Raw genomic sequence first — 241,009 nt, forward strand, 5'->3', positions numbered from 1 at the left:
TCCGCATGGATCGATTTGTGGCGTCTCGGTTGCTCCACTACTGGAATTTTATATTTCTTTGACAGGCTCATTTTGGCTTTGCACTCGGAACGTACACTCACAATTTAGCTGGGACCATATTTCACGACACATACGCAAATTTTAGGATTTTCTCTTTTTTTTTTTTTTACTTTCACATGATTTCAGTCAGTAAAAAAACTGCTGCGAGGGAATTTGATATGACAAACAAAGACTTAGTTGTTTTTTTGAGACAGTTTAACCTGGTTAAGGCCATACCCTGTAATCCAAATCGTAACGCGTAACAAACAGAAGAAAGCTCAGCAAGAATGGCCGAGTCGATCTGGCCGTCTGTCTGTCATGGAAGAGGATAGTTCAGAGTATCCCCTAGTCGGATACTCCCGATTAAAGCACTCTTTTCATTTATTTTAATAGCTTTTCTCTTTGAAGAAGGCATTCAAGCTCACTTTGAAACAGACAATTGCAGCTAGAGTTGAACCGGCGACCTCTCGCTTGCTAGTTCGACGCTTAGACAAACAGGCTCATGATGTCATACAATTTCGACCATCATTCCCCCTCTAGAGCCTTAAATTATCCAAAGCCCCGTTTTGGTGCGATCTTTCGACTCCAAAGAAAACTATAGAAAGGATTTCTTTTCTTCTTTCTTTGCGTTAGGTCACCTTTTGGTCATCCAATCAGACACAACAATCACTATTTTATGTTATATTTAGATAGAATTTACAGATGAAGACTGTGTTAAGCCCAAAGTTATTGCAATTTAAGTAGTTTGTCATTTTCTTGCTAAGAAATAGTTGTGTTTTTGATGTCCATACAATATGCTGAAGATGCAGATGCCGATTAACTGAACATATTAAAACCGAATGATTTATCTGATAAAATTTTGCCTAACCACAAGTTAAAATTGGTGCGCCCTTAGACCGAATCTTTTGTGGAATTGAAACGAACACGAATTGGCTCATGGAAGCAGATCTCTGCGCCCTGATTCGGACTGCTGATCCGTGTGGCTGTCATGCTTTGGCTGCGACCTCTTGGGACAGCGGCTTCGTGCGTGGTTAACTGCGGCTCTTCCACGAGAGATGTGCTCCTCTTTCGGATAGTCGATGACTTCCGCTTTGATGCTCTCTTCGAGCGCCTGTGCGTGTACTCCGTGTAGTCCACACTGTTGGAGCTGACTCCGGCTCGTCTGGCATCTTCCGCACGTCGAGTGGATGCCGCCATTTGCCACTGACGGGCCCTGTCCTTGAGGATCTGCTGGGCCTTGTCATTGCTCATATTGCGACTCTAATTGCATTTGAACAAAAGCGCACCTATACAATACAACAAATTTGGGATGATATCTTGCCATGGAAGCCAATAACCATGGCAACAACCGAACGCTCCTATTGAAACTAAATCCCCCACAAATAGACATTCCAGGCATATGTTACTATGTCTGAGTCCTAGGTGTGCCGTATTATATATATATGCAACTACGTGCTTATTCGTTATCACATTTCAACTGCATTTAAATATATTCTTATATCTATAGATGTATGTTAATATAAAAATATCTACTTACCTTTAATTTCACATGCGCCCCATTATTTAATTGATAGAATTTCATACATGCACATAACTGAAAATAACAAGAGAGAGAAAAAAAGCTGGTTTAAATTATAGCAAGAAAATGAAACATATAAAATGAGAGAGAAAAAGGGAAAACGCGATAAATGAATTGTATGTTAGAATAGAGTGTGAAATACGTGTTGAAAGAAATATGCCTTAAAGCCTTAATTGTACTTATGAGAATCAAGAAGAAGAGCGCTACCTACAAATACGATTCTAATTTCAGTTGCAGCAATGTGGAAAGTTAAACATTTTAAATATATAATAACATACAACTACATATGTGCATACATACCTATAAGTAGATATATACGGACAGATATATGCATACCTACATACGTACATACATGCGCAAATACATACATACAGTTATACAAACATGCATGGATGCATATAACATGCATGCATAACGTACCATATATACAATGTCATACATGTTACATACATACATATAACACGCATAAAAACATACATGCACACATACATAATTATTCATTATTGATTAGGCATACATACGTAGATATCCACATAGATGCGCACATGCATACATGTATTCATGCATGCACGCATATATGCACGCACCCGTATATGCATACCAGCATGCATGTATGCACATATGCATACATATGTACATGGATGCATGCATATATGCTCACATGCGTACATGCGTACACACATACATGCATTCACACATGCATGCATGTTTACATACATTACATACATATATGCTTACATTACATAACTTAAATACATTCATTTAGTAATACATGCAAGCCCACACACATAAATACATACATGCACACAAACATGCAAGGCAAATGGTCGCATTATCGAAATATCTGCTACTTTAAGCTTTAAAACTTAATAACTATCGATACTTTACCATTAGCATTTACATTAGTCAACACTTTCATTAAAGCCTATCGAAATTAATCAACACTTTTTGTAAGAATCTGTCATTAAGCAAACTTATGTCGAATTGCAAGAAGGAGCTAAAGTCTCAGTAACTGAGAGTTATTCAAAGCAAGCAGATGGAATTGTGGAGTTGGTGGAAAAAGTGAAAAATAAAGTGTTCAAAAGAAAGAGAATTTGTGAAAGAACTTTAAAAGGGTTAAGAATAAATAAACTTTGATGGAAACTTAAGAAAACTTAAAGGTAAAATAGAAAAGATCTTTGGGGAATAATAGAAATAAATACTTAATGCCTAGATAATTCCCATTCGAATCGTTAAAAGGTTAAGTTCTTGTGAATATAAAACTCTTGTACTTATTATAATTAATAAATTAATAATTACATATTTAAACATCTCGTTAGGGCGTTTAGTTCTCAGAAATATTGTTCCTGTTGTTGTTTTAGTTTCTTGCCATATCGAGAACTAGATCCGACTCTGGTACCATAAATGAATTCCTTGGGCACGGCTCGCGGCGAGCTGCTGTTCAATGCGAACCACAGCGAACTAGTTCCGCCAGGGCCTCAGGAGCAGCAGCAGCAGCAGCAGCAGCAGCAGCTGCTGTCCGTTTCTCCTGAGCTAGTTTCTTGCATCGGCAACGGAACTGGGGATGGCTCGGATGCGGTCAAAGAGCCAGCTGCCACTCCGGCGGCTGAGGACGATGCACAAATCGATGCCAGGCTGCAGGAGGAGCTCGACTCGCTGCCCATGGTGGAGCCGGAGCCCGAAACGGAGCCCGTGACACGCCCCCAGCTGCCGCCCACCCTGCCGTACAGGCCGCAACCCCAACTCCTGCACCACCAACAGCATCTGCAGCAGCAGCAGCAGCAGGGAACGCCGCCGGCGCGAGTGTTCTACAAGGCGCGCACCGTGCAGGAGGCATCCAAGTTCTCGATCCAAATTCCGCCCGAGGCACCGGCCGGCACAGTTAAGCTAATGCCCACCACGAACTATGCAACCATGCAACTAAAGATGCAACAATCGCAGGTTCGAATCGCATCGCATCTGGGCCAGCATCCGTACAAGATGATGGTGACGAGCACGCAGGATCGATACCGGAGCACGCAGGGCGGCAGGATGTTTATGCCAGCTGGGACTCAGCCGAGCCAGAACCAGAACCAGGGCGCCTTTCCCAAGACCCTGACCGACTTCATCAAGTCGAAGAGCAGCTTTGTGACGGGCCAGACGCAGATGCGTGGCGTCCTGCCCAACCAGCTGCCGAGGCCGACGCTGTGCCAAATGAAGCTGCCCCTGAAACCCGACCTGAACAATCCGATGTTGCGGCCGCAGGGCGTGCTGGTACGACGGGAGCTGCCGCAAATGCCAGCACCGCTCGAGGATGACGAGGTGGACTTCGAGGAGATCGGTGTGGCCGATACCTACTCCTCGTACTGGCCAAGCAAGCTGAAGGGCGGCAGCCGGCATCCCGATCCGGTCGTCGAAACGGCCACCCTCTCCTCCGTCGAGCTGCCGGACATCACGTACGAGCTGGCGCTGCCGGACAAGGTGAAGAACTCGGATCGCCTTAGTGCTCTGCAGCTGGAGGCGGTCACCTATGCCTGCCAGGCGCACGAGCAGCTGCTGCCTAGCGGCCAGCGTGCCGGCTTCCTGCTTGGCGATGGCGCCGGTGTCGGCAAAGGCCGCACCGTGGCGGCCATCATCTTCGAGAACTATCTGCGTGGTCGCAAGCGTGCCCTGTGGATATCCGTATCCAACGACTTGAAGTTCGATGCGGAGCGCGATCTGCTAGACATAGGCGCCAGCAAGCACCTCAAGGTGGCCTCGATGAGCAAGTTCAAGTACAGCCGTATCAGCTCCGAGGAGAACGAGTACTTCAAGCGCGGCGTCATCTTCTGCACGTACACGGCGCTCATTGGCGAGTCTGCGAATGCCAATCCCAAGTACAATACGCGTCTGCGTCAGCTGATCAACTGGCTGGGCACCGATTTCGATGGGGTCATCGTGCTCGACGAGTGCCACAAGGCGAAGAACCTAAGTCTGATGAATGCCGGCAAGTCCACCAAGACGGGCACCACAGTTCTCGAGCTGCAGCAGCTGCTGCCCATGGCTCGGGTGGTCTATGCCTCGGCGACGGGCGCTTCGGAGCCAAGGAACATGGCGTATATGGTGCGGCTGGGGCTGTGGGGTCCCGGCACCTCCTACTCGGAATTCTTCAAGTTTGTCAATACCGTGGAGAAGCGCGGCATTGGCGCCATGGAGATTGTTGCGATGGACATGAAGCTGCGCGGTTCGTATATTGCCCGCCAGCTAAGCTTCAAGGATGTCAGCTTTCGCATTGAGGAGGTGCCCATGTCGCGGGACTTCCACAAGCTCTACAATCACTCCGCCGAGCTCTGGGCCGAGATCAACGAGAAGTTCCTCAAGGCCTGCCGCCTGATGTGCATCGAGAACCGGGTCCAGAAGATCATCACGTGCCAATTCTGGTCGGCGCATCAGCGCTTCTTCAAGAACCTCTGCATTGCCTCCAAGGTCAATCATGTGGTCAAGATGGTGCGCGAGGCGGCACGCCAGGGCAAGGCCGTGGTCATTGGCCTGCAGTCGACCGGGGAGTCGCGCACTCTGGAGCACCTGGAGCTGTATCAGGGTGAGCTGACCAATTTTGTGTCCACCTCGAAAATGATAATTCAATCCTTTGTGGAGAAATACTTTCCGGCACCGACGCGTGAGTCGCTCTACAAGCTGCTCAACACGGGCACCTTTGAGCCGGAGGCGCGTGCCAAGTCCGGCTGTGCGAAGCGGCCGCGCATGATCTCCGAATGGTCCGACGACGACATGGACGCGGATGGTGGCGACAGCGACATCGACCTGTGCGACAATAGCTGGAATGCCGATGCCGATGACGATGAGGACCGCCTCAAGTCGGGACGCAAGCGGCGCGGTCGTCCGCCCAAGCCGGACAAGGGTAAGCTCCGGGTGCTGCTTCTGCTAGCCCAGATCAGAGAACAGCTCATCAGTCCAATATTTACGCAGTGGAAAAGATCACCATGCAGGATCGCATCCTGCAGCATTTGTGCAACAACATGAACGCCAAGCACGAGGAGGAGGATCCCAACTTCGATTCCGCCAAGCCGCAAACAGCCAAGATCACGGAACGCGATGTGGAGCGCTGCATAACGGTGCGCGAGAAACTGCTGGACAAGATCGAGCATCTGGGACGTCGCATGCCGCCCAACACGCTCGACAAGATCATCTCCAAGCTGGGCACCAAGGTGGTCGCCGAGATGACTGGCCGGCGCGGCCGTGTGATCAAGACAGACGAGAACACGTACAAGTACGAGCAGCGCGGCGAAGCGGAGACGACCATGGATCTGGTCAACTACATGGAAAAGCAGCGCTTCATGGAGGACAGCAAGCATGTGGCCATCATATCGGAGGCCGCATCCAGCGGCATCTCGCTGCAGAGCGATAGACGCCTCAGCATACAGCGACGGCGACTGCACATCACGCTGGAGCTGCCCTGGAGCGCGGATCGGGCCATACAGCAGTTCGGCCGCACGCATCGCTCCAACCAGGCGAATGCGCCGGAGTACGTGTTCCTCATCTCCGATCTGGGCGGCGAGAGTCGCTTTGCGGCGACGGTGGCCAAGCGCCTGGAGAGCCTGGGCGCGCTCACCCAGGGCGATCGTCGGGCCACCGATGCCCGCGATCTCTCGAAGTTCAACATTGACAACAACATCGGACGCAGCGCGCTGGAGAGCGTGCTGCAGCAGATCACCGGCGAGAAGCCGCTGGAGACCATCCACATACCCGAGTCGTACAAGGGCGACTTCAGCTTCGACTGCTGCGTGGCGCTCTCCGGCGTGGGCATGCTCAGTGTCTCCGAGGACAACAAGGGCCATCAGATCTTCGTCATCGAGAAGGACAGCAATAACATACCCAAGTTTCTCAATCGCATTCTCGGCTGTCGCGTCGAGGTGCAGAACGCCCTCTTCAAGTTCTTCCTCAACAAGATGTACTCCCTAATTCTGCAGATGAAGCGCTCGGGTCACTTTGATCTGGGCATTCTCGACCTGGACGCGCACGGCGCCAACGTGACCGCCATCAAGCTGATACGCTTCATCAGAAAGCATGCCACGGGCACAGCTGCCACCGAGCTGCACACGATGCAGGTGGTGCGCGGCATGTCCTACGACCTGGCGCTAGCCAAGTGAGTAAATTGCCAGGTTCCAGGCTAAAGCCAGGGCTGCAAACATTCGAGGATCCGGTTCACGAACCAATTCCTGTGAACCAGATATTCCACATTAGATAAACTAGGTTTCCGGTTAGGTTCATCATATTCCAAGTATGAAAATTAACCCATTTCGTTTAAGGATACGGCATGAACTACTTGACAGCTTTAGGTTCGTGAACCAAATTCAACAAAACCGGTTTTGGTTCAAGTTCGGGTTTCGTTCATGAACCAGATTTTCCACATTTATCAAACCAGGTTTAAATTCAAGTCCATCCAATTTCTAGTTGAACATAAACCCATTTTGGTTCAGGATTCGATTTGAATCATTTCCCCCATCCTTCGTGAACCACATTCATTGAATCCTGTTTTGTAGTTTTCCCAGTTTTATATTACGGCCTTGAGCTCGCCGTTTCGCAGCCCTGGTTCGAACTCTCTCGCTGCTAACTTCCTCTTCCACTCCCCTCAGATACAACAAGGAGGCGCGCCAGGAGCACGAGGGTTTCTACACGTTCAAGCAGGAGCGCAACAACAACAATTGTGCCATCCTCTGCCTGAATGCGCAGCCGGACACAGCGGCGACAACCGATCCCAGCAAGCTGAACATGAAGATCTATCGGCCCAATACGGGGCCGCAGGTGCGCACCGAGACGCTCAGCTCGATTGGCAATCGGTATGTGAAGGCCTCGCCGGAGGCAGTGCAGCAATTCTGGGACATGCAGTACAATCAGTGCCTGCGCATGTGCTCGCACATCTATTGGAATCGCCGCTGTCCCTTCGGCATCAAGTGCGGTGTGGGCCTCCGTGTGCGCACCTACCATGTGCTGTCCGGCCTGATGCTGCCCATTTGGGATCGCATCGCGCTGATCATCGAGAAGGACGGCCGCAAGATCCAAATGATACGCGTCAAGACCGATGAGAACAAGAAAATTGTCGGCACCGTGGTGCCAGAAGGTGTCTACCATCAGCTGGTGGCCGATCTGTCCTCCGATTCTATTGTCGAGAGCAAGGATTTCAGTGTCAACAAGGAATAAGATTATGTACAAAAGGTCATCTTATATCTAAGCTTAAGTGTAAACAGGATATCTTTTGTATAGTTCAATAAAGTTGCTCTCAATGGAAAGTTCTTGGTCTTGAAATAAGATTTCTTGTGGAAATAGAGAAAAGATTTCAATAAAGAAATTTCCATTTCAGACTTATTTTTTTTCGAGATATTCCAATTTTAAAATCAAATCTTTAAGATAATATAGATTATTATATAGATATTTTTTAGTTTAAGTTAAATGAAATGAAATGAAAGTTAAAGTTTAAATGAAATTATGATGCACATGCATAACCATATTAACATTTACATTTTATTTCAAGAGTTAAACAAATCTTTTATTTTCTGCTCTTTAATACTTTTATATTTTGTTTTTCATATAGGTTTTTTTTTGTAGTTTTTTTTTGTTTTTTGATTGCATTCAAAATTGGAAAAACTCACAAGATTACGAAACTTATAAATAGTTTATAATTTAATTGTTGTTGCCAAATAAGAAGTACAACCTAAACATAGTTTAGCTGTTAGATAGCCTTAGATACACGTACAAATTAACTCTGATCTCTGTTCCATTTCACTGTTTAGATATTTGCAAGTTTTGTGGGTTTTTTCGAATTTATCCTATTAATATAATAGACATAAAACTGAATATTAAATAGAGCGCAAGGTGGACAAAAACTGTTCCTGTGTTCATATAAATTGCATTGCATATAAAAATAGAAACTCTAATTCTCAACTGGTTTTGGCGCGTGCCAAAACAAAGCACTTCCGCCGTTGCTTTTGTATATAGTTTGGCTTAGCTTCTGTTTTGCTATGTTGCCTTTTTCTCGATATGCTCTCGCCTCTCTCTCTCTCTCTCTCTTCTCTGTCTTAAACGTTTCGACATGCACTCGATTTGTCTTCTTCCCTTTTTTAAACGTTTCGATATGCATTCGACTCTCGCCTCTCTCTCTCTTCTCTTTCTTAAACGTTTCGTTATGCACTCACCTTTCACTCGCTTTTTATCTCCTTCTCCCTCTTCGATTCATTCTTAAAGGTTTCGCTGTCGCTGTGGGCCCACATCCATTGTGTTGGGCCTTTGTAGGCACTTTACGTGTTTTTCAAACAGAAAAGTTTCCGAAATGAAGCGAAACGTATTGTAAATTGTATTTCTAATAACTGGAGTTTGTCATGCCTCATGAATGTGTTGCTCGATATGTGGGCGGGTTGCGTGCTCCCAATATCGTGCTCTAAGTACGATACGAATTTTTGTTTTCCTTATTTTTGTTTCCTCTCCATGTTGTGTCATGAACTCTTGACCTTCCGCTCTCTTTTCTTCCTGTACTTGCTAAAGTTGAGCTTAAACTTGTGTTTTTTTTTGCACTTAATTTTAAACGCTTCCTCGTAAAAATATGTTTGTAAGAACCGCAATCAAACTCTTAAGATAAACACGAAACAATCCATCAAATCAAATCAAAATCTATGTGGGATATATCTTAAGCAGGCCGTTTCGCACATTTAAAAATAAAAAAAAAAACTAAGTGCCTCCGTTTTGTAAAAGACAAAAAACACACACGAAAAAAAATTCTAACTGCTGCAAGACGCGCGCACGCGCGCGTATTTAAACGCAAAACGCGTTCGAAGCGCGTGCGAAACGCGTCTGAAACGCGCCGTGGCCGCCTCATTGCCGGGTTCCACTTTGAGGTCGCCCGAATGTCAGGCTGCTTGTCGCCTGCGCTGGCACCTAACTGGCTGTTAGATTGCTTAACGATACTCGTCTTAAGTAAATTATTTGTTGTTGCCTACATAAAAACGTGCGCGCGTTTCGCATGCTGCGAAAAACGCGCAGCACGCGCCGCTCAAATCGGAGGCGGGCCGCGTATATAGCGCAGCTGAGGCGTAAAACTCATGGACAGATTGTTGAGATTGTCGCAGCAGTTGGGCTGCATCATGCAGGCGGCGCAGAAGAACGTGAACAGCGCCAGCTGCATGGGCACCGCTGCCCTCGCGATGCGCCACGCCCAGCCACGACGCTTCTTGGAAGCGCCATCGGCATCCTCATCCTCCCCGGAGCTGTCCAGCAATGCGGCGGCTGGCTCCTCGGGCGGATCGTCATCCCCACCACCACCACCGCCGCCGGCAGCGACAATGCGCTGCAGCTGCTCGACAACCTGCTGCTCCTGTTCCTTGCGGAGAGCACGCTGCTCCGGCTGCTCCACGTTTTGCTCAGCAGCGATTTGACGCGTTTTGCGCGCGTTTCTGCGTTTAGGCGACTGCGTTTGGGATTTGCCAGCCAGCTGCTTGGCATGGCCATTGGCCAGCTGCTCCTTTTGCTTCTCCTGCTGCTGCTGTTTCTGCTGGTGCGAGGCGGCGGTGCGCACAATCAAATCGCGGCAGGTGTTCTGCAGCTGCTTCAGCTCCGCCTCGGCACTTTCCATGCGTGCTGCAATGGAGCGCATGGCAGCGCTGCCCGGCGCCAAGGCCAGCTCCAGCTGCTTGGCCAGGCGACGCAGCACGCCCAGGCGTCGTTCACGCTCGGACAGGCCGCCATCGGAGGTGGCACCGCCGTCCGAGATGCCCGAGTCGGAGAGCGAGCCGTTCGAGGCGGTAAACTTGGCAATGTGATAGATATGATTGGGATCGAGATGCTGCTGCACGGCGAGCAGCTGCTCCTGGCTAACGTTGACCTTCTCAGAGAGCAGCTTGGCCACCAGCTTGACGTTCTGGGCCAGCTCGACAGGCGTCGCCTGTCCCTTGTCCAGAGCGCCCTCCAGGCCCTTGAGTGTGCCGCGATCCTGGCCCAGGGCCAGGTGAAACTCGCTCAGCCCGCACTCGAGCTGGCGCCAGGCAATCAATGAATTTGTGAGCATCTCCAGCTGCGAATTGATTCTGCGAATTGGAGCATGAAATTAGTGAACGGGTAAGGAACATTGATATCGATTTGCTTACCTTGCATCTGCCTCGTCCCAGGCGCTGTACATGTCGCTGACCTCATCCTTGAGATGCTTGTGGAACTCCTGCTCGGCGCTCATCAGGCTGGACACATCGCAGGTGCCCGTAGAGGCTTCCACCACCTGGTTGCCATTGCTGTCAGTTACAGTGATGGCCACCACGCCGCCGCCTCCAGCAGGCTTCAGCTCTGCCGGCTGCTGCTGCTCGTGCTCCTGCTCCTTTTTCTGATGAAGTTGTTCGGACTCCTGTTGCAGCTGCTGCTGCAGCTGCTCCTGTTGTAGACGTCGCTCCTGGCGCGTCAACCAGCTGTGCACCGAGGCGTTCAGGCGCAGCATGTTGGTGCGATAGCTGCTTAGCTGTGTCTGCTCGAGCTGCAGTTGGAAGGAAAGCGCGCATGGTTATGGTCAGCTGCTTCATGCTAATTGGAGTTAACTCACCTTTAAGGCCTCGACGGCTACCTGTATGGCTGGCTCTGTGTCGAGCAGCTCCGGCGTGGACTTATCGCCCAAGCGGCGCAGCGTGTGCTTCAATGCGCTCATCTCCTGCTGCAGCTTGCGTGCGCTCGCCGCATTCTCGCTCCAGTTAAGCAGATCCTCCCAAGCAGCCAATAGATCTGCAATATAAGTAGAAAAAAATAAATTAGAGTCAGAGAAAGCTAAGCTTGATAATTGGCGCACTTTGCTTTGGATTCGGTTTGTGGATAACTTGTAGATTTCTTTGCGAATTGGCAGCCCTTTGCATGCCTTTCCCTTTCCCTTGGCGCGGCCAACGCCAAGGCAAAGTGAAACTTTTATTTGTTTACCAAGCCGAAAAAAACAAAATAAAGCAAAAAACTTTTCCACTAAGCGCTAGAGTGGAACAACAGGGGAAAATGTGTGTGTGTAATGTGAAACTGTGAACGTGTGGGAGACAGCAATTTTTGCAATTGCAACAAAAATGGGCTTTAAGTGCAGTCCAGGCGACGCCCCATAGAATAGAAGCTGTTATACCCTGTAGTCTGTTAGTTGGATGCAAGGGGTAGTTGAGTTAACAATTCATGCAGTTCAGCTAAATATTAACAGAGTAAAGCTCAACATTACACTTGATTAAACCAGTTGCTCAGCAAGGTGGATTTTCAACCAATTCCACCAACAAGCGTGAAAAACTGGTGAAAACTTAAAATTGCCGAAACTTTGGTGATCCACTTCGTGTAAAATTATTACTTGAGTTATTCGAGCAAGACTACAGTAGAAAACGCTGGCTTTAAAACTATTTGCAAAGCTTTACAGTAAAGTTCGTGACAGGCGATCAATTTTAGAAAATCCACAAAAAAGAGTGAAAACGGTGAGAAATTTAAGTGGAAAACCATCAAATCAAAACTTTACGTAAAAGTTCAAGAATTACGATGGAATTTTCAATTTCGAAAATTCAAAAATAGGGTGAGAAATTTAAAGTTCAAGTCATTAGCAAGTAAATCCACAAGTAAATGTGAAAAATAGGTGAGAAACTGTTAGTTTGAAATAGGAAGATAAATACTTAAAGCCAATTTGTTTCACAATTCCCAACTTGATTTAATCATTACAAGAGTTCTTAGAAAGCAGCACGTACAGGGTATTGTTCAGTCACAATGCTAGTTGAATTTGTATAATAAACTGGTGGGCAGAAACCTAAACTTGACACGCGTTTGTTTGGATAGAATCAAACGCTGGGCGAACTTGCTTTGTTAAAATAAACTTTGTGTGGGGCAGGGCAGAAAATAGATGCCACAAAGCTGCTTGCGGCCAGAACTTACCCGAGATAAATAAAAGATTGCGATAATCAGAAATAGTTTTGAGTGCAACCGACTCGTAGCAAGGCTGCGGCACAACTAAGCGGCTTGTGGCTGGGTTAATTGAATTGTAAATACGTCGATTACTTTCACCCAAACGCAGCAGGTGGATGCGATTGAGCCTGAGTTTGGCAATAATAATCAAACGCACTCAGATTGGCAGCCAGCGCACGTAGCACTCACTACGCAATACACCACGACGACGACGACGACGCACATGGAAGAGGACCAGGTCCAAAACACAAACCGAACTTGTTGGCAGCCAAACTGAAACTGGTTGACTGAACTTGTGCCTCTCCAGCTGCCAGCTGCCAGCTGCCAGCTTGCAGCGAGCCAAGCCCACAACAGCAGCAGCAACAAATCGCAGCAACTCGAGCGCAACAAAACGATCGAGCAACAGGCGCACAGTGGTGCGAAAGTTAAAGAAACTTGTTTGTAAAGTGAAACAAATTGAGTGAAGCTTTGATATGTGGATACTATATAGTATATATATATATACATATATTTATACATAACAGCCCTTCGATAACTGAAATCGATAACAGCAATCGATAACAATAATCGACACACACAATCGATATATACAATCGATAACCATAATCGATATCACGCAACTAAAATCTCTGTTTTCATATGCCTTATACTGATTTTTCAGCCAAAATATAAATTTCCTTATTATCCAACACAAGCTCCTGTTGCTTTCAGTCCACTGTGCGACACTTCCTTAGAAATCTCGCAGATTATTGCGCCCAGTGCATTAGATGCTCTGCCTGTTTGATGGTGCGTGGCATTGTGGGACATCATCTACGCACTTTGCAGCCAACGAAAACTCGTAATCTTACGCGGATTGCACAACGCTCTGGTCCAGTCGGGTTTTCTACAGGCTAAGCGGGGAAGGGGAGTCCCGGCAGGTGGACATTATCAGGCAACAACCCCACGCCTTGTGCCATGATTTGCACACTTAAACCCAAACGTGGGGCGTGGCAGGGCGGGGGGCTGGCGAGTGAAACGCTCGATCATCATAATAGCTTGAGGTTGTATTTAAGCTCTCGGCTGGATAGCTGAAGCTGGCTTAAAGACTGCACATAAAATTGATTAGCAATTTGCAGAAATGGAAATTGTTTAGCAGCGACTTTCACTTTAATCAGCAATTAGTAAATTAATTGCCAATCACCCGAGATTGCCACAGTTAGGCATTTTGAATTGCATTCAAATTGAATTCTAATCGCGCAAGAGAAATGCTCATAAGGCAAACATATCTCTTCCGCGATCAGCTTAGCTCAGTCGCGGGTTTTCTTTGTTTTCTGCTGACTTTGCCAAGTGAAATTGTTTACATTTCGTCACGCAGCTAAAAAAAAAAACACACTGAAAAAATGCAAATGCAGCCACAAACTGTTTTTTTTTTTTTTTGTTTTTAAATGCAACAACAACTGAGCGAGAATCCGATGACCCAAGGGCATTGACGTGCGCTCACAACTTGGCAAAAAAAAAAACGAAAAACGCGATAAAAAGAAAAATCGCATTCTCGCAAATTTATTATGTGGGTGTTGCTCGGTGGGAGGTGTTGACATGCCTACGTATTTACACACACACACACTCAACACAAACACACACCCACACTCTCAAACACACACACACACACACACACACACACATGTCGTGTGCAGCTGTCAGAGAACTCAACAGACACGCTTTCTAAATCATTTCCAAAATCTTTCTATCTGTCTCTTAACCTCTTTCTCTTGCCGCAATACTCTGTTTTAGAATTTAATTAAGTCTTTTCTCTTTCTTCCACACTTACTCTATCTCGCTCACTCATTCTCTTTCTCCCTCACTTGCATTGTCCATCTCTCTCTTTCTCTAGATCTCTGACATATTGCCTCTCTTTCCCTGACTTACTCTGGCTCGCTCTTTCAGACTCTGACTTTTTTTCTCTCTTGCTCTTTCTTTCCCTCTCTGACACATTCTCTATCCTCCTCTACCTACCCACCTTAACTCGCTCTCACTCTTTCTCTCTGTTCCTCAATCTCACTGCCTCTCTCTAACATAGTCGCTAGCTCTTTCCTATCTGTCTCTCCTCCTTTCTCTCCCTCTCTCTCTCTCTCTCTCTCTCTCTCTCTCTCTCTGCCACACTAAGCCCTCTCTCTCTCTCTCTCTGAAACACTCTTTAGCTCTCTCTCTCTCTCTCTCTCTCTCTCTCTCTCTCTCTCACTCTGTCACACTCTTTAGCTCTCTCGCTGACACGCTCTCCAGCTCTCTACCTCTCCCTTCCCTACGACACACTATATTTCGCTCGTGTTCTCTCTCTCTCTCTCTCTCTCTCTCTCCATTTCAGCAGCTTTACCCGATTTGTTGTAAGGAAATCGAGAATCGCAAAGGCTTAAGGAACTGCCTGTGCGTGTCAAGGACTCATAAACCAAACGCGAATGCGACAAAACAAGGGGTGTGGCAGCAGAGAAGGCGGCACGATTCTTGTCTCTTTACAAAACATATTTACTTAGTAATAGAGAAACGAGCCAAATAAAGCGGGTGAGGTAAGCGCCAGAGTTGCCAGCCACCAGAAAAGTATTTATATGGAGTCAACAAGAGTTCAGAGTCAGAAGTTCACAAAGCGCGCGCGGACTCATCAAATATTTGCCAAAAATAATCGTGAATAATTATGCGAGACAAGCAGCAGCAGCAGCAACAACAACAAACGATGACAACAATTATAAACAATTAGCAAAAAAAAATATTTAATAAAAAAAGAGAAAAAATTGTGGCCAAAAATAAATAGCTTAGCAAACTTTTGCATATTTCTGAAAATGAGATTAGCGCGCGAGCTAGAAATATGCGAAATATGAAATGAGTAAAAATTAATGAGATTAGCGCAAAGCTGCGAAATATTTGCTAAAGAGTCGTTAGCCCCGGGCAGGTTTCGTATTAAATAATAATTAACTATGGCTAACAATTTTAATTAGTCCAAATAGAATTTGTTTTAAAATTTCAAAAATAATTTTAAGCTGTGTAATTTTTGTACTAATTTTCTGTTTTTTAATGAAAACAAGAATTCTAGCTTAATTCTCAAGGCTCATTCACAATTTCTGTACTCTTTAGCGCTTCGTATCCCCGTTTTCTCTCTCTCCCTCTCTCTCTCTCTTAATGCTCTCTCTCTCCCTCTCTGTTTTGATTTAATATAACAAATGAAGTTATCAAATTTCTCTCCCTACTTTCCCCTTTTCTTTCTCATTTAATCATATATAAAAAATCTAGTTCTATACAAGCACAATTCCTATTCTCTTTTTTTCTCTCTCTATCTCTCTCTCTCTCACACACACTCTCTCTATCTCTCTCTCTCTCTCTCTCTCTCTCTCTCTCTCTCTTTAATTCTCCCCTCTCTTTTTGTTCGTTCCCTATAAGAAATCTAGTTGTCCACAAGCTTAGAGAACGGCCCTGCTTCGAATCGATTACCCTTTCATATTAGCTCAGTGCGCTTATTAATTAATTAAATTAATGGATTAGTTTACGAAAATGTTATAAGTTATAAACCAATTCAATATTTTTAGATTAGATTAGTAACAGAGTTTGTTTACAATTAGATTGATTTGTTAGTTGACTTTTACAGCCTAACCTAACCTAACCAAACTTTCTTGACTGTGTGGCAACACTGGCAAAAGAAACAGTTTCCATGCTTGACTGCAACTGTACTTATAGGCATTTATTTTTTGTTGATGTTGGAGGGAGGCAACGGAACATCACGCCCCGGAGACATACAAGTAATAAATGCAATTGCTTTTACGGCAATTGGAAGGTGTGTTTGCCCAGACTCGACTTACTGCAGCAGCAGTAGACAGCAGCAGTAGCAGTAAGTGAGGCGGTTAAATGCCACAAAAAAACTTTGAAACTTTAAACCGTTTATCATTCGAATTTCAATTTCAATACGATTTGATTTCATTTTTCAATGATTTAACAATTCCCGCGAATTGAAGGTCAACCGCAAATGAGGCCAAAGAAAAAAAAAAAAAAAACAAAACGAAATAAGAAAACAAAATTTCGTTTCTTATAATTAATGGATAGAATGACGCCAGAGTTGGCTTGATAAAAGCATATTTCGCTCAGAAATTAAACTGGCTAGCTAAGTTTTTTCATTATTTGTTTTTGACCCGCGTTGAACCGGGTTCCGGTTTGCCAGGGTTCACAGCGTAGAAACTTCAAAGCGGAACGCCAACAATTGACCATAAAAGTCCACTATGCGAGTACCGTTAATGAGTGTGCGTGTGTAATTGCGAGTGTGTGTGCGCGTGTGTGTTGCCAAGCTGAGCGTGAATGAAACGAAGAGCAGCAGCAATAGCTGTTGGCCATAAAGCGATGGCCATAATGCAATGCGCTGCCAAATGCAATTGTTAAGTTGCCCGGCCCGCCTCTCTACCCGGCCACGCCCCGCCACACTTTATGGCCAACAGCCAGGCTTAATTAGCCATGCAACAAGCGGGCAGCGGCAGGTGGCAAGTGGCAAGTGGCAACCCAATTTGGCATCAAACAACAACAGCTAAAGTCGGTCAAAATGTTGCAGAGCAAAAAAAAAAAAAAAAAGAATGTGGCACAAACGGTGTCTTCTGCTTCTTCTTCTCTGGTTGCAGATGCAATCAAGTTGAGAATGAGATAATTATTGGTCAAGTATCTGAAGATGAGAATATTTAGTTTGTGCGAGATTTGAATTTGAAGAGCTGTCGCTTTTCGTCTGCTTCAGTCGCGTCTTCAGATTGCCTCATTATATTAACTATATTTTCGGCCTTTTTTTTGGAATTCATGTAATCCGCTTTTATTTTTATGATCTCATAAGCGCTTTTACTCAAAAAACACTTAGGCATTTTCATGCACATTGCCCTTTGTACGATTGGATTTTGAAATATGTACATAAAAGTTTTGAGTATATTCTCAAAGACATTAAATTAATAGCAAAAAGAAACATCCACTATTCCTAGTTTACTTAACAATTGAATCTTAGCCCTAAGACTAAGTTTATATAAATGTAGTATTTGTCTAAACATAGTTTATTTCAAAATGATTTTTAAATTTATTTTGAAAACTTTTCATTCCTAGAGAAACTTGCACAACCTTGTCGAAAGTACAATGTGGAAATAATTGGAATTTTAGCTCAGACTGAAACTAATTGAAGATTTGTTGAGTAATTATTTTTCAAAGATTTGATATGCTTATACACTGAAAAAAAAACATAGAGGCAATTGTAAAATCTTCGAATGAGCAGTTTTTAATAGAAGCTTTAACAATTTATTTGATAGCTCAGTGTGAATTTGTTCAATTATACACTGGCAGAAAAAGTCGAACAGGGTTTTTAGCTGGAACTGGAACTAGTTAGAAAGGTTTTACTGCATATAGCTGGAACTGGAACTAGTTCCAAAAGCTTTAAGAGTTTAGTTTAAAAGCTTGCAATTATTTTCATAGCTCAATATGCAGTTTTATCAAATTTACACTGACAGAAAAAGGTTTATTTTCTTCTCAGCTGAAACTGGAACTAGTTAAAAACCTTTTAGCGCAACCTATATATCGAAAAGCTAGGCAAGCGCATTAAGAGAAACTTCTACATTTAATTAACAGTTAATTTATGCATGTTTCATTTTATACACTGCACGAAAAGACTATCACAATAATAATATAATCATAACACGAGAGCAGCGGCTGGAAAAAATCTAGTTTTTCTACTCCGCATGAGTTTATGAATAATGCAAAGGTTTAATTAGCTCAGTTTTTTTTAAGTGTGTGCCCCTCTATACCCCTCCTCCAACCAACTACACTCAAACATATTTCACTTTCGTCAGAGCATTTAGTGTCCAATTAGTATTTTATCTGTTTTCCTCTTATCTACCTCTGTCTCATCTTCTTCTGCTTCTTCTTCTGCTTAACAACATCATTTACACCTGTTTTCAATTATGAGCGATAAGTTTCCCTTTGGCGGAGTCTGTTTGCTTTCGCATTGGCTCATCTCTATGCACATAACGGTGTATTTACCTGGCTCCGACGATGAGCGCGACGTGGAGGCCGATGAGCTGGCCGATGATAGCATGCCCGAAATGTCCGTTTGCACGGCGACACTTATTTTGGCCATTATTGTCGCCAGTTTTGCTCACACGCCTTACACTCTCTCTCTCTCACTCTCGCTCGCTTACTCCTGGGCCACCCTTGGCGGCTTCACCGTGACCCACTTAAGGTTACTTGGCCAGCTGTTTGTACGCCAGGCGGCGCCACTTGAAATCAATTTTCGAAATTAATTTGCGTTTTTAAACATTTCAATTGAATGTTTACTTTCAGAGTGGGGCGTTTTTTTTTTGTTGTTTCGTTGTTTTTTTAGAGATTTATTTACACGCTGTGCGCTGACCTCGAAAAGTTGGGAAACTCGACGGTAAACAATAAGAAAACCCAACGCCAGCAGCCGCTGCACTCTTATAACGACACTCTTATACACTCTTATACGGGCAGGCAAAAACACGCGACTTTTATGAATGGGTGGCAATATTTGATGAGGTTTGTTGAGATTCGTTTTGTTGTTGCTATCACAGTTAAATTATTTAGTTTGATGGAAAGGAGATTCCTGTATAAAAATAGTTAAGCGAGTTCTTAAAGCGCGCGGAAGCACAGTGAAAAACAGTTAGAAGCAACGACGACAACGACGACGACTGCGACGGCGACGACGGAAGCAGAACCGCTTGGAACGCACGCTGAAAATGAACTGAGACGGCGACGACGACGACGACGTTTCAATGGTTTTTGGCGCAGCAGCTTTCAGGTAGAGAGCGCAAAATGAGAGCGAGAGAGAAGAGCAGGCGGCAGAGCGCGCAGCGGCAGCCAAATGTTAACTTTTGAACTTGGTTTCACACGTGTGTGTGTGCTGACTCAATATATGCACGTATGTATGTGTGAGCGTGCGTGTGTGTGCCGTCAAAAACAACAACAAGAGCAGCGCAGGCGTCAATATGTAGCAGCGAGACGACGTCATTTTCAAAAGCAGATGATATGCGATGATAGCAGCAACAACAATAGCTAATGACGACGACAAGCGCGCACAAACACGCACATGCACGCACAAACACGCAAGCTAAAGCCACAGTTTAAGAGCTACAGCTTCGAGCGCCGCACTAAGCGCGCCACCTAGCGCCCTTTTGCTGTTACCCATTGCCCTCAACGTGTGGCTGTCCTCATAAATCTTTCTGTTTACAGTTTACGAGCTGTTTGGCATTTTTTCAGCAAATGATTCAATAAATTTTAAATATTTCCGCCTTGTTGAAAAAAAAAAGACTGACGTCAGCTGCAAGAGGAAAATTTGCTCAACTGGTGATCAAAACAGCGCATAAATTTAAATAAATTATCACAGCCAAAAACACACATTTTGTGCCAGCTACAGTTTGTGAGGCATGTGCAAAGCAAAGACACATTTAGCAAAGGCACAGTGGCTGCACAACTGTATGGGATTGCGTTTGGTTAAAAAAAAATAAATTCGTTTTTGGACGTGAAAAATTAATTTGAACCAAATTCAATTAAATGCCTCAATTCATTCCGAGTACAAGTGTGTGGCCCATAAACCGTGCATCAGTTGAAAAAATTAAATTAGTAAAGTTGAGTAAGAATTAAGCCAAAAATATTAAACAAAAATCAAGATTGAAAGAAATCTAAGTACTAATATTAATTTTGGTTAAACATTTGACAAAAACACAAGCATAATTAACAAAATTACGTCTAGCTAAACGAAAACAAAAACACCAATTATAAAATATTTTATAGATAATAATACGATTATTTAAAAAAATTATATATCAAAAACTAAAACAGTTTTAAATGCATTGGTGTTCTTTTTTTTTCTTCATATAAAAACGGTAATTTTTATTTGCCAAAAAACGGAAAAAATAAATGCGCAAAATAAATAATATTTTCTTTCACTTTAAAATAATATTAAAACAAATGCAAAATTAAATTCGATGCAAAATGCGTTTTGTCAAATGCAAAAACAAAATTTTTCCAAATCATAATAGTTATACAAAAATAATACAAAATAGTATATATAAAATAAAAAAATAAAAAAAAATAGAGAGAAAAAAAAATACTACAAAATTAATTCGCTTGGCAAAATTTACAAGGCACAAGGTTTGACAGCCACTGTTCACTGTTGCACTGTTTCAGAGCAAACCCCGAACGCCGGCAAAGAGACGCTCCAGCCGCCCCATGGGCCGATTGACCAGCGCATAGAGCGACCGCAGCGTCCCGGCGAGGAATCTATAGAGCGTAAAGTGCTCCAGCATATTGCTCAGATCCATTACAAACTCAATCAATCGGGCCACAAAACGCGTTATGGGCGCACACTTGCACTCGGCGATGGGCGTGGCAATTGCAGCAGCAGCAGCAGCAGCAGTAGCAGCAGCGGCAGAAGGGGCAGCGGCAGCAGTTAAGTTTCCAGTTGCAGTTGGGATTAGATGACAGCCTGCTGGCAAGGACTCACCTTTTGTCTGGCCGGCGCAGTGTGTCGATAGCACCGTGCCAGGCGGACCCCTCAGCACGGCCTCCAGGCAGCGTATATTGTCACGGCAAGTGTTGATTATCTCGTTCTGAAAAACAGAAATTGTAAGACAAATTAGCTTAATTTAAGTCAAAAGTTTATGAAATCTTAAATCTGCATTTGCACTGACCCAAAATAAACTTAAGGCTTAGCTCTAAAAGAATTGTTTTTATATATTTTCTGACTAATCAAATTTGGAAGCACAACGGTAAAGTAAATAGCAAACAAATTGCTTAAAGCTCCATTAAAGCTTAGCAATTATAAACTTCCCTTGCCTAAATATTCCTGTATGTATTATAGAAAAAGCTGAAACAGAAGTATAAACGGACATTTATGTGTCAAAGCTAGCATCTTTTGATGTTTAGCGTAAATTCCACTTAAAGCTTAGCAGAACGTTCAATTAAAGCTTTGCCTAAAGCTCGCCTAAAGCTTCATTATTCTTAGCTATCTTTAGGGTCGTTTTCCGAATACTTAAAAATTAGTTTCTCCATACAAACTTATAAAGAAAAAGCTACTTAGAGCTAAGAGCTTTTATCTGGTAAGAAAGACCTTTTAAACAAATGAATAAAATCCGATTGGATAAATATAGGACACAGCTCCAATTGGAACAATCGTAAATGCGAGTTTTTCTATAAAATGAAGTCTGTATAGATTTATCTTTAGCATCTGTCTGGGGGGATACTTAATCTCCTTCTTTTTTTCTCCTAGCCCACATAAAGGAATTTCTCTTCGGGAACTTACATAATCCTCGGGTCGCAACAGATGACAGCGTATCTTGAGGGCGCGCGTATCCTCGAGTCTGTCGCGACTCTGTTGCAACAGGGAGCGCATCTCCTGTTCCCCATCCTCAGAATCATCGCCGCTCGACGAGGAAGTCGCCGGTATCAGCTTGATGCACTTCTCCAGATTGCGCGACGAGCGTCTGCGCTCATCGGCGGTCACGGTGCGGCGTCGGCGCGTCGATGTGTCGCTCTCCGAGGTGCGACGCAACAGCGACTGGGCCGAGTGGCTCATGCCGGCCCCGAATTCCAGCTTACGGCCCACGGATTCAGTCCGGGTAGTTGCTGGCAGCTGCTGGCTGGCCATTGCATGCTTGGGCGTCATCAGAGCCGTGGCCGAGGAGGACAGGTTTGCGGTGGTCGCCTGCTGCTGTTGCTGCTGCTCCGTCTGGCAGCTGATGGCCTCCGCCATGTCTGCAAGGATGTAAGGATTAGCTTGCTGGAGAGAACTCTCTCTTAGGGAATTGTGCGCTTACCTTGACACGACTTGCGTCGCACTTCGAGCGTCTTGCGGCGGCGCTCGTACTGCAGCTCGAGGGCGCGCTGGCGACGTGCGTGATCCACGCTGCTGCTAAACGTCTCCTGGGTAATGTGTAGGGCCTTCTGCTCGTGCTGCTGCAGCGAGTCCATGCGCGGCGGCGAAAACGAATCCAAATTGTTGGCCGCCGACAGCGAACTGCAGCAATCCGACTGCGAGTCAATGAAATTGCTGCAAAGCACAAAAAAAAAAAAAAATAATGCATATAAATTATATTTGATCTGATTTCTGATGGGCAAACTACAAATAGTTGACGTCCAAGATTTCTTGGCACACATCCGTGTCTCGGGTACTCACCGATAGTCATCGCCGAATTCCAAGAGACGACGCGCCGCATCCGAATCAAAGCCCTCCGAATAGTTCTCCGAATTGTATTTCTCTTGATAGTTGTCCCAGGCTGTCTCCGAGATGCTGCTGTGATGCTCCTCAGTGCTCAGCTCTATGGCAGAAAATCGAAAATAAAGATCAGTTAGCAATGTTTTAGTCGGGGGGTTTTTTTTTGTGGGCGGGTATTTTGTGGGGTGCATTTCGTGGTACCTTTTTGCCTGGGTACGGGCGTGCGTGCTTGTGAGAGAAAGATTTATACAATAGATAGACAAGAGAGTGTTAAATAGATCTGTGTTTGTGCCTCTTGTGGCATATAAAGCTAGTGAAACGATTTGAGGCAGGGTTTCCAGATAACTTAATTGCATTAACTAGGATTGGGCTTATTAATTTCTATCTTCGATTTGTTAAATGCATTTGTTTTGGTTATTACAAACTTTGAACAAATAAATCTCTAAACGAAGTTAGCTAAATATAAGCGACAATCCCAAGCTTTCTTTTTTTTATAAGACGCGGACTCCATTTTCACCTATCTTCCGACTGCGAAAATAGTTTTCTCTACGTGGTTGCAAATTAGAACTTTGAGTTTTTATAGCGTGATATAAGAAATCACAATATGCGAAAATACGAAAGAAATTAATTTTACAATGAAAGTGAGTTTGAAGCCAAACGAAAGATTAAAAATAACAGTTCACATAACGATTTTCGCCTATTTTCCACTGTTGCGGGTGGAATTGCGAAAATGCTTAAATACGTATATATCAAGTTCTTAATTATGAAAAATTAGCAAACTTGCAAACGATCGAAGCTCATTTTCCACATGTTGTGAATTTTCCAAATAGTTTGCAACATGTCTCAATATAACATTTATAAAGATCCTGACATTTGAAACGTTAAAGCATAAAGAGAGATCTTTGGATTTTAACAAAAGTGTTAAACAATTTTGAACGTATTTTAAGAAAGATCTTTGAAAATGTGTTTGAATTGCACGAGAAGTGTGAGACACGTCGCGAATTAACTTTCACGACAATCCTTTAAAATAGGTTTGAAGCCATTTGGATAGTAAACAAACATTTTTCAAAAATGTCAACTTCCTAGTTCAATCCTCATCAATCATAAATTATCTGTCAGTTGCAACAAGAATTTGAATATCTATAGATGACTGTTAATTCAATTGTTTTTCCTTTGACAAAGTTCTTTTTAAGAATTTAACTAGAATACCTCAATGATTAATAGAAACGTATGTATATGAAAAACAAAAATAAGATAAGGGGCGAGTGAGAAAGATGACATCACGATCGAATGTATATATATATATTTATATATCATTTATGGCAAGTGGGGCAGTGAGCCCCATCGTTTCAATAACAATATAGCACACTCCACTAAAGATAATCAGCCCAGTTTTGACCACCTCCGTAGGGGCCCCCTTTGTGCCGCGTTGCACTCACCTGCTTGCTGCTCGTCCTCGTGCATGTAGTTGGAGAGGGCTGCGAGTGCGCCCAAACGGATTTCGCTGGCCATCAAAGCGGCTGTGGTGAAGGAGCCCACACGGAACTTGGGCACCATGAGCTGAGACTCGGCATCGGCCTCGGTGGTCGTGGGCTCGTCCGTTTTGGGGCTGCCCTTTTGTATGCTCAGCAGTGCATTGGTGAACTCTTGCAGCTGCTGCGAGGACATCGACTCGCAGGATTTCATGAGCGTCTGCGTAAGATCGCCATGCGCCTCCGAGCCCGAGTCGGACTTTTTGCCGCCGGAGGCGGCAGACATGCGCTTCTTGCGGGCACGCCGGCGCCGCAGCGAACCCTTGCTGTCCGCTTTGCGTGCCGCATTGCTGCCCGTGCCCGAGGAGGAGGCGGCACGTGCCCGTGGACCCGGCGACAGCGAGTCCAAAGCACTCTCACTGATCGAATGGCTGGCCAGGCCCGGCGGCGAGCTCTGGCCGACGGCGGCAATCGTTGTGGTCAGCTGAGCGGCATCGGTGGTCAGCTGCGACAGGCAGGAGACGGACCAGGGACGCTCCGACTTGCGACGCGTCTGCGGACGCTTGACGATCTTTACGTTCAGGCTCTGATTGCTGCTGCCATAGCCCAGGGGCGTGGCCGGCTGGCCAATTGGTTCGGCGGAGCCGCCAATGCGTTCCGTTGAATTGCCATACGAGTTGGTGCTCGTCTGCAGGCACGTCGCAATCGAGTCGGTGAATCCCTCCGAGGAGTCCGAGTTGCCGCCACAAACGAGACCCGTCTGTGGCATTGAGTCCGTTTCGCTGGCCTCGCCGGAGGCCTCGCAGTCATCCGGCTTGCTGGGCGCCTCAAGGGCGTGGCTGCGCGTCAACAGCTGCGGCGTCGACGGCTGATGCTCCAGCCATTCCTGCAAAGAGTTTCGAATAAAGATTAGTTGGTGTGTGTGTTGATTGTGGAATGGTTTTGGCATACCTCGACACGCTGCTTGATGGGACCGGGCATGGTCAGTTCGCGCTTCTTGACCGTCGAGGAGATTTTGATGATGGAATGTTTCTGCTTCGTTGGCGTCTTCAATGCTGCCTCCTGAGCGTCGCGCACCAAATGCTCCGCTTCGAGCACAAGCTGCTTGATTGAATCATGCGAGACCTTGCACTGCAACGAGAGAGGGAGTAGAGCGAGAGAGAGAGAGTTAGTTAATGAGCATGGCGAATTGTAGTTGTCGCTTGGGTCATTCTGCTCAAGTGACGCAGCCGAAGAACAATTTAGCGTAAATTGAGGGCGTATGAGGAAGTGTAACAACAGCGAGTGAGAGAGAGGAAGGGAGAAACTTAACCAGATCATGGGCAGAGAGAGGAAGAGGCAGGCTGAATGCAGCGAGTGAGAGAGAGAAAGAAACTCAACTGGAGGGCAAGTTAGAGAGAGATAGAGAAAAAGTGGGAAGGAAGGGAGAAACTGGACTTATCAGTAAGTTCTGCGAATTGAAGCAGCGGGCTTCTCGCTTATCGCTCTCGTTTGTTTAGCTCAATTTCAATTCATTCGCTTCGTTCATTTGTGCAGCTGCATTTTATTCATTATTATTCACGCGCATTCATAAAGTTTCAGCAAAATATTCACATGATTTGCTTTTTAGCTTATCTTTATTTCTATTTGCATTTTCTTTTTTTTTTTTCTCTTTCTATTTTTCTCCTTTCTTACACTTTCTTATCTTTTTGTGTTCTGTCTTAACGCGTCAATCAAGTGGATCGAGCGGAGTTTGCTTCTATTTATTTTTTTTTTTTGTGTTATTCAAGGCCTTGCCAAATTGGTGTTTACCCAAATGTGATGTCATTTTGCATACCCTGTAAACGGATATGATAGACCTTGAATTGTTCTGCCAGTTAAATAGTTAAATAATCGATAGTTGCAAATTTATCGATAGTGAAAAAAATCGAATAAAAAATTTGCGGCTTTCATTTGAAGTAAAAGGCTAAATTCGAACGAAAAGTTTCTTTAACAATAAACGATTTTTTTCTATTGCTTTTGTTAATGTAAAAAAAATAACGAAACTATCGAATTATCGATATATTGATTTGAAGTAATTTCTCTTTCTACAATAGGACTAATAAAAGTACACTTCATATCAGTAAATTGATTGGCTGTGGATATATATTTAACATATATTTTAAGTATATGCCAGATTCTTCTCTGGAGTATGCTCTACTCGATATCGACATATCGAAAAGCTACTCATAGCACAGTTTATAGGATAGTCGACAGTCAAAAGCACAGCCATTTGATTAATCTTCTATTTACTCAGTTGCATTTTAATAACAGAATCAATAAAAAAGGATTGAAAAAAAATAAATGCTGAAAGAGCGACAACAGCTGTTGCTTTGACTTATATTTGTACATAAACAAAAACAAACTTTTCTTAACAAATCCAAACGTAAATTTGACGAAATCAATTTGATTGTTCAACCAATTAGAACCTTGTAAGACTGCCAAACAAACAGAAAGACAAAAAATCAGCGAAGCGTTAATAATGTTTCGATTGTTTTTGTGTATTTTTTTTTTTTTCACTTCTTCTAAATATTACAAAACTGTTGCCTCTCGAAAATGGTACAAAAAAAAAAAAACGCAAACGTTAACCTTTTGACAAAAAGGCATTAAAACTAAATGGTTAATTGCAAATTGTGTTGCACAATTGAACAATTCCAAGGTAGATTCAGCTTTCGAGTGTCATAAACTGAGTCAGACGATGCCGTCAGCTGGCGTACAGTGTCTGCCAAATGCAACTTCACGTAGATACACGTAACATGTATATCTGAAGTTAATTTTGCAGAAAGTTTAGCTGTGGCTGTGTTCAACACATGCTTCAATTTTATTGCTAATCTTTGGATTAATTTAATTAACAGTTTCCTGTGGACAGCTTCGGCGACAGGCCGGCCACGCAGCCAGTTTGAGCTGCATTGTGAGTGTCAAACTGCGTGCAGCACAACAAACAAAAAAAAAACGAACACACAAACGGAAACAATTTTTCCAAATGTGCAAATGTTCAACGTTTTACAGAGTTGCTGCAGTTGTTGCTGCTGTCCAACTCGAGGCGAGCATAAAAACAAACCAACAACAATTGAAAGGCCTTTGCGATTGGGCGTTTGTGATAATTAAAGGCAATTATATGAGTTTGGCTTTTTGCTTAGCCATTGGCCAATTAACTTAAACTGGAAACTTTAACCACTCGACTAGAGCTGGGTAATGGCCGAATCTCGTGCGTGAGAGTGTCACGATAGTTGTGCGATAGTTGTTGGTGCAAGCTTTAAGCAACAAGTTCAGTTGGACTTTAGCTAAGGCTTTTAGTTGTTTTTTATGCGATATGTTAACGATATTTATACGATAGTACTAGATGAATATTGAATAAATTTATCAAGGAAATAGTTTAGATAGTCCGTGGTAAACTTACGTCGGAGTTGCCACGAATGTTATGCGATAGTTTTATGGCGCCGATCGATAGTTAAGCGATAGTTTTTGGCATGCTCGTATACTCCACAACGGTCACGTAGCCACTTTTGATAAGGAACTTCATAAATTTAGCTCATAAATATTTATAAATGCCGGAATAAATGTTCAACTCTACACAGTTTTATTTTCTCTCACTTCCTATGCGATAGCTGAACGATAGTTTTTTCGTTTTTATCTTATGCGTATCTGCTGGCGCCAGACAACTTTTGGCCAACAAATTCTTATAATAACACAAGCAAGCATTCATGGACTTACTGGAGTGCATGTTTCTGCAGTTTTCTTTTGTTGCCAGCTACTCACGCGCCCATCTCTAGTGCGGCCAGAGGCTATACAGTGGCTGACAAACTGTTGAAATGTCTATGGACAGCTTTAAGTTTTTGTTTTTTTTGGGGCCTTGACAATCGTCGCGGTTCTTTTTTTGTCTTTTGCCAATTTAATTGCACTGCGGCACGCACGCAAATCGCGAAATTTAATCGCGAATGAGTGTGCGCAGTTTGACAGGCACTGTGCGCGCTTAATTACACACTATTTTGTTTGTTTTTCGTTTTTTTTTTTTTTTTTTTTTGTTTAAGCAAAATGCAAATTACGCGAAAAGCGAACAATAACAACAAGTTTAAACAAACAATAATAATAATAATAATAACAATGGCAAATGCTGCTTTCTATTGTTTGTCTATCTTTTGTTACAGTGTATCTGTATCTGTGTGCAACTGTATCTGTATCTTTTGTATCTGTAGCTGTAGCTGTAGCTACTACAACCGGCGGCGGCAACTGCGCGACGCGTACTGAAAGTTCACATTTGCGAATTCAAATACAATCGAAGATTTTGATAATGGCACCAAGGTGCGGGGCACAGTGCACTGCCGATAAGATAAACGCCGTCAAATGTATCGAAAATGTTCAGTTTGGCCCGTCATCGAGGTATCGAGATTGTCATCGATTTGTTTACTGCGCCTATTCGACGTACTCGTTGACTAGTTGACTTGTTTTAATATCTATTATATATATTTACTTTACTTTCTGTTAATTTTTGTTAACAAGTCAATTGAGAGCTCGTTTTATTTCAGCGACATGCGAGTGCGTTGCGATAAGATAAGATTTGGCATTATTAGATGAGTTTTTAGTTCGATTTGAGTTTTAAATGGTCGCAGCGAACGTCATCGATGTTTGGTTATCAGCTCAGCTGGCTATCTCTCGCTGGCATCGCGCCATCAATTGATATGCAAGCACACAGATTTGCATTGCGACATGCATAAATTAACAAAAATAAAAATAAAATCGTGTAAAAAATGGCGAAATGCGAAATTTGTCAATATTAATCAAAGCGACGCGAATTTCACTCTCAATAAATCAGCGCACGCAACGCAGTCTTTGGGCCGGAGACTCTCTGGAGCTGGTACTGCCCTCGGGTGGATGACAGTGAAAACTGCGTGCGACAGACTTGAGTCTGGATTGGACTGAGGGGGATTCAACTTGTGCTGCAATCGACTTGTCAGCGACAAATGCAAATGACGCACACACAAGAGCAACAGCCAACAGCCGAGAGCATACATAAGTAACATGTTGCTGGTATTGCCGATGTCTGGCCAAATAAAAGTGAGAGTTGGATAACAAAAAACCAGACATTGCTCATGTCCAGCCAGTTAATAATTGCTTCACTAACAGCCAAAAGGGTAGTCGTCAGTGCTTAACCAGACCAAGCATACATGCAACATTGAGAATCGCAAAGAGAGGCGAACATTAATGCATGAGAACATGGCATTTATGTAAGCGTTGGCGATTCTTACAAGTCAATTATAAGCGAAAGATACTTTTAGAATTCTATTTGCTTTCAAAATAAAGTTCGATTTATTTCTTCATTTTTAAAAAATGTTTTCTTAATCGTAGAATGATCAGAGATATGCTTGCGAGTAATTTTAAAAAAATCTAGCATCAAAATATGTGAAAATCGCAGAGAAAGGCGTAATAAGCTGTTTTAGCTTGTTGAAAGCTGTTTTAGGCGTAACTTAAACATTTCTAATGATTTGTTAAAAACAATACATGTTTTTAGTTTTATAAGAAAAAGTTTTGATTATCAAGAGATTTTTAAAATTGTTGCCAATTTCCAGACCAAGTTATTTGCCAATTGTGGCCGCTCACATGCTTTCATTTCCCAACACTCGGCCTGTTGATTTCCACCCGCTGATTTTCACAAATAACTTCAGCGAATTTGTCTCAAATTACAAAGATGCTCGTTTACAGCCCATTACACGCGGCAACTTGTCATTGGACATGTTTGGGGGACATGTTTACCAGCCAAATGACACGAAAAAGCCACAAAAAGAGCTTAGAGAAATTTAAGGCGAATCCACACACACACACACACACACACACACGTACACTCACTGAGATACACACACTGAGATACACGCATTATCGGACCACCGGCAAAGTCGTTCAATTGAATCGATGGATCGATCGATACTCGCAACTCGTGTGCATTTCAAGCGAAACTGAAACCATGAGAGCCCAGCCAAACAACAAAGAGCAGCCGGCCTGTTATACATGCATATAACCGAGGCCCCAGCTCTGGGCAGGCTCAGCTTTGCTCTGAGCTCTTGGTCATGGACACGGTTGTGCGAACGTGCGACACGCAATGTGTCCAAGTCTTTGGCTGCCACACAAGATGACAAATTGCAAAGTACCGTGAATTTTCGTATTGCATTGATGAAAGGGAAACTGCAGCAGTTGTGGGGGCAGTGTACACTGAGAGAAATGATCGACTGTGCATATGAAGGTGCAGAAATAAATAGAAGAGGTCGTGTCTTGTAAGTTCGAGCTGTTTATCTCAATTTAATAAAATGTAAAATTTTAATAACTTAATTTCAATAAAATTTGCTTTAATTTTAAGCCCAAAAATAGGTAGGCTTAGATTTTTCTCAGTGTTTTGATCTTTTATAAATCAAAATAACTTTTGTCAGCGTGGCAACTAAATGCGACCAAGAGAAAGCAGACTAGAAGACATTGGTCAAGCTGTCACTGGACAAAGATGAAGCGCAGGAAATGTTTCCGCTTCCTTAGCGCAAAGAGTGAGAAAGGGAGAAGGAAAGAGGGAGAGAGGTAGAGACTTACCTTTGCTGGCGACATAGTCGCATTGCTGCTGCTCGCCTGCGATTTAGAGGACTTGGCGGACTTGGCCGGCGAGCGGGGTGGCAAACGATTGCCACCATTCTGTTGGCCATTCGGAATTGGATTTCCATTGCTGCAGTTGCTCATCTCAGTGGGCCAAACGCTGATGTTGCAGATGTCGGCGCGGCTATAAAAACTGCTGCTGCTGTTGTTGTTGTTGTTGTTGTTGTGGCACATAGACTGCAGCTGGGGGTAAGATGGAAGAAGGCAAACGAAACTTGCTTTAATTAAAAATGCCAAGAGAAGCGTTTATTTAAAAGCGAATGCCTTCTGTCTCATAATCAATCAGCCATTTCCTGCTGCAGCATTTTCGTGGATGCAGCATGGCTCTATTACAATGTGGCTGCCACCAATACCCATAAATCTAGCCCGGTCGAACGTGTCCTCGCTAACTCTGTCGTTGTCGTCCCTTTCAATTGTACAACTTGTGTATACCCTGTACTCAAAGATTAAAGGGGTATATGACAGCTATGCATGTAACAGGTATGAGTGAAATGAGGATTTTCAATTTAAATACAAGACTTTAGCTCTTTTATCGATAATGCCACATATTTCCATGTTATCGATAAATATCGATTTGAAGAAAGCATTTTTAAACATATTTTAAAGAATTTTAAACCAAAATGGAATAAGTTTGGAGCGTAATACTTTGTCTAGCATCCACGAAACATTTATTTATTTTTTCTTGTGATACTTTTTATCACTTCTTTCAAATTATAAATAATCGAGAATGCGCTTGATTTTGAACCTTAAAAACTTAAGAAATATGAAATTTGTGTTTAAAACGTTTCACAAATCGTTGCGAGGTATCTTCTAGTCGATCAGTTTGCGACTAGAGCACACTTAGTCGCCTTTTTTTTGTGTGCCGCAATGAAGAAATAAATCACACGTTTTTAGTTAATTTCGTACTTTCCCATTTTTGACGTGCGCTGCTCAGTTTTTCCTGGACTATCGCCAGCTCCGTCGACCTGTCTGTCAGTCAGTCAGTCAGCCAGCCAGCCAGCTAGGCAGTCAGCTAGGCAGGCAGCTAGGCAGTCGGGCAGTTAGAGGAGGCAGCAGCCCAGCAGCAGTTGGGAGTCGATAGTTTTGGCATCAATTTTGAATGGCAGCTGCTGCTGCTGCCGGGACGGGAGTCGGTCGCAGTTGGTGCATGATTTGCTTTCATTAACCCAACTGCTTAATCATCAGGTGCACGGGAAAACCAAAGCAGGCAGGCGGGCAGGCAGGGAGGCAGGCAGTAGGCAAAAAGAGGCGGTAGCCATTTATTGAAAAGGTGCCCCTCTCGCAGCTAGGCTCACCTTTTCGGCTGCTTGGTATTGGGCTAATGGCAAACAAAGTTGCAACAAAATCCAACAAAGCAACTTTATTGACACAAGTCAAAGTCTTTGCCAGACAGATTCAGCGATCGAATCGAAATCGAATGCGGAGACGGTGACTTGGACTCAAGAGTCCAAGACTCGCAAAACTCGAGACCTGATGGCTCAAGCCTTAAAACTCAAGGTACCTCATGCGGCCAACTGTGGGAACCTGTGTGGCATACTGCAAGCTGTCTGCAGCAACAGACTATTGTAGCATGTCTGTGATTTGTATTTGCGAATTTTGCGATTTGTGGTCTATAAATGGTAGGGCTCAAAACACTTGAAGAGTTCTCAGCGCATGTTCGGACTTGTTGCTTATTAGCTGATATATCTGGCAGACTATTAAGAAATAATGGCAATGGAAATGAAAATAAACAACGGATGAGAGATTAAGCTCAAATATTCTCTTGTTATGGTAATGAGCACATCATGCAACATTTGACATTCAGTTCGGTTTCGGCTCTTCCACAGCTGGGTAGCTGTAAGAGTTATTGCGAAGTTTTTCGCACGAAAGGGAAACTATCTGTGTAGTTGCAAGCTTTTTTGCAACCAATTAATTCTAACTGCTTGTGCAGCGAAATTCAAACACTTAGATTAGTTTTCAAATGGATTTATTTGCCGCGCAGGGCACTTATTAGAATTTATAAGTTTTAAATTGTTGCTTGGCAGCCAACTCGAATTAGTTGTGCCTAGGTTGCGATCAAAACGAAAGACTGACTGGTTATGACAATATGTAAAGCGAATCGAAACGAAACTCCAATAAGACGCTCGCCGGTTAGAGCGAAGGGCAGCAATGCAAGCAAAGCAATTCAGAAGGAGAGTGGACAGCAGCTTACAAAGAGCGCGCAAAAAAAACTATTTGCTCTTAGGCTGTAATTATGATTGTTATTTTCTGCTGTTGGATGATGTCCGCAGCCGTCGGTGTTATCTCTGCTGTTACTTGACCAAACATTCTCCCCCCGTTGGAAGGCAAGGGCTTTCAACATCATCCTGTTTGGGCAGCAAACACAGCTTTCGTACAGCTCTACGTATGACTCCAGTCGCAGTTTGAAGCACAGCAACTCTGGATACCCCATCAGATCCAGAGATCAGCTCTTGCACTCTGGCGAGTGGCCACTTCAGCGGCGGTAGATTCTCATCCTTTACAAGGACAACATCGTTAATGGAGAGTCCAGGCTGAGGAGTGCGCCATTTGGAGCGCTGTTGAAGAAGCGTCAAATACTCTTCGCGCCAACGGGCCCAGAATACTTGTTGGAGATATGTGACGCGCTGAAAATAATTAAGCCGATTGAAGTTAAGCTGCCTTAGATCGGGCTCAATGTATGATGAAGATGGCGCTGTACCCAGGAAGTGTGCGGGTGTCAAGACGTCAAGATCACCTGGATGCTCTGAAAGTGGAAGTAATGGTCGAGAATTAATAATTGCCGTGATGTGGCAGACGAGCGTACGCAGCGAATCGAAATCCAAAATGGAAGAGCAAACAGATCGATAAAAGTGGTGCTTAGCAGTCTTCACAGCGGCTTCCCATAGTCCACCAAAGTGCGGAGAGCGAGGAGGGATGAACAACCATTCAATTGATTCGGTTAGGCAAAACTCGTTAACGGCCTTGACATGCTCGTCTCTCAGGAACAGGCGGTTCAGATCTGCTAGTTCGTTCTTGGCACCTACGAAGTTTGTCGCATTGTCAGACCAGATCCTTGAAGGTCGAGAGCGAGTCAGGATGAAACGTTTTAGGGCGTTTAGAAACGATGTTGTGGACAAGTCCTTTACAAGCTCTAAGTGCACCGCCTTTGTAGCGAAGCATATGAACAGACTGATATAGCATTTCACTGGTGGCCTGTTGCGCACTTCGTTCTTGTAGTAAAATGGTCCACAGTAATCAACGCCAGTGACCATAAAGGGATACGATGTATTAAGACGATCAGCTGGTAGGTCTGCCATTATATGCTCGGCCAATCGTGGCTTGGCACGAAAACAGATTATGCATTTGGCAACAATACTGGAGACTGTTTTTCGACCGCCAATGGGCCAGTACTGGAGCCGAATCGAAGACAATAAAGCGCGAGGTCCAGCGTGTAAGTTTCGTTTATGAAAGTAAACTATGATTGCTCGCGTCACAGGATGCTGACGGGGCAATATAATCGGATGTCGCGCTGAGAAGTCCAACGACGAGTTTTTCAGCCGTCCACCGATGCGAAGTAGGCCGAAGTCGTCAAGGAATGGTGCAAGAGAGGCCATTGAGCTAGACGGTTTGACATGCCTTCCTTCCTTCAATGCCTTGTAGTCATCGCTGAGAGTAGCCATTTGCACTGACCGCAGCAACCAATGTGTGCCATGATGCAAGTGGTCAACGGTTAGTTCAGCTCCTCGGATTCGATTTACAAATTTGTAAACATAAGCAAAGACCCGCTGCAGCTTGGAAAACGAATTGATGAACTTGCAACCAATCGAGAGATCCGGTTGCGCTGCAGTTCCGAGGAGTACCTTGTGTCGAAGTTCTGGTAAGGATTCGACAGGTACACAGGAGGCAGGCCACTCTTCCTTTCCCTTACTGAGAAAACTCGGACCATGGGCCCATAATGGAGACCGGAAGAGCTCACTAGGCAGCGCTCCTCGTGAAATTATATCCGCCGGGTTTAATTCGGTGGGAATATGATGCCATTCCATTCCAGTGGTGAGCTCTTGGATGGCTGCGACTCGGTTGGCAACGAAAACATTGAATTTCGAAGCATCATTGCGAATCCAAGCCAAAGTCACGGCAGAGTCTGACCAACAGTAATACCGACAGTCGAACACTTTCATTTGGCATATTTCGCTGAGAAGTTGAGCCAGTAATGCAGCTCCGCAGAGTTCCAGCTTTGGTACCGTGATGGTTTTCACAGGCGCGACACGCGATTTGGAGCATAAGAGACGCACGCTGGTGTTGCCATTGCACTTTGAGACTGTATAGACGCATGCTCCATAAGCGCTTAGGCTGGCATCACAAAATCCGTGAATCTCCACTGTACTGTCTGATGAGAGTGCTCGACGGGGATACTGGAATTGCTGAGTATACTCAAAATCAGCGCAGAAGTTGACCCAGGCTGTGCTTAAGTGTACGGGCAGGCTCTCATCCCAGTCCAGCTTTTCTCTCCAGAGATCCTGCATAAAAATTTTCGATTTTGTTATTACGGGACCAACAAGACCAAGGGGGTCGTAAAAGCGAGCAATTGCGGAGAGTATTGACCGTTTTGTCAGTCTGGAGGGCAACCTCAGTGGAGAGAAGGAGAAAAGGAAACAGTCTGAAGCGGGATCCCAAACGAGGCCTAACGTTTTCGTGATGTCACTGCCATCGTCAAACTTAAGCAGCGTTTCTCTATCCTCTTCCGGTATGTTTTGGAGTACAGATGTGTCGCTAGAACACCATTTGCGCAGCCTAAAGTTCCCCTTGGCGAGTAGTCCAGATGTTTGTTTCAATATCTCAATTGCTTCTTGAACACAGCTACCACCAGAAATGAGGTCATCCACGTAGAAATCTCTTTTAACAATGTCAGAGCCAATAGGGAAAGTTTTCTGCTCATCCATGGCCAGTTGGTGCATAGCTCGCACTGAGAGAAACGATGCTGGTTTTGTGCCGTAGGTGACGGTGTCTAATTTGTAAATCTGTATCTTCTGATGCTGAGACTCACGCCACAAGATACATTGAAAATAACTGTCTGCGGGTTCGACTCGTACGCATCGATACATTTTGCATATATCGCCTGTCAGGGCGACTGCAAATGTACGAAACCGCATCAGTATCGAAAACAGCTTCGGTTGGATGGTAGGACCTGCCATCAGTGCATCATTCAGCGAGTGTCCAGAGGTAGTAACTGCTGAGCCATCAAACACGACCCTTAGCTTGGTTGTAGTGCTATCCTCCTTCAGCACGCAGTGATGTGGCAGGTAGTACTTGCATTGGCCCAGTGCAGCTGAGGTAACAAGTGACATGTGACCCAAGTCAAGATACTCCTTGATAAATGCTGCATACTGGGGTTTCAATAGTGGATTACGGTCTAGTTTTCTTTCTAAGTTCAGGAATCGACGAACCGCCTGTTGATAGGAGTCACCCAGCGGATACATGCCTAGACGTAGCGGTAAACGAACTGAATAGTCGCCAGTCGACAGACGTTTAAAATTGGCCTGAAAGTGTGCCTCACAGTCGCGTTCCTCCTTGTTTGGTAAGGACTCAGGGTCGGTGCAGCATTCCAATTCCCAAAAACGACGGATTAATTCATCAATCTGTGTATTAGGCTGCAGATGCGAGTCAACCAGCAGATCTGGATTCTCCATTGATCTCATGGCCATGAATGATGATTTTCCAGCATGTGAGGCACCTCCCGTAGCCACCCAACCAAGGCGAGTCTTTTGCAATATCGGCAGTCCAGCAGCTAGTTTAATCTGGCCGACGCATAGCAGATCGAAGAACAGACTGGCTCCAATCAACATGTCGATTTGCTGAGATTTAAAGAATTCAGGATCAGCTAGTTGTATATTTGATGGAATGTTCCATGATGCAGGGTCAAGAGTGAAGCCAGGCTGATTATCGGTGATGGATGGTGCAATCAAGGCCGGGATGCATGTGGAGTACTCCGACACTCGAGATTTGACATTGATGTTGACCGAAAACCCATCGGACGCAAATGCTGCATCACCAATGCCAGAGACGATTGCTGTTGACTTGAATTTGCGCAGCTGGAGCTGATGAGCAAGACGAGAGGTGATGATGTGCAACTGCGACCCAGAGTCGAGCAACGCACGGCAAGGCACCAAGGAGCCAGCGCGATTTTTCACGTTGATGACGGCAGTGGCAAGCAGGACCACATCGTGCTTGAGATGCTGGGCGGTAGTGAGAGGCGAAGATAAAAGTGCCGCCAAGGTGTTTTGGGATGACGAATAAGTTTCGGTATCTTGAGCATTGTTTGGGCTAGAAGCAGCGATGTGACTGCTTGTGTTGCCAAGATGCAACAAGCTATGATGTTTGCTTCCACAAACTCTGCAAGCGCTGGAGCCGCAGACTCTCAGCTGATGTCCCCTTTGCAGGCAGTTTAGGCACAGCGCAAGCCGCTTGGCTTCGTGAAGGCGCAGCAAGGGCGATAAATTTGCGAATTGCAAACATTTATAAATAGAGTGGCCTGCGACTTCACAAAACACACAAGCACTCGTTCCATTCCTAGTCACTACAAACGTTCTTCTACTACTGTTGTTCTGGCCCACCTGGGAGCTAGGCGTGTACATTGCCGTAGCGTGATCCGCATTTTCCAGCCTTTGGCAACGCCTCTCTATGAAGGTTGTAAACCGCTCGCATGATGGTATGACGTCCAACGGCGCATCATCCTCCCAGCTAGCCTGCGTAACGCTATCTAGTTTTTGCAGCAACGTATGTACTATGACGCAACCGGCGATCTGTTCCACACTGCCCATCGATTTTAAAGCACGTAGATGAGAGTTGAGCTTATCTGAAAATTCGCGCAGCTGTGCAGTCGCGCCCTTGTCCACCTTTCTCAAACCCAAAATTTCAGAGATGTGTGCCTGAAAAATAAGACGCTTGTTATTAAAACGCTTATCAAGCAGTTCTAAAGCGGCAGCATAATTTGCGTTTGAAATTTCCAATGAGCGAATTGTATCCAGCGCTGTTCCTTTAAGGCATGACCGTAGATGCTGGAGTTTTTCAATGTTGGTCAAATACGGATCCTTGTCAATGACCGTGGTGAACAGGTTCGAGAAATCGGCCCATTCTGTGTAGCCTCCACTAAACTCCGGCAATTTAAGTTGAGGCAATCGAGAGTGGTTTGGAACAACAAAGGTAGAACGCGAGTCATCGGCTGCGGCTGAATTGAAGGTGGAACAATGCGGAATCTGCTGAACCTTGCTTCGATTTCCGCGCTCGCGTTGAAGGGACAGCCGTAGCTGCCTAATAGTTGACTCAAAACTTGTCTGAAGATCCTCATCAACGCTGGCATGATCCACCTCCAACAAACCATCACAGACTATCTCAAATTTCGCCTGCAAGTCAGATGCCATGCTTATGTAATCTTGCAGCTCGTAGTCATCAACATCGCGAAGTCGAGCGGGATCAAGTTCCGAGGACAATCTATTGAGTCGATCAGTTAAATTCTTGATCTTTATTTTAAAAACAGCAGCCTGGGTTCCAACCGCCACTTGACTAGCTGATGTCGCCTCATCATTTCCATTTGCACTTGCACCTTCATCAAACATTATGAATGTAGCGCACAACAAGGTTCACACAGCCGAACTACAATACAAGTCTGATCGCGCAAGTGTTCGTTCGAGCGAGATAGCGTATAGCGGGTTATAGCGCGCAACGATTAGCGGGGATTTGCTACGGCGTTTATGTATAACAACCAACTGTATGCAGATGCGCAAGCAAACGGCTCACCACACAGCTTTGCCCGAACTGATAACTGTCCGTTGACACGACAAGAACGAAGTACAAGAAAAAATAGAAAAAATGAAAGAAAGAAAAATCACGTCGGGGTCACCAAAATGTGTAGTTGCAAGCTTTTTTGCAACCAATTAATTCTAACTGCTTGTGCAGCGAAATTCAAACACTTAGATTAGTTTTCAAATGGATTTATTTGCCGCGCAGGGCACTTATTAGAATTTATAAGTTTTAAATTGTTGCTTGGCAGCCAACTCGAATTAGTTGTGCCTAGGTTGCGATCAAAACGAAAGACTGACTGGTTATGACAATATGTAAAGCGAATCGAAACGAAACTCCAATAAGACGCTCGCCGGTTAGAGCGAAGGGCAGCAATGCAAGCAAAGCAATTCAGAAGGAGAGTGGACAGCAGCTTACAAAGAGCGCGCAAAAAAAACTATTTGCTCTTAGGCTGTAATTATGATTGTTATTTTCTGCTGTTGGATGATGTCCGCAGCCGTCGGTGTTATCTCTGCTGTTACTTGACCAAACACTATCGATAGGCCAAAAATATGAATTGAAAATCATCGATAGTTCATACGTATTTAGTGGAATGTATCTTTGTATGCCAATGCATTCACACTACGCTGCCAAAGCTAGCCTTTCCATGGATAACTCTTGTATCTCTCATTCGTATCTCAAAGCCTTTTGGTTATCTTAGTAATTCACCCAAAATGAACGCAGTTGAGTTTAAAGGTTTAAATGTAGATAACATAATCTGCAATGACACTTGACTCGCACTCACCTGTGCTGCATTTCCATTTGCATTATCAGCAACAGTTGCCTCATCAGCGTTCTCCAGATTTGCGCCCATTTTCAGCAGTTGCTGTTGTTGTTGCTGTTTAGAGTCCAGGCGCGACTGTTGCTGTTGCTTGTGATTATTGTTATTGTTGTTGGCATTCAGCTGTTGTTGCTGCTGCTGAGTGCTGCAGTTGTTGTTGTCGCTGTCGCTGTGCAGTTGTTTGTAGCAATTGTTGCTAATGATGTGTCTTGTGTTGTTGCTGCTGCTGCCATCGCTGGCGCTACCATTGCAGATTTGCAACTGAATGTCCATGTCGACAACACTGCGCTGCATTTGGGTAACCCGCGACGTGGCCGATGTCTCCGTATGGACACCGTTCGAATTGGACGAGGAGCAGGCGCTGCTGCTGTCGTAGTTGCTGCTGTTGCCAGTGCTGCCAGTTGCAATCGCAACAACAGCAGTTGCAGCTGTTGTGGTCACCAGCGTCTCCTTGTTCTCCTTATCAGAGTCGTCGCTGGGCGCAGCGCTGACTCCTGCAACGGCGCCAGAGGTTGTCGATGAGATGGCAGCCGACTGCAGACCATCGACTGTGGATGTTGCTGCTGTTGGTGTCGCAGTTGTTGCTGTTGTTGTTGCTGCTGCTGCTGCTGCTGCTGTTGCTGCTGTGTAGAGCCAACCTTCGTCGTCGTCATCCGATGAGGCATCAGCCGATTTTAGTATCTAGAGTTTGTCGGAAGGGTAAACGAAAAAAAAAAAACGTTAGTATGGAAAATGAAAATCAAGCAAAAGCTGTGTGGGCCTACGTCACAGTCAGAGTCGCAGGCTGTGCCTGTGCTGGCAATGCCAATGCCCAGCCAGATGAAGATGAAGTAGTAGAAAATGAAGTTTAATTAGCGTTACTTGCGCAAAATGGCAAATTGTAACTTGTAGACACAACAGCAACACACACACAGCAACAACAATTGTAGCTACAAATTGCTGATGTTGCGGCTGCGGCTGCGACTGCGCATGAGTGGCAAAAATCTTTTGAGTTCGTCTGAAATGCCGGTTGCCAATGCGGCTGCCTCTGCTGGCCTAACCTGGCCTGGCCATGGCCCGACTGACTGGAGGAGTTGCCGCCGTGCCGCCCTCAACCAAAATGGTTGTCAGTTGCTGCTGCTGCAGTTGCTGCTGCTGCTGTTGTTTTCACTGTTTGCAATTTATATTAATGTTGCGACGTTGCATTCGGATTGTCTTGGAGACCTTAGGCTTTGCATGCAGCCAAGGCACACTCATCACTTGGGTGTTGGAGGAGCAAACAGCATCAGCGACAGCAACAACATCAGCAGCAACAGCAACATCAGCAGCAGCAGCAGGTTGAGCAGCTTAAAAGACAGCCAGCTTGTCATTAAAATATGTAAATTTTGCTTAAAATATTCCTTTTACTCAATAAGTAAACATTTTAAGCGTCAACGAATCTAATTTGAGGTGCTAACGTAAATATCAGATATTCAGATATTTTAAATAACTTCCATTCAAAAATATATAAACACAACAGTACTTAGCACAAGTAAGAATGCACTTGTCGGGAGTGTCCGACTTGGAGATACCCTGACTCTTCTCTTAGCTTAGCTGACTTTTCTCTTTTTCTTAACAATGGAGCTGTTCCAAGAGTAAACTAATTGTAACCTGTATATATGCTTTCTGAGCATTATTTGAGAATATTTAAATCACAAGTCTGTAGCTTTTGTAGCTACTGAGTTCGATGCATTCCTACAGACAGACTTAGCTCGTGCTGTTAAAGAATTTATATACTTTATGAGGTCGTAGATGATATCATCTGCCCGTTACAAACCTCTACACAATTCAATATACCCTGCTTTACAAATTTTCAATACGTTCGAGCTTTAATTAATACTGGCTACTATATCCTCCGGCTAAGACATCACAGACATCTATACTCTGCAGGCTAAGCTTCTAACTCGGTGCCTTCATTTGGCAGTTGCCTCAAGCAATAGGTCATTTGGATTGTTAATTTTCTTTCGGATTTGAGCTTTTGTTGATTTGGAGTGCTATTGAAAATTCATCGGATCTTAGAAAAGCTCTCTTACTTTCGCTGTGTACTGGTGAGCTGGAGTTCATGGAACAACTTTTGACCAGGAAATCGATTCATTAACATAAACGGAACTACTTAGTTATATTTGGCTGTTTGGGCGTAGAGCTGAAGAGCGGCTGACCTGTGGTCATGAATCGAGCCCCGGGCGCAGGTTGTCTGCTTTTGAACTCTCGCACGAAAGTCATTTAATGATTAATGATGTGGCATTATGACTACCAGATAATGAGCAGCAAAGTTAATTAAGAAATTGTTAGGCATGCCAAAGATTATACGATATATATATAGATACACATATGGTTAGTCAAGTATGTTTTTTGTTTAGTGGAAAATGCAAATAACTTAACAGATGCAAAAAGACATGCAAATTGAAGCGCATTTGGCATGGGGCTTAAGCAACGCGCAGGGTTGCTAATCGCGCACAATCGAGCGTGCGGCGATTGTCGATAAGTTGCCGATAACCGCGACGAATTCGCCATGGACGAGGTGAGACCCAACGCACCAACAATTATAGAGAACCGGTCACCATCTGGCTGATAACGGTACTTACTTCGCTGGGCTGACGAGCATCCCCCTCGCCGGCAGCATCGGTGCCAGCGGTGCCGCTCGTCTCATTGTCCGTATCCAAATGCTTGAAGTAGAAGATGGCGCAGTTCTTGGACTTGCGATTGGAACGATTGAACTTGGAGGTGTCATTGTGATGGCCGCGATGTGTTGCCGCCTTTCTCAGCACCGTTGGCGACTTGTTCAGTTCGTGTGCGTGTCCGTGACCGTGTCCATGGCCATGTCCATGGCCATTATGATGGCTATGATTATGGGTATTCGGCGTGATTACGGCGACGGCAATGCTCTTCGGCTTGACGCCATTGTGGCACTGTGGCGGCAACATTTTCACGTTGCCGTGTCGCGTCTGCAACAGCGACAAATTGGCCAAATTGGGCGTGGAGCTGCTGCTGTTGTTGTTGCTGCTGGCCTGCGACATGTCTAGCACATGACCCACTGTCAGTTGATGGTGGTGCAGCTGTGTGCTGTGCGTAATGATGGGCAGCACCACACGTCGCTGATTGATGAGTAGGCTGCCGCCACCGCCACCGCCACCACCAGCGCCGCCTCGTCGCAATTGCTGCACCTGCTCCAGATCGCTGCTCTCGGAGTCGGCCTCGAAATCGGTGAGCGTGGCTGCTGCGGCGGGTGAGTTGCTGTGACTGTGACTGAGGTGATTTGTGTTTTTGGATGGACGCCAGGCGCGTTTGGCAATCACAAAATCAACAACGTCTGTCTCGTCGTCGTCCTCCTCTTCTGGCTCCTCGTCGGCCTCGTCACCAGGCTGCGAGTTACGGCGGTGGAACAAAGTTTGGTTAGGCAAATTGCAGTTGCAGGCAGTTAAGGGGTCAAAGGTTCACGCAAACACACGCACACATAAATCAAAACAACAACGAATTTACATGCTGCTGCAGTGCTGCCAACTCGGGCGGATTGTTTTTTTTTTGGGTTTATATCGAATTGGTGACTTCTTTGGCCAGTTGCAAGAAACTTGAGTGCGTTTGCTTAATATTGTAATTGGCATATTGAGTGGGTGGTAAAGAGTTGACAGTAGCTTAGTAAAAGGCTGTGAACAGTGCTGCCAAATTCTGGCAAATCTTAGAATTGCCAGTGCTGGGTGGAATATCTTTTTTCACACCAGTTGAAAGGAATGTTCTTTGGCTTAAATATTCTCAAGGTTTCGGCTTTATTTGAGATTTGGAATATAGCTTTGAAGCTTAAAGTTGACTGTACTTTACTGTACTGTATTGCATCGAGAAATTCCTCAATTCTTATTTTTTGCTAATAAAATGATGGCTACTCTTGTCCGTAGCAAGAAGTTGTCGTGTCATTCAATTCAATTAGGAATTGGAACTATATGTAGTTGGTCAAAAAGTTGCTGTAAAAGGCTTGCATACAGTGCTGCCAACTCGGGCCAAAATACTAGAAATCGTTTCACAAACGAACCTTTAGTAGTTCTCGGACCGTTTGTAGTTCTCAAGTTTCTTGCATAAATTTCGACTGGGGATTTGGGTTGTGGGTTTCTTTTTAAGAGTTGACAAAACTGTTTTGGGCATGCAATATAGTGCTGCCAACTCGGGTATCTTGGGGGTCATATCGAAAAGGTGGCTTCATTAGCAAGTTCAAGTTCTTGGCTGGTTTTGTTCAAATTTTGAAGGAATAACAGGTCGAGGGTTAGGTTATTAGGCTCAAAGAAAAAGTTGACAATACTGTAGAAGGCATGCAGAATTCTAACTAGCAATAGCAATAACAACAACAGCTACATATAAGAACAACAACAAACAATACAAAGAGAACGCGCGCACAAATTTGGCATATATGCAAATGTATTGCATTTACTTTACCTTTTGGGTTGCGATACAATCGCGTGACTGATCCTCGGCCTGAACGTTGGCGGCAACAATCTCTGTGGCAGTTAGCTGACAACGTTGCAACAGCTCCGTCGAGTTGTGACTGGGCGCACAACCACTCTCGCACTCCAAGTCCAAATCGGAGGCAACCTCGTTCAGATCGTCCTCGGTGGCAGCGTCGCCGTCGCCTTCACCCTCGTAACCAAATGAATCGTCTTCGGTATCGTCGTCGTCATCCAAGCCGTTCTATAAGATAAGAAAGTAGAAGAGAAGTTTATGAATATGAGATACGAGTTACGAGTACGAGCAGTTAAATTATAATTATGTAAGCCTTTTTTATAATTTTTAATACGCTTAAAATCAACTTAATCCATTTACAGGGTATGTGGCAGCAGCTCGCATGTCTAATTGCAAGTAGTTTATTACTGTGGCAATATGAATTTCAGCTTTTAATTGGCCAACTTGATTTGGATCTGAGGAAAGCATAAATATTGCTCAACCGTTGGTCAGTCGCATTTTCACAATTTTCACACATTTCCAACACAATTTCCCATCACGTAACGAGCCGCGAGAGTTTCCTTCTTCACATATGTTATAATTGCTTTCAATTGCGACCGGGCCAAGAGCCAGACAAACAGACATAAAATAAAAAGAAAACACGACAAACGGACAAACAGTTAGCTGCCCAGACAGATGACAGATAATCCACCGAAAAAAAGAAGGTGGACCAAAACCAAGGCGCGCAGGTCTCATGTGGGTGGCAGTGGGTGGGTGGGGTACTCATCTCATGCGGGGGCAGACCTTGACGCCCCTTGAAACATGAAACATGAAAAGCTCAAGTGCTCAACATTTGGGAAAGCAACCGCATAGCAGGCAGCTTAACCTCAGTTGACCTTGGCGCACCCTATTACATTAATGCCAAAAAAGTTTTCTACTTGGCAGCTCATAAAAAATTTGGTAAAACTAATTATTAGCTCAGCCAATTGAACATTTATTAATTTTTGTTAACACCCGCCACATGTTCAACAAGTTTATTTCTTTGGCCTTTTGTGGATTTGCGTAATCTTGAGTGTAGTCTCTGCTGCCTGGGCCATAGGAAATTCGTGTTAACGAGGCCTTCCGAAGGTCAGGCAGCAATATAAAATGCTTTTCCTCTTAGAGTCAGCTATATTTGGAACTCTTGCCGCATCTAAACAAGAAAGAGCAGCAGAGCATAGAGAGTGGCAGAGTATAGTTGCCGAAGATGAAATACTCTTCCGCATTTTCCCACAACCAAAACTCGGCCAAAACTCAATCCATTCTAATAAGGTTTGGCTTTTTGATCATGGTTTGTGCTCTAGATCAAATTGGCATCGAAATCTGACATCAAGTCAATCGATTTTCACAAGGTTTGGCTTTTTGTTCATGCTGATACTGATCCAGAATAGATATACCCCATTGTGTTCTAGATTTCTTATTCTGTCTATAATATACCATCATTATATCCATTGAGAAAATATTTACAGGGCATATAGCGACATGATTTATAGAGTATTGGCAGCTTTCAGACATTTTCGAGGCGCCTTTTGATTAGTTTGTTTACAGATTTTCCTCCACAGAGGTTTTCCTTTGAAACGCACACAGCAGGTGTAATTGGGCCAGACGAACCAAGTCGGCACATCGGAAAATTTTAAATGGTTTTCAGATGGACATCAATTAAATGATAAACAAATATAAGAAATCAACTTGTAAACTCGGACAGCTGCCCAATTGGATAAACACTTTCTATAAATTAGCATAACACCCGCATTTTTTTGTAAGCTGCAGATCTTAACTAGATGGGCGTAGGGCTAATCCAATAAAAATCAATGACAAGCTAAAGTTAACAGTTAAACCTCTACTTCTTTTCTTCATCATCTTTGAGTTCAGTTCAACTTCTCTGTGTTGCTTCTCGCTGACTTGGAGTCGTTTGTTGCGCTGCTGCCCACAGTTTCTTGGTGCTACAATTTATGGACTTATTATGCAAAATGCATTTGCCAGGCCGAAGGCACGGATAAAATCAAAAGGTGGCAACGCCTGGTTGTTGTTGTTGTTGCTGGCGGTTGTTTCCTTTGTTGCCTCCGTCTGCCTTTTTGTTTTGTTTTTTTTTTTTTAGTTGGAAATTAAGTTCAAGTTTATCGCAACGCACTTCACGCGAAACGACGTCTAGGTGTATGGGGCGGGGCGTGGCACTGCAGTTGGACACGTGACGTTGCGTTGTCGTGTTGCCAGCTTAACACCTCATTTGCAGGCAACTTTGGAGCTGAGCTCTGGGCTCTTGCTAAACTCTATCATTAGGGGTTCGCGATAAGCATCTGCCACGTACAGTGAAGCCTAAACAACAACTACACGCAATCTCTCGCACTGTCACAATTCACATGTTCATTTCTCATTTCTGTTCTTGCACCTTCCAAAGAACTTTAGTTTGCTGCACGAAAAACAGCTCGAAATTTTGTTTGTGTACTCCAAAATCCGATTACTCGATAAGTCTTTGGGGTACTGTGAAATGCGTGTGTCTGGGAAAATGTACCAGAGTGTTTTTCCATGTTGTTTGCTTTGGCTACCGTTTTTTCTCCATACACATACATATTTTATGGTCTCTTTGTTGTCGAAATTATGAATTTCTCACACGCCAACATTTAATTATCACTAAACGCTTTCATGTCATCGATGTGATGGATACCTCTATTAACATATAAGTCTCCTCGGGGGCGTGTAATTGTCGTGCAATAAAATAAGACAAAAAAAAAAACAAACGTGAGCTGCAACTGGAAATTGTTTCTAGTATAAAGTGCATGGCATGTTTAAGAGGCAAACATAGGAAAATTGTAGCTGACGGAGCTCAAAAGGCATTTTATAAAAAAAAAAAACAACTCTAATACACTCTGAAAAAATTAAGTGTACATTAATGAGCGTCGGCATGCATTTAAAGAACAATTAAGATACTTATAAATGTGGCTGGAATTATTACAAGCTTTATTAGATTATATCTAAAGTAATTTCAAGCAGAACTAGTTTCTATTTTCAAATAAATATTTAGAAATATTTCGAGAGACAAAAAATACTTGCTCAAGTCCCTGTTTAAAAGATATAAGGGTATTTAAAGAAGCTCTTCATCTATCCCAAATATTAATAATATAGCATAATGAAACATTTGAGTTAATATAGATAGAACTCCTAAACCTACGCTCAAATGCAATTTTATATAAGCACACCTGTTTTTTTGCACAGTGTACAAACAGATTTTTAAATAGATTTCCTATGCGATATGAATTTTTCAAGGTTTTTAAGAGGTTTCACTGTAACTGGACAATGAGATTATGTGACATTTATAAATAAATGTTAGCTGTGTCCAGCTTACAATCAGATATTTTGCCACCACATAAATCTTTTATATCCGTACAGATCTGACCGAACGCTTCAGCAATTAAGTAATTACCGAGATTTGCAATGGAATTTAAATTTATTTAAAAGTGTCAATTGCAACAACGCCATGCAAATGTCTGCAAAGCGCGACAAAATTGCAGACATGAGCAGCAGCAGCCGTGACAACAGCAACAACAGCAATTGCCATGACAACAGCAAAAGCGTTGACAACCCGCAGCAACATGAAAACTTCCAAGTCATATGAAAGCAAAAGCAACAACAATAAAAAAAACTGGCAACATGCAAAGCTTTTTGCCCCACAACCTCGCTGCAAAGTATGCGGTGACAACAGCAGCACCCGCTGCAGCAACAATATTATTACTAGCAGCTGTTGTTGTTGTTGTTGTTGTTGTTGCTGCTGCTGCACAAAACATTTCCTGGTGCAGCAGCAACAGCAAAAGCAGCGACAGCAGCAACTGCAATGCCCACAATTTAGCGCAACTATTACAAATCGCATTAGACGCTAAATTTAGCAAAGTCTTAGTCAAAGCTGCGTTGGTCCCCGCAGCAACAACAGCAGCGCAGCAGCAGCAGCAACTGCAACAGCAACATTGTTAGAATTACGACAATATTTAAGCACAAAGTGCTGAGTAGATCTGAGGCCAGTTCTTGTCTAGCCTTTGTCATGTTGACAGCGCCCTTATTGGCAACATGTTGCTGCAACACGCAAGTGTGCGTGGGCGTGCTACACACACATGTTGCTGGCCCACGCACAGCAGCAATTGCTCATAATTTTGCTGGTTATTTATGTGTTGGGCTGCCGGCAACATTTGAATTTAAGGTGTTGCTATGATTAATGGCAAATGCAGAATATTTGTATGTCGCAGCCTGTGACAATTGCGGCACATAAAATAGATAACAAGCGAGACAGACAGACAGAGAGACAGTCGAACAATGCAAACAAAGGCCGCAATTTGACATTTGGCAAATGTCAATATGCCATAAATGCAGCACGGGAAATATCATTGCAGGAAATTTCAACAAAAAGCGAAGTGAGATGAATTAGCTGCGGGTTGCGAAATGATAAAATACCCTAGCTGGTGCTTATGTCTTTGCATGTGATGTAACGACTTTTTTAATGCTATAAACTGACTGATTGACGAATGAGTAAAACGATATTGATGAGTTTTTGACAAAATGTGAAGATCGGCCTGCAGCAGATAGACAGGTTCGAGCAAAGTTGACTTGAAATAGATTTAAATCTTCTCAGAATCGGCTGCTCTATTCAGAGTTGGCTTTTGACTGACATTTCTATAGCGACATATCCGTTGATTCTGCTCAGTATAATATGATTTAAATATATAATATATATGCGTATAGACTTTCTGAGACGACTTTCAGGTTAATTTGTGTGCTGTCAAGAGAAGTATCGGCTTAATCGTGGGGAACTGGGTAAAGTGTTGCATACCTTGCCAAAAGTCTATAATACCATCTGCCTAGTGTATAACGAGGCGCGCTTCAATCGAAGATGTCTCTGTCTGCGCCATTGTTTTTTTTGTGGTCTGTTGCATTACCCGCTGATTTATGTGTGTATGTATGTGTGTGTGTGTGTGTGTGTGGGGGTTAGTCTGCGCCACATGACGCGTTGACAACATCAAACACTGCAGCAACATGTTGCTGGTTGCAGTTGTTGTTGTTGCTGCTGCCGTGTTCCCATTGCTATGTGGCGGCATTTTGTTGTTTATATTTGGCTTCATTTCTCTCCTCAGCTGTGCATTGTGCATTGTAATTTCCCATTGATTACATTGTGGCCACATCTCGTTTGACTTGTGCTCGTCTTTCTTCCGTCCAGTTGCTCGATTATTGGAATTGGAAGTCGTCTGTTTAACAGCTGCTGCCACAATGAAGCAATTTGGTCATGATGTTGCCGCTGCCGTTGCTGCTGCTTTTACTTGTTTTGTTATTATTCTGAGCTCTGTTTTTTTATTGCATTCATCCGCCTAGTTTGCATGCGGGGTGCCTCGGATGCCCCATTGTTTGATTTTGCAATTAATCATTTGCGGACAGAAGTTGGAATTTGATTGAATTCGAAAATATATCGAAATTGAAATGTTGTAGTTTGTTAGCTTTTGCCAGGCGGCTTTAGTCTTTTGTATACCTTCTTTTAACTCAAAATTAATTAGAGGAAAGCTTACTAAAATTGTTGAGAAATTTCTTTTACAGGAAACATCTTTCACTTTTCTTTCGCTTTTATTTCGAGCAACTTCCTTGCACTCTGCATATTTTGATATAGACGTCTATCTTTTTATGAGCACCGGATTGTCTCTATTTTATGGATTTGTTTGTCGGAATATCAAAAATTTGCCATGTTTGTGGACAGAAATAATTGAAACCAATTTTTTCCTGAAGAAACTTTTGCGTTTTTCAGGCAAAGCATTGTCGCAAGGCCAGACACCTATTATTTTTATGTGCTCAAGTCTCTATTTCATTGAAAAATTTCTTACAAAATCAAAAATGGATAGATGCTCATGTTGGGTAGATACCAAATTAGGAGCTACACTTCTAAATAAAAATACGTTTTTTTGCAATTTTGACAATATTGTCATAATTATTAAGACCTTAACCAAATTCTGTGCTTCTGGTTGTAGGGAATCAGGTTTAGGAGCCGAATCTAAAGACAGGGAGTCAGCCGTGAAATTAAAAACTTTGCTTTGCATTTTTGGTTCTGATAGTTTTCGTGCCAAGCACATTCCATATTTCGTCACGCTCCCGTTTGCATATTTTTACTCATTAACACAACCTGCTCTGCGGCTGCTGCACAAATCAATCATAAATATCTAATCCCGAATCTGTGTTGGCCAACGTGCAGAGCATAATGAACAATAAATGGCATATTGAAGCCCACATTTGTGCGAGTAATTGAAAACAGAGCCAAAAGGCAGGCGCCAAAAAAAAAAAAAAAACAAAAACAGCGCTCGATTGCAGCTCTCAGCTGCAACAAGCTGCATCATTAGTTGCCACCAAAAAGTAGATCAACTAACGGTCAGAGCAGCAACAGCTGCTGCCTGCCTCCTGATGTTGCATTGTGTGGTGTTGGTTGCGGGCTTGGGATGTGGCCACATTATAAAACAATTTCTTACAAAAACCCACCCAATTTGCCTGCTAAACCGCACGACGAGCGTTTTTGGTCAAGCTTCCAATTACACGAAGCATTTTGCTAAGTGTTGTTGTTGTTGCTGTTGTTGTTGTTGTTGCTGGCCAGCGGCTAATTACCGTGCTGCTGTCCAGCAGGCCCCAAACGAAAGTGAGACCGAGAGGCGGTAATTATATTGGCCCGAACTGCGGCAGCTGCCTGCCGTTTAAACGGCCTTGCAACGCGCGTCAGAAAGTGAAACTTAAGCTTTTTTTATTCGGCCATTGTTTGGCATGTAAATAAATATATAGATATATATGTGTGTGCATATGTATTGGTGTGTGGCATGCAACGGCCATTAGTGGTGCAGCTTCCGTGTTGCTGTTGTGGGTGGCACGCCCCGCGCACAGGTTGAAGACAACAACAAAATTTACATAATTATTGTGATTTAATTTTTTCAGCACTCGCATCTTCCGGGGCAGCACACACACAACACACCACACACACAATTAAATAGTCACAATTTGTAAATGTCGTTGTTCAACATGCAAATGCAGTTCCGATTCGCAACACGAATCGCATACAACAACAACAACAACACTAAAAGCAACAATCGCCCAGACAGACATATGTTGGCCCGTCAATTATTATTCAAAGCGCATTCGTTCATTTTCGTGCCTCGTTTTGTTCGTTCGATTTATGAAAGGAATGAGAAATAAACTAGTTCATGATACTAAGCTAGTTAATACCCTGTATTCAGTTTTCGGTTTGTTGCTATATCAACTATTACACACCTCATTGGTTGTCTCAGCATTAAGTCTAACAAAAATTGGCTTGGCAATCGATATTTATCGATTTTGGCAGAAGAACTTAAATACGTGCTCTTTGACAAGCTACCCGCACAATGTGTTGCCGCGGTTTATATATACTCTGAGAATGCATTTACAATAATGCTGAATTAAAAATTGATATGTATCGATATCAGCAGAAACGAAGAGAGCTAACGGAAATCTTTGGTTTTTTTCCTACTCTGAGTTTAGTTAAAAATAAAGCAGAATCGACAATCGATATTTATCGATTTCAATAAGATTATGGATTGTGTATACAATTGTTTGGCTACTTATCAAATTTGGTTTAGCGTCTGGCAAAAACGGGTTTGGAAATCGATATTTATCAATAAAAGTTATCGAAAACTATATTTATCCTTGTAAGGTATATAAGACCTTCAAATCCTTTGAACAAGCTCTATATACCCTGTTTTACCCATTAAAACCGACCACAGGGTATTTAAACAAAATATGCAATTTGGCCAACATTAATTTGCATTCGGTTTATATATTTTCGGGTTTCTTTTTTTTTCGGCTAGCTGCTGCCGAGTTTTTGGTGATTTTAGGCGACGCTCGTTCGAATTACTCTTGATTTATGTTTTTGGCTTTGATTGATGTGCCGCAACATTTAAATATTTGACGAGCGGCAATTAAATTCATAAGCTGTAAACTTTATTTTGATCGACGTTAATTGGCTGTTCGATTTGTACACGACTGGAAATCCAATTAGCTTCACATCGCTCGATGAGTGTTGATAAACGCGTCTTGACTCGCAAGAGGCTTGTTTGGTTTAGTGTTGTTAAGTGCCTCAAGGTTGGCAAGCATTAATTGATTAATATTAGACTCTCTGAAAGCTTTATGAAATTTGCTAAAGACAAAAATCTCTTTACATATTACTTTTCCAAAGGCTGACATATTCATTGGCAAGATTAGGGGACGATATAAGGTGTACAGAAAAAAGAATTCTTCTCGTATTTTAATTATTATTATTGCCTTGCTATATATTAGAAATAAAGGACCGCAAAGGTGGGAAGAATTCTTGACATTCCTGTTTGGCTCATGTAGCCAAGATCATATTTCTCACAACTCAAGTTTAACAAGGGCGAATTGCTTTTAACAGCAGGTTTAACAAGAAGAATCCAAAAACAAATGTTGCCAGATGTGAATTTCTTTCAACACTTTCGCTTGGTATTTGGCCTTCAAGCTGGCCGGTGAATCAATCAAAAGGTGCATTGGCCTGCAGCTTGAAGATCTGTATAATAACAAATATTATACAGCATTTTTTTCTTTCTACTCCCAAGAATAAACAAGAGATCGGCAGACCCAATGGAAGGAGGAAGCAGCTACACAACAAGTCAAATATAATAATAATCAAGTGTAATCATTGTAATTCGATTGCAAACTGCATTTGTTTATCGAATGTGGTGAGGGCCAACAAAATTGATGTGAACGTGAGCAAATGAGAGGGATGCCGGCAGAGCAAAAAAGAGACAGGCGGAGAGGAAGGGGGAGAGAAGTAGGGAGCCAAGACAAAAGGCCAGCAGAAATAAAATGCATTTTATGAGAAGTCGCGATCGTCTCGCTGGGCACGTCGTAAATTTGATTTGGTTTATTTTCATTTGTTGTGGAAGTTTGATTTTTATTTTCTTATTTTTTTTATTTTCATGTTCATTTCCAGTCGCTTTCCATTGGCAGCCGCAGCAGCTGCTGCAGCGGCTGGTGGCAAGTTCGAAGTTGCCAGCGCGACCTCTGGGCCAAGTTTGTTGCAATGGGTCGGCATAAATTTCACTTTTACTTGCCCCGCGTTAAATTTAGCGTCTTATATGAGGCATATTTCTCAATGTGTTTGTGTGCATTTTGGCCAGGTTTATTACGCGCATAAAAAACGGCACAAATGCAATTAATGCGCACATTTTGACATTTGGCCATAATGAGGTACAAAATGTTGCTGGCAACATGTTGCCAGACGCGGCAGCAACACGTTTGATGGAGAGGCGTTTTTGTTTTCTTCTAGCTACGCCAAAATGTGGAGCACAAAATGTGGAGCCAGCAAAGTGTTGCAAATTATAAGGCAACAGCGTGTTCACATTGCATAGGCGGCGGCAATTTGGTCATGCCACATGCAGCGGGGCAAGGGGCACCGGGCACGGGGTTGTTCTAGCTTGGGGCAAACAGCAATGCAAATTGTTGCATCAGAGCGCAAGCGAGTCGAAATGCAGGAAAATGAAATTGTTTCTTCTCACTGGCAGGAGAAACTCAGCCACAAATGAAGCGGTTGCAAGCTGCATCATGAACTGCTCCAGAGCCGCAGGCTTGACAGCCAGGGCAGCCCCACCGTGTGGGTCAGCTAGCTGCTGCAGTGCGTGCCTTGCATGAATTACGACATCCCAGTGCAAACAAGACAACACGGCACACGGCACGGGTCGGGGCGTCTCTCCAAGAGCAACAGATAGAGAGAGAGAGAGAGAGAGAGAGGGAGAGCGAGATAGGGGCAGTTGCTAAATTATACACAATTAAAATGTTGTTACCGGGGAGTGAGGAGGCCGGCTTACAAAGCGTTTGCAATTATATTATGGTAGCCGTTGCCGGCGGCCGGGCTGGGTGCCTCAGAACTTTGACCAGGAAACGTTTAAAGTGGCACAAATCAGAGAACGAGCTCGCCAGCCGGCGTAGCTAGAGGAAGAGGTGGAGTGCTCTGTTAACTGGGTCAATGTGATTATAGGCAAAGACTTTCACTAGCAGCTGTCAAAGTGAGTGGGATGAAGCGACACACAGTGAGAGAGGGAGAGAGGGCAGAGAGAGGGGGGTTGGAGAAGCAGCAGGAGATATAGCGTGCGCTTGTGTGGGCTAGAGAGAATCGAGCAATTATGTTGGAAAGGCTAGAAAGGAACACGTTATGCGAAAATACTAAACCAGAATGTGGGGGAACTTTATTGCTGAGTTAAATAAATATATTAAGTTGTTGCTTGCCAATTAGAGCGCGTCGCTTTTAAACAAATTTTAACTTCTAAAGGCCTAAATTTCTTTTTTATAAAAATAAACAAATTAAAATACTATCTAAAAATTACCATTGCAAATGTCATAGTTTTTTTCTTGAAAATGAATTAAAAGATCCATAAGATAATTTCTATATAGCATATGCAATTTCAAGCCTTTCTCTTCTATTAAAATTTATTATTTAAAATTTTGAGATACGATAAAAATCTAAAATATTCTGCAAATGTTATCTAGGATATGATATCCTATACCACATTTGCCATTTTTTTTTAGATAGTTTTTATAGCGCATTTTGCAGCTTTTTCATCGTTCACATTCTCAAACTAAAAGAACCTGCATTTAGCCACAATCACGCAACTATTTGCCTGGAGAAATTGTACAGTTTGAAGACATTTGTTGTTGTGTAGTTTGAAGTGTCTTCTGGCACATTGGGTGTGCATCAGTTGGTCAACAGTTGTTGCAGCGCTGCTGTTGTTGTTGGCCAACAAGTTGATGGCTTTTGAGGCATTTGCGGCTTGTTGGCCAACGCATTGCCGGCATTTTCACCAAATGAATTAATTAAATCAGTGAAGGAGAGACACTTTCGTAATTAGAAATGCCCGCAATTGGCGTGAGGCGGACACAAAAGGCAGCCCGCAGTCGGCAGAGGAAAGGAAAGCGGCGCCAATACAATGCGAGAAGAGCAGCCATCAAAGTGGTTGAATTTCTATTTTCCAAGAATGCACGGCATGCAACGTATTTTTGTTTCTTTTTTTTTTTTTAAATAGAAAATGGAAAATCTTGAGCTATAATGAATTTAAAGATACACAGACTAAGGCAAAACTATCCCATTGGGTTTTATTTTCGTGCTGGCCGAAGTTCAAGTTGACGAATTCTAGAATAAGACAATTGCAATCCATTGCATTGCTTGGCCAGATATTTTCTTAAGATTTCCACCCATATTCCGCTCGTTCAAGTGGATTTGCCATGAACTCATCACATATCCCGTATGTTATATATATTTAAAAATGATTCTCAAGTCTATCAAACAACACAAAATTAGATTTATCTAAATTCTAGCCAAACACTTGCAGTTGAAATCAAATGTAAATCGAAATCTCCTGCTCATATTTTATTTCTTCTTGTACTCAAACATATTATTAAAGATAATTGGTTGAATTATGGACTTACCGCTGTGGAGCTGCGTTTGCGCAGTAAATTGTCGAGGCAGAGTTGCAGCTCAAAGGCCTTCAAATAGATCAGATGATAACGATCGCGTAGTCGCTCCAAATTGCCCTCACCCTTCCTGGGATGAGCTGTGCTGCCGCCGCCAGCTGCGACGATTCCAGTGCCAGTTGTGGCCGCTGTGCTGCTGGGCGTGATCAATTGGGCTGCATCAGAGGCGAAGCCGCTGCTGAGACTATGCGATTTGGTTACCGAATCGCTGGTCGATTCACTGGAGCAATTGCTGGTGAGAGATGCGGGTTGTTGCTGCAACTGTGGCTGTGACTGCGATTGTTCCCGTTCCCGTTCCCTTTCGGAGGCGGCGCGAATGCAAGCGCTTACAACTCGAGCGTGTGATACAATTTCATGGTACAACACCTGGAAATAGAGAAAGAAATCAAACATTGAATGCATGTGGCGACATGGGCAAAGGTGTCAATTCGTATTTAACAATCAATTCGAAAGCGAACACACATGTCGTATACTTAATATGGCGCGAGCATTGGACACGTGACTGAACCAACTAGTTGACTAGACGCGATTTGCCAATGAAGTTGTTGCCACGTTCGCCGAAAGCGCGTGGGCTGCCTTAGTTGGGCGCGGCACAGACCAAACGACTAGACTTTGCCTCTCAGAACCCTAATGAATCGACTGCACCTCATGCACTGAGAGAAATAATCACTAGGGTTTCCGTTTTGGCAGCGAAAAAATAGATGATAAATTTGCAGAAATTGTTTAAAGCTCCGAATTGAATACATTTTAATGAAATAAATATTTCAATTTTATTTTATTTTTAAAGCTGAGTTCTTATAAAAAGTATTTTGTACATAATCCTGGCCTGATTCATATTTATCTTAAGAATATTCTTGATCAACGGCATATGAAAAAAGTTAGAACTCTTTGAAATTGAAGTCAATTTCTTTCAGTTTCACTTAACATTTGCTCAAACTCTAGAAACCTTCAAGCTCAAATCAAGAATATAGTTATATTTGCATTTATTAGCACAATTTTATTTTCAGTGCAGCCAACTCCTCTCATAGGACCGAAGACACCCAATCCCATTTCCGTTTATGGGCAGCAATGTCTTGTCTTAGATTTTCATCACTCATTTGTCATCGGCGTCGGGCAGACGAACCCGCCCGGCCACACAAAGGTCAAATCCCACACATTGCATAAGCGCATGCATCCGTCCATTGTATTTGCGAAGATTAATCGATAAATGGAATTGGCCAAAAAGGCTTTCCGCATTGGCCACACTCAAGCGTCTGCGAATGCGGCGTGCGATATTCAATTTATCAAATAATAATAAAACAAAAAACAAAAAATGATTATAAAAATAATTACAAATGTAATTGACACGCAGCGGTCAAAGGTGAGGCTATGGGGCGGGGGCGTGGCAGCGCCAAATGCCGCACAATGACACCCACCAAACCGCAGACACTCACACACACACACACACACACACACACACACGCACGCACACACATGACCATTGGCAAAGCTCGCTTGGTGGTTATCGTACATTGATCTTCATACAACAGTTTAACCTAAACGAACTCTTGCATCATGTGGCATCTGTTGGCTATGTAAACAGCAACAACAACCACAATAGCTGTCAGCTTTGGCATTAGAAATCGATAAATATGATGAAGCGACCAAGTCGAAATAAAAAACAAAAATAACCCAACGACACCTGGCAGACACTTACTTATGGCAGCGACTGTTTGCCGCACATCCTGTGCATTTCTCCAGCTCACAAGTCATAAATTTAAATTTTCACCTGTTGGGCTGCTCATTTGTACCTTCTTTTTCCTTTTTTTTTTATTTTTCCTCTCGACAAACAAATTGAAATGTCACAAAAAGGCGCTCGTTTATCGATTTGAATGTTCGCGTCCCTCTTAGTTTACAATTCGTGAGATTTTATGTATATGATTTCCATTTGACATTTTGACATTTGGCAAACTTTGCGCCAGCTGCTTGTTTTGATCCATTCGACAAACTCCTTGGTCAAAATTGGACACTAGAAAAGCTTCACTTAGCTGGAACGGACGTGCTGGGAAAGTTGACGTACTTGCAATTGAAAGCTTATTGGTTTTTCCTTTTTTTACTGCCCACAAATTTTTGTATATCAATATCGACAGCTCTCAAGCATCTTGGACTCGTATTTATAATACATGTGACAATTCCCAGAATCAAGCTTTTTAATATATCCTTTCCTTTTATGTTTCTGGCATTTTCTGCTCTTAACTTTCTAACTAGATCTTCCGCCAGGCACATTCAAATTATATCACATCTTCTGATTCTTTTTATAAAACCCATCTGGCATTTATTGTACCTACAATATTTTACATCAACTTCATTCATCTGCCTCTTTCATTATTCTAATCTAACCTTCTTGCAATTTCTTGTACATGTTCGTCCACACCCAGCTAAAAAATCTTCCAGTTCAATGGCTTTTGCTGCAGTATTTCGATCGACGACTAAATATTTAAACGAGCTGCAGCATTTTCTAGCCTAGCACTTTTCGAAAATCGAAAATCTATTTTATTGGAATTTTCCGCTAGATAATTTTCTGCGTCTTTACAGGCGACTCGAGCCAGAAATTGTTTGTATTATGATATTTTTTTATACTTATATTTTTTTTATCATTATATCTAATTATGAGCTGCAAGAGGCACGGCGAAAAAACAAAGAACTTGTTCGATAGGTTAAGAGAGCCAAGAGGGGGAAAGGGGTGTGGGGAGGGTCTTCAATTGTAGAGGCTTGGCAAATAAAAATCAACTTAGCTTCTAAAGTGTGCAGCCAAATTCGTAGCCATTAGTTGAGAGTTGAGTCGCGAGTCATGAAGTTGTTTCAAGTTCTTGGAGCAGGCCCCCAGCAGCTGGCAATAAGAAGCCAAGACTTGGACAGGTGTGTTTGTGGTTGTGTGTGTGTGTGTGTGTGTGGAGGCGGTGTGGGTGTGGCCAAGCGGCTGCTTATTTGCGATAGTTGCGGCTCATTACAAACTGAAGAGCGAGTGCCCAAAAACCGAGGAGAAAAAAAAACAACAAAAACAACAATTGCCATAGAGCAACGCCTTTCTCTTTGTTTAAACTCAGGCAAGAGTCGAGTTTAGTTGAGTTGAGTTCAGTCGAGTTGGTGCCGCAAAGTGGATGGAGGCTGGTGTATGCCTTTTGCCTCGTGGCTGGCTGCCACCACTCCCAATCTTTGCACGACTCTTGGTCTTGGCAATTTGGCGAGCCTCTTAATGCATTTTGCACACGCTCAACCCACCCACCTGAACCGCAACTCAGCTGCGCGGCAGTTCCAGTTTCAGAACACTGGCAGAATAAAATAAATATGAGCCTGAATTTTATGCAAAAAGTTCGTGACTAATCTGCGACTGAACTTGAGATGTTCCGTTTGGCTCTGTTGTGATTGCAATTGAGACTTTGATGCACTCAGAAGGCAGAAGCGGCGCCCAGTTGGCAACATGTTGCCAGAAGAGGAGCCCCGGGGGGTAAGGCAAGCTGAATTTATTGGCCGAAGAAAAGTGAATGCACAGTGGGCGCAATATTGAAATTGAAGCTCAGAACTGCCAGAGCAGTTATATGAAGGCAAATCAAGTTCTTATTTTGCTGTTGAGTTTCTTAAGAATTCATGGAGAACTGAGCGCTGAGTAGCGGCCTTTAAAGTAGGCATTGTTCTTGTTTGTTTTCTAGATAAGTGTTAAAAAGTTTCTTAAATTCTAAGATTTGAAGATCTTGATCAAGAACTTAGAGTCTTAGATGATGGCACCCTTAGGAGCCTTTCCCTAAGTTAACAATAAATGTTGTCAACGCCTCGTATACGTAATATGCCCAATTTCCCACTACAGACCGCATAGTCACGTTTTAAGCATACTTTTAGTAGTTTTACATAATATTTCTTGACTCTCGTTTCTTCTGAGCTAGATTATGATTTGTGTGCGTCCATTAAACATAAACTCGAGCAATTTTTTCCAGCTGGCGCCAGATGAGAAATGAGTTTTGACTACATTTTGCCAGCTAAATGCTAATTGGGCTGCTGCCTGGCCACATAAATTCCAAGTAGTGGGCCCTCTGCTGTTGCTGTTTCTGCTTCTTCTGCAGGCCCAGTTTCAACACACTGTCCTCCAATTGTTGGCGACCAGCATGACGCACAAGTTTGTGCGCCTCTCGCTTCGCTACTCATTCGCACACATTCATGCAAATGTTGAACACATTCGAGTGTTAAATTCGTGCGTCTGGCCAAAAGATCTTCTAATGCGGCGACTATTTATAACACAGAATACTCTGGGCACGTATCTGTGTCTGTATCTCTAGATCGAGGTTCGTTGACTCAGACATTTTTTCTGCCCAGAGTTGAGCAACGACAACAACAACAACAACAATTAACTAGCCGAACAACAATAGCAACAACATTCATTATCGAAAATGTCAGTACGTGACCTCGACCGCGTTTTTTACATATTTATCGCCCCTAGAATTTGTGGGACTGCCTACGCCCCAGAGGCCATGCTGTATGCGTTGTCTTTCTGCGCATATGATTCACAAGTTCTTAGGTTTGCGATAGATACTCGAAAATAGTTTCAGAAAGTAGAGCATACGTTTTCGTTAAGGAAAACTTCCTCGTCGAGCTCATAACTCACCTGGCTTGCCAAAATTTTAGCCAAATATGAAAATATGCTCAGCAGGAAGTCAATGCCCCAAGAAAAGACAACACATCAGCAGCAACAAGAACGCAACATTTCCAACATGTCACATAAATTGGAACGCGCAATGCTTTTCTTTTCTTTTTTAGCTAGCACATTTCTAAGTGAAATAGTCACGGCATTTGGAACACTTCCAAATCGCCAAATCGAAAGCGACTTTAAATAGCCCAAAAACAAAAAAGAAAAACACAACAACACACGAAGTCTGCCCGGTTTGGGGCAGCAACAAAATTCAGCGTGAGCTTCCAAACAAACAAGTTGGCAACTTCTCTAATTACCTCAACTGAGGAGTTTAAATAACACTTTTCTTTTTGTAGGGGGAGTTGCGATCTCTATTGACAAGATAAATGACAGGAGGAAACAAGAAGACCAAAAAGAAGACAAATGAAAATGACACGCCAGAGGTGTGAGAAAACAAGCTAAGACGCAACAATATCTAGTTGAGAAAATAACAGATAATGAGATACCCTGGAGAGCATTGTTTGAGCTAAAACTGTTTTTAAGTTAAGAAATTGATCGATATATATCGATGACGGGTAACTTTCGTTGATAATTCGATATTAAACATGGCGTATTTATCAGCTGCAGCGTAGTTTTTTTAACTGTTCAGACAAACCCCTCTAACATTTAATAGGGTATATTATAGGTGAAGTCTAGGAAATGATTGCATTTAAGACTTATTGTGTGTGTTTGGTGTTAAGTGCAACACCTCGTATGCTTTGTCACCTGGGCAATTAATCTGCCTGGGAATCGCTGGGCAAACAAAAATCTATCCAATCTGTTGACCCAGAAGAAAAGAGGGCAACAAACAGTGAAGAATTATGTCAATGCAGTGCAGCTGGCAACGTGATGTGAGCAAATGCACTAGGAATTAACTTTAAGAGAACAGAAGAATTCTCGAAAAACCGTTCTAAGAATGCGAAAAAGAGAGAGAGTTGCTGCACAAGTCGGTGTATAGCACAGTTAAAATCCGGCGACACGGCCTATTGAGTAACATATCAGACAAAGAGCGGCCAGATGAGGGAGGTAGGAGGTCTGATATCAAAGACGACAACGACACGGTTGACATAATCACGTTCGAGTGTCACGTTCGTAGCCGGGCACGATAAGCCGACGACCGAGACGACCAAGTCGTCTGCGCCTTTTGTTGCCGTCACGTTCTTGGATGGAGATGTGTTGGCTGTTGGCCGGCCCCATGTGGTCCAGTCTGTGGACCGAGTCTTAGGTCTGCCGCAACGGCGAACCAATCTGCGGCCAGAACAAGTTTGGCTCTTGTCAACGTTTGAAGTTTTTCCTTTTGGCTTTTGGCTGTGGTCTCATTAAAAACATGTTACATGGCTTTTAATGCTTAAAATGATTATGAAATTGGTTGGCTATAACTGTTTATATAATTATTTTTTGAGTGTAACTAACAAAAAGTAAGAAGAAACTAAGATTTCTCTAGTTGTGAGTGGCTGACGCGCCGATGCCCTGTAAATAACGAAGAGCTGAGATATACATTCGTATTTCTAAACTACAGGAAATCTTAAGAGCTTAAAGATAACATTTAATTCAAAATATTGGGTATGCACTTCACATGATATTTGTTGTTAAATTTCTTAGGAAATGATTAAGCAGGAAATATTGTATCCTGAATCTGTATATAATAAATCCCAGCCTACATCAAGTATGAAGTCCTGAAGGAATAGGATATAAGAATATGCCTATGTTTAAATCGATATTTATCAATTTTATCTAAATGGTAGTTATCGGAAAGAAAAAGCTTTTAGCTTATTATATATGAAATATTTAGCAAATAAATATCTTAAAGCAAATAAATATCTTAAAGTCTCTTAGATCGAACTTCATTCAGACGGAGCTGTTCCCTTGATAACGAATACTTCTTTTACATACAACCTTACCATACCCTGTTTTGAATTATAATCCAGAAGAGACCAAGAATCCACATAGTTAAGTTTAAAATAATTGTTTTTAGCTTATGCTCCACCCATTCTTACTTTGATAAAGTATTCTTTCTGTATGTTATTTCAAGATTCAATTGTCTACCTGCTCTGTCATAGATTGAATCAAAATCCTTTGCTGCTTTCTCTGACTGCATTAAATTTCAATTATTACAACATCAGCGGGCACTCCAGAGTATTGGGCCTTTGCCTTGGCTGCTTGCTGCTTTCTATTTATTGCACAATTAACAAGTCGTTAGCCCAAAAGTTATTTTCTTTTCGGGATCTCTCAACTAGCGTTACGCCTGGTGCCGCAGCCAGCGAGCTAGTACATTGACCACAGAAAGGCCGCGACTGACCGGGTAATAATCTCATTTTAATTGCCACAGGCAGACCGCGAGATATATATAGAGGGAAAATTTCCCGAAAACTACCGTATTCAACTAACTGAACTAAGCTTGGTTTGTAATCAACCCACCGCCACGCTTCAGTTGGCCGGAGAGGTGTTCGGGTGGATTGCGCCCTGGCCTATTCAAATTTGAGCCTTGGTAAGAGCGGCGATCTTTGCCAGATTTGACCTTGTCCATTTGGCCAGCTGATGGCAGTCATTTGGCGCTGTCTTTTTTTTTTATAGACCACATTTGGCAGACACTTACGACCATTAATTGCACTTGAATGGCCCGAAGACCACACGACGAGTGTGTTGAAAGTGTTTCCAAGCTTGTTTTCGAGTTAGTATTTTTTTTCCTCTTGTTTCTTATTGGGGCGCTGCGCCGTGTTTGGTAATCGGATAGTTTCGAGTGCAAATGATACTCGAGAGTTGGTGTCAAATGTGTCACAGATTTAGGTGAAGAGGTTCAGCGAACTCCGACGAAGGTCAACGGAGAAAATGCTAACAGTTATGTGGCATTACCTGAGCTGAGTTTAAAGCTCATTTACATAAGTTTATAAATAAACATAAATAAACAAGCATATTTGTAAATTATAGAAGTAAAATCTGTGAATATGATTATCTTTTTCTTCTTTGAAATTATTAAAGAAAAAGCAAACGATTTTCTCTCTATTTCGCTTTTCTTTGAAGGACAGAGAACTCATATAAATATATTTATTTAAATTTTTTTTAATGAAAACCCAATTCCTACCGCGCTGTTTCTTTTATACGAAAACAAACAAATGATTATCCATTTTTTAAAATTATTAAATGCAATTCGCGCAGATGCATTTCTTAGATTATCTTTTTATTGTTAATATTATTTTCAGTCCTCACATGAATATATTGTTGAAGAAAAGAAAAATGAATTTTTATAGCTCTCCTTTCTTTCTGTCTCCCACTTTCTCTCCCTCTCCCACTCTCGATTAATTCAAACATATTTTAAATCTTATTGAAGAAAAATCATCCAAGCTTTACCGCTCTCTCTTCCTCCTGCTCTCTCTCTCTCTTTACATCTCTATCTCTTTCCGTCTCTTATAATCCCATTTCGTGCAAATCCAAATCCGATTACAAATCCATTGTTAATAGCAAGCATTTTTCATGATTGATTTTTCCCGCAAGAAAAGAAAAACCAAAATTGGTCAAAGACAACCGAACAGGCAGGAAAAACATGCGATATATGTGTAGTCAGAAGAGAGATGGAGAAAATGATATATGTATATGGATGGGAATGTATGGTCGGGGGCAAATGTGGCTAGATGATGTACGTAATGTTCGTAAGTGAGAGAGGTTTACATTTTCTCAAGCGTTGCGTTGACATTTTCACAGATACTCGCAATTGCTTGGCTTTCCAGCGCACAATCTCACAATTTTCGACAATTTCGACAGCCGACAAATGAGCGGCAATCTAAAGCAAATGGTCAATGAAAATGCAAATGAAAAAAGCCAAATCAAAATCGACTCAAGCAACAAACAGTGCTTCGCACATTTGGCTAATTAGCGCAAAAAAAAAAAAAAATAAAACAAAAAAAAAAAACCCAAACAATGTGAAACGTATTAAGTCGTATAATTGCGCAACATTTGAAGTTGGCAATTACAATTTTCCAACAATTGCGCCTTGCAGCAGGTCTGATTGAAGGCTGTAGCCAAGTTAATCATCATTGAGGCATTGCAGCGAGTGTCTATCTACTGTGCATTCAAGCCAAGGTCAACACATTGCTGGGCATTTATCTTGGCTCAGTCAAGCTGCGGGTCACCCATTGGGGTCAGTTAGCTATGTGCTGCTCTCTGTGGGAAATGATAACAAGTCTTCGCAAGAAGACAAACAAACTCAACTGTGGCTGCTGCTAATCATCAAAGTTTTACGAGCCAATTGAACTCGAGGTTGTGCGCTTTATAGCTCGCAGCATACTTTCAAATATGAATAATGTTGTACTAAACTCAACTGTCGCATATCTGAATAAAGTATTTCGAGCTGAGCTGCATTGCAAGATCAGCCAGATCGATAACTTTGTTGATAAAAGAATCTCAGCTCTGATAAGAGCTTGACTTAGGTCACAAATGAACTTTATAGCATATAAACATACTTTATTTTTTTTTTTTTGACAAAAACTTTGCATCTATAGAATGGGATATTAGCTGCATTGCTTAATATTATTTGGCAAATGCATCTTCATTTAAATATAAAAGCGAAATTGTGTATTAATTGTACTCTTTCTTGTAACTCAAGAAGTCAACATTTTTTTATACCCCTCATAATGATTACAATCATAATAATGACAATTAGCATTCACTATGCATTGACCTCCGCTGACCTGCACAGAGTCTTGCACATCTCATATAACAGGTTGCAACTTTCTTGGACAACTTGTAATTGGGGCGTGGCAATATGCCACACAACATAAAACGACTATAATTGAAAGCGGACATTTGGCAAATTAAGTGCCCATAAAAAGAGTTGTACAATGGACAATGTAATTACCAAAAACTGACAAACCGCATTGGCAACTCGCAGGAAAACAAAAACAAATACGAAATTCATTAAAATAAAAACTGCAATTTGGCAATAAAGGAAAATAAATTAAATATGCTAGAAAGGCAAACAATGAACGAAGATTTGATACCCTGGCCAAGATGCACATATATGCTATGATATGTGGTCTATAATAAATTCTGCCTGATAAAAGCTATGATATTTATATAAGTCATACTTAATAATTGGCTTTCTAACCAGCTTCATTAGCGTAGCTTTAAAGCATATAAAAATCTTAGTTTGCCTTTGGCGACATGTGAAATAAATTTGTTCATATCGTTAACATTGCAAATGAGTTTTGGGTTTCAGTTTTGGATTTGTTGTGGATTGTTTTTTTTTTGTTTTCGGGGGTCCTTCGGGGGCCGCGCAGTCAAAACGAGCAACAAGCACAATAAACAGGAGACAATGGAAAAACTTTAACGCCGACTTTCACCAACAGCAGGTGGAGATGAACAAACACAGCGAAACGGGCAACGTTTGTTTTTTTTTTTTTGTTTTTTTTTCCTCAACAATTACGACACCTCAATTTGCGACGACCTGAACCCCAAATGCCCAGAAGCTACAAAATCAAAACACACAAACACCGGCCACATAATAAGTCAACTGCCGCCTGCCGCCTGCCACCCACCTGCTTCAGTCCTGGCAGCATGTCTCTCTGCTCTGAGCGACAGCGTCTGTATAACTCATTAGCCGGCGAACGGGTTCATAACTCTGGCGAACTGGGGGTTAGGCCGGGGGTCAGTTCGAGTACAACAGCAACAGCAAAAGCCAGAGAAGACGCAAGCTGCTTGTCAGGCCTTACTTCCGAAAAGATAAACCGAGACGCGGCGCTTGATCGACGACATGTGAGTGCACTTGTGGCTAAAACACAAGACACGACGATGCGATCTCGAGTAGCTGCTGCTGCTGCTGCTGAAAAATTGATTTTTAAAAGCGTTTCAGAAGAAAGTGGGCACATCCCCAAAGGAGGCGTGTGTGTGTTTCTCTTTTGGCAAGGGTTAAGTTCCCGACAAAGTAAAAGTTGAACACAGTTTAGTCATGGCCATGATTATCGCTCTGGTCAGGCTACGTGATTTGCTACCAACAACAATTTGTGTGTGTGCTTGTGTGTGTGACATTATTTAGAGCCCCATTTTAATCACATATATAAATATTTTTACGGGGCGTTTAATAATGTGGGTCTGGGTTCAATAACACTCCAATACAATCGGCAGTTAGGTTTTAGATATAACCTATGCTGTACGCTGGGATGTGAGGTGAAAGAGACCGCAGCCAAGCCAAACCAAGCAGCAAACCAACAACAACAACAACAGCAGCAACGACAACAACAACAACAACAACAAACATAGCAACATAGGCAAGCAGCTAAGCGTGCTTAATGTTCAATTGTTTAGAGTACATTGAACTGAAACTGGGTAAGAAAAACTCTGAAACTGAGAAACTAAGTGGCAAAAAGTTGCGGATTAGTGAGACGTATATAATGCCAGGTGCGCAAAAAAAAAATTATCAAAGACTAAAGAATAAAGCACAAATTAGTTTGTTATATAAAAAGATTGTTGGAGAGCCAGCTTACATGCAACATTTTGATAGTAAATATAAAAATTGTGTCTAAATTTTACCTTTACGAATATATATTAAAATTTAATACATAATTGTCTTCCAATATGCCAATCTTTATAAATTTTGTTGGGCCTCAGTGTGGCTCTTAGATTCGTGTAAAGCGAAAGTCATCAACTTGAAAATTTAGTTATTGGAAAAGACTTCAAAAAAGTGAAATATTTGTAACCTACATACAACGCTTGGTGTATCTAGTTCGTATAATTCTCGAGTTATGCTAGAAACACATATCATAAAATCAATCAATTTTGATATTGAGAAAGTGAAAGATATCGATAAGAAATTGAATGTGTATGTGCTTGTGTCTAACCCTACGATTTTCCTAGCCGCACTTGGGGGCATCGAGATTCTTCGTCAATCTGATCAAGAATTTTTATACTTGATACATTTGTGATAGTCTTGAAGTTAAGCTCTGAACGAATTATTTTCGCCACGATTACCTGGCTTTTTGATAACATTACGCTTTTGTCAATTGTCTTTAGTTCAAATTTGATTTAATTGAAAAATTCCTCATAGGGTTTATGGTCGTCTGATTGAATCTCTCTTGTCACGTCAGGCAAGGAATTCAAACAAATCCATAAACTGCAACAGTTGGGTTATCTACAAACCGTAACAGAGTAATGTTGTTTTGCACTCAATGCACTGCCCAGTGAAAGTTTAACTGATCTGCATTGTCTGCAAAGCGACAATAGATCCATAACGAAGTCATCCCAGCAAACTACGGACACTAACAACTACACAAACTCTGGCATGCACACCTTTCGATTCGCACATCAACGCCCGTGATTTTATTGCGGCTGCTGCAATCGAAGTACATAAAAATTTGCATAGCGCTGAAATAAAACCAATATTTATTGGCGATGCGAAGCGCTGCGCTGCGGCTGGCAACTTTATTAGCAATTTGCCAAACGACAATTTGAATAAACGAGGAGCAGCCGCCACCAGGTACCAGATAGTAGTAGGTAGGTAGACAGAGCCAGTCAGACGCACGCACACCTTCCTGTGCCACTTGCAACTGTTGCATGATTGAATGTTGCAAGTGAAACGCGTCGGCGTCGACGTCGTCGTCGTCGTCGTCGTTGACAACAGCAGCTCATTGGATTATGATGTTGCATTGAGCATGTGGCATGTGGCAAGACTTAACAAGGATTAATCAGGCGCAGCGAAATCAATTTTCGGGGCAGACAAATTATAGAAAAACGAGACGAGAGACACCCTTGAGCGCACATGCTGCAGACAAGCGGGGCAGCCAGGCAGCGATAGGAGGGGCAGCTGTGCTGCATTAGAAAGTCGCATTTGCATTTGCATCTCGTGCATGTCGCTCGCGCATAGAGAAACAAAAAATTTAAATTGCGAAATTTGCAATTTTCACCTGTGTGTGCGAATTTATCACGTGGCGATTTTATGATAATTCCAGCTTCAGCAAAAAAGTATTGTCACGTAAAACGTTGCGGGATCGCAAACAAATATGAGGGTTTAAATTTGAGGGCAGACGTGCCCCATTCCAGCCAGCCAGCCAGCCAGGTGGCAGCAGCAGCCGTTACGAGGTGCCTGGCTACACGTTTTGTAGCCCCGCTTGCCCGCGAAAATCGTGGTGACTCAATTGCCAGAGCAAAGCACAAAGCTGAGTGGCAGCAGCGGAAAAGAAAACCTTTTGCGCCATATCAAACAGGCAAATCGCCACATTCGACAGCGAAACAGTCCAAAATCGAATGACAGCAACAAACTGAAACTGATGCAACAAAACAAAAACTAGCAACAACGAGAAGAAACATTGTAACATTGCCGGAAGACAGACGCTGCAAAAAGTACAACAACGAATTGTTTTCAATATGCTCACTTTTTGCCTTTGACAGACAGCCAGACAGACAGACAGCCAGGCAGCCGGACCCAAAGAGTCGAGAGCAGCAGTCCAAGCTGTCAGAGTCGGAGCCGGAGTCGAAGTCGGGAGCGCACTCCACAGACAGATATACAATCTGACAGCAGTCCAAAGAGCCAGCAGCCAGCAGCCAGCCCAGGGCTACGGGGGAGGGGTAAAAGCATTGAGGGGGGAACTCAATGCCCTCTGTGATCGGAGCGCATCTTTCTTCAAAGAGCTGCCTTTGTTTATAGATAGTTTTTTTTTTCTGCCCTGGCTGACTGAAGGTCTGTCTATGCAACGCAGCCTGCCACTAAATGTTCAATTTTATCAAAAGTAATTGCTTGCTTAATTCCGATAATGATCATGCCGATCATTATGCTGATCATTATGATGATCGCTCGTTTAACAACATTTGCCAATAATAAAAGTTATCTGCGCACAGACCAAAGAGATTGCCAAGATAAGTTGGAATTACTTTGGGTATATGCGTAATTAGCTAATTTAATGAAATGGTAATAGGGAGAAGATGGAGAAGCCTGTGGAGGGATTAGAAGAGAAGTTAAAAGACAGCAAAGGCGATCACTGATAGCTTAATTGAAGTGTTGTAAGAAAAGGTCGATAAAACTAGATAAGCTCAGATTGAAGGGAACAACTTTAGCTGCCACGCATTTGTGCTATAAGTGAGCATTATTACTTCTTGAGAGCCTAAACAATATTCTCTCTAAACGAGAACGTAGGGATGGAAGGCTTAAAACCTTTATGGATATTTGAATGTGATGAATATGATGGAACAGAGAAGCTACTGTTCGACCGATCTTTCCTAGGGCAGTTATATGATATAGTGGATCGATCTGTGTCGACATATTTTCTGCCTGCAACATAAAGATGAAACTATGCAAATTTGTATGACCATAGCGATAAAACTGAGAGACTAGTTCTCATAGACATAGACAGACGGATAGTCGGATGCGGCTATAACTCGGCTCTTGCTACTGACATAGAATATATATACTTTATATGGTCGCAGACGTCTTCTCTTATGCGTTACACATTTCGAGGCAAAATTATATTATATGAAATATCAAGTCCCTTGCAGGAATAGATAACAGCTCACCTAAAGATCAAAGACATTTTAAGTCAACTGCAACTCCTGAAATATCGCTTATTAAACAGATGAACAACTTATTTTGCAATAAATCAAACTGAAATGCGAAAGTGCAGCAGCAAATCGAATGAATTAAGGCAATTAAGAAATTGCAGTCGAAACAAAAGAAAGACAAAACGAAAATTGTGCACTCAAAAGATGAGATGAGTGAAAGCGAATGAATGTTAATTGCAAATCGTTAATTTTCGCAAACGAATGACAGAGGACAGGGGAGGAGCTAGAGGCTCAGGAGCAGCGGGCAGGACTCATGTATTTCTCTATGCATGTGATGTATGTGCATGGACGTATCTTAATCTGGGTTCCATTTTAGTTTATTGAACGTTGCAGACTGTTTGTTCCGTGGCTAAACATTTTGCTCAGTCACCCAGCCTGCAAAAATGCGATGAAAAATTGAAATTTGCACGCAAAGCCAAAAAGTTATGACTCGCAAACCCCCCTGCAAACAAAGGGGTGGTGGAGGGGAGTGTGCGGCGGGTGTGTGCAAAATGGCATCTCGTTGTTGATAGTTCAACATGAGAAATGGCCAATTTTAATTGCGGAAACCAAAACTAACCGAAAAATGGCAAGAAAAACAAAAAAACAAACAGAAATGGCTGGAAAGACTTACGCAAGACATGTGTGCGCCGCACAAAGGAGATCACAGATCTCAGACCTTATAACATATGCATGATTCTTACCTAGAAAGAGAAAATAAGAGAGAAATGGGGAGAGTTAGTTGGTTTTAAATTAGGTATTTACATGTAGCTTACTTATAAAGAAAGAAGGAGCAAATATGTAACAAAAAATTTAATAAATTTCATACCCTAATCACAAAATTCTTGCTTCAAGAAGCTTTCTTTTACTTTAAAGATTCTTAAATACAAAGCCCAAATGCGGAACTCAATTTAAGACATTTTTACTTTCATTATAAATTTTTTACATTTTTTACAATCATACCATTATTTATAATACGTATTTTATGCATTCAAGAGTTGTTTTGTCTTAAATTCTAGTTAATTGCAACTTAATTAAAAAATCCGCCTCAATATTCACTTAACATTTTTTACACAAACCGTTTTGTATTCCATTTCTAGCAAACTCTTAAAGCATCTGGAGAGGCATTTGTTTTGAGTGCACAGTTTTTGGCGACATAATGAAATGCACTTCAAAGGCCAACATCAAATTTATGAAAGAGCCATAAGAAAAAAAAATCGACTTCCCAGACAAAGAATCGACATGACTATAAATACATAATTTATGACTAAATAGGGGCCACAGCGAGTTGCTTAGATATTTTGTAGAGCGACAAGTTTGACAACACGCATATGATGATTTGTTTTGGGCTCAGCTAAAGTGAAATGTTTGGCCACACTTTGGCAGTCGAATAATCGCCAGATGCCAGCAACAATACTGACAACAACAAAAGTCACGCAACCCACAAATTTTTAAAAAATCCACAATTGACAGCCGAAAAGCGCCAGCTAAGAACAACAATTGAGGAAAATATGCCCTGTTATGGGAAAACTATTTTCAAGTCTCCCCCAAAAATGGGCGCCGTATCAGAATTTACCGAGTGGGTGTTGAGTGAAAGAGCGTGGGGGGTGGGGGGTCCGATGGGTAGGAGGATTTCCATAGTTTGTTATGCTAATTGAATACGAGAAAAGCTTTTTTTCTAGCTACACACACAATTTATGTCTGGCCAGAAAACTGTTGACTTGTGCGGGCACAACAATGAAATGGAAAATGAGATTTTCACCCAATTTTCTGGCTCTGTGCATGTGGCAATGGTGCATGACATTTTCTGTGTGGGGCGGGGAGCGGGTGCCAGACACGCGACAAAATGCAGCAAATGCAAGTGCCCAAGTTTTGGAGCCAAAAGAAATGCCTAGAAAATGCTTTTGTTATGGCATTGTTGATATAGTCGATAACAAGGAATCGATAAAGCATATATATATAGATATAGATATCTATCTATAGTTGGCCCACTTTGTGGCACCGCAGAGCTGATAAGTTGATGTTGGAGGAAGCGCAGTTTGTTGGAGTGCATTAATGAATGCCATAAATGATGGCATCATGATAATAAATAAAAGCCAATACGCCAGATTGTAACAAGGGAATACCTCAATAGCTGGATAGCAGCAATCGATAAGAACAAACTAATGCACAATTGGACAAAGCTATAAAACATCACCAACATTTGATAAGATTTGTCATATAATAATCTCAGTTAACTGATAGTTAACTATGATGGTCAGTTTTTTATTGGGCCTTATAAAAACCACAACTAGACTTTAATATGAAAGCTATTAGATAAATGAACTAACGATGATCATCTATCGATATCGAAGGGTTGTTATAATGAGAAAAATAGAGAAAAATATTTTGCTGTTCTAACTTCCCAGTCAACTAAAACTCCCACAGTAAAACCCAATCAAATTGCACATGTCACGTAGATTCCCACATATCTTTTAGCTCATATCTTGCCACTTAATTTATGCACCACGTAGTCAGTTACTAAAGTTGGCAAGTTCTCAATATGCAATTGCCAACAAACAATTCGTAGCACGTTTACAAATATTTATGCTTCAGCGGCTACCAAAATGCCAAAACATTTCAAATTTATTATTGCACGAGTCAACGGAGCCAAAGCAAGACATCATCACCGACCACGAGAGGCCACAGAAGAGGAACTCTGCCAGAGCAAATAAATGCACAGTCAAGGCGTAAACAAAATAAAAAAAAAAAAAAAAAAAAAAAGGAAAAACTAACTATAGTGAATGCAAAATGTTTATGTAAACAAAAAATAGTTGTGGAAAAACAATAGAAAAGCTGGCCAAGAGGAAGGAAGCCAAGGCCGCAAATAGGAAATACATAGCTTGGGTGGCATTGCACGCTGACGAGGCGGCAGCAGCTGCAGCAGCAGAGGAGAGCGAGGAGGGTGGGTGTGGGGCATGCAGCTTGTTGTCATGTTCATATTTGCATGTTGCAGCAACAGGCAAACAAGCGGCCGTTCATGCATGAAGCGATGCGCACAGCTGGAGATCAAAGCCAAAAGATGAGCCAATGATAAGTCAACAATTTTTCCGCTGCAGGATGCAAAAGGACGTCGCGCTCCCAGGCAGCCAACTAGTTGGGGGTCAGAGTTCAGGTCAGTGAAAAACTTTCTATGAAATGCTTTAACAAATTGTCAGCGCCAGGAGCTGAAACCACAAACCAAAAATGCAATTTCATGGCTTGTCAATCAATTTGTTGTTGTTTTTCCTTTTGCTTTGTTGTTGTTGTTGGAGTGAAAACTGCGACCGGCTTAAATAGGCGCCAAAAACTGTCGTAGCTCAGCTGATTTATGTGCCACATTTAAGTTCATCGTTTGTTTGTTATTTTTCTCTCAGTCTCTCTCTCTCTCTCGTTCTTTTTCAATTTTGTTGTTCGCGGTCAGAGGTTAACATAATATTTTTGATTGCATTTCAATTTTCATATTGCCCATAAATCTTGCACAAGTGGCAAATTAAAAGTCATAAATTATTAGCTGCGATATCATTTGGCATGCCAAAGAAACAACAAATAGCTAACGAAAATAAATGCACCTATTGCCAATTGCAAATTGCAATTCCAATTGCCATTCCCATTCCCATTACCATTTCCATTCCCATGCAACATGCTGGGCCGCAACATGTTGCCAGGCACTTGTTGCCTAATTTGCGCTGCGGTTGCCTGGCTTAGCTCGCTTTAACCACTTTTTAAATGTTGTCAGTTGCCAAAATGAGGAGTCGAAAGGTGTGCGATTCGTAATTGAAATTCGTGTTGTCATCTTGTCAAAGGTAACAGCAGCAGCCACAGTAAATGCAGCAGCGGGTGGCAAAGTATTTACAATAACAAACAGTCGCATGCACGACTCTGGCATACTCTAAGGATACACTCCCAGAAATATTCAATTCCGATAATCTGAATTTGCTCCATGTATTGTAGATATGTTGATAGACAAATGATAGATACTTTAGCCGTATACACTGTTTACATGATGTTATTTTGGCGATTAAGAAGCTATATACTCTTAATTTCTCGTGAAAATAGGTTGAACATTTACAAAAGGTTTGTGGTCGGACAATTTCGACCTATGTCAAGATGATATTTCACATGAATTTAGATTTAGATGCCAAATTGATCTAGATGTCAAGCCATGAGAAATAAGCCAATCTTCATGAAAATCTGATGAGGTTTGGCCAAGTTATGGGGTTGGGAAATATTTACCTATGTCTATATACGAATTTAATGGCCAAGATTTTTACATGAATTTCGACCAAAATTTACGTAGTCAGATTTAAATGCCAGATTTTTTAAGAGGGAAAACTATGCATAAAAAGCCAAACCTCATGAAAATCGGATGAGATTTGACCGAGTTATAGGGGTGGGAAATTTCGATCCATGTCTATAATCGAATCTAAGGAGTAAGATTTTGACATGAATTTCGACCAAAATTTACGTAGTCAGATTTAAATGCCAGATTTTTTAAGAGGGAAAACTATGCATAAAAAGCCAAACCTCATGAAAATCGGATGAGATTTGACCGAGTTATAGGGGTGGGAAATTTCGATCCATGTCTGTATACGAATCTAAGGGGTTAATTTTGACATGAATTTCGACCAAAATTTACGTTGTCAGATTTAAATGCCAGATTATTTAAGAGGGAAAACTATGCATAAAAAGCCAAACCTCATGAAAATCGGATGAGATTTGACCGAGTTATAGGGGTGGGAAATTTCGATCCATGTCTATATACGAATTTAAGGGGTAAGATTTTGACATGAATTTCGACCAAAATTTACGTAGTCAGATTTAAATGCCAGATTTTTTAAGAGGGAAAACTATGCATAAAAAGCCAAACCTCATGAAAATCGGATGAGATTTGACCGAGTTATAGGGGTGGGAAATTTCGATCCATGTCTATATACGAATTTAAGGGGTAAGATTTTGACATGAATTTCGACCAAAATTTACGTAGTCAGATTTAAATGCCAGATTCTTTAAGAGGGAAAACTATGCATAAAAAGCCAAACCTCATGCAAATCGGATGAGATTTGACCGAGTTATAGGGGTGGGAAATTTCGATCCATGTCTATACACGAATTTAAGGGGTAAGATTTTAACATGAATTTCGACCAAAATTTACGTAGTCACATTTAAATGCCAGATTTTTTAAGAGGGAAAACTATGCATAAAAAGCCAAACCTCATGAAAATCGGATGAGATTTGACCGAGTTATAGGAGTGGGAAATTTCGATCCATGTCTATATACGAATTTAAGGGGTGAGATTTTGACATGAATTTCGACCAAAATTTACGTAGTCAGATTTAAATGCCAGATTTTTTAAGAGGGAAAACTATGCATAAAAAGCCAAACCTCATGAAAATCGGATGAGATTTGACCGAGTTATAGGGGTGGGAAATTTCGATCCATGTCTATATACGAATTTAAGGGGTAAGATTTTAACATGAATTTCGACCAAAATTTACGTAGTCAGATTTAAATGCCAGATTATTTAAGAGGGAAAACTATGCATAAAAAGCCAAACCTCATGAAAATCGGATGAGATTTGACCGAGTTATAGGGGTGGGAAATTTCGATCCATGTCTGTATACGAATCTAAGGGGTTAATTTTGACATGAATTTCGACTAAAATTTACGTTGTCAGATTTAAATGCCAGATTATTTAAGAGGGAAAACTATGCATAAAAAGCCAAACCTCATGAAAATCGGATGAGATTTGACCGAGTTATAGGGGTGGGAAATTTCGATCCATGTCTATATACGAATTTAAGGGGTAAGATTTTGACATGAATTTCGACCAAAATTTACGTAGTCAGATTTAAATGCCAGATTCTTTAAGAGGGAAAACTATGCATAAAAAGCCAAACCTCATGAAAATCGGATGAGATTTGACCGAGTTATAGGGGTGGGAAATTTCGATCCATGTCTATATACGAATTTAAGGGGTAAGATTTTGACATGAATTTCGACCAAAATTTACGTAGTCAGATTTAAATGCCAGATTCTTTAAGAGGGAAAACTATGCATAAAAAGCCAAACCTCATGAAAATCGGATGAGATTTGACCGAGTTATGGGGTGGGAAATTTCGATCCATGTCTATATACGAATTTAAGGGGTAAGATTTTGACATGAATTTCGACCAAAATTTACGTAGTCACATTTAAATGCCAGATTTTTTAAGAGGGAAAACTATGCATAAAAAGCCAAACCTCATGAAAATCGGATGAGATTTGACCGAGTTATAGGAGTGGGAAATTTCGATCCATGTCTATATACGAATTTAAGGGGTGAGATTTTGACATGAATTTCGACCAAAATTTACGTAGTCAGATTTAAATGCCAGATTTTTTAAGAGGGAAAACTATGCATAAAAAGCCAAACCTCATGAAAATCGGATGAGATTTGACCGAGTTATAGGGGTGGGAAATTTCGATCCATGTCTATATACGAATTTAAGGGGTAAGATTTTGACATGAATTTCGACCAAAATTTACGTAGTCAGATTTAAATGCCAGATTATTTAAGAGGGAAAACTATGCATAAAAAGCCAAACCTCATGAAAATCGGATGAGATTTGACCGAGTTATAGGGGTGGGACATTTCGATCCATGTCTATATACGAATTCAAGGGGTAAGATTTTGACATGAATTTCGACCAAAATTTACGTAGTCAGATTTAAATGCCAGATTATTTAAGAGGGAAAACTATGCATAAAAAGCCAAACCTCATGAAAATCGGATGAGATTTGACCGAGTTATAGGGGTGGGAAATTTCGATCCATATCTATATACGAAAATAAGAGGTTAGAGATTTGGACAAGAATTACGACTGAAATTTACCTATTCAGATTTAAATGCCAGATTATTTAAGAGGGAAAACTATGTATAAAAAGCCAAACTTCATGAGAATCTGCTGAATTTTGACCGAGTTATGGGGGTGGGAAATTCTGACCTATGTACATATACGAATCTAAGGGTTAGATTTTGACATGAATTTCGACTGAAATTTACGTAGTCACATTTGAATGCCAAATTATTAAAGAGGGAAAACTATGCATAAAAAGCCAAACTTCGCGAGAATCTGATGAGTTTTTACCGAGTTATGGGGTTGGGAAGTTTTTACCAATGTCTTTATAGGATATTTGTGGGTACCATTTTCAGATGAATTTTGACTCAGAATGATGTTGTCAGATTTAGATGCCAAATTGATCTAGAGGCCAAATTATGGGAAAAAACCCCAAATTTCATGAAAATCCGATGAGTTTTGACCGAGTTATGGGGTTGGGAAATTATAGCCTATGTCTATACACGATACTAGCGGGTATACCCCTCATTTGCTCGTGAAAACAAAAAATAAAAAATAAATAAAAAATAAATTGAGGCTGATTTTTACTAACGTTTTTTCACTTTTTTTCCATACATGCGGGTGGAACTTGTCAAACCCCCGTCTTAACGTTTATCCCATAAGGTAACATTGAAAATTTCAGTGCGTTTATCAATCATTCAGTTTTACATATAGAGTTGAATGTGCTTGCAGTAATCTTTATTTTATTGTACTCTAATCCATAATCCCCATAAAATTAATAAATATAAAAAACCATTCACATGAGCATATAAGCGAAATTCAATACGATGAATGTGTAACACACGATCGTATTTCGTATTCTACACTTCCGTTTGCATTTTGATTTATTGATGCAGCTCCCCACGCAGCCGCGTCGGTAACCCTAAACCCCAGAGAGCTCCACAGATATGTCAAGCCCAACAACACACAACACAGAGTGTATAAATTTTTACATTTTTAACAAAATCATTTGCCACACAAATCAACGTGGGCAGCTCCCCAGCCCTGTTCAATTGGGAAAACAACATGAGCTTAATTATTTTTAAATGATTTACGAAACGAGGCAGCAGAGGGAACGGCAAATGCTGCACATGTTGCCGAACTCCATTGTTTCGGGACGCCTCATTGATAGGGGCTCAGTTATCGGCAGCACCCACGCAGGTATTGCTCAAAAATATCAGAGTGCCAGGGTTCGAGCTAGTCGCAGAGACACAAATTAATCTTTGCTTTCACTCACACTTCTTGTGTGCTCGCCGCTGCCCAAGTCGAATGTGATAATATTGTAATAAAGTTTTCAACGCTTACAAAGCAATCACCCACAAGCGAACAAGCTGCATGCCACATGCCGCATGCCGCATGCAACTGCAACTGAAGAGTCGCCGAAGTTGCAGCCATGACTTTGTCATTTCGCTGGGGAAGCTGCTTGCGTGACGTTTTCTCGGATCGCATCTTGTGCCGCACTTCAATTGATGAATTTGATGTTGATGTGTTTATAATGGAAAGGCTTACGAGGATTTTGTAGCCGGAGACAGCAGATGAGGCAAGAAAAATGTAAGTTTTATAAAGGCGAAGCTCAAATACTCTAACAGCGTTATGTGAAACATATGTACTTATCATATATCAGAGCGATTATTCCTGAGAGAATAAAGCTAATGACTAGAATGTTCTTACTTGATTCCGCTTTAAGAAGTTCGCAAGGTTTTGAGCCCGAATCTAGCTCAAAGTTTGTGAACTAGCTTCAACAAAGTGCACCTTGATTAAGGTTTGTTTGTTCACGAGAAAGTGCTTAAAATAAGTATAAAGTATATAATACACTTTGTGGAGAAGACCTTTTTATTATAGCCTGACATATTCCTAATACCCTATGCCAGGCTTTACGTACTGAGCACTGTAAACATGCATTAAAATAATAAGTATCTTTTATTTGCCAAACTTTCAATAAGAAAAATCAATACTTTAGACCCAATATGAAACTCAAACTCAAACCCTCAACAACATCCATCAATATCTTTAACCAAATTCCGACTTGTCCTATGTAAATTACTTTAAACCGCTGCCTATTAAATTTTAATGTTATTGGCGCCTTCAACTTGAGACAAAGTTACTTAGATGTGCCCCCAAAGAGTTCAAAGACAAAGACGAGCCCAAATAAAAGCCGCACCCAACGAATATAAAAAACCCCTCATTTTTATTTTGTATTTTTCATTTGCCTCATCAAAGTTGGTTCGATCTTTACGTGGTTTGTCTCTGGGCTATTTGTAATTCAAGAGCATCGCGATAAATCGAATTGTAATAGATGCTTAGCAGCGATATGTGAGTGTAGGGGAGAGGCCAGGTTGGGCACAGTTCAAATAAAAATTTGTAATGATGATGAGCTTTCTATATGGAGAAAGCTGAAAAGAACGACGCGCACTTACAAAACGCCCACAAATTGTCGACACAAATTGACTGAGCTTCTTCCTCCAACCCCCCCCAAAAAAAAAGCATAATTTTTGCCAGCTTGTTGCAAATTTTAATTGCTTTGGTTGTTGCGAGCACGAAGTCTAGGGTTCGCACCCGCGAGTAAGCGAAAGACAGACAATTTTGCTGTCATAATTTATAATCCACGCTTGCTTTTTAATTAATTCAGGTTTGAACTAAAAGCGGAATTGCATTGAAAAATAATTATGGAAAACAATTTCAATTACCGAAAAAACTATTTAAAAAATAAATACCAGAAGCAGCTGGACATCTGGAGAGTTGACAGCGCCTCAATTCAAACTCAACGCAGTTGGCAGCACTGCCTGCCACGCCCACATTTACAGTTGGAAAAACTGCAAATGAAAATGCTGATGTCTGTTGTAGTTGCTGTTGTTATTGTTGCTGGCGCGTGAAAATTTTTGCAGCAATTGTTGCTGGCGTGTAATTGCAGCTCTTGTTCGTCGGGGGATTCGCTTTGCTGTCCGAACTCTCTGGTCACGTTCACGTGAAGATTCTCAGCGAATGACAACAGATCGCAACCGGAAGCGATTGGTTTTGGGTTTTTTTTTTTTATTGTTTTGACTGAGCTCGCCAATCATTGAATTGGCGGAGTGTGAAAAGCGAAGCGTGTCGATGCTGCATTTCCTCAAGATTATGAAAATTGCGCTTGTTAAGCTGCAATTGAACAATCGCAACGAGTCCGCGTGGCAAACGTGGCAAATTCAGTAGCTCCACGAAGCTTCCTTCACTTGTTATTCAACTAATGTCATGTTCTATGCAACAACAACAACGAGAACAAGAAACCGGAGCTTAAGTGCGAACAGGACTGTAATCAGAGGCGATTGTTGCTGCCAGCAGCTGCACAACAATCTCAGCCTTTTCGTGGGCCAAATGTCAGCGGAGTGGAGCCTCCACATACAAATGAGCTGTCCAAATGCCACACAATCTGCGAGTCTATGCTTCAAGTGTGCGGCTTCTACTGCGAATCCATTTACCCATGACTGGGCACACGCCCCTTCCCAGATCTTCACTCTATCTTCGCCCATCTGTCACTGGGGCCCTGCTGCACACCTGCCTTGAATGTCGGTTAGTTTTTTCGAACAACTTTGCAATTTACGCACTGAAATGTTTCGACACAAAAGTGTTTTGCCCCTCTTGGGTCAGACGGCAGACATTTCACGGGTCAGCAAAGAATTTGCAAGCTGTATTTTTTCCTGTCTGCGGCTACACTGAAAGAAATATCTGTTGAGCTAAATAAACCTTTAACAGTTTCTGCATAAAAAGGTTCTCAGAAAATACTCTCTTCCGGAAATCAAGCTTTTTGCTCTTTTATCAAATCATTTACTTTCTGTTGAACAGTTAGCAATTAATTAAATTGAATATAATCCGTTTTCTATTAAACTTCGTTGGGGTATTTTCTTGCAGTGTACTAGCGCTTAGTCGACCGGAACACCGAGCGTCTTATATTATTTTATGCGCATTCTTCTGTTTCTTAAGCTGATATTTGCTTTTGTTTATTCGCCCAGCTCACATGAAACATTTTCAAGTTTTTCACACTCGTTGCAAACTATTTGGTTTTGCATTTCCGCAGCACTTGCTGCACTTTCCACACACATTTTAATGGGGCATGCAACAAACACAATTTGGGAAACGAACGTAGGAATTTCCGGGTTGGTTTTCTTTAAGTTTTGCGAAATGATTTGCGCAAATCGAATAGCGCTAGTCAATAATGCAAAGTGAGGGCGGCATTTGGCTTCCTTTTTGGCCCTGGCAACGAAGACGTACCTCGGTCTAAGCCGCTTTGCATAATTAGGCAGCTTGGCTAGCAGTTAACCCTCCCCTTCGATAGACCTTTCTTTTCTTCTTTTATTTTATTTTTTTTTTGTTTTTTTGTTTTTTTTTTTTTTTTGATGAACCTTGCGTCAACTATTTGCATAAGTCAGTCAAAAGTGCAAGCCACGAAACTGATGCGGGTGGCCGCCAGAATACGTTGCCGGCGGGAGAAAGAGGAGAGAGTGGGAGAGAGAGAGGGGCCCAGTGAAAGCCTTAACAGAGTCTTCTTCACATAAATGCTGGCTAGTCGTGTGTGGTGCGGCGGTGGTTAAGTGCTGCCAAGGCTTAGCCTTGTGTTAGGTGTCGACAGGGTTAGGCGAATTAATTTCTTTACGGCTCTGTTGGCCCCTGAACAGATGGCCCCACAGCGATAAGCTCTACAACTGCGACACAGACCCAACTTGAAAAAAACTAGAGAAAAATAGATAAGTGTTACCGACTAAGAGATACCCTAAAACAAGTGACAAGTTGCCTTTTAGCTTCCTATCAACGTAACGCTGCGTATGCAGCTTATTCTTTTCATAAAGGAAATCCACTCTTGATTAACTTTGGTGTTTATAGTCCGATCTTTATGAAACTTTCGATGCCCAAATATGTGGAGATACTTAAGCCCAAGGCTAGGCCTTGCAAGGTGCGTAAAATGGGAGGCGAGAGTTATCGAAAAACAATTGATAAACATGATCTGCATATAGAGAATAAAAACATCACCGTATATAGTTTTAGTAGTTTCTAAGATTTGCTTAATCCCATGATACCCTAACAAGCCCACTTTCAATGGGTTCAGGGTATTTAAATGTACAACAACGAAAAAAAGTACAAGAAATAAAAACATTTCATTTGCTTTCAGCAGTTGTTTCTGTTGTTGTCACTTTTACCAAGAGAGCCAGCGCGAGCGCGAGCGCGCGTTGCGGTTTTTGGAATATGGCTGGGTCCGGGGTTATCATCATCAAGACATCTGCGGAAAATGCAAAACGCAAGGGGGGCGTGGCGGGGTTTTCACTGGCTACATGCTACAAGCAGCGACAAGCGCTACGCAATGTTGCGAAGACCCGTTGCAAGCGACTCCACAGAAAAAAGTGTTGACTGCAGAAAAAGTAAAAAAAAAAAAAAATAAAAACAAAAAAAGAAGCATTTTCTTTCAATGGCTTCCGTTGAACTTGGCCCCCACCACCAGCTACTCGAGTGTTGGCATCCTCCGTAAACAATTGCCGAAGGTCAGCAGCGTCAAGAGACTTTTCATATTCGTGCTGGCCCGTGGGGGCGTCTCCCAACTGGACACGCATCTGCGCAGCATTCGCCAAGGTAATTAAACATTTAGCCAAAGGCGCCAATGAACTCTGAAACTTGCTGACAAAAAAACAAAAATCAACTGCCAAAAACTTGGTGGGCTGGTTGGGAAATGCAGTGAAAATTTAGTGCGTTGTACCAAAATAGAGTAGCGCACAAAAGGAACAACAACAGCAACAACTGAAAATAACCATAAAAGGAAATTGTTTCCAGTTTGGGTCGGAAAATTATGAGTTTAGTGGAGTGAGCGAAGATCACTCAATGGAACGAAACTATTAAAAAGTCTCGCACTGGCAAATTGAAACGGAATGGGAATGTGAATGGAATGGGAATAGGAATGGTAATGGAATCGGAAATGGGAATGAGAGCAAGAACAGCATGTGCTGTGGGTTGTCTTTGGTATGCCAGTTTGCACTTGACCCTAACTGGGTCTCGACTTTGTGTAGAATGCGGCGAACATGGGGAGAAACCCAGAAGAATGACAGAAAACGAATGAAACAATAGACTGAGAGAGCTGGCATATGGTAGAACGTAATTATTTGATAGAGAACACGAGACAAATGGCACTGTCATGTGTATAAATATACATTTGATGTGTGTGTGTTGCCTTGTGTGTGACTACTTTTAGTTGGCTAGGGTTTCCTCAACTCCACCCACACGGTTGGAAAATTGCAGGGTGGAAAAATTGCGCTTTTTGGAGAATGTACTTTTGGTGAAAAACCTAAGTTAACAGACTTTTTGTCAATGGATTCCATTCAAGCATATTATCGAAGGAGTTTGTAAATATATATCTTTGAAAAATTCCACTTGTAGGGGTGAAAAATAGGTGGAAAATAAACAAAAGGGTGTTAAATTAGTGGTAAAGCCTTTTTAAGTATTCTTCAATTCTTTATACACACGAAGAAGTATTTTAAAGTTCTTTTCAATTTCCTTCAAAAGAGTGGAAATTATGTGAACAAGTGTTTTTGTGACAAACTTTAAAGAGCGGAAATTGAGCGGATGCAGTCCGTTAATTGAAGCGGACAATAAATAAAAAGTACCATATACATTTATACTTTAAAATTATTCTAAGGGCATCCCATTTGAAACTATAAAAACTAAATCAAAACTTTCTAAATTTCGGTAGCAATTCACTAAATTATAGGATGAATTTCACGCTTAATACACTTATTTTTTCATTTAATTTTTGAATTTTGAAAAAAAAAAAAACGGCACGGTGCCAGTTTACATGGCATTGAGAGTTAATGTTCTGCTGTAGCTGGGCACAAAAACAAAGTGGGTTAATTGCAATTGCAGTTAATGTCGTCATGGAGTTCCTGCTCCACAGCAAGTTTGAGTACTAAACATAGACAATTCTCCAAATTAAAATCGTTGCCTTTCGTTCGTTACGCATTGCGAGCTGTGAGTTTTTTTTTTTGTTTTTTATAGATGTTTGCGGCTTCCGGTCGCATTTCGTGCTTTATTTTTTTTTTTTTTTATCATAATTTAAGTGCTTAGCTTACATTTAAATTATGTATTATAGTTGGGAAATTGCGGAGGCAACTGGTTGGAAAACTTTGCCGGCTGCTCAGGCAAATTAGTGGCATACCCAGCCATATGTTCACTTAATGGTCGTGTGTGTCTCATTACGATATAAACAAACCCAAACACGGTTCTCTCTCTCTCTCTTTCATTATCAGCTGCATTTGTGATACACTCCCCCAATCGCACTTCATATATCATGTTGTAATAGGGCACCATACAAGGGCTTTGGCCGAGTGCTAAGCATTTTGATAAATGCGGTTGCTCTTGTGGGCGGGCGTTGCCACGAATATGTGACCAAAGGCAGGTGCCCAGGCGAGGGTTTTACTCAATGTGTTTTTCACTGTGCAGTTGTCATATGGACGAAATGTGTTGGTTTAAGATAACTTTATTGCCCCACTTGACTGTCAACTGCGACGCGAAATTGTGAGGTTTGCACTCATGCCATTCGCGATGAGATCATACGCTAGAACCTACTTTGCCAAAACGAAGCTGATTTATATATTATTGCTAACAGTTTGTTTATGGAATCTTTCTCCAGCCGAATTTTGTTGAATTCTGCATGCAAATTTGATGACAGAATCATATTTGTTTTTATTTACGTTCAATTCTGCATTAAAATTTGATTTGTTTAATGTATTTATTTAGTTATTTATGTATTTCATTTTTATTTTTTTGATTTTTATTCAAGCGTTGTGTTTTTATTTTTGTTGTTGTTGGGGAAAACATATTTTTGAATCTAGAATCTGAAATAAGTTATTTATTTTCAATCGACTCTACGTATTAGACTGTGTATGAAGTGCTGTATTGTATCGAGTTCTAGACATTAATTTTCTGTCAATTTTTATCTTAAAGCTGACAGAATTGAAGTACTCCAAATATTCATAACAATTATTTTGTTTGATGCCATTTTGAATAATGGATTGTTTTCTAGTGTAAATTACAAGATCAATTTTCGATAAAATATTGGTTGAAACTCGATTGTTTTTTGCTCTTTCTAAGCATTTCCCTTGGTTAGATTTAAGCCACGTTTATGTGCATTAGGCCTGTTACCATTTCTAAAGCTCTGCACAACACTGAAGCCATCGGGCCAAGTCGCAAAGTGGCAATTAAAGCGCTTAAGTTGACGGGTTAAAATGGCACAATCTCTCTCTGTCTCTCTCTCTTTCTGTTTTTCTCTCCCTTTCTGTGTAGGTATTTGTTGAGTCTTGGCCCTTTTGAAAGTGCCGCAATTTGCAAATGAGGTAAACGTGTGGCCAAAAAAACAAAAAAACCATACCAAAACAAAGAGATCTGTGCAACGGTATAATTAAGTTGGCCTCATCAGCCATTTACGGCTACAGCAACAACAACACAAGCCGAGGCAAGTGCGCGTGCTTTGTGGCATAGATCCTCTCCCCTCCAAACCCGCGCATTTGGCCACTCACCCCTTTGCTTCAGCAGATTTTATTGTTTGCATTTGCAAAACACGAAATACGGTCCCGGAACTGCCAACTTTCCTTTGCCGTCTTGGCCAGAGTCTAGTTTTTGAAGCTAACCACGTTCTGGACTCTTTTTCTTTGTCGTGTTTTCTTTTTATTGGCCATAACTGAGAGCCAACAATGGCTCTGTCTAATTAGATTTTTAAAGCCATTCATTATGCATATAGGGAAGCCTGAATTTGACACGCAAATCGCTCTCGAATTGAAGTCTGTAGTGTGGAGGGGGGGAGGGGGGCTACAAAATAAAATAAATATTGGACTGGTTACAGTTACTTACAACGGCTCTTGTGCAATTTGCCGTGTGTGTCGGCATTTGGCCAAAGGCAACGATCTCTGCAATCTCATTTGGTGCACACGCAGCGCAATGCAGACAATTGCATAGATGCCCGCGACCGCAGCCCCGCCTGCCGGCGCTCTATCCACCCCTCCGCGCAGACAACAATCATCATATAATCACATAATGCTCACAATAAAGCCAACTTCATAACTGCCAACTGGCAACTGGCAACTGCGGCTGCATCTATCGATAACCATTTAAGCCACAGAAATTAAGCCAAACACACAACAATGGAAAAGAAATATGTTAAAACTGTTGCGATCGACTGTGCCATACTCTGTTCACGGTAAATTTAGCACTTTAATTAGTCGAGATGAGTCTGGCTGTGCAGCTGGCTCTAAAACTGTAAGCCATAATTAGTGACTTTCAAACTGTGGTCTTGTTCGTTTGAGTGGGCGTGGCAGAAGCCTATTAAATTTTCTGATTCTAGCTCTGAAACTGTAGAAGTTATCGTTTGGCTTGGGGACTCTAAAACTGTAGTCCTCAATCAGTGGCTCTTAAACTGTGGCTCTTAAACTGAAATTTGTAAACGCTTGAGTGTAATTATGTAATTCTTCCTCTGATGCTATGGAAGCCATCGACTAGGCTGGTGGCTCTAAAACTGTAAGCCGCAATCAGTGGGCTTCAAACTGTGTTGTTAGCAATTTGTGGGCGCCGAACCTTTAGCAAATAGTTAACCTGCCCAATTTATGATCCAAAACTTTAATAGATTACAAACTTTGCGTCTAACTTAATCGGACATAGTTATATATGAGAAGATATTTCAAATTAAAAGTTTTAACGGACAAAACCAATATACTCTTTATGACTCCGACAATAGAGTATAATTAAAAAAAAATGATTTGCCTGGAATTTATTGCGGTTTGCGTCAAAGCAAGGCTTGGCCAACCAAAAATATAGCAACAACAATCACATGAGCCATATTCAATACAATTATACAAATTACAAAAATACTCACGAAATTTAACCAAAAATCTTTGTTTTTTTCTTTTTGTGTAGTTCAGAAAACGGTTTTTTTTTGCTTACCTGCAAAGAAAGAGAAAAAAAATTGTAGAATTTTATTAGCTTTTGTTGTCGGCTCGTAAAAATAAAACTCTCTGAAAACTTGAACTTTGCCACGAAGAGCAAATCAGAGTCCACAAATTGTCTTATATATATATATATATATATATACATATATATAAGAAGAATATAAGAAAGATCGTAAAGTGAAAGAAGTACATTAAGCAAAAGGGGGAAAAAGGTCTTGTGGTTTTTTGGGTCGCGCCACAAGACACTCAAATGTGGTGACAAAGTTGAGTAGAATTTTATTTTATGTGCATGCACAATGCATAAATTTTATACAAATTTAATTAATGTGAAACCAAATTGTTGATAGAAAAATGCCGTAAAACTAAATGGGTTTCTGTAGCTCTTGATAATGATGAGAATTAAATTAAAGAATACACTTTGTTTGCAGCTAATAACAATAGTAACAATAAAAATAAAATGAACGCCCACAAATCTAGTTTGTTCTGTAGTGTTGTGAGTGCACATGAGTTTAATTTATGGCTCATTCAGATGATTCATGCATTTAATTATTCCACGTTTTGCGATGCAGCATTTGCTTATCTGCAAGTGCTCAGTTTCTCTCTTTGTGCATAGAGGAAAATGTAAATTAAACGCTAAGAACATCTGATATAACAGCAGAGTCTTCTAAACTATACTTATATGACTTAAAAACTGGGAAGCAGGAATAGAAGGGTCTATGAGAATTGTGTTTAGAAAAATTACCAATATATGTTATTTTTGGCTTGTGACATAGAATATATATGTGAAAAATATAGAAAGCTATTACTATAATAATTTCATATATTCCCTTACAGGATAGAGTATTCATTGCCTCTGTAGACCTGCTCGTCTTTCTACATTAAAAACTCTTGGCCGTGAAAATAATTTAGCAGAGCTTTTAAGTTAGCCTGTGAATAACCGAAACTGGTCATGAAAATCAATATCAGTTGCAATGCAATTAAAAACTAAAAAAAAAGAAACAAAAATACCAATATTACTTTCATTTATTGCATTTCCCCAAAATTATTTCTTTTAGCTGCAAATCAAAAAGGCCGCCAAATAGTTTTGTACCGTCGCAGCTGACGATGTGTGAAGCGTACGAAAACTGCAGGCCAAATCCGAGATACATTAAGGCCTGCATTCATTCAATCAGTGAGCCAGCCATCCGTCAGTCAGTCCGTTCAGTCGGACAGACAGTAGCATTGGCAACCGCATCGAGAGTCTATTGGCTTTTATTGTCTTTGCCTGGGCTCGGCAGTCTCTGTTAATGCTTTGCTTTTCACTGACTTCTCATAACTGAATATCGGAAAATAAATATTTTCACAGCTCTGGCGTTAATTGGAAAATGAAAATTGAAGCTCAGCAGCTGCATGTTGCGCCTCTCGCCTATAGATATTTCAATTTTTCCACTTTTAGCTGAATTTTTAATGACCATAAAGTATTTTTGGCCATTGGCTTTATGAAAATTACGACATTGTTCCGACTGGACTGAAACTCTTGCCTCGGTTGGACGTGTGGGCAAATAATTTGGAGCAGATAAAGCTACGACTAAAGCTAGAGGTGCGCCTTGCTAGAAAAATAAAAGGAAAAACTAGCACAAAATTGAATTGCGCTTGGGCTGATAGTCAAAAGTTTGGCAATACTTTATGAAGCAGCCAGACATATTTGTCAGTTTTAATCGCCGCTTTATAATCAATTAAAAACTTGAGCTTTTAAGCCGATTTTTAAGCTGTATTTTGACCCAGAAAAAAAGGTTTCAAAAGGCATATGCAGCAACATTTGTTGTTGTTGCCGCAAGGCAGCTGCCAACTCTGGAAGCCAAACTCTTGGCTGAAGCCAAACAGATGAAGTTGTTATGGATCTGCCTGGCAGTCTCTAGTCTCTGGAGTGGCATTTGATATCGATGATGTCTTTGTTTCATTTACAGCAGCAACAAAAATTATGCAAAATGCAAACACAGCAGGGGAGGCCAAAGAGAGACATGCACAAACAGAGATTGCAAGCGAAAGATATTTTATTTTTATTTTTTTTGCTGGCAGAGGGGTTCGCACAGAGAGTCTCAAGAAACTTGTGAGCCTTATGACAAGGCAAAAGAAAAAATAAACAACAACATTGTTGGGCTTTTCTTGTGGTTGTGGAGTCAAAGGCAAATTGATACGTTGCTTGTCAACTCGCAGGCAGGATCAGTGAGAAGCTGCTCGCACCTTAAAAAGTAACCAGAAAATGTAGCTTAAAGCAGACGATTGAATGCCCTTCCAGTTGTCAGTTATGGTAACATTATCGATTATATATTAACTACAATTATTAGCGAACTTTTCTAAAGAACCAAATGCCAGTTTTTTTAGTTTCTCGATGCTATATTAATTATAGCGTTAGGTCAGAGCTGCAAAGCTCTCAAATGAGTGTATATGTAAAAGAAAATGACATAAGCTCTCATAAGAATAAGAACAAAACAAAAGGAAGATCTTCATAACAAGTTAATGTAGTTCCAAAGTGGAAACAGCCTGTACTCTAACGCGAAGTGTTCTCATAACAATGAGAATAATAATCTCTCAGATCAAACGCACAGCGAGACAAACATGACAGAATATAATATAATTTATAGGGTATACGAAATGTATATTTAAATGCTGCACATATCAAATTTCTTCGAACAGCTTCTTTGCGGTTGCAACCAAATAATAATAATATGTAATAAAAAAAATCTCTTTGGAATGCAAAAAAAGAGTTTTTAGGACGTATGTATTATATAAATTATATACATACGATAAGATATCGAGCAAAAGTAGCAATTAAAGCGAAATGTCAGCTCTTAAATTTGGAAGTCAGTCAGGTGCAAAAGTCCACAGCTGAGGTGATAATGACTGGCCGGACACAGACTCAGACTCAGACTCGGAATCGGACTTCGACTTGGAACTCCCGAGGCGTACCAGGGAGAGTGCACTTTGGAAATTGGCACCTTTTTTTTTTTTTTTTTACCTGCAACTGTGTTACCTCATTGCCAAGCAGCTTTTGTAACTGTTTTGACTTTTCTTATCGCTTGTGAAAATCAGCCAAGCCAAGCAAAGGGCCACTTTCTGTTTTATTTTTTCTTCATTTTTTTTCTTAAGAAACAGAAAAAAGCGCCAAACGAAAGTGTTTTTCATATATAATATGCACAAGTACCTCATGGTACGCTGCTTCTACAGTGCTTCCACTGGTGCCAAGTGCAAGTGGTGTGCGTGATAAACCAATTAACTGCAGCAAACATACACACACACACACACACACACACACACTGAACTCAGCTCAGACAAAAGTCCAGAAATCTGTTGCCTGAAAGTGAAATTTATGGTCAGAAACAAAGCGCACAATTCGAGACCCATAAAAACTTGTAGATGACTAACAGAGTAGAGTACAAAAGAGCGAGAGAGAGAGAGAGAGAGAGAGAGAGAGAAATAAAGAAAGGTAGTTGGAGAGTTGGGGGCGTGGCAGCACACAAAAAAACTGCTTAACATGAGCACAACTAATGGATAGTCTCTTTGAGCGCCTTTTTGTTTGTTTTGACACACAGTCAAAATGTCAGTCAGATGTCATAATTAGAAAGAAATGGACTTGTTCTGCGGCATGTGATGGGAAAACAAAAGAAAACTGAAAGGCGAATCTTAACGAAAGAACGGAATATCAAAGAACTATACGAAAACAGAAAAATTCGAAAGACAAGTCAATCAGATTGAAATTGTTCGATTTTGAGGCAACGTTTACATACACTAAATTTTTTGAAAAATAAAAATGCATAAAGAAAAATAAGAGAGAATAATAAAAAATTAATTTGAGTAATTTATGGTGGAGCTAATGAAATTGATGAGAATTTTAAGTTATAAACAACAATAAAATTCATTTATTTAAAAACTCAATTAAAAGCTTAGCCCAATATTTTTGTAACTGAGATTCTGTTAAATGACAATATCAAGAATGTTATAAGGGAAAAGTTAAAAATGTCATACTTAATCTTGAAATAGGAATCAAGCAACAAGGAACTACTTTTTAGCAACATGCAAATCAACCTTGTTGAACATAGGCTTTAATTATCTTTTGATTTTGTCAGTTCTGTGATTCACAATCAGCTTCATCAGATAAATGTTTATCAGCTCTCTAAATATAAATGCAGCACGCAATTAAAACTTAAGCTTCAGCTACTTAAATTCAATTGCGTTCTTCAATCAGGGAAGTCAGACACAGGCACACATACGAATACAGATACAGATACAGATACAGACACGAGACAGCGAGAGCAGATAAACTTAATTGACTCATTAAGTGCACAAGCGAGGCGTCACTTTCCCCCAACAACAATCACTGATTAGATAAAAATTGTAAGTAATTTATCACTTTAGAGAACAAATAAGTCAAAAAGTAAAGAAAAGTAGGCAACTGACAGCACTAACTGTAATTAAACATCTAGCTGTATCTGTAGATGCGTACGTGAAATGTATCTTTGTGTGAATTTGTAGTTGTATTTTTAGCCAAATTTATAACTATGTTTATATCATGGTAACTATTACATCTGTATTTGTATCTATTGTGGAATCTATATATACATCTTCCACCTTTGTTATATATAGATATATATTACTCATCTAGATCTATACCTATATATATCTATATCTATATCTATATCTATATCTATATCTATATCTATATCTATATCTATATCTATATCTATATCTATATCTATATCTATATCTATATCTATATCTATATCTATATCTATATCTATATCTATATCTATATCTATATCTATATCTATATCTATATCTATATCTATATCTATATCTATATCTATATCTATGTCTATATCTATATCTATATCTATATCTATATCTATATCTATATCTAAATATATCTATATCTCAATCTGTACCTTTAGCTTTACATCTAAATCTCTTGCTCATTTACCTTCTAGCGAAACGCTTTAACAAATTGCAATTAAAGCCACAGCCCGTACACTTTTAATTTAGTTTCCTAGAAGAAGGTTAGGCACAAACTGAGCAATTGGATGGTTTCTAGTAGTTCATTTTTTTTTTTTTTTTTTGGTAGAAGGTTTGCGTGTTAGGTTAACGGAAATGTGATGTAAGTAAGCAAGTTGAATGTGGTGTGAGTGGCAGCAATGGGGGCTAGGCGAGGCCAGGCAGCTGCCAGGGCAGTAATCTATTGGAGTTGAGGCTTGGCCCGAGTTGGGCTGGACTGCTAGTTAGTTCCGTTGTGTGTTTATGTTTGGGTCTCAGTCGTTGTAGTCGCCACTTTATTATTACAACATTTTCCATTTCGCTTCGCTGAAATAATAATTCGCGCTTCGTTGTTTTACAACTGCCAATGCGAAAGAGAGCAACAACAACAACGCGAAGAGAATTGCTGTAAAGAAGTTAAGAAAGATGCCATTGACCTCAAGGCGAGGCAAGTCCCAGTCCAGAGTCGCCAGTCGCCAATCGTGGCAAGTACGCGCGGCGACGCGTCGGTGCGGCTATAAATCCAGAGCAGACTGTCCGCCACAATTGCCTTGGCCTGGACTCGTGGACTCGTGTGGCAGCTGCAATGTTGCACGTTCAGCTGTTACCTGGAATTGTCGTCCGGGCATTGCTTGAATTCGTATTTCTTTTAACTTTGTTTTCTTTCTTCTTCTTCTTCTTTTTTTTTTTTTTGCTGTTGTCCAACACTCAACACTCGTCGACACTCGACTTTGACTGCATCTCAAACGCGACTCGACACACTTGTCGCCTTGTCCTGCCGCGCAACATGTTGCCAATGTTGCCCATGTTGCTCCGCTTGTCGGTGACTTCTCAACATTTGTGGCAGAAACTAGTTTAGTATTTTACTAATTACAGAACATAGACACAAGACAAGCCATAAATCGATTTGCTCAACTCAACGCACAGACTACAACCACAACTCTGGCCCCAAGGCTATTTGGCTTGGGAAATCATAAATGCTTCTGGGCAGATGCAAAGATGTAAACAACAGCGATCGATGATTAATGATGTTGCATGGCTTAACAATCCACAGAAGAAAAAAAAAAAACAGTTAAAACATTTGCTTAGCTTTCGAAATTTACATTTGTCAAGCTGCGGCAAGCTCACAAATATCCATCATTTTTTATCTCTAACCAAAAGTTGACCCAAAAGTCATAGTTAAACCATTCTTGAGGTTGTTAAATTTGTAGATTGATCCATTAAAATAAATGTGCCGCAATTTAGTTTACATCCCTGAACTAATCTAATCGCATGTTTAGTTTTCAATCAAGCACCTTACATTAACCCCAGGTATTATAATGCTCTAATGAAACCCATTTTTAATGCACTTACAAATCTTATTAGAGTGCATATGAAAACTCCCCGCGTCCACTCAAAAACCACTTTAAACAAATAAGCAACAACAGCAAAAAACAAAAAAAAAAATTAACAATAATCGAGGAAAAACAAATCGTTTTTCCAGCATACTTATAAAATCTCATTACCCCCGAAAATAATGAGGCCGATCTGAATTGCAGCACTGGCCGCAAAGAAACACACAAAAAAAATACATTAAAACAAGTGAGAGAACGTTGCTCTCAAATGATCGACTCAGACATACCCTATTGGAAAAAAGGCGTTTATATTTGATGCTCTATTTGTATGCCAATATTCCTAGTTATAAGGGATATATTCTAAGAAATCGCATATCAAATCGATATTTAGCAATTCTGTGAAAACGAGGAAAGTTCTCAAAAATGAATACATAAGATCTCCATATAAAGCAATTTTCCCTTCCATGTACTCAAAGACCTCTGTCTTCTTCTGCCTCTGGAACTTTTAGTACACCCCCATTATAATCTGTACTGGGTATTCAAGCCGAAATTACGTGCAAATTCCGAACGGATTCGTATTCGGTAAAGTGGGCGTGCGCGCATTCAATGGGGGCGTCGAGCAACAATTTTGAATGGGGCACGAATTTGGTAGCTCTGGCAGTTAGGCTCTTTGCCTTTTGAAGACACATGATTATTAATTTGATTTGTAGTATTTTTCTACCAATTTGCTGCGCTTTCTTGAGAAAGAAGCATTTTAGATGGAAATTTTTCTTTTTGTTCCAGTGCGCCAAGATTTCACTTTTCATTGTTGCACAGCGAGGAATTTGTGAGCAATTTAAAACAAAATGAGCTACGGTCAAAATGATTTCAATGTCAATGATTTAAAGTGTGGGCCGGGCCCGCAGCAGGCAGCCAAATTGTGTGTACAGATTGGACTGTGGCAGACACGGTTGAGCTTTGAATTGCTTGCACTTAATTTCTTATATTTTCTTGGGTGTGTTGGAAAAACAATTTGCTCGATAAGCAGCAAGTGTCAATTGGAGGCTGGACTCTTCTAATTTTTATAGATCCGCTGCGGCAATCTCATAAACCAAATCTCATTAGCGACTGGCTAAGCGACTTGTCAGCGGCACGCAAATATGCATAAATCTTTTGGGGCTCAACATGAATGCCAAGATATTTAAATAATATTAACAGCCAGCATGGTGCCTGCAGCGCATGTTCTAGCTCTGGCTCTAGCGCTCTCTCTCTCTCTCTCTCTTGAGATTCCTGTTTCCTGTTCACTTATCTCACCGGTTTGCCTTGTGCTGCGATCATAAAAATATTGCCAGCGGCAGCCTAATGACTACCTCTCTTTCTCTTTCTCTCTCTCTCATTTTATCTAGCTGGCCATCTCCCTTTATCTCTTTATGGCTTGTATCTTTATTTTATCATTTGTTTTTATTGCGCTCGCTGCATTTATTTCCACTTACTTTGATGATTACGTTTGCATTTATTTAGCAGCTGGAAAAACTGGGAAAATATTCTGCAAATGAGTTGCGGCAGGCGCTGCAGCAGCTGCGTCGCCAAATGGCCCAAAGGGGTCGGCACGTGTGGCACACACACGCCGCTTGTGGCAAGGCAAATACAAAACAACAACAACAACAACAAAATTAAAGGAATAAAAACTTAGCCAAATGCGAATGCGCGTTTGTCATTCTGGAAGACAGCAATCAAGCATTTGTTTGGGCCAGGGGTTGAGGACAGGCATATCTTGATGCGTTAATTGAAACTGCCAGATGCGGAATATCTAACATTATGTTAGGCCTCGTCGTGACAGCCGCAACAACGGAAAAGTCATATATAAAAAGTACTATAAGAGAGATCAACATTTGGCTGTTGACTGAGGGAATTTTCTCGGCATGAGATAATCTTTGTCAGAGTTGTAGATCTCCACAAAAGATGGAGAAATGATTTCACTTCAATAATAAACAACAAACAGGATGTGGATACCTTCAACTGGAAAATAACTTTAGACTCCGATTTTCCGTCACTTCAATAGCCTCTTAATATTTCAACTGAATTTCTTTGAGAGACAGAAGCTGACATCAAGAATGTCCCATAACTAAAACAAAATATCCTTGGAAAGTTAATAATAATAAAGAGAAATAAAGAAAGAAAGAAGGTTTGGTAAATGAAATCTCCTAAAATGACCTTTATACATGAATTTCGGGTCCAATATAAGTTAAACTTAAAAGCTACTGAAGTATTTGTTGAAACAATGAAGAACAATTTTCTCATTTCGATATATAATTGAGATTGAAGTATGAGAATGCATCTCTAACGATTTGTTTTGTTTTGATAATATTCTGAATTCAAATCATGAACTAGCAAGCAATTAAGCCTCAAAAGCATATGCCTTAAGTTTCAGCTCTTATACCTTATTTATTTAAATGAGGGATAGATTAGTTACAACTAAGGCTAGCCTAAGAAAAATATTTTACTGTCTGCTTTAGCTCCTTAAACCCACTTTATACAAAAATATGTAGAATGAATTTTGGTTGGCTATGAACAATCTTTTCAGCTGCCAGCTTCTCCAGCCAGCAGACTCCTCACTTCGAGTTTATTTAATTAAAAAGTAAATATTAAAAAACAAGAAAAACACATCTGTTGCTCATATCCGGAATTTCTACATGGGCCATTAATCTGCCGGCTAGGAACAACAACAGCAACAACAACAACAAAATGAGTCATAAAAACTTACGCAAATTGAGAGGCGCGTTGCAAGATGCAAAGTTGCAGATGCAACGCGGCTCGGACTTGCGCGGAACGTCCTTAAAACGAGTTTTGGGCCAAAAACCAAAATAAAAAAAAAAAGAAGAAAGAGAATAAAAACACGTTTTAGTTGACTTAACGAAATCAATTCAAGAACCTGAGGCCAAAAAGGCCAGACAGAAGCGGCACGTAGCACGAGTCTGTCGCGGAGACAACTTGAGAATTTGCCCAGAGCAGAAGAGAGAATGTGAGAGAGACAAAGCAAGAGAAAGAGAGACCGAGAGAGAGAGAGCTCAACGAACTGCGCCGAAATTCAATAAGAAGCGGCGATAAACAGCAGCTGATAAAGTCGAAAAGGTAAACTCCGAAAATTAGTGAAGAGAACCACAAAGCCGAAAGAGGAAAACCAAAGCCAACGAAACGTGGCCCCAAAGGAAGCGCCAAGTGATTCAAAAGGGGGAAGGGGTATGGAGAGACACGCGGCTTTGGGTTCAGGTTCGGTGCAACAACTTGTGGCACGAGTGACAAGTCCAGAGACAACAATATTTGGTGCAGACAGCGCAAAGGGCGACACTCATAACAATTATATCGCGCTTACCATGCGGGCTGGGAAAGTATTTTTATCTAAGTGTGTGTGCGAGTGTGTGTGTGTGTGTGCGTGCGAGTGTGTCTGCGAGTGTGGGTGGTTGGAAGAGGCAATAAAATAATCGATGAATCGCGTTTCATCTAGGGGAGAGGGGTTCGGCTCTATCAACACTCGGGCCACTTATTGAATAAAACCCAAAAGCAGACCAGCATTTGATTAGAGTTTGAAGAACTAAATCAACCACCAAATAAATGAAAGGCCATGAAGAAAACTACGAGATTAGTTTTGTGGAAGTGTCGAATATTGAATACACTTCGAAATGAGATGTTATCACATTACATTGCCCATATAAAAAGCCCTAGATACCCTCAGAGTTGTTCAATAATGCAAAGGAATACTTCCAATAAATCGATGCTTGCGATATATTTCTTGGCTATTAATCATTTGCATTCTTTTTGTGAGAATAATATATTCCTTATCTTAAGGCATCTATTATAATACAAATAGGGAATATAGAATTCCTCTTTTTTTAAGAAAAATTCAAAACCTTCTTATTTTTGCCTTTTTACTTAACCATAAAACCCAACTGCAAGGGATATGCAGACAACAGCAAGCAGCTCTTGCAAAGAGTATATATAGTAAGGCACCTCTTACATAGGCTATATACAGAAGCACAGGGTATATAGAGAACAGCAAACTCCTCTTGCAAAGGGCATACACAGAACATCAAGCACCTTCACACGCAGCTGGCCAGGCAGCAGGTTAGCTCTACACGACCATCAAATTTAATTGCTGCGCTTTGTTGTGCCAATAACGACAACAACAACAACAACAACAACAATAAACGCCAGCAACAACATTCATAACAATGGCAAGACAACAACCACAATAAGCTGAAGCAACCCTCGCTTTTGGCAATTTTTCTGTTGCCCAAAACACGCAACCGACAAAACAAAACAAAACTAAACGAAACGAAATAAAACGCAATGTGAGATGCGACGTCATCGTCATCGTCATCTAAAAGCTGTGAATGCTCGCAAATGTATCTGCATCTGTCACTGTATCTATCTGTAGCTGTAGCTGTATCTGTATCTGTCACAAAACGCCTTGGGGCAGACTATGTAAGCAGCTGCAGCGAAGCTATGACTCGGATTGGGTTTGGGTTTGTTATTGGGAATTGTTGTAATTCGCATGGTTTTAAAAAAAAAGTTATGTGCACTCTGCGGGGGGTGTTTAGCTGTCACACGCAGGGTGATTCAGCTGTTAAATTGTGTGATTGTGTCAGGATATACAGCAACAATAAAGGATGTGGCCAACATTCAACAGGATGTTGCAAATTTACTTCAAGACAGATGTTAAATGTGCGCGAGGGGTTGGCCCTAACTAAGGGTTAAGCTGAGGTCTTTCGAGGGTCTCAAAAGCGTTTATCGCATTACGAAAAAAAACGCAAATAAAAATCAATTATTGGAGCATATGTGAGTGAATTATAGCTTAACTTTTCAGATTTAAAACTTGAGATTTACTTAAATTAACTTTAACTTGAGCTGCAAGGCAGCTGCTTGAAGTTGTAATTAAAAGCAACATTTAATTTAATTTCTGTTGTTGTTTTTCTCATTTATTTGCATGTTCAACAAAACTGCCGCAGATGAAAGATAATGTGACAGATGCCACATTCGCAGATACATCAATTGCTCAAAACTATGGCAAAAATGTCAGATCAAAATAAGCAAAAAAAAAAAAAAAAAAAGAACGATAAATTAACTGAGGCTCCTCGCTGTGGCAGCAACAATTTTTGTTGCCTAAATTGCCGGTTTGCCCAAACTAAAAAAGATACAGATACATATATGCACATATATATGTATGTATGTATGTATCTGTGTGCTCGTGTGCTTTTTGTCACTTTTATAATTAAGAGCGCGACACACACGACTTTTCACACATATCTACGACTATATATATATATATATATTTGGTTCGCGACAGACGTACTCTTCATATAGAACGCTCACGAATCGAGTTATTAGCAAATAAAAAATAAATTTTCATATATCAAAGACTCAACTAACCAAAAGAAAAAAAAAGCAACTAAAGCGTGAAGAAAATAAAAACGAACACATGCAAAAAATGTGCCTCGTCTCTTTTTATTTCCCTTTTCATAATGATAAAAAAGACTGCTAAATGCTCAAAAATTAAGCACAATGAATATTAAATATATTTACAAGGCAGTAGACACTCGCTAAGTAAAACTTGAATAAAGAAATAGATTTGTTAGGAATATACTTCTAAGTAATTTTAAAGATTTCTTTTCGCTTGTGTTCAATTGCAAAATATATAAAAACTAGCATAAATTTTAATATTTTCTTTAGCAAACAAAAGCAACTCTTGGCAAATTAACAACATTTCTTTAAACAAGTTCCAATTAGCGAGTGCACACTGTGAAAATAATAATAAGTCATAAGACATACCAGACGTGTTGGAGTAGATTTGCGTTGATGTCGCTTAAATCCAATTCGGTTGAGTAATCGACAAAGATACAAAAACAACAATAACAACAACAACAACAACAGAAAAAAGTATCCACAAGATGCGAACGCGCGCTCAACTTAAGGTTTTTTTTTTTTTTTTTTTGTGAAGTTTTCTTTGTTTTTTGTATGAATGCAGGCGAAGGAAGCTGCAGATGAAGATGCCGATGAAGAGGAAGTGCCCAAAACGAAGAGGCAGTAAATCAGAGCGCTTTGATTCAAGAAATCTGGCGCTGGGTATGGTATATATAGCTCAAGTATATATGCTTGATATATATATATGGTATATGGTCCTTGTTGTTGTAGTATTAAACATATGTATGTATGTATTTTATAAGTTTTCGGTATGTTTTTCGTACACTTTTGCGGCTGCTTCGCAAAGGCAGGCAAAGTAGGTAGTTTACCTTTTTGTTTTTAGTTTCAGTTTGAGTTTGTATTTTAGTGTGTTTCGGCCGAGTCCGAGTGTTTTGCGCACGCACACAGAACCGACAACGATGACAACAACACAGCTACGGATACAGCTGCAAGCGACTCACAGATACACAGATACAGCTACACGTTCTGGTTCTCGGGTTCGCAAACAAACACACACAACACGGAGTTGGGGGTAAGAACAAGCACACACACACACTTGTGCAGGCAAACAGAAAATGCCGCCTGAACTTCTCTCTTGCTTTCTATATATACGTAGTTATGCACTTTTTCTACAGTTGCCCCGGCGTGTGCGAGCGTATCTGTGTGTGCGAGCGTATCTGTGTGTGCGTGTGTGTGTCTGTATATGTTTCTAGGGAATTTTTATGCTGGCGTTTCGTTCTTATTCAGTTTGAACTTCACTTTTATTTGCTGCAGTTCTCAATACATATATATATATACATATATTTTATATTTATTTTCTATTTTTTTGCCATATTTTATTTACATGCGGAAAATGCGATTAAATGCATTGCAAGTTTTCACATTTCACAAATAACTTGGTTATTTTATAAAAGGAAAATTTTGTAATTCAAAAATGCGGCGAAACGCGCGCGCGTTTTTTTCATGCGTTTAATTCAGACATTCGATGTCCGTGGCGACGTTTGCATTTGAGTAGCGCTCGCGTGTTACTGAGGCCAACGCTCACTGCGCAGATACATTTTGCTTATGGCCGGGCGCGTTTATCTGCGCGTTCGCGTATCCGTCAGATACACACACAAACACAGACGCGCACAGGCACACACGGTTCGCAGTGCGAGTTGCAGCTCGGAGTCAGAGTTGCAGCTGGCTTCATACATGTTCGAAAGCGCACAACAACTGCTGCAACATGTTCTCGCTCAGCAACATGTCGCTTAGCAACATTTGTTGCGCTACCTTTTGGACTTTGCTGCTGCTGCCAGGCAGAGAGGAAGTCGAGTCGCCTGTTAATTGCACGCTACATTGTATCTGTATCTATGCATATGTATCTGTATCTTTTGCTCGTGTGTGGGTGTTAAATTGTTGCTGTTATTGTATTGTTCGCCTGGAATTTCGCGCATTAACATTTATATAGGAAATGCCTGGCGAATAGACGAACATCGAACAGGCGAACATTTCATTCTCAGGGATTTCTGGCATAGAGTCTTTGACTTTAAAGCGCAGCAGTTAAAAAGGTGCTAAACAGTCCGTTAGTGATGGGCGGAATGTAAAATGTTCTTAGCACGCCTATAAACTCAAACCAGGCGCTGGATTATACAAATACTTCTTGTAAATGTTGAATAGAAACCTTAACTTCATAAGAGCATATTAATTCTAAATGAAAAATGTTTGCAGATACCTTTTTTTTTTTGTAAATTTGGGTTTGCTATTGGATAAGTTTTCTATTATGTTGGAAAAGGCCTGTAATAAATATGTTGATAAACTGAACGAAAAACTTTCTCAAAAATGAATTTAAAATGTTGCTACTAAGATCAGGATAATTACTAATTTCTCTCTGGTTCTGATTTCTTGAATTTCTATATGTGGGATTGGGGGGATTTTTTCTTTTGTGTTTATCTATTAAAGCTGCATTCATTTTGGTCTATTCTGTTATCTTTGACACTATCTCCTTGGGCTCAATTTGCATAATCTGAATGCCACCTTCAACGCGTTTTATTATGTTTATTGGAGAGCCGCTTTTGCATAATTCGCACCTTCAGCGAACGCATTTTACAACTAATGATCTTTTAATGCCAGTCTCGCATATTATCTTTGCGAATTAATCATATAAACAAAAGAAATTCAAACTAATATTATGCAAGAGCCTGGCCAATTTTTTTTTTAATCTTTTGCATTTTGATTAATTTTCATAACAAAATTGGACCTTAAAAATTCGAACTAACCTCGGGCGGTGATAGCCAAGCCAAAAATGAGAAGACAATCTCGAGAGAAAAAGGCCGAAAAAACAAGAAATAAGATTTGACAAATGATCGCACACACTGAGAAAATCGAGAACGGGTCGCAGCTGTCAAAATAACATTGGAAGATGATACGCATCGACAACAAAAACAACAACAATGTGTACCCCCATGTATGTAGAACCCCCTAAGTCCCCCCTTTTACTCCTCCTCCTACCCATAAACAAATTTATGTAAATTTCATAACAAGCCCAATTATTTATACTGTAAAACATTGCACAAAATTCGATAGCCATTGAAAGCTGACAGAGGCCGCACCAAACAGCAGCGCATTAATTTATTCGAAAAATGCGTAAAATTATTTCGAAAAAAAAAGGTTTATGGCAAATTTGCCGCCATAAAGTCAGGGCAAGAAAAGGGAAAACTCGTAAAGCTTTGATGTATCTTTGGGCATTTGTCAAAAGCTGCGCAACAGATTGTTTACGGCGTTAAGCAGATCTTTTAGAGTCGCATGTGATGGGCGTGGCATGTGAATGGGCCAAACGAAATGAGGAGTATTTGAGCTTGAGAAAACGATCGAATAAAAATAATGCCTATAAATAGGGAATGGGGAAAGGGCACTGAATAGGCAGTTTTCTTTGGAGAAACAAGACGACTTCGATTCAAATTTCAGAAATTCTTTTATCATACTTTTTTTTTTTAAGAAAGGGTTTGACATAAAGGCAACAATTAATGCGAGAACTTCTCTAGGAAAACTTACGCTAATAATCGGGCAAATAACTAAGAATTAGAAAGAACTGCAACTGAACTGATATATAAAGATTTCAATTGGCTTCAGCAAAAGCGTGAGGTTTTAATAATAAATCAATAAATATTAAATACATGTACAATGCATAAAATAACATACTACTCCTTACAAGTTTCATATCTATTATTCTTGCTTCAAAATTGTTTTTTTTTTTTTTTTTTGTAGATTTTCTTTACCTTTGGCCTTGACATTAATAAATAGTTCATAGTAATCCAATTCTGTCTTAAAATGTCTTCTTCTTGAGTCATTTTGCGCTAGTTATTTTGGATTTTTTCAGTTTTTTTTTTTTTGTTCAGTTTCAATTTCCCTTAATCTTTTTGCTCACGTGCTGAGTCCATGAGTAACATTTGTAGGGTTTTTGCATAACAACAATAATATTGACATCATCAAGCCGTTCTTTTTCTTTTCGTTTTCATAGCTGCTTCATAAACCGCTGGCTGCCCCCAACCCACAGTCCGGCTGCCCTCCCCCCCCACTCTTCACCCCAGACACTTCCGTCTGTGCAGATGTTGCCTCTGATTTATGATCGTGCTACTTACGTGGCAATAAAATACGAGTAAACGCAAACATCAGCTGTGGGTAAAAGTTGATTTTGTGCCACACATTTTGCTTACCTGAAAATGAACAGAAAAAGAGAAGTAGAAAAAATGAGCACATTAACAAAATATTATAGTTCAAATTAAAAAAAGAGCAACAAAATAAAGCTTAAAATGCGTTTCGGTCGACCTTTGCCTGAACTTTGGACATTTTTCGATCAAATCTTTGCGGGTTCATTTCAGCTATTTATTAGGCATATTTCTTCTTGGCCAATATGCCCGCACAGCAGGCATCCCTGTGGCTTTAATTAGGCAAGCAGGCAGGGGAGCCAGACATGCTCTGGCCAAAAAGAAAAACAAACGAAAAAGCGCTTGCATTTATATTTGCATATCGTCGGGAGAGTTTGAACTACTTTCGTGTTTGGTCGCTTGAAATGTCGTTTTGGCCTTTTTTTTTTAAGCGCACAATTTATGCATTGTTTGCAGAACTCTGTTTTGTTGGCCAACTTGCATGCAGCCAGCCAACAGCCGGCAGTGAGCCGTGACGACCACAGTGCGGCGGCAACTAGAAGCCGCTCAAAAAGCCGAAGCGCAAACTCATTTTCCTCGGCCAGAAGCTGCTAGTTGCAAGCAGAAGCCGCAGCAGCAGCAGAAGCTTTCACAAATCGCAAACATAGACGACGACGACGCGGAAAAACAGTTAAAAGTTGCGAGTTCATTGTGGCATGCACCGACCCATGCGGCAGCAACCTTTCTGGCCCGACCCTCTCCCCTCCACACCATCCTTTCACTCTACAGCCCACCCCTTGCCCTACCCCCTTGTCTGACTGCGAGCGCGTTCTACTGAACTGCCGCCTGAACTTTTGCGTTTGTTATGAGTTTTTAGCCAAGTTAGGTTCAGCTACGGTTTTAATACCCTGTTTCAAATCAGAAAACGGTTATATTGATCCGTTTTAGAGCTGCTATTGAGGCGACAGTTCTAATATTTGAAATATACAAATTGATAAACTAATATGTCACAGTTTTGCATAAACTGGATACACAGAACACCAACAATCTCAATAATAAGTCACCGTTTGAAATTCATTGAATGTGTTACAGTCTAAGAGTCACTAAAGAGAAGGCTTTCAACTGTTTTGATGACCTCTTCATAAAAATCTTCTTTACAGTTTTAAAGTATCTGAGCTTACAGTTTTGAAGTCACCAACAAACAAGAAGTCCTTACAACTGTTTTTAGCCGCATTAATACTATGAACAGAGTATTGCGCAGTAAGGTTTACGAAACGTGACAGTTTAAGATTAACTGGACTAACAGTTTGAAAGTCGCAAGTAAACACTAGCAGCATCTCTTCAACTGCTGTGTATTGCATAGTAGTGTATGGTGCAGTCGATTACACCCGTCTGTTTCGATTTTGCAAAATCGTTGCAGCTTCTTTATAAACACATAACTGAAGTCAACTCTTTGCGAAAACAGTTAGAATAATGGTGATTGATAAATATTGTCTATGCACGATTTTCTTGCAGCGTTTAATTGAAGTTTCAAGCGCAAGGTCTCAGTTTCTGACTCAGTCTCAGGTTTGAGGCCCAGTTTTAAGTTCGCTCTAATTGATGGCCAAGCAAAGCAACAACAGTTGCTGCTAGTTCAATCGTTTTGGCCAAGATTATTGTTTTTTGTAGCTTCAGTTGTTGTTGTTGTTGCTTTCACTCGCCCACATAGGCAATCAAAACATGCGGGCCAGGAAACAGCTGCCAGTCGCCAATCGCCCGTTGAATTGGCCAATTCAGTAGTTCGATTCTTTGGCTAATTGTTTGGCACAACATTTATGGCGCATTTTATGAGAGTAGCAGAGATTTTTCATACACTTGTGCTCAGGATATACGAAATATAGCACAAAATGTGTAACCAAATTGAGAAATGAATCTGCGAGGTCATTAGGTATATAAGCTCTTGATCAAGATCTAGAACCTAGTAAAGATCTGGTCTGTACAAAAAATAATATGGATATATAGCCATTTAAATATCATTTACAAATTGTCTGCAAGTGTATTTAATTTTCGACAGCTTGCAAAATATTCTGCTCTTGATATTTTTCTTATACAAATGCTGCTTCCTCTTGCAGTTCACTTTCGAAGGCATTTTCAGCTGCTATTCGTTGCGCCAGTTTTCTATTCTTTGCTTTCTTTTTGTCTCTCAGACAAAGACAATAACTTTAATTTCCCATTTTTCACTCGCATGATAAATAGAAAAGTGAATTGCTTGCAGTAGAAAAAAAGACACACACACACAAAAATGCATGAAGAAAAAAAAAAAGGAGTACACACATTTACAACTTTCAAGTTCTCTGCTGTAGCACCCCGAACCCCTTCGATGTCGTTGCCTTGAGAGATGCAACAAATGATAAGAGCTTATGCGTTGCACTGTCGTAAAGTTTTCCATTTCAAGGCATCAGTTTAGCAGGCAATGTACGAACAATTTTCCGCATTTTTTTCGTGTAGATGCGGCTCGGCTCTGCCACAGGAGCAAAACAGTCAGATAAAACATGAACACAAAATGCCAACAGCAAACGCTGAAGAGGAGAGAGAGATTCAGGAGAGGAGGAGGATCAGACAGCTGCTGCTGCTGCTGCTGCTGCTGCTGCTGCTGCTGGAGGAGGACGCAATCTTGGCAATTGCTGTCGATGCGCTCTGCGCCAGGCCACAGTCGACCAATAAAAATAATAATCAAACCGCAGCAGCAGCAACGGCAACAGCCGCCGCTTGTTGCGTGGTTGGAAAGTTATTGCAGAAGCCAAATAGATGAAAGGCAGCCAGAATCGAACTAGCATAATAACCTGGCCAACAACTTGGCTATTAGAGACGAACACAGCCACAGATTGTAATTCGATAATGAGAATGTTCTTAAGTGCGCCCCAGCCACGGCGATTGCATAATATCTGGAGCAAGCGGCCAAATTGGAATGTGGCAACGGGCGGCAATAAACTATACAAGAAATTACAGTCCATTCCCGAATGCCATAAAGTGCGAAATTAGATTTAACATTTCAAATGCTAGCATTAACGTAAATGCCGCCCATAAACACCTGACAGGAGAGCAACAAGGCCTTCTGTATTCGATAAAAATGCAGCAGCTGCAATAATAATCGTTATTATATAGTTCCCTTGCACTTTACGGGCACATTTCGGAGCTTGAATTGTTTCAATCTTTGTAAATCACTTTTTATAAATAGCAATAAATGCATTTACGCTTGATCTAAAGGTAAACATTATATGGTATGATTTCTTGGGAATGAAAGATTTTGATAATTGTTTGAATTTTGGTCACGTTTTTAGCTATTGTTTAATTTGTTCTACACTGTAAATTCGTTTAATTAATTAATATTAAATTTTTGCAGTTTTCTTTTGGTATTAGCATTAGCATTACTATTAATATTGGTATTACCATTAGCATTATTATTAGTATTGGTATTAGCATTAGCAATGGCCTTATCACTAGTATTAGTATTAGCATTAGCATTAGTATTATATTATTAGCATTAGCATTAGCATTAGCATTAGCATTATCGAAAAGTACCATATTTTCTTGTTAAGCCAAAAATTGTACTCCAAGTCCCTCAACGTATCTTAATGTTCATAATAAAGCACAATTCGCACAAAAAGTATTTAGATATTTGTTATGTGAGAATATGACCGCATGTACCGGCCAGCTCCTTTCTAATTTTGCCACTACGAAAACGCCCCAAATTTGTTCCCATAGCTCAAAAAATGTACAATTGCATTTGAGCGCATAATCGCGGTGAACTCTTGAACTGCACAAAAATGATTTACAAGATCTTGACATGGAGATCTCGCGTTGAGATCTCATTGAGAGATCGCTTTGATCGGCTGATTTGCGTTTGTTTGCTCAGGAATAGGAAAAAAAAGAGTTTTTCTTTTTTTGCGCGAGCATTTCGCACGCCAAATTGAATTCAATCACTGAACAATAAACAATTTTCATAGAATTTTCACAGTTGAGTGCATTTTTAGACGCTGCTGCTGCTGCTGACCCAGTGCTCCACAAAGGCGGCCAAGCCACGGACTCTGGCCAATCTCAGACAGCGTCAACAAAAACAACAACAACAACAACCACAACAACAACAACAACAATCAAGTGGCAAACAAAACGCCAATCTGGAACAATATGAAAATAGCAAATCACTCGACGCCTGCGAACTGAACTTCAAGCTGCAGCAGCTGACAATAAGTCGGGAGAAACTTGCAACATGAAGGAGGGCGGCAGCGATCTGATTGGGTGGAGCGAGAGGGGGAGGGGAAAGGCAGCTGCGGCGACAGCTGCGCCTGCGTAAGCTTCTAATGGACGCTGGTAACGCCCACAGTCACCTGGGCAATGATTTATGAGGCGGCGGCTCCTCCACTTGGAGAAGTGAAACTTCAAGAGCCCCCCCTCTCGCTCAGGGTGCGAAATGGAGTTACACGAGCGAGCGCTGCACAATCCCCAGCCCAGAATCTTGGCCAAACGGCAAAAACTAAATGAGCGCAAATTGCAGCGTATCCGCCGGAATATATATATAAATATATATGAATATATCTTCTCTGGCCAAAAAGATTAATCGCTGCGCTTTGAAGTTCAGCGTGTTGAGTGTCAAAAGCTGCAAAGTTGCAAACAAAGAGCCAACAACCAACCGAAGCGAGTGTTAATGAAGCTGCCGGCAAGATGAGGAGTCGCCGTTGTTGTTGCTGCTGCGAGTGCCAGCGAGTGGTGCAGTCTGTGGGCCACCCACGCACTTTTTCATATACCCTGTACCCATTGAGCAATGGTTAAAAAAAAGGGTATATTCGGCTCGTGCCTAAAGAAATATATAATCTCTTTCATCATAAACAAAGCGATCTTATTATTTATTTTAAAGATATATTCGATAAATATTTAATGCTTGCACCTACAGCTAGCTTAAATATCGAGGGTATCTCCCAGTCGGCCAGACCCTAGCACTTTCTCACATAGTTTTTCTTTTTGGTGCCACTTCAGCGACAGGCAGCTAGTGTTGAAGTCAACTTTTGCAGCTGTGCGAAGCATCTCGTATAACGGCATTTAACAGCCACCCACTCGGCCGGGGCATGCCCCATAAGGCAACTTGCCACATTTATGCACAATAACAGTTCATACAGCTAAAAGAAGACGAAAATCATTTCTGACTGCAGACGAACTGAACTTGCACTTGGACTTATGATCTGCGCAGCGGAACTATCGATTTCATAGTTGGGACAAGTGAATGAATGATTAATGAATCAACTCGTTTTGAGTGCTAAGCTAACAAATGATTCGAGTCCTTTGCGAAGATCATGATATTATTATTATGGCTAAGCGTTGCAAAATGCAGATGAGATGATTATGCATTTATCAATATTTCGATTGAGATACACGAGCTGAAACGATGCTGTTTAGTAATGAGAGTTGCATGCAATAATTCAAACATGAATCTATGTGAATAAGTTGAAGAGAAACATTATCGACTAGCGGGTATACCCTGAGTTGAAACATATTGGACTGTAAACAAACAAATTTTAACGAGTTATGGGGTGGGATATATTGTCTTATGCCTATGTAGGATATTTGAAGTTTCCATATCACATGAATTTCGACCAAGAACAATGTTACCATATTTGTGGGGTGGGAAATTTTCGACCTATGTACATATACGAATCTAAGGGGTAAGATTTTGACATGAATTTCGACCAAAATTTACGTATTTAGATTTGAATGCCAGATTATTTAAGGGGGAAAACTATGCATAAAAAGCCAAACCTCATGAAAATCGAATGAGATTTGACCAAGTTATGGGGGTGGGAAATTTCGACCTATGTACATATACGAATCTAAGGGGTAAGATTTTGACATGAATTTCGACCAAAATTTACGTATTCAGATTTGAATGCCAGATTATTTAAGAGGGAAAACTATGCATAAAAAGCCAAACCTCATGAAAATCGGATGAGATTTGACCGAGTTAAGGGGGTGGGAAATTTTGACCTATGTACATATACGAATCTTAGGGGTAAGATTTTGACATGAATTTCGACCAAAATTTACGTATTCAGATTTGAATGCCATATTATTTAAGGGGGAAAACTATGCATAAAAAGCCAAACCCCGTGAAAATCGAATGAGATTTGACCGAGTTAGGGGGGTGGGAAATTTCGACCTATGTACATATACGAATCTAAGGGGCAAGATTTTGACATGAATTTCGACCAAAATTAACGTATTCAGATTTGAATGCCAGATTATTTAAGAGGGAAAACTATGCATAAAAAGGCAAACCTCATGAAAATCGGATGAGATTTGACCAAGTTATGGGGGTGGGAAATTTCGACCTATGTACATATACGAATCTAAGGGGTAAGATTTTGACATGAATTTCGACCAAAATTTACGTATTCAGATTTGAATGCCAGATTATTTAAGAGGGAAAACTATGTATAAAAAGCATAAAAAAGTGAAAATCGGATGAGATTTGACCGAGTTATGGGGGTGGGAAATTTTGGACTGTGTATTGAGCAGTCAGTCAATCAATCGCCCAGAAAAAACAGTTTTATATTCATATAGAAGATTGATTTACACTAAAGGTCTTTTGAAAAGCTTTTACCATTTAAATAGCTCTCATTTAAGAAATCTGCTCGGTAGGTAGTCTAATTTTTCCCCCCCACTTTTAGCCTTTCTATTTGCGGATAAACGAAGGCAGTGACCCCTATTACGTAAGCTGTCGATTAACATTGGGCCGCAACGCTGGCAAACATCCAACCACCCACAAAACATAACTTGCTTAGATTTCACACCAAGAAGCCGCACAAAATGCGCTTAGCTAGTTTTGTCGCCTTGTTGGGAAGTTTTGCTTAGTGCAACAACTTTTACCACAAATCGGATTTCCTGCAACGATTTGTGGCACCACCAACACCACAACCGCCAGCTGGCCTCCTCCTGGTTGTGTTGTGTATTGTGGCTCTGGCCAAAAACTGAGAAAGAGAAAGAGCGAGGTAGGGGGAGAGACTCCAAGCAAAGTAGATCACAAAACAGCTAATAAAATGGAAACATGGAAAAAGTGCCACTGAACGTTAACCGGAGCAGGAAGAATCGCAGTTGCCAGTTGCCAGTTGGAATTGCGAATCAAATCAAAGACAAATGCCACAAATATTTCCCAAGGAAATGCAAGAGATTCTTTTTGTTTTTCTTTCTCTTTTTTCCAAGAAGCGAGAGCAAAGGAAACGACACGCCAGAGCCGGACAAGTTTTCCCTTATTTGATGATGTTGCCCAGAGTTGACAACCAGTTTAGTTTTAGAATAGAACCAACTGCCACACGATGTTTGTAAAAACAATCACGAAGCCAGAGACAAAGCGCAAAGCAGAGCAGCAGCTCAGGGGCCAAACTTTAATAGAGAAAACATCACAAATGCACTGAAAAAAAAAATCGTTAGATATATTGCTTCCAAGCAATATATTTAAATTGCGTTAAGCCCAGCTTTAAATATTTGATTTGATAATTAATTACTCCCATTTACATGCCTCGCTTTAAGCATCATTTGAATTAATTTAAGTGCAAATAATATTATTTTAACTAAAGCTAAAGGTAGGAGTGAAAGTCGAGAATTGGAAGCGTCGAAATGGACTTCTTTTTTTAAAACTTAAGAACTTAGTCGCAATCGAATAAAAAAAATATTATCAAATGAGCTAATTTTAAGCCAGTTTGCACTTGATTTAAGTTTAAAAATTACTAACTTTCAATCAATATTATATTCATTTAAAACAAAAGCAGTTTGCATTGACGGAAGTGCAAAAGAAGGCTGTAATTAATAATTATTATAAGATCTTTAAGCTTTAGTTAAACTTAAATCAAGCTGATTTTGAGTACACAGAAATCGCTTCACATTCAATTGCGAAAATGCACACAAGCTGAATTGCATTAAGTTTTCCAAACACTTCATTTAAATACAATATTCAATTTCGAGCACAACGCAAAAACTTGTTTAAAGCACTTTTTGTTTGAATCAAGCAATTTTTTTAAAAGTATAATTTGCCTAAGTAAAAAAATGTGGCTTATATTTGGACTATTTTAACCTTTTAGAGTTTTGACAAGATTTTTTTTTTTTTTTTGCTGTGCAGCTACTAGAAGCAGATAAAGAACGCGCCCAGCGAAATGAGCTTTGGCATTGGGTGTGGAAAAACTAGTTTTTCGCGCTTTGATAACGTGCCAAAATTGCTGAAACGCCAGCTGCACAGGGCCAACTAATTGCACAAGGCGCGCCCCGCCAACAAGAAACGCCACATAATGCTGGATGCGCCCGATCGGGCCAGGAAAATAACTTGGGCAGACAGACAGGCAGGCAGGCGGCCAATTGCCCAACCCGAGAGTTAGATCTCATCGTCATCATCATAGTCCCCATTGCATATTCATAGTCATAACGAGATGGGAGCCTCCTCAAGTAGTTGTTGTTGCAGATCGCGATTGCTTGTAGTTTTAATTTGACTCGCCGTGTTCACACGTCGTGCTGCAGCTGACCCACTAGCCCCGCTGCAACCCCCCCACTCCACCTCACCAACGCCTCTCAATGCTAGTCTAGCTAACTGCTCATTTGCCTAGTTATTTTAATTAACCCAAAAACAATTTAAGCAAGTGCGGAGGGGGGGAGGGGGCAAACAACAGAGAGCGGGGCGACAGCATAGGAAATTGTTTGAATAAAAAATAAAAAAAAAAAAAAAACGTTGCATCGGGCAAAGATTATGTTGGCCAAATGGGCATAAATCAGCGGACGGAGGCAACGGGCAAGGTAAGTGTAACTGCAAAGCAGGCTAATGAATGTATCTGGCAGATACATCTGCATAGAGCGACCACGACAAATAGACTTATAAAGCGGCTAGCCGAAAAACCAAACGCCAACTGGAAGAGGCAATAAAAAGCGTTAACAAGACAACAAGCAACAGCAACAACAGCAACAAACAACAACAGCAACAATTGGCAACGTCAGACAATAAAATACACTTAGCCAAGACAAACAAAGAAAGTTATGAACCGACGCTTAGATACCCTTGCCGATGCAGAGCAAATATTTTATGATCTTAGCAAAATATGTTTATTATATTGTATTTTTTTTTATTTAATTAATTTATGCTAAATTCAAGGCTGCAAACCCAACATCAGTCGAAGGTTCGCTTTTACAGTCGACAGTCTTTTTTGCACGGCAAAATAGGCTAAGTTTTCTTTTATATATCTGATACTTCGATTCATGTTTGATAAAAACAAGTGGAGTTCAGAATTCAAACTTGTTCAGTTCAGAGCCGCTTTGCAGCCTGAAGTATTATTTAATTATTTATTTGATATCATTTTTTTTTCAAAACTTCTGTGCTTCTGCGAAAACTATTATACTATCAAAACCATAGCGATCCGGATAAAATTTAAGACACAGAATTTAACAAACATGAAAACAAAACTTTCTTCATTTAAGAACTCAATTTTCGACAAAATCTTTTTACTTAGAAACATGATATGATATAGAATTTCGTTCTTTTCTATTCTACATATGACAGCATCAAAATGGTAACAATCGGCAATCTCAATACTGACCAAAAATAAACATAATTCAAGAGATTAAAGCTGTCTCTATTGTTAGCTCTACCGCAGAATACCCTCTGCTAGAGTATTAACACGGTAGAAGGCCATTCCTTGAGCTTAAGGCAAACATCGTTTAAATTGTTGTTAACAATTCTGGGATCAAGCAAAACCCATAAATTTGCTTCCTTTTTAAAAAAAAAAAAAAAAAAAAAAACAAACACACAGCATGAAAGGCGACAGCAGAACAGGGCGAGGGCGAGGGGGACGCTGCGAATCGATCTATAGTTTGTTGCAAATGTGGGTCAACGGCGAGCAGGAAGTGGCGCGTGATCCATTGCGGATTCGCATTGGATTTGGTCAACTCCCGTTTCGCAAGTGGCAAGTGGCAAGTGGCAAGAGACGGCATTAATCAATTTGCAATCTCGGCTGGGGCTAAGCATTCGATGCGTGCGCAATTCTCAACAGTTCGCCAAATGGTTTTACTTGGCCAGTGCCAGGCAGTCAGAGTCGCAGCCGCAGCCGCAGCCACATTTGCAGTTGCTGCCACGGACTGGCATCAAAAGTGTTGCATCTTTTGAGCAATCGCGGCGAGTCAATAGAAGGGGGTAGAGTGTGTCTGGTAGAGTGCTGCACTGCTTGTGCCTGGAGCGCGAGCGATTCCATTTGGTTTTTATCAATTTACGCTTGAATGCAATGCAAATATACACAAACAGTTGCTAGAAAAGATTGAAGCCAAAAATTTGTGTGCCACAACAAAGCAGATACTTTCTTCACGAATCTTAGCTTGTGATATACCCTCTAAACCTTGACAAATCTAACTAGTCTAAACTAAACTAGCTAATAATATACCCTGTAGCCTTAAAGAGTAAAAAAAAGAAAATGTCTTGCCATAATATAAATCTTTATTCCTTATCAACAGTCAAGTCAAAGTAGCCTTATTAAACTAAAATACCCTGTAGCCATAGAGTAGCTCCGCACTATAAGGTATCTATGTATATTCTTGATCGAATTGGATTGCATATGAAATTATAGCCAAATGTGCAGCTGATATGTTATACCCTGTAGCAATAGAGTTGCCATAAAGGTCAGTGTATTACCAGAAAGTATATATATTCTTGATCTAGTGTAGAGTCAAGCTAGCCTTGTAATCTAATATAGATTTATAGATTTTAACGTTATCATAAAGCAACCACAGAAACGGAACACACAGAAGAGAACACATTGGGTAAGATTTGTGCAAATGTGTTGCAAATAGATGAAAAACTCACCTCAATATTGAAACGTATGAATTCTTGATCACATTTATCAATTAGCCTTCGTGTAATCTACAAGAAAGCGAACTTGCTTTACATACGCAACATTTTTGCTTTTCGTTGACAATTTCAGACTTTGCCACAAAATCGATAAATATCGATAGAAAATAGCTAATTTACAAGCACATCATAATGATTATAAGAGCTGGAGTGTGTACTATGTAAGTTTTCACATACTGAATAATTCACTTTTCTAATAGCACCTATTTTCCCCTCCCTCAAAATCCCTCATTATAGTTGTATACTATTGCATAATCATCGCACAATAAACACCAGAAGTAATTGAATAATATAATTTTCCTAGTTAGCAAAGCTGGCAAGCTACCAGCTAAACAAGTAATTGAACAATTTTTGGTAAAGCCCCACATTAGTGTTAAATAAAAAGCAGAAACATACCGTAAGGCCAGAGAACCGCTTCAGCGTTCTACAAATACCGCTCATTAAAATTAATCATTTTTTGGGTCATTCAAGAGTTTTCCCAACCGACTTTCTACTACGCGTTATTTGTAGCTGTAAGTTGGGGTCTTACTTTAACGGCTTTTAAGTGCCTTGCCGTATATCAAATTTAGTCACATTTATAACCCTTTCGAGCTCATCAGCAGCAGCAGCAGCAGCAGCAGCGGCGGCTGCCTCATCATCATCTCCCACCATTGCAGCTCGTCATTTCTTGAATGTTTTTTTCGTTTTTTCGTTTTTTTTTTCTATCATTTTATGGGCTATTTCATAAATTTAATTTTCTCCGCAGTCATTTGCAAAAAAAAGCGCAACATAAAGTCGTTAACAAGGTGGCGAAAAAAACAACAAAATATTGTCTTCATTAATCAGCGAAAAAAAAAAAGTAACAAAATACTAAAACGCAAGCTCAAGGCACTAACTGCCTTACCCTTACCCCCGCACCCCGCCGCGTAACTCCACAACTCCACGCTGGGCTAGGCAATTGGCACTCATCCGAGTCGCGTCTTGAATTTGAGCCAATTAAATGGCGACACTCGCAGTGTTTAGACGACTCCAGACGTGCCTGTTGCTGCTGTTGCCACAATCATCCGCCTTTCCCTTTTCCTCGATGCTCGGCTCGCTCTGTGCTAATGATGAACCTGAATGATTCGCTCGAAACGTACATGAATTTTTCACTCTTTGCGGGGATAGTGGAAAAATGTTCAATTTATGAAAAAAATCGAAAACGAACAAAACTGCTCTAGTTGGGTGAGCTCGACTGACAGGTACGCTGCCAAAATTTGACTATCAAATGTAAATATAACAAATCAGGCCTGGAAATCGATAATTATCGATATTGTAAAAACACGCAAGTTGAAATTGATATTTAACGATTTGTGGCACATGCGAAAAGTTTTCTAGTCTTAACTAAGCTGTAATGCATAAAATAGGCGAAAACTTACATTTCGATTATTCGATTAATATCTCTGATAGTTGACATTTATCGATATCTGAGCCTAATCGATTATTAACTAAGTTGGCATTTTTATTTTTAAGTAGCCGAAATACTCTAAAGCTAAAGCCCACAAATCAATTTTTAGCATTGATTTGCGCAGTTCTAGTTCGTATAGTGCCTCCATAAGATGTTAAGCTATGCTTATCGATTTTTCGAAATTAATCGATATCAGAGAGCCAAGGTCAATAATCGATAATATGTATTAAGCTTAAGCTAACACAAGGTTATAGAAAAACGATTATAAATTGGGGTATTTCTAGTTCTTAGAGTCTCTATATATGATATCAAGCGACATTTATTGATTTTAGGGCCAATGTGAAAAATGTCATCGATCAAAGATCTCACTTTCCATCCATTACAAACCTAAGGCACAACTTCACAATACCCTCTATAGACATTGCTAATAGGCACAGGGTATTTATATTGAAAACGAAACGATATCGAAATAAATTGTGCTCGAAAGTGAGTTTAATGTTCAGGAGTTAACTTTTTTTTTGATTTTGGGCTCATTTTCAACTTTTGGCCATTGCATTTTTATTGTCAAAGATTTATAGTTAACTTTTCTTAATTTTCATGCATTTTATTGGCATCGATTTCAGTTTCGATTTTATTTGTTGCCAGCTTTTGACTTCCTCAAAATGCATTTCTCGATTAAAGTTTCAAATTTAGTTGAATTATTTCGATTGCGGTTGCTTTTGTTTTTTTTTGCCTGGCAACTTGGGAAGTTGGGGGAAAATGTAATTATGGTAGTCATAAATTTTACTTGACTTTGACTTCAAGTTGAAAAAATGTGCTATGACGAAATCATATTCGATCTGTGCTCTGCGCACATGACGTGCTTTGGGGCAACAGTTCGAGTTTAGTTTCCAAGCATCAACTCGCGGGTTTTTTGGGGTTTGGTCGGGGTTAGATTCAACTTTGGGTCTTTGGCTTTTGTTGTCTGTGGTAATGACTTCATTTTCAGCCTCGTTGTCGTCATCGCATTTGTTATTGGATTTGTCTGAAGTTTGTATTGTTATGGCCACATAATATTTGATATATGGCTCATGAAAATTGTCGGTAACTTTGATAAATTGTTGTTATTTTTCTCTGATGTTTTTTTAGAGGGGTGTTGCCATGTTGTTTTTGTTTTTTTTTTTTTTTTATCTTACCATGTTTTCATTTTGTTAATTATCGAGCTTAATTGTTAATTTAAATCATGAAAAAATTGTAATAACAACTAGGCGATTAACAATGGCGAAAAGTGAAACTCTATCGAAATTGTAAGCCCCTCCAACAATATCATCTACTCCACCCAGCAATTGGTTTATCTATCATCCGGTGCCGCTCTCCTGTTGAGATTCTCTTACGAATTGTGGGCGTGTGTGCTTTGCCAAACAATGTCAAGTTTATCGAGTCAGTCAGCAGGAGAAAGGTTTTTTCGTCTTGTGATATTCCAAACAAATATTCGATTGGGTTGTCAAGAGGACGTTCGATTTGTTTTTCTTATGGCTGCAAACGCAAATTGAATTGTTTTCATAAATTTGGAGATTGATTGTCAAAGTGGATGACAGATGAAAGCTAAGTGAAACTAGTGTAGTATTTATTAGGAAGTTTACAAGTTGCAGGGTTGCCAGATGTGCAAAGAAAACAATAAAATACCAATAGAAACTATAGATAACTAACTTATGACACCTTTACGTAATAAATTGATAAATTAACTGAACTCTCAGCTGCAAACGCTAGATTTAGAGTTGCCAGCTGGCAGTTAAGTAAAAGTACTTAAGCAATGTTATTGGCAGTGTTGCCATTCAGCTTTATTTGAATTGAATGACATCTTATATCGATAACACAAAGTAAGTCTAGAGTTGCCAGATAGCATCAAGCCAGTATGTTACATAATGAAATAACATTCAGGGTTGTCAAGCTTCTGACGAAGTTAAATGTAATTTTAGGGTTGCCCGCTAATGAACATTAACTAATGCATAAGAAGTAGCCACATAATTGCCATACAAATCTATTTTGATAATAAATATACGATTTGCTATGTCGAAAGCACAAAAGCACTGGAATTTGAGGCATATTGAGACAACTTTAAGACAGGCATAACAAAAGCTATTGTCGAACGGAACGACCATTGACGAATTGCGTTGCCCCAGCGTAAGGGTTGCCATCTAATAAAATGTTCACAATAGAAAGTTAAACTATGGACTAAAAAAAAATATAATAATTTTAATATGCTAGTTTAAATTGTGCATGATTAGTTAAATGCCCTTTCCCGCTTCCGTAATGCCCAATCAAGCCAAACAATTTGATTCCAACAATTATTCGACTAATATTGTGAACTGCAACAACAACAATGGCAGAGCTTCAAATTGTAAATTATGAACAGCTTTAAATGGAAAGTTTATTTTAAGGTTCATTTGCTGGGCCAAATCGCTGGAAAGTGCATCAAATCTGGGCAAACGGAGATTTTACAGCTAATTCGGTAATGTTTTATTGGTCCAGCTGGAGCATATGCTAACCGCGGGCACCTGGCAACTGGGCAGCCACTGTAACTTATTGGGCGAAAGGTTCAGTCCAGCAATTGTTATGCAAATCGAGCAGAGATTGCGGAGGACTTCGACAACAACAACAACAACAATGGTCAGTGGGTAGAATTGGACAAACAACTGGCAAACAGATCCAAATCGAATTGGCGGCGACTTTAAATTATGGCCGCCATAAAGCCAAACTAGCGACAAACTCGACCATTTCCTGGGCGACCAAAATATATAAATAAACTGGAATCCGGCAACGCGATTCGCGATCCACAATACACAACCCGCATAATCAATTGTCATTGTCATTAGGTTACAGCTTTTTGGTTATGGCCAGCGCTTGGCTAATCCCGGCAACCAAATTGCGCCACCTTCACTTTTTGTTTGTGGCTCGAGCGAAACCCGATTGTTTTTCTTCGTTATACCCTGTAAACGGCGGTGAACTAAAGGGTGTACCAGCTAGCTGGGATAAATCTGAAAAATCACTATCTCATAGGATATCTCTAAGTCTAGCAAGATTTCGCGAGCCATACGAAACTATAGCAGAAGAGAGCGTATATTACATAGCATAGGGTATATCATAGTCGTGATCTTACCTACTTTCTACCAGGAGGAATTTCAGAATCTTTTTTAACTCTTTGTACTGTTTCGGTAGAAACATTGAAGCTAGGTAAACGCAAGGCAAACCTTAAACTATAATTGTTGCAGGGTATCTTACGATCAGTCAAACATTTTCAACTAATTTTAAGAGCAATTATCTTAAGCCTTAAAAGGATTAAACATGCTGCATGTTTGTATGAGATTTTTGCCCGAATCGCGTATAGGGTATCTGGCAGTGCGGCAACTCGCAGCACCTATCGCCATTTTTGGAGCCTCGGCCGAAACAGAGACATCCTTGTTAAGCTGCGACATGCCACATGCAACATGATTGTCTACGCTTCGCTGCTGTTGCAAAAAGAACGAACCGTGGCAAAGATTTCAATTAATATTTGGAAAGTTCGCAGTTTTCGCAGTTAGTTTTACCCAAGGGGCGACGCCCATTCCCACTCTCGTCGAGTGCGTTGCAGCTTGTTATGGGAGCAACCGCAGCCGCAGCAGCAGCCGCAGCTGGCCAGCATTCAGCTGATGACGGAGCTACTCATCCTTCAAGCGAGCCATGAATTCAAATGTATATACATATATATACAGTCGGCCGCTGGCTGATAAATTTTGATACCCTGTACACAGGGGAAGAAGGGCTATACTGGGTTTTTTGCGTATGCATGTAACAGGCAGAAGCAAGTATCTCATAAAATTAACTTTGATTTACATTTTCAGACCTTAAGTTTTAAATCGATAAATATCGATTATCAACTCGTTTTTTCGTTTTTTTTGACATATCTCGGGGATTATTCGAGCTAGAAGCACCACATTAGGTGTATAGATTTTCTTGCAGTGTACAAACATTCGGAATATTGCACATTTTGTATAACGCCTGAACGTAGCTGGGAACAACGATAAATATCGATTTTTAGCGTCCGATTTTTGAGCATAGCTCGTAGCTTATATGAGCTAGAGACAGACAAATTTGGAGTGTAGACTCTCTTACGTATGCATACACATAACCAGAAAGCTTTTTGGACGCCTCACGCCTAAAAAACTGGTCATGGCCTTTAGGCCCCGCTGTGAACAGGGTATTGCCTAGTCGGGCACACTTCAATGAGAGCACACTTAGTTGCGTTGTGCCTTTCCATTTGCCACTGGCTGCAGTTAAGTGGTAGCCAAAATGAATGCATCCTCCACAGTGACAACTGCTCGACTGCAGCTGCGAGAGGGGGCGGAGCGGGGGTACAGGGAAGCGACTGGGTGGGTAGGGGGCGTGATCTGGGGCGGGGGCTGCTGATGCTGCTGCGTGCCGCCTGCCAAACAAACGACAGAGACAAACGCCTAACAACTTATTGAAAATATGTTTAACCATTTTCGGGCAATTGACATTTTGGCTGCCGTCGAGAGACCCTCTCCCCCTCCCCCTCCACAACTCCACCATACACCCCCTCAGCAACTTTACAGCTGCCTTTTGAACGCTGTCTCAAAGAAAAACTCTCGCTTTTCATGTTATGCTGGCGCAACAATGATAAAAATTTAACCCAAGGCAATGCTCGACTTGATTCTGTTTTCACCAGCTGGAAAAGTGGCTTATATAACACCTACACACACACACACACACACACTCGCACACACCCATCACATTATCCAGGCAGCTGCCTGACGCTGTCATGGTCATGTTCAATCAGCCCAAATGTGGCCCCACAGGCTAAACCTGGCTCTTCCGTCTTAGATTTGTGCAACCCTCTCCCCCCGCCCACGCAACTCCCTAACTCGCATAGTTTTTCGCAGGCTTTTGCTCATTTGCAATCCCATTTATACACAGATTTTACTCACATATTGTGCAGACAGATCGAAATTCGCCGCACATAACATTCCAATTGTTTGTTTTAGTTCTTGGGCAGGCACTGGCAACGGACATTGGGCCGTTCCAGGGTGCTGGGCTGAGGTGGGGCATCGGGTCTACGGCAATAGTCCCCTTTTGCGGGCTGGATTTTAACTTCGCATTTCTTTTTCCGCGGAGGCTGCGGTACGCCTTGATAACAACAGCAGCAACATTTGCAGCATTGGGCACCCATTCTTTGATATATATATATATATTTATTTTTTTTTGTATTTAATACTTTATAAATTTTTTACAGTTAATTTGCAGTTTTAATACGTAAAATTTTTCATAACTCAAATGAAAAACAAAAAAATCGGAAAAACAAGGCAACATTGTCGAAGGTTTGAGCTTTTGGGAAAAGGGGGAGTTGATTGAGCTGAGCAGTGTCTAACCTCCGTCTCCCCGCCCCCCTCCGTACCACCTACCAACTTCTTGCCAGACGAGAGTATTTTGTATTTCCCTAGCTTGTGCAACAAGCTCTCAGATACTTGTCTATCTTTTTGAATAGGCGGCAACTTTGGCAAGTGGCTGCAGGTTGTTGAGTTGGTTTCTTTGTGCCCCATGTGGCACGCACTGACGGAAGACGAAAATATATTATAATATTATACATATACATATACATATACATATATATGTATATATGAGAAATGGGTAAAGTCGCGAGTCATTGCGAATGAAAAGCCACATGAAATGCGTGTAGTGTAATTTTTCTGTTCAGTTCGTTACACTTTTACCTATGATTAGTATCTCAGCTTTTTCTACTTCAGGGTTTTTTTTGTTTTGTTGTCTGGCTTATGGCTTGTTATCAACGTTATGTATCTTTGAAGGTTTTCCTTTGCGTTTCTTTGAAAGTTTAATTTATAGTTTTCAAATGAAGAGTGTTCAACAAAGTGTTTATTGCTTGGCATAATTGTGTCTGGCAGCAAGAGAAAATAAACTGAAGATCAAAAATTGCGTAATCCCAGCGCATTTTCGAGCAACAAATGACGCATTATTTAAAAGATGAGCATAGGAAATTTGTATAAAATGTTGTTAAATTGTGGAAAAATATTTTGTGTTAAGCTTGACCAATTCACGCATTATTTTGATTCCACTTTTAACAAAAATCTCACTTTAAAATTGATCAAAATCAAAAATCATGTTGCAGCTTTATGCATTCTTTTTTTTTTTTTTTAGCAACATTTGAGACTAGGCCCACAATCAACTCAATATGAGATATTGAGCTTAGTTAATTGTTTAATTTTCATTTTAATTAACTTTGCTTAAATATCGACCCAAATTTATTTTATTATATATTTCTATCAACATTATTCTTTAGCCTCATGTTGCTGTTGCCTTACGCATGTTGCAGCAACTTTTGACGCCCCACAGTATGCTTTAGATTTTATTTAAAACAGAAAGCTAAACTTACCGAGTGTACTGCTAGATGGCGCTGCAACTCCGAATTGCAATATAATGTTAATTCCGAAATAGTTGGCGCATTTTCCAATTTGTTTTCCATGTCGCGTAGCCAGCGACGCAATTCCTTAGGATCCTCGCACAGACCCTCGGGTCGCTGCGTTTCATCCAGAATCTAGTAGATGATATTAAATAAAAAATGGTTTAGTAGAAATTTAGCCTAATTAAACATTTTAGCACGAAATGGTGCGCAAATTGGCTAGCTCAAGCTATATACGCCTAAAAGTATGCATTTAAATATTGTTGTTGCAAGTTGCAGCTACTCGACACTAGCTGGCGCTTTCCATTGTACTTACATGCAGTTGGCTTCCCATAAATTTGGACTCGCGTGATGTGGGCTGCGCCTCCTCAATCTCAAACCGCGCCTCTTTGCACGTATCCAACAGGTTTGTGTCCATAATATAATTATAGTTTGTTTGAATAGCCGCCCAGAGGTCGTCTTTGCCCGACGAGCCCAGACCAAGTGTGGCGCTGCTGTGCAGGCTGGTCGAGCTGCTGTGGCTGTGCCCGCTGCCCCAAGAGTAACGGTGCATTTTGTTGTTGCTGCCGCTGTTGTTGTTGCTATTGTTGTTGTTGTTGTTGCTGGAGCACTTGTTGCCGCCGCTCAGTGAGTTTTTCTGAAAAAAGCAGAGGAGAAAGAGGTGAACCTGGCTGTTAATAAATAAGTAATTTAAGCGTCGCCAAATAAGGTAGCGATAATATGCTTAACCATTTTTGGCGCTCCCCCCCCCCCCTCCCCATCCCACCGCCCGCGAACCGGTTGACAATGCTGCAAATTGTGCGCGTAATTAATTAATACATTTTTATTTGTGCAAAACGAGAGTTATAAACGTCTAGCCACAATAGAAGAAAATTCCGCATTGACACAGCTTCGCGTAATGCTTAAAAAAAATTACATTGAAATTGAAATCGTAATTTAATTGAATGACAAGCGCTCCACAATTAATTAAATTGAATAACCAGCAGCTGGCCCCAGGTGGGTGCCACGAATGACTTGAACTTCCTGCGAATAAACCGCGCACAGTCAGCTTGTAAAAATTTAACATGCACTCGCACAATTAGCGCTCGTTTGCGCTAGCGACAGCTACGAAACGGTTAAGAATGTGAAATCAATCGATAAATCAACAGTTGCATAACGAGAAATGTTCGATTCATTTGAGGAACAAGCGGAAATGGATCGTGAGACTACGCTCAATCCAGTTGGAGTATTTAACATGAAGATAAATTTGCAACCAGCTTGTAATACACAGTTATTTCCTATACAAAAGTATGAAATACAATTTAAATTGCATTTACACTAAACTCATGGCTGTCTTAAGTTGATTTGCTTTACAACTAACTTTAACATGAAGATAGATTTTAAGCCAGCTGCTAATAAATTGCAATAAACAGTAAGCTCTCTTTAAGTCGCCATTTTGCTATATAAAAGTTGCTTTGATTAAATAATAAAAAAGTGAAATGAACTAGATTCTAACTTCAAGGTCCTTTGAACTGAGCTGTTTTACAGCCAACTTTAACATGAAGATAAAATTGTAAAAATTGCATAAATATTTCAGATTTTTTACACTGCCTTATAGGTCTATTATAGTTCTTCTCTTTTCTTAATTAAGAGAACAACAAAGGAAAATATAATTGAAACTGTATTCAAACTAAAGTTGATTTAATTTACAACCTGCTTTTAAATGTAGATTTTGGTATATAAATTTAACCACAAAATCTTTTTCATTACTGGCGAATTCAATTTATATACGTTTATATCTGTTTATTTCCCAAAATTGTTTAAAGCTAGCATAAACGTTATTTGTTTTTATTAATTTATCACGTATGCATTCAATATCACATGTCGAATCGCACGTTTAAATTTATGCTCTCTTTTAAGCGCTGACTAATTAAGTGGAACGTTGTGGCATGCGAAACACATGCTGCAAAATTGTAAACCGTTATAATGCTCCCTCTCCCTCTCTCTCTCTCCCTGTCTCTCTCTCTGTCATGCCAATAACGAAATTAAATTTGATTAATAATTTATTAAAGCAATTTCCGTTGACGCAGAACCAAGAACCAGATCAGGAATTCATATTCTAACGGCAGCTTGTCATTTAGGAGCAACGGCGACATGGCGACATGAATAGAGCAATGCCACCCGGCTCTGCGCCCCTGCTCCCCCCTCCCAACCCACCTGCACCACTCTGCCCCGCCTCGAGCCAGATCAAGTTGTTAGCGTGCGGAACGCAGAGACATATTTATGTTAACTCTCAATTGCAAATTTATGCGCTACCCACGGCTCAAAATGTTGACTGCAAAAATGTAACTGCGCCACCTTCAGCTGGAAGCTAAACCACCAGCTGCACCAGCAGAAACTGGCACCACCTTACCTTGAGGCTGTTGTAGGGTCGCTCCAGATGCAGCTTGGCCTGGATGGTATCGCGTCGCTCCTGCTGCAGCTCGTCCGCCGGCAGCGAGGTCATCGATTGCGATATTTTCATATCGCTGCCGCTGCCGCCACCGCCCAACGCACCACCCCCGCCGCCCGCAACGTCCAACAACAACATGTTGTTGAGGCCGGCGGCCCGTCGTTGTTTACGCAGCGAACTGCTGCGACTGCTGCCAGCCGATTTTGTGGCATGGCTCGATTGGGTGGTGCTGCGTGTTGCACTTGTTGCCGCTTCTGTTGTGGCTGGCATGACAAATGCAACCACATCCTCCAATCTGAGTGTGTTCGTTGTTGTTGTTGTTGTTGTTGTTGTTGTTTTAGTTATGTCAGCGTTTCCGTTGACGCACTTCATCGTGATGGCCGCTTTATCAGTCTCTTGGTTGCTAAATGACGTCTCTGTTGCCATTGCCACGCCCACCGCCTCTGCTGCTGCTTGATGTGGCTGCGCTTCATCAAGAGCCGCTCTTTCATTTCCAGCTTCCATAGTGTGGCGCTAATTGTTTTTGGTTCCGATTTCCATGTGTATGTTAATTTAATTAATTTGCTTTAAATCTGCTTTTAGTCGTGTTTCGTTGTGGCTCTTGTTGTTGTTTGTTGTTGTTCGTTGTTGTTGTTGCTGCCGCACTTAAAATGCATAAATTTGCATGTCTGCCGCCATTGCCGGGCGTTCGTTTCGTTTCATGCCAACGTTCCGCTGTGCTGCCTCTGACCTTTTTGGGGCCGCGCGCAGTTCCAGTTCCTGGCGGGCTTTTTTCCTTTTTTAATTCGTTTTCCGTTCGTTTGCTTTTTATGCAAAATACGTTTTTTATTTCGTTATTTTGATAAAAAGTAAAAATCACAATTTAATTGTTTGTTTCACTGTAATTAATAAAACAAAACAAAATAAAAGCGTTTAACGCGAATTAGTTGGAAGCAAATCAAAAGGCATCAATTATGCGATATACATATATATATATATAAATACATATTATTAATTATGATAATAATGCTAATCGTTTCGCATTATGCGCAATGTTGAGCTAATGCTTGCATTGAAGACCAGTTGCAGCTGCTTCGTTTTTCGAGGAAGTGAGAGATCAGTGAGCAGAAAGCAATTTTAAATTTATACCTAAATTTAAACACAATTTTTCGTTAGCATTTTACAAGGAAAACATCAAAAACTGTATCACCTAGTTAAACTCATGAAAATCGCATAGAAAGGCGGTGTTTGCGAGTGAGGCAGAGAGATTGGGGGTGGGGGAATGTAAGGCAAGGCGCATATGAGCGAAAGAAAAAGGGAATTATTTAAGGAAGAAATAGAATTTAAGAGAGAAAGGAGAGTTAAGATAAAGTAGAGATATAAATAGATATAGGGAAAGTAAGGCAAAGATAGGAAAGAAGGAGGACAAAGGAGAGAGAGACAGTGAGATTGTGATGAATGATTGAATAAGCCCCTTTGAGAGTAAAATGGTAGTAATAAGGGGAGATAGTGAGAGAAAGAGAAAGAGAGAGAGAGAGAGAGGAAGAGAGAGAGAGAGAGAGTGTCAATGTTAGGAAAAACAACAGGAACAGAAGAAGGAATTCCTCTCATTTAGATGTTGCCGCATATTCTTTTAGCAACCTATAAAAGCTGCCAGCAAAAGTTCAAGCTCCTGTGTCACAATATTGCAACATTAAACGAATGCTGAATGCCTGCACAAATTAGTTTTAGCAAAATGTGTGATATCTGTTGATCAGCAGACAAAAGAACTGCCGCTTTTTTTTGCTGCTGCAGAGTTGAGCATTATTATAGAGTATATATATCTGCATATCATATCTCTCACATCACACCCACAACAATGGTAGCTGCAGCAACTGTAAATCGCAATTAAAGCCAACTCTAACTGACAACTACATAATTACAGTGGAAGGCCAACGACTCGGACGCATAAAAAAGGCAAGACCACCAAAATTAAACAAACAAAACAAAAAATTATAATAATCACGAGTATTACTTAATTCCATAAGAGACAAACAAACACACGTTCAGCTGACCAAAAAGGGGGCGGGTGCAAGGAGAGGCGTGTCGGGCAACGAAGTTGTCTGAGTTGGCACCCAAAATCTTAACAGAAACCGAAAAAAAATAAACCAGAAAAACAAAAACAATGTACACGATTCTAATCGGGAGCAATCAAATTTTCATACGAAATTAGTCGCAAAAACACTTGTGGGCCATATTTGTATGCAAATCGAGCTAGCCAAAATTGGCTGCAAGCGTTTATTTGGCCACTTAAGATACTATGAAACAGCAGCCAGTTAGTTAAAATAGCAACAACAGCAACTACACTACAACAGGAACTACAATTACGCATACGACAAAGTGGCATTTGGTCGACTGTTGGAATACCCTGTAAGAAGTTGGGGATGTTAGGCTTTCCAACAAGTGAAAATAAAGATTAAGGATGCGTTCAAAAGAGAAACACTAATAAAGAGAAGGAACGAGAGAGAGAGTGAGAGAAGAATGGATAGAGAAGAAACGAAAGATAGAGAAGGTGGGAGACAGAAGGACAAAGAGAGAGAGAGAGATTATGAGGGGGCGGAAGAAACGAGAGAGGGGTAAACAAGGACAGTTAGAAAAGGAAAATGAGAGATAAAGGGAGACATATGAAACAGAAAGAGATATTTGTAAGAAAGACTGAGATGGAAGATGGAGAAGATTAATAACAGCAAGATATAAAGAGAGATTAATCTAGCAAGATATATTGAACTCTTCGATTATATAAATATCGTTTATCGTTATCGTTGACTGTACTGGCTAAATAAAAAACTGCCTTATAAAACAAAAAACTGAAAACAATCGCGAAGTGATCCACACCAAAAAGGTAGGCGGGGGGCGTAAAGTTGTCGGCAATTGTCTGGGCAGCGGGTTGAGTGGGTGTTCGCGACTGCCGTCGGTGGTGCTGCTGGTACTGGTGGTGCAGGGGTTAGGGGGGCGTGCCACGACACACAAATCGACGCTAAAAGCAGTAAATAACGTTTGCCAGCCATTATAATTGTTCGAGACCCCCCCCCCCCCTTCCCAAAATACATACAAAACCGAAGATAGGAGTTTTTGGCCTGCGGCTTAGCTCGAGTCCGCGGGCCCAATTTAAAGGGGCCTCTCGATTTGCACTTTTCGCAGTGGTTGTTCATATTCTTGTGGCTCGATTCGTGATTGTTGTTGTTGTTTTTGTTGTTGTGGTCAAGCGAAAGCGAAACTTTAAGCAGCCAACCTACACGCAGAGAGTGCAATTGGCAAATGAATTGACCAAGGCAAGCCAAGTGAATATATTTATGTGTGCATGCATGTAGCACACACACACATAAATGCACAATAATGCATATGTATATATATATATATGTGTGTGTGTGTGTATTTATGGCTCTGCTCGACACTTCTTGGCCAGGCTTTTAGGCATCAACATTTTAACAGCTCGCCAAACACTTTGGCTTAGTCACTCAACAAAATAGTCAAGAGCGCGACTTCCCCCTGCCTTACCCTTACCCCTGGCCTTAGGCCATACAGTAGTTGCTTGGCGCGCATGCAAATCGCGCTGTTTGTGGAAACGGTGAAGGGAAAGGGGAGTGGGAGAGGGGCGACACATCCGTTGCCTATTCACTGGCCTCTTCGCACAGCCCGCTGTCCAGGCCGTGACTCATTGAGAAATAATAATAATTTTATAGCCTAAAGTGCTTCTGCAATTTGCATGTGTGACATGTTATATAAGGTGGCCATTACCTAATCACATAGTTAATATATGCCAGAGCATGGAACAGATCAAGTCTTTATAGAGATCTATGGGAATATGACAAATAATTGAAGGCAGAAATGAATCGATTAAACAGTTAAATATTTCGGCATCTGACAGCTTCAATGACTTATTAGATCTAAAGTCTAATATACCCTATATAGACAAAGGACAAAATTTCCCACCCCCATAACTCGGTCAAATCTCATCCGATTTTCACGAGGTTTCGTCTTTTATGCATAGTTTTCCTTTTTAAATAATCTGGCATTCAAATCTGAATATGTAAATTTTGGTCGAAATTCATGTCAAAATCTTACCCCTCAAATTCGTATATAGACAAAGGACAAAATTTCCCACTCCCATATCTCGGTCAAATCTCATCCGATTTCCCCGAGGTTTGACTTTTTATGCAAAGTTTTCCTTCTTAAATAATCTGGCATTCAAAGCTGACTACGTAAATTTTAGTCGAAATTCATGTCAAAATCTTACCCCTTTGATTCGTATATGTACATAGGTCGGAATTTCCCACTCCCATATCTCGGTCAAATCTCATCCGATTTCCCCGAGGTTTGATTTTTTATGCATAGTTTTCCTTTTTAAATAATCTGGCATTCAAAGCTGACAACGTAAATTTTAGTCGAAATTCATGTCAAAATCTTACCCCTTTGATTCGCATATGTACATAGGTCGGAATTTCCCACTCCCATATCTCGGTCAAATCTCATCCGATTTCCCCGAGGTTTGGCTTTTTATGCATAGTTTTCCTTTTTAAATAATCTGGCATTCAAAGCTGACTATGTAAATTTTTGTCGAAATTCAAGTCAAAATCTTACCCCTTTGATTCGTATATGTACATAGGTCGGAATTTCCCACCCCCATAACTCGGTCAAATCTCATCCGATTTTCACGAGGTTTGATTTTTTATGCATAGTTTTCCTTTTTAAATAATCTGGCATTCAAAGCTGACAACGTAAATTTTAGTCGAAATTCATGTCAAAATCTTACCCCTTAAATTCGTACATGTACATAGGTCGGAATTTCCCACCCCTATAACTCGGTCAAATCTCATCCGATTTTCACGAGGTTTGGTTTTTTATGCATAGTTTTCCTTCTTAAATAATCTGGCATTCAAAGCTGACTACGTAAATTTTAGTCGAAATTCATGTCAAAATCTTACCCCTTAAATTCGTACATGTACATAGGTCGGAATTTCCCACCCCTATAACTCGGTCAAATCTCATCCGATTTTCACGAGGTTTGGTTTTTTATGCACAGTTTTCCTTTTTAAATAATCTGGCATTCAAATCTGAATATGTAAATTTTGGTCGAAATTCATGTCAAAATCTTACCCCTCAAATTCGTATATGTACATAGGTTGAAATTTCCCACCCCCATAACTCAGCCAAATCTCATCCGATTTTCACGAGGTTTGGCTTTTTATGCATAGTTTTCCATCTTCAATAATCTGGCATTCAAAGCTGACTACGTAAATTTTTGTCGAAATTCATGTCAAAATCTTACCCCTCAAATTCGTATATGTACATAGGTCAGAAACTTACTCCTTAAATTCGTACAAGTACATAGGTCGGCATTTCCCACCCCCATAACTGGGTCAAATCTCATCCGATTTTCACGAGGTTTGATTTTTTATGCATAGTTTTCCTTTTTAAATAATCTGGCATTCAAAGCTGATAACGTACATTTTAGTCGAAATTCATGTCAAAATCTTACCCCTTAAATTCGTACATGTACATAGGTCGGAATTTCCCACCCCCATAACTCGGTCAAATCTCATCCGATTTTCACGAGGTTTGATTTTTTATGCATAGTTTTCCTTTTTAAATAATATGGCATTTAAAGCTGACAACGTAAATTTTAGTCGAAATTCATGTCAAAATCTTACCCCTTAAATTCGTACATGTACATAGGTCGGAATTTCCCACCCCTATAACTCGGTCAAATCTCATCCGATTTTCACGAGGTTTGGTTTTTTATGCATAGTTTTCCTTCTTAAATAATCTGGCATTCAAAGTTGACTACGTAAATTTTAGTCGAAATTCATGTCAAAATCTTACCCCTTAAATTCGTACATGTACATAGGTCGGAATTTCCCACCCCCATAACTCGGTCAAATCTCATCCGATTTTCACGAGGTTTGGTTTTTTATGCATAGTTTTCCTTTTTAAATAATCTGGCATTCAAAGCTGACTACGTAAATTTTTGTCGAAATTCATGTCAAAATCTTACCCCTTTGATTCGCATATGTACATAGGTCGGAATTTCCCACTCCCATATCTCGGTCAAATCTCATCCGATTTCCCCGAGGTTTGGCTTTTTATGCATAGTTTTCCTTTTTAAATAATCTGGCATTCAAAGCTGACTATGTAAATTTTTGTCGAAATTCATGTCAAAATCTTACCCCTTTGATTCGTATATGTACATAGGTCGGAATTTCCCACTCCTATATCTCGGTCAAATCTCATCCGATTTCCCCGAGGTTTGACTTTTTATGCAAAGTTTTCCTTTTTAGATAATCTGGCATTCAAAGCTGACTACGTAAATTTTTATCGAAATTCATGTCAAAATCTTACCCCTTTGATTCGAATATGTACATAGGTCGGAATTTCCCACTCCCATATCTCGGTCAAATCTCATCCGATTTCCCCGAGGTTTGGCTTTTTATGCATAGTTTTCCTTTTTAAATAATCTGGCATTCAAAGCTGACTATGTAAATTTTTGTCGAAATTCATGTCAAAATCTTACCCCTTTGATTCGTATATGTACATAGGTCGGAATTTCCCACTCCCATATCTCGGTCAAATCTCATCCGATTTCCCCGAGGTTTGACTTTTTATGCAAAGTTTTCCTTTTTAAATAATCTGGCATTCAAAGCTGACAACGTAAATTTTAGTCGAAATTCATGTCAAAATCTTACCCCTTAAATTCGTACATGTACATAGGTCGGAATTTCCCACCCCTATAACTCGGTCAAATCTCATCCGATTTTCACGAGGTTTGGTTTTTTATGCATAGTTTTCCTTCTTAAATAATCTGGCATTCAAAGCTGACTACGTAAATTTTAGTCGAAATTCATGTCAAAATCTTACCCCTTAAATTCGTACATGTACATAGGTCGGAATTGCCCACCCCCATAACTCGGTCAAATCTCATCCGATTTTCACGAGGTTTGGTTTTTTATGCAAAGTTTTCCTTTTTAAATAATCTGGCATTCAAATCTGAATATGTAAATTTTGGTCGAAATTCATGTCAAAATCTTACCCCTCAAATTCGTATATGTACATAGGTTGAAATTTCCCACCCCCATAACTCAGCCAAATCTCATCCGATTTTCACGAGGTTTGGCTTTTTATGCATAGTTTTCCATCTTCAATAATCTGGCATTCAAAGCTGACTACGTAAATTTTTGTCGAAATTCATGTCAAAATCTTACCCCTCAAATTCGTATATGTACATAGGTCAGAAACTTACTCCTTAAATTCGTACAAGTACATAGGTCGGCATTTCCCACCCCCATAACTGGGTCAAATCTCATCCGATTTTCACGAGGTTTGATTTTTTATGCATAGTTTTCCTTTTTAAATAATCTGGCATTCAAAGCTGATAACGTACATTTTAGTCGAAATTCATGTCAAAATCTTACCCCTTAAATTCGTACATGTACATAGGTCGGAATTTCCCACCCCCATAACTCGGTCAAATCTCATCCGATTTTCACGAGGTTTGATTTTTTATGCATAGTTTTCCTTTTTAAATAATATGGCATTTAAAGCTGACAACGTAAATTTTAGTCGAAATTCATGTCAAAATCTTACCCCTTAAATTCGTACATGTACATAGGTCGGAATTTCCCACCCCTATAACTCGGTCAAATCTCATCCGATTTTCACGAGGTTTGGTTTTTTATGCATAGTTTTCCTTCTTAAATAATCTGGCATTCAAAGTTGACTACGTAAATTTTAGTCGAAATTCATGTCAAAATCTTACCCCTTAAATTCGTACATGTACATAGGTCGGAATTTCCCACCCCCATAACTCGGTCAAATCTCATCCGATTTTCACGAGGTTTGGTTTTTTATGCATAGTTTTCCTTTTTAAATAATCTGGCATTCAAAGCTGACTACGTAAATTTTTGTCGAAATTCATGTCAAAATCTTACCCCTTTGATTCGCATATGTACATAGGTCGGAATTTCCCACTCCCATATCTCGGTCAAATCTCATCCGATTTCCCCGAGGTTTGGCTTTTTATGCATAGTTTTCCTTTTTAAATAATCTGGCATTCAAAGCTGACTATGTAAATTTTTGTCGAAATTCATGTCAAAATCTTACCCCTTTGATTCGTATATGTACATAGGTCGGAATTTCCCACTCCTATATCTCGGTCAAATCTCATCCGATTTCCCCGAGGTTTGACTTTTTATGCAAAGTTTTCCTTTTTAGATAATCTGGCATTCAAAGCTGACTACGTAAATTTTTATCGAAATTCATGTCAAAATCTTACCCCTTTGATTCGCATATGTACATAGGTCGGAATTTCCCACTCCCATATCTCGGTCAAATCTCATCCGATTTCCCCGAGGTTTGGCTTTTTATGCATAGTTTTCCTTTTTAAATAATCTGGCATTCAAAGCTGACTATGTAAATTTTTGTCGAAATTCATGTCAAAATCTTACCCCTTTGATTCGTATATGTACATAGGTCGGAATTTCCCACTCCCATATCTCGGTCAAATCTCATCCGATTTCCCCGAGGTTTGACTTTTTATGCAAAGTTTTCCTTTTTAAATAATCTGGCATTCAAAGCTGACTTACGTAAATTTTTGTCGAAATTCATGTCAAAATCTTACCCCTTTGATTCGCATATGTACATAGGTCGGAATTTCCCACTCCCATATCTCGGTCAAATCTCATCCGATTTTCACGAGGTTTGATTTTTTATGCATAGTTTTCCTTTTAAAATAATCTGGCATTAAAGCTGATAACGTACATTTTAGTCGAAATTCATGTCAAAATCTTACCCCATAAATTCGTACATGTACATAGGTCGGAATTTCCCACCCCCATAAATCGGTCAAATCTCATCCGATTTCCCCGAGGATTGACTTTTTATGCATAGTTTTCCTTCTTAAATAATCTGGCATTCAAAGCTGACTACGTAAATTTTTGTCGAAATTCATGTCAAAATCTTACCCCTTTGATTCGCATATGTACATAGGTCGGAATTTCCCACTCCCATATCTCGGTCAAATCTCATCCGATTTTCACGAGGTTTGGTTTTTTATGCATAGTTTTCCTTTTTAAATAATCTGGCATTCAAAGCTGACAACGTAAATTTTAGTCGAAATTCATGTCAAAATCTTACCCCTTTGATTCGCATATGTACATAGGTCGGAATTTCCCACTCCCATATCTCGGTCAAATCTCATCCGATTTCCCCGAGGTTTGGCTTTTTATGCATAGTTTTCCTTTTTAAATAATCTGGCATTCAAAGCTGACTATGTAAATTTTTGTCGAAATTCAAGTCAAAATCTTACCCCTTTGATTCGTATATGTACATAGGTCGGAATTTCCCACCCCCATAACTCGGTCAAATCTCATCCGATTTTCACGAGGTTTGATTTTTTATGCATAGTTTTCCTTTTTAAATAATCTGGCATTCAAAGCTGACAACGTAAATTTTAGTCGAAATTCATGTCAAAATCTTACCCCTTAAATTCGTACATGTACATAGGTCGGAATTTCCCACCCCTATAACTCGGTCAAATCTCATCCGATTTTCACGAGGTTTGGTTTTTTATGCATAGTTTTCCTTCTTAAATAATCTGGCATTCAAAGCTGACTACGTAAATTTTAGTCGAAATTCATGTCAAAATCTTACCCCTTAAATTCGTACATGTACATAGGTCGGAATTGCCCACCCCCATAACTCGGTCAAATCTCATCCGATTTTCACGAGGTTTGGTTTTTTATGCACAGTTTTCCTTTTTAAATAATCTGGCATTCAAATCTGAATATGTAAATTTTGGTCGAAATTCATGTCAAAATCTTACCCCTCAAATTCGTATATGTACATAGGTTGAAATTTCCCACCCCCATAACTCAGCCAAATCTCATCCGATTTTCACGAGGTTTGGCTTTTTATGCATAGTTTTCCATCTTCAATAATCTGGCATTCAAAGCTGACTACGTAAATTTTTGTCGAAATTCATGTCAAAATCTTACCCCTCAAATTCGTATATGTACATAGGTCAGAAACTTACCCCTTAAATTCGTACAAGTACATAGGTCGGCATTTCCCACCCCCATAACTGGGTCAAATCTCATCCGATTTTCACGAGGTTTGATTTTTTATGCATAGTTTTCCTTTTTAAATAATCTGGCATTCAAAGCTGATAACGTACATTTTAGTCGAAATTCATGTCAAAATCTTACCCCTTAAATTCGTACATGTACATAGGTCGGAATTTCCCACCCCCATAACTCGGTCAAATCTCATCCGATTTTCACGAGGTTTGATTTTTTATGCATAGTTTTCCTTTTTAAATAATATGGCATTTAAAGCTGACAACGTAAATTTTAGTCGAAATTCATGTCAAAATCTTACCCCTTAAATTCGTACATGTACATAGGTCGGAATTTCCCACCCCTATAACTCGGTCAAATCTCATCCGATTTTCACGAGGTTTGGTTTTTTATGCATAGTTTTCCTTCTTAAATAATCTGGCATTCAAAGCTGACTACGTAAATTTTAGTCGAAATTCATGTCAAAATCTTACCCCTTAAATTCGTACATGTACATAGGTCGGAATTTCCCACCCCCATAACTCGGTCAAATCTCATCCGATTTTCACGAGGTTTGATTTTTTATGCATAGTTTTCCTTTTTAAATAATATGGCATTCAAAGCTGACTACGTAAATTTTTGTCGAAATTCATGTCAAAATCTTACCCCTTTGATTCGCATATGTACATAGGTCGGAATTTCCCACTCCCATATCTCGGTCAAATCTCATCCGATTTCCCCGAGGTTTGGCTTTTTATGCATAGTTTTCCTTTTTAAATAATCTGGCATTCAAAGCTGACTATGTAAATTTTTGTCGAAATTCATGTCAAAATCTTACCCCTTTGATTCGTATATGTACATAGGTCGGAATTTCCCACTCCTATATCTCGGTCAAATCTCATCCGATTTCCCCGAGGTTTGACTTTTTATGCAAAGTTTTCCTTTTTAGATAATCTGGCATTCAAAGCTGACTACGTAAATTTTTATCGAAATTCATGTCAAAATCTTACCCCTTTGATTCGCATATGTACATAGGTCGGAATTTCCCACTCCCATATCTCGGTCAAATCTCATCCGATTTCCCCGAGGTTTGGCTTTTTATGCATAGTTTTCCTTTTTAAATAATCTGGCATTCAAAGCTGACTATGTAAATTTTTGTCGAAATTCATGTCAAAATCTTACCCCTTTGATTCGTATATGTACATAGGTCGGAATTTCCCACTCCCATATCTCGGTCAAATCTCATCCGATTTCCCCGAGGTTTGACTTTTTATGCAAAGTTTTCCTTTTTAAATAATCTGGCATTCAAAGCTGACTTACGTAAATTTTTGTCGAAATTCATGTCAAAATCTTACCCCTTTGATTCGCATATGTACATAGGTCGGAATTTCCCACTCCCATATCTCGGTCAAATCTCATCCGATTTTCACGAGGTTTGATTTTTTATGCATAGTTTTCCTTTTAAAATAATCTGGCATTCAAAGCTGATAACGTACATTTTAGTCGAAATTCATGTCAAAATCTTACCCCTTAAATTCGTACATGTACATAGGTCGGAATTTCCCACCCCCATAAATCGGTCAAATCTCATCCGATTTCCCCGAGGATTGACTTTTTATGCATAGTTTTCCTTCTTAAATAATCTGGCATTCAAAGCTGACTACGTAAATTTTTGTCGAAATTCATGTCAAAATCTTACCCCTTTGATTCGCATATGTACATAGGTCGGAATTTCCCACTCCCATATCTCGGTCAAATCTCATCCGATTTTCACGAGGTTTGGTTTTTTATGCATAGTTTTCCTTTTTAAATAATCTGGCATTTAAAGCTGACTATGTAAATTTTAGTCGAAATTCATGTCAAAATCTTACCCCTTAAATTCGTACATGTACATAGGTCGGAACTTCCCACCCCCATAACTCGGTCAAATCTCATCCGATTTTCACGAGGTTTTGTTTTTTATGCATAGTTTTCCTTTCTAAATAATCTGGCATTCAAATCTGACTACGTAAATTTTAGTCGAAATTCATGTCAAAATCTTACCCCTTAAATTCGTACATGTACATAGGTCGGAATTCCCCACCCCCATAACTGAGACAAATCTCATCCGATTTTCACGAGGTTTGGTTTTTTATGCATAGTTTTCCTTTTTAAATAATCTGGCATTCAAAGCTGACATCGTAAATTTTTGTCGAAATACATGTCAAAATCTTACCCCTTTGATTCGTATATGTACATAGGTCGGAATTTCCCACTCCCATATCTCGGTCAAATCTCATCCGATTTCCCCGAGGTTTGACTTTTTATGCATAGTTTTCCTTCTTAAATAATCTGGCATTCAAAGCTGACAACGTAAATTTTAGTCGAAATTCATGTCAAAATTTTACCCCTCAAATTCGTATATGTACATAGGTCGAAATTTCCCACCTCCTTACCTCGGTCAAATCTCATCCGATTGTTGCAGGGTTGGGCTCTTCCTTCGTGGTTTGACCTCTAGAGCAATTTGGCATCTAAATCTGACAACATTATTTATGGTCGAAATGCATGTGAAAATGGTACCCTCGATTATTCTATATAAACATAAATAAAACTTCCCCACCCCCACTCGATCGAAACTCAAGCATTATTCATTATTTATTTTATACAAAAATACAGAATGGCGAGCGAACTGGATAAGTCAACAATAAAACTAATGATATGGCAGTAAATAAAACAAATTCGTTTTGCTTGAGGCACAGTTAAGAGACTCACTTAAAAGCTATAAAAGCGACATAAATCAAACTCGAAATGAGTTAATTAGTATACTAAAACATGGTTAATCGATAAAATGATAGCTGCAAAATTAATAACTTAGTCAAATAAATATTTATGCAAATTTGTGCACAGCTTTAAGCAAAAATGAAGAGTCTGGCATAAAATAGGCTTTAACCTTTCGTTCATAACTCAAAGAGAAGCCCATTCACATTGCCGAATGCTACATGGCTGAGAGGTCGTCAGTCGTTACTCAGTCACCTGTCTGGTGTTACCTAACACTGGAAACTGAAAAAACTTGACTAGCAAAAGATGCGGTAATAAACGACTTAATTCCAGGAAAAGTTACTCAGGGGGCCCCATGCGCCTTTTGAATGCCAAACACGCGGCACACATGGCACACACAAAAACTAAATAAAATAATAATAACGCATAGACCCGAAACACACACGCCGTCGCAATTAAGAAACAACAAAAAATAAAAGAGCACAAAGCTAAAGTTAAAGAGCGGCAGAAGCAGAAAAATACATAAAAACTACAAAAAAAAAGATGACAGCAAATATTTGTCTAAAAGCCACAATGAAGTCCGATTTTTCAGAAAGCAAAGCAAACAAATATTACAGAAGAGTTAGGAGCAGGCAGACGGTGTTGTCATCTATTTAACTATGCCAAGCACCGCGATAAGCTCGTAAATCTGCCAAAACATTCCAACACACACAAAAAACGAAATAAAAATAAAAGAAAATCTCACAATAGAACTCACAACGGAGGCATATTGAATGAAAATGAAAACAAACTTTCGTTTTTTTTTTTTTCTTTACAAGATCTTTGATCTGGCATTATTATCTTAATGTTGCCTTATATCCCCACCGGATGTTAGCTAATGTCATGTGTAGCATGCATATAAGTTCTTTAGCTCTGCACACATTTCGAATGTTCTCGCGGCCAATTAAAGCAAATAAACTCACATAAATGTGAGCCATTGTGTGGCCACTTAAATTGACTGGGCCTAACTAGGCCACCTTTGGGTGCGCGTATTTATTGGCTTAAGATAAGATACGACATCGAATCCAATCAATAGCAAACGTAACTCTGCTGTGCAAAGCTCATCTCTATATATACTTGTATATATTGACATAAATGTACATAGCTGTTACTTTTTTAAAAATTGTTCAATTTATTTAACTTGAAACCAATCTACAACTGAGTCATCAAGGAAACAACTAAAACGAATGCGTTAACAAATACTCTTTAACTTTTATTGACTGGGCATAATGGGCAAAGAGATCTCAGGCACATAGGAATTCCATACACAGGCGTGGAAAATGAGTGGAAACTGCATTCAAAGCATCTTTAAAAATCATTAAAACAATAAAAAAACTCCATCTAAATAAACTATTAAACGGAATTAGACATCGAGGCATTGTATTCGCTTTTCATTAATTTCGTACTTTCCTCTTAGAAGAAAAGTTCTGCATTAAAAGTAAATGCAATCGAAAAATACGTGGAAAACTGTAGCAGATATAGAAAAGAGCTGGGGCCTGGTTCGATCCGACAGTTTTAAATAGTCACCCGATTCGCCCTAGAAACTATAAAGCATACAAAAACAGAGAGAGAGAGAGATTGTCCACAAATATATAAAATATGTATAACATATAATTCAATATTTCTCCTAATTTTGTTCTATGAATTTTTCCTGCACCCTGCCCAACCGGAACGTACTTCTTTGCGTGCTTCCAAAGTGTCCTCTATGTCGACAGAAATGCCTCACAAGTTCCCAAAATGTCACACGTTTCGTGACAAAATGATAATACCTCAACAAGGTTAATTAATAATAACCGTGACTAAGCCGTCAACTATTTTTTTTTTTGTGTTTAAGTCAAACTAGACAAAACGTCGACCGTGTGTAGAGGTTGACAACAAAAACAACAACAAGAGGCTACGACTATTTATGAGAGACGCGAAAGAGACGAGACCACATTCCAGAGCGACCGTTCGAAAATACATATTGCATAAATTATCATTCTATCTGTGGTAATTCTTCCAAGAAACGTTTGCGACGCATTTGGCCAAGTTGACCAACTGCATCAAGCTGGCCCCGCGGCAACATGCCATAAATTGTTAGCCAGCAGCCAAGCAGTCAGGCGGCAGCAACAACAACAGCAACAGGCAATGCAACACCTAATGAATTGTTAACTGCCTGGCAACATGTTGCACAGAGTTGGGCACACGTGAAGTTGTCGCCGCGGCAGCAGCAGCAGCAGCAACAGTTGCCGTTTGTCGTTGCCAAATGGCCAAATTGCAGGCAATGCGCCAGTGACAATAACAATAACCATATTGACTTGTAAAAACAACAACAACATCAACAACAACAGCAACACGATCCAAAATTCAGTGCAATCAAAAATGAAACCTTTTTGCAGCTCGCAGGAGAGTTTTTTTCGCCAGGGTTAGAGTAGCGCGGCGTGTTGTGCGGGCATTTTAGTGGGTTCAAGCGGCATGTCAACCTCGGCCACAAAGCGACCACAAACTAACCAACCAAGCAACAACAACAACAACAACAACAGCAACGACAACTTGTGGCCCACCTAGATAAGCGGAGCGGTCCAACAGAACGAGAGTGGGGGGCAGCAGTTATCCGCCTAGACAATGAATTGTTAATTTTTTTTTTTTTATTTGTGGTCGCTCGAGCGCGTTTTGGTCAGCGGAAGAATGCTCTTCAATGTGGGGAATATATAATAATAATATAATAGAGTAAACGAGCCTGCAAAAGCCTTCGTTTACGAATCGAACCAATGCCTCGACTCAGGGTTCATGTGTCAGGGTTTATGTGCACCCATGTTCTGGTTTTCTTGGCTCTCACTTTTGTTACAATTCAATTCAATATATTTAAATAAAAATATAAAAATAATTGGTCGCAATCGACATAATTCTGGTAACATTACCGAAAGCATACAAAAAATACCAAAATATGCAACAATATTTTTGATGATTCAAATAAAAATATTGTTTTCAGTTTGAGTACGACTATTCTTTTGTTTTCTCATCATTGCGTATTTTTAATAATTTTAAAAATATTTTGTAATTTGTTTTTATAAAGAATTTTTATAATTATTTATTATGTATTTTTTCTCTTTTATTAATGCATTTATTCTTTCTCAGCAATCAAACATCTCGAGTAATTTACTTTAATTGTTTCCCTTTTATTATCTATATTTGGAAAGTTATTTTCACATTTTTGTCATGGTCGAACATGAAACCATGCATAACTCTTAAGCTCAGCCAACGCCGTGTAGGGTATATCAGAGGGAAAAAAACCAAAAGAGAAGAAAAACATGTGCCAAATGTCAACTGAAAATGAAAACATTGCGAATTCTTTAGCCACAGTCGTTGCCAGCCTCTGCAACACACATGCAACATAACATGAAAAGGCAGGAGCAGAAGCCAAAGGGGAGATACGACTGTAAAAATATGTGTACCCCAAAAGGTGGGAAGGTGGCTGCCAGACGTTATACGGCGACATGGAACATGGACACGAGCAGAGCAGAGCAGAGCGAGCAAGCGAGAAAAGCCAAATGAAAAGGCCAGTGCAGCAGGGCGGCACAGAGAGAGGAGGGGGAGAGGGGGTTTGGGGGGGGCTAACAAACAACTGGTGACACAGACAAAAGGCGAGTTTTTAGCTGTTGGTGCAGAGCAATTAGAGAATTGGCCCCATGGACCACAAAAACGAAAGTTATCGTTCAGTGTGGACAAAATGTTGAACACATGCAAACACACGACACGTTCCCGCCCCAAACGAGCACCTGACTGCAACCAGCCCCTATCCCCTCCTCCCAACCGCTCCCCTTTGGCAAAGTGCTTGCTAATCGACAAGTTATATTTTTTTTCTGGTTGACCAACAAATTTGTCTACAACTTATAAACATTGTGGGTGCCCATTTTCCAGTCATATGATAAATGTGTCGTGTTTTGTGGCTCGAACAACTTTTTCTTTGTTCTGCGCCCCTTTTGGGGTCTATTTGGGGAATATCGGCTAAGAAAAAAAAAATAAAAACGAAAAAGAGCTAGTCAACCAGCTAGTTCCCAAATTGGCAGCCACAGATATTGGCCACGCCCATACACCCGCTCGCCACGGTTTCTCTGTCCATAGGGAAGTCGTTTGTTATGATCCGACGACAGGTGGCGCGGCTGTAAATAACTCCCGAACCAAGTCCAAAACAAGCTACCAAATTAGCGGTTTCTATGCAGGCGGCAGCATGCGGGCATAAATTATGGAACAGAAAACGAACGAAAGACAGAGCTAATTAGGCTACTGGTGGAATGTGTCTCTCTCCCCCCCTTCCTCTCTCTGTGTGTGTGTGTTTTTTTTTCTTCTCTTTGGGAAATGTCAAATATCATTAAGTTGGAAAAGAAATACGAGTGAACTGATAAACCAGGGCAAGAAATATGGAAGCTAACGATTTAGTTGTATTGATTTGAAGCGAGAAGAGAGTGTTAAAAAGAAAGAAGGAGAAATAAAGTGGGGAGGGGGGGGGGGAGTATAATGAGAGAGAGAGAAAAGACATACTATATATAGGTTGTCAATATGGAGAAAAAAAGGAAGAGAAAACAACAAAGGGAGAGACACAGATATGGCAGAACAGAGAGAGAACAAAGAGAGAACTACAGAGAGATAGAGGAAGAGAGAAGAAAAATCTCTATGTACAAAAGAGAGAGAGAGAGAGAGAGAGAGAGAGAGAGAGAGAGAGAGAGAGAGAGAGAGAGAGAGAAAGAGAGAGAGAGAGAGAGAGAGAGAGAGAGAGAGAGAGAGAGAGAGAGAGAGAGAGAGAGAGAGAGAGAGAGAGGGGAGGGATAAAGAGAGACAGAGAAAATATACGTATGTTTAGAGTTAGTCAGAGAAGCAGAGGTAGAGAAAGGTACACTCTTGCATAGGGTGCTAGAGAGAGAAAAGAGAGAAGAAATCTTCTGTTGTACTTTGTTTCTTAAGTTGTTTGTTTGCATATCCTATAATTGCAAAAATAAAAAAATCGTTCCCAGCTTAAGATAATTTATTGACTTGACAAGCACATTCCCAAAAACTTAGACGATTATTAAACAACCCTCTCAACAGTCAACTTCCTATCAGATCGAGCTCATACGACAAATATTCTCACTTGAACTCAAATTTGTTAACTCAATAAAGCCCATTTCGAGTTGCCTTGACCCAAATGCCCAGTTATCCACAGAAAAACGACACCTTTTCAGCCAACCACATTCAATGTCAAGTACATTGTGCATCAAAAACCAAAACGAAACAAAATCATTTAACCATTAGCTAAGCCCCATTGTGGCTCGCAAGACAACAAGGCGTATTAAAAGTAAATTACAAACAAAAACTCACAGAAACTTCCAAGTGTGAAAACTGACCAAAATGTGGCTCTCGTTGTTGTTGTTGCTGTTGTTGTTGTTGGCTCCACTCGAATCGAAATGTTGCCTTTCAATTCACTTTCTGCAATGGGAAAAGCGTGAAATGCGTGTTAAAAACAAATATGGCAAAAATGCTGTGCAAATGTGCGCAAAGCTGAAAATCGAATGTAGCCAAAACAAGTTACACTCCATTTAATTTTTCTTCTTTCGTCTGACAAATGACAAACAAATGAAAATTTTTAACTGATTTTTATTAGCACTGGGCGCACAATTGCATAATGCGACGGCAGGCAGAAAACTGAACCATAAAGAAAAACTTTTACCAACAACTCAACCAATTGGCTGGCTGGCTGCTGCGTCAACATTTGTTTAGCAACATTTTTTATGGCAACCTTTCGCTCTTGCCATTCGAGTGATAAATCACTGCTGCCTCAACCTCAATCTCAACTCCAATTGCAACTCCCACAACAAACAGAAAAGGAAAAACAAAATTTACCAAAAATAAAAATAAACATAATTCCTCAAAAGCTTCCCAAAACCAAAAACGTCGCACGACATTTGCCTGCCGCTAAATATTTTGGCTTTGCTTTAGTTTTTCTTCAGTTATTTTTTTTTTTTCTTCTCTTGTTGATTTTCATGTTTTTCCTTTTTCCTTGTGGGCGTTTCGGAAATGCGAAGCTGTTGGGCAGCTTAGCTCGATGTCCATAACAATTCATTATCATTAATTATATTTGCACTCCGGCATGAATAATGCCGGCAAGTCGATTAAATTGAAAACAATTTGGCCGCAAATTTCAATATTTCTTTCGTTGTTAGCCGTTAGGCCAACAGAAAAAAAAAAAACAAAAAAAAAACTAACAGAAAATCGACCCCAAAAACATGCCCAAAAATATGGCCCATAAAGCATCAGCGAGCCCGAAATCAGCAACAACTCGCCAATAACAATTTATTGGCCGTATTAACCTCGGCGAACTCTCTCACTTGTCGATCCTAGCCAGGGCTGTCGGCAGCGGGGCGGGGCGGGGCAAGCAACTGCATCGGGGCCAGCGATCGATGCGAGTTGTGAAAATATCATTTACAGTCAATTTGTAAAAGCAAAAAATATCGATGGGAAAATAACAATGTATCAACGACGCTTGAATACTCTAAGAAGCCAGCCTTTGCTTGGTGTGAAGCCTTTTCGAGTTAAAAGTTTGTGAAATAGAACTCAACTGAGTTGTGTGGCAAATGATGGGATTTATCAAAATGGTTTGCTTGAAAGTTGCCTTTGAATTTGAACCAGCAACCAGCAACCTGCCGCTTAATCCAGCTCTGAAAAAAGTAGTTTCATGATGTGAAGTTTACAAGGCAAAGTAAGCTGCGTTGTTTGTGCTGTTCTTTATGCAAACTGTGACCTTCTATTTTGCCTCCCCTAAGGAAGCTGCAGTTAAATTACAAGATTTTCTCATATAAGTACCATGTGTTACTCAAGTTCCTAACCCTAATAAAAGACACAAGTGTATCTACGCATATTGAAGACAACATTTTATATTATATCTAGTTTGTTTAGGTGATAAACAAATGAATGGAATATATGCACAATCTAATAAAACTTTCAACATACTTAAAATTAAATTTATCTGTTAAATCGGAAACTGAAGAAATAGTTGTAATACCCATGGTTAAAATGGGCAATAAAACTGAAATCTCAGCGAAATTTTGCACGAAGACAACGCGCTGAAAAAAAACAAATGAACGTCGATTTACTTTGGCAACACCAAAGCAACAACTATTTCTCTCCTGCTCTAGCTCGCCTCTCAACGGCTACCCTTTCACTCTAACTCTTAGCACTCTCGCTTTAGTTAGTTTTTTTTTTGTTTTTTTTTTTTTTTTGTGCGCAAGTTGAAGTCGGAAATGGGCACAATCGCCGCTGCCAAAGCCAGCGGTCAAGCAGCAATTGGCCAAAGTTGGTTGCCAACTTGTAATGGCCAATTGACGACGTCGCAACGTCAACATCTTCGGGCGGTAATTGGGTCCCTTTCCCAGCCAACTTGCACAGTTTGGTGGGAGGATGCACTGACCAGGCGGAGGGGCAGACAATATATCAAAAACAAATTTAAACAGCTTTCGGCAACAATTCTCATATTTTATTTATATATTTTTAAACGATGCCATTTGACACAGGCGGGCGAAAAAGCAACAAAATTCGTAGGCGTTGCAGATAAGTGTAAGGTGCGTGTGTGTGGGAAAATCAAGCGTGAGGCATTTGACAGCTCAAGAGGTTTTACAATTGATTGGTTTTTGACGACAGGTTAATAGCCCCTGTCCCTCATGAAAATTGACGCTTAAAAACAGTTTCAACAAAAAGAGAAAAATAGATACCTATTTAATAATTTATAACGTTTAAACATTTAAGAATTTGTTATATATATATTCAAAGCCTTGTCGTGTCAAGAAAAAATTAAATAATATAATCTTCATCTATATTTTTTACTTCTACTTCACAGGAAAGTTGTCCAAGTAAGGGTTACGAGTTCGAATCCCGAATATAAATAATGTATTGGCCGAAGGTAATCTTTATCATTGTCATATATTATTTAAATTAAAGCCGAGCGTTTTACCTTTAAAATGCACTCTGCCTTGCAATCTCTGTCATGCATATATTAACTTTTCACACCCGTTTCGTATTGTATAATGGTTCTCGGCTTTCACAGTCAGCCACATTTTAGCCAACATATTCCCATATCTGAAGTCTGGTTTGCGTACATTTCAAATGTAATTCAATCCGTTTGCTGACTGCAGCAGAACGCGGAAACTACTCGAGAGCGCTGTCAGCTATAGAAATAAGAAAAGCAACAAATCAAAGCGCAACTTTTTGGCTGCCTGAGCACAAACAAACAAACAGACAGGCAGACAGACAGACAGACAGAGAGACAGAGAGACAAACAGACAGATAGATGTTCGCACTGGCACACAAAACTGGGAAATCAAGAAGTTGACAGAAGACTCTCCAAGTCGCGTGATATAAGAGTGGAAACGATGTTGGCGATGCCAAGTGTGAAGTGTGAAGTGCAACAGCTACGGAGTGTCAAGTGGCATATGGGGAATGAATATGTTATTTCACGGTCAGTTAAAAGTGCGCAAAAGGCATATTGGTAAAAGGAAATGCCGAAATGCGCTAATGAAAGTGAAAAGCGTCAAGAAGAAAAGCCAAAGCGTTGTCGATGATTTCGGCCCACTTGTCGCAAAACAAAAACGAAACAACAAAAAATGCATTCGAAATGCAGTAGAAAGTGAAATGCGTTGGCAACACAAATAAAAATAAAAACAATATAAAATGAAGAAAAAAAAAAAAACCAAAGTCAGAGCCAAAACAGCAAATGAGCCAAAAGATGCTGGAGATATGAGGAGTTGGGTGTTCGTTTAGGGTAGGGTAGAGGGTAGAGCAAAGAGGGGGGGACAGCACATCCACAAACGACATTGTTAGTGGGCAACTCTCTCACATGACCTTGTTACATTGCATTGAATCGCGCATGCGATATGCGAATTCTGTGGTTGCCTTCGCCTTGGATGGCAGTTGCAGTTGGAGTCGGAGATGGAGATGGAGTCGGAGATGGAGATGGAGCAGCCAGTTAGCCAGCCAATCGGAGAGCCATGCGGTGGCTGCCGCATCGTTGCACATAATCAAGAAATATTTGAGATTCACTTTCAGGAAAGACAACGACAATGACAAACGTAGAAGACGACGCAACTCTCAGGCCGCAAACGAAAGTCCAATAACAAACAATACACATGTGTGCTTTAGTCGTGAGTGCACGACTTGCACATACCCTGTACACAGCCCGTAATTGTAGTATTAGATATTCGTACTGTTTTCTATGCTATCTTTGGGATTGGGTTAAATGTATTCTTGATTAACGCATAAGTTTATTTGCTATTTGTAATTAAAACTACAGTCAAAACTCGCCTAACGAACACTTCTATTAGGCGTATACCCCCTTGGACTGAATATTTTCTCTTAAATCTTTATGAAGACCGCACCATTTCCCCTCTTAAAGGCGGACACTGCCCGTGAGCGTACAAGCATTACGTGATGGTCGCTGTCCACCTGAGAGAGTTTTTACTGTACTTCACCTGGAGAAGTTTCAAATGAAGGGAAGTGATATATTGTGAAACTAGGCAAGATATCAATGGTAATCGATATGTATCGATACTTCTAAAGTATTGAAAAGCATGATCAGATTTATATATAAAATAAATCATAAGATGCCTGCTGCTCGCTTTTACCACCCGCTTTCAATGAGTACAGGGTACAACAGCTAGACACAACTCATAGATAAAATATCTGTGGACTTCTCATTGACGACTTTTAAAGTTGCAGTTGCAACTATCGTGTGTGTCTGTGTGCGTGCGTGTGTGTGTGTGTGTCGCCGCAGTCGCCGGCAGATGTGTGGGCTGCAGAAGCAAATGAAATGCCACAGATTCGTTTGATAAAATGGCAGGCGACAAGTTGAGAAAGAAAAAGTGACTCAGCGAGTGGGGCAAAGAGAAAGACTGCAAGAGAGTGAGTGAGAGAGCGAGGGAGAGCGAGAGAGAGAAAGATGCCAGCTGGGCAACAGTAGGCACGCCCCTTTAGCCCCTCTCTCTCTCTATCTCTCTCTCTCTCTCGCAACCCTCTAGAGACAAGATTGGTTTGAGAGTTTGACGTCTGCCTCTTCGTATAGCTGTCAATGCAGCCATAGATAAATCTTCAAGTTGTCATTGCGGCGGTGGAATTTGTTTTTCTTCATTGAAATGGAAACAATAGCAAATGGGGAGCGGAAGATCACGAGAGAAAAGCTACCGATAGAGATGGAGAGTGGGATCAAGAGAGTTAGAGTGAGAGGGAGAGATAGAGCTCCATATTAGTCGCATAATTGGGCCATGGCAAACGCATTGAAATGTCAGTAATTGATATGTTTACAGCTTTATTAACGTTTCCACAGTGGGTTTCTGCTGCTGCGGATGCTGCGTTTTCGCTCCTTTAGCTTGATTCAATTAAAATCACACCACGCTGTGAATTTAAGTGTGTGTGCAGTTGTGTGTGTGTGTGTGTGTGTGCGAGTGTGCGTGCGCCTGTCAAGATATAAAGACATACACCAATTAGATACCCGATTTGTTTGGCATCAATTTACTTTCGATTTCTTTCTATCTATCTAATGAAACGAAGCATGGGTGATGTACAAGTCAAAACGCTTTCTTATCTGCATAGCATCTGATGAGACATCCAAAATAAATAGCCTATTTAGTTATTTGTGTTGATAGATAGATAAATAGACAGATAGATGACTGAAGAGATAGATAAATAAACAGATAGATATAGGTAGATAGATTGATAAATATAGATAGACAGATGGATAGAAAGATAGTTAGATACAGAAAGATGGATCGATAGACAAATATATACATATAAATATATTGATAAATAGACATATATCGATAGATAAATATTGATAGATGGATACAGATAGATGAATGAATAGATATAAATAGATGAATTGGCAGAGCGATAAATAGACAAATTGATAAATAGATAATCAGATCGAGAGATGGACAGATAGATTATTGTTACTTTTCAAATAAAATTTGTATCTTTTGATGCTTTAGAAAGATAATCGAAACAATCAGACGATAGAAAAGAAAACATTTCGATTCGAACTTCAGATTATATATTCTAATAAAAAAAAATTCCCTTAAACAAAATAATTATTTAAAGAGCAACTGGATCATTAAGAGCCTTTCAATTAGTTCTTAAAATCTAAGTTGTAAATCGTTCAGAAACAAAATAAAATCGCTACAGCAGTTTCCACTCGTATTCCACAGATCGCAGTGAATTCACTTTTTCATTAATTTATAAACGCAACTTTACACAGCGTGCATGAGACATTTTAATTTATTTACATTTTCAGCTCAATTGAAACGCCCTTTTTTTTTGCCGAAAATCAAGTTTTTTCTTCCTTAACAAAAAAAAAGTCGGCGTACATAAAATCGTTTTGTTTTTTAGGTCGTCTGGTTACGTAAAAGTCCTCGTTCAAGGCGTGTGGTGTGAGCCATAAACTGGGCACGAAAATAACTTTTTTTTTGCTGAATTAAACTGACTGATTGACTAACTAGTTGACTGATTCGATTCATGAGTCATAAACTGGCAAATGGGCAGACCAGCGTCTAGACAAATACTCTAAAAAATATAATCAAAGCAACAATTAAAATGCCTGCAAACTAGTTGCGAGCGGGCGGCGGCAGCAGCAGCAGGAACTTGTGGCACACTCTAGGGAACCGAGCCGAGGGGTGCTGTCAATTGGAAAATGGAGTCAGTTGTTGGAATTTTGCCAATGGTATCTGTGAAAAATGTCTCTCTAATTGTGCAACTTGGCATATTGTCGCGCGGCTTCTTTTTGGTTACTTTTACTTTACACACAAAACGCCGTCCGATGTTTCCTGTGCCACAAAACAACTGCAACAACCACAACCACAACAACAACAACAACAACAAACAACGAGCGGTAACAACCTCGACATGCACATTGAACACAGTATTTTCTTTAATGATTAATTGACTTTTGCACTGGTAGATAGGAAAGAAGCAAAAAGAAAGAAAAAACAAAACAAACACGTTCGATCTTTGTTTTATCGATTTGGAAAATTGCCTTTTAATTTCCCGCTCAACGCTTTTCTCAATATTTATTTATTTGCGAATGCGTGTTTTGTTTGTGCCTGCATTCGTTTATATTCAGATACATATGTTTATATCTACTCGACGCATAGATACATCTGTGTTTTGGCCATTGTTTATGACGTTTTATCAACTGTTTGCTTTTGTCTTTCTTTCTCTCTCTCTCTCTCTCTCTCTATGTGTGTGTGTGTGTCGGCGGCTTTCGTTCGTGTGATTAATTTATTGTTCAATACAATTGCGTATGAATTATTGAGATACCGGTCAGAAAATGACATGCAACAGGCCGACATCGCCTCAGGTGGCCAACGAAAGATCTCTCATTGTCCGGCCTGGGTGCGAGGCAGCTGGCCAACTCCAAAGACTGCACCAAAAATATGCATTTTTTTTGTTATTGTTGTTGTTGTTGTAAATAACCAGCAGATACATAAACTGGCACTCGCACTCGCACTTTCACATTGAACCCAGTCAAAAGGCACTGGGCCAGGTGAAACGTGGCAATGAGCATGAGCCTGAGCATGGGCTCAAATCTAATACAGTTAATCTCTAATAATCATAGGGGTTAAGTTTCATCAGATTAAATGGCGCAAACACATGCGAACAGCTGGAAAAGCCACACGAATAGAAAATCCTGCGCGGAATATACCGTTGCCAAGTAGAAAACTATATTAGATATCTAAACAGAGCTGTGCAGAGGAAATGGAATTTCTATAATTTCTATAATAAAAGTTAGAAAAATGTATTCTACTGAAGTTGTCACCCGAAACTGAAATTCTCAACAGTCGGCTCTATAGCTGTGGCTCTAAAACTGTGACTCTATAGTCAGACTTTGGTTATGCTCTCAAATCATGTGTCTATGACTCCAAAACTTCGATCTAAGACATTCTTTCAGTCTAAAACTGTGGCTAAATAGTTGAGACTCTAGAATTGTAACTCTTGAAGTGTTGCTCTATAGTTTCTACTCCAAAATGATGGCCCCTAAACTGTGTATCTACGACAATGAAGCCAAGACTTTAAGGCTTTTACTATACTATATATATAAGACTGTAAATCTACAGCTGATCGAAACCTGACACGTTTCTAAAAGAAGCTGTAACTTATTAAAATGTGACTATAACTGACAATGTGCTGTTTAAACATGCAAGCTGTGATTCTAAGCCGTAAGACAACAACAATTATTGAGAGCATATTCGGGGAAAGCTATCATCGGGTTCAATATTCAAATTCAAGCAAATGCATGACTCTAAAACTGTATGAGATACGAACGAAGTTCACACACTTTATACACATTTCACACACACGCAAACGATAAACACATTTCCAAAAATTATGCTCTGCACAAACAAACGAACATTTTAACAAACTAAATAATTTAGTTAAATTTATTTTCCCTGCCAAACGATAGTTTTCCCAAGCGGGTTTCTAACCAAAAAAAAAAATGGGTGTCACTTTTGAAAATATAATTTCTAAAAGGGTGTCAAAATTGAGCAGCACCCAAATACAAGTTTTTATCTAAACAAAAATTCAATTTCAGTTGTTTCAAATGATATAATCTTTGCTACGTTCGATAGACAAACGAAAGCGAAACGCGGCCCAAACGGGAACAGCTGCAGCAACTAGACACTAAGCACACAGACATGTGGCATGCGGCATGCGGCATGTGGCATGTGGCGTCCCGGGCTGAATGTCAAATTTTGGTCTCTGGACTCCATTCACTGTCAACGATTTCATTTGCTCTTTATGGTCTTCTAACATGCAAACTTTGCCTTTGGCTTTGGCGAAAATTCGCGGTCATCGCGTGCCACAGCCAAGTTTACAAAGCGCCGCCTCTATTTGGCCCATGGCAGGCTGCAGTAGTCGTTGTAATAGTCGTAGTAATAGTCGATGTTGTTGTTGTTGTTGTAGTCACCCCTAAATTAGTTGAACAAAAGTCGTAAACATTTGCTTTGCATTTTAATTAGGCGGCACTTGTATTGTGGAATTGTGGGCGGTCTTTGAGCTGCAACAGCAATAAATATTCGAAATGCTTCACGTGAAAATTTAACACGTTATTAATGCAACAAATAAAACAGCAAAATGTTTGTCTACATATGTTTAATATTTCCACAATGGTATTTGGCATATTTTTTGTTTTTTTTTTTTTGGTTTTTTTTTCCAATAGCGTGTCGAAGCGACGTTCAACGACCGCCGCCGCCGCCGCCGCCAGGTGGCGTTTCTCTGCAATTTGCATTGTTAATTGTCAAGTAATTAAGAAAACGAAATATTCATAAATGAAAACATATGGCATGTCTTCAAGAGCCCAAGAGCGCAAAAAACCATAAACCATTTAAATGCAATTGAAAGTTGAGATATTATAAGTATTTGCTAATGACAGTTAAACAAGGCCTAAAAAGGAGCTAACTGACTGTGCCGATTGAAAGTGAAAATGCACTAAAAAAAAATAACAACAACAAATAGAAATACATTTAAGGCCGTCACACTTTGGTTTCTAATCAGCGCTGATTGGGTTCGAGTGCAATAATAATATCGCGAATTATTAACGAAGCAATTAAGCATAGAGCATATAGGGGCACAGAAAAAACTCACAAACTTCTGCGAGGTAAAGCCACAAACGTTTACGAATACAGCATAAAAAGGAATAACCGAAAAGTCAAACAATCGATTAACATACTTTGCGCCTTTAGGTACTTGGTAAGATCTAAAGAATTTCTATGAGCAAAAGATAACACGAGGCTGCCAGTGCTAAGATTACGGCTGCAGCACAAAAGGGAATTGGAAAGGAAAAAGACTAATGAACCTGAGCAACTGCAACGTTAAAGAACATAGCACAAACGGGAATTGGAAAACTTAATACTCAGCCTATTAAGCGTGTCAGAAATTTCGAGTATTTACTATGATTCCTAATTCAACAATGATTCATTCGATTTTAATTTATTTCCTAGAAAATTTCCTGAATTTATTTCTCTACCAAAACCTCAACAATTCTAATCAACAACATTTTCGCTTTACTCACACACATCTACACTAACAATTTAGAGCTGTGCGAGTCATTTGCATAGAAATTTTGTAGCTCGCGGCGGCCGGGCAGAGTCCATTAAGAATGCAATTTGCTAAAACCGCCGGGAGGCTGACAAATGGCAACTATGGGGATTACAGGTGGTTAACAGGGGGATGGTGTTGCATGTACCGCATGTACATAGTAGTTGCAAAGTTGTTGGACAGTGTCGAGCAGCCCGCTTGACGGCTTGTTTATTAATTTGTCAAGACTTTTTGGGCTATGCGCCAAACTGATGGGAGAAATTGCCAGGCAGGCAGGCAGCAGCAGCAGGTGAAAATGTGAGAACGACCAAAAAAAAAAAAAAAACAGCACTAAATAAATTCCGTTAGAAACAAAATGTTGCAGGCAGCTATAGGCAGGAAAGTAAGTCAACCGTGTGTGCAGCAAAGAACTCGGATGATGAAGTATGCATGCCCCTGCCAGCTGCCAAGCTGCATTCGGAAGTTTCACTGCTGACCAAACACTTGACTGGCTTTCCCAATGTGGAAATGTCAATTGCGTTTGGTAGGGGAAACGACAACAACAACAACAACAACGACAACAAGTCGCTGTCGTATTACGTGGGAGTTGGCTGTCTACTAAATTACATGATATAAATTTCATTTTCGCTAATGGAAAACAGCTCACAAAGCGCCAAATTGTTGCAGCCAAAAATAACACAAAAAAAAAGTCTTAACATGCAAAATAAAATCACATTTCACATTCGTTGTCAGGCGCTGACCAGAGAGACCCGACAGCAGACGGTAGCCAGCAGTCGCCAGTGAAGCCTCCCCCCTCAGTCACCACAACCTCCTCAACTTCAACTTCAACTCGAACTCCGCCTCCGCATTCCGTTTGCCATGTTGCATTTTGTGGCGTTTGCTTCTGTTTTCAGCTGCATGGAGACAAGTGAATGTGGTGGACGCGGACTTTGAAGACAACACCCGCATTGATTTGACTGCGATTTCCTCTGGCCCGGCTCGACTTTACTTCATCTCGCTGCTCAACCCTACCACCCTTCCCGCCCGCTTCCTCCATCATATTATTCATTTCTCAGACACTCTCTCTCGCTCGTCGCGCCACTTTAATGAGTTGATTTTTCCGTCTGTCTCGTTTTGTTGTTATTGGTAAATTGCAGTTGGGGCCAAGGTGAAAAGTCCATCGTCTAGGGGTTAGCTTAATGTTAATGTTAATGACGTTTTTAAGCGACATCATGACTTCAAGCTGAAGTAGCTGCTGATTGTTGTTATTTGTGCTCTGTTGCTGCTGTTTTTGTTGTTGTTGTTGTTGCTGTTGCAGCTCCTCCATTTACAGGCAATTTAATTAATTTGACAGCCTGGCTGCTGCAATTTTACAAGCTGGCCATTCAAAGGCGAGCAAGTGCGGCAACCGCAAATGATTAGCTTGGAATTTGATCAGCAGAGCGGCAAACAAAACCCCTAAATTAGCAAATAATCTTTTAATCAAACTAACAAGAAAATTTGTACTTAAGTAGCTTGCGAGCTTAAAAGCTTCGAATAAGCTTTAATATTTCGGATCGCAACTCTATTAGATCTTGATCAATTTTAACATCTTAATGCTATAAGCAATCAATCTTAAGAAAAATATTAGTAGGTAGCTGAAAACTTTTTCATTTCTCTTTGTAGTTTAAAGCTTCACTTAAGCTTTTATATAAACTTAAAGTGTCATCAGGTTTGCTTTAAATGCTTATAATCAAGTTCCTAGTTATCACTCAACACATTTTAACTATAAAAAGCCTTGTTATCCTCATAATATATAAAGAAAATTGTCTTATTGCACTTTTCAATTTTGAAGATAAGCTTTAATATAAGCTTAAAGCTCATTATGTTAACTTTTCCTCCCCGTTTATACCTTTTACTATCCTCATAGATTCTCAAGTATTCTGTATTATTCCACTTTTAGGCAGCACCTTAGCTTTAATATTAGCTTAAAGTCCATTCATTTCTCTGTTCTTTATTATAATTAAAGCTGCTCATCACTCAAATTAATTCCATTTGCATGACCTCAATATGCTTTATTGCGCACCAGCTTTACTTATTCCACTCTAGGCAACGTCTTCTTTCATATTTCCCATAATTTTCGCATGCATATTCCACAAGATCTGTTTACGCTTTAAGCTATTTCGCAAAATTAACAAACAATAACATTTGTGCAACAATCTAATGAATTGTTACTGGCAACCCCCTTGACAGTCCCGCCCAACGCCGCACTTAACAACCTACGCTTGAATGTTGTGCGTTTTTCTTCTTCTTGTTTTAAGGAAACTCCAGCGAACCAACTGACATAATTCCCAAGGAAAATGTTAATGTGCATTAAGCTACAGTTATGTCTCAATTGGCCAGAAACCAGTTTGAAAATACCAACAACAAATAGGAAAAACTTCAATTTAATGTAGGTAGAAATATATAAAAAGAAAGATGAAAAAAAAAAAAACATGAAAAACCTGGGGGGTAAATGCACACGCAGAAAAACCTTTCCGGCTTGCCATTCCCACAAAAGCTGTGGGCTATGCCAAAAAGTTGGTCAGTGAAAATGAATTTCCTTTTTGAGCTTGTTGGGGTACAAAAAAAAAAAAAAACAACTAACAACTTTGCAACTAAGGATGCAAATGGCGATAAAAATCATGATATTCATTGAGCCAAAAAAAAAATATATTAGAGAAATTCTCTCTGATTTTCTCACCAGCCCTCTGTCGCTGCCCCTCTCGCTATTCGCTGCTTTCATGCCTCCTCTGCGCGGCCCACGCAGCGACACATGCGCAAGCGCCTAATGGAGACTTTAACTGCATGCGCCGACAGCCATCAAGCACCCCCTCCCCACATCCCACCATCCCCCTTCTATTGCTTCTTTTTTTTTATGTGGCGCTTCAATTGTGTTTTATAGTCTGCGCCCTGCCGACCAAAGCGCCCCCCCTTCCCCCTTCTCCACCTCTATTGTATTGCTACTGCACTTTCTGTTTAACTGTCGCAACTTTGTTTAGTTTTTTTTTTATTTATGCTGCATGCCTCCTTCTCCATTGGGGGCGCCACTCCATGAGCTCATTGAGCGCACGCACGCACGCCTTCACACACACACACACACACACACACATTTGCCCGCGGACATCTTGCCAACTGTGTGCCCCCCTCTCCCCCTATAGACTTGCAATTAAAACGCGTGCAGTTCCCTTGTAAACTGCCAGCGGAGCGTGGTCGAGTGGACGCCACTTCCAAGTCCAAACGGTGCCTCGTTAAATGCTGCAATTTGATTTACGAGTCGTTTGCCCGGCCAGTTGGAGACCCCTTCTGTTAATACTTATTTGTTTGAATGTTGCCCAATATCATTTCATATATAACAAATACCCCGTCCCTCACCGGCCTCTCTCTCAGGGTCGTTCCGTTTGGCATCCAACGCACTTGGCACGCAATTAGCATATGAATTTTTGTGTGTTTCTCTCTAAAAAGCTCTTCCAAACTGTCGTTTCGATGCAAACAAAAAACAAAATTCATTACCACAGTCCCCGCAAACGCTGAACAATTTTTATTGGGCTTGGCTTTAAAGAAACAAGACACGCAAAGCCAGACAGACAGACAGATAGATAGATAGAAGAGAACCCCAGAGTTATATAGAGGCCAGCGCCTTGGTACGTGGAATCTAACTACATCGCCGACCTTAGCATTAGGCTGTGTAATGAGTTGTAGATTGTGCTCATTAATGTAAGACGATATATGTTGCATAAAAAAGACTTGAACTTAAAATGAATATAATTCAAATAAAAATATATATAATGCCGAAACCTAATGTAGGCTTTTTATGAGGGTTTATTTTAAAAAATTGTTGTCTTACTTTACATTTTCTAAAGATATTGTTGATATCAATATCTTTTATCTGTCCTGCAGAACTTTTTATTCTAATTTAGCGGAAATTGTTTGACACTAGCCTCAGCAAGCTATTTCACACAAATCTTAAGTAAGCATTATTTCACACATTTTCCGCATGTGGACGTGAATTTACGTGCGAATGCATGTAACGGGCGGAAGGAAGCATCTCCGACCCCATAGAGTATATATATTCTTGATCAGCATCGATATATATATGTTTAAACGATCTCAGAACTTATAAGAGCCGGACTCTTAAACACAGGTCTTCCCAGTGCCCACGAAGTAGAGGTTTGTTTCCGATAGTCCAAGTAATCGATAAGTATCCAGGCTTTTCATCAAATCTCTTAGGTTTTAAGAGCTAGAGTCGCCGAATTTAATATGTACCTTAAAGAATAGTATATATCTATTCTATGAGTATAGGCAGATCATGTATCTTTGTTTATTGCTATTATAGGATATCCCCTAGTCATGCACTCTTACTTGCTCTTTATTATTTTACTCAGCAACAACTTGACCCAATACAAATTCTAAACTTCATATGTTCTTACGTTTCTCTCTTAATCAGTATATTTCTGTCGCCTTTAGCACCTGGCTAAGACTCAAAGTCAAACTCATTCATCAACACCTCTTGTCAGAGCCGAGTTGTTTTAGATTACCTGCCAGACCACAAGTCACATTTCTCAACTCAGGCTGATATAAAATATAGCCCAACTTTCCAATGACCCCATTACACACACCAGAGTGTAGTTCAACTTCAATTCCCTGCATATCTCTCGCTTATCTGGTGCGAAACCTACACACAAACACAGACACTTGTTTCGTTAACCCATTTACTGCGAGCCACGCACGAATCGGTTAGCCGGGCCCTTTTGGGAGAGGGTGGAGACTTGGCACATAAATCTCTTTAATTGCCTCACGCAACACGAGACCTGGAGAGCGACTTGAGACTCTTGGACTGCAAAGTCAAAAGGTGTCTCGCAAGCGGCAATTAATTAAGGCAAGCGGCACTAAATTAATTTAATGCTTATCTTCAAATCACAAAAATCGCCGTTGCATCATTAACACTTTGCCGGCTAAGCCACAAGATCTGAATCGAAAAGAGGTAAGCCCTATATATCATAAAGGCATATTGTGAAATGTAGATGAAAAAGATTGCATCTATTCGCAGTATATGAAATATTGGGTAAAGAACTTGATACCTTGCTATGATAAGCAAACATTCTGTTAAAGCGCCCTCATTTTCAATGGGTTCAGGGTAAACTAACAGATCTAATCACATTTAAGAATGTATACTTAAATATAATGCATGTTATTCTTTCGAAATTTTAATTGCAAGCAAATTCACTTGCGAGATGTTTCTCACGTTTCGAAAAATCCACCCCTTAGGGTGGACAATTGATGGAATGCATTCGCAGGTTCAAATTTATATTCAAAGATGATTATGAAAATTAATTTGAAAGACCCTAAGGCGCAAGTAGATGTTGCAACGATGGTTGAGTTAAAAAGCCGGAAAATGGTTTTTCATATTCGAATAACTACATAAATGATATTATATTATATTTCAAAAAGTATTTACATATCTACTAAAAGAAAATTGCTACTTAAAAAAAACACTCAAACACCGACGACTGCCCATTAATTGATTTAACAACATAGAAAGTTATATCGATATAATAATAATATACGAAAAACACAAATAGAGTAATTAAAAGCATGCAACTGTCACCTTTTCGTTAACAAATGAAGTTCTAATTGAAACGGAGCTGAGGCGGGCCAAACAGGAGGGCGGGCACTTCGCTTGACAAACTGTTTACCTATGACCGTTAGATAAACATCGGGAATGTCGATTACATTTGCTTTGTGTGTGCGCGAGTATAAATAACGGTAAAAAGTGTATCCATGACTGCATGATGCACGCATTCACGCCCAGTCGTCACCCCACCCCCCCCCCCCCCCACCCATCCCATTCCAGACCAAACAGCAAGAAAAAAAAGTTGCTGAATAATGGCCACGCCCCAGACCGCCAGCCGACATATTAAAGCGTGTAATTAGTTTTGGATAGATTGCAGAAGGGGAAAAAACTCTGCATGATGTAGTTTTTCCTGTTGATTGACTGACAGCCGGCACTGTCAGTTGCGCCGGAGGGCTAGACAGAGCAGCCGTAGGTCAAGTGCAGCCGAAGCTTAGACAAGGCTTGAAATGGGTTCTATTCCCGCAAGCCCCACCCACACTAGAAAATTGCTGTTGTTGTTGTTGTCATAGCAATATAATATGATATGAAAAACTTGTGTATATTCCGCTGCACTTGAAAGACAATCCATGATAGACAACCCGTGAGCCCTGCAAGACAATCCATAAGCCATGGGCCAAGTGCAACGCTAGGCTTTGCCCCCACACACGCCAATTGCTCTTTTCCGCGTTTCGGTTTATGCATATAACTTATTTATAATGCTGCATGCAAAGCCAAAATCAATAACAATTAGTTGGCAGTTTATGCAGACAGCCTAGTGAAGTGGAGTTAGGTAAAGTTGATTTTAATGCAGCCGTCAAGTCTTGCTAAAAGCTGCTTAAATGTCTAGTTGCAGGCGGCGAAAGATGTGGAACTGTAGAATAGACAAGATGTATACCATAGAAAAACTCTGTTTGATGATATAATGGAAAGGTTCTTCTATCTCAAGACTAGAGAAAGAACTTTCCTATATTCTGCAACGATTTTCTTGTGTTTGAGAGAAAATCCGCGTCTGGCGGGCATTGAATTAATATCTAACAGCTTTACACGATATAATCTGTTAAATAACATATGGAACTGTCCATTAGGAACATCACACTCCTTTAAATAATATTTTTTTCTTAAAAGAGAATAATATCGTCCTCAAATATATGTCTAACAGCTTTATGAGATGGACGCGGCTGTTAATGTTAACTAAGCATATTTCAAAATGTAATAAAATAAATGTATATACAAGGGAAATGTTATTATCATTCATAAGTCGTATTATAAGTTTACTTTATGAAAAGTTACAGCCGTCTAGTGAAAGGGGCAAGAATTTTGGTTAAGCAACTCAACAGCTATACTAAATGTCAAGCTGTTAAAGTGACGCTGTTAATGTTAACATACAAAGGAATCTTTATGTGATATTTACAACTGTCCATATGCAAAGCGATAATGTCATGTAGACACAGACCTAATGCCAAGGAAAATCTTTTTAACAGATATATCAAAAAAATATTATTAATTTTAATGTTGACATAAATGAGCTCAAAGAAATATTAACTCCTACGCAGAATTCACCTTGAGGAATGCAATACAGCATCTCTTTTCTTTTTTTATACTTTGTTGTCTTCACTCCACACATATTCCAACTATTTAAGCAACTGGACAAACATTTATCAATCAAGCTTAACAATTAGTTGTTTTGCCACCCCTCCTCTCTCTCTCACTCTCTCTCCCTCTCTCTCTCTCTCTCTCTCTCTCTCTTGGTGCGGCTAAGAGCTAACGCCTTTATTTATTCATTGCTTAGCAATCCTACAAATTCATTGGCACCCACCACTCGCTGCCCGGTTTTCAATATCGTTTTTATTTCTCACATATGCCAAAGCTGTTGTTGGGAAACATTTCTCAGACTCGACTCGACTCAAAGAATTGTCGAAAATGCGGGTTCCATCGCGTTTCACAGACGCCCCCGTCAAAATGGGTAAACGTTGCCTTTCTGTTTGTTTTTCATAATTCGATATTTTTTCATGCTTCTCGTTTTTTTGTTTATTTCGTTGGCAACTAATTGAATTTCAGGCAACGAATGCAAAGTTCTCGACGCCTTATGACATCATGCGCAGGCAATTTTTTTCTAAGTTTTTGATTCATTCCCACAGCGTATTTTCTGGGGAGTGGTTGCAGTCATGTAACCAAATCCTTAAGCCAAAATCTCAGACACAAATCGTATTAAATTGTACTAGCACAAATTTATTGCATTTGTTAACAGACATGACAACGTGCTCAATAGCTGAAGGGAATGGTGGGGGAATTGGGGGGCGGACAGATAGTTGGTTGCCACGCACTGGGAAACCAGCTGGAAGCAGTCAACACACCCACACGGACAGAGGGAGAGACGGAGGGCGGACGGGGGACTGTAAACGGCGACAGTTTGACAGAAATGTCAAATTGGCAGGCAAAACAACAGTTACAAAATTTGAATGAATGACTGGCGACGGGCGCAATGAATGAATCAGTGAATGCGAGCGTGAGTGCGAGTGAATACTCACAATCTAACGCAGTCCTCGGGCCTATGCAAATATTATGCATTTAGTCGATTGGCAATGCAATTGGCAAACAAGGAAGCAAAACAGCGGCTGCCTGTCAATTGAAAATGAAGGAGACGACGCCGACGGCAGCAAAAGGTGGAGCATTGCGATGCAGCCAAGACGCCGCCGCCAGCGAGACGCCACAGCAGCCGAGGCAAACTAATAAGAGTTATGTCGTGGTAATTGCCCGATCGAAAGATACCCTGCATCAAGCTGCTGTTGAGCAGAAGCTTGCAGGCTCTATACTCTTTTGTGCTTCTTACTTTTCTAGATGTGGGAATCTATAAGAAAAATGTATTCTTCAATAACTTCTATGCTTCATATCCGATCGGCCTGAAAATGTCTGGGATGAGTCCCTTTAATCTGTTCGTTGAATATCTGAATACATTGCATTTTACTCACTTGATAAATTTAGTTTTTATGCTATATTAATACAAAGATACCTTTCCGTTCTTATAGTCTATGAATTTAAACGCATGTCTCTTCTCTTCAGAAGCTCGAACCCAACTTTCATCTCTTTTAACTTACCATCCCTTCCGTTACATAATAGACGAATCTCTTCTGTTGTATAGCAAACACATCCCTTCTGTTAGATAACAGACATCTAACATTTTATCGGCTGCGACAGGCTCTCATCGATATCTCTATCTGGCAGAGTTGTCAGCCCTGTATGTAATTATGTACAAAAGTTTAAGTTTTTGGGAGTAGATATACGAAAGTTGGGGCCTCTGACACTTATAATCTCTGGAATATGTCCAAAAAACTGATGCTATAAATAAATATATATGTATACCAGAGATATGACTTTAAAAACCGACAAGAACTGCGTGTACCTAATATCGATCTGAGGTTAAACTGGGCAGACGATCATGCCTGGCGCTTATGGATCTTATCAAAACTTTATATCACTTATAAATTCAAAAATATGGTATTTTGCTCGTTACACACATTATCGCATATACCCCCTTTTTATAGTTAATTTTCAATTGGCAAAGCGCCTAACAAGCGGCAAACGAGCGGTAAATATTTTTTCCACCAACGATAAACGTTCGTTTAAGTAAAATTAATGAAAATGCAAATGGAAAACGACATTTAAACGAAATGAACGCTGCAAATGGCGCATAATTGTTCAGGTGGTCAATAGACTTCGGTCAGTTGGCCATTGAACTAACGCCGGAGCAAGAGAACTCGTAATTAGCAACACCTGATGAACAACATGTGAACCCAGCAAAGAGTGCTGATGACCTAACTCGTCTCTGGCTCTCTGGGTCTCTGGCCACAACGAATTGATAAACGTTGCAACGACTGGGGCGCGTCCACTTAATGAGATCTCATTAATTTGATAAAGACGATTAAATTATGCTTGTGTCTGTGATGATAAATGAGCCTGAGGCCAAAATGCGGGCCTACAATTTTCTAGAGCGCTACAGCATAAATTACTTTGAAGTTCATTTCAACGATCAAAACACGAGAAAAAAGCAACAAAAAAATTAGGATCAATGTTAATAGTTTTAGACATTCATCTTGAAGGCTTTGCGCAGACAAGAATCCGAAAAGCTGACAAGAATCTATTGTATGTATCTTAGGATAATTTTCAATTTATGATTTTAGGAAATACTTATTTCGATGTAAATTTGATTTTATATTAATATTTTTGGAATTCTCTATCAAAATAATACTCAAACTGACAGCATATCTAGCTGCTTTTCATATCTGCAATCTGTAAATGTCTTCTTAATGAAAACCAACATATGCTACGACATTTATTCTAACTATATATCGATTAATTACTATCGTATGAAAGTCCTTTGAATCTGTAAATACTTTATCCTTGACACGGCTCAATCGAATTCTAACGAGTTCAAATATTCAAGACCAGACTAGACAAATTCTACAAAAAACAAGCGTCTGTTTTCTGCTTTGCTTTTTAATTCAATTCAGCTTTATGGATTTTTATATTAATCAGACCAGGTTCTGTTCCCGCCTTTACACTCTCGCAATCACTTGTCCAGACCCGAATTGACCTTCGTGGCGATGACACACTCCTCGCCGCAGGCAGCCAGAACGGTGCACAACAGATCCTTGCCCTCGCCGAATTCGGTGCGCAGACAACCGCCCAGGTCGCCCTCGGGCACCTTGAGATCCTCGCGTATTTCGCCGTTGTCAGACATGAGGGTGACAAATCCATCATCGCTGATGTCGGTCAACTGATAGTCTTCGCGCTTGACGTGCGGCACATCCATGTTGTGGGTGGAGGGGCAGATGTCCTCGTATTTCTTCTGTGTGAATATATCAATGCCAACCAGATGTACCTTGGCATGTCCATGCTTGCCGGTCTTCGAGGTGGACATGTCGACGATCTTACAGGGACGTCCCTTGAGCATTACAAAGCCATTTTTGCGCAAGGCCGAGCATTGCATCGGAAAGGTTTTCGATGCACCCGAATCGACGGCATCAAACTGAACCTCATCATCGTCGGCCATTGAAATAAAAGTGGATTTCTTAGTTTTATATATTTTTACGAAAAAATAAAATTGTTTAAAAAGAATTCCGATTGTTAGCTCTATGTTGTTAAAACTGTGCTAATGCCACGAGGCAAAGCGTTTGACAACTAACTCAGCGACGACTTGGATTAATATCGATTTCAGTTTTTTTCTTTTTGGTTTTCAGTTCCAATCTAGTCTTCAATTCCCGATTTTGTAAGAGCTTGCGGCTTGTTGCAGTGAGATAGTATTTATGACTCCCACATTATATTAATATGCAATCGCAGAGCTGCGATATCTCACAATTTATGCTTCCTAGCGTCCAAACTTGGTCAGGCTCGTAAAGTGAACCGTCGCAATCTGAATGCGATTATCATTCGATTAACATACGATAGTCATACGCATATCCGGCCTCGCTGCGATTGCGTGGGGCTTTCTTCATCTTTCTCCCTCGTTCTCTCTCGCTCTCTCTCTGTGATCTCCACGGCGAACGTGCGCATAATTAACACTTGCCGATCAAGTGAACAACAACACGCTTCGATAGTTTATTTAAGCAATAATCAAAGTTAACATAGTTGTGAGACTTGTAGATGAAGTAGGAACAGTAACAAACGACACGACTTTCTAATACACTCAAAAATCTATCGGCAACTGTATTTACTTCTAGTGAAAGTGAATTTCACCCAGATTAGAGGAAATCAAAAAGCACTAGAAAACAGGGAAATACCTTTGAAAGCCCAGACTTAAATAATAACTAAATTTTTTAGCCGCTTAAAAGCAAAATTATCCTCAGAATCGATCTTAAATTGCCCCATGAAAAGTCAATGCACATGTGTTTCACGCACTTCGGTGGAACTTAGGTGGAAATTTGAAAATTTGGTTAAATCCGTGTACTTTCAGATCATGCTAATTTTGTTATTTTTTTTCATTTGGAGCAGACCATAAAAAAGTGCCACAAGGGGGTGTGGCGATGTTTTTTGCATGGTAATCAACGGCACTTCACGCACCTCCAACGTCATCAACAACGCGACGCAATGCCGCGGGGCTACACACAAACACACACACACACACTCGCACAGTCACACGCAGCCTCAAATGTGGGCCAATGGCGCTGACCAACTTGGTCTTCCACTTTAGTAATTAAAGCCATGGAAATCAGTGCAAGGTGTGCATAAGAAATGTGAAATGCCGCACAAGGCGAGAAGTGTAGAGTGCAGCAAGAGGAAAGGGGTTGGGCGTAAGGGGCAGGGTATAGAGAGAGAGTTCAACACTTGGCGCCACTTGCCGCTTGCAACCACGCCCAGTCCTCGTATTAAAAGTTCAGATCTTGCGGTTTGTTGCCACTTACCCAACAAGGTGTGTCAAATATCAAGAACTCAGGCGACCCATTTTTCACGAAAATGTTCTTTGAACTGTGCTTTTCTTACAAATTGTAACAGTTTTTGATGCAGTGATTCCTTAGCATAATATTTGGTTATGAGTTTTAGGATTTACATACCTGAAAAAAGAAAATCAAGAAAAGTTTTTAGAAATGGGAAATTATTTTTGTTAAATTGTCATAAAATAGGTAGAGTTGGACTCTTAACATTAATTACGCTTATTACTATGTACTCTTATAATAAAATAAAACATTTTTGTACGTTTCAAACCTCAGTGGAAAGTGTTCAAGAATTATCCAGCGCAGATATCTAATTTGCAAAAGTTTTCTCTCTCTCTTTAGGGTAACCCCATTAATATTCATGTAACCCAACCCAAAAGCCACTTAACCTCTATTTGCTGCTAATGTCAATTGCTTTTGACCAGTTTTGCGGCATAAATAAAGTCGAAACATAAACATAAATTGAGCTTAAGCATTCGCAAAACTTATTAAACCAGACAAATGTGACAATTGACGAATTGACTAACGTAAAGATCGCTGTTAAGACGGGTTTCTCTGTCAGACTGTCGTCTTGTCAGTGGTGCGCGGTGGTGCACGTTGGTGCGCGGTGGTTGTGTGGCTTGGCCTGAGCCTTGCGGTTCGATGGCTCCAATTGTATGCGGGTTATTTGTGTGTTCGATTTGATGGCTTAAATGCTAAATTGGCTTACGGCTTGGCAAACGCTTGGCAGCGACATTCATTTTCAGTTTGTCTCATAGTTAAGAACATGAAAACTCATTAAAACATGCTGCAGATAAGCAAAGGCAACAACACCAACAACAACAGCAACAGCAGCAAGTAACAACAAGAAATGGGCAATAAGACCTGGCTATAATTCAGTTGCCAGCACTCACAAACACACTCGAAACGTGACACAGTCAACAATTTATTGACACTTTTAGACACTTGGCCAATGCGTATACCCTGTGCTAAATGCTGCCATTATGGGGTATATTCAATTCAAGTACTCCATTTCATTCTAATAATGCAGCTCAGTTAAGCTGGTCAAACAGTCCCTGACATAGTTTGAGAGTGCCTAGAGACATTATATTTCATATCTGCAGGTTCGACAGTCATTGTCATAGTGCCACAGTTTTAGAGGCACAATCTAGAAGCATGCTTTTCCATTTCGTACACTTCGAAAGCCACAGACTCAGATCTACAGTTTTAGAGGCATAACTTGGAAGCTCTATATACCATAGCGTACAGTTAGAAAGCCACTGATCTAGTTCCGCAGTTTTAAAGTGACTTAAGCTCTAGAAGCTTTATTTTCTATACTTTACAGTTTAAAAGTTACTGATATAATTTCGCAGTTTTAGAGTGACTTATTCTATAATCTAGATATAATAAATCGTATCTCTTACAGTTCATATGTCTCTATATAATTCATTTTATTACACTTCTTACAGTTTTGGAGTCATTTCATAAGTGTTACAGTCTTAGAGTCATCAACGCAATAAATAGTAAGGTTTTTTTTTTTTAAATTTTTTTTAGTTGTTTCTATTTTGGTTAACAGAGTATAGACTCATCGGTTCATTTCCGGCTGCAACATTTAATTTAATTGAACGTTGTCTTTAACACATTATTTATACACTCAACCTAAAGTAAATAATAGAGACTGCGTTAGATAACAGCTGTCAATATGGCCAACAATTGACTTTAAATACTTGGTATATCAACAACAATTGTGCCCAGCTATACACTTCTCATATTTATTGACGACATAAAGAATAATCAGAGTTAGGCGTAGAAATCTGCGCTGTGATATTATCTTATCGACAAATCGATGGAAGTTGCATTCAATGAGCAAGAGTAAGAACATAAGCTATATATAGAAATGATGTATTATTATTTTTAGAGCTTTGGAATACCCTATACTATGCATTCAATGGGTACGCATGTTTCCATATGCGTCTTTTCTTTCAATTCGTTGTCAATTATTTATTTCTGTTGTTGTTGTTCTTTGTGGCAAGCAGGCGACACGTTTTTAAAAGACGGCTGATGGATTGATGTGGCTTCACGTGGCTGCTATGAACCACAGAAAGACACACACACACACTACACACACACTTGCCAGACTTTATGAGTTCATGTGTGTGGTGCATACAAGCTGGCAAATGTTCTGCAAAGTGAGTCACCACCAATGTTGTTGTCAGTAATCATTGCCGCACCCGCAACCCCCCTTTACCAAAACCGCCCCCTCCCTCTCCTCCTCCCGTGCTGCACAAACCAAACCCCTCGACCAATACGCGCTCAATGGCCGAATGAGCACAAAATTGGAACCGCATGCAGCACGCAGAAAAACTGAAATCGAAAAACACAGACAGACGAACAAAAACAAAAAAACAAGTGTGCTTGATTCATAGATACCCTATTAACTCCATATAACTCGGGAGAGCCTGAAGTTATTAAATAAGTGAAATATCCCAAAAATTTGTATGCTTTTCGAGAACTCATATACCAAGTTTGGTATTGGTAGCTTTTATAGTCCTCGAGATATAGGAAAAAAAATATGAATAAATAAGAAATTACGGAAAAATTTATAGTGAAGAAGGAAAGATACACTCTAGCTTGAAATCTTTCTGATACATGTTCATTCTACACAGATTTTACAAAGAATAGGTCAACTGTACAGATTTTGTACCTTTACACCTCATCTTCCCACATTTCAAGTGTTTACAGGGTATACGAAACGCGCCCTATGCTGCTGCTGCTGCAGAGCATAAGTGGAAGTAGCAACTGCAAAACTGAGACTGTCAGAAGCTACGTCCCTGAAATAATATCGATTTCGCTGTTGGACTTTGGTGTCTGCCTTCTGTTGACTTTACTCTTCTTCTTTTTCTTGTGCTGCTGCTGCTGCTGTCGATGTTGCTTGTTTTGTTTGTGCTTGTTCCGATTGCCGCTTTGCCACTAAGAAGGCATTCACCTCATTTCCTGGACACACGGTCGCCTCAGGCGTTGAAGTGAACAAGCAGCTGCAGCTGCCCAGTCTACACACCCGTGTCCCAGTCCCTGCCCCACCCAAACTGCATGGCCTGATAGCCATGGGCGTTGTCAGAGCGAGATGCGCGTGGAGAAGAGAGCGAAAGAGGGGCAGAGGGGAGACATTTGCGGGCACAGATCATTGCATAATCAAGCGTCATTGTGTGGAGCTGCAATGCCTATCTTAATATCGATCTGACTGATGACTGATGATGCTAGGATGGATTTTACTTTCCTTCTCAGCTCGGCGGCAGCGCATTCATTTATAAGCGAATCTTTTCAATTGATCTGACGACCGAGTGCTGGAGAGTGATCTCATTACATACAATTCCAGATAAATGAAAGTTCCTTAATGGCATCGAAAGGAATAATAATCATTTATACGCGAAAGGAATATCGTTAAACATTATCTCAAAGTAAGCAGCACAGATTTATTTAACTTTATTCCAATTTCGAATAGCTAACATATCAACTTATCTTGAAGATTGCTGGCAATAATTTTATGAGTTATTTGTGAGTAGGCAATAGTTAAAAAGCGGACTTTAATGTTCATTTCACATAATGAATTTGAATAAAGATCGTTAAACAACACTCAAACACTAAGCATACAAATCATTGGCTTGACTAGAACTCGTTGATTAACACTTAATTTCACGTATAAAAGTATCAACTTTAATAAGAGATCGTTGATCAACACTGCAAACTTAAGCAAAAATAAGATGACAACGTAGCTGCTCACATTTCTTCAATCAAATCATATCAAAGTGTTTATTGCATATGGAGATCGTTGATCAACACTAATCTTCAATCGGATTAGAATTCATTTGCATGGTCAGATGAAAATGTTTGTTTCAACTGGAGATCGTTGACCAACACTTAACTTTAACATTGGCGTTATACAAAACTGTCAGCATATCTAACAGTAATAATTGCTTCCTTTGTACAAACTAAGCCCGCTTTTCGTGTGAGAACGACTTTAAGCTATGCCAGATCTGCGATTATCAACATTTCTGCTCTTCACTTCTAACCGCCTTTTACTTTTTTTTTTTCTCACATGCCTTTCTCAAGCTCACAACTCTTGTGATCGCATTCTCTGATATCTTTCTAATCATCTTGTCTAGCGGCCGCCTGAAGGCTCCCAAATGCCATCACAATTATGTGTGTGAGTGTGCGCACTCTCTGTTGATCTTCTGGCAGGATAATCATTATCAGTTAGCACATAATAACTGGCAAAGTGCCACAACCTGAAGAGTCATCCCCGAGGCATGCCGGTGATTAGCGGCATCATAAATTGTGGACTTTATCTGTGCAGCATGATCGGCAACGTTCAGCGTATTTTTTTTCTAGCGACAACAACAACAAAAAGATTGTTGCGTAACGGTTCTTTAAAGCCACCCAACTGGACAGTTTCGCAGTTTCGCCAGCTTTCCCAGCTCAGGCCATAAATGGCCAGCGCTAATTGCTTTGCTGTCGTCCGCGCTCATAGAGTTGTTACTGTAGTTTTTTTTTTGTTTTCGTAAACTAAAAAAAAAAAAAACAATATTTTTTTGCTGCACTTGGCCACATTATTGTTAGGCCAAATTGTGCGCCTTTAGCAAATGCAAATATCAACTGGCAAAGCGCCCCGCAATATGCGATAATTCCAGTCTTTGACCGCGCTGGGGATGGGCAATGTTCGATTTATCGATTGCTCGATTATACGATTACGCGATTGCCCGATCGTTGAATGCAAACTGGGCTGGCCCTGCGCCTGCGGGCAGCATTTTTGCTGTATTTTTTATGTCTTTTGAAAGTGCGATTGCATAAGTAGGACAACGAGGCGTTCCTGCTGATTGGCAACCTGCCTCGAATTTGGGTTACACTTTCTCAGGGCCAGGCCAATCGAAGTGCCCAGGCATCCGTTTCCAATAATTTATGTTAAGAACTTTTGATTTTAGGCACAGAAACAACAACAACAGCAACAACAACAAGTTTCGACCCATTTAACACGCTTCGTTCGCTTCTCACGAGTGGGCGAAATACTCAATTTAAATGTCAGAAAATGTCACACTGATCGAAGTTAGCGGCTGGTTTTATGTCTCTATTCCCCCTGGTAAATAACCACCCCACCTACCCCGCGCCGGCCCACAAATTCACTTGATTTAGAGCTGGCCAAAACTTTGGTGAACAAATGTGTCGGGCTGTTTTATTTTTCTTGGGCAGCCGCTAAAAGCAACACGTTCAAAAAATGCAATTAAATTCTTTAGAATTGAGAGGCGTGTTTTTTTTGTGGGTGTGGCTTTAGTTGGGTTATTGAGACATTAAGGTCTGGGTAAATTGAAATTTGAAAATAAAATTTTGCTGTGTAATTGCAATTTGAAGTGCAAATTGGAGAATGAAGAGGTCACAAAACTCAAACGGGGTAACTGATGAGTAATAGAGAGGTACATATATGCATATATATATATATATATATAAATATATATATATACTATCAGTATACCCTAACCTTGCCTGTCGTACTTATAAAATAAATGCTTTCAAAGTTTTTTGAAAAGGAGTTTAAAAAGAATCGGACGGTAAACAAGATTCTTGAGATTTGACTCAGTTTTTGACGAGGGAAATTTTGACTACACAATATTTTCCTCAAATAACCTATACAGACAGGATATTTGAGGGATATTTTTACATGAATTTTGACCCAGAATGATGTTGCCAGATTTAGATGCCAAATTGATCTAGAGGCCAAACCACGAACTGAAAGCCAAACTTTATGAGAATCGGTTGAGTTTTGGCAGAGTTGTGTAGTTGGGAAATTTTGACCCAAGTCTATAAAGAATAGATTTATAATGGAGAGTAAAAGCTGGCAACTCTGGCAAATAGAGATGTCGCAGAGAGCGATTCCTATTCCTTACACTTTCAATTATTTCAACTTCTGCTCAAATCTACATAAAGCTGTACCCGAACCTGGGCCCGAAGCTGCCTGCATTGCCATCTTTGCATATCAGGACATCAGAAATTTATTATATAGATCCTTTCCAAATTGCCAACAATTGCGCTTAGCCCAGTTGCGACGATGATTGAAAGCCTCATTTGGACGATTTATGGGCTGTGAATGGCGGTTGAAAATTGTTTTTGTGTTGTTTGTTTCAGTTTGTTGAGCTACTTTTTTTTTGTGGTTGTTGTGCTGGTCAATCTGTTAAAAGGATAATCGCCAGCATGAAAAATGAATGCTGAACCCTCGCAGCGCAGTCTACACCTGCAGCAGACAGCCCCCTTCCCTCCCCCCACTCCGCCGCTTTACCATCACCTTTTCCCACGTTTGAGAGCGGGCGCGCGCAATTTGTGGCATGCAGCAGCTAACTTTCACATGACGGACAGGCAAATTAACAGCAACAACAACAGCCACAACAACAATTTAAAGAGCCATAAATGCCGCAACAAAATGCCCCAAAAACACCCACTAACCATATGCATATATGTGGAGCTGACCGCCAAATGAAAGTGAAGTGAAGAATTGATGGACATTTTGTGTGCGGCGCCCAGTAATGGGCTGCTCTTTGGTGGGCGTGGCACATTCACATGACAACAAAGCAGGCAAACAAATGCCTCCAGCTGCAGTAGCCGCAAATCGTTGATCACATTGGCCAGATAACTATCGAAGCGTAACGCCCTGTCGCGTCTGGAGCATAGGGTATTGATACGCCGCCTCCTTCAACTCCGCCTCCGATCGCTCGATAAGACAGGCGGGGCGCTGAGACTGAGGCTGAGGCTGAGGCTGGCCAGGATCGAGCATTCATTTGTTATCGCTTAGGATTTGCTGGCGCTGCCGCAACGACGTCGTCTGATTTGCTTAATTGCATAAATTTTTATTTGCTCGAGTCGATGGTGCATGCGATATGCAAATGTGTGCCCACGGGCAGCTGCTGCCAAAATAAACCAAAAACAAAAAACACATGGAAATAGCGAAAAGTCGCGCATTAAATCACACACACAGAAACTGTAGCAACAGCTCCTAGGCCAGACTCAGAGACCCAGACTAAAGCCCAGACGTCGTCGTCTATGACGATGCAGGCCGCGACTTTCGCTGCCTTTGAAATGCCAAAAGAAAAGAGTTACTAAAATGTAGGAGTATGAGCCGCAAAATGCATCAACGACATGTGAAATACTCTCAAATTTATTTTATTTAATATTCATTCTGGGCCACATTTCAATTCTGTTGCCTTGACTCTTATTTTTCTCATTTCCACCCATTTTCCGATCGGAATCAAGAATTTCGTAAAATAATTTAAAGCTCGCACTAATTTAAGCAGAGCTCAACATTTCGTAATGTTAAGTTTCTACTATTAATTTGTGCGCAAAAAAAAGTTTAACATTCCACTTGACTTTACTTTTTCCACGCGTTTTCCACTCGTGAAAGTGAATTTCATAAAATAGCACGAGTCCCAACCAGGACTCGGCATTTTATTTTTACATAAAAATGTTGGACATTCGACTTGAATTGTTTCCACCCATTTTTCACCCGTGAATGTGAAATTGTAAAATTCACAAAAGTGACAACTTTTCACCCATTTTCCACGCTTAAGTATGAAACTGCCTTCAACACAGTGTTCGTCATAAAGGAACCCTTTACTCTTCATATGTGCAGGGTATTAAAATATGGCATTTAAATGGCAAATATAACGAAATTGAAATTTAAGCTCAGGTCCAAAAGAAAATTCTTCTGTGTAGCCGCTGCGTGTGAATAACAACAGCAACTGCAGCTGGGCCCAAGTTTGGGCATTTCTTTTGTTCGAACAAAAATTTGACAGTCAGCTCATTTGCTGCATCCTACGACAAAAGCAAAACAAAAGCATTTCTAGTGCATGGGAATCTGGAAAATGCAAGTTGGACAAGGGTCAGTGGCAATATTAAGATTCGTCTCTTTGTTTATATTTTGTTGTTTTGCGGCCTCGCAAAGGTCATTTGCTGTTTGACTTTTACTTTTATTTCGCGAGGAAACAAAAAAAAAATCTGTCTGACACTTGAGTTATGTAAAACAAAAAAAAAAAAAAAAAAAAAAAATGGAAAGTTCATGGGTGTAGGTTTCCTTTATAAAAAATTCGTAAAAGTCTTTTTATTTTATTTATGTTAACAAGCAACGCTTGAGAGAGAAACGTGAAAGATTGAAATTTTGTATAAGTATCCGTTTAATGGGAATATTCTCATATAAATTCATGCATTATCGCTCGTTTTTATGGCTTTTCCAACACTTAACCCAAACTTACAATAATTAGTTGGGCCACAGCAAAGAATTCCTCTTAGAAATGTTTCACTCTTTTATTTCATCATAATCCACAAGTCATTGCCGGCGACGCCCAGCGCCCAAAATTCCAATCCATCTTCCGTTCTGCATTCCATTCCAAAAAATGCGCCGTAAATCAAAAAAAAATATATATATATATAACTCTTGACTTTACGAAACTTGTGGCCCCCACAAATGAACTTCATGCTCAACATTATCGCTGCAATTTCTTGAACTATTTTTAAGAAATGAAAAAAAAAAAAACACTCCCCAACAAGAAAAACAAGAAATGCGTCAACTTTATAAAGAGAATATAACTAAAATTGAGGGGGGGAGTAGAAGCCGCAGTCGGCCTTATCGCTGTGGAAAGTGGAGCGAGAGGAGACGAGGGCAATCGGCAATTAAAAGAGCCGCGCGCGGATAAAGATGAGGCCAAAGCAACAAAATGATGACGATTATGAGGCGCAGCAGGCAAAACAGAAGAAGAAGAAGAAGAAGGAGAAGATGATTCTAGATTTCTGGAGCTCCCCTCTTGTAATAAAAATGACTTCCCCAACCCCGGCGCTGTTTGTTTGTTGCTGTGGCCCGTGATGGAAGGGCTTTTGGTTTATTTTTAGCACGCGCTGCATTTTTGCTTTGAAATGTATCTACAAGATACAGATACAGCTATAGCTGCAGCAGCTAGCCAAATGCCTGGCCCAGGCGCAGGCCCAGCCCCAGCAATGTTGACAGCGTGCCTAATTCAAGAAAATGAAGACACGCACACACTCACACACAGTCGCACACACGCGCACACACACAGCTAGACATTCCCGGCTACACAAAAATAGTTGCACATTCTAAAGATAATCATTGAAAAAATGCAAGTGTCGCCCGTTGGCTTGGCTCTATTCCAGGCATTGAAATGAATGTTTGGATATGGTATGCCAGACAAACACACAGATTCAAATGTATCTGCCAGATACACAGATACAAATGTATCCGCCAGATACGCAGATACAAATGTACACACACTAACTGACGTCAAATGCCATTTGCTTTTTATTAATGACAGCGTTTAATGCTTCAAATTCTTCTCGTTGGCAAGGTTTTTATTTCGTAGTTGCTTTCGTGTTGCGAAACCTTACAAACTGCAAACATTTCACAACACTAATTGCAACTATTTTTAAGCAACATTTGACAAACATTTCTTTTTACAAATAAACCGCAAACCAGCCGCGTGTCCCAAATAGTTGTCGCTGCATTTGACAATGGATATATGCTTGGGGATTATTTAAATGCCTGACCCCAATGCCAGTGTTGGAAAATGTGCGTGTTGGGCATTGAAAATGTAAGTGTGTATGTGTGGGAATGAAAATAATTGAATTTGTGCAGAATTTGTTTGCGATAAAATAAGATACGGTAAAGTATAATAATTAAGTACTTCTATGCTAACATTTTGGGAGACATTTTTCACCGAAGAATCCACCGGAAGAGGTAAATATTGAGTGAAAATGTCAAAGCGATTTGTACTGCAATTTGATTCAACAATTGTTTACAAAATTAAAACGTGAATTTTCAAAATATATAAAACAATTTAAATAAACCACGCCGCAATTAATTATTCAACCCATTAGGCCCAAAACTCAGCTAATGAACATTATCTCATTTGCAAAATATACAAATTCTAAAGCCGCCTATTTAAAGCATTAACAAAAATAAAACATAGACAATTTAATGTGCTGACCGCGCCCCGCGCGACCAAAGAATGCGTTGCCAACTTTTATTGTCAATTTATTATGCGAAACTATTTGAGCAACAACAACAACAAACCAAAACGGAGTGAAAAAGAGACAGAGCAATATATTGTTAACCGGTTTGAAATTAATTTGATTTTTATACACATTTCAAGGTTAATTTCGTATGCACAAAAGCCGAACAACAGACATTGTCAGCGGCATTGTAAATAGGGTCGCGGAGTTCGGCTCGACTTTGGCCAGCCGAGATGAGCATTAGGAAGCGCTCTGTTAATTAATGCCAGCTGCCGATTCCAGTTTGCCGGACGGCATACATTTTGCTATCTGCGTTTAGGATCGTTTTTGCAGCTATGCAACAAAATTTGACACAATTTGTAGGCGTGCGCCTGTGTTACGCCTACCTACAACTTCCATTCCCCGCCCGACCAATAAACTTCAACACGCAACCGGAGAAATTTACAAGTGCCGCCCGAAAGTCACAAGTGCAATCGCACAGAAAAGTGAGTTTGTGCAAGGTGAAAATCGAATGCGCTCTCAGTAATTTTTCGCCTAACTCAAAATGCGCACTTTTATTTTTCACCCATTTTCCACCCAGGCAGGTGAGTTTCTCAAAAGCGCTCAAAAGTACACAATTATATATTCCTCGCATTTTCCTGCCAGAAGAGTGTATTTTTCAAAATAAAGGAAGCACGCATACAGAAGTCTTTTATGCTTAGTTTAAATACTAAGGTTTTTGCGAAAAGTTTCCACCCAGAAGTGTGGATTTGGTCTTCAATAAAATTTCACAAAAATCTCTGAAAATATATATAAATAATAATTCGCATGAAATCTAACAAAACTTTCACACTACAGCTTTCCACACATTTTCCACGATTGTGCGTGGAATTGGCCTGCATTTCTTATTAGAATTCTTCAAATTTGCTTTCTATTTCGAGTTTTTTTTATTAATGATGCAAACTGTATGAAAATATCAAGACAACTCCCACAAGAGTATTACAACAACAAAAACAACAGCGACAACAACAAAATACTTGCTATGCGTGCAGTCAAAGGAGAAATAAGAAAAGAAAACTGAAAAAGCGATACGGAAATGCAGATAAAACCTTTGGAAAATTAATGAGCTGCAAACAATGCGGACATTGTTAAGGCACAGAAGAGCTGAGAGATACAGAGACTCGCGAGGGTTCAATATTTTGACACTAAAATGCCAAGGAGCAGCAACAACAACAACAATAACAACAACAACAACAACAGCAATAAACATTTGCAATAACTGCAGGAAAAATCCCTCAAGTCAAATAGTCAACTATGTGTTGGAAAATTATCTAAGAAAAAGAAAAAAAGTAAAAGTTGAGCCCACATAAATTTATTTGGTAAATGAAGTTAATAATAATGATTATTAATTATGATGATGATAATGATAATAATGATGATGATGATGATGTTAATGATAATGATGATTAGGATGTACAACAATAATGATATCGCATACATCAATCAAATGGCAAAAACGAAACGCACATTAAAAGCAATCAAAACAAAACGGAAAATGTGTGAAAATTTCAAAGCCAAACAGAGAGAGAGAGAGAGAGAGCGGGAGAGCGGGAAGGGAGGGGGGCGATGGAAACTGGGCAACAATTTTCAACAAAAGGTGGGTCAAATATTGCGCCACAAAACAATGCAACAATATCGATAGGCTGCCACACAGCTAAACGGTTCGCTTTTCATTTTACACCTTCCACGAAAACAACTCGAATCCCCCTACCTGCCCTCCCCCCACTTCACCCCTCCACCGCCTACCAGCCCCTTTAGCCCTAACAGCACTTGGTTGTAAACAAATCAAAAGGAGGTCAACTATATTGGCACACAGATCGGGACTCAAGCAGCAGCAGCAACAACATAGATTGCAGCAAGTGAACAGAGCACGACTAGCAGATACCCTGGACTAAAGCCAAGCTGTCTTCCAGCTCCCTAGAAGCTAAGGGCCATACACATACACACAGACACTCACGCTGTGGCTGAGCTTCTTCTTCCCCAGCCCCTGACTATGAAAAACCCATTCTTGATTAACTTCGGACATTACAGTCCGATCTTCATGAAATTTGCAGGGCTTGAATATGGCATACAAAAGTGAGATAATACCAAAGACCAAGACAATAGCTGCACGAATTAATTATTCTCTTAGTTTTGAAAGAGAATCTTAACTATTTCCACAAAGTGGAAACTGAAAGTGGGAGAAGAGATTTACACATAATGATCAGCTCATGCTGGTACAATTAAATTTCAATTTTCCAAGATCTTCGGGTTCACATAGAAGGATACAGTCGAATGGACTTCGCTTGTCGTTTCGATCAAGTATATAGAAAAATGCTCTTAGGTCTAAGAAACCTCACTTAGCCGGTTGCATACCTTGGCACAAAACCAATATACCCCTTTTTTAAACAATTAACAAAGGGTATTTTGTTGTAGCAGGCACAGTTTATAGATCTTGGCTGTTGTTGTTGTTTTTGCGATTGTTATTGTAAGTGCCAAAGATATTGCTGTCGGCGGGGCTGCCAACTCTTGTCGATAATTGCAAAATTCTTAAGTGTGCTTCCATTTGCCAAACGAGTACGTAGACAGGGTAGAGCAAGGGGGCGGGGGAGAGGGGGGAGCACAACACCAACTCTACTCTACAATTTCCTCAAATTGATGTTTCATTTGATGCATTCAATGTAAACAAAAAGTGTTTTGCGCAATTGAACAAAAAATCAAAATACAAAATGGAATGAGCAGACATTTGGGGCGGGGCGGGGCGGGTTTTGGGGGGTGTTGGGTAGAACCTGGTGCTGTTTTATGTACATTGCGGAATTGATTACTGGATTTATACAGTTAGTGGAATGCCAGGCATTACAAGAATTTCCAAAGAATCTTCGATATGATGAGTCATGCTTGGCTGCAATCGAAGGAACGTTTCAAACAATACGAAGCGGAAATATAAATATTTGCGAATATGTGTGGAAAACAGGCAAAGCGTGAAAATAAACTCGTGAATATCGAACAAGAAATTTTATCGTGCAATTAGTTGAGTCTGAGTAGGTACAGAAACTGGAAATGAACTTCTTAAGAAGTTAATATACAAAATAGATTATTAAAATATTATAAATAAATATATAAAATATTTATCAGACATCATAAATATATATAAAATACTATAAATATAAATAAATATATAAAATATCTATAATTGTAAAAATATTTAGAAATACATAAAAATATAATCATAAAATTGTAAAAATATTAAAAATTAATTAATAAACTTTTTTTAAAGATTTATAATTACATTTTCATACATTTTTAATTACATTTATATTTTTTTTAGATATATTAATAATTGTATTTTTTTAAATATATTATTAATTAATTTTTTTTTTTATACATCTTTTTAAATATGCATAAATATCTAAAAATAACACAAGTTTCCAGTTCTGTTTATCACACTTCTTAAACTTTCCATCCACATTAATAAAACATTCTTTTTATGAGATCAACTATTATTTAATGAGCTTTCAATTAATGTTAGCTAACTTCACTTGGAACCCATTGAATTTATTTCGACAGCTTTTTCTTCTTCTTCTCATAAACTTCTTACGGATCACATCTCTCATTTTTGGAGCCACATTTCCAGTGCTCAGCCAAAATTTACCGAGTGCTTTCGAGTCGCAACGCTTAAACATTTCGTTCTTCAAAATTCTTTCGTGTCATCTTTCCGCTATGGCAACAGATCAAAGCGATGTTGTTCATTCAAAACTCATTCTCAGCCCATTTTCCGATGCAATTAAAAAACACCATTGCGACTTCCTGTTGCCCGAAGAGAAACCCGTTTAAACCAATTCAATTGATGTTCAGTTCAGTTATGAATCTTTGGCCCAAAATGGGGCAGCAGCTGCTCTTGCTGCTGATCAGATGTTCGATTGGCTTTCACAGCAATTAGGAGAAGCAGAGGGGGGATGGGGGGGTGCAGGGGGGCTAAAACAGGTGTCTCCCACGCCCAAAAGTTAAAAGGCCGCCGAAGCTCGTTAATATTTTAGCAATTTGGTGTAATAGCTTTTGGCCTAAACACAAATCTACAGTCGAGACCGCTAATGAGCCATTAACACGCTTATCGGACCAAGGGGGAACGGGGCAGGTGGATGGGGGGAGGAGGTAGGCAACACGAAATTGGCCACGCACATGACTTGAGCCCAAAAGGAGTCGCACGTGAGCACTTTATGCACTTTGGGGTCAGGCGCGAAAACAACAAAAACAAAAACCAAAAAAAAAAAAATAAATATGAATTTCCTCAATTAGATTTTGCAGCCACGACCCGTTTAGGCCATGGCATATAACCAAATGCAAATCGCATTAAGACGCGCTTTTAATCGGCCGCAAGGCATCGGCTCTCTCCCCCCCACCACTCTCTTGCTGTTTCAGCCAAGTTTTTGCACTTTTGTCGAAATCGCCTTAAACGCTAAACGAATCTCTTGTCTGCTGGGTCACCAGGTCAAAAGCGAGGCGCCCATTGTAAGTACCGCAAAGCGAAGAACAACAACAACAACAACAACTACAACAAAAGCAATATTAAAGCCATTGCAGCTTGTGTGGAGATCCATGATACCTCATAGTCACAAAAGGGCATTCTTTGGAAAGTGACTTTCCTGGCACTGGAAAGCCACTTCCAGTTCTCATGCTCTCGACACACAAAGTGGTCGAAGAGCGCAACACATTTGCTCAAGTGGCGCCCTCTAGCGGCTAAACGGCACACATGTAAATAATATGCGAAAAGAACATAAACAAACAAATTTGAAGTGCGAGCTGGTAAGGAAAACACTTTAATTTAGTTGTTTTTTTTTTGTTTTGTTTATAGTGGAACTCAGCAGGATCATTAATGAAGCAAAGTGTGCGTATGTGTGAGTGTGTGTGTGAAGTGATGTGGGTCAAAGCGGCGTGTAGCAATATAAGAATTTTACAGTTAATAGCCGAAATATTACAAATAAATCCAATCAAAACACTTTCCACTCGATAAATGATTCACAAGAGTCGACAAGATTCGATTTGTTGAGAATATAAGATTTTTACTCTTCCTACCATTCAAAATTGGTATACTATTCCTATTGTGAATTAAAACGTGCACAAAATTGGATTCCAATTGGAATCCGCTGCACTTGCACACACACATCGCCCTTGAGAGTTCGCCGCAATATTATGGCACATTAAATATAAACCGTTATTTACACTTTTACTATCTACTTTTTTTGCTCTTTCTTCTTCTTCTTCCTCTTGAAGTGTTGTGCACTTTTCATGAATATTTTATTACATCAACTTTAAAATCAATCGCTGCAATTGCTGTTTGCGGCCCCCGCACTCTGCCCGATATCAGTCGATTGATGGAAAGACAGATAAATAAAGCGCAGCCCACGCACAGCCACAAAAGCACACACCGCCTGCTGCCATTGCACAGTTATGCACAAATACACAGACAGCAGGCGCACTTATAAGTGCAAGTGTGTGTGTGTGTAGTGAGAGAGAGTGAGAGAGAGAGAAAGAGAGGGCAAAGCGAATAAATATTATCGCAGTCGGCGGTCGGGCAAATTCAAAGTTATTACGAAATCGCAATCGAACATAACGGTAGATAGCAAAGGCAGCAGTAAAGCACACACACACACACGAGCGTAGAGAGGCAAAGCGAAATGAAATAGAGCAAGAAAAGCAACAAAACTTCTGATTGATAAAGCGAGCAGATAGCAAAATTAAAGTTTCATAAATAAAAAATACAATCCGATTTATATATGCATATATTCACAATATGTGTGCACCATAACGCATTTGCAGGTTAGAAAAACTGAACGAAGTTTTGCCAGCTGAATGCGTCCATTTACGATTACGATTCACTGCAAGCGCAGCGCAGCAGCAGCAGAATCAGAAGCAGCAGCGACAGCAGCAGCGGCAGCGACAGCGGCTGCCCAAGCGAATGCCAAGACAATGGCGTAAAGCACAAAACAAGCGAATAAGCGTAACTGGCAAAGCAGCCAGAACAAAAGTTGGCCGCAGCAGCAAAATAGAAAAGAAAAGCCAAAGAACCAAATGCCAGACCAAAGAGTAACAGGCAAAATCCACACTCACACACACACACATGCACAAGTGAAGTTTTTTTTTTTTGCTGCATTCGCTCTCTTCCAGTGAGCGCATGGAACGTAAATTAATTTAAGGCGCTCTCGTAAAATTCTTTTCTTCCGTTTTTTTTTTTAGCAAGTGTAGTTTTTTGGCTTACCTTCGCGTTGTTGTTGTTGTTGCAGCAGCTGCCGCTTGGCGTTGAGTGGCTGAATGAAGATTTATTGCAAAACACATACACAAAAAATATACACTACACGAGATTTTTAAGAATGCGGCGACGCATGCGCAACTTGTGAATTCCAATTGGAATTTGAACCCCGGAACGGGCGCACATGTAAAGCGCAAAATCAAATGCAAAGGCAAACGCAAACGCAGGTTTGCTTCTTCTTTTCCTTTACTCGCGCACACATATGCACAGAGCGAATTTGTCGCCCTCACACACACAATTGCACACGCACTGCATTCGCCGTCGGTTTTTTTTTCTTTCTCTATGTATGTGTGTGTGTGTGTATCGATACCTGCTAGTTGCTCGGGTTGTTTTATGCTTTAATTTTAGCACATTTATCAGCTTGATGCGTTTGCAATTTACTCGCAGACATTGCAAAATATTATTTCATCTGTTTTACTTGGCGTTTGCGGCACTTTATTTCCGTGCACATGCACTTTGTCGGACTTTTAATACACGCACACACAAAATGACTCGAACACACACTTGCACATTTATGCAAACGGTGCTTTGTTATTTACCGCTGTTTCATTTACAATTTTCAAACATTAAAAATTAAACGCTGCACTCGGCTGGCGCACACTGATCAAACGTTGATACACATTTACATTTATAAAACATTTAACACTTGATTTTGCCGAAACATACGCGTCGGCGGCCATTTGTTTGAAAATATAACACAACGACGCGAAAACCGACCGCGACGCGTCCAAACCGCTCGAAGTTGTTTTTGTTTATGGTAAAAATTAGGGATGTATATATCGTATACATATCGATAAGTGCAAGATGCATGCACTTAAGCGATACTATCGATGGCGTTGGGCGATAGACAAAAGTTGAGCGCGCGTTGTTCAAGCAAAGTGTGCAATATGTAAATAATTTAATTGATTAATCTTTGTACTTGCTTTCAACAAATACAATTGTTTCATTTAATTACTTAATTTCGACAACAATGCGATAGTGAAGAATTTACTCAATTGTAAAATGAAACGCATATCGTATTTTACCAATGCGCTGGTAACATTGAACTGTAATCGTATCTACATTAAGCGATAGTCGATAGTCTTTGCAATCGTTACACTGAACTGTAACGCGCAGCATAACAAACAAAGAATTGAGCTGCTGCAGTTTTACTTAATTAAGTTGAATTTTTGATATTGTTTCGATGTCGCGTCGCAGCCAGGACATACCCATACGGCCACGCTACGGCTACGCAGACGAGGCCGGCGGCGAGGATGCCGCCAGCAGCAGCCACAAGCAGCAGCAGCGCAACAACGCCTGCGGCACGCCCGCCTCCTACTCGGAGATACCCTTTCTGGCCCAGTATGCGGGTCCAGTGCCCGAGCATGTGCTGCAGGACATAACGCCGACGGCCGGCAAAGTGCCGCCGCCTGGCAGCGAGAGCTACATGAATCTGGACTCGGGCGAGGATGACGACCATGACGACGACGACGAGGAGGAGGAGGACGAGGAGGAGCCCAGCAACAGCAACTCGAAGGACAGCTCCAACGAGCCAAGCAAGCCCACAAATCGACCCAAGTCGCTGCAATCCAGTGAGTACTATTTATTGCCATATTCCACGCTTGTTTCAAGCTCTTTGCCAAATCGGCAGCATTTCCTTACGAGCTGGAGGGCAGCGGCGACACGAGCAGCACCGGCGCCATGCATCATTTTGTGGCCCACAATCTGGAGTCGAAACTGCGCGCCACCACGGACCACAACAACTCCGAACAGACAACGCCCTCCGCGCCGATATCGCGTTTCCTGCAATCCCGCAATGTGCCCGAGGTGGATGGCAATGTGCTGAGCGACATTGAGCTGGAGGCACAGTATTTGGCCACCTCGGTGGACAATCTGATGGAGAATCTGGGCAATCTGCTGCACTCCATCAGCTCCATTACGGCGGACAATGTGGAGGTGCACAAGAATGCGGTGAAGAAGCTGACGGATGCCCTGGACGCCAACATCAAGTGCCAGTATCAGCTGCTGGCCAAAACGGAGGAGATATCCAAGTCGATGCGGCCCACCGAGAAGCTCAGTCAGCGCATGTAAGTTCGGGTCACAACTCTCTGTCACAGTCTCTAATCCATATGAACCCTTCTCTTGCCTTTAAGTCGGGAGATTAAGCGGCTGGTGGACATGCTGGACAGCACCATGTAGGAGGAAGCCAGCGGCGGTGTTGGAGGTGTGGAGCTCGCTGCTGCTTTTGGGCAGGAAATTGGCACGCCTTGTGCTTTTCTTTAGGCAAACATTCCATTTGCTACCATCTGCTAGTCATTTAATTATATGCAACAAATGTAAATCAACAATTAGGCTTAAAAATGCGTTTTGATTGTGAATTTCAAAAAGCGCGCCAAATAATGCCAATCATATGCAAGGTCTTATTTAGCACCACTTTTAAATAAGTGTGACCAGCTTGAAAATTATTGATATTATACCCGCTTTAGCATATTTCTTAGTATTTTTCAATTCAAGCTGGCAATAATTGGTGCATTCGAATTTGGTATTTTTGCACATTCTGCTCACACGCGCACACTGGCCCACCCAGTCTACTAAAACTCTCTGAACAACGCGTACGCCGAGTCGCTCGTTCTACGGGCTCGTGGAAAAGTGTGGAAAAAAATAAAATAAAGAAGATATAAAGTTTTCATTGTGTCTCATGCGTGCGTGTGTGTGTAAAAAAGAGCGAGCGAGCGCAACATGGCGAGTGTTTTAATAACGCAAATTCAATTGCACTTTCTATAAAAATTCCCAAATTTTCTGTTCGCCAAATGTAATGCGGCCCAAGTGTTTGCGCGCAGTGTGAATGCTTGTTTTTTCCCTTCCTTTTTCTTCGCGCACATCAACAAAAAATATATATATATATACACACATATATATATATAATGAAAAGTAAGCACAAATACGTTTAAGCATTGAGTGCCTGTGCGTGTGTGTGTGTGTGTGTGGGCTTGAGTGGTTTGTTGCTGTGGCAAGCAGCAGCCACGAGAGAAACTCAAAATGAATTGAAAACGATGAACTCAAAGTAGCGCACGTAGCCTGCTTGCGTGTGTATGTGTGCGTGTGTGTGTGTGTGCGAGCGAGAGAGCGCGTTTTATACACGTTTTCAATTGCATTTTTAACTTGTTTTTGCCACGAACTTTGTTGTATGTATACAGCAATTGTTTTTTTTTTGTATTTTAACAACAATTTCAATACAGGGTGACGCCGCGAGCGACGCTTGCCTATATGTATGTATGTGTATGTGTGTGTGTGTGTGAGAACTGCCTCTTGTTAGTCAACATTAATTGTATTATTATTTTTATATATGTATGTGTCTTTGGCTTTTGTGTACTTTTCCATATTGCGCGTCAGGAAAAATGCCAACTTTCCATATGGCTGGCAAATGCGGGCGCCGTCTGACGCTCTTCTTTTTCTTCTTCTTCCAAGCAACGTCACCCTGTGCTTGGTTGGTGTTGTTGTTGTTCATTCTAATATAATTCCAGACCGTTATATTCATTCACATTTACAGCGAGTCAATTTGTTGTTGCGAAGCCTGCGTAAGGTGCATACATATGCATTCACGTGTGTGTGTGTGTGTGTCTCTTTCTGCCTAGCGCTGCGTCATCATAAACATCAAAGAAACGCCGCCAGCGTCGCCGGTGCGCGTGAGAACAGTTTTGAGTCAGAGAGCAAGAGAGCAGAGCAGAGCAGAGAGAGAGAGAGAGAGCGCGCGTGTCATTCATGCAAAGGATACTGAAAACCATTTGCTGCTTGCGCGTTAACGTCGACAGAGCTGCTGCAGTCGGTGCCGCTGCCTGCGTCGACTTTGCACTGTTAGCTGTAAAAGATTTAAAGACAAATGAAATTGTTGCACAACTTTAATACAGCCAAGAGAGCAGCTACTCTCTCACTCTCTCTCTCTCTCTCTCTCTCTCTCTCTCGCACCCACACTTGTCAATTAAGTGAAATTCAAGGAACCGCAAGCTGTCAACCAAACAACCAACCGACACGACAGCTGTTCGAGAACTAGCCAAAGGGCTGCATAACAGTAGGGGGGGGGGGGGGGGTTGTTTGCTGGCCACTAATTGGGGTTCAAGCTGGTGTTAAGATTACATGCAACTACTTTAAAGTGTTGTAAAGCGCGCAAATATCATAAAGAAGTATACATTCCATTCTATTGTAAAAAAAAAAAAAACAAATATTTTAATTGATTCATTTCTATTCCAAAGCGTCTTTCACTGATATTGCACAATTCACCTCAAACGGTGAAAAGTGGGTGGAAATCGAAAAATAAAAAACAGCATTTCAATGTTAAAAACCAAACTGTTGACCGTGCAAAGCCGCTTAATGCCAGCTTAATTCTAATACCCTTCCCCCCCCCCCCCCTCCTCCCACGCATTACCAGAAAGTTGCCCTTTCATAATACACATACATACATAAATACATACATAATTCACACATATACATACATATATATATGCCAGCCATATGCTTACCTGTTTCAGGTGGAGGGGAAGGGGGCGTGGGCGTTTCAGTGGCCTGCCCCAATCCTTTTGCCTCTTTAGAAATGTAACTGTGCCATTTTCTGAGCTAAAAATATGAAATACACGTATGTGTGTGTGTGTGTGTGTGTGTGTGTGTGTGTGTGTGTGTGTGTGCGTGTGTGTGTGTGTGTGTGTGTGTGTGTCTTGAATTAAGTCTGCCCACGACGCAAGTTTCGCGTTCTGCCGCCGGCCAACAAACCCTCGACCTGCCTCTACTTCGCATCAGCTACAACACTGCTCCTTAACACACACACACACACACACTCCTACACCCCTTCCCCCCCTTGCCCGTCTTCCTACTTGAGCCTTGTTGATTGTGCAAAAGAAACTATTTCTGACGCGCTCGTAATCCACTCCGCGCTACGTAAATCCTTACGTGTCTGTTGAAATAAACAGGCGGGCAGGCAGTCGGTCACTCCCCCTTCAGCAGCAGCAGCCCCCCCCCTCCCCCCCTTCCTGCCTGCCAGCGCCTATGGTGGCGCGCCCACGTCAGCAAAGCGACAATTTCGCGAATCCCCCGGGCAGAGCCTGAACAGCGCCAAACAGTGAGTGGGAGAGAGGGAGAGAGAGAGAGAGAGAGCGCGCATGAATGCTCTGCCGCTGCCGCTGCCGCTGCCGGCGCTTGCGCAGGCGCCCAACAACGAAAGCCAGCAATGCCGCAGCCTTCAGCAGCTGCAGCACTGGCAGAGTCTCAGCAATCGGCGGCCTAAGCAGACGTTTTACGCGCCAGCCAAAAGTAAAAATATTAAAGTAAAAATTTGATTAGGAAAAGGCTCGTCCTCGCTTGAGCAGCGGCTGCAGCAAAAGGTGATAAACCGAAAAACGTTTGGCAACACTTTTTTTTTTAGTGTGTGTGCATATTAAACATATTTGGCAATTCGCTCTCACAAAGCTAACTGCGCGCGCGTGTGTGAGTGTGTGTGTGTGCGAAAAAGTGTCGCAATTTGCAAATAAATTCAATTTATTAATACATACAAATACATTTACTGTTGTTGTTGTTGTTGTTGTTTCGGTTGTTTGTGGCTCGCCCAGCTCGCAAATAACAAAAACAAACTAAACAACAACAAAAACTTGTTTTGCCGTTTTTTGTGTTGGCTGGTTAACTGAGAGGTTCGTGCGCTGCCGCCTCGCAGCTTTTAATTCGCTGCTCTGTCGCGGTCTGCTGCTGCTTCTTCTTGAATTTTGTTGTTGACGTCTGCGCCGGTCGATGTGGCGCTGCCTGCCTGCCTGCCTGCTGTGTGTGTGTGTGTGTGTGTGTTTGTGCGCGTATTTGTTTGTTATGCTTGCCATCGCAGCAGCTGCAACTCCTTGCTCTCTCTTATGAGCAGCGGCGTCGACATCGACGTCAACGTCGGCAGCATCTTTGCAACTTTTTCTCGCTTTTATGACTATGTGTGTCTGTGTGTATGTGTGTGTGTGTGTGCTTGAGAACCGGCTTTTTGTTTGCATTAATTTTTGTTTTCTCGCCGCACACATTCATTATTTTTCGTGTATGCCTCACCCCTAACCCCACCGTCCAGCCGCCCAACAAGTTGTTAATTTTGTTTTTAACGCTCGCACACGCACAACCCCAAACGAAAGTTGCCAATTGGACACCTTTTTTTTTTTTGGTTTTTTCTTTTTTAACGCAAAGCGCTTTGAAAGTTCCAAGAACATATTTGCCATGCGTTGCGACGCAAAGTGCGTAGTTCACTTTACATGTGTGTGTGTTCTTTCTCTCTTTCTCTTACGTTCGCTCCCTTGTGCGTAATCTATGAATTTGTTATTGCTTTTATGCTACGCTGCTTTGCTGTTGTTGTTGTTGCTGTTGGCGCATGTTTTTATAGTTTTTGCGTAGTTTTATATTTCGGCACGACAAACACACACACACACACGCACACACACACACAGGCAGTCACCCAAAACGGTTCTCATACAAAACGCCGCACAGTGGACAAAATTTGAACTAAAACCAAACAAAAAAAACGAGTCTTGGGTTAACTAAACTTAAATTTGAGTATCTAAAGAACTTGCAGTTGCATGGTATCGATATATTATTGCAAAAAAAAAATCAAAAATAAATATTAATTTATGTCTTCATTTAAATCTTAAACGTGTCTAATATATTTTTCATATTTCATATTTATGTTAAATAATCTGTGCACGAATTATGAAGATCAATTCTTTTATTTTATATTTAATTATTTAAAAATCCAAATCTGACAAGCAAAACGCCCATCCAATTTTTGTCTCGTCTTGCCACACTTTCGACCCACTGTGCGCCGCACCATAAAGAAAAAAAAAAGATAAAAACAAAAACCACAAATTGGCGTCTGGCAACGTTAATTTTATTGTTGTTGTTTTGCACACAAAAGATGCCAATGGAAATTTTCGTAAATCTAACGAAAATAGTGGCCAGTGTTGGTTAATCTATGGGAAAACTGGGCAGCTCCAATTGGACGTCCAATTAGAGTGTTTTATTTTTTACAGCTTAACTCGAACTCTTGGCAAAATGTCGCTAATCAACTTATTTCTTCTGCTTGCAGATTCTCTTTTAATTTAACATAAATTGTCTAAAATAAAAAAAAGTTAAGAAATTTTGTAAATATTAATTCCTCAACAATCGATATGTAAAAGGCGGCGAGGCCAGTCAACATTTTCTTTGGTCACGTTTCAATAGCAAACGTCACTTTTTTGTACAGTAAACTAAATTGTAAGACGAAGAAGAAGAATATTGAGCAACAACAAAACCAACAACAAGACCAACCAAAACGAATCAAATCCAATTAGAAGCAAATTGGAAATACAAGAAGAAAAACAAGAACAATATAAGGAGAAATAAAAACAAACAAGAGCTTGCAACCAATTGCGAAATAAGCCAAAGCGAAACAGCGACACAAGAGAAAGAGAGAGGGAGCAGGAGAGAGCGAGAGAGAGAGAGAGCGAGGGAACGAGAAACGTATATAGAGAGCACCAGAGGATCGTTTTAAGAATTCGCATGCGCCAATGAGAACGTCGCATCCTTCACACGCGTCCGATTTCGTCGTCGTTGCCGCTCCCAGTTCCGGTTCCGGTTGCGGTTCCGCCAACGGTTCAGCCACTGTGGATGTGCTGGACGCAAAGCCAACTGCCAAACAGGTTAGCATTGGCATCAGCTGCGATCTGAAGCCCATTGTCTATCTCGACACGGACACGAGGCGTCCGCGTCAGCGCAGCGTCATCATCAGGCAGCACTCGCAAGAGCAACAACAACAACAACATCATCATCAACAACAACATTATCATCATCAGCAGCAAGAGGAAGAACAGCAGCAACAACAGCAGCAGCATAAAACGTCGTCCAAGTCTGGAGCAGCGGCCAACAGCAAGCGAAAGCGCGAAACAGGTGAGTTTCGAATTAAGTTCAATTATTTATTAGTTCCAAAAGGGAACTGAACAATGTATTAGTTCTAATAGGGAACTGAACAATACATTAGTTCTAATAGAGAACTGAACAAGTTCCAAAAGGGAACTGAATAATATATTAGTTCTAATAGGGAACTGAACAATACATTAGTTCTAATAGAGAACTGAACAATATATTAGTTCTAATTGGGAACTGAATAATATATTAGTTCTAATTGGAAACTGAGTAACAAAATTTTGTTGCCCAGTCTTGAGTTAAGAATCAGACTTTGTAGTCAACAAGTTGAGTGATAAAACTTGAATGAAGAATAGAAATATTCATTATTATTCAAAGATTGCCTGAATTGAATCGCTATATAGAGAAACTATCCTTAGTTCTGATAGAAAAAAAAAAACAGAATATATAGCTAAGAGTGATAAAGCTGGGATAAAGGACAGATGGATTGAATCAATGTATCATAAAGGACCCAAAGAAAAGATCAGTATAAGTCGAACATAAAGTTTGGTTTTTCTTTAGACAAAACTAAGAGAAACAAGTAGGAGTAAACTAGTAGGTACTGCCCGACTAGGGGATACTCTAAACCTGCTTCTTGCTGTAATAAGAATTTCGAATAATAAGAATTTCGAATTTCGATGCAGATCAAGAATATATATACACTGTTACAAACATTTCTGCTAATTCGCCTAGTCAAATGCATAGTATGCAACAAATCGAAGTAGACAAATGGAACAGGTTCCGTTTTCATCCGACCTTAGCCAATAGAATGTCTGATGCCATTCATTGTGGACTATTTCATCATCAAATTCATGAAATTATCTATATGGGCAAATGTCGTGTACATTCCAATAAAACGCGATGCACTCAACTTTCTTTGATATACTTTGCACCAATGCGACCTTCAACTGGGGTTTTTTCAAAAAGATATTGAATAGCAAAATTCCCAGCCAGATCTAGACAAATGTGTATATATATTAAATATAGCTATGCGGTTAGTCTGGCTGAAGATACATTTGCTTTACGCTTGAGTTCAATTCAAATATTTTATTCTAGTTTTCCCCAGATTCTGCCTATTCGATTGGCTATCTAAAAATAAGGGCATTACGTAGCGTGCATTTGTTGCATGATCAATTAAATATAAAATAAATATTAGACGTTATTGCACGAATTGCCGGGTTCTTGTGGGGGGGAATGATGTTTGTGTTCCTTGTTCTGACTAAATTATGCCCGTTATCGTTATCGGTTTATCGATAGATAAAAATCCGCTGTCATCAGAGGGAGATATCGGTATCGGTTTATCGAACAGGCAAATGGCGCCTGGGTTCAGTAATTCGTGAGTTATCGTTATCGGTTTATCGATCATGCTAATTGCGTCTGGGTACAGCAATCTATGAGTTATCGTTATCGTTATCGGTTTATCGAACAGGCAACTGGCGCCTGGAGACAACAATTTATGATGATTATAATTCATAATTCGTTTATTATTTGTTGCCGTGTACTCTTTTGTATATTCTTCGTTTCTGCTCTTCTTTTCTTCTTCTCTTCTCCCTTCTCCCTTTTCGTTTCTCGCTTATCAGGCACAGCTCGCATTATATTTTATTCCCTACCATTCGGCATTTCGTTCTATTGATAATCAAACAATAAACGCGACGCGAAGCCATGCGAAATTCTGGCGATGTTTTATTGCTGATGTTGTTGTTGCTTATGTTGTTGTTGTTGTTGTTGTTGTTGTCACTTGGCTCCAATTGTTCGCTTTGGCATTGCCCATCAACATTTTTTGGTGCTGCTGCTGCTCCCCCTCCCTTCCCTCCCGAATGGGTTTGTTTTGAGGCGCGTGTGAAAACCCAGACGCTTATCATCTTCTTTTCTTCTCCTTCTCTTCTTCTTCTCTTCTCCTTCTCTTCTCCTTCGCTTCTTCTTTTCTTCTCCTTTCTATCTGTTAGCTCTTCTCTCGCTCTTTGACTCTGATTACTTTGCCAGCTCAAAGATGTTTCTGCTTCTGTTGCCTTTTTAGTCCGTTTGTTGATGTATTTATTGCCCCTTACTTTTCTATACCCTTTAGGAGGGTATGTTAATGTTGTCAGGCTACATGTAACGACCCTATAGCGTATATATTCTAGAACTGCATCAACAGCCGAGTTCGATCGGTTGCAAAGCAGGTTCTTGTATGGAAAACTTTTTTATATATCAAGATATCTTAACCAAACTCGGCATTTATATGCTTCCGTATGCTCCTCATATATATGCAAAATCTTATCAACATCGAACAACTAAATCATATAGCTGCCATAGGAACGATCGTTCGAAGCTTAAGTTCTTGTATGGAAAGGTTTTTTGTTTATCAAGATATCATAACCAAATCCGTTTTACATCAGTTTTACTATCATGCTTATCTATCAGCCAAATCTGATCAAGATCGGACTACTATATTATATAGTTTGACTTCTGTTTTTCAAGATATTTCCATCAAACTCAAACATTTCGGAGCGTTCACTAATCTCACATATCTGCAAAAGCGTATGCCAAAAGTCCAGAAGGGTATTAAATCTTCGGCGTGCCGCGGATATCTTTACTTTCTCGTTTTGATTATCAATTGAAATTCTGCTTTTTCTCTCTCTCTCTCTTTCTCTCTCTATCTCTCTTATTTATTATCTTGTGTACGCTTTACTTGATTATTTGTTTTGCTGTTTTCGCTTTTATTTTTGTTGAGTTCTGCTTTTCTGATATCACACACGCAAATGCACACGTACTAGCTAATACAAGCCTTTAACGGTAGATTCTGACGTTTAGAAGATGTCAAAAGAGCATTTGCTCTCATAAATGTATGCATATTTCTGTGTATGTCTTAACTATGGTATTCAATTTCCCGTAAAGATTCGTTTTCAAACACTGTTCATGCTTAAATATCGATAAAGTTATCGATAACTTATCGTAACTTGACATTTTATCGTACTAAACTTTTTTTATTGGCTTCATTCCATTATGCTCAACATTTGTTACATTTGCAAACTTCACATTCTGCGTTTCCATTGCATTTTTATCAAAATGTTCAATGTATAAAATGTGGTTTCTTATGTGAAAAAATAACAACATGCTTCACATTCCCAACATACTTCACATTCGCAAAAAATGTAAGAAAATGTTGATAGTGGAAAGACTTTTCTTTTTTGTAAATGAAACTCGATCGTATTTATGAGTCACAAGAAATTGAAAGCTTCTCAAAGCGTTATGTTTGCCTGATTACATATTCTTCGATAATTTTCACTGAACTGAACTATTTGTAATGCCCCTGGTATATTTATTTATGATGCCATAAATTTAATTTAAAGCCTCTCAAACTTATGAAGTGCACTTTTCGGTGCGTATCGAATTTCTTGTCTTCTCAAAAGTATCTCAATTTCGAGATAATAAAAACAATCTAGATAAAAACAAATCAACTTTAAGTTTGGGCAATCGCAGATAACGCTTGGCTTTTGTTTTTTTATGCTGGTTTTCGCGCGAGTCTCTCAGCCAATTACAATTACCCCTTAATTATTTGCCCCCCTCCCCCCATTCCTCCTTCCTCCCTTTCGCCCTGTCTCCTGCTTAGTTAACATTTTATTTTTGTTTTCCTTTTGCTTTTATTTTTATTTGCTTTTCGCTTATTGCGACTCATAAATTGTTGTTTGTATTTTTATTTTTGTTGCCGTTGCTGGAAAAATTTTTGTTTTTGTTTTATTTTTGTTTTATTTATTTATGGCATTTTGTTGTTGTTTTTTTTCGCCTCAGTTCTCTATTCGCTTGGCTTTTATCGCGATAATACGTTTAAATACTTTTGGAACTGTTTTCGGTTCACTCTCTCGCTCTGTTTATTTTGTTTTTTATATAGGGAATTGTTTTCGAGCCCTCTCGATAAGAAGGAAACCGCATTTTGTGCTAGTTTCTTTTTGAGGGTACCATCAGGTTTACCACTCCAATACCTCGTATGGGTAAGGTGGAGGGAGAGGGGAAAGGGGTTTCTATTAGTCATTCGTGAACAGCTTTGCGTGCCACATAAAAAAAAAATGAATCGTTTTGGGTTTTTTATGGTCACTCGCAGATTTTCCCATAACTCGTTTAATCTGCCATCTGATCGTTAATCTTTCGCATGGTATTCAATGGAAAAACGTCAAGTACAAAGCAAATGTTTCCACACTTTTAAGTCAGATAAAAAAACTTTGTTCTCCATTTTAAGATAAAAAAAAAATAAACAGTTTTGAGATACGTTTGGAATGTGCACAAGAATTTTTAGTTCTCTTATCTTTCTTTATTTTGTGAAATTATTTTTCAACAATTCCAAAATGCAATTTATCGATAGTCCAACTGATTTCGCATGCGAAAAATGAGTGGAAAGATAAAATTGTGATACATAAATCCGGGTTTTTTCAGCTCGCATAAACTTGTTAATGTCAGGTTTGCCTTTTCAAGATCTCTCATGCTCCACTTTCGGAGCGTTCTTGTATCTGCTTAAGATCGGTTCTTTGTGAGCGGCCAGAATGACATACATAACCATTAATGGTCTCACCTGTTATTTATATATTTTTTTTCTTACCTTACAGTTCTCATTCTGTTTTTGCGAATTCTCATGCTTCCTGTTTTTACTGTACTTTCTCTCATAAATCTTGCTGCAAATTGCACTGAAATCACAATTTGTGATCTGTGGCAACGCTGGCTGCCCTATTATTCAGCAAGTGGCAGCTCTTCGAGTGGGTGAAAGGAGTTGGACAGCTAAACTCCATACTTGCAGTTGCCTACATACGTTCGCGCGTGTGTGTGTGTGTGTTGAGTTGTTGCCATTTCGCTTAAAGCAAGTCACACAAATACACACATGCACACACACATACACGCATAACCGGTGCCTGCAGCTCTCTTTGTGGTACGAGAATCTTCCAGTCTGCAGCTGCTGCTGCTCTCCACTCTCCACTCTGCTCATACATTACATCAAAGGCATTCAAAGGCAAGCGACAGCGCCCACGCAAGCAAGCAAAGGAGCAGCAGCAGGAGAGAGGCAGAGCGAGCGAGCGCGTCGCGTCGCGTCGCGGCGAAAAACTCATATGCCAATCACAGGCGCTGCTGCTGCGCTGCTTTGGCTTGTTTTTGGGTCTGTCAACTAAGTTCGCTTTAGTTTTGCGTCTCATCTGCGCTAACCGCTGTCAATGACAAAACTTATTATTTGTTGTGAGCGTGCGTGTGTGTGTGTGTGTGCAAGACCTGTAAAACACAGCGCGCGCAATGTAAATAAAATATATTCATGCAAGACATCACGTAGCTTTAAAGCGCACACGACTGCGAAATTCCATGACATCCAAATGTTAATTTACTGTAAACAAAGAGAGTAGAAGAGTTAACGACCGACCCCATTGTGCATGTGTGCATGTGTGCATATGGGCATGTGTACATGTGTGCATGTGTGCATGTGTGCATGTGACATGTAAGGCCTAGACAAGTTAATTGCTAACAAATAAAATGCAACCGACTTGAATTCCACAAATTGAAATAAAATGCGTGATCGAAGCAACTGGAAGTCGATTGTGCGTGTGTGTGTGTGGCAATCGATAAACGCAATAAAAGCGAAATAAACGTCATTTGCAACTGCTGTCAATTTTCTTAGTCATAGTCGCCGCGAAACTTGCAGCCAAAAGAGAGACCTCGACAGTTAAAGTGAGCTGCGCTTAGCTAAGGTTAAGGGAAGGCCATTTCGAGTGGGCGACTCCGACGGCGAGTGTTGACTAAATGCGCTACACAAATACATATACACATGTACACATAAACATACACATACATATACATGTATCTCATTTAACTCTATGCAAATGTTGCAAAACATGTGTGCCGTGCGTATCTGTGAGATACGGCAGCTGCTTGTCGCAATTTACACACACACACACACCCACACACACGCACGCACGCACACACACACACACACGCGCGCAGGAGTACAAGTACGAGCATGCACAAAATTTCAATAAGCCAGCGAACATGCGTCGAGCGACAGAGACAGAATTTTTCTGTTATGTCAAAAGAAAACAAAACGAAAAAAAAGCACACGTTTTTTGTACCCTCTCTTTAGAAAAGCCAGGCAGGGTATAAACGACTATGCTAATTTAAAAGCAGAATTCGAAAGAAAGAAAGAATAGAAGCATAAGAAAAACAGAGAACTAAGAGAGATGTTTTTAAGAAATTTAAAGAAAAACATGAAAAACAGTGTATACCCACTTATTTTTTCCAACAGAAAATTTTGAAAATTTTTAAATTCAAAACTACAGATTCTCGAACTAAGAAACAGGGTATCTTCAGGCATATGCTTACTCTTCTCACTTATTTCGCAATTGAATTGAATTGAGATACAGATTTCAGACTGTTTACAGGGTAGCTAGGGGCACATGCCGGCTGAGTTAAGACCAGATTTCAATCTGTTTACAGGGTATCTTCAGCACATATATGCTGTGCTGGGCTTGTCTAAGCATTAAGTTTTCAAACATTTCAAACAATATTTTATTTATGAAAATTGATCACAAAAGCATTTACTCTCAGCTCTTGCCAGGGTATTCTCTAGTCGAGCAGCTCTCTTTTAGATTCAGATTTGAATTGAATGATGCGCCAGACGACCTTTCCGTCAATTTCACTTTTATTTGCACCTAGAAATGTCAACTTTTCGATTCTAGACGGCGAATTTCGTAGAATCATGATGGATAGCTTCGCCAAAATCTGAACAATATGTTAAACAAATATCACTTAATTAGTTTGCAATTGTAATTAATGCCAACGTTTCTCTATTTCATTTCAGGTAAACAACACTCAACTTGAAATATTACGAATCGAATCGAATCGAAAAAAAAAATCGTGAGTTTTTATATTGATCTGGCATAGATGATATATGATGCTCTGTAGTATTATTAATGATAGAATTGTACAGTTCATGGTTGATTACTTTCAAAAACGACAACTGTCGTCTGTCGCCCCTCCCCCCCTCCCCTCGCCTCGCCTCGCCCCTGTCGCGCTGTCAGTGTACACACATTGATTTCAAAAGATCGTTGGACCAGTTTTTGGCTTGAGAACTTGTTTTCAATTTTTTCTGTTTTTTTTTTTTTTTTTGGGTGCACACTTGCACAACGATCGCAATTTATCTGTGTACACATTATTTGTTGTTGCTGTGCTTTGAGTGCTTTTAATATTTGTTTTTGTTTGGTTATCGTGTTTTTTTTTTTTTTAATTGAAACGCCGGCCTCCAACCAAGCGCAACTCCAACTCCAACTCGAACTTCGATGCCATGTTCGACCCTCGGGCGTCGCCGAATGGAGGTCAAACCAGAGCAATGCATTGCGGCGAAGAGAAAATTTGCCAACAACAACAATGTTGCGACGCTGCGTTGATCAACAAACAGCAGGCGCGCACTCCCCCTCTCTCTCTCTTTCTCTCTCGCGCGCTCTCTGTCGCACATCTGAGCGGTAAGCCTTGAAGTTGTTATTGCGTCTGGCTGCGACGTCGACGTCGACGTCGACGTCGTTTGCATTACTTGTTTTATTATCGTTCTTGTTGCAGCACGTAACTGTCTCTGCGTCTGTATGTGTGCGTGTGTGTGTGTGTGTGTGTGTTGCTTTTGAGTGACAATGCAGCCTGTGCTCAACGTTCCAATCTCTCTCATACACGCACACACACACAGGCACGCACTCACACGTACGTGCACACTCAGTCTATGGAAATTGAATTTAAATTGGGTTAACAAGTGTTAATGGACAATTCCCAAGCCCAGTAAATGCAACGAACGAACAAAAGCAAAGTACAGTAAACACAAAGTACCGTTACTGACGGCCATTATCTGCACTCTACTGAAAAGGCACGTAAAGGGGCGTAATATAAAAGAATGTACGCGTTGAAACTGGAAACTTTTTTAAAATTTTAGCTTGCTTTATGGAAAATAATGGAAAAAAAAAAATAAACATTCTCGAGACATTTTCCAGCTGTCGCGTTTGTTCATCAATTCGCGTAATCTTAATGAAATCATCGTCAGCGCCACCTGGCGGCCTGTTTTTGCATAGATTACGCAAAGCAGCCTAACGGGACAAAAAAACAACCACACACACACACACACACAAAAACCCGAAATAGCAACAAAATAGAATCAAATTAAATAATATGAAAGCTGCTTAAGTTGGATCTAGGCAGGTTGGCGTCGATTTGTGGGTGGTTAAGAGGTTAGCGGGGCGGAAAATCTCTTGTGAAAATGAAAACGATGTGCAGCGAAATGTGCGATTAAAAAAAACGAGACAGACACAAGCAGAAACACACAAACACACACACACACAGAAAATTGAATAAAAATAGAATTACCAAGTTGCACAACAAGCACGAGGAGGGGGGAGGGGATATATGGTTAGCAGGGGTTAGGGTAATTGCGAGTGCGGCTCCGTCACAACACATTAAACGCAATTATAGAAAGTCAATTGAGAAACGAGCGACAACAACAACAACAACAACAACAACTACAGCTAGCTAAATTGCGCGGGCGTTGAAAGCCAAGCGCCGCAGTCGACGTCAACGTCAACGTCGATGTCAACGTCAATGTGGCTTGCGCCTAGCGACTGTCTTTCAGTTAATTCGCCCCGGGAGCTGTGTGGGCGTGAAACAACCGCAAGACGCACAGCGCCCCCTTTGTGACTGCGCCTTTCCATTTGCATGCGCTTCGAATTCCACTGGAAACTAATCCTTTTGCCATTGAGCAGCCTCTTGATACACGCACACACACATACATGCGCTCAATTTACACAGCCTTTTTCTACCGTTATCGGCTTTGCCTTTTCGCCAGCTTAGTGCTGGGCTTAGCAACGCAAAGCTCAGAGCTCTGCCCGCCGCTCTGCCCGCCGCTCTGCCCGCACAGCAGTCGTATCTGCCATCTCGCTTGCACACAGCCTGGACTTGCAATTATTTTCTTATTGGAGTGCGGTGAATTTGATTGTTTGCGCTTCGCTTTCTACAGGTGGCGCTGTCGCTGTCGCCGCCGCTGCTGCCGCTGGCGTCGCTGCAGCAGCGATGACTAATGGTAAAATTTGTTTAGTTGTTGTTTTGATTGCTTTAAATACTTTTTGCAAAAACAAGTTTTAGCTGACGTTTCAAGAGCTTCTGTTGTTGTTGTTGTTGTTGCTTAAATTGGCTTCAATATCAAATTTGGACATTTGCAAGATTTGAGTTTTTGTTGTTTTTTCTCTCTCTCTGTTTTGTCTTGTGCTTTATTTGCACAAGTTCTTTGCTTAGCTTTTTTTTTAAAGGTTTTCTTTTATTTGGAAACTATCAAAATGCGGATATTTTTTTTCATATTCAGTTGTCTGTGTAAATACAAATAAATATAACTGAAGGTCGTGACGTCTTTCGCATATTATTCTTAATTTGTATTTATTCGGAATATTTGAGTTGGTAGAAAAACAGGGTATTTGCCTAGAATCTGTCGCATTTAGGTAATTAGTGCATATTATTTGTAAAATTCCTTTCCTTTCTTTTGGTCTGGTCTACTTCTTGTACTTTTGTAATTAATTTCAATTTCTCTTGATTTGTGCATTTTACGGCCAAAATTTGCAACATTTAATCGAGCATTTCAAATATTATTCTTGTCAGACGAAGATTTTAACTATGCAAATACCCTGTAGCCAAAGATAAAGGTTTAGGAGCTACCAAAAATTGCAACTTACAGGGTATCATTGAGTAGTTCTTTAGCGAACAATGCAATTTTCTCTGTAGTTTTATGATTTTGTACATTTTGTGCCACGCCCAGCTCTGCTGAGCATTAATTAAGAGAAATACATTTTACAGGGTATCTATTGTCAACCCGCAAACCCAAACCGCACATTAAACAAGCACCTCTAGTGTGCTTAGAAGACTATTATATTATACAGGGTATACCTTAGTTATTCACATATCTATGTGCATAGTGAAGTACATCATACAGGGTATCTCTCAGTCAGTCAACTTGTACCATTTGATGCTTTCTCTTCTGCTACCTGTCTTCACTTTAAACAAGCAATTTCTTATGTGTAGACAATAGTTCTATACAGGGTATCTCTTAGTACATCAGACAGGGTATCTCTCAGTCTCTATCATTTGATGCTTTCTCTTCTGCTATCTGTGTTCACTTTAAACAAGCAATTTCTCATGTCCAGAGAATACTTTTATACAGGATATCTCTTAGTACATCATACAGGGTATCTTTCAGTCAGTCAGCCTCTATCATTTGATGCTTTGCCTTGTGCATAATATTTAAATAAAAACACACAACGTTATGCGACACAAATGTCGCACTGATTGGATCCCAAGCCGTTAGCCTAACCGCGTGCTCCTCCTGCTCCATCTCGCTCCCTCTCACGCTCAACCCCTTTCCGCCGCCTCCCGCTGCCCGGCTCTGTCTGCTTTTGGCGCTGCGAATTCGCTGCAATTTGTGTAAAATTCTCGTGTTGGAACTCGTCCATAAAAATGCGACGAGCCAAAATTGCCGCAACTATGTTGCATGTTGCTGTTGTTTTTGTTTGTTGCTGCTTGTTGCGCCTCCACCTCCTCCTCCTCCTCCTCCTCTTCTTCTTTAGCTGCTTCTTCTTTGTTGTTTTTCGTATTTATGTATTCTTGGCTTATTACAGAATTCAAATTAAGTGTGTCGTTTATTTAAAAATGCAAGCGCCCCCACTTCCCCACCTGCCTAACCTTCCGCCTACCAGCTCTGCTGCTGCTGCCCGCCTCCTCTGCTTTGCCTAGACGTCGCCGCAACAACAAAATTTTGAGGTGCTTTACCGTTGTTTGCTTGTTTTTGTTGCTGGCGACTTCCGTGTAGCTGCTTCTTCTTCTTCTTTTGCTTTATTGTTGTTGCTGCTGTTGTCTTTGTTTGCTTTAGCTTACGCGTAATTAAGCTAAAAAAAAATATTCATGCGTTCGCTCTTCTTCTTCGCATGGCTTCTTCTTAATGCTGCTCTTTTTCTTACGTCGTTTTTTTTTTCGGTCGCAGCGACAGCGTCGCCGGCGTCGCTGCTGGCGTTGTCTGTTGTTGACCGCTGAGTGGGGCATTTCTTACTGTTGTTGTTGTTGCTGCTGTTGTTGTTGTTGTTTTTGTTGTTGCTGTTGTTGTTGTTGTGCATGCCTGTCGATTATCGTATATTCCAGCTTGGAAAATGAACTGAAGAGCAACTCTCAACTGTTGGAATTTTTTGATCTTACGATGAGTGTGGCTCTCTCTCGCTCTCGCTCTCTCAGCTGATTTGAGAAGCTTTCCAATATGTGTGTGCATTTCCATTGTATAAAAGTGTAAAAGAATAAAAGCTTTGTATGGCAAATGTGAATGAAAGACTTCTTTGAAGTTAACAAATATTTTCGTATGCTTAAATTGTTAATAAATTCACAGCTGCTTGTTAAGTTCTTCTTCTCTTCACATTTTGTAGGCTTTTCTTTGCCTATTTTAAAATTTTAATTTAGCAAGAAATAAGAAGAGCAGAAACGTTAATTTCTATCTAATACGACGACTTCTAACATTTCTGAACAGAGAAAAAAAAAAAATGCTTTTCTACAATTTTCCAACGTTTCGTTTTGCATTTCACTTGAAATTCAAGCGCCAAAGCTCATTTAATTCAATAAAAGCCAAGCGACATTCCAGAAATCCAATCAATGCCAGCAACAACAACAACAACAACAACAACAACAACAAATTATTAATTATGTGTAATTTCATAAAAAGCCTAAAATTAATGTAAGCGTTTTGTATAATTTCTACAATTAATTGCTTTTATTAAATTAATGCTAGCTTAATTATTTATTCAACACGCAGCCCAATTTCACCTCCCCCCCCCGCCCCCTTCCAGTCTATTCGCTATGTAGGCTACTTTTCGACTTTGCCAAAAGCTGCACTCGAGAGCGACGTTGACGGCGACAGCGACGGCGACGGCGACTGCGACGTCGACGCCGGCAACTGTCAACCCAAATTGAAAAGCTGTCGACGGCGCCAACTCTTCTCAGCTTTCAGCTGGCAGCCCACTCGACGTCGCGCCAAGTTTCACTATGCAGCAGCCGCAGACGCTCTTCTCCACCCGCTCTCTCTTCCTTACTCTCTCTCTCTCTCTCTCTGCCTGCGCCTTACAATAGCGTCTGGCTGCAGCCCCCCCTCAGTCTTTCGACTTGAATGCCTGCACTTTGCTTAGCTCTCTGCTCTTTTCAACTGCTTCTTCTTCTACTTCATCTTTGCTCGCCTGACTCAAGTTGTTTTTTTGTTTTTGTTTTTGTTTGTTTTACTGTCGCTGTCCACTTCACGAATGCTTTGCTTTAGCTTTGGTTTTATTGCTTTACTGTTTTGTTTTTGGCCTTTTTAGTCATTCGCCATGTTGCAACATAACCTCACATAGAGCTACAACAACTAACCAACACCACGCCCCTATTCTGGGCATGGCTTAGTCATGATGACGTGCGCATCGTCTGGCTGTTGTCCTCCTTACCTTAACCCCTCCCCCTACCTTGCCTTGCAAATGTTCTCATAAATTATACGAATTCCTTGGAATACCCATAATAAATATTGCAACTATTTTTGAAAAATCCAAAATTCATTTTAAAGTCTTCGATTTTGTGATATGTTCAATGAAATGTTATTAATTGGAGTTTTTATTTATTATTTTTGGAAATTTTCATATTTGAAAGCAAAGTTTTCTCATTTGCATTTACTTTTCTGTTAATTACAATTCTTGCGTATTTTACCTAGAAGAATCCTTGTAATATTCTCTGCTAGTGAAAAACAAATCTCGCTTTTAAAGAGCTTATCTGATTTAATTCATATTTTTTCCAAATAATTTGCACTTTTTCTTATTCACGAGACCTTTTCATAAAACTTTTTCCTAGAATTTTGTCAGATTATCCATTTCAATTACTATTTCTCTCTCTCTCTCTCTCTCTCTCTCTCTCTCTTCTTCTATCTCTCTATCGGTCTCTCTCTATCTCTCTCCCCCCCCCTCTCTCTTCTCTCTCTCTCTCTCTCTCTCTCTCTCTCTCCCTCTCTCCCTCTCCTCTCTCCCTCTCTTCTCTCTCCTCTCTCTCTCACTCTCTCTCTCCCTCTCCTCTCCTCACTCTCTCTCTATCTCTCTATCGCTCTCTCTCTATTACTCTCCCCCTCTCTCTCTCACCCTTTCTCTATCCCTTACTTTCTTTCTCTATTACTCTCTCCCTCTCTCTCCTTTTCTCTCTCCCTTACCCCCTCTCTCTCTCTCTCTCTCTCTTACTCTCTCTCTTCCCGGCTTTTCAATGTTTTGTTTTGACCAGCCAATTTTTTTTGTTTTGTGTAAGCCAAGTTGTTTTTCCGTCTGGAACTAACCTCCCCCCTTGCCCACAATTGCCTTCCAGCTGCTGCTTCTTCTACTTTTCCGGGCTTTTCCCTTCAGTTCTTTATTCATAAAGTTTTCACCCGAACTCGAGCTGATGGCACTTTAACGTTTTTATGTTAATTTATGAGAAATTTTACTTTTTCTTTTTATGGCTAGCCACTCGATAAGCCAGCCCCTCGCCCCCGCCCCCCTCCTTCCCCTACTCTTTTGTCCTGCAACTTCTGTCTATAGTTTCGTGCTGTTTGCAAATATATTCATGCGAATTTCGACTGGTTATAGCCTAGTTGTGGGTCCTATAAGCTCGCCAAGGGATGGGGGGAAATGCGTTCAGAAGCCATTAGGCACATTTAAGTATATATACTTGGTATATTCCGGTTGAGGAACTTGGTCGATAACATATTAGAGTTAAAGTTTTTGGGTTATCTTGATAAACATTTGGAAATGTTGACTGTTTGTTTTATCGAGGAAACAATCCTCCAATTTCTCTTTTAGAGAACCTTTTATACTTACGAAACATGGGAAATTTGTAGAGAAAATGTTATTTTATAGTTCTCATATCTTCTGATAGAACTTTCCACAACAGCCAGAGGCAACATTTTGATCGAGTATATGCAAAAATTGAAGCCCTTTTTCCAATCATCTCATTATATAACTATATTATTATCCCTATATAACTATATTATTATCCCTACATAACTATATTATTATAATATTTAATAAGTTAATATGAATAGTGAAAAATGTTGCTGAATTCGAACCCGCGACCTGCCATTTAATAGCAGACAGACATGGCCCTGGCTCTGCACGAGTATTTAAGTTTTGGCCTTATTATAACTTTGTCATGAAATGTGTAACGCATAGAGGAAGACATCTACGATCCTATAAAGAATATATATATGCCAGATCAGCATGAACATTCGAGTCTATATATGTCCGTCTGTCTGTTTTTATGCGAACTATCTCTCAGTTTTCGTCTTTCTGCTGGATCGGCCCACTATATCTTATAGCTCGCATAGGAACGATCGGTGCAAAAGGAGGTTCTTCTAGGGAAAACTTTTTTGTTTATCTAAATATCTTGACCAAATCCATACTCTATTCATTTAACTATGCTGCCTATATATTAGCTAAATCTTATCAAGATCGGACTACTCTTTTATATAGTTCTATAGGGAGAATCGGTTGATAAATGAGTTTTAGTTTGATTAGGTTCTCGTTTGTTTTTCCCAGACTTTTCCATCAAACTCAGCATAAGGGCATTAAAAATTCGGTTTGCCAAAGATTTGATCTCTCTCTGTCTCTCTCGTTTATTTCTTTTTGCTGAGGCACAAATTATGCGCCCCGAAACTTGCAGTTTACATTTCCGTTGAACCCCCCCCCAACAGCCCCCCACCCCTCCCAAACAGGATACGTTGTGCAGGTGTGCCATTCCCCCTACCCTACTCAGGTGTAGGTTTTTTCTAAGGGTGGGGAGGGTCTTTGAACTTGTGTGTTGGCGTTTTTGCGGCTCGTAACATTTAATGTGCCTTTTTGTGGTTGTTGTTGTTGCTGCTGCTGTTAAATTTATTTCTGTAGCTGTTGCCCGAAATGAAACACACTTTTTTTTTCGCCTGCGTGCGAGTAATTTTATGTTTATTATTCAGCTTTTATTATGGCATTGTGCGAAAGTCGCAAAGCAAACTAATCAAAAATTGTAAATACGAAAAACAACAGCTGGAGAGGGAGAGAGAGAGAGAGAAGGAAAGAGGTGAAGAGAGGGGGAGACAGTTGAATAAATTGGGGTAATTGTAATCGAATATTTCCATATTTGGAATTCATGTGAAAAATTCTCTCTCTCTCTCTCTCTCTTTGTCTCTGTCTCTCTCTCTTTGTCCCGCGACACGCCCCCCTAGAGAACGGGCAACGCCCACCCATTGCACTCGAGTTATGGGGGTGGGAAATTTTCACCCATGTCTCTTCACGAATCTTGAGGTAAGATTTTGACATGAATTTCGACAAAAAAATCGTTGTTCAGATTTGAATGCCAAATTAATATAGGGGGAAATCCATGAAGAAAAAGACAAACCTCATGAAAATCGGATGAGATTTGACCGAGTTATGGGGGTGGCAAATTTTGGCCCATGTCTATATACGTATCTTGTAAGATTTGGACATGAATTTCGACAAAAAAATCGTTGTTCAGGTTTGAATGCCAGATAAATATAGAGGGAAATCCATGAAGAAAAAGACAAACCTCATGAAAATCGAATGAGATTTGACCGAGTTATGGGGGTGGGAAATTTTGACCCATGTTTCTTCACGAATCTTGGGGTAAGATTTGGACATGAATTTCGACAAAAAAATCGTTGTTCAGATTTGAATGCCAGATTAATATAGGTGGAAATCCATGAAGAAAAAGAAAAACCTCATGAAAATCGGATGAGATTTGACCGAGTTATAGGGGTGGCAAATTTTGGCCCATGTTTATATGTATCTTGTAAGATTTGGACATGAATTTCGACAAAAAAATCGTTGTTCAGGTTTGAATGCCAGATAAATATAGAGGGAAATCAATGAAGAAAAAGAAAAACCTCATGAAAATCGGATGAGATTTGACCAAGTTATGGGGGTGGCAAATTTTGACCCATGTCTCTTCACGAATCTTGGGGTAAGATTTGGACATGAATTTCGACAAAAAAATCGTTGTTCAGATTTGAATGCCAGATTAATATAGGTGGAAATCCATGAAGAAAAAGAAAAACCTCATGAAAATCGGATGAAATTTGACCAAGTTATGGGGGTGCAAATTTTGACCCATGTCTCTTCACGAATCTTGGGGTAAGATTTTGACATGAATTTCGACTAAAAATCGTTGTTCAGATTTGAATGCCAGATTAATATAGGGGGAAATCAATGAAGAAAAAGACATACCTCATGAAAATCGGATGAGATTTGACCGAGTTATGGGGGTGGGAAATTTTGACCCATGGTTCTTCACGAATCTTGGGGTAAGATTTGGACATGAATTTCGACTTAAAAATCGTTGTTCAGATTTGAATGCCAAATTAATATAGGGGGAAATCCATGAAGAAAAAGACAAACCTCATGAAAATCGGATGAGATTTGACCGAGTTATGGGCGTGGCAAATTTTGGCCCATGTCTATATACGTATCTTGTAAGATTTGGACATGAATTTCGACAAAAAAATCGTTGTTCAGGTTTGAATGCCAGATAAATATAGAGGGAAATCCATGAAGAAAAAGACAAACCTCATGAAAATCGAATGAGATTTGACCGAGTTATGGGGGTGGGAAATTTTGACCCATGTTTCTTCACAAATCTTGGGTTAAGATTTGGACATGAATTTCGACTAAAAAATCGTTGTTCAGATTTGGATGCCAGATTAATATAGGGGGAAATCCATGAAGAAAAAGTCAAACCTCATGAAAATCGGATGAGATTTGACCGAGTTATAGGAGTGGCAAATTTTGACCCATGTCTCTTCACGAATCTTGGGGTAAAATTTTGACATGAATTTCGACTAAAAAATCGTTGTTCAGATTTGAATGCCAGATTAATATAGGTGGAAATCCATGAAGAAAAAGAAAAACCTCATGAAAATCGGATGAGATTTGACCGAGTTATAGGGGTGGCAAATTTTGGCCCATGTTTATATGTATCTTGTAAGATTTGGACATGAATTTCGACAAAAAAATCGTTGTTCAGGTTTGAATGCCAGATAAATATAGAGGGAAAACCATGAAGAAAAAGACAAACCTCATGAAAATCAGATGAGATTTGACCGAGTAATGGGGGTGGGAAATTTTGACCCATGTCTCTATACGAATCTTGGGGTAAGTTTTGGACATGAATTTCGACTAAAAAATCGTTGTTCAGATTTGAATGCCAGATTAATATAGGGGGAAATCCATGAAGAAAACGACAAACCTCATTAAAATCGGATGAGATTTGACCGAGTTATGGGGGTGGCAAATTTTGACCCATGTCTCTTCACGAATCTTGGGGTAAAATTTTGACATGAATTTCGACTAAAAAATCGTTGTTCAGATTTCAATGCCAGATTAATATAGAGGCAAAACCATGAAGAAAAAGACAAACCTCATGAAAATCGGATGAGATTTGACCGAGTTATGGGGGTGGCAAATTTTAACCCATGTCTCTTCACGAATCTTGGGGTAAGATTTGGACATGAATTTCGACTAAAAAATCGTTCTTCAGATTGGAATGCCAGATTAATATAGGGGGAAATCCATGAAGAAAAAGACAAACCTCATGAAAATCGGATGAGATTTGACCGAGTTATAGGGGTGGCAAATTTTGACCCATGTTTCTTCACGAATCTTGGGGTAAGATTTGGACATGAATTTCGACTTAAAAATCGTTGTTCAGATTTGAATGCCAAATTAATATAGGGGGAAATCCATGAAGAAAAAGACAAACCTCATGAAAATCGGATGAGATTTGACCAAGTTATGGGGGTGGGAAATTTTGACCCATGTCTCTTCACGAATCTTGGGGTAAGATTTGGACATGAATTTCGACAAAAAAATCGTTGTTCAAGTTTGAATGCCAGATAAATATAGAGGGAAATCCATGAAGAAAAGGACAAACCTCATGAAAATCGGATGAGATTTGACCGAGTTATGGGGGTGGGAAATTTTGACCCATGTTTCTTCACGAATCTTGGGGTAAGATTTGGACATGAATTTCGACTAAAAAATCGTTGTTCAGATTTGGATGCCAGATTAATATAGGGGGAAATCCATGAAGAAAAAGTCAAACCTCATGAAATCGGATGAGATTTGACCGAGTTATAGGAGTGGCAAATTTTGACCCATGTCTCTTCACGAATCGTGGGGTAAGATTTGGACATGAATTTCGACAAAAAAATCGTTGTTCAGGTTTGAATGCCAGATTAATATAGAGGGAAAACCATGAAGAAAAAGACAAACCTCATGAAAATCAAATGAGATTTGACCGAGTAATGGGGGTGGGAAATTTTGACCCATGTCTCTATACGAATCTTGGGGTAAGATTTGGACATGAATTTCGACTAAAAATCGTTGTTCAGATTTGAATGCCAGATTAATATAGGGGGAAATCCATGAAGAAAAAGACAAACCTCATTAAAATCGAATGAGATTTGACCGAGTTATGGGGGTGGCAAATTTTGACCCATGTCTCTTCACGAATCTTGGGGTAAAATTTTGACATGAATTTCGACTAAAAAATCGTTGTTCAGATTTCAATGCCAGATTAATATAGAGGGAAAACCATGAAGAAAAAGACAAACCTCATGAAAATCGGATGAGATTTGACCGAGTTATGGGAGTGGGAAATTTTGACCCGTGTCTCTTCACGAATCTTGGGGTAAGATTTTGACATGAATTTCGACTAAAAATCGTTGTTCAGATTTGAATGCCAGATTAATATAGGGGGAAATCCATGAAGAAAAAGAAAAACCTCATGAAAATCGGATGAGATTTGACCGAGTTATAGGGGTGGCAAATTTTGGCCCATGTTTATATACGTATCTTGTAAGATTTGGACATGAATTTCGACAAAAAAATCGTTGTTCAGGTTTGAATGCCAGATAAATATAGAGGGAAATCCATGAAGAAAAAGACAAACCTCATGAAAATCGAATGAGATTTGACCGAGTTATGGGGGTGGGAAATTTTGACCCATGTTTCTTCACGAATCTTGGGGTAAGATTTGGACATGAATTTCGACTAAAAAATCGTTCAGATTTGAATGCCAGATTAATATAGGGGGAAATCCATAAAGAAAAAGAAAAACCTCATGAAAATCGGATAAGATTTGACCGAGTTATGGGGGTGGCAAATTTTGGCCCATGTCTATATACGTATCTTGTAAGATTTGGACATGAATTTCGACAAAAAAATCGTTGTTCAGGTTTGAATGCCAGATAAATATAGAGGGAAATCAATGAAGAAAAAGAAAAACCTCATGAAAATCGGATGAGATTTGACCAAGTTATGGGGGTGGGAAATTTTGACCCATGTCTCTTCACGAATCTTGGGGTAAGATTTGGACATGAATTTCGACTTAAAAATCGTTGTTCAGATTTGAATGCCAAATTAATATAGGGGGAAATCCATGAAGAAAAAGACAAACCTCATGAAAATCGGATGAGATTTGACCGAGTTATAGGGGTGGCAAATTTTGACCCATGTTTCTTCACGAATCTTGGGGTAAGATTTGGACATGAATTTCGACTTAAAAATCGTTGTTCAGATTTGAATGTCAGATTAATATAGGGGGAAATCCATGAAGAAAAAGACAAACCTCATGAAAATCGGATGAGATTTGACCAAGTTATGGGGGTGGGAAATTTTGACCCATGTCTCTTCACGAATCTTGGGGTAAATTTTGGACATGAATTTCGACAAAAAAATCGTTGTTCAGGTTTGAATGCCAGATAAATATAGAGGGAAATCCATGAAGAAAAAGAAAAACCTCATGAAAATCGGATGAGATTTGACCGAGTTATGGGGGTGGCAAATTTTGACCCATGTCTCTTCACGAATCTTGGGGTAAAATTTTGACATGAATTTCGACTAAAAAATCGTTGTTCAGATTTCAATGCCAGATTAATATAGAGGGAAAACCATGAAGAAAAAGACAAACCTCATGAAAATCGGATGAGATTTGACCGAGTTATAGGAGTGGCAAATTTTGACCCATGTCTCTTCACGAATCGTGGGGTAAGATTTGGACATGAATTTCGACAAAAAAATCGTTATTCAGGTTTGAATGCCAGATTAATATAGAGGGAAAACCATGAAGAAAAAGACAAACCTCATGAAAATCGAATGAGATTTAACCGAGTTATGGGGGTGGCAAATTTTGACCCATGTCTCTTCACGAATCTTGGGGTAAAATTTTGACATGAATTTCGACTAAAAAATCGTTGTTCAGATTTCAATGCCAGATTAATATAGAGGGAAAACCATGAAGAAAAAGACAAACCTCATGAAAATCGGATGAGATTTGACCGAGTTATGGGAGTGGGAAATTTTGACCCGTGTCTCTTCACGAATCTTGGGGTAAGATTTTGACATGAATTTCGACTAAAAATCGTTGTTCAGATTTGAATGCCAGATTAATATAGGGGGAAATCCATGAAGAAAAAGAAAAACCTCATGAAAATCGGATGAGATTTGACCGAGTTATAGGGGTGGCAAATTTTGGCCCATGTTTATATACGTATCTTGTAAGATTTGGACATGAATTTCGACAAAAAAATCGTTGTTCAGGTTTGAATGCCAGATAAATATAGAGGGAAATCCATGAAGAAAAAGACAAACCTCATGAAAATCGAATGAGATTTGACCGAGTTATGGGGGTGGGAAATTTTGACCCATGTCTCTATACGAATCTTGGGGTAAGATTTGGACATGAATTTCGACTAAAAATCGTTGTTCAGATTTGAATGCCAGATTAATATAGGGGGAAATCCATGAAGAAAAAGACAAACCTCATTAAAATCGAATGAGATTTGACCGAGTTATGGGGGTGGCAAATTTTGACCCATGTCTCTTCACGAATCTTGGGGTAAAATTTTGACATGAATTTCGACTAAAAAATCGTTGTTCAGATTTCAATGCCAGATTAATATAGAGGGAAAACCATGAAGAAAAAGACAAACCTCATGAAAATCGGATGAGATTTGACCGAGTTATGGGAGTGGGAAATTTTGACCCGTGTCTCTTCACGAATCTTGGGGTAAGATTTTGACATGAATTTCGACTAAAAATCGTTGTTCAGATTTGAATGCCAGATTAATATAGGGGGAAATCCATGAAGAAAAAGAAAAACCTCATGAAAATCGGATGAGATTTGACCGAGTTATAGGGGTGGCAAATTTTGGCCCATGTTTATATACGTATCTTGTAAGATTTGGACATGAATTTCGACAAAAAAATCGTTGTTCAGGTTTGAATGCCAGATAAATATAGAGGGAAATCCATGAAGAAAAAGACAAACCTCATGAAAATCGAATGAGATTTGACCGAGTTATGGGGGTGGGAAATTTTGACCCATGTTTCTTCACGAATCTTGGGGTAAGATTTGGACATGAATTTCGACTAAAAAATCGTTCAGATTTGAATGCCAGATTAATATAGGGGGAAATCCATAAAGAAAAAGAAAAACCTCATGAAAATCGGATAAGATTTGACCGAGTTATGGGGGTGGCAAATTTTGGCCCATGTCTATATACGTATCTTGTAAGATTTGGACATGAATTTCGACAAAAAAATCGTTGTTCAGGTTTGAATGCCAGATAAATATAGAGGGAAATCAATGAAGAAAAAGAAAAACCTCATGAAAATCGGATGAGATTTGACCAAGTTATGGGGGTGGGAAATTTTGACCCATGTCTCTTCACGAATCTTGGGGTAAGATTTGGACATGAATTTCGACTTAAAAATCGTTGTTCAGATTTGAATGTCAGATTAATATAGGGGGAAATCCATGAAGAAAAAGACAAACCTCATGAAAATCGGATGAGATTTGACCAAGTTATGGGGGTGGGAAATTTTGACCCATATCTCTTCACGAATCTTGGGGTAAGATTTGGACATGAATTTCGACAAAAAAATCGTTGTTCAGGTTTGAATGCCAGATTAATATAGGGGGAAATCAATGAAGAAAAAGACATACCTCATGAAAATCGGATGAGATTTGACCGAGTTATGGGGGTGGGAAATTTTGACCCATGTTTCTTCACGAATCTTGGGGTAAGATTTGGACATGAATTTCGACTTAAAAATCGTTGTTCAGATTTGAATGCCAAATTAATATAGGGGGAAATCCATGAAGAAAAAGACAAACCTCATGAAAATCGGATGAGATTTGACCGAGTTATAGGGGTGGCAAATTTTGACCCATGTTTCTTCACGAATCTTGGGGTAAGATTTGGACATGAATTTCGACTTAAAAATCGTTGTTCAGATTTGAATGTCAGATTAATATAGGGGGAAATCCATGAAGAAAAAGACAAACCTCATGAAAATCGGATGAGATTTGACCAAGTTATGGGGGTGGGAAATTTTGACCCATGTCTCTTCACGAATCTTGGGGTAAATTTTGGACATGAATTTCGACAAAAAAATCGTTGTTCAGGTTTGAATGCCAGATAAATATAGAGGGAAATCCATGAAGAAAAAGAAAAACCTCATGAAAATCGGATGAGATTTGACCGAGTTATGGGGGTGGCAAATTTTGACCCATGTCTCTTCACGAATCTTGGGGTAAAATTTTGACATGAATTTCGACTAAAAAATCGTTGTTCAGATTTCAATGCCAGATTAATATAGAGGGAAAACCATGAAGAAAAAGACAAACCTCATGAAAATCGGATGAGATTTGACCGAGTTATAGGAGTGGCAAATTTTGACCCATGTCTCTTCACGAATCGTGGGGTAAGATTTGGACATGAATTTCGACAAAAAAATCGTTATTCAGGTTTGAATGCCAGATTAATATAGAGGGAAAACCATGAAGAAAAAGACAAACCTCATGAAAATCGAATGAGATTTAACCGAGTAATGGGGGTGGGAAATTTTGACCCATGTCTCTTCACGAATCTTGGGGTAAGATTTTGACATGAATTTCGACTAAAAAATCGTTGTTCAGATTTGAATGCCAGATAAATATAGAGGGAAATCAATGAAGAAAAAGACAAACCTCATGAAAATCGGATGAGATTTGACCAAGTTATGGGGGTGGGAAATTTTGACACATGTCTCTTCACGAATCTTGGGGTAAGATTTTGACATGAATTTCGACTAAAAAATCCATATCTAAATCGATTATATATTCGTGTGTGTGGCAACAAAAACAGAATTATTTAGCGAATTGTGCCACATTTGGTGGGGCATTCACGTGTCTCGAATTTCGTTATCAAATATTACGTATAGAATATATATATAGATATATACTATATATAGTATGCACATCTGCCGATATTTTTGCCTGATTATGCAGGCGGAAGCTCGTGGCGGCCACGCCCACCAAGTAACAAACAACCTCCCCAACCGAGTCTTATCAATTCGCTGACAGCTGCTCAACGTTTCAGATTGTCATGGCGCCTTATCAAAGGCGGCCTCTCACAATCAATGCAACCGCAATAACAACAGCTGCTTTGGATTTATAATAAACAGCTATCTTTCAAATGACAAAGACTGAAGACCCGCATGTAATGCCAGCTGATAGAACACAGTTTAAAGGAGGGTTTAAAATTGAGAGTTCTTGGAGAGAGTTCAAGTTTTTATGTAGTTTTCCCCTAATTTCCACCCCAAGAAGTGGATTTCATTTAAAGCTAATGGAACACTTTTGAAATGTTGCTGTGTAAACGAGAGATTTAAAGTGCGAGTTCTTCGAGAGATTTTAAGCATTTCTTTAGTTTTCATCTATATTCCACCTGACGAAGTGGATTTCTTTTTAAGCTAATGAAACACTTTTGAAATGTTATGGCAGATATTAAGCAAGAGATTAAAACTAGGGCTTCTTAGAGATTTTAAGCATTTTTTTTTAGTTTCACGTAGTTTCCACGCGAAGTGGTGGAATTTTTTTAAGCTAATGAAAGACTAAAAGTTTTTAGAAAATATGTCTGAAATGAAAACTGGACGTAACCAAAGTAGTCTTTGATCTTTAGAAGAGATCATCTGTATTCCTGTAGTCTCTTTTAACGAAAGGAATTTCAGCCATATGAACATTAATTAGAGCTCTTGTTTATTATTTTTCACTTTGTAAACGGAGTATAAAAGTGTAATAAAACATTTTTCACTTATTTTTCACTCTGCTTAGTGGAATTTCCATAATTTCACAAAAAAAACATTACTGTTTTTTCTTTTTGACAAAACTTAGATTAAGAATTTAACAACTAAATCGAGCACATAAATCTTTCCTTACACATCTCCAACTATATATTCCCTTAATATCGCCTCATGTGAAGCTTGTTTCATGGACTTTCCTTTAATAATGAAATCATTTTAAGATCTTTATCATTCTATGCATGTCCTCCTGTGCCGTGTTGCTTTGTTTGTTCGCGGATGACTGGGCGAGTGCAACGACATTAGGGTCGTCCCACTCCCCTTTGTCACTTTCCCCCTTTCCACCCGCCTTCCACCCATATTCCACCCATCTTCCACCTCCCCTTGCAACTACGAACATGGTCTAAGCACACTCATCGCTTGCTTCCCGCTGTGTAAATGAACGAAATTTGTGTCGTGTCGAGTGCTTTTTGCAACAAAAACAACAAAAACAACTAATAACATAGAGAACGTTGCATTTGCATGACTGCGTTGAGGCTTCAATACCCTGTAAACAAATGGGAACAGCGGGTATGCATGATGAGTTAACTGTTTGAGACTAGGAAAAGAGCGAGCTTAAAATATGGCATGTTAGCCAATTATTTATCAGAACACAGCCCAGCGAATACATATTACAGGGTATTTGCCCGTACATTCTCAATTCTCACCAGGTACTTTACCGTTTCTTCTCGCTGCCTTTTGCCATTTGCCAGCCCGCAAATATTTGAAATGCATAAATGCAATTTTCGGCTTAACATTTAAAGTGCTTAAAGTTTGCGGAGAAGAAGTGTGGAATGAGGGTGGAAGGGGGGGGGGGGGGTGGCAGAAGAAGAGTGGGAAGGTCTTGTTGTCTGGCGATAAGAAAAATATATGCACAGACATATAGAAGCTGAAATTGAATTCATATAAAAGCGGACACAATTTCATTAGTTGAATAAAAAAGTCAAGATATTTGTATAAGCTATCGGCTCAGGGTAGTTCAGTTTTCACAACAACTATGTAACATGTTAAGCAAGATACTTTATACTAAATAAAGTGTGCATATATGTGCGTATTTGATGGATCAATATGCTTGATTTTGTTGCATCTAGTGTGCATATATATATTCTAGCTCGTTTCCACGTATTTTTCACCCTGTTAAGCGGAATTCCGCAGTCAACGTGCATTTAGCTCTTTCCCAAAGATTTTTCACCCTTTTCAGATGCCTTTACTTTAACTTTTAGCCTTTTAGCCTTAAGATAATTTGTATAGAACTATGTGCTTGTTTGAAGAATTCACCTAATAAGGTGGAATACGAGTGGAAAACGAAAAAAATCGATTTTATTTTTAAAAATGTATCTCAAAATGATAACTAACTTTCTCTGATCGCACATCTTTACCCACATTTCGTAATTTCCTGACAAAATTTAGTTTGTGAACGCATTTCGTTCACTTTAAGCGAGGCTTTACTGTGCCGTGGCAAAGTCTACTTCGCTTTCAGTTGCAACAAAAGAAACAACAACAGCAAATCGATGGAATGCGAATCAATAATCGGAAAAGTTGTCTTGTTGTTACGATTGTTGTTGTTGTTGCTTTTCATCTTTTTCTTTAACGCTTAAAATGCAATTTGCGATTTCATTTCAGCTGACGGCGCCGCTTTGTCCCCTCCCCCTGTCTACTTTCCACTACACAAGCTCCTTCCCTGCCTTCCCATCCTCCTCGTGCTGCTCGCGCTCCTTTTGCCATTCACCGTTGGCGCTTTTCAATTCGGGTTTTCAGCAATTTTCTTGTGCCCTGCATTTGGCCAATCGCAAATTGACACGCTTATCTCCCCCCGCCGCCGCCGCCGTCCTTTTCATCCTCCACACGCTTTGTGCAGCCCGTTCAGCTGCCACGCCTCGCCGCCCCCGAGTTTCGCTTTCCATTTTTATTTGACTTAGATACATTTTTTTTTTATTTGCATTTAAATTACGTTGGCAGCGCGCTGCGAATCGGTCACTTTTTCCCTTGTTGTTGTTGTTGTTGTTGTTGCTGGTATTTTCATTGGGTTTTCCCTAGGATTTGGTTTTTCCATTGCCATTACGCTTTGGGCCTGTGGAGCGCCACGTTGATTGCGTGTGCGCTCAAAGAAAATAAAATGAACGTTGCTTTGAGAGATCGTAATATATATTTAGGAAAATAAAGTAGAACCATCAAAGAATCGTAAAGAGAGAATCTTAGGCAAAAAGATATGAATATGAAAAAGATACAAATGTATCTTAAGGGGAGAGAGAAACTAGTTTGCTTTAAATATTACAAGTAAAGTTGAGTTGAGTTGAGAAAGCAAAGAGTTTTATTATGATAGAGATGAAGTTTGAAGGTGATAAGAAGAGAGAACTTAAAAAAAAAGTCTTAAGAGAATCAAGAAATATTATTATTAAATATTGTGATATAGATAAAGATAAAAGATATAAAAGTAAGTCAATAAATTCTGGATTAAAGTTGTAGTTATGGTATTTAACAAGAAAAACCTTTTTCTCAGCACTCTGAAGTAGCTCAAAAGAAAGCTTATGCCAATTTTCCTCTCTTTTGCATACACAGACAATAATTGGCAACTTGCTTTAAGTCAAATGAAGCGCAACTCATAAATTGTTGGGCTTGTTTTTAGTTAACAAATTAGTCAGTGCGAGTGGGCGCACTGGAGAACAGCTCGCTGGAACTGTTTGCATCTCGCTCGCGCCTCTCGGCAAATAAATGATAAACCGAATGCGGATCGCCCAATTGGCCTGTCTGACGTTTGCCCTCTCGCTCTCGCTTGCATCGGATCTTGTTGCTGTTGTTGTTGCTGTTGTTGTTGCTGGTCTGCTCTGCTTGTTCCAGTTCTGGAATGACTTGTTAAACTTGTCGCGCTGCCTGCCTGCTGCCAGTTGATGGCGAGTGATGACTCCCAGCTGCTGTTGCTATCTGCTTGGACTTGCTTCATGCGCGCCCCTCCACCGCCCGCTACACCTCCCTTAGCTAGCCGTCTGTTAAGTGTTGACCTCAATCGTAGTTGCAACAGCAGCAGCAGCAGCAGACAGAGATGTCGGTTATAAATATATCATGCATATATAATGTAGTATAAAGCATGCAATGTCCTCTATTGGCTTGCGGCGAAGAAGTTTCAAGTCTTGTTGTTGTTTATGCGGCATATGCCACAAGCCTGCTGTTGTTGTTCTTCTTCTTGTTCTTCAACTTCTCCCTTGCTACGCTCATCTTTTACGTCATTCGCTTGGCTTTGACGTGGTTTTAGTTGCAGCTGCCAAACGCTGCCGCGCCGTCAACTGGCACGCCATGCCACGCCCACACTCGAAATGCATAAATATGCATATGCTCTGCACACACACACACACACGCACACACACATGCCAACTACTCGCCCATTTCCGTTGTTTCTTTGCCGGTTCTCGCCGCACCTCGCTGCGTCTCGTCTCGCCTTGCTGTTGCCACTTGCCTTGTGCAATACTCGCCGCATTCGCCTTCCCACCCATTGGGTTACTTTAGGTCATTGCAGCTGACGTCTAACGCTTGCTTGAAGGACGCCGTCTAAAGTGTCGCTGCCGCTGCGCCAGCTACTGTTACTGCTACAGCTGCTGCTGCCGTTCTTGACGTTGCCAACAGTGTTGCCAAGCAGCAAAAAAAAAGCTATTTTTAGCCGAGCAAAAAGAGTTAAACCAAATGCAAAAATATGCTAAATTTAGCTGCGCAAAAGACTTAAAAACGAGACAAGCCAATAAAAATGCCCTTTTACAAATATGACAGCGCATCATATCATAATTAAATCTTAGCTTATTAAAGCCATTATTTATTTAAACTAAATATGTATGTATATTCAATTTAAAAACTTATTCTAAAATATCCATAAAAATACTCTAAAAAAAAAACCTATACACTCGTCGATAGCTTTAAAGCGTAGCTTATTTAACAGCTCATTTCAAGCTGAATTCGCCGCACTGGTTTCTAATGCTAAGGCTCTGTTTGTGGGCAGCGCGAACGGCGAATGTTCGACGCGTCGCTGCGACCTCCAAGCGGGCAGCGCTGCCGGCGTCGTTCGTCAACATTTTGTTGTTTCGCTTGAGAATAAAATTTTGCAATTGTCTGAATAACATTGAATCAGTGAATAACTATTCATTTAGCACTCATTAGTTGAATTTGCTTTTGTTTTTTTTTTTTTTTTTTTTTTTTTTGAATTTTGCTATAAATAAAGCAACTTTCACCAAGCATCAAGCGCTAAATGTGCAATGCAAGTGAAAAGCTTTTCCCTTAATTTCAATTTTTTATGCAATGCTTTCGCATTGTTGTTGTTGTTGTTGTTGTTGCTGTTGTGCCTGTCGCTTGTCTTCTTGTCAACTGCATGCAACATTTAACCGAAAAACAAAAAAAAAGTCAAAAATAAATGAGCGCGACACGAGAGCAGCGCAGCAGCAGCAACGGCAGCAGCGACAGCGGCACATCAAAAGTCGAAACGTTGTCTACGACGTCGGCGTCGACGTCGACGCTGAAGCTTTCACATAGTCCACAAATGTCGTCCAAAAAAAAACAAAAAAACCACCCACATTTCTCGCATGCGTTCCACATGCTTAAAAGTGTCTGTGTGCGCGTATGCATGTGTGCGTGTGTGTGTGTGTATGCTTTTACCTCATTTACGTTTATTGCTGCTGCTGCTGCTGCTGTTGTTGTTGTTGTTGCTTGTCGAAACTCTTAAAAATCATGCTGGCGTAAATCCGCGCAATTTAAATTTAAATTGCATTTGTGTTTCTTGCTGTTTTTTTTTTTGTTGCTTTCTGCAATATAAGTGAAAATTTCGCTGTTATCGTTAAATAAAACAACAACAACAACAGCAACAAAAAGCTCTTGAAATGCATTTAGCTTGCTTTCTGTTTTATTCCGCTGTTTCGTTGTTGTTCGCATTTAATTTGTAATTGATTCTGTTATTTGTTGCTGTTGCTGTTGTTGTTGTTGTCGCAGCTGCTGTTAATGCACTCGCGGCAATCACAAACAATGCGAAAACAAAATACATTTTAATCGCCGCAGCAGCAAAAACAAAAACTCAATTCAGAAAGCAGCGCGAGAGAGCGAGAGCGAGACGGACGGACGTGAAGAGAGTGAGTGCGTCGCAGCCTTTCGCTGCTTGTTGTTGTTGCTGGGCGTAAGTTTATTGGCGTCATCGCAGTCGCAATCGCAGCCGCCACGGTTGACGTCGCTGCCTCTGTCGCTGCCGCTGCGTGCAATCAAGTGTGCAATGCAATTACACAAATGCACACAACAGCAACAACAACAACAACAGTTATATGCCATTATACCAAAAACAATTTTACGGCAACAAATTAAGACACAATTTGGGCGTTGTTGTTTTATTTTTCATCTTATTGTAATTTGCATATTGTGTTTTTCGTGCGTGAAACGAACTTCCGATTGCCATAAAAAAAAAAAACAAAATATATGCAAATTTTTGCTGGACACATGTTGCCCAAAACGCGCTCTCACCCTCTCCAGCTCTCTCTCTCTCGCGCTATCTGCGTCGCCATTAGATAGCGATATCGATAACGCGTCGCGTCCTCGCCTCGCCCTCGCCTTGATGTGCCGCTGCAACGGTTGTTGTTTGCTTCTTCTGCTTCCACTCTGGCCGCTTATTGCGGTTGTATCTTGTTGTCATTTGATCGCCTTTTTGATTTTTCAACTCTGAGCTGGTTTTTATTTTAGTTTTATTTGTTCGCTTTTTTTGAGCTTTTTTTCTGCTGTGAAAGTACAGAAAAGGCATTTTATGTGCTGCTTGTGCTTACATTTTGTTTATTTTTTTTTTTTGCTTTTAGAAAGGCAATTGGCGACATTTTTGCAACGTCAACATGTTGCTGCTGCCGCTGCCGCTTGTTGTTGCCAGGCTGCTGCCATTTTGTGTGTGTGCCAGTTTTTATTTGGGCGTCTTTATTTTTTTTAACTGTTCTGCTCGCTGAAGTGTGCAGCGGCAGCGTACAAAGCATGAGTTATTGCTGTTGTTGCCTTATGTAAATGATGCTGCGCTTGCGTCCGGCCTAACAAAATGCAGCAGCAAAAACTCGTGAAATATGCATGCGTACAGCAAGCAGCAGAGCATAAATTCGCCTCAAAGCTGTTTGGCAACATTGCCCGCCCAAGCAACATGAATTCGCCCAATTATTGTCGTGTGTGTGTGTGTGTGTGTGTGTGTGCACGGCAACTTTCTCCGTTGTTCTTGCACGTTCTGGCTGCCTGCCTGGCTGTCCGCAGCAGAGCTGGGCTGAGAGCACTGGCAACAAAAGCGCAATTATGTAGCAACAATGTTGCTAACGCTCTCCCATTGGAACTGCTCTGTTGTTGTTGTTGCTGTTGTTGTTGTTGCTAGGTGCGTCGCGACAAGTGGAAATGCTTGTGCGTGCATTGCTCTCATTGCAGCAACAAATATTTGCACAACTCCAATAGGCAGACTCACTCCCCTCCCCCCCCTCCCTCGCTCACCCTTGTCTTGTCAACATTTCTTGCTGTGCGTTTTGTGCCCCTGTTTTTTTTTTTTATTGTTTGCGCCCATTAATCAGCGCTAGTCGCCGTCGGGCATTATGTATACCATATAACCTGTTACTTCTGGAAATTATGATTATTTTATTTAATTTTATTTTGTTTCGTCTCTCTTTTCACGCGCTTCTTATCTTTCCGCTTCCGTTTGGCGACTTGAGGTTTAAAATATTTTTTAAACATAAGCATTTATCGTGCTTGTTTATTTATTTATTGTTTTTTATAAGGCAACCTCTTTCTTGTGCTCAGCACCCTCCACTTCCGGTGTAAGCTGTCGCGTTTTCACCAACATGCAACATGCAACGTGCAACATGAAATTCAATTTACATTTCGCTGGGTTTCGGCTTTAGGAAAGTTGTTGCACCAACTTTCTCCACAAAGCCAAAGCCCACTAAATGTTTCTATTTGGCTTGATTTTCCGGCCGTGCAGTTAAGAATCTAGTTTGAAGTCGAAAATAAGCTCAGCTTTAATCTCTGCCCAATCAATTTCTTATAATGTCTACACGTGCCTCCATCACAATCCGTTCACATTTGCCATAAAGTGTTTTTTTTTTATAGCAGAGCTATCTTGTTTATATTTGTGTAACATTAATTATGACAGCACCTTTTTTTTTACTGAGAAACCGATAACCGATAACACGGAGGGCAACGATAACATGAACCCTCTCTTCCTCTCTCTCTCTCTTTCTCTCTCTCTCTCTGTCTCTCTCTCTCTGTCTCTCTCTCTCTCTCTCTCTCTCTCTCTCTCTCTCTCTCTCTCTGAATGTCTCTCGAGTGCTGATAAAACCAGCTGCAAAAGTTTATATACAATTTTTACATAAGAAAAACGCAAGTCTCCAAAAATTTGATAAGTTTCTTAATAAGTTGAGTTTCTAGCATAATCTAAGAGATATTTTTACAAGTTGAACAGTTTCTGAAATAATTTAGATATATATTTATGGGTAAAAAAGTTTCTGGAATAATGTGCAATATGTATTTTGGAAAGTTGAAAGAGTTTCTACAAATAATTTGGAACAAGTTGAAAAGTTCCTGGAATAATCTTTAATCTCTCTCTATATTATGTGTATATCTATATATTCTAGAATAATGTTCTTTATTAATTATTATTATTAATTATTATTAATTGTTTATTATTTATTTGTAGTTGCTTTTTCCAAAACTATATTTCTAAGTTATGGTAAGGATTTGCAGATTTCCATATGTTGCAGATGTTTTGCCAAAACATTATTTGTATTTTGGCAAAAACCCAACATCGTTTCACTATATCATATAGTTCCTATAGATACAATCGATTGAAATATGTATATGGTTATTTCAAAAGAACATTCATTGTTTGGTTTTCTGGTACTTACCGCATTTGAAAAAAAGTCCATTTACTATATAGTATATAGATCAATCTATAAAAATGTTTGTCCTGATTGACTGACTAAAGTTTCATTTCCACTTTCTTATGCAATCCCAATTTATATATTTCTCCTATTAACATTGAATTCCTATACAATATATTTGCCTTGGGGACAATCCATTCAAAATTGAACGAACTGCATTTTGCTTACATCATTTCGGATTGAATTACTTTATACTTTATACTAAAGCTGCCTGATGGAAATCACATTTCATTTAATTTATAAATAAACCCTTTATGCATTTTCCATAGTTTGCGAGCTTGCACGATAAAGCACCCTCGAACCTAACCTGCGCAACACACCAGGTGCAAGCAGAGCCCCCCCGCCCTTCCACACACACCCACCTGGAGGTGTTGGGGGCTGTTAGCTCTTGTTCTTGCCATCGCTTTTAAAATTCTTCATCAGCTACAGTTACGTGCAACGCCCGCATCTAACATGTTATGTGGCAGCTGCGTGGTGGCATGGTCGACCGCCCCGGCCCTGCCGCTGGCTCTGCCTCTGCCTCTGCCTCTCATCCATGTTGGTTGCCTTTACAGTTGGTTGAATCGCTGTTTATGCAACAAGCGGCTGTGTGGCAAAGAGCTTTTCGAGCTTCGTTTTGTTTGCCAAAACTGCGTCACGTTGCAGCTTTGACGTTTCGAGTGCCAGTTGCAACTGCGGCAACTGCCAACTGCAGCTGAGATTTGCGTAAGCGAATTCGTTTCATTGTGCAACTCAACAATAAACATGCAAATTGATGTCAAAGCGTTAGCTGCGTGGAGTGTACGAGACGTTGTGCATGTGGCAAGTTGGGGTCCGTGTGTGTGTGTGCGTAACTTGTTGCAGTTGCCACAGCCATGTGGCAATGCCACGTGAACAAAACCAAAGTCCTTGCCATTGGCGCATAACCTGGCCCTGGGCTCAGCTCAGCTCGACGCGGAGTCCATGAGGCGAGCAGCCTTCAGCCTGGTGCTGAGTTCTTTTCGTTGACTCAATTCCAACGTTTGTCCGACATTTGACCTTGGCTGCATATTCTGTTGCTGCTCAAACAGGGAAAATAAAGTTGTTGCAAAGGTCTGTAAGAGGCAAACGCAGACATTAAGTCTATAAATATATATACTTGTCTATCGGCTAGGCTAGCTGAATTGATAGATGCCTGAATTTCTGTAAGAATGCGCTCCTTCAGAGTATCAAATAGTCTTAGCAAGCGTGTGGTTATCGCACACATAGCTTTTGTTTATATTTTCGATAACTGTTCAATCGATAACTATCGATGTTCAACGAAACATCGATTTATATCGATATCCAACCATTTTTTTAATATGTTACAAATTATACGAGAACTAAACGCCTCAAACATGCTTAAATATAAGTTCTTATGAACGGATAACAGCAAAAACATATTTTTCTTATTAACTTTAACTGATCGATAAATTGGAGTAAAAATTAGCTCCAAGACGAACTTTTTGAGACTAGAAATGTATACCCCTAGAATAATATATACTAAATGCAATTTAAATATTAACTCTCGAATATAAATAACATCCAAAGTTGATATTTAAGAACTGAGAACATCGATAAATATCGATAACACATTTATTTTTCGTTTGAGTGTATTTTAACGATTAATTTGACGTGCAAATTTTTTTAAAACGTACACATATATAGTTTCTTGTACTTGATTGAAATGGTCCGGCATTTCGGCCCAAACTTTCTTTATTAGAGGAATACCCTTCATTTTTGGTTTAGGCGCACATTGAAGTGCTTTCTTAAAGTCCTGAACATTCAAAATATAAGATAATCAAAAGAAAATACTCTTTTACAGGGTATTTTCTCGTCCAGTCAGCCAGCTTATCTTTAGCCACTGCCCTGTTTACCTTTCGATTTCAATTTGATTTCTGTCGTATTGCTCACCTATTCCTCATCGGCTTTTGCATTATTTATTGCATTTAGTTTTCACTCGCTGCTCTGTCATAAATTTCCACTCGCAGTCAAATGTTCGTACCCCCGCACTGCGCAACACGCCCCCGCCCCCGTCCAATGGGAAGGTGGCAGCGCAGGACATTGCCGCGTCGCGTGTGTCCTTAAATGTTAGTTTTGATTACGAGTGGCGGCCACACTTTGTGTCCGGCTCTTGCACAAGCCGCTGGCCAAGTTGAACCCCAACCCTCGCCCTCCCCCGGGCACCCAAACGACCTTCAGCAGCGTTTGCCATAGAATTTTCCTTTTACCGAGCGCGCGTGGCTCCGGTTGCCTCTTTTTATGTACACATTTTTTTGTTGTTGTTGTTATTTGTTCCGTGCTTCTCGTCCCGTGCGCTATTTTTATGTCTTTCGCATTTGTATCGAATGTCCTCTGACGCAAATTAATTAAATTATGTAATGGCTGTTGAGGGGGTTGGGGAAGGGGTGTGGGTGTCTGTAGGCAACAGCAGGTGCTGTGGGCGGTCAATTCTATTTAACCGGTTCTAAATTTAGTCGCAACTAACAAAAGTTAACGACGACAATTATGGCGGAAAAGTGATGCCAAGAAAAAGGCCAACCCCCTTTTTCTAGGAACTCCCAAAGCTTGGGACAGCGGGTGGGCAACTAATTAGCAGCTACATTCCAATTAATTGTGAAATATTGACTGAACTCTGACCTATAATATGTTATGACGACCTTCTCCATTCATAATCAATTGTCCAGAGCTCGCTCGATAATTAGAATTTGCGGAAATTCCAATAGTTGGGAAATTGAGTTCTTCGACATGCTTAAGGCATGCGACGTCTTTTATCTAAGATTTTATTTAAACATAAACTGTCGACTAGTAAAATTTAATGAAGATATTCTAAAGAAGTCATATAAAAATTATAAATGTGTGTGTGTGTGTGTGTGTGTGTGTCTGTGGACGTGTGTGTGTTAGTCTATGCATGCATGTAAGTATGTATATATATATGCATGCATGCATGTATGCATTTATGCATGTAACATATGTATGCACGAATTTCTACCAAGTGCTCTACTCCTCGATTCTCAAGAATTCAAGTGGGCTCTGCTGTTTTTCAAGCTTAGCTACTTAGTAGTGTAGTGTTTTTTGTTGCCTCTTCTTTTTTTTTTTATGTATGTACATATGTATGCATGTATACTTGTGTACATAAATATGTGTGTATACATGTAGGTACATATGTATGTATAAATGTTGGTACATATGTATGTATACATTTAGGTACATATGTATATGTGAATGTATGTGCATATGTATGTTTTTATGTATGTATGTATATGCACACAAACAATATATGTGTACATGCATAGATTAATATACGCAAAAACTCATACATACACTCATACATCCATGCATATAATTGTAATCTTTTTGTAACACTTATCTAGCTATTGCCAGTTCCTCATGCTCCTATGTGAAAGTATTCACAAATTCCGATACTTTACGCCATATATCTGCTTTAGGCTCAATCAGAGTTGGCTGAGCCTCATCTACTCTGTTGAATTTGTGTTTACCGCTTGTGTATACCTCCATAAGTATACCCAAGTATGCCTAGATTTAGCAATTCAGTCGTCTCATAACGGGTTTTTTTACACTAAACAAAGTTAGCGCATTCTCAAATTTATATATATGTATATATATTCGTATATATATGTATATATATAGCGTTCGTACCTGTATAAAAACATGATGACTCTCGGATATCTACAACAATGGTCCATCATCTGCGTCGGTAAATATTCAATGTATATCTATATGCATATATATATATATATTTATATAAAAATATATATGTATGTGTATATGTCAGCTTCCTTATTGCAAATGCATTGTGTGTTGTTTTTGTTGTTGCTATTGATGTTATTATTGTAAATGTGCCTGTTCACGTGTTGTTCGCTTCGTTATACCCATTCACATAGTGAAAGAGGGTATATTGGCTTTGTGCTATGCCCATTTGTTTCAACGCTTCGTTCTCGAAAAAGCGCACAAAAGCTAGAGACTTGCAATTGGGTATATGTAGTCATGTATATGTATGCATCAGAGCTTGAAATATTTGATGAAACTAGTGCATCTTTGGAAGAATATAATTTCCTTTTTTGATACTCCCCCATTTTCGTAAATTGATTTTGAGACTTGGTTCTTTGGCCATAACTCGAGGACTATACGAGCTCCAGACAACAAATTTGGTATTCAGCTTTTTCTAAAGTATTTACACATAAAAATATATAACTTCTTGGATAACTCTCCATATTACCCGAGGTCGGGCGCGTATTACGCAGTCGTTTGCACCCGATTGAAATACTCGGAACTTGTTTTAATTATAATTATTGTGACTTGTCAGCCATTTGCGACTGTTTTGAATTGGCCAAAATGCGCGTTGCGATTTGTTGTTGTTGTTGTTGTTGTTGTTGTCAGCGCTTTCTTTGTCAGGGGCGTTGACAAGACGCCGCTGAGACATATATGTGCATATATATTTATATATATATAGATCTATATCTAGATCTGATGCATCAGCGACATTTGCCGATTCCGCGAGCTGCTTTCGGTCGCATTGTAAAATTGCCTGAGCTGTTGCACGGTTGCGCAGCCTTAGGAGAATTTTTTAACTAGTCAAGAAATTTGAACAACAAAATGTTAGCCTCAGTTATACGGCGTTTGCTAAAAAGAGGTGACTAGAAAAATAAAAAAAATAAAATAAATAAAGAAATGAAAAAACATAAATAAAAAAGAAAAAAAAAATAAATTAAAAAAAAAAATAAATTGAATATAAATAAAAGTTATAAAAATAAATATAACAAAAATTTGTAAAATATTTAATAAAAAAATATATTAACAAATATAAATTAAAAGAATAAAGTATAAATAAAATAAATAAGTATATAATCATAGAAATCTTAAACTAACATTTTGTCTCTTCTCATTGTTGCCTTTGCAGATTGCGATTGCGGCTGCGTGGACTCGTACAACGGCGGCAGCGTTGAGTTGCGGCACGGCCAGGTACAGGCAGCGGCAGCAGTGGCAGCAGCAGCAGCGGCAGCCTCCGCTCAGAGCTTTGTGATCAGCAGCAGCAGCAGCAGCAGCCACAACAGCAACAGCATCAGCCTCAGCCTCAAGACGGCGCACGCAAAGGTTGCCACATCGGGGGGGCATGCCAATACGCAGCCCCCCAGCAAACGTTCCAGCAGCGGCGCCGACGGCGACTATCAGCTGGTGCAGCACGAGGTGCTCTATTCGCTCTCCGCCGAATATGAGGTAAATACTTGTGTACTCATCATTTAACCCAAACCGGACTGAACCCCCCTTTTCTGGCTCTCTCTTTTGCAGGTTCTGGAGTTTTTGGGCCGCGGCACCTTTGGTCAGGTGGTCAAGTGCTGGAAACGCGGCACCTCCGAAATTGTTGCCATTAAGATTTTGAAAAATCATCCCTCCTATGCACGCCAGGGTCAGATTGAGGTCTCGATACTCTCGCGGCTCAGTCAGGAGAATGCGGATGAGTTCAATTTTGTGCGCGCCTTCGAGTGCTTTCAGCACAAGAATCACACCTGCCTGGTCTTTGAGATGCTCGAGCAGAATCTCTATGATTTTCTCAAGCAAAACAAATTTTCACCGCTGCCGCTCAAGTACATACGTCCCATACTGGAGCAGGTGAGTCTCGATGGAGAGAGGAGTAAGCAATTAATTAAAATTCTTTAATAATTCCCTCTCTCTCTCTTTTTCTCTCTCTCTCTTTCAGGTGCTGACTGCCCTGTTGAAGCTGAAGCAACTGGGGCTGATTCACGCCGATCTGAAGCCGGAGAACATAATGCTTGTGGATCCGGTGCGTCAGCCGTATCGCGTCAAGGTAATCGATTTTGGCAGCGCCTCGCATGTGAGCAAAACTGTTTGCAATACGTATCTGCAATCGCGCTATTATCGCGCACCCGAGATCATATTGGGTTTGCCGTTCTGTGAGGCCATCGATATGTGGTCGCTGGGCTGTGTTGTGGCCGAGCTCTTTCTGGGCTGGCCCCTGTATCCGGGCAGCTCGGAGTTCGATCAGATACGCTATATATCACAGACACAGGGTCTGCCCACAGAGCATATGCTGAATAGCGCCTCGAAGACATCGAAATTCTTTTATCGTGACGTCGACTCGACGTATCCATTTTGGCGCCTTAAGACCACCGAAGAGCATGAGGCGGAAACGAACACCAAGAGCAAGGAGGCACGCAAATATATCTTCAATTGTCTGGATGATATTGGCCAGGTGAATGTGCCCACGGATTTGGAGGGTGGCCAATTGTTGGCCGAGAAAACGGATCGTCGTGAATTCATAGATCTACTGAAGCGCATGCTGACCATAGATCAGGAGCGACGTTTGACACCAACCGAGGCACTGAATCACAGCTTCACGAGGCTCACCCACCTGGTCGACTATGTCTATTGCAACAATGTGAAGGCCTCTGTCCAAATGATGGAGGTCTGTCGTCGCGGCGATTTCCATACGTGAGTAGAGACAACTGCCAGCTTGAAAGGGTTTATCTATTATACATAATACTCTGTATGTTTTTTTCTTGACGCAGCGTACAACCAGCTCCCACGCTGGTCACCAATTTCGTGCCCAGCAGCACCGAGAACATGACCTTTACGATCAACAATCAGCTGACCAGTCAGGTGCAGCGCCTCGTGCGCGATGGTCGTCCTTTGGCCTACGAGGGTCTCTATCAAATCTACGGCGGACGCAATGTGGCACGGCAGTATCCACAGGCGCGCACCGACACGTTCCAGCATCAGCTGGTCTCCAACATACTCTGTCCGCCCTCGTATCAGGCCATGCCCAGTCCCACCAAGCATGTGGTGGCCACAATGCAGCCGCCGTTGCAGGTGCCGCCCCAGCAATATGTCAATGTGCCGGTGCCCGTGTCCATGGTGGAGCCCAGCTCGGGTCAGCGTATGCTGCTCACCAATCGGGTCCAGGCAAGTGGCGTTGCCTGGCCGCAAACCGGACGTCAGATGGCATTGGTGCCATCCTGGCCGCAACAGGCGCCCGCACATTCGCTAATCGTTGACTCGACGCCGCTGTTCAATGTGGAGGAGATTTATCCCAAGCATCATCTCAATTTGCCGCGCAACGATCTCAAGAAGGAGTCGCCGGCTCATCATCTAGCGTGCGTATCCCAGCTCTACATTTAAACAAACTCTATCAAACACTAAGCCTCTACTCTACTCTACTCTACAGCAAGGGCAACTCTTATCGCGTGCCGCGTCACGAGAAGAAGGAACACCAGCAGCTGTCGCCTGTCAAGAAGCGTGTCAAGGAGAGCTCACCGCCGCATCAGCAGCGCTATCAGCGCGCCGCCCATGTCTCGCCGCAGTATCACGCCCATCACAATTGCAACTACGGAGGCGGCTATGGATCTGGCGCCGCTGGAGCCGTTGTGGCCAGCTCTGCCTCATCGGCCAGCAGTGAGTGTCTACTTATAGCTCGTAATATCCTTGCAGCGGGCGATGTGTGACCCAAAGCAGGCAACGGGGGATCTATTGTGTATAGATATGTTTGATCAGCATGAGCAGACGAGTAGATGCAGTCAAGTCTGTCTGTTTATCAGTCCAACTTGGTCTTATCGAATCTATCATAGAGTAATAGAAACAACCTGTTTAGTAGATAGCTTCTATAGGAACAATCAACCAAAAGGCAGCTTTTGTAAAATGAACTTTTATTTAACATAAACAATATGATAATCTTTTATAAAAAGAATTCTTGATTTTTTGCAAATCTTAATTTGACTGAGTGTTCACAGTGAGAAGGCATAGAGAATTAGGCTCACTTGTAGATAACTTTATTGCCTGCAAGGATATTTACTTTATTACGCTACTTGGCATTCAACTAATATATTATGTACCTTCCTATTCTAGATATTGTCAATGCCAGTGGCAGCAGCTCGTCGAGTTCGCATCATCATGCGCCCGTGGCTCATGCGCCGCACGGCAGCAGCAGCAGCAACAGCGCCTACAACACCGCTGGCCATCACATTGTCATCAACAATTGCAGTGGTGGAAGCGGCGGCGGCAGCTCCGCTGTGGGCTATCATGCCAGCGGTGGCAGCAGCAGCAGCCAGCCGCCGTTGCATGCGCATCAGCCGCAGCACGTCAAGCAGCCGACAATTACCATACATGACACGCCATCGCCGACTGCGGTTGTGGGCGATGTGATTACCATTTCGGACAGCGAGGATGAGGGCGGCGATCTACCGCCAAACAGCGCCACAGTCGCGCCCATCAAGCAGCGCGCGCACGCCCAATCGCAGACCAGCAGCAGCCTAATGCAGCAGCAGCAGCAGCAACACCAACATCAACAGCAGCAACATCAGCAGCAACAGCAGCAGCAGCAACAACAGCAGCAGCACTCGGCGAGCAATTCGAGCAGCAATCTGCATTGCCGCAGCAGCGGACAGCCGTTGCATGTGCAACATCAGGCCGTTAATTATGGTAATGCACACAGTTCCAACAACAACAACAGCTCCGCGAATGCCACCAGCAGCGGCAGCAGCAGCAGCAGCAGCAGTCAACGTTTGGTCAGCAAATGTAACAGCCAGCTGGGCGGCAGTAGCGGAGCTAGTCATCATAGCCATCATAGTCACCATAGTCACCACAACAACAACAACAACAGCAGCAACCATCAACAACAGCAGCAACATCACGGCGGCAGCAACGGCAACGGCAACAGTAGCTCTAGCAGTAGCAGTAATATTAACAGTAGCAGTAACAGTCAGCAGTTGCCGCCGCCGCCGTTGCCGCTGCCCCATCATAGTAGCAGTAGCAGTAGCAGTAGCAGTAACAGTAGCAATAATCATCATCATCATCATCATCAACAACAACAACAACAACATGCAGCCTCGCTGGGCGGAAGCGGAAGTGGAAATGGAAATGGCAATGGAAATGGCTTTGCTGCAGCTGTCCTAGACAACAACTGTGCGCTGCAGGCAACACAGCAACAGCAGCAGCAGCAACAACAGCAACAACAACAGCAGCAGCAGCAGCAACAACAGCAGCAGCAACTACAACAGCAGCAGCAGCAGCAGACCTGCTTTCAGCCTAGCTCCCACAACAACAGTCATCACAACACCACTTCCAATTCTGCTTCCACTTCCAACCAACAACAACCACCACCACCACAACCATTATCACAACCCACCCATCACCATAACCATCATAGTCTACAGCTTAATCCCGCACCCGTATCCATAAATAGCACACAATTTGGCAACAGCTCCGCCTCCTCATCCGCCTCCATATCCACATCCACCTCTGGCCTTTGCCTTAATCAGCATAATGTACCCTTACCCATACCCGTTCCTTTAGCTGTGCCCGCCTCCGTTTCCTCCGCCCTTGCCTCGACCACGTCTCAGTCGCATCTCAGTCGTCATAAGTCAACGCAACAACAACACGTCCATCTAGTAATTCCATGCGTTACCGTAGGTGATCACGATCCGGAGGATGCGCGACGACGTCATCATGCCGCCGCAGCCGCCGCCCTGGCCGTGCCCAGTCCCAAGCATCATCATCACCAGCAGCAGCCGCAGCAGCAGCAGCAACAACAACATCATCATCACCAGCAGGTGCAGGTGCAGCCGGCACAGCAGACGCCGCACTATCAGCCACAGCCGCCGCCGCCGCAAGCCCAAGCGCAGCACCAGCCACAGCAGCAGCAGCAGCCCAGCATCAAATACGAGCCGGGGCAATCGCAGAAGAAGCGCATTCTGGCCATGGCCCAAAGCGAGTGCAACTATCAGCCGCAGCCGCAGGTGCAGATACAGGTGCAACAGCAGCAGGCACCGCCGCCGCCCGTTACCAGTCTGCCGCATATTCCAACCAAACAGGAGCCGCCAGAATTCTACTCGGACTACGCGCCACAGCAGCAGCAACAGCCGCCACAGCAACAGCTGCAACTGGAGACCAAGCGCAGCTCCTGGGCAGCCGGCTCCAGTGGCGCAGCTATGCCGCTGGCACATCCGAAGCGCGAAGCGCCCTCCGTTGCGCCCGTCAGCTATGTGACGCCCACTGTGGCTCCGCCGCTGGCCCACTCGAAGAGCAGCTCGAGCAGCTCCTCGTCGATAAGCGCCGCGGCCGCCGCAGCGGCTGCAGCTGCTGCTGCTGCCGCCAGTGTCGGTCCGCCGTCGTGGGGCGCACCGCAGGTCTATCGCCAGCCATCGCAGCCGCCACCAACATCGGCAGCTGCTGCTGCTGGCCAGCCGCCAGCTGGGCCACCGCATCATCATCATGGCAGCCACAGTCATCATCATCATCACCAGGCGGGCACGCCGCTGGGCGGCTCACCCTCATCGACGGCCGCTGCGGCCATGTTGCAGACGGACATTTACGCACAGGGCGACATGTATCGACGTCCCACGGTCTACGTATCCCAGGCCGCGCCCACATACGCCTATGCGAATCGCACGGTGGTTGCGCCACCGCCAGCACACAACAGTTCCAGTCGACAGGTGGGTGAAGAAATTAAAAAATTGCTCATTACATTCAATATGCTTTTTAATTTGTTTGTTAAGTGCCTTTAATTACCTACGAATTTATATTTAATTACAATTTATATTTAGTAAAAATTGAAAGTAATTCAAATGTAATTAATGTAGTTTTTTCAACATTGTTGACAATCTTTAAATCCATTCAATTTGCCAATTCCTTGTCCTTAAGTAACTACATACAAAATATTTAATTACTCCCAATATATATTTAATTACTAAAGAATGAAAAGTAATTAAAAAGGATTTAATGTAGTTTTTTTAAATACATCAATTATTGATATTTAATTACTCATAAGATTTCCAGTAATTAAATTGGTTTTTATTTACTTAAAAATGGCAAGTAATTAATACTTACTAAATATTTAATTACTTATAATTAGATATAACATTCCATTTTAAATACGTAAGTAATTAAAAGTATTTAACATTTTTTTAATTTAAAATTTCTTATCAATAGATTAATTTCTTTTATTATTATATTACACTCAAGTTAAATCTCAGATTATTCATTAATAATTAATTATTTAACCAGTGTATAAATTTATATTTATATTCAAGTACTTTATACACCTTGAAAAGATCTTACTCCGATTATTTTTATTGTTGATCCAATTGAAATTTGTTCTCGTTCGCACTCTCAGGTCATACCATCCCATCCGTTGCCGGCTCACATACAGATCCCGACACAGTACAGCCAATTTGGACCATTGAGTCCCGCCCAGGTAGCTGCCAGCAAACATGCAGCGCACTTTGCGCCCACCAACATATGGTATGGAGCTGAGTAGCTTGCAGGGTGAACGAACGAGGGTTGACGAGGATCCCGGATCCCAGAGGCCACCATTGACCAGAACACAGCAACAACTACAACACAGTCTCTCCCATCCCCAAAAAAAAAAAAACAAAAACAAAAAACAACCATCATCACCACTCTCCACATAGCCCAGAACTTGATAACATGATTGATTGATTGATTGATGCTCTCGAGTGAGTCGAAAATGCCAGATTTATGGCCATACAAAGTGTGGCCCATTTGAACTGGTTTTATGTGCTAGCTAACAAGAGAACGGCTTAACTAATCATATGCTTCTTATACTTGCGCTACTTTAGATCTTATATGGCCTCGGCTGATGGCGACGACGCCGACGATGACGACGACAACAGCAGCAGCTGCAACGGCAACACGGAGGAGCAGCAGTTGCAACAGTTGCAGTTGACGCAATGCTGGTGGTTTATGCTGCTCATGCAGCAGAGCATCATACAGCACAACAGCAACACGTTGCACGAAACAACAGCTGCAACAACCACAACAACAACAACAACAACAACAACAACTAGAACTACAACAACTACAACAACAACAGCCAACACAAGTGTTGCACGCAGCAGTCGCCGCAAACGTTAAAAAAAAAAGAAAACAAAAGAAACACCTGTCCGCACCAAACCCGCCCACCAGTTACAGTTGTTTGTTTTTCATATTCTGCTTTTATTTTAATTTCACCAACATTTTGAAGATTGTCGATTGTTCCGTAATTCCATGGCGAATTATGATTAAATAATTAATTAATTTTTTTTTCTGTTTTAAATAAAAATGTCAAGCATTTTCTACACGCAGTTTGGAGTGTAAAGTGCATAGTTTAAACACACACACACACATGTAATTAACACACACACACATACAGACTTTGTAAACTGTAAAGAAAAACAAGCGTAAACATTTTCCAAAGCGAAAATTGTTAGCCTCATTTTCTCTTTAAAAAAACAAAAAACTAAAGCGTTTCACTATGTGTGTTGTATATTTTTTATTAGAACTTCTAAGTAATACACTGCATATGTATATGTATATGCATATGTATATATATATACATGTGCCTAAGTACATAACACTACGATAAATATGTATTCTATATATTATGATACGTCTAAGAACCACATGCATACATATATATGTAAAACTACAACTAAAACTAAACCTAATCTAAATCTAAATATTATAAATACTATTACACAAAAAAAAAGAAAAACACACACTCACACACAAGCATGAAACTAATGCAACATTATAAAATTTAATGCAAAAATAATGTTTCTGTGCGTTCAGAAAACAAAAGCAACAACAAAAATACTTAGTGCAAAAAGGCATAGTAACATTTTTTAGACTCTTTTTAGCAAGTACCTCAAAATATTTAATTAAAACGCAACACCAACACGAAGCAGCAGCAGCAGCAACAACAACAAAAACAACAACAACAAAGCAAAAGCAAAACAAAACATATATTGATGCGAAAATTGCCTTTTACAACAACAAAACAAACGAATATGCAAAAGTAATAACAAAATATTGTAAACAAAGCAAAAACAAAACAAAAAGAAAAAACAACTTTAGTGAGATAATCATAAAACTACAAAATGATATATGATACCGCAAAAACCTTACTAGCAATCAAAGCATACATATATATATATATATACGTACATATATATATATATATATATATATATATATATATATATATATATATAACAATATTGTAGGTAAACCTAGCGATAACCGAAATAACTGATAACTGAACATGCGATATATTCTAGCTAATATAAACATAGACATACGGTTTTTTTTTTTATAAATATTATTATGTTTTTAACCAACACTCACACACACACATAAAATACACTCTCATAGAACTTAAAAAGGTTAAGCCGACCCACAAATAGATATACGTATAGCTGGGGCTTTGTACAAAACAAAAGAAAAAAGAGAAGGAACATAACAAATTAGATGCATTGTATTTAGCAATTACTTGAAAAATATATATAAATAATGGATTTTAAAAATTGAGATCAGGTAACAGGTCAGTGTTGGAAAACACCAAGCAAAAGCTTGCTTAGATACACACACACACACACACCCAGAACTCTGCTCTTTTAATTTGTGTAGCCCACTTTTTGATATTTCAAACTTGTTTCTAAAAGTTCGATTGTTTTGTTCGTGCTTCGATCGAGAACCCAAACCCAACTAATAAGAATGTTTACTAAAGTACAAAACGGCAAGCAATCTAGCTATAATAATTGAACACTGATAAAACATCTTTTAAATATGTTTCTAATTTCTAATTTAGTTTTATTCGTATTCGTGTATGTCTATTATTTTAAATTCGAACTCACTTTTAATATGTTTAACGCAGAGATTTGGTTTCTTGTCTTTAGTGTTAGTGTATAAAAAATGAACACCATTTTGTTTTTGGATTGTTTCAAGAGTACTTTATGCTATATACATGTATACTCTCATATATATATGCTATACAGACAATTATGATACTATCTACCTATGCGCATATATAAAGTTCTTGTTAATTAGGTTTCTTACAAGTATTTTGTAGTTAGTCGTAACTTTGTCGCTATTTGTATACCCCCTTATTTTTTTTGTAACAACTAAGTTGTGGGCACTTCCTATTATGATACTAAAAGATATATATATATATATATATCATAGAAATCCCAACACACATTTTTCAACGTAGCCAGTTTTCAATGGTTTACAGCGAATCGCGTTTTATTATTAAAAATTAATTAAATTTTAATTATCGAAATTATGATTATACGCATGAATATATATCTATATATATATATATATATGATAATTAATCAGCTGTGCACGAAATAATTGTAACGAAACAACAACAAATTTAAATATACATACATATATATTTATATATATATTGCAATCTGCAACAAGAAATGCAGATACACAGATCTATTTGAAAGTCTAGCATATAATTATTGTGATGTAGTTTTTAAAATCGATGCAAATACAAATTGATGCAACAACAACAACAACAACAAAATGCGTGTCGTCGGAAATTTTGTCCTTGTCGTAATTAGCCAGTAACGAAATTAACAAATACAAATTACAAATTACTTATTAATTGATTATGCATAATCCATACGGGCATACATATATATATATCTATATATAAATACATATATTATGAATATTAAATAATACAAATTAATGTTAACTATTTAGTACGCAAAACAAAACAAATGACTAAGCAAAAAGGCAACAATATAAAATATATATATATATATATATATATATATATATATATATATATTTAATTTGTATTCTGTACTTTTTTTAATTTAAAAAAATTCCTTTTGTCGACAAAATAATATCAACTTTTTTGTGTAGAAAACTAATGGAACGTTTGATTAGCAGCTGTAGGCGTTAAATAAGAGAACGTTAGTGTTGTGACTATATACGATAAATCGTGCATACATACATATATATATACGCTATCCGATAACTAGGAGATCTAGCTGATAGTCGATGCTCCGATGTTTGGCACACATATATATCTCTATATATATATACTATTTTGTGCATAAAAAACAACAACAACAACGGCAACAAGAAATGTTAGTTAGTCAAAAGCAGCTGCTGCATGTGGCATGCCTCATGCGTGGCACGTGTTAGCCAGCTTTTCATTTCTTGTGTTTTTTTTTTCAATTTTTCATTGTTGGTTTTCTTGGAAAATGCGCGAGATGAAAGCGTTTAATTTAGCCTAGCGGCATTATAGATGTGTTTTTATAGAAATTTTATGGACCATAAATGAAAAGCAAATATCTTTAACAAAAAAACCAAGAACAACAACAAATTAAATAAAAGTCTTAAATGTAAGCGTTTTGATGTAAAAGCAATTCGTGCTTGCAAATTTGTCGTTCATTTAAATGTTTTTTTTTAAACTCTTTTGCCCACTTTCTTCTCAATATACGCATATGAACATAAAGTATATACACTATTATAATTAATTAACAATTATATCGTAACTGATAAAAGATAATAAACTTTTTCAATTTCTACTCAATGTTTTTTAGAGAAGCAACAAGCTAAAAAATCAAGAACGCTTTAAATGTAACAAAAACGAAACGTTAATAGACTTAAAATGTGAAAATACCATAAATATTAAATGAATAACAATTTATGAATAACACTCACTAAATGCAAAAAAAAAAAAAAAATACACAGACATAGACCTACATATACATATATAGTTTGTATTTAAGCGCAGAGAGTACATTTTTAAAATAAACAATGTTTTAACTGTGTAGCCTTAAAATCAATTTACAAATCAACTTTAAATACTATACGACGTATGTACTATATACATATATATATATATATATATATATATATATATATATATATATCTAAACTAAAAATATGATGACATGCGAATCGATTTCGATGTTCAACAACTACGTACAATATTTCTATGTACTTCAAAATATGTCTAAATATATTATTGATTTGCCTTTCATTTTGTATAATTCTCTTTAAATTTTACTTTTTCAATTGTATTTTAATCACACACACACACACACACACATGCACACGCATAACTTTTTATATTGTATACCATATTAAAACATAGCCACAATCCCACAACTTACTATTATCATAAATGTTTATAATATTTACATTTATTTCGTAAATGCAAAAACATAAATACATGCATATATTATTATCGAAAGCATATTTATTGTTTACGTTTTTATTTATTGTATCATTTGTTTCATTTTATTGATTTTCTTAGCAACTAGTTAAAATGAGATTGAAACTCAACAAGCTAATCAAAAGTTTAAACAAAATCAAGAAGAAAAAGAACAACAACAAATACAACATATATCCCACCAAATTAATTTTAACAATTAAATAGCTATAAAACGTAAATCAAGCGAACAAAGGGACAATTTAATAAACTAATTAACATAATAATATCGAAATATTGTGCAATATAATATAAAACAATTAGCATTTGCTTTAGTTTATGTTTAGCTCATTCAGTTATTGACCGATCGAGGCTATAGCTGCAACTATATATATATATATACGATATATATATATATATAGATAATCACTTTAGTTTAGTTCACGTATCGAATCAGGTTTCTGTAGTTGCCAATAGATTGTTAATTATTTCACACACACACACACACGCACACTCCTATGTCACATACATATGTGCATGTATGTAGCTAAGTTGTTTGACCAATTCAAAAGACGAACAATTGATGAGCTTTTATAAATAATTTGTCGCTTTGGAATATGTGTTTCATACGCAAGTTATGTGCATTTATCAACTAAAGCAAACGAATAACCAATAATAATTTATTAAGTCTAGTACATGCCACATTCGAGTACGTCTAGTTAGTGTTTAAGCCAAACACACACACACACACACACATAATTGAGAAAATTACAAACCAAGTAACCGAACCATACGAACAACATTTGATGGATCTATGAAAAAATTTGGTCGTATATGAATTTGAATATGGATCGAAAACGTTTTTTAGAAACAATTGATGCTGACAAACAAGATTGATAAGAACCCGTCCATAATTAGATTTTGTTCTTAAACAACAAAAATAAATTGTAGAAGAAGAAGAAGCAGAAGAAAATAAACAGCAAATCAACATATAGACGAATACGCATCGGCTCTATATAGCTATTAGATATAGTTGTCGGCGTTCGAAGCTCGTCTTAGATTAAAAGTTAGCTCCAAAAGCTCTCAACGTGTTTTTTTGCTTTCAACTCGAATTATATTATTGATATTTGTATAGAAACTTGGCAATTTCCATTCAAAACTCTAGCAAAAAAAAAATAAAAAAAATACACACTTGAAATTGTGGTTCGGATTGATATTAGATGTTTTTAATAATAAAACAAATACTAATTACGATATATTTACATACACAATGCAAAGAAAGAAAGAAAAATGAAGAAAAAATACAAACACATATTAAAACTAAACAACAACAACAACAAAAGTATACACTATATTTTATTAAATGCAAAATATTTCGAATGGATAAAAAATTAACCAAAAGAAAACAAAAATGTTGATGTGTGAAATTTATAAGACTAGCATATTTCCTACCTAAAAACGAAAAACAAAAAAAAAAACAAAATATACGTTATGAGATAGATATATATATATATATATACAGATTAACTAAAATTAACTAGCAGCTAGTGCTGAAGTCGTCGTACGCATTCTCACGATTCTAACTAAGATACAGAATATTGAATTTAAAACAAGCGTCTAACAAATTGATCGTACCTTTTTGCTGATTTAAAACGAAAACAAAGAAAATAAAAAAGTATAGCGAATACTTAAGTACATTCAATAAAAGTTTATACATACGACATATATAGCGTACATATATATATAAATATATATATATATATATATTGATGTGCATTAAAAAAATCTCTTGTATTTAGTGTGAAGCGTGATGCGAACGTAATCGAAACAATATGTTTTAAATGAATATACATAAATATATAACTAGTATATATATTGAATAGCTCGTAACAAATGCAAATAGATGATGGCACTTTAATGGGATTTGCTTTTTATATGTACGTATACATTCTGTACTTATATGTACTAGAGTTATCTGAAGATATATATCGCATATATATGCATCTATATATATATATACATATATATTTGAATGTGTGTGTGGGTGCGAACTTTTAGCATTAGTGTCGTCTTGCGTCGTTTCAAAAATCAAGAATTTAAATATTTTTATATGCGAAAATCGATAAGCGATAATCGATAAGCGTTAGTTGATAATCGATAAGCGATAGTCGATCATCGATAAGCGATAGTCGATAATCTATAAGAGATAGACGATTATCGATAAGCGATAGACGATTATCGATATGCGATAATCGATAACAATAGCCAATATACCGTAGTTAAAGGCAGCTGCTCTAGTAAGCATATTAAGAAAAATACCTAAAAAAAGATGAATATAAACCAAAGAACGATAATCAAAGCGCGCACACATAAACGTTTAGTCTAGATTTAAAGTTAAAAGTTAAACGAACATCACCTTTTCTTTGGGCACCAAGACTTATGCATACCATAAACTCTCTCTCACTCTCTCCATATATAGAGTTACATACGATTTCAACTTTTAGCATGTACCTAAGATTATAGCCATATTATAATAGTGTGTCCTAAATTTAGCCAGAGATTTTTAGATACTTAAGTGCATGGGTTAGACAACGAATTACCGGGTTAATCGGGATGAAATTGCACAAAACAAAAAAAAAACCAAATAATAATAATTAACATGTAACTAGTACATTCCCTGGGCCTTTACCCCCCCCGCATAAGCGAAAGTATACAATTATGTATTAATTAATTTCGATCACCAACGATGCGCACAGCTGATCCGGCAAGAATATGGAATTTGTTTGGATCGCCGCGCCAGCTAACTATCATACATATGGGATTATTGCTAGATCCAAGCCAACTCTCACCTATTCACAATGAAAGAACTTAACTTTTTGTAACTTATCGATGTGTACTGAATGTTTTTTACTTGGTGTCCTTTTTAAATATTTAAAATAATTAACTGAGAGTCTTAATGTAAGCGTTCAAATGAAATACTTATATATCAAAAACCAAGCACACCGATACATTTAGCATATATATATATATATATATATATATTTGAATATATATAACTATGGAATATGGTACATGGAATATGAATATGATAAGCGTTTAGTTGTATGCAAATCAAAAGAACATAATATATAATTATATATATATATATATATATACGACGTACTAACTAACGAGTTATATAACTTATCCAGATATGCGTACCTTTTTAAGCAACTAATTCGATGTTAATGTGAATTCTTTGATAGCAGAGCGAACATAATATATATATATATATGTGTGTATATCGATCGAACAGATATATATATATGTCTATGGACACGCCCCCTTTACTTGGTCGCGAGTATATATTCCGGGGGATTATGCAGTACACCGTCTCCAGACCAAAATAAATTGTAACACAATGAGCCGCAAATTTGTATTTATAAATATATCTATATATATATAGTATATATAGTAAGTCCCCGATGCAAACCAACCTATAACAATCGAGTTCCGATTTCAAAACAAACAAAAAAAAAAACGTTAAATAAACAAAAAAAATTCTAGAATTGTAAACGGCAAAAGCGCATTAAACACAAAACTCAAAACCCAAACGCGTTTAGATAATTGATAAAACCAAAAAAAAAAAATAATGTTTAAGAACTTTTGACTTTTATGGCTGTTTAGAGATTTTATAATACATATATATATATATATCTATATACTATATATATAATATTAACGGTATAAAACATAAACATTTTTCGTAAATTATTTACATAACGTAACACACACACACACATATGAATGTACTCAACACCCACACACACACACACGCACGCACACATAGAACACACATTTGCCCATAGAGAAAATTCCCCTTTTTTGCGGCCCCAACGAAGCAGCTGATACCCTAACTTTTGGCGCTGCGGGGCAGTCCTCAACCCGAACTCAATTTCTCTCGGAAATCACTTTTTCTCTTAATCTCTTTCTCTCTCTCTCTCCCCCCCTCTGTCTCTCTGTGTGTGCAACTGTCGGGGCTTTTCGATAGGCTCTGGCCAGGCAGTAAATCCCCTTTTTGTAGCGAATAGAGAAATGATTAAAGAATCAAGAAGAAGAAACATAAAACAAACGAAAATTGTGAAATTTAGTGTCTTTACACTTTAAAGAGTATATACAAAAAAAAAAAAACTAAAAAACTTAACTAAGTATAATTGAATGTAGATGATGGCTTCGGCGCCAATATTCGTATAAGCATAACTCACACAAACACACACATACATATTCACACAGACGGCAACCAATACATATAGACACACTCGCACACACACAAATACCACGATTACAAATACGTTCGCATACAAATTATGATACATACTCCGTACATATGCCTAAAAGGATAAACGTGTAGTAATCTACGACAAACAACAACAACAACAACAAAAACAAAACAAAACAAATAAATGTCTATATATATTACGTATATGGAAAATATAAAATACAAACGATTAAAACAGAAAAAAAAAAACAAATACTAAAAACAAAAACCAAAATTATCAAAAGATAAAAACAAAGTGTTTTAATAATGAAGGGCAAACGATTTTTAAGAATATTTAATTATATATTTATCTTATATTATAAAGATTATCAAAAGTAAGTACTTAGTACCCTGATCTAGGCTTATCGGTTTAATTTGTTAAGGTAAGGTTTTCCTACTGTATGTGTGTGTGCGTTAGTGTATGTATGCATGTATGTATGCATTTATGTATAAACGTATGTATACATGCATGTTTGATTTCTAATACCAAATGCAGTCCAAACTTATTTGTCGCTGTGCTGCAAATTTAAATGAAACGAATTTCTACTAAGTGCTCTCCTCCCCGCTTCTCAAGAACTCAAGTAGGCTTTGCTGAAACTCACCGAGGCAGGAAACGTTGGCTCCAAAGCCCTGTGGAGGAGCAATTTGTGGCGGTGGAGCAGGATGCAGTGGCGCAGCAGGAGGCGAAGGGGGTAAGTAGATATGTAT

The 241,009-nt window shown here is 40.1% G+C and overlaps 7 protein-coding genes across 23 annotated transcripts; 4 read left to right on the plus strand and 3 right to left on the minus strand.

The window, feature by feature from the left end:
- Window positions 1-2,620: 2,620 nt before the first annotated feature.
- Window positions 2,621-7,884, plus strand: LOC6622765 (protein strawberry notch). 5 transcript variants are annotated; one of them, XM_015175613.3, is made up of 5 exons: window positions 2,621-2,778; window positions 2,938-3,499; window positions 3,560-5,495; window positions 5,564-6,740; window positions 7,231-7,884. In XM_015175613.3, exons 2-5 carry the CDS (start codon window positions 3,023-3,025, stop codon window positions 7,793-7,795), a joined length of 4,155 nt encoding a protein of 1,384 aa, XP_015031099.1. In that variant the 5' UTR covers window positions 2,621-2,778; window positions 2,938-3,022; the 3' UTR covers window positions 7,796-7,884. The 5 variants fall into 5 exon arrangements, with proteins under 5 accessions (XP_015031099.1, XP_015031097.1, XP_002046472.1 ...); XM_015175611.3 differs by having other exon boundaries at window positions 2,938-5,495; XM_002046436.4 differs by having other exon boundaries at window positions 2,624-2,778; window positions 2,980-5,495.
- Window positions 7,885-9,094: 1,210 nt separating this feature from the next.
- On the minus strand, window positions 9,095-180,731 carry klar (klarsicht). 9 transcript variants are annotated; one of them, XM_070207950.1, is made up of 19 exons: window positions 179,933-180,731; window positions 141,832-141,939; window positions 123,596-124,512; window positions 121,520-121,840; window positions 121,177-121,338; window positions 55,410-55,820; window positions 43,893-44,144; window positions 42,056-42,832; window positions 39,417-40,133; window positions 30,797-31,039; window positions 25,160-25,339; window positions 24,176-25,094; window positions 22,698-22,839; window positions 22,339-22,571; window positions 21,825-22,276; window positions 21,027-21,132; window positions 11,169-11,344; window positions 10,729-11,102; window positions 9,095-10,668 (listed from the first exon to the last, which is right to left on the minus strand). In XM_070207950.1, exons 3-19 carry the CDS (start codon window positions 124,136-124,138, stop codon window positions 9,639-9,641), a joined length of 7,038 nt encoding a protein of 2,345 aa, XP_070064051.1. In that variant the 5' UTR covers window positions 124,139-124,512; window positions 141,832-141,939; window positions 179,933-180,731; the 3' UTR covers window positions 9,095-9,638. The 9 variants fall into 9 exon arrangements, with proteins under 9 accessions (XP_070064051.1, XP_032290519.1, XP_070064053.1 ...); XM_032434628.2 differs by lacking the exon at window positions 141,832-141,939; XM_070207952.1 differs by lacking the exon at window positions 42,056-42,832.
- Window positions 32,798-39,283, minus strand: LOC138911048 (uncharacterized). Its single transcript, XM_070207955.1, has 2 exons — window positions 33,660-39,283; window positions 32,798-33,599 (listed from the first exon to the last, which is right to left on the minus strand). The coding sequence occupies exons 1-2, from the start codon at window positions 38,446-38,448 to the stop codon at window positions 33,148-33,150; spliced, it is 5,241 nt and encodes a 1,746-aa protein (XP_070064056.1). The 5' UTR covers window positions 38,449-39,283; the 3' UTR covers window positions 32,798-33,147.
- LOC6622784 (eukaryotic translation initiation factor 5A) lies at window positions 161,672-162,337 on the minus strand. Its single transcript, XM_002046439.4, has one exon. It carries the CDS (start codon window positions 162,243-162,245, stop codon window positions 161,763-161,765), a length of 483 nt encoding a protein of 160 aa, XP_002046475.1. The 5' UTR covers window positions 162,246-162,337; the 3' UTR covers window positions 161,672-161,762.
- On the plus strand, window positions 179,401-182,310 carry BORCS6 (BLOC-1 related complex subunit 6). Of its 2 annotated transcripts, XM_070207963.1 has the most exons (4): window positions 179,401-179,493; window positions 181,181-181,554; window positions 181,614-182,049; window positions 182,116-182,310. In XM_070207963.1, the coding sequence occupies exons 2-4, from the start codon at window positions 181,410-181,412 to the stop codon at window positions 182,159-182,161; spliced, it is 627 nt and encodes a 208-aa protein (XP_070064064.1). In that variant the 5' UTR covers window positions 179,401-179,493; window positions 181,181-181,409; the 3' UTR covers window positions 182,162-182,310. The 2 variants fall into 2 exon arrangements, with proteins under 2 accessions (XP_070064064.1, XP_002046476.1); XM_002046440.4 differs by lacking the exon at window positions 179,401-179,493 and having other exon boundaries at window positions 181,067-181,554.
- Window positions 182,311-182,542: 232 nt separating this feature from the next.
- Hipk (Homeodomain interacting protein kinase) lies at window positions 182,543-231,430 on the plus strand. Of its 4 annotated transcripts, none has more exons than XM_002046441.4 (10): window positions 182,543-182,893; window positions 187,053-187,891; window positions 224,932-225,248; window positions 225,321-225,641; window positions 225,730-226,481; window positions 226,559-227,143; window positions 227,215-227,441; window positions 227,892-228,464; window positions 229,455-230,476; window positions 231,157-231,430. In XM_002046441.4, exons 2-10 carry the CDS (start codon window positions 187,513-187,515, stop codon window positions 231,298-231,300), a joined length of 4,320 nt encoding a protein of 1,439 aa, XP_002046477.3. In that variant the 5' UTR covers window positions 182,543-182,893; window positions 187,053-187,512; the 3' UTR covers window positions 231,301-231,430. The 4 variants fall into 4 exon arrangements, with proteins under 4 accessions (XP_002046477.3, XP_032290528.1, XP_070064058.1 ...); XM_070207957.1 differs by lacking the exons at window positions 182,543-182,893; window positions 187,053-187,891 and adding exons at window positions 224,557-224,664; window positions 228,790-228,878 and having other exon boundaries at window positions 227,892-228,306; XM_032434637.2 differs by lacking the exons at window positions 182,543-182,893; window positions 187,053-187,891 and adding an exon at window positions 223,606-223,728.
- On the plus strand, window positions 231,366-235,540 carry LOC138911049 (ELMO domain-containing protein C-like). The gene is made up of 2 exons (XM_070207964.1): window positions 231,366-231,499; window positions 231,623-235,540. Exon 2 carries the CDS (start codon window positions 231,630-231,632, stop codon window positions 231,915-231,917), a length of 288 nt encoding a protein of 95 aa, XP_070064065.1. The 5' UTR covers window positions 231,366-231,499; window positions 231,623-231,629; the 3' UTR covers window positions 231,918-235,540.
- Window positions 235,541-241,009: the final 5,469 nt, after the last annotated feature.

The sequence above is a fragment of the Drosophila virilis genome, chromosome 3 (genome assembly GCF_030788295.1).
Source record: "Drosophila virilis strain 15010-1051.87 chromosome 3, Dvir_AGI_RSII-ME, whole genome shotgun sequence".
NCBI lineage: Eukaryota > Metazoa > Arthropoda > Insecta > Diptera > Drosophilidae > Drosophila > Drosophila virilis.

Bases quoted from the DNA above. Each gene is read 5' to 3' on its own strand.
- LOC6622765 (XM_015175611.3), top strand. From the start codon at position 3,023: ATGAATTCCTTGGGCACGGCTCGCGGCGAGCTGCTGTTCAATGCGAAC. The intron at 5,496-5,563 runs GTAAGCTCCGGG...ATATTTACGCAG, and splicing joins TCCGCCCAAGCCGGACAAGG to TGGAAAAGATCACCATGCAG. The intron at 6,741-7,230 runs GTGAGTAAATTG...CACTCCCCTCAG, and splicing joins TACGACCTGGCGCTAGCCAA to ATACAACAAGGAGGCGCGCC.
- LOC138911048 (XM_070207955.1), bottom strand. From the start codon at position 38,448: ATGTTTGATGAAGGTGCAAGTGCAAATGGAAATGATGAGGCGACATCA. The intron at 33,600-33,659 runs GTACGCTCGTCT...TTCCACTTTCAG, and splicing joins TTTGGATTTCGATTCGCTGC to AGCATCCAGGTGATCTTGAC.
- klar (XM_032434628.2), bottom strand. From the start codon at position 124,138: ATGGAAGCTGGAAATGAAAGAGCGGCTCTTGATGAAGCGCAGCCACAT. The intron at 22,840-24,175 runs GTGAGTGCAACG...TTTCTGCCATAG, and splicing joins CGAGGACGAGCAGCAAGCAG to AGCTGAGCACTGAGGAGCAT. The intron at 22,277-22,338 runs GTAAGCGCACAA...ACATCCTTGCAG, and splicing joins GCGACGCAAGTCGTGTCAAG to ACATGGCGGAGGCCATCAGC.
- LOC6622784 (XM_002046439.4), bottom strand. From the start codon at position 162,245: ATGGCCGACGATGATGAGGTTCAGTTTGATGCCGTCGATTCGGGTGCA.
- BORCS6 (XM_002046440.4), top strand. From the start codon at position 181,167: ATGTCGCGTCGCAGCCAGGACATACCCATACGGCCACGCTACGGCTAC. The intron at 181,555-181,613 runs GTGAGTACTATT...CCAAATCGGCAG, and splicing joins ACCCAAGTCGCTGCAATCCA to CATTTCCTTACGAGCTGGAG. The intron at 182,050-182,115 runs GTAAGTTCGGGT...CTTGCCTTTAAG, and splicing joins GAGAAGCTCAGTCAGCGCAT to TCGGGAGATTAAGCGGCTGG.
- Hipk (XM_002046441.4), top strand. From the start codon at position 187,513: ATGAGAACGTCGCATCCTTCACACGCGTCCGATTTCGTCGTCGTTGCC. The intron at 187,892-224,931 runs GTGAGTTTCGAA...TTGCCTTTGCAG, and splicing joins CAAGCGAAAGCGCGAAACAG to ATTGCGATTGCGGCTGCGTG. The intron at 227,144-227,214 runs GTGCGTATCCCA...TCTACTCTACAG, and splicing joins TCGCCGGCTCATCATCTAGC to CAAGGGCAACTCTTATCGCG.
- LOC138911049 (XM_070207964.1), top strand. From the start codon at position 231,630: ATGGCCTCGGCTGATGGCGACGACGCCGACGATGACGACGACAACAGC.